Source organism: Perissodus microlepis, chromosome 7 (genome assembly GCF_051167445.1).
Source record: "Perissodus microlepis isolate ML-2025 ecotype Zambia chromosome 7, ASM5116744v1, whole genome shotgun sequence".
Taxonomy (NCBI): Eukaryota; Metazoa; Chordata; class Actinopteri; order Cichliformes; family Cichlidae; genus Perissodus; species Perissodus microlepis.
In genome coordinates, this window is record NC_140467.1 from 35,853,874 (window position 1) to 36,139,017 (window position 285,144).

At 37.6% G+C, this 285,144-nt stretch overlaps 11 protein-coding genes across 21 annotated transcripts; 7 read left to right on the forward strand and 4 right to left on the reverse strand.

The window, feature by feature from the left end:
- Positions 1-9,088: 9,088 nt before the first annotated feature.
- stoml2 (stomatin (EPB72)-like 2) lies at positions 9,089-14,992 on the reverse strand. Its single transcript, XM_084934815.1, has 11 exons — positions 14,945-14,992; positions 14,807-14,850; positions 14,183-14,335; positions 11,714-11,813; positions 11,540-11,598; positions 11,347-11,448; positions 11,126-11,260; positions 10,601-10,745; positions 10,412-10,491; positions 10,200-10,328; positions 9,089-10,090 (listed from the first exon to the last, which is right to left on the reverse strand). Exons 2-11 carry the CDS (start codon positions 14,846-14,848, stop codon positions 9,965-9,967), a joined length of 1,071 nt encoding a protein of 356 aa, XP_084790941.1. The 5' UTR covers positions 14,849-14,850; positions 14,945-14,992; the 3' UTR covers positions 9,089-9,964.
- A 1,322-nt stretch (positions 14,993-16,314) lies between these two features.
- unc13bb (unc-13 homolog Bb (C. elegans)) lies at positions 16,315-82,135 on the forward strand. 8 transcript variants are annotated; one of them, XM_084934823.1, is made up of 47 exons: positions 16,320-16,598; positions 25,603-25,632; positions 32,002-32,101; positions 34,439-34,556; positions 35,423-35,546; positions 39,043-39,116; positions 39,224-39,281; positions 39,547-39,576; positions 41,481-41,694; positions 53,906-54,202; positions 54,314-54,413; positions 62,259-62,302; positions 62,398-62,476; positions 63,332-63,406; positions 63,606-63,825; positions 64,056-64,283; positions 64,373-64,514; positions 64,725-64,894; positions 66,573-66,688; positions 67,148-67,311; positions 67,795-67,945; positions 68,102-68,170; positions 68,361-68,450; positions 68,626-68,763; positions 68,891-69,021; positions 69,236-69,321; positions 70,503-70,629; positions 70,781-70,877; positions 71,127-71,270; positions 71,758-71,835; positions 71,995-72,072; positions 72,241-72,261; positions 72,731-72,769; positions 72,907-72,939; positions 75,170-75,184; positions 75,368-75,388; positions 75,507-75,533; positions 76,471-76,559; positions 76,744-76,890; positions 77,624-77,747; positions 77,847-77,900; positions 78,052-78,129; positions 78,340-78,487; positions 78,708-78,764; positions 79,000-79,092; positions 79,203-79,362; positions 79,681-82,135. In XM_084934823.1, the coding sequence occupies exons 1-47, from the start codon at positions 16,577-16,579 to the stop codon at positions 79,964-79,966; spliced, it is 4,986 nt and encodes a 1,661-aa protein (XP_084790949.1). In that variant the 5' UTR covers positions 16,320-16,576; the 3' UTR covers positions 79,967-82,135. The 8 variants fall into 8 exon arrangements, 7 of the variants coding, with proteins under 7 accessions (XP_084790942.1, XP_084790948.1, XP_084790946.1 ...); XM_084934816.1 differs by lacking the exons at positions 72,241-72,261; positions 72,731-72,769; positions 72,907-72,939; ... (1 more) ...; positions 75,368-75,388; positions 75,507-75,533 and adding an exon at positions 43,234-53,190 and having other exon boundaries at positions 16,315-16,598; XM_084934822.1 differs by lacking the exons at positions 72,241-72,261; positions 72,731-72,769; positions 72,907-72,939; ... (1 more) ...; positions 75,368-75,388; positions 75,507-75,533 and adding an exon at positions 43,237-53,190 and having other exon boundaries at positions 16,315-16,598.
- LOC146383526 (uncharacterized) lies at positions 56,539-62,449 on the forward strand. Of its 2 annotated transcripts, XR_014800769.1 has the most exons (3): positions 56,539-61,449; positions 62,259-62,302; positions 62,398-62,449. XR_014800769.1 is itself a non-coding variant. In XM_084934824.1 (2 exons), the coding sequence occupies exons 1-2, from the start codon at positions 58,999-59,001 to the stop codon at positions 61,456-61,458; spliced, it is 2,277 nt and encodes a 758-aa protein (XP_084790950.1). In that variant the 5' UTR covers positions 56,539-58,998. The 2 variants fall into 2 exon arrangements, 1 of the variants encoding a protein (XP_084790950.1); XM_084934824.1 differs by lacking the exons at positions 62,259-62,302; positions 62,398-62,449 and having other exon boundaries at positions 56,539-61,243; positions 61,427-61,458.
- A 2,947-nt stretch (positions 82,136-85,082) lies between the features above and the next one.
- LOC146383527 (phospholipid-transporting ATPase ID-like) lies at positions 85,083-99,199 on the forward strand. The gene is made up of 27 exons (XM_084934825.1): positions 85,083-85,206; positions 85,434-85,492; positions 85,945-86,058; positions 86,394-86,492; positions 86,610-86,671; positions 86,782-86,854; positions 86,952-87,022; positions 87,108-87,190; positions 87,970-88,128; positions 88,299-88,387; positions 88,534-88,727; positions 88,839-89,047; positions 89,148-89,191; positions 89,271-89,436; positions 89,635-89,823; positions 89,941-90,056; positions 90,166-90,330; positions 91,170-91,281; positions 91,369-91,474; positions 95,519-95,669; positions 95,938-96,121; positions 96,245-96,468; positions 96,669-96,752; positions 96,847-97,092; positions 97,965-98,103; positions 98,388-98,518; positions 98,659-99,199. The coding sequence occupies exons 1-27, from the start codon at positions 85,152-85,154 to the stop codon at positions 98,920-98,922; spliced, it is 3,588 nt and encodes a 1,195-aa protein (XP_084790951.1). The 5' UTR covers positions 85,083-85,151; the 3' UTR covers positions 98,923-99,199.
- Positions 99,200-103,060: 3,861 nt separating this feature from the next.
- On the forward strand, positions 103,061-116,476 carry LOC146383528 (phospholipid-transporting ATPase ID-like). The gene is made up of 27 exons (XM_084932580.1): positions 103,061-103,115; positions 103,359-103,417; positions 103,752-103,864; positions 105,078-105,177; positions 105,278-105,339; positions 105,450-105,522; positions 105,620-105,690; positions 105,776-105,858; positions 108,557-108,715; positions 109,048-109,136; positions 109,287-109,480; positions 109,602-109,810; positions 109,903-109,946; positions 110,036-110,201; positions 110,533-110,721; positions 110,853-110,968; positions 111,079-111,243; positions 112,008-112,119; positions 112,403-112,508; positions 113,696-113,846; positions 114,117-114,300; positions 114,412-114,635; positions 114,786-114,869; positions 114,993-115,238; positions 115,665-115,803; positions 115,941-116,071; positions 116,228-116,476. Exons 1-27 carry the CDS (start codon positions 103,061-103,063, stop codon positions 116,474-116,476), a joined length of 3,573 nt encoding a protein of 1,190 aa, XP_084788706.1.
- A 4,235-nt stretch (positions 116,477-120,711) lies between these two features.
- On the forward strand, positions 120,712-135,938 carry LOC146383529 (phospholipid-transporting ATPase ID-like). The gene is made up of 28 exons (XM_084934826.1): positions 120,712-120,924; positions 122,941-123,025; positions 123,252-123,307; positions 123,555-123,668; positions 123,826-123,924; positions 124,072-124,133; positions 124,242-124,314; positions 124,416-124,486; positions 124,596-124,678; positions 126,600-126,758; positions 127,528-127,616; positions 127,731-127,924; positions 128,001-128,209; positions 128,305-128,348; positions 128,437-128,602; positions 128,920-129,108; positions 129,366-129,481; positions 129,566-129,730; positions 129,950-130,061; positions 130,190-130,295; positions 130,626-130,776; positions 131,704-131,887; positions 131,982-132,205; positions 133,012-133,095; positions 133,815-134,060; positions 134,339-134,477; positions 134,738-134,868; positions 135,019-135,938. The coding sequence occupies exons 2-28, from the start codon at positions 122,971-122,973 to the stop codon at positions 135,274-135,276; spliced, it is 3,579 nt and encodes a 1,192-aa protein (XP_084790952.1). The 5' UTR covers positions 120,712-120,924; positions 122,941-122,970; the 3' UTR covers positions 135,277-135,938.
- Positions 135,939-140,922: 4,984 nt separating this feature from the next.
- On the reverse strand, positions 140,923-147,293 carry stbd1 (starch binding domain 1). Of its 2 annotated transcripts, XM_084934827.1 has the most exons (4): positions 147,100-147,293; positions 146,707-147,007; positions 145,408-145,697; positions 140,923-144,058 (listed from the first exon to the last, which is right to left on the reverse strand). In XM_084934827.1, the coding sequence occupies exons 2-4, from the start codon at positions 146,999-147,001 to the stop codon at positions 142,124-142,126; spliced, it is 2,520 nt and encodes an 839-aa protein (XP_084790953.1). In that variant the 5' UTR covers positions 147,002-147,007; positions 147,100-147,293; the 3' UTR covers positions 140,923-142,123. The 2 variants fall into 2 exon arrangements, with proteins under 2 accessions (XP_084790953.1, XP_084790955.1); XM_084934829.1 differs by lacking the exon at positions 147,100-147,293 and having other exon boundaries at positions 146,707-147,093.
- A 41,335-nt stretch (positions 147,294-188,628) lies between these two features.
- On the forward strand, positions 188,629-226,014 carry lpar1 (lysophosphatidic acid receptor 1). The gene is made up of 3 exons (XM_084934830.1): positions 188,629-189,096; positions 207,306-208,061; positions 220,978-226,014. The coding sequence occupies exons 2-3, from the start codon at positions 207,323-207,325 to the stop codon at positions 221,298-221,300; spliced, it is 1,062 nt and encodes a 353-aa protein (XP_084790956.1). The 5' UTR covers positions 188,629-189,096; positions 207,306-207,322; the 3' UTR covers positions 221,301-226,014.
- A 2,789-nt stretch (positions 226,015-228,803) lies between these two features.
- musk (muscle, skeletal, receptor tyrosine kinase) lies at positions 228,804-258,923 on the reverse strand. The gene is made up of 17 exons (XM_084934831.1): positions 258,684-258,923; positions 253,383-253,509; positions 252,796-252,947; positions 252,514-252,641; positions 252,064-252,205; positions 251,854-251,978; positions 248,884-249,043; positions 248,314-248,320; positions 246,362-246,625; positions 244,732-244,925; positions 243,170-243,193; positions 242,926-243,014; positions 237,911-238,085; positions 237,512-237,698; positions 237,221-237,415; positions 235,007-235,155; positions 228,804-231,489 (listed from the first exon to the last, which is right to left on the reverse strand). Exons 1-17 carry the CDS (start codon positions 258,796-258,798, stop codon positions 230,783-230,785), a joined length of 2,940 nt encoding a protein of 979 aa, XP_084790957.1. The 5' UTR covers positions 258,799-258,923; the 3' UTR covers positions 228,804-230,782.
- A 2,484-nt stretch (positions 258,924-261,407) lies between these two features.
- On the forward strand, positions 261,408-274,035 carry rassf6 (Ras association domain family member 6). 2 transcript variants are annotated; one of them, XM_084934833.1, is made up of 12 exons: positions 261,408-261,548; positions 265,737-266,321; positions 266,605-266,679; positions 266,858-266,936; positions 269,218-269,378; positions 269,818-269,909; positions 270,163-270,362; positions 270,447-270,548; positions 272,168-272,219; positions 272,309-272,427; positions 272,572-272,669; positions 273,032-274,035. In XM_084934833.1, the coding sequence occupies exons 3-12, from the start codon at positions 266,621-266,623 to the stop codon at positions 273,105-273,107; spliced, it is 1,038 nt and encodes a 345-aa protein (XP_084790959.1). In that variant the 5' UTR covers positions 261,408-261,548; positions 265,737-266,321; positions 266,605-266,620; the 3' UTR covers positions 273,108-274,035. The 2 variants fall into 2 exon arrangements, with proteins under 2 accessions (XP_084790959.1, XP_084790958.1); XM_084934832.1 differs by having other exon boundaries at positions 265,737-265,863.
- Positions 274,036-274,738: 703 nt separating this feature from the next.
- Positions 274,739-283,393, reverse strand: LOC146383534 (cystatin). Its single transcript, XM_084934834.1, has 6 exons — positions 282,451-283,393; positions 281,306-281,338; positions 280,920-281,128; positions 277,734-277,885; positions 277,535-277,636; positions 274,739-277,346 (listed from the first exon to the last, which is right to left on the reverse strand). Exons 3-6 carry the CDS (start codon positions 281,005-281,007, stop codon positions 277,251-277,253), a joined length of 438 nt encoding a protein of 145 aa, XP_084790960.1. The 5' UTR covers positions 281,008-281,128; positions 281,306-281,338; positions 282,451-283,393; the 3' UTR covers positions 274,739-277,250.
- Positions 283,394-285,144: the final 1,751 nt, after the last annotated feature.

Sequence of the window (285,144 nt, forward strand, 5' to 3'; positions counted from 1 at the left end):
GGTATTTTCTGCTATTATACTTTTTAAAATATTAAGCTTTTTTCCTTTAATTTGTCCCATTGAAATGAATGGGAAACTTCCGCAATTCTGCTAAAACTTGCTCGTTTTTGAAACTTAACTACTTCCTCATACTTTCGCCTAGAACAACCATTCAAATTTTAAAATGTTCACAAATTATTGGGCTATTCATGTATGATTCAGCTTTTTTATATCTGTTACCGTTTTCATCTTATCCCTCTTCAAGTTTTGAGTTTCATCTTTTTGATTTTTCACAAAATACATGCGTTGTTATGGTTGCTATGCTCTTGGCTTCCAGTGTGCCACTGAGGGTTTCGCAGTCTTCTCTTCATGTCCGAACAACTTCTTGCTACTTGCTCAATTTTCACTCAACTTCCACAAATTATACATCAAAACGTAGGTATTTTTGCTGGCTTTCAGAAAATGTCACTATCATTGTTGTGGGATTTATAAAATTTTGGCAAATCTCCTCAGACCAACACAAGGTCTCAAAACTCTCCATAGAAAGTCAATGGAGAGTTTGTTCAAAATCACCGCTTGATTTCTGTAATGAGAGGCATATTCGAATCGTCATATCTCCTTAACGAATCGAAGTTCAAACATGAGGCTTGTCCCCGTATATCTTCAGACACTCCTGACGCTCACAATTCAAGAATTTTTTTCTCACCTATTACCGTTCTGAGATGAGTTGGACTTGTTTGAGGGTAGGAAATTCGTCCTTCGCTCAGATTTCTTCAGATTTCAAACTCTGGAAATGAACCACTTTTTTCTCTCGTCATATCTTTTTTTTGGATTTCCACAGAGACCTGAAAATTTCCATGACTGTTCACCAAAGCCTGCTGTCTCTTACGGTGAAAGAATGATATCGATACTCCAAATAGATTTCGAGTTACAAAGCGTTGTTTGAGGGCAGGTCAAGGCAGTTTTTGCTTCGCCTCTACTCAGTTATGGTGCATTACAAGTCAAATATCTTTAATAATTCATATTTTAATGATAAATTGTCAACACTTGAAGATTGCCCCATCTCTTCTGAACAAAACGGTGTAAGAATGACCGTTCTAGCCCCTACGGTTAGGAAATTATGGTCATTTGTTTGAGGGGAGTCGTCATTATGAGAAATAGACTGCAAAAATCCTGTGTCTCTCTGTGCTGCGTGCACCTGTTGTGGCGGGAAAAAGTGCACAGGCTCTCTGATTGGTGGATTCAAATTCAGCAGCTCCCAGGCTGCTTGACTGAAAACTTGCTTCTCTCTCCATGTGTGTGTGTGTGTGTGTGTGTGTGTGTGTGTGTGTGTGTGTGTGTGCTACAGAGAGAGAGAGAGAGAGAGAGAGAGAGAAAGCCTTTTTATGGGATGATCTCATTGTAAGATTCAAATTCAATATATTTAGACTGGTTGACTGAATTGGATCTTGTGTGTGTGTCTCTCTGTGCATGTGTGTTTCCTTATGTGACAATTTTTTGTGATTGTGTGGCTGTTATATATTTTTTTGCTGATTTTTTTCATTTAGCAAGTATATTTGAGGGACCCTCAGCATGTTCAGCATTTTTTCAGCTGTCCATTTTGCTTTTCCAATTTTTCTGTTTAAGTTATTACTATTGTGCTAAATCATACTATTTCTGCTATTTTATAAGATTTGTGCCAAATATAGTATTTCTGATTAATTATAATTTTTCTACCAAATCATAGTACAGTATTTTTGCTTTTTATAGGATTTTTATAAGATATTTATACTGCTTAATATAGTATTTCTGCTTTTTATAGGATTTGTGCTTAATATAGTATTTCTGCTAAATTATAGTATTTCTTCTTTTTATAGTATTTGTGCTAAAACATAGTATTTCTACTAAATGTAGTATTTATGCTTAATCATACTATTTCTATATATTTCTGCCAGGTCCCCAGGCAGCCAATCCTCTGTGAGGACTGAGACATTCAAATTTTCAAATCAGGCTTCCCAGCCAATCATATATGTGGGCTGAGGCATTCAAATTTGCATATTGGGGCCTCCATGGCTTCCCAGCCAGCCAATCATATATGTGGGCTGAGGCATTCAAATTTGCATATTGGGGAATTCGTGGCTTCTAAGTCAAGAAGTCAACCATGTCATATATCTCTAAAAATTCATATTTTAATGATAAATTGTCAACACTTGAAGATTGCCCCATCTCTTCTGAACAAAACGGTGTAAGAATGACCGTTCTAGCCCCTACGGTTAGGAAATTATGGTCATTTGTTTGAGGGGAGTCGTCACTATGAGAAATAGACTGCAAAAATCCTGTGTGTCTCTCTGTGCTGCGTGCACCTGTTTTGGCGGGAAAAAGTGCACAGCCTCTCTGATTGGTGGATTCAAATTTAGCAGCTCCCAGGCTGCCTGACTGAGTTAGAAACTTGCTTCTCTCTCCCTGTGTGTGTGTGTGTGTGTGAGTGAGTGAGTGTGTGTGTGTGTGTGTGTGTGTGTGTGTGTGTGTGTGTGACAGAGAGAGAGAGAGAGGGAGAGAAAGCCTTTTTATGGGATGATCTCATTGTAAGATTCAAATTCAATATATTTAGACTGGTTGACTGAATTGGATCTTGTGTGTGTGTGTGTGTGTGACAGAGAGAGAGAGAGAAAGCCTTTTTATGGGATGATCTCATTGTAAGATTTAAATTCAATATATTTAGACTGGTTGACTGAATTGGATCTTGTGTGTGTGTCTCTCTGTGCATGTGTGTTTCCTTATGTGACAATTTTTTGTGATTGTGTGGCAGTTATATATTTTTTTGCTGATTTTTTTCATTTAGCAAGTATATTTGAGGGACCCTCAGCATGTTCAGCATTTTTTCAGCTGTCCATTTTGCTTTTCCAATTTTTCTGTTTAAGTTATTACTATTGTGCTAAATCATACTATTTCTGCTATTTTATAAGATTTGTGCCAAATATAGTATTTCTGATTAATTATAATTTTTCTACCAAATCATAGTACAGTATTTTTGCTTTTTATAGGATTTTTATAGGATATTTATATTGCTTAATATAGTATTTCTGCTTTTTATAGGATTTGTGCTTAATATAGTATTTCTGCTTTTTATAGGATTTGTGCTTAATATAGTATTTCTGCTAAATTATAGTATTTCTGCTTTTTATAGTATTTGTGCTAAAACATAGTATTTCTACTAAATGTAGTATTTATGCTTAATCATACTATTTCTGCTTTTTATAGGATTTGTGCTTAATATAGTATTTCTGCTTTTTATAGGATTTGTGCTTAATATAGTATTTGTGCTTAATATAGTATTTATGCTAAATATAGTATTTATGCTTTTTATAGGATTTGTGCTTAATACAGTATTTCTGCTTTTTATAGGATTTGTGCTTAATATAGTATTTCTGCTAAATATAGTATTTATGCTTAATCATACTATTTCTATATATTTCTGCCAGGCAGCCAATCCTCTGTGAGGACTCAGACATTCAAATGCACATATCAGGGCCTGCACGGCTTCCCAGCCAGCCAATCATATCTGAGGTCTGCCGTTTCTTCTCTCGTCATATCTCAGCGACGGATGTACAAAGAGCAATGAAAATCGCGGTCAAAGTACACCAAAGTCCGCTGATTTAGCCAGTACAAGAATTATGATTCTAGTCCACCTAGTTTTTGAGTTACACAACGTTTTGTAACTCCAAAAAACGGCGTTTTTTGCCTCTCACCGCGATCTAATTCTGACTGCTCATCACCCTGTTTTTCAAGGCACCCACTCTCTTTCCCAGTGGTGCAGTTGGTAATGACACGGGTCTGCAACCCAAACGTCGTGGGTTCGATTCCACCTTAGTCAACATGTTTTTTTCCCTACAAATTAATACACTATCACAGACCAGTAATTCATATTCATCATTTATTACAATTCTGCAAACTTTTATGATTTTACCAGCTTTTCTAATATGGACCTCACATTCTTGTTAACACTCCATGGCACAAGTACTCTTCCCTTTAGGCTCTGTGTATGTGTGTGTGTATCAATATTTTTCCCATTTTAAAGTATTACTCCTCCATAATTGTATTTCTGTTAAATCAAAGTAGTTTTACTACATCTTAGTACTTCTGCTCAATCATAGTATTTCTGCTAAATCATAGTATTTCTGCTACTTTTTGGTACTTGTGCTAAATACAGTATTTCTGCTAAATCATAGTATTTCTACTATATTATAATTTTCTTTCTAAATATAGTATTTCTGCTATATAATTGTATTTCTGCTATGTTATAATATTTGTGCTAAACCAGAGTATTTTTGCTGAAACATAGTATTTCTGCCAAAAGATAGTATTTCTGTCAAATTATACTATTTGTGCCAAAACATAGTATTGATTTAAAATTACAATATTCATAGTTCATCACAGTGTCTCTGGTAAATCACAGTATTTCTGCTATGTTGTACTCTTTTTCTAAATCATCGTGTTTCTGTAATGTTCAAGTATTTTTGGCTAAATATATTATTTCTGTTATCTTATACTATTTCTCCTAAATTCTTGTATTTTTGAGAAGTTATCATGTTTCTGGTAAGTTACAATATTTCTGCTAAGTTCTGCTATGCTATTGTATTTCTAACAAGTATTATGTTTCCTCTAAGATATTGCAGTTCTGCTAAGTTATTACATTTTAGCAAACTTCTTTTGCTTCTGCAAAGTTTTTACAATTTCTGCAACTTTTCAGCTTTTTCAGCTAGTTTTTGCAGACAGCTTCAGCTTTAAAGCATCCACACTGCATTTTCGCAGGAAATGCAAATTTTTCTAGTTTTTCTAGTTATTCTTCTAGTTGCTCCGTATTTCGCCGATTAACTACTTCCACAATTTTTGTCCGATTTTCACCATTCAAATTTTAAACTATTCTGCTATTTCTGCTAATGACTGCTATGACTTTTGGTATTTTCTGCTATTATACTTTTTAAAATATTAAGCTTTTTTCCTTTAATTTGTCCCATTGAAATGAATGGGAAACTTCCGCAATTCTGCTAAAACTTGCTCGTTTTTGAAACTTAACTACTTCCTCATACTTTCGCCTAGAACAACCATTCAAATTTTAAAATGTTCACAAATTATTGGGCTATTCATGTATGATTCAGCTTTTTTATATCTGTTACCGTTTTCATCTTATCCCTCTTCAAGTTTTGAGTTTCATCTTTTTGATTTTTCACAAAATACATGCGTTGTTATGGTTGCTATGCTCTTGGCTTCCAGTGTGCCACTGAGGGTTTCGCAGTCTTCTCTTCATGTCCGAACAACTTCTTGCTACTTGCTCAATTTTCACTCAACTTCCACAAATTATACATCAAAACGTAGGTATTTTTGCTGGCTTTCAGAAAATGTCACTATCATTGTTGTGGGATTTATAAAATTTTGGCAAATCTCCTCAGACCAACACAAGGTCTCAAAACTCTCCATAGAAAGTCAATGGAGAGTTTGTTCAAAATCACCGCTTGATTTCTGTAATGAGAGGCATATTCGAATCGTCATATCTCCTTAACGAATCGAAGTTCAAACATGAGGCTTGTCCCCGTATATCTTCAGACACTCCTGACGCTCACAATTCAAGAATTTTTTTCTCACCTATTACCGTTCTGAGATGAGTTGGACTTGTTTGAGGGTAGGAAATTCGTCCTTCGCTCAGATTTCTTCAGATTTCAAACTCTGGAAATGAACCACTTTTTTCTCTCGTCATATCTTTTTTTTGGATTTCCACAGAGACCTGAAAATTTCCATGACTGTTCACCAAAGCCTGCTGTCTCTTACGGTGAAAGAATGATATCGATACTCCAAATAGATTTCGAGTTACAAAGCGTTGTTTGAGGGCAGGTCAAGGCAGTTTTTGCTTCGCCTCTACTCAGTTATGGTGCATTACAAGTCAAATATCTTTAATAATTCATATTTTAATGATAAATTGTCAACACTTGAAGATTGCCCCATCTCTTCTGAACAAAACGGTGTAAGAATGACCGTTCTAGCCCCTACGGTTAGGAAATTATGGTCATTTGTTTGAGGGGAGTCGTCATTATGAGAAATAGACTGCAAAAATCCTGTGTCTCTCTGTGCTGCGTGCACCTGTTGTGGCGGGAAAAAGTGCACAGGCTCTCTGATTGGTGGATTCAAATTCAGCAGCTCCCAGGCTGCTTGACTGAAAACTTGCTTCTCTCTCCATGTGTGTGTGTGTGTGTGTGTGTGTGTGTGTGTGTGTGTGTGTGTGTGCTACAGAGAGAGAGAGAGAGAGAGAGAGAGAGAAAGCCTTTTTATGGGATGATCTCATTGTAAGATTCAAATTCAATATATTTAGACTGGTTGACTGAATTGGATCTTGTGTGTGTGTCTCTCTGTGCATGTGTGTTTCCTTATGTGACAATTTTTTGTGATTGTGTGGCTGTTATATATTTTTTTGCTGATTTTTTTCATTTAGCAAGTATATTTGAGGGACCCTCAGCATGTTCAGCATTTTTTCAGCTGTCCATTTTGCTTTTCCAATTTTTCTGTTTAAGTTATTACTATTGTGCTAAATCATACTATTTCTGCTATTTTATAAGATTTGTGCCAAATATAGTATTTCTGATTAATTATAATTTTTCTACCAAATCATAGTACAGTATTTTTGCTTTTTATAGGATTTTTATAAGATATTTATACTGCTTAATATAGTATTTCTGCTTTTTATAGGATTTGTGCTTAATATAGTATTTCTGCTAAATTATAGTATTTCTTCTTTTTATAGTATTTGTGCTAAAACATAGTATTTCTACTAAATGTAGTATTTATGCTTAATCATACTATTTCTATATATTTCTGCCAGGTCCCCAGGCAGCCAATCCTCTGTGAGGACTGAGACATTCAAATTTTCAAATCAGGCTTCCCAGCCAATCATATATGTGGGCTGAGGCATTCAAATTTGCATATTGGGGCCTCCATGGCTTCCCAGCCAGCCAATCATATATGTGGGCTGAGGCATTCAAATTTGCATATTGGGGAATTCGTGGCTTCTAAGTCAAGAAGTCAACCATGTCATATATCTCTAAAAATTCATATTTTAATGATAAATTGTCAACACTTGAAGATTGCCCCATCTCTTCTGAACAAAACGGTGTAAGAATGACCGTTCTAGCCCCTACGGTTAGGAAATTATGGTCATTTGTTTGAGGGGAGTCGTCACTATGAGAAATAGACTGCAAAAATCCTGTGTGTCTCTCTGTGCTGCGTGCACCTGTTTTGGCGGGAAAAAGTGCACAGCCTCTCTGATTGGTGGATTCAAATTTAGCAGCTCCCAGGCTGCCTGACTGAGTTAGAAACTTGCTTCTCTCTCCCTGTGTGTGTGTGTGTGTGTGAGTGAGTGAGTGTGTGTGTGTGTGTGTGTGTGTGTGTGTGTGTGTGTGTGACAGAGAGAGAGAGAGAGGGAGAGAAAGCCTTTTTATGGGATGATCTCATTGTAAGATTCAAATTCAATATATTTAGACTGGTTGACTGAATTGGATCTTGTGTGTGTGTGTGTGTGTGACAGAGAGAGAGAGAGAAAGCCTTTTTATGGGATGATCTCATTGTAAGATTTAAATTCAATATATTTAGACTGGTTGACTGAATTGGATCTTGTGTGTGTGTGTGTGTGTGTGTGTGTGTGTGTGTGTGTGTGTGTGTGTGTGTGACAGAGAGAGAGAGAGAGAAAGCCTTTTTATGGGATGATCTCATTGTACGATTTAAATTCAATATATTTAGACTGGTTGACTGAATTGGATCTTGTGTGTGTGTGTGTGTGTGTGTGTGTGTGTGTGACAGAGAGAGAGAGAGAGAGAGAAAGAAAGCCTTTTTATGCGATGATCTCATTGTAAGATTTAAATTCAATATATTTAGACTGGTTGACTGAATTGGATCTTGTGTGTGTGTGTGTGTGTTTGTGTGACAGAGAGAGAGAGAGAGAGAGAGAGAGAGACCCTCTCTAGGGCAGCATGTCATTGTTGGAAAAGAATATAATATATTCAGACTGGTTGACTGGCATAGACCCTCCGTGTGTCTCTCTCTCTGTGCATTTGTGTATACATATTTGATTTTGTGTGTATCTGTTGGCTGTTCCTTCTTGTTTTTTAAATTTATTTTTATTTCTTTATTTTTTTTTCACAGGTGAACAACAATTAGTTTTGAGGGAACTTAACCATGTTCCGTTCTTTTTTTCAGCTTGTCATCTTACTTTTCCAGTATTTTCACTTAAGTTATTACTATTCTGCTCAATCATAGTATTTGTTCTAAATCATTGTTATTATGCTATATTGTAGTATTTCTGCTAAATCATACTATTTCTACTATATTATATTTTTCTTTCTAAATATAGCATTTCTGCTATATAATTGTATTTCTACTATGTTATAATATTTGTGCTAAAACAGAGTATTTGTGCTGAAACAGTATTTCTGCCAAATGATAGTATTTCTGTCAAATTATAGTATTTGTGCTAAAACATAGTATTAATTTAAAATGACAATATTCATAGTTCATCACAGTGTCTCTGGTAAAACACAGTATTTCTGCTATGTTGTACTATTTTTCTAAATCATAGTGTTTCCGTAATGTTTAAGTATTTTTGGCTAAATATATTCTTTCTGTTATCTTATACTATTTCTCCTAAATTCTTGTATTTTTGAGAAGTTATCATGTTTCTGGTAAGTTACAATATTTCTGCTAAGTTCTGCTATGCTATTGCATTTCTGCCAAGTATTATGTTTCCTCTAAGATATTGCAGTTCTGCTAAGTTATTCCATTTTAGCAAAGTTCCTTTCCTTCTGCAAAGTTTTTACAATTTCTGCAACTTTTCAGCTTTTTCAGCTAGTTTTTGCATACAGCTTCAGCTTTAAAGCATCCACACTGCATTTTCGCAGGAAATGCAAATTTTTCTAGTTTTAATAGCCATTTTACAGTTTTCAACATGTTTGTATATTTTGAACATTTGTGTCCGAATATTTCATCTAACCACATCTTTTCAAATCTTCTCAGACTTAACATGCCCGGTTGCCCAGTTCATATTCCATTATTTTGTAGAAAACAGAAATAACAAAACAAACTTCAAGTCTTTGCAGTGAACCTTGAAATTTAATAAATATATCCGGTAAGACATCAGATATGAATACAAATACTCGGAGGAGAGGAATATTTTGATCATCGAGCTGACACGGGACGTTACCTAGTCTTTGACAAAAAAAATTCTCTCTTAATCATTTCAAAAAGTAGGTTTTTTTTCCTAAAGGAAATTCTAATGTAACCTTTTCATGGGGATATAGCTTTATTATCGATAGGGTAATGTTTCCAAAAACGTAGTAAACTGTGAAATTAATACACTTTTAGAAACATTGTGAGGAATCCAGCCAGGCATTACATGCAGCAACTTAAAGTCGGTGGTCCCATCAACACAAAGAGGGAGAATTGTCACCCATTTCTGTAAATAATACCTATGTATATATTTTCACCTGAGCTGGCTTTGATTATTATTAATAATCTCAGAGAACCTGAATACAGTTATTTGGGAAAACATGGAAAATAGGCTGCAAAGTGAGAAAACATAATGGTATAATCTACAAAAACCTCAGGTAGAGAGGTCAAAAGGGCTCAACATATTAAAATATAAAATTGCTCAGGGGAGACTTATTTTTGCATCCGTGTCTGTGCTGACATCCACGTCAGCTGGATAGACTCTGGTATCTGTGTATTTGGCTGGAGGCTGGTGTTACTTTCTCAAACATACACTAATTAAACCATACTCAGTGAAGATTACGACTCCCCATACAAAAGGTGTAACTTTCCCCCAGGCTCCAGGACAAGGCTTCGGAAGAGTTTTAAAGTTGGCAATTTTTCCCTTTTGTCCTGTCACTTTAAGGTCTGTGTGAGAACAAACCGTAGACCTTCAACATAAACTGCTTCTTCTGGTTCTGTGTCATTTATTAGTTTGAGTTCATTCATTAATTCCTTTTTCTTGAGATGATCCCGACGGGTTCGCAGCCTCTTCACGGTTCTCCTCCAAAACCTCTGGAGTTACCCTCATGCTTGGCTTTGCCAGTGTGCTATAAATAGTCATAGCCTGAGTGGCAAGAAGACAAGATAAGCATCAGTGGGGCATGTAAACTTAATAATTTAGAAGCTGTTAACATATAAATCCAATAGTTGGGACTATTGGATAGCAGACATACCTGTGAAACCATTCCACTAATGTCACCAGTGTTAGAGGGCAGAAGGATGGTGTTTGACTCTTTAGCGAGGTTTGAGAAAGCAGACACGTACTGCTCAGCTACACTTAGCGAAGCGGCAGCATTTCCATTCTGAATTTAAGAGGGAAAAAAAAAGCATTAACCAATGAAAAACTTTTGTAAGTCAGACTGTGAAAATGGAAAAGAACATTTACCTGCTCTGTCAAAGCATCTGACAACATACGGATGGCCTTGGCTTTGGCCTCAGCTTTGGCTAGAACTGCTTGAGCCTCACCTGGACGGAGCAGAGTAGTAGGTAACAGGGAGCATATTAGCCTCTAAAAGCAAAAAGATGTGAGATAATTTGTGGAAACTGGAGTGATAAACCAACTAAATGCACTTACCAGCCGCTTTATTGATCTGTTCTGCTTTTTCACCCTCCGAGGCTAAGATCTGTGCTTGTTTACGACCCTCAGCGACATTAATGGCTGCTTCTCTTGTCCCCTCAGACTCCAGCACCGTGGCTCTCTTTTTACGCTCAGCTTCCACCTACATGGGGTGAATAAAGTGTCCTGTTCAGTAAATTTAAGTGATTTAGTCTTGTCCCCACAGTTGAAATATCTACTGCTATATGCAAAAAATGTTTCTGACCTTGTCTGAAAAGACCTATAATTTATTTAAGGTACTATGAACTCTAGTTTTTCAGAATCAGTGTAAAACCTCTTAAACTTAACCAAACTTACCAACACAATATAAGACAATTATTTGACTTATTTGACTACAAAAGGTCTCTTTTCTGTTGAAGATATAAACTGTACTTGAATGATGGCTAAGCTGTACTTTCATGTAATACCCATTTGTACCATAAGATCGTGCAGTGAATTAAAAACTAAAAATTATGCTTTAAAAAGCTCTTTTGTTTCTCTCACCTGCATCTGCATGGACTCTTTGACACGAGGTGGAACGTGTATATCTTTGATTTCGTAACGAAGGCAACGGATTCCCCACTCGTCTGAAGCTTGGTTGATGGAATGGACGATGTTGGAATTCAGAGACTCCCTTTCCTTAAAAACAAATGCAAAGATAAAATACAACTTGTGCCTTCATGAACAGAGAAAAAATATGAGATGAAACAGCAGTTTGTCTTTACTCGGAACACTTTGTCCAATGTGAGTTTGCCCAGTTCTGAACGCATGGTGGTCTGTGCCAACTGTGTGACAGCATACTCTGGATCCTCAACACCGTAGCTGGCCTGTGAACAAACAAAAGTATAAAGTGAATTTAAAAAAAAAAAAAAAAAAGCAAGAAGATATTTGGATCTGTTCTAATTGTTGCCAGCATACCTTAAAAGGATCTAGTATCCTTAAGTAAAGCACGCCATCAATCTGCAGTGTTACATTATCTGCAAGTTCAAAGAAAGTATAAAAATATGGAGAAAACAATCAATTCTGTTTAAAAAAAAAATAAGCCTGCTCGTCCTCCTGTGAATAATGAGAAATAAACAATGTCTTGCTTACCTAGGGATACTGCAGACTGCTCTGGGACATCAATCACAATTTCTTTGAGACTTTGAACATAGCGAATTCTGTCAAGTATGGGTATGAGGAAGTTCAAACCCTATAGATAGCAAAAGGGAAAATGTTAGGGTGTGCCAGCAGTGAATAATGTTTGGAATTTTAATGACATAGTTCCAATAATAAAGCAAAATGAGTTATAGTATTGTTGCTTAAAGGCAAGTTTCTTTAGTAGTCTATCAAAATAAAATACACTAAAATTTCCAAGGTATGAATGACATGGTAATATTTGGCCTTTTAATGATTTCTTTGAAGTGGAATGATTGTACAGCACACATCTTTAATTACTTTAAACAAATGACAATTGGGTGACCAAGTGTGAATTCAAGTTGGATTGCATGTATACATACGGGCTCAAATATAAACATACACTCACTTAATTGTGTTCATAAGTGGTGCTGAAGGTTCTACAATGTGTTTTAACTTGACAAGGCAAAGACTGCCATCATGACTGACTACAACTGGTAGTTTCCATTTGTCAGCATTAAAATGATCTGTTTGACAGCACTCACTGAAGTGACCAATACTCAGACCAATGTGAAAGTTCAAGGAAATCAGTGAAGATCTAAGGAGAATTGTACATTTACACAAGTTAGAAAGATAACTTGAAGCCATTTCTAAACAGCTGCAGAATCTAAGATCATCAAACAAGTGTACAAAAATACAAGATAGTCAGATGTCTTACAGGGCTCTAGAGACAATGAAAAACACACATCAAATCTGGTTATGGAATGGATAAAACACATTGACATTACATTTCTGGAGCGGCTTTTATATACCCCCAATCTTAATCCTATTGAAAAGTTATGAATGAAGCACAAAAGCTGAGTCCATGTCAGGAAACCAGCCAGTTTAAATTAACTCTCCCAACACTCCCAAGCAGAGTGGTCAAATATCAGACTCAGTTTTATTGTCATTCAACAATTTGACATGTTATGAATGAAACACAGTTACTTAGGTCTTGGCATTGCATCATGCTGCCAAACAACAAGTGAAACAGTAGGAAGATTAATTAATTACCAAAAAAAAAGTAAGACAATATGCCACAAGTGTGATGATGGCATACGATCAAAATATGATCCAAATTGGTCAAGGTGCAACTTGATAAGCAAATATCAGTGGGCTTTTGTGTATATTTTTGAGTCTGTATAAACATTTGACCATAAATCCAAACTCATGCACCTAAATCTTGTTTTGTTTTTTTTACATCATTATGTAACCCAGGGCTCTAGAGTGCGGCCTATTTGGCTAATTTCTCAATGGTGCGACTTAAAAAAAAAAAAAAAAAAAAAAAAAATCTTAGGATGCACCGGTACGACCAGCTGTTCAAGTAAAAAAAAAAAAAAAAAAAAAAAAAAAAAAAGGTCTTTGTGTGGTCAACAACAGACACACATTAGTCGTGTCCAAATTCATGGGCTGCATCCTCCTGAGGACCCGGCCCACGTAGACCGCGAAGGCCGGGTCCTCAGAAGGTCGGGTAGGCCGGAAGTAAACGGCAGATTATGTTTAACAATGGTTCAGAGACTGCATCAAATAATAAATCACATACGATCCACTCCGAGCCATAGCCAACTGAAAGTAAAAGGGGTAAAGTATATACATTTCAAAGAGAGTGGCTTGACCAGTTTCTTTGGCTAAGACACAGTAAAGCTGACAACATGATGCACTACATTTACTGTGGTGCAGTGGCGGTTTTTGATACGGGCGACATGGGGCGTTACCCAGAGCGGCATCGTGAGCATCTGCAAAAAAAAAGTTTCTTGCAACATTGCCTATGATATTCCCAAAGAAGACGCTCCGTCCACCAAGTTCAAGTCCAAAATAATTCTTCACAAGAAAAATATCTTGAACATAAACATACAGTAATGATGTCACATGCGCCCAGTTTATAGGTGTCATCCCAGACACACTGAAGAAAAAAAAAAAAAAAAAAGGCCAAATTACAGGAGCTGGCCATCTGAGGGGGAATGTGACTGCAATGGAGGATAGTCCATAAGATATCAAGCCTTTGAGACACTTTGAGGTCCTTTTAATTTAGAGTTTCTTTTTATTGAATATATCTTGAGATGTTTTAAGTTTACATTTCAGCTCAGTGAAGCACTTTAAGCACAAACACTTTTTCAGTAACTTATCTTTCTTACAGAACTGTGCTCCAAATAAATAACTTTGTGTTGACAAGACCTCTGATCACAACTGTATTTGATCTGTATTTGTAATTGTGGTAAGTTGGAAAGCTAGGATATGTAACTGTAATGCAGTTTAGTTCTATGCAATGATTTGATTTGACCAAAATGAAAATTTATGAAGTTCATGGTCAAACTGGGGATCGAACCCATGTTGTTTGGGGAAGAACACCATCTATTTGTTGTGCTTTTTGTTTTTTGGGGATCTATTAAATGCAACAAAGTTTACCGGCTCCAAGATCCGATGGAAGCGACCCATCCTCTCCACCACCCAAGCCTCCTGCTGGGGCACAAACAGCACCACGGTGTTCATGGGCAGGCTGGACGCCCATCGCTGCTGAACTGGGTTAACGCACAACCTCGGCACGGTCCGCTGGGTCTGCTACAGAGGATTCATTTAAATGTAAACAGGTGGCATTACTGCATGAATTTGAGCCAAGACTCATAAGACTATCTTAGCTTGTAGAACTTAAGGTTGCTGAATAAACATCAATGTTAATATTCTTGTTTTATGTTTTAATTTTAAGTTTTTGGTTAGACTTATTTGGTCACATTCTACATATTATATATGAACGAGGTCATTGGCAAATACCCATTTGAGTGTAAACAGTATGTGACCATATTAATCGACCATACCAAAGTCTTTCTCTAGCCATACCAGCTAACCAATAGTTCATTTTCATCTATAAATAATCATTATGTCCGCAAGTGTTCCGCTAAACATACAGTGCTATCGGGATTATTAAACGCACGGGCTCACGCTGATGAATGACACCTATTTCACCAGCCACAGAAAAGAACCGGTGCACGAGATGTTAAGCCGAAGGAGGCACACAGTGACAGTTTCAGTTACCTGCAAAATGAGGCCGCCGGTCCGACACAGCGTCCGTAACATCGCTGAAAGATTGCAAAATGACTGTTTAAAATTAGAAGATTAGGTTTGCTAAACTACACTCTGTTGAGACTACACAGTCACGCGAGTGACCCTTACCGATCAGGAAATGAAAGTTACATCAGTGGTGCAACGCTGAAAAACTCCCCCAGCGCGGGAAACAAAAAGTCATACAGTGGTTCCGCTAATAGATACATTAATAATAATAAATTAAAAAAGATATAAAAATATAGGACGAAATAAGTGACTTTAATACAAATGTTCACTGTATGACTATTATAGTGCCCTATAACTTTTGTCTTTCACATAAACTAGTATATTCTTTTTGCAGTATGTCTGTAACTATTTCACGTTTTAAAGGTTACTTTTATTGCCACTGTTCTCTTTAAGTACCTTTCATTGTGGAAGACTGATAATCTATTATGAAATATAATATATAAGTCTACTGAATCTTATTAGTTAATAAAAATATTACTACTGGCAACTAATATTTGAGTAATATTTCGACTACTACTACTAATTTTTTTGTTTTGTTTTGTTTTTCGTTAATAAATGCACTCGTTCTGGTGTAATGGCTGACACAATTCATAAGGTGGTGCTATTTGTTTCCTTTTTGCTCACTCAACTCAATGTTGTCTTTTGGGGTCATTTGGTGTATGTGATAGCAGTTGAACACACACTGTGGGGACATTCTGTATGAACCTTTTCTTTTTATTTTATTTTTTTAAAGTAAATATTTATTTAATTGGGTAAATAGAAATGTAAAATGCTAATGTAAGGATTTATTAAATAGATAAAATAAAACCAAGCTCAGTCAATCTAAAATTGTGAATTATCAGTGCTCAGAAAGGATTGTTTTGCTAAAAACAAACACAAAGACTCATGTTATGTGTTTAAAAAAAGACAGAGAAACTCCATAGAAATATAGCAAATTCACCATTGTGGCACAATTTATAAAAAACATATTGTACAGTTTGAAAGCATTGAAATGTAGTTTTACTTAAATTTTGTATTTATGGAAGAACTTGAAATTCATGAGATTCGTTAAAGAATACATTTTTCATATAGCTTATTTTACTGATCCCTACGAAACCTAAAATTTAGAAATCTACAGATATCTCCCCACAGTTTACTTTTTTATGTGTGTGACATGCCCAGAGCAAACACAGCTTAATTACAAAAATTTTTTTGAATATTTAACAAACAAAGAACCAAAAAGCTAGGTACTTTGAGTACCTTAAATGAATCTTTCTACTGAGAATCGTTTTATATTGTCTATGGTGAAATACAAAGTTCTGGATGTTTACTTGAATCTGTGCGCGTTACCTGTGTCTTCCGCCAACCTGTCCCTCCCGGCGATTGGACAAATGTCTACATAAGGCTCAGCGCTTTGGCATCCTGATTGGTCGCCTCAGATGCCTGTAACAGGTGTCCCGACCCCGCCTCCTCCCCCTCTCCTGTCTCTTTGCTCTCGGTCTATCCTTCAGTCTGGAAACCTGTGATGAGAGTTTTAATAATGGCGTGGCAGCAGAGAGGGGCAGCTGCTCTCTGCCCACGTCCGGGACCGGAAACCCACCTGTAAACATCGAAGAGGAATTTATCAGCAATTTAAAAAAAAAAAAAAATCTGTTTAGTGACTGTTATAATGTTACCTCACAGAGTAAATCTCCGCTGAGAGGTCGCTCTGTAAACTGTGTGAAACTACTGGATTGTCGCTGGAAGCGGTCGGTCATGTCGTTACTGTGCGTCAGAGGTAGGAGCTTTTATCTTTATTTGTACTTAATAAGCGATTTTGTCTTTGTTTGTTTGATGAGTTTGCTGAAGTCATAGTGATAATTCCAGTAACAGCTTACAAAACTGGTTTTCTAACAGTAGGCGTTCCTCCTTGGGTAGTATCTGGAAAAAAAGTACCTTTATCCTGACGTGATTTTACGTTTTTAAAAACCAAGACTTTATAATGTTTATCTTTAAAAACTCAACAGAGGTATGTATTTATCATTTATGTTGAAAATAAATCCTTGGGGTCCTCAGTGACAACTGAGGATTTTATAATCGAACTTTTAGTGTCTCGTCTTAATATCATCTCCCAGCATTAGTTTCGTAGGCCTCTACATTGAAAGCCTGATTCAGGGACCAATGCTGGGGGGAAAAAGAAACCGTGTTTGCTATCAAGGAATCCGTCTTGTCAGAAGAAGGTTGATAACAAGGTTAGTGTTCATTCCATGTTAGCGTGCCGTCTACCAGAAGACTACAGCGAATCAGCTGGAGTGATGGTGGAGAATCCTGCTTTAGAGGCTTTTACAGCAGAAGAGCACATTATGCAATATCCCATTCAGCAACAAGAAGCCTGACACCCAACTATTTGCTCCACTGCTGCTAAGAGCTCGATTGAAAAAGAAGAAGAAGAAAAAACTACCCCAAACAGAGATAACTGTCCCCCCCTAACTACACAAGCATGCCTATCTGCAATAACACAGCCATCCTCACCAAACTACTTGATTTTTTTTTTTGTCTCCACAAAATTTAGTCTCTCAGAAATTAATCTACATTAGTTACTCTTACTGACTGCTCATTAGCACAGAATCCTTCATGGGAGAGTTTAAAAGTTTTGGCATCTGCTATAGAAGTAATGGAGCATTAATAATCCCCACTGATAAGAAACTGGAATAAAAGTATTTTTCTTCTTTGTAATTCAGTCTTTGAACATGTTTTACCTGAAAACAAACAGGCTTTACTATATTGTTTCTCTGAGTGTATATTAGGGCTGGGCCATATCATACCGTTCACGGTAATACCGGTATAATGTCGGGCAACGATAAGAAAATGAAATATCGCGATAGAATATGGGTAAAACACGCATGCGCAGTGCCTTTGTTTTCATACGCACATGGCGGAAAAAGCATGGCGGCGACGCAGAATGAGAAGGGCGAAAGCGGATCGTTAAATGAAACGGATGAACCAGAATTGGTTTGTAAAAATGCTGCAACTTCAGTGGTGTGGAACTGGTTTAGCTTTCGTCCGTCAGATACACAACAAAGCACTATTTGTGGTAGAGCATGCTAGCGGGCCGTCGTTATTACCGTGTTGTTTGGAAAATACGGCACACTTAAAATCAATCCTTTGATTTTTCTGAAAATCGACAGTGCCCCTTATAATCCCGTGTGCCTTATGTATGAATTCTGGTTGTGTTTACTGACCTCGAAACGATTTTATGTCGTACACTGCGCTCAAAAATCTGTCAAATGTTTTAGTACGACTTTGCTAAGCTACGAAGCCGCACCGCTTCATGGATTGTCGGAGCATTACGGCTATCGTAGGCAGGCGCCTCGCGGAGTGATACTACTGTGCTTCAACATAATATTACCGTATTATGTGTATAACCTCTTTTTAAGTTTTGAGGCTATTATACATGGTTATGCTGAGGATATGTTGGCCAATTTCCACTGGAAATGCCTTTTGGTTAAACTGTCAGCAAGGATTTTGCATTTGCACTGTTAAATTTTTATATAACTTTAATGCACATAAAAAACTGCTGCTTGTTTAAGTGAAAATACATTTATTTTTTATTTATTTATTTATTTTTTGCACGAATAAAGTTGTGGAGTTGTAAAGTATTTTGTCTAGTGTCAATTATATTGTCAGTTATATCGTTATCGCAAATTTTCAAATGTATATCGTGATAAATATTTTTGGTCATATCGCCCTGCTCTAGTGTGTATTCCTGATAGTGTACTGATTAGCTTCCAAGTAATGGCGAAAAGCCAATGACTGTGTTTACATTAAAAGGCACATTTTCTTTCTTTTTTTCCATTTAGTCCACAAATTCTTGTTATTCGGAACTTGTGTGCATGAACCTATACATGCCCAGACACATCTGTGTTACAAGTGTTGGTTATATGTACATCAAATATAAATCTGTTTAAGTACCAATGTACTTTCTGGTAAAAAATAAATAAATAAATAAATTGTGAATATAGTTAGCCTCAGGAGGTATTGGGACACATGTGCACCAGTCTGAGAAACACAAGGAATGGTTCAAAAAGAAGCATTTGATCTCACTTGCTTGAAAAAGTTAATCTCAGTGCCTCTGCAAAACCTCTGGAAAGATTGTTCTTCTATTGATTAGTGAAATTAAAGCTAGTAGGAGCTGCAGCCAATAGATTACAGGAAAGGTTAGAGGAAGAGGAAGAAGTAGAGTAGATTAGCTTAAAGGGTGCTTGGGCAGAAGCTTTGTGATTAACTAATGTTGTGAGTCATTGTTTGATAGCACAGCTTGACAGTGTTGCCTATTTATTGCTAGTTGAGATGCTTCATCACCATGGCAATGTCTTTATACAATAGATAAGTGGTTGCCCTTACGAGTGAACATGTGGGGGAAACTCTTACTGTGCATCAGGTCAAGGCTGAGTTGACACATGGTTCACGTGGATGACACGATGCTGGAGGACTGGAGGTGCACAGATATTGTGTATGACATTGACATTGCTGATTGATTTAGTTACATGATATTTGTGGTTAATAAGATTTTCTTCGTTTCAAAGGCAGATGAAGAATCTGCAAGAGCTTATGCTTGGCTGTTAAAAGAACGCTTTGTGTGGTGTTCCACTTGAAATGGAAAACATTAATTGAAAAATGAGGACAAAGATGATCATCGAACTGTGGAGTCGCATATTTAAATGTTGAACATTAAAGCAATTACATTTGCAAATTGCAGGTGGGTTACATTATTTTAATGATTTTTGGATTCAGGTCAAGTCAGATTTGCCTGAGGGGCGTTCATTATCTGGACAGGAGGTAAAAGCCTCAATGCTTGTATTCTTGGTGTCAACAAGGATTATGAAAATGGTAGAAACCTCCAGAAAGAGGGAGGGATCTCTACTCCAGTCATGTATTAATTAAGTGTATAGAATAGAGCAACATCCTGATTTTCAATTGTGATTAAAAAATTATGCAGAGCAAGAAGCTGTAGCTTGCTCAGAGCAAGAAGCTGTAGCTTGCTCAGACCACCGACACATAGACCTAGAGACTAGTCAGCACCTGACTGGTTCTAGTAGTTGCTGGCAGTCACAGTAAAATTGATTGCCAAATCCCTGTTCATGCAGGCTTAAAGACTGTACAGTAACCAATAGATAAATACTATTCGCTAGTTACAAATGTGTATACAGTTTTTGCTTTGAAGGCAAAATGTCCCGGTTTTCAGTTTGTGTTTGACTCTTTCAAGTTTTACTACAGCTTAACAAGAGTTTGCAGACAAGTTTATGTCTTCAGTGCAAACTATGGGCAACCGTGGCAATCTGATGGCAACCAAAGCAGCCAAAAGGAGGCCTCTGGTACAGCATAGTCTTTGTGACCAATTTTGCCAGGAACCTTCAGCAACAGCTTGCAACTGGTTGAGGAATACACATTTTCTGAAAAAGCATACACATTTTCAAATATGAGCCAAGTCTGCTTGGCTCATATTTGTCTACAGCCGAGTCAGTTGCTGAGGACTTATGCTGAGATAATAATTATATAAAGGATGCAATGGAGAGATAAAAGCGACTGAACTGGAATCTAAGGGGTTGAGTATAGTAACCATCCGAGTAGAGGAATTATGAGAGAAAGACAGAGTGAGATAGAGAGAGAGAGTGAGAGAGAGAGAGAGAGAGAGAGAGAGAGAGCTTAGAGATTGTGGGAGTAATCCCCTTGCCATCTGTTGCTCTCTCTCCACTTATTACCAGCTCCAAGTGATCAGATCCAACAGTCGACACAAAGCGGAAGTACGCCACTGCTTTGACTCTGGTGTCATTTCCTGTTCCTACTTTCCTGCTTTGTGCCTGCCTGCATGTCCTGTTATTTGGTACATCAACATTTTCCTCTTTTCTGTTTTTTCTTTTAAAGTTTAAACATTGTTTCATTATTTACACCTCACCCCTCAATGGATTGTAGGGCAGTCTGTGTATGTAGCAAGTGAAGTTGACTAAATCCTGCAGTGCTTTAAGAAACAGATTAACTGAACTGAATTTAAATGTCCAACCCCCAATTAAAAAATAGCTAAAAATAATTTCTGAACACTGATATTATTTGCTGTTCATTCGTGTTTATACAGAAGAAATAAAGTATAGATACTGTTTGCAGGGGGTTAAAGTCGTTATTTGGCTTATGAACATCATGAGCTGCAACTTCAGAATTAGCACACATTTTTAGAAAATCTCTATCTATGAAGTCGTTTTTTTGTTTTTCTTTTAAATTATCATCTGCATAACACAGATTGCTACATATCGCTAACAGTATACAGTTTGTTTGGTTTCTCAGAAAGCTGCAGGATTTTGTGATTTTTAGTCACATTACAGATGTTCGGAAAGCAAAATGGTTAAATAAAATTCAGCTATTAAAACTGTGAGCAATACACTAGACACCATCTTATGATGTTATCACACCAGCTGTGAAATCTAACATGTCAGTGGTCATGGACACAAATTGTCATGCTTTTGCAGGTTAAAGTACCTCAAAGGTCTGCTGTTTGAGGAAACATTTTTCATACTATAAGCACATATTATGTCCATTTAAAAGGGGAGGCGACCAAGGCAACAAAGCTTTAAAAGAAGTGGCAACCTCTGTATCCCAAACCATGATCTTTTTTTTAAATGGTAACCCAGTTTTATGTTCCCTTACTTAAAAATATGTTCTTTGTAATGTCTAACCCCAACCAAGTCACTGCGTTTTGTTTTGTTTTTTATTAATAACATCATTAAAAGAATACAAATGTTGTGTGACAATCTATGGCTTGTATAAACTGAACACAAATCTCAAGATGATTTGCTCTACCAACAACCTCTGACCTTCAAATGCAGACTCTTATTGTGGTATTGTTTTCATCTCCATGGACAGGAATCACTACATAAGAGATGATTGATGAGAAGTTGTGTTGAGTGACCCAAAATAATGCTGAAAAATTAGTTTTCAGGAACAAAAATAAACATTACAATTTGTGTCCATAAATGTTAATCAATAAAATAGAGAACAACTTAGAGGTGACTATTTCATGAAGTGTTGTGAAACTGTGTTGCATATGTACCATCTGCAATAGTGCAGCTGGTGTTAGTTTAAATTTATGAGGTAGTGTTTGTGTCATCATGTCAAATTTGTAAACTGCTGGGGGAAAGAGCTTTACTTTGCTAAAGAGAAATGATACGGGATAGTACTGGGGTGGGGGATCTACTTTTATTGAGACATGCGACTGCATTAATATATTTGAAACCAAGTATGATCACAAGCAAGTAAAATTAACCAAAAAAGAAAAGAAACCAGTAGGTTTTGAAGAACAGTAGATAAAGATCAACTACACCCATCAAATTAAGCATGGACAGAAAACGATAAGGATCAGTTTCCACTGCAATCCCCCTCTCTCTGGTTTAATGCCCTTCTGCTCTTTGGTCCACAGTTAAAATTAAGTGATGCAAATGAGAAAAGAAGGCCACAGCCAGCTCATTTGACTTAGTGGAAAAAAGAATCATACTGCTAGCTTCACTGAAGATTTCCACTGTTCCACAAAAGTTATGTAAAAGACAGGAAACACTGGGTGAGGACCAGTGGTCCTTTTTTTTTTTTTTTTTTTTTTTTTTTTTTTTTGCTTTCCATTGTTATCCTAGAAGTAAATTTGGTTAACTCTGTGTCTTTGATTTTTAGTCTTTCAGTTTACATTTGTGGCTGCATGTGTTAGGTTTGGTGCATTCCACTTCAACCTGCATTTTTATTCATTCTAATCGTTACTTCACTATTAGTTTTCTAATATGCAAATATTACTTTGCTGTATTTATATGCATATGGTTCTCTGTAATTAAGAGTATTAAGAATGATCAATTATTAGAAGACCCGAAAACTTTATACTATTGTTTTAATGTGCACAGAAAAAAACAAGGGATGGTACATGAAAATATGAAAGCGTTATTTGTGCCTCCATCATCCCATTCTGGACATCTGGCAGCTCAGCCCTTAGAGGTTTAGTAGGTTATATGCCTGCACACATAACCCTGCCACTGCAATCACAACTAATCCTTTTCAAATCGCTTCAAAATCCCATAAACATTATTGTAAAGATGCATTGAGGGGCTAAAGACGGCAGGTCGACTTATGAACCAAAATCGAGCAGCACGTGGTTCTTCACCATAAGTAATGTCTGGAGGTTTTTGGAAATGGCTGCTGTTATCAGACATTTTTGGTTTATTTTGTATCTTAATACCCATCTGCCCGAGTCCCATTTTTCCTTTGTTTTGTTTTTTTGGGTTTGTTTTTTTTGTTTGTTCACCAGCTGTTAAGATTTGTGATGCAGCTGTCAAGGCTTATGCTTCATGATTATGTAAAAGTTGCAATCCAATAAAAATGTATTTGTCACTGCTAATAAAACAGAGGTGCCAGTCTTTAGTATCCCATTTTTCATTGATTTAACTTTGAAGCGTTCTAACTAAAATGATAAGGTTTTTACAAATATATTTTTCTATAACTGAACTGTTATGCATCAGGTTTATCAGTTGTGAACTTAGCAAAACTATTAACTATGACACAATAATTTGAATGAAGCTGAAAAATATAAATAGTGTAAAGTTGATTTCTTCACATAGTTCTTCTGTTTTGATCAAACTGCACAAGGGTTCCTAAAACAAGATGATGTGTTTGTAGTCTTCATTTGTTGCACGTTGCACCAACTTATGACTTACTTGCAGTGTTGGGCAAGTTACTTTGAATAAGTAATTAATTATAGTTACTAGTTACTTCTTCAAAAATGTAACTGAGTTACAAGACTCTAAAAGTAATTAATTACTTGAAAAGTAACTATTGCGTTACTTGGTCATTTTTTGCTACTTTTGATTTTACCTCTCCATTTCGCCTTTAAAAACTATTTACTGCCTTGTTTGGTATCATTCTTTTCAGCACAATCTCATGTGTCTGAATTTACAGTTATGTTTTCATTCTGACATATTGTATTAACACAATTGATCTAAAATCAGACAAAAAACATAAAATCCGAGTAGAAAAAGTTATATTTTTTTACTGTAACAACCACAAACATGTTTATTGAATCATATTTCATAACTTTAAATGCAAATATAAATTGTCAATTTTAAAATCATATGCACAAGTTTTGCAAACAAAGTTATTTGCAGCCATTTACCTTTTTTAAAATAACTATTTCAAACTATTTACATAACAATCAGCTGTTCCGCATTAAAGTAGATGCCACACAAATTATTTGTGCCACTCCCAAAAAATAATTTCTGTCCACTATAAAGGAGAACATCACAGCCTGATACCTGCAGGTCTGACAGCAGCAGGTGTATCACTCCTTTTTCTACCCGGAGACAGCAGTCGCCTCATTGTTCTGACACACAACACCAAACTATCCACAACACTACACACTAACTACACAAGACAACACATTAACTACACACTACAAACAGGCTAACCATCACAAATCTCTCACATCTCAAAACTCGCTCTCTCTCTTTTCTGCTGTCTCTCTCCCCCTCTCTCTCGCCGTCACTCCTAACCCCCCCCCCCTTCTTCCTAAACAACCAAATATCATGTTGCCATATCATTTTTTGATTGGTCAACATGGTACATTTTTCCACCAAAACGAACAGGATGTTTTTTTTTTTTTTGTTTGTTTGTTTGGGTTTTTTTTTCTCATAAGCAGAGAGTGCTTGCTAGTGCTGTCCTTAGACTGTAAAACATTGTGAAACTATTCAGGAAAAAACACGCGTATATATTGTTTATCATGACTATTGTTTTACGTGGCCTATCAACACAATTTAAAAACTGGTATATATCACCTTGTTGCTTTGTCATCTTGAAGTGGTCATGTGATTGGCTTACCACGACTACTTTACTCTTCCTCAGTGAAACAGCAGCACTCATGCGATTGTTTTGCCGCCTAGCTCCAGGTGTTTTGCCAAAAAGTGATCAACTGCCAGAAAGTGATTGCCGTCCGCGGGAGCGCGCGCAGCTGCCTCAAGCTGTAGGGCCCAGATTACTTACAGCTACTTCAGTGCAACTGATATAAGATGCGGTAAACCGAAGACAGGTTCAACCGTCTGAATGTTGAAAAATAGTAACGCGACCGCGCCGCATTTTCTTGTTAGTAATGGTAACGGCGTTGTAACGATAGGAATAGTAATTAGTTAGATTACTCGTTACTGAAAAAAGTAACGCCGTTAGTAACGCCGTTACTTGTAGCGTCGTTATTCCCATCACTGCTTACTTGTCTGCATAATGAGCAATTTGGTATTCTCAAGTAACATGAGATAATTACTTTATGCACATCTGTGTTTGTATTTTAGACTTGTCTTTTAAAAATAATTTTAAAAAACCAAACTCTTTTGATTCAACATTGTATTACCATCATTTGACTTACATTGGAGTAGTATATCTCTTTGCTACAGTACATGATATACATATTGGAAGTTTTGTGGATGTTAATCAAATGTCAGATGTATTCATTAAAGACAATAAGTTTGAAATAATTTATTTAAATAATTTAAAATTCTATTTACACTGTGCTTTTAAACTGTGTTTTAGGTACATAAACACTGGAAAGGGTTAATTTTAGGTCTTTGGTAGGTGAGACCCCTCAGGGGCCTAAGATTTACCTATGTGTCAGTTTTAGTTACGTATTATAGTACGATGTTTATTCTTAAGTTAGTGCAAATTAAATTTATGTAATTGAGCTAATCTTTGTTTTTGTGTGTGTGTGTGTCTGTGTGTTTCTGTGTGCTGTGCAGTGAAGAAAGCCAAACTCCAGGGACCACCAGGTAAGAACTTTCTTTATTCACAAACTTTATTCCCATTCTCAGGCCATTTTACCTTACATTTTACTAATGTTCATTGTTCACAGCTGGTGAGAGATTTGTATGCTGTGAAACTTGTGGGATTTTTGATTATGTTTATTGGTGTTTGTTTGTTTGTTTGTTTGTTTGTTTGTTTGTTTGTTTGTAAAAACAAGAATGTCTGAACTGTCATCCATGTTGAACTGTAAATTAACTCAGTTATCCAGTTACCCAATGAGGATGTCCAGAATTCTACGCATTTTGATCAAAACACCACTACTTCTGTGAGGTTGCTTTGTGTAGACCTTGTTAAAAAAATGCCATGTGTACTAATTGTCTGATATAGGTTAATCTCTTAAATTCTGGCAAGTCACTACAGGCGCTAGGGTTGATTTTGCGTTACGCAATCCTGGGTCTTTCAGTGTCATGCCATGCAGGTGGACATAGATCAGTGTCCAAATCCCCAGACTCTCCAACTAGGCAAATCCCTCTGGTGTTCAGGCTCTTGTCTACCTTTAAGCCCTGTGACATTTCTGGCAAGAGCAGAGAGGAGCACTAATACAAAGTCAACTTAGCTTTGAATTTGCCATTGATATTTTACTCATTTGATGCCAAAATGACTTCTGTAAAGTTTTTTCTAACCCTTTTTGTAAAATTTCTGATCCCTTACAAAATGTGAATTTAAAAAGAAGTATTTTGTAAATCATTAACATCCTAAAGTTAATAAAAAATTAAAAAAATTAATGGAGGGGTAGCATAAGAGTGGAAAAGTTGTTAATACTAAATACCTGTGATACATCTCACAACTAGTTATGTTCATAAGCAACACATAATGGATGTGAATGGGTATCAGAAAACCATTCCGAAAAAGGCTGAACCTTTTAGAAACAGAGAAAACTGGAAAAGTGTTCATTATTCTGCATAGGACAATAGTTCGGGGATTTAAGAATGACTCAGTGTGACATTAAAATAACTTGGGATTTCATCATCAGTACATAATGTCATTGAAAGATTCTAGGAAACAATACAGTATTAGTTTTTGGCTTTGTGTTCAAGCCCAAAAATCATTACCGAGTGGCCATAATCTTCTGGTCCTCAGACACTGCTACAATTTATAAAAAGAAGTGATTATCTAGAGGAAGTAACTACATGGACTCGGGACCACTTCAGAAAACTTCTGTCAATTAATGCTATGGTGCATTCACAAATGTAGTTTAAAAACCATCAACAAGGAAGTAAAATATACAAATCAGATCCCAAAACACTCTGTCCCAGTACTGGTTTAAGATCCACTGAGATGGAAAACTGTCATGTGGGTTGACCAGTCCAAGATTGAAATTCTTCCTTGAAATCTTGGACACTGTGCTCTCCAGGCTATTGATAATGGGGACATCAGTGCACAGCTGAAAAGCTAGCATTTGCCTTCCAGACAGTGTCTTCACTTTCTAAGGCTGTGAGTTCAGTTTTTCTAGCCAGCATCAAGTGACTGAAGTTGATGCTTTTTTTAAGTTTTTTGTTGTATTGTCAGTTTTCAAAGGGCTTTGTAGCATTGAAACTTTAAAGGGATTGTAAGACTTTGCTTGGCTGTCTATGACCTCCTCCCTCTTCCGGGTCATACGACATGTGACACCTGTCTCAGAGCAAACATTAGGTGAATTTCACTTTAGCCAGGCATCTCTCTGAAACAAAATGTAAACACTAGTCACTTTTGTTGTTGGTGGGGTTTTTTTTAGAGGGCAAAGACGGAAACGAAGGCCTGCGAGAGAGTTCTTAGCTAAGAAACAAAAATAACCAAATAATAAGTTTAGCATTTTCACGTGTTTAAAGATGTCCCTTGTAATGTGTTATGGTGTTAAAGATTTTGTCAAAAAAGTGTATCAAGAGTAGCTTTTAAAAAAAATGTCATCAAAGTAAAATTTCCAACTAATCTAAATGAGCTGTTTTCCTTAGGACTTGTGAAGTGATATCAGCTCAATAAACTGATGTGTGAGCTTATGAGTAAAGGTGTTTTAGAAAACAGACTTTGAAAATATACAAATAATGAACTAATGTATTTTATTTTATTTTTTTCAGCAAATTTGGTTAAACATAGCCAATGCTGTTTTGCTGTCCTACTTTTTTGGCACCGTAAAGTGTGGCCATGAGCCAATGAGCATGAAATATTTTGTTATGCTGCAAATGCAATGGTTTGTGCTTCAAAACTGCATACCATGATGTGTTGAGCTGCAAATTGTAAGATCAGATTTCTGCATTTTTTTTATGATTATTGCACCATTTTACTTTGCATTTTTGTGTGAATAGCAATAAGGGATAGATTCTGAAAGAACAGGAAGGAATAAGTAATTACTGAACATATTACTTACCAGTTTTCTTACCTCATGATAATTGTACTTGCATAGGGTGACATGTGACTTATTGGAAGAGGCCTCAAAGTTTACATAAGGCTGGCCTGGGATTGATGTTTGTATTGTGTCTACACCACACCTGCGCTTGGATGGCTTTTAGGCCTTATTTTGGCACATTTACACAAAGTGTTTTGAGAGAATACTGTAAAACAGAAGGTGACGTTGTTTGAACTAGTTAGCAGTCTATCTATCTATCTATCCACTGTCTTATTATCCACTGATTTGCAGATAATAGCTGTGTGCTGCTAGATGTGTGCTTGCAGAGTCTCTGCTTGGAATAAAATGGGGAATATATCATTTTAATCACAAGCTTCTCTTTTAACTAAGTAAAAAATAGACTTTCAGGTAATATAATTGCTTGAGAACACTATTTTTGCAAAACTAACTTACACATGAAGATATTCAAGCAATGGTAGGAAAGTCCTCTGATAAATGTATGTTTTGTGTTGCATGCAATATTGATAAGTCGCCTGATGTTGAAATGCCAGTCTTCCAGCTGCCTGCATTTTCCTGACTAATTTATTACTAAGAAAACTCATCACTAATCAATAATGAATGAAGACGTTTGACTGAGGGTTTACGGTGATTCTCAGAACATCACATGATCATTCGATTTTTTTTTTTCTGCTTAAGAGCACATTGACTGGCGTGCCTTCACTGTTTTACTCTGTGTGTGTGTGTGTGTGTGTGCGTGTGTGTGTGTGTGTGTGTGTGTGTGTGTGTGTGTGTGTGTGTGTGTGTGTGTGTGTACACATAAGCATGTTTAAATTTGCACCAACATGGTCAACAGGTCATGTTTCTTTACATGTAAGTAACAGTTTGGGTTAGGCAACTTGACTCAATCAACACTGCAGTTTCTTTCTGCAATGGGCCTACAGAATGCATAATCTTATGCATTAATCTTATTAAAAATTTCATTCTTTTACAGTATCTGGAAATTCTCATTAAATGTGCACACTGATGGTTAAAACTGGTGTAAAGATTCTTGAAGCAGACACTGATTTTAAGATTTTAAAATCAGTGATTTTAAGAAGATTTTTAGAATTGGATAAATATAATGTCTCATAAACACATTGAAAAACAAGCAAACTTGATATGAAACTGTCTTAAGCAGTATATTTGGCTAGTGACTAATATGTGTCTTTTCTTTACTGCACTTCCCATGTCTTAATAGCCTGTAAGTACATATAAGACATATATTTGCAATAATTTAAAGATGATTTATCTAACTATTGTGCTGAGATTACTGTAGAGATATCCATAATTTCTTTTTAAATAATTGCATATTGACTGAAATGTTGGTTTCCATTAGATTTTTGTGATCCTCATACTATACAGTAACCATATAAAACATATCTCTTATGTAGGGTAAGGCACTGATGTGCAGGTGGATACCTTGCTTCTGAATACAATAAAGATCTCTAATGGAGTTAGCAAGAAAAAAAAAAGGAAAAAAAACACTTTTCAGCATACTGGATTTTGAAATCTGTGTGGAGTTAAATCTATATTTACCAAGCTGCTTGTCATAACAAGTTACAAAGAAAGACACTGTAGACATAAAATGTGACCACTTAGGAAACGTACCTTCGGTTTTATCTTGAGCATTTGTGTTTGCTAAACTTTGTTTTTCTCATATAGCAGTTATAGCCCAGTTATTGCCTAGCAGATTTGACCGGTGACAAATAAGTTTGTCTTTTCTTTATTGCACTTCCCATTACTTACGTACGTACTTACGCTTACATGCACTATCATATATTTGCACTAAGCTAATTATTACATGTGTATGATGTGTTTTATAATAGTGGTATATTGACTGAAATTTCAGTTTTCATTTAATGTTTGTTGTCCTCAAACTATACAATACAAACATAAGACTAGTCCGTTATATTGGTGAGACATTGCTATGCAGGTGGATACTTTTTTTTCCCTCTTTTTTTCCCTCCAGTCAGTTATTACTTCTTCCTCCTCAACGGTGTCAGCCGTATCAAGGAAAACGCCTGGTGTAAAGGTCCGGCAACCACTAAGTGGCTCTTATCTAATCCATACATCCTCTTGCCTTATCTCGTCTCTGCTATTCATGGGAGCTGGCCCAAGTGTGGCACAAGGCATGGAATATCTAATTAGGGAAAAGCTTCAGCATCCCCGAGGCAACTTTAATACTGTGTGTGTTCTGTTGCTACTGTTTTCACAGGACTCTAATTAGGTCTGTGTCCTGTCAGTCCTGGTTCGCGGTCTCAGTGTCACTTCAGGGATTCTGTGCTTTCAGTACACTGTTTCAGTTTGCAGTCTTAAGTATCTATTTATGTTCTGTGTCAGTTGTATGAATCCACCTGTGTCAACTGCTGGCAGTCCTATTATGCCAAGGAGTTGATTTTACTTATCTGGCTGCTAAATGCTAGTGTAGGGTAAATGTTTCGGTTTGTTGCTGGAGGAACCAGGGTAATCTTTGTTTAGTGTGGTCATGTGACTGGTCTATACAGGAACAGCTGATCTCTTGCTTTTGTTTCCCATAGACCAAAGAGGGTCATTTGTGTGTGTTTGTACTGCCTGCTTGCACTGTTGGCTGTCCATATCAGGGAGCCACCATTCAGAAAATCAGAAACTCAGAACCATAAACGTGCTGTCAGTTTATGGAAAACATATTCATATTAATATAGTTGTATATTTTTTGCTAAAAACTTCAAGATGATATCCATCCAGCCGTATGTTGTTAAATTTTAATATAATTTTCTGCTTGATAGTCTTAGCATTTATACCTTGCTACTTGTGCTACTCTAATTGACGTGGGGAAACATTGTTTATACGAAGGTGTCCTTTTAATATCTTGAATCAGATGATTGTGAGCTATTCCCTGAGTAGTATTCCATGACATATGATAAAGTATATTTTATTTATCAGTCAGAAACAGACATCCTTTTTCCTTTCCCTTTCAGTCCTCCTCCCACTCAGCTTTTGTGTCCATGTGGGGGGGTTGAGTTGTAGCGAGGACCACCAGTTGTGCAGGACTGGTAACTACATGAGGAAAAATGAGCACATCAACAGGCACGTGTTGATGCCCCCAACCCCACAGTAGGAAATGAAAAGCTGGTAGTTTTAGCACGGGTTGCCTAATCCCTCATCCATCCACCCTCCCCTTCAGCACTGACCGCTGAAGCATACAGTTGTTGAGAATCGGCTGTCCAGCACTACTGGCGGAAGGAAGTTGACTGAGATAACTGGGTGTGAAAGTTGTATACACACACACACAGACATTTGAGTCAATGTTTCAGTGGTTTTCACAGGCAGTAGACTCCTAGCAGGGCTCAATTTTTGTGTGTAGGTCACACAGTCAATGGTTGCGTCAAATGTTAAAAATGCAACTAAACCAACTATATTCTATGTATTGATGATATTAGGGCTGACAGAGACCTTTTCTGTAATAGTAACAGGTCAGTAGTGACTTCAGCTTTATTACATCATGAGCAGGCATGCTTCCTTTACAACGTGCATTTTTTAGAGGACAAGCGTATTTTAAAAAACAGCTGCACTTCATAGTGGACTGGAGACGTACCATGTATTTGTGCATCCTGTAGTACTATGTGCTGTGAGGGTTTGGCTCTCATTGGAGATTAACAGGGTTGATTTGCTGGCCTGGCCTGGGTTTGGCTTGATATAGTCGGGGGAGGAGACTTATCTGCTTTTACTCTCACTGATAGTCCTGATGTCTTTTTTTTCCTCCTACAGAAAACAGAGGTAGAGCTGGCATGGTAGTTCAAACATCACCTCTGTTGTTCTATCTAATAGTAGACTGTCCAGAGTCTTACTATGCTATGTGTCTTCATTACTGCTTAATGAATCCCATATATTCCTGTTAACTCATGCGTAACGCTCGCTCTCCTCCATATGCTCTCAATGCATTGCTGCCTCCTCATTATAATTACATCGTAATCTGCCTTTTCCTCTGTTTCAGATAAGTTCAACACCTATGTGACGCTGAAGGTGCAAAATGTTAAAAGCACAACTATCACTGTGCGTGGGGACCAGCCCTGCTGGGAGCAAGATTTCATGTTGTAAGTCAATCTGAAATACAGAAGCAAATACAGAAACACACCATTTATCATGGGGAACAAAATCAAACATTAATACATAAAAAACCACACACTCTGCAACTCTGGGATAGAAACAACACATCCACACTTTTATCTCTCCAAGCTACTCATCCAAATGCTTAAATGCTACAGTTTTTCATCTACTCCATTCAGTTTAAGACAGTATATCGTAAAACAGCTGTTGGTCATTTCCTCCTTATAATTTATTGATTTAATTTCCCCATTTTCCTTTCCCAGCGAAATGTATCTATGGTGACACAAAAGGCAACACTTTGTTGCATGCGCACCATTGTTTGTCTTTTGTGAACTCCCTCTTTTGGGACAGTGTTTGTTTTTCCAGGTCCCCTTCCTCCAACTGTCCATTCATGCTTTGTCACTAGGTGTAATTCCAGGTTATTCATCAGGCTTTCCAGCAAATTCTGAGCACCATCTGTTACAGCAACCCAGCTTAAATTTAAGCAGAAAATGGGAACTTTACAATTTCAAACTTTGTATCTTAGTACCTACCATGCAATTATTTTATTTTTTTTAGGATTTTTATGTTATATTTTAAATATATTGTCTAAAAACATCATCTGAACAAAACAAATGAGAAAGTAGTGGTTGTCTCAGTTTTGGAAAATAATAACTGCAATTGTTCATTCAGTTGCACCTTCTCTTAATTTAACAAGTCAAAAACATTTTTTTACATTTTCTTATGTTTTGTTTTTGGTTTTTGGTTTTTTTGGCCTTTTAGCACCTGACTATCAGATTTGTTAAGGTCAGTAACATTACTCCATATAGGCTATGGGCCTGCATGCGCCAAGACAATAGCCCATGAAATATAAAATGACACCATCACTAGTCTAAACTTTGATAAAAGGCAGATTAGATGTGTTTTTGTGTTGTTTATGCCAAATTCTGACCCTGCAGCATTTTTCCAATTTTCCATTGTACAGTTTCGCTGAGTCTGTGCAAATTTGAGCTTCAGTTTGCTGTTATCAGCTGACAAAAGTGGCATCAAAAGTGGTCTTCTACTGCTGTAGGTCATCTGTTCCTAGGTTCAATGTTTGGCCTTTTTTAACCTTCCCATCAACTCAGCGCAGCCCATTATCCTCTGACCTCCGGCATCAAAAAAGCATTTTCACCAAGAGAACAGCCACTCACTGGATATCTTCTCTTATTTTTTTGGACCATTCTCTGTAAGCTCTAGAGATTGTTATGCAAGAAAATCTCAGTAGATCAGCAGTTTGTGGACAGTAAAAATCACGCCACGTTCAGTGTCACTTTTTATAATGCAATATTTATTTGCTTTTAGAACAAAGGGAAACTGTCTTATACAGCACACCACAAACATACAATATATTTGGTTTCCCGAGAACATTACCCCAAACCCTAAGTCCCTTTGTGACTGACTGATTAGAAGTTTACTTTAATGAGCAGTCAAGGAATTGTACCTAATAAGTAGCCGGTGAATGTGTATTCATATAAGGAAAAACAGTACTGTACGAATTTAAATTGAATTAGGTTGGACTACATGGTTGTAAATCAGTCTACACAAAGTGGTTGGAAAGTGATTTAAAGAAATAAACGATGATGCTTGTATTTGTATTTGAAAATAGATTGCAATTTATTAACAATTTTGGCTTTACCACTTTATTTTGCATGTTTAAAAAAGACATGGATAATGCAAAACATTAAAATAAAAGGTGGCACAACTGGAAAGATAATCTAAACAGCAACATGAACAACAATAAATCTCCCGGTTAAAATTAGCCCCAGTTAAATACCTTGCTATATGTATTTATTCTCTTTTTCAATGAGCAAATGATTTAGGAGGCCTTTATCTCTGCACCTGAGCTCTCTGGACCCCACCACCCTCACCCCCACCCTTGCTCTTTTTTTAATTATCTTTTCTCTGATCTTGTTTTTGTTTGGTCCGTCAGTAATTGTAAAGTGGCACAGATGAGAATATGCAAATGCCCTTGGTGTGTGGCTGCTTTTAAAATTCATGTGCCATTTTAATACTGTCATCAAGCTGTTTTTGAGCCCTTTGAATAGCATGTTGAATGACAAAACAAGGCTGGAAATGATTATGACAGCTAATACAGGACAAAATGAGGAAGTAGCTTTTGTAGCTAAAGCAATGGTAGCTCCTGATAGCAATCCTTTAGAAATTTCTGGTTTAATTTTTGTGCTTTTTTTTTTTCATTTTAAAAATTTCTTATAACGAAGTTACATTACAACACAGTTATTGTTTCATTCTTTTATTCAGTGACATTTTATCATCATCATCATTTGTTACTTAAATTTCCACAGTGAGATCAACCGGCTGGACCTCGGCCTCATTGTTGAGGTGTGGAACAAAGGTCTCATCTGGGACACCATGGTGGGGACTGCATGGATTCCATTAAAAAGTATCCGACAATCAGAGGAGGTCAGAACTTACACCCACACAAAAAGTCAAGTACAAGTGAATTTTAGTCCAAACGTTTGAGGTGGAAAAAAGCCACTTGAAATCCATCCATTAGAAGTAACAAGATACAGCATTTAACTTCATCAATCAATAGATGTTAAATTAGTAAAATTAACAAAAGACAAAACAAAAGTTTGTATCTTTACATAAATATTGCTCAGTCTTTCTGCATTTTTCCCTAGAAAGAGATATGTAAGTAATTCCAGTTGGCACATCAAAGATGTGAAATGATGATCTCATAAAAGGGACGCTTTGAATTTTTAGTCGTACTAAAAATTCAAATGCTACAATAAGTCGTACTAAAAATTCAAATGCTACAATAAGTAAATGCAAGCACCTGTGTGTTGGCTATATTCTGTTCATAAATTACTTGTTAGTTTAAAAAGTAATGTAATACTGGATTCCTAAACCTAAGGTAAAGTAATATAGAAATTTCAAGTATAAAGGCAGTTTCAAATAAAATAAACATTTGAAAATGATGAATATGTTAAATATGTTACACAATGATTACAGTTCCAGGATGATTGGAAATCAAAAAGTTAAAAATTTATTTTTTACATACAAAAAAGTAGTTTATACAAAAATGTTTCTTGTTTGACCCACATAATACTAAGAAAATGAACTTTGAATTTTTCACTAGATTGAACATACTTTATTATAAATGCTGCTTGGCTTCACTATTTGAGCTACAAATAGTAAAAACGCAGGCAATAAAACTGCCTTAAATCCATATTAAAAGAATCAGTGGCATAGCATAAACTGAAGAATACATGCAAAGGCATTGTCTGTGTAAATAAATGAATGTGTTTAATTTAATTTAATTTCAGGAGGGCTCAGGTGAGTGGCTTTTCCTGGATGCAGAGGTCCTGATGAAAGCTGATGAGATATATGGCACGAAGAACCCAACGCCTCATCGAGTCCTGCTGGATACTCGTTTCGAACTGCCTTTTGGTGAGATTAAAGCTGAAACCATTTTAGCTGCACAATAGACTTCCAGAGTCTAAGACATACAGTTGTTCAGTTGATTGAACCACACTTGTAAATACCGTTAAAGCTCTTATGTAAGATGTTTTGTAATAGATACATTAGTGATTCTGGTTGCCTTAGGGTGAATCAAACCTTGATCTGGAGAGTTACTCAAAGGTCACAAATGTTTCCTGCTGAAATGTCAGGAACCAAAAAAAAAGTGTCGAGCCTGGAGCAGTGTGTAACATCATAGCCTGGTATCCACTGGTCTTGTGCAGACATATGGTACCTAGTAGTAATTTCTTTTGAACAGAAAATCTAATGGCTAAACAGCTGAGTCCACAATTGTTGAACGAAGATTCATAATTTTTGCATAGTTTTGCACCACTACAGTGGATTTTAAATCAAATAATCATTGAATTTAAGACTTTCAACATTAACTCAATGATATTTACAAAAAAAATTATGAACTGTTTAGGAATCACATTAATTTTTAAATAAAGTCCCCTATTTTCAGAACAACCTGGTTTACACAAGATAAATATAAGGTCACATCATAACATTCTCCCTTTGTGCGGAGCCAAGCAGGATTTTATGGCTAGAAGCAGTCCAGATATTTGTCTTAGATATTTGCCTGACGGTGTAATATCTCAAAGGCACCCGTATCTGGTGCCTTTGAGAATGAGACGCCTGTTTCTGTCCTGCATAAGCTGAGGTCACTAATTCAACAATAGCAGACCTTCCTTTATTAATTTAGGTTCCGTAAATATAATTTTGTCTTTGCCAGGTTGTCCTGTTGTGGCCAACAGGATTTAGGAACCATTAGAAATATCCAAAAGCATTTCTAACATGAGAAAGAGGAATATATGACTTGGGTCCATTAGCCACTTAATCAGTGTTTTCTAGAATGATCCATGTCAGAATATGAATACAGATTTCATTAAAGGTGCATTTATTTATTTGGCTACATAGGGGCAGAAAATCTGGTAGAGTGGTAGATCACAGACTCTGTGTAAAAGATAGACAGCCACTATAATTCCAGCTACTGATTTCTGGACTAGCCAGAGGTTGACAAGAGTGTTAAGTTCTTAGAATCGGTTGATGCTGATAATGTTGGAATTTCCCTTACCTTTATTTGCTCTCAAAGGTACCAACACAACAAGGTCCACATCAGTTTACACACATACTGGATTAAAAATCAGTGGCACCAGGTCTTATGACTTAAGAAATGTAGAAAATTTGGTTCGAATCACTGTCAGCATTAGTGGGTATGTTTAGAAAATCGATTTCCCGATTCAAATCGATTTTAGTTTGAATAATTTTGCTGTTTTGCTTCCACCACAATAAAATCACACTTCCTGCACAGCTCTTTCTCTCTCTCAGTGTACTTCAAGAACAGTTTCCCATGTCAAATCTGTGTTTTAGATCTCTGCATTATTCGCTTGCTTAGTACTCACCAGTCTACCGTTGTGTTCAGCGCTATCGCCATCACTGCTTTTCTTTTTTTTTTTTTCCAAAAATGACCTCTGACAAGAAAGCCTCATTTCTGCTGTTCAATATCAAAGAAATTTAAACCTTTACAAATTATGCCAAATTGCAAAACGCTTAGCTGTGTCTCTAATAAAAACCTTTGTAACTTCGCTCTGCTTCACCTCAGCAGCATCAGGTCATGTTCATATGTTGATTTATGGTTTTCTTCAGTTTTTGATCTACTGTAGAATATTTTTAAGGTGGTTATCTGCTATAAAAAGCCAGGAAAATCTCCTTCACGTTTTTCTGCATTTTATCCTCAGTTACTTTGACACAAAGGAATCTGCTGTGATGATTAAACCTCTAATGAAGTCTCACAAGTTTCAGCTTTGTTTTTATACATAGATGTAAATTATGGATATGTACTGATAATTGATCAGAATTATAATACTTCCGATTGTCTGAGTCAAAATCGAATCGAATTGGGACTTTGTGAATCGGAACTTAATCGATTATAAAAATCGAAATCGATACCCCGCCCTAGTCAGTATGTCCAGGGGATATCAGGAAAGAGCTGGAACAGTGAGTGTCTGCAGCCATCTATAAAACATGGTGGAGGATCTGTAATTTTTGAAGCTACATCTCAGGCAGTGCTATTGGAGATCTGTTGTAAAGTGATGAAATTTTAAATTCAGAAAAGGGCGATCAGATATTGATTCACTGTATAATAACATCTGGAAAGAATCTAATTGGTAGTGGCTTCGTTTTATAGCATTAAAATGATCCCAAATACACTGGCATGGCAGTTAAAGCATAGCTGGGTAAAAAAAAAGAAATACACACTATAGAATGCTAGTCAGGCATCAACAGGCCTTAACATTATTGAAGAGGTATGGGATCAAAGAACTGTCCAAAAAGCTACCATCATCCAAAGAAGAGCTTTAGATGTCCTTCAGGATGTCTGGGGAACAATTCCTGAATGCTACTTAAAGAAAGTACAAGAAAGATTGCCTAAGAAAGTCCAGGCTGTGTAAAAGGATAAAGGTAGTCAAGACAATATTGACTTTTAAGCTCATTACATTTAGAAACTCTGTTTCTGTCTTGTATACTGTATTTCATTTATGTTTCCACATATTTCAATAAATGGTTGCACCTTTATATAATTTTTCTCAGCAAAATGAGGAAATGAGGGTTGACTCAAGACTACAATACTGTAGATGAAATATGAACTGTAGTTCAGCTTGGTGTTTGCGGTCATCTATAAATAAAGACTAAATATCCTGACATTTGGTGCTTGCTAGGAATCAAAAACAGCTGAATTTACCTGATACTGGCAAGTTTTTCAATATTAAAGTTTAATTCACATTTAAAAGTATTAGTTAATTAGTTATTGTATGGTGAAGTGTTCTTTGTGCTCCCACCACCTTTTTGTACTTGACCACTACACTGTTTTAGTACTGCACTGCATGTAACGCTTAAGCCTTGTGATCAAAAGGCATCAGAGTTGAAGCAGAGTGTCCACTGTGTGGGAGAGAGCCTCTTCCTCTGTATTAAGAGGAGCCCTTTTAAGGTTGCAGGAGCCCATCGTGACTCTGCGCTTCCAAAGCCATTCATTAAAGCCGTGGGTTTGTGGTGTCTTTGAAGCCCTAGCCTTTGTGTTGTGTGTGGCCTTTAATGTGCATCTGTCTACAGTGCAGTGCAGATCCCCCTTTCAAGTACGACTAGTCTACCAGACATCATATCAAACAGTAAATGTAGAGTAATTATTTTGTATTTTTCACTTGATTTTTTTGTGTATTTGAAATTCAGTGTTGTATTATAATTTTTCAGGAAACCTGTAACTTGCCACACTGTACACTTGACGTTTATTTTGTATGTTACTGCTAACTTACTATTTTCTTCATTTCCAAACAGCTCATAAAAAATTAAACAGACATAAAATGTATTATGACAGCATACTGGGAAATGAAGCTTGAAGTTTATATTTGCTGCATGCATATTTTTGTACCAGATATCCCGGATGATGAGGCACAGTATTGGACTGGCAAACTGGAGCGCATCAACAGAATGGGAATCCATGATGAGGTAAAATACAGTTTTTACCAGAAAGTTTTAATATAAAATGAAGTTTATTATTCCAGTCAATAAAGAATGCTATTATATACACATTTTACACTCTCTGTCCTCTCTAGTACTCTCTTCAGGAAGATGTTCAGAGTCACCCATTGCCATTTGCAGCTTCCCAGTGCTGTGAGTACCTGAATGTGTTGTACTTTTAACCTCTAGATGGAGCCAGTTTTCTATCTTTCTGGATCTCAGACTCATTTGTCTTGTTACTTCTATTTTATTCTTTTTCTTTTAAATCTCTTGTGACAATTTATGTGTTTGTTTGCCACTTATGGGGCTCCCTCATTGTCCAGTTATTACAACACAGGAGCACTTAATTCTTCTTTGTTTACACAATCCCCGACTCCTCTGACTTGCCTCTCACTTGTTACATCTGCACTTTTACCAGGCAACTATTTCGGATGGGCTGATTCACTGAGTATGTAACACACTTTGATGAAATTCTCCCCCTTGGCCAATCCTCATTCCCCTTCTGCATGTCATAAAGCCCCATGTCCCCCTTGTAACACGTAATCCATAAGGTTCCCATTCAATTAATTCACATTACTTAATCTTATTTTTCTTTCCTCACTGCATTCATTGATTACCTTTTGACATTTTCTCCCATCATGCTCTTGCTGTTTTCTTGTTTTCTACAATATATCCTGTGCTGATGTTAGAATGTTTTTTTTACAACACATATATAATTTATTATTATCTTCTGATACATAACAAACATTGCTAGAAGTCTGACTAACAATGGAAGCCCCTATTACGTGTTTAATGTAGGGAATTGCAGTTCCTTAACAGAGATGACAGGTGGCAGTCTTTGCTAAATATTTATGAATTACTTCTTATGACTTTATCACTTTGATATAACCCCAGCCTAGCTATCCCCCTAGCCAATACTAGCCTTATGGTTAGCTTTTGGAAGACGTTGTCTTTGAACTGGTAAGGTCCGTTTCAAGAAGTGGTGTATTTTGGTGCTTTCCTATATGAAGTTATAAAAATTATTATGAAGCTGTGTGGGGTGAACACCTACAAACTGTCTTCTTCTCTGTAATTCAACACAAGGTTGCCCCTTTGTAAAATGATTATTTTATGTTTTTGTGTATAAATATAGAGGCTTAACTGGGCTAACAAGAAATAAAGTTCACAATCTTTACTTTTCTTATAGAAAATTATTCTGTAGATGAATCTATGGGATCATACAGCTAGAGAGGTGAAGAACAGCTCTTTGCCTTACATTTAGCACAAGTGCTTGCGTGTACAGCACTTTATTTTCTTAGTGGGGCAACAAACAGTGCAAGCAGTGATGTAATGGTTTGATATATTCATGACTATGACTACATGTGCACAGGTGGGAGTAAGTAAAGCCACATGAGGCAAATTGTTTTGTTAGAAACTTTGTCTTGTGTTGCACTGTAACCCTGTTAGTGATAACCAATTATTTTAGTATGTTATAAACAAAAATCAGCATCACAAAAAAATAATATTTTTGCTATAAGAGCAAGGGGAAGTCTGCATTTACCTGAAAATAATAAGAGCGATCCTGACGAAATCTGTTTTTATCCTGCATGGAAATCTCCTCATTCAGAAGATTCTCTTGCCTTCTTAATTGAGAATGACTGTACCAGAGTGCAGTGCCATCCTGTGGGTCTGTCCACTCCGTTTACTTCGAATAAATCATTTTCAAATAACCCCAGGGTTGTACACAATTAGCTCTTATAATTCTACAAACCTATTGCTAGTCAGTTAGTCAGCTTTATTTTTTGCTAGGATCCAGAATTACAGAATACTCTTTTCTTTCTTGTTTAGTAAAAGTTGCATCTTATATTTTGTTCTTGAAATACTTACATCAATTGCACAATTTTTATGACATTTTATGATGTGAAATCTATTAAAACATAATCGGAATGATTCTGTCATATCAGGGCCAGTAACATTTATTAAATGTTTAGCTCTGTGTCCATTTGTTGCTTTCCTGTCCTACTCAGACGTGTCTAGAAACTGCCATATTTTGCAATTTGTATTCAACATTTTGCTTTTTTTGCAGAAGACCTGTACTGCTTTGCACTTGACCCATAGCTTTTAGAAAATTTTAAATGTTTGCATTTTTAACTTTTCCCCTAGCATCAGGTAACTGTGGTTTGTTTATTTTTTCAGCTTTTTGCATTTTTATATTTAATAAAAATTCAAACAAGAATACATACACTTCTTTTACATTAATAATCAGCAAGGTTTGATAGAAAATTGAAGCCATCTTACTAAACGTACTTGATTCCACAATTTTACAATCTGTCAGGATGGGGTGTTTAGAGCTTGTCTTTTTACCTGCTGCAGCCTTGGATGACCAGGACAGTGCTGTAGATGACCGGGATAGCGATTACCGCAGTGAGACCAGTAACAGTTTGCCTCCACGTTACCACACAACTGCTCAGCCCAACTCGTCTATGCACCAGTACCCGATGGGGCCTCGGCCACAGCATCGCCCGGATGGCTGCACAGACTCTGTCCACAGTTTTGACCTGGACTACAGGGACCCAAGAGGAAGCAGGTAGACAGGGTCGGCCAGGGATACCTTCACTCACTCATGCACTCCTGATCAGACACTCTTTATCCTTACAGTGTAGCCTGATGGTTCTTGCTTCCGCTGCAGCAGTTAGTTTTGATAGGTTGCTTTATTGTGTACTGCTGCCGTCTAATGCAAAGTAATATAATCACGGCGGTAATGGCTGTATTTGCCAATTTTTTTTTTCTCCCACTCACTTTTTACACAAATAGTGCAAAACTTAAGAAGTGCTTTTCAATAATGTAACTGAAAATGAGTCGTCTATTCATTATGACCTCAAAAATAACCAGAGTTAAATCAACATCAATGAAATTATAAAGGTAAATCATGCAAATGTAATTGGTATCATAATGACATCACTTGTGCCTCCGTTAATTAGGGTTTAAAACCTAGTCAGAAGTGTTTACTTTAGATAAGATTGTTTCACAGAGAAAGAATTGGTAATTACCTCTTAATTAATTTTGTCATGAATAGTTTACCTGATCATAAGCCCATGTTTTTGTCTTCCGTACATCAGGAAGAATATCAGGATTATTTGTTTACTTTTGGCCAATTGGCCAAAATAAAGTGTTTATATGATGATTGTTACTAATATACAAAAATAATATATTATTTTTTGTTGTTGTTATTATGGTCACTACAACACCACTAAAATGCTGTCAGGAAGTATTTGGTCCAGAAAACAAATATTCTTGGTTCATGGACTTTAATCTTGTGCGCTTGCCGTAGCATGCATGCGCACCAGTGAGACTGCTACAAATCTGCCTGTGTTGACTGATAGGGAGTTGATCCGGATAATTCTACATCAGAAAAAAAATGTGATTACAGTCACAGAAAAAAAAAAAACCTTCATTGTTCATGTTTCTTTTTGTCTTGAGGGTGTGTTGGGTTGTTTAAAGTTTCTGTTAGTTTGAAATGCTCTGGGTATATCAAAGAGGAAATCCCTCTTTCACACCTCTGGAGGAAATAGGTCAGTGACAGACAAATGCCTTTCAGTTGTAACATAAAAACCTCTACCATGAATGCCATATGGTGGTGATTTTGCAGACATTTCCTGTTAAGACTTTTACAGACAGACTGTGGAAGTGCTGATAAGCATGTTTGTTGCAGTGGGGATTTACAACAATCTAAATTCAGTGAGGCACGTGCAAACACGGAGCTATATGCACACAATCTCACACTTGCAAACAAAGAGTTTTATTACCCCTGTCAATTGTATGAAATGTGTAACATGTTGTGTTCTAGTCTTTTGGTATGCCTTCTGGGCAGTTTAGTTAAGATCATCAAAAACTGCAAAAAATGTTTATTAAAGAATGCAATGTTACATATTGCTTATCATATATATTATAGATCAGGTCATCATTACGAAAAGATTTATTTAGATTTGTTTCTGTCATAATTTACTGTGTGGCTTAACTTGTGTTTTTGTTTGCATTTTTTCTTTTTGTATGCCTCTTTTCCATCCCTTTATCCATTCCCACACCCTCATTAAATTTATTTTTTTTACATAAAAAAAACAAAAAGAAGCTCTTTAAACCAGAAAGGAAGAGTCAGAATTATACCTGTAGATTCTGGCATGGGGGTTGAAGATTGGGAAAACAAATACAAGGGGCAAAGCAAGCCACAGCTAAGTGACTTTATAGATGATGAAGACAGCGTTATCTTTCGCATGGGAAGACCCTACTCCGAGCGATCACATTCACCTATCCATCAGAATACAAAGCATAGTGGTGGTCTGCCTGCCACCTATCCTGAGGGTTATGATACTATTGATCGTCGGCGAAAGAAAAAGATTACAGACCCAGGAGGGTTTCTCAGTCCAGAAGCAGACAAAATGAGAAAAGAGACCTTTCCCGCTGACCTTGCACTCCTCCGTGAGAAAAGAGGGGAGCTTTTCATGCGACAAGTAGCAGAGATGCAGGAAGAGGAGGAGCGTATGACATCAGATCTGAGACCATATCAGAATGGGCTTCTCTACAAAACAAGGATGTGGGCTAAAAATGAGCTGGACAGCACTTTGGAGAATTATGTGGCATACAAAAAAGGGCAAGATGCTAGAAGGAAGGCACAGTTTGATTTTGAAATGGAGAGCCCTCTGCACCACCCTATAGGAGCAGAGGACAGTGTTAATGACATTGCTTTTATGGCTGATGAGTGTCGCTCAGAGAACAAAAGACATTATAAAGATAGGCATTCTTTCTCCTATGAGGACCACATAGAACATTCACAGAGCCTTTGGGAGAAGAAGTATGGGAAACCTAAATCAGGAGGATGGGTTTCAGAGGCAATGCTCTCTCCTGTAGAAGAGCCAAGTGATGAATATGTTGATCCTATGGATGAGCTTCAATGTCTTGTTGAAACAGTGTCTGAATACCTGGCTGAAAAAGAAGAGGAAATTAGCAAATATGGATCCCTGCCTAAATCAAGCAAGTCTAGGCTATCCTCCTATGGTAGCAATAGAACTGATTCATTTGGGGAGGAGCAAAGTAATTCAAAGGATTTAAGAGAAGAATCCCAATCACATGCTGCTTCTGATCAGGGCATTTCAGGAGTAAAAAATGCCATGAGCTCATTGTTTACTTCTCTCACTGACAAAGTTGGTGGAGGCCCTAAACAGCCTGCCCTATCTCCACAAGTATCATCTGCACAATCCTCACAATCTGGACTAACAAAATTGTTGTCCTTCATTCCTAAGTCAAATAACACAGCTCCCGTAGCTATTGTCTCTCCAGTAGAAAGTTCTCCTGAAAAATCATTCAATCCTTTGCCTTCTCACCCACCACATGATGCCAAAATACACAGTCATCATCAAGAAACACAAACTCCCAGCAGGTGTCAGACTCAAACAAGTGCAAAAGACCATGTACCCAAGCTTGTAACCAAACCTCAAAGTGCTCCAGAAAACTCAGTCTTGGGTAGATTAAATCCTTTGAAGCTTTTTTCAGCTGATAATGTGAATTTGGCTGAATGCAAACAGGCGTTGGAATCCACATGTTCTCAGAGTCATACACAATTGGAAGAGAGATGGCTTGATAACAGAGGTAGTGAATCAGAAAAATTAAGAAGACTTTCACATGAAAAATATTCAGGACAAAATTATGATAGAAACTTATATGAGACACAAATTCAGTCAATTTTGAATAAAGGGAGTATTCCTGTTCCAGAGCCAGAAAGGTCAATTGGGCCAACACATTCTGCAAACACCAGTTTCTTTAGCCCTTTTAAGAAGTCATTAAGTTCACTGATCACACCTGCTGCCCCTGTTCCACCCCACGGAGCTCCACCTGTGGCAGTTTATCCAGTGTTTAGAACCACAGAGAGCCCCCAACTAGAGGAACCAGTTGAAGACCCAGCATTGACTAGTAAGCCTAAAATACCTTTCCCTTCATCTGAAAATGTTTCCACTCAGCAACGTCCCAAAGCAGAAGGTGGTGTGCTTTCTGGTTTTTTAAAGTTTGCATCCAGTGAAGACATCAGTGCCTCCATAAAAACACAGAATCCTCAGCATGATCTGACTTCAACAACTTCGACCACCTTGACCAAGAATCCTCCTGTGCACCAGGAAAATAGTGAGAAAGGGTGGTTTTCCAGCATATTCAACCCTACCCCAGCACCCTCTGGTCTAGACCAGAATGTAATCTGTAATCAGCAACCTCAGAACAGTAAACTGTCATCTGTCTCACAAGCCCAACATACATCAAATCAGAAATCTGGAATGCAGCAGCAGACTGTCAATCAACCAAAACAAGGTGGACTGCTATCTGGAATTCTTACATTTGGCTCTAGTGGTGACTTATCTGGCCATTTATCACAGCATGCTAACAATCAGCCATTCAACAGAAATAATCCCACACAATTTTCCCAACACACGGCCCCAGAACAAACCTCTTCAACTCCACAGATGGGGGGCCTTCTCTCAGGTTTATTGAACATTTCATCGACAAAAAACCTGCAACAAAAGGGACAATCTCGTGATAGTGAAGCACAAAGGAACATTCCCGGCAATTACTTTGGTCAGCAGCAGACTTCACACAGAACTCAGCAAACACACACTCCAGAAAAGGGGCTGCTATCTGGCTTGCTCAAATTTGAATCCTCTGAGAATATTTCAAGGAGTCAAACAGTTCACCACCAAAGCAGTCAACAAGGTCTAAGCCAACTGAGTATTCAAGGTCCAAGCCAAGGTCATCCTATTAAAAACATTCCTCAGAATCACCAAGGTGTCCGATACGAGACAAATAAACCAGGATTTGCTCGACAGCAGACTGTTCCACTTCAGCAAGCACCATCCCAACAAGGTGGTTTTCTATCTGGACTTTTCAAATTTGCTTCAGCAGACAACATAAACACACAAAGTCAACCATCAGCTCATCAGCATGGAATGACACTAAGCAAATCCAATAATGAGCCAATAAAGACAACGACTATCCAAGTTTCTAGTCAAGATCAGCCAAAAAATAGCACAACGCAAAAAACAACGCATGCAAGTAGTCTGTTTTCTGGACTTTTTAAATCCCCTTCAGAAAACACAGCTCAACAGTTGCAGCCCAAAAACACCTATGAAACACAACAGCAAAACAAAATACCACATAACCAGACTGATCCAACACAGATAGAGACAGCGGGTCAATCGGGAGTGCTCTCAGGGTTTTTAAACAAGTTTACAAAATCAAATGAAAGTATTCACACAACCTGTCAAACATCAACAGAACAACCACCTCAAGAAAGGGCCAATAATTATACAGTTACAATGAAAAGCCCACTGCAAAAGCAGCCACACAATAATATGACACAACAACAATCAAAAGAAAAGGCAGAAAAAGAGAAAAGAACAAGTCAGATAAGTGGACAACAGACTACTTCAGCCAAGTTCATAGAGTCTTATTCTGACATATTAACAAATGCTAACGTAAACCTTGGAAGGGATGGTTTACAAAAAGACAATCCAGATTCTCTCAATCCAGGAAAGAGTAGACATGCTTTAATCAGTGCACCTGTGTCAGTTGATACTGAGAGTTTGGATTTGCGTACATCAGCTACTTTTGCAAGATCTCTTCAGAGCTGCACGACATACTCCTCAGTGAGCACTGGTAATTTGCCTCATTTATATAATTCTGGTTCATTTAGGTCAACTAACCCAATGGCCTATAGTACAGGAAATATCCATTCCCTTTTACAAAGTCGTGCAACTTCACCAGTCATGACCATGCATCCATATATTGGTGGAAGCTCTCCATCTTTATACAGTGCTACAAGTCAAAACCTTTATCAGTTATCTGCATATGCAGTAAGTCCCTCTTATGATGAAAACCAGTGGATCCGTGAAAGTTCTCTGTGGCAGCAGTTTCAGGATGAGTCACTAGGTTATCATTTCCCGGTAGAGAATCAAGGATATAGGCTGAGTTCTGAAAGTACACCATTACCAGTACCTGAGAATCAGAACACTGTGCAATGGCAAGGTGTTGTTTATCACCAAGAACAATATAAACCACATCAGTGTGAAGGATATAGAAATGATGATCTATATCCAAAGAGAAAATTATGGAATAGTTATGAAGACTTGGGAAATATAGAACATTTACCCAATGAGGAAGGTGTGTTGAACTTAACTACTAAACAGAGTAATGCCAAGTTTGGGAAATGGCATTCATTTAATGATGGTAGCAATTACAGCTTGAATGGTGTTTCATATCATGAAGGGTATTATGAAGAAACTGCTCCAAGCTTATCTTATTCAGCTAACTGGCAATATGGAATGGATAATCCAGACTCACAGCATGTTCACACCAATGGCATGATCCATCACAGTCAGCTTAATTTGAATAGACCAGTAGATCCTCCAAGTGCAAATATAGACCTTGAAGACTCCCTGTACCTTGAAGACACTGAATGGTATCAGCAGTGGCTGGCTCTTTTGGAGCAAGGAATGTGGTGGCCAGCAGAAGACGGTGACTGTGGCTACTTTGTTTACACAGATCATGAGTATATTTATGCTTTACTTACAGATGCAGTGGGAGAATATGTGTATGCATGTGCCCCTGAAGGTGAATCTTGGGGAAATGCACAGCAATTAGAAAGTTTTCCAAGTGCTTGGCTGAAGAATGAGATGGTTTTAGTCTGTGGCTTTAAAATTCCACTTTACAATGAAGATGAGCTTCTTTGGCTTCCAGGTCAAGATCACAAGGATTCTCAACTTCTAAATGCCCCCCTAGATTTGTCTGCTGCTTACAGAAAAGGAAATGAGATTATGAATTTAAATCTTGAACAATTCTCTCAAATGTTTGAAAATTCATTTCTGTCTCAAGGGCAGCCTGGTGTGGATTTCTCATCCTATACATTAAACAAAGTTAAGATGGATCCAAGACAGCCTAGTTATGTATATCAAGATTATTGTAATGACATCATTGACCTTTCATGTCATAATAGAGATCATATTGGCCCATATTGGAATAACCAGGAAGTAAAGACATTTCTTGCTCAAAAAGTTTCGGTCTCCCTGAATTCTACTCCTACAGCAAATTCTAATCAACACTTACTTTACAACTGTTACCAACCTAGCCAACGGCGGCGTTCATCGACTGCTGTTACAATAAAACATGTGGATGATGTATCAGAGGAAGAATGGAGGAAAAGAGTCTCTGCAGGAGAACAGCAACCTAATCGTCAGGTTAAGAAGATTTCTTCCCTAATAACCTCTTTTGTCAGCAAAACATCACAGGTTGAATTGAACAGTTCTAATAAGTCCACATGTGAGCAAGCCACTGACAAACAATCTAAAAGCATCCTTTCATCAGGATTTCAGAGTCTGAAGTCTAAGATCATCAGAGAAGAATCTACTGCCGTTGTAACTCAGACAGAAAGCTTTGAACAACAAATTGAAATGCCAGTTACCAAGCAGGGTAGAATTTTGCCCACAGTACCAACAGCACCTCAAGTGACTCACCCTGCAACACACTCAACAAATTCACATGCAACTCAGAAACCTAAACTTTCGCGGCAGACTACCATGGTACAACAAGTGACTCTACCAACAAACCTCAATGTGACAGTGCCTTTAGGATCAAAAGAATATCTTAGTAAACCTGCACCAACTGGACAACCTACATCTGATAAACCGATGGACATACCAGTGGGAAAACCATCTGAACAACCACAGGCAGGGTTCATGAACTTCCTAAAATCTGCAGTAGGAATGGAGGAAACCAAACCAGATCTCAATAAATTTACTGACACATCTCCAAATCAACAGAGCAAAACTGGCAGCACAAGCTCCTTACCAGGAAGTGCCACTACAAATAAAGAGGCTACAGGAGTTTCAAATCTTTTGGGATCAATCAGTAATCTGTTTAGCACTGAGCCCTCTCAACCACAAAAACAGCAAATCAAACCTAGTATTACAGAGGATTCACTAACATCAGCATCTCGATCTAAAGGTATTCAGAGACAGCAAACGTTAGACCAAAGTGGCTCATCTAGGCCCATGCAGAGCCTAATCCCAGATAAAAATATATTGGAAGTGTCTACTCAGAGTATCCCTACAGGCTCTGCAGCAAGCCAGTCACAATCTGTGCCACCTGTTGCACAAACAAAGCAGGAAGCTGAAAGTAAACCATCTGGTGGACTGTTTGGATTTTCAGTTGGAGAAATATTCGGGGGATCAGCAGCATCTAACCAGTCTGGTCCTACTGGTCAACAGGAAGAATCACTTGGTAAAACTATATTTTCAATGTTTACAGGGCCAAATACTCAGCAGACTACAGATAAATCTGGGACATTGTCTCAAACACACCCATCAAGCACACCTTCACAGCCTTCTCAACAGGAAACACTTGGTAAAAGTTTATTATCAAAGTTGTCAGCATCAACTCCTCATGCACCTAACGAAACCAGGCCCAACACTGAGGCGCCACAGGGGGGAACTATCCCTCCAAAGGATCCTCCATCTACAGGGTTCCTTTCAATGTTCGGCAGTCACAGCACCCAACAATCTCAAAATCAAACTGGATCTTTTCTAGGGGGAATTCTTCCTGGGTCATCAAGTTCAGCTGAAAGCCCAATGAAGGGGCTGTTGTCAATGTTTAGTGATCCCAACCCGCCACAAACACAGTCATCAACAAGACCATTTCAAGAACGAGTAGTCCAGTCACAAACTCAACAACAAGGGGGACCACAGGCACAATCTAAACCAAAAGAACAGCCTCTACCACAAGGACAAACAGCTACCTCTGTTCTTGGGGGTATATTCGGTGGATTGTCTGCCTCTACTGAAAATCCAAGAAAAACATTGTTTTCCGTGTTTAGTGGTCCTAGTTCCCCTCAACCACCAAGAACTGGAGGAGATACAAACATGCCCTACACACCAGGGACTGCAGTCCCAAAAGAACCAACCAAGAGTATGTGTTCTGTTTTTAACGATGTTTTGCCAACACCACAACAGACTCTCAGTTCATCTGCTGCCACCTCTGCCAAAGAGTCCCCAGCTATTCATTCACAACAAAGTTCTTCCCAGATGGCATCTATTTCAAGTGACCATGTCCTCAAAGATGCCCCTTCTAGTGAATTCTCAGGGAACAAATCTGATAGTAACTCCTGTCAAGTGCATGCTGCCCCATCTAGTGATATTACTGTAGTTACCACAAATACTTGTGGTGACTCATTTGAAGCCAGTGATGTTATGTCTAAGCACTCAAATTTAGAATGTGTTGTTGTGCATAAGGAAATGAGCACAGAGAGTGCACCCCAGGATCCTTCTTTTTCTAAAGAACCTTCAGCCTCTGTGATTAGTGGATCAGACCCACATCCTCCATCTTCAACTGGATCTATCTCAGATGAGCCAGGAAAAGGTTTTCTTTCTTTATTTTCTGCACCCAGCACTGAGCCAAGTTCTACCAAAACAGGTCTGTCAACTACAGGGTCTACACCTGGATCATCAGGCCTGAAAGACCAACCAGCCAAGGGGTTATTTTCAGTGTTTGCAAGTTCTGCCCCTCAGCCCTCTTCACAGACTGGAAGTTCTCTGTTAGGGGCAATGTTTGGAGATTCTTCACCTCAAACACCATCAACTCAAGTAGGAGGATCATTGCTAGGTGGGTTATTTGGAGGGTCTGTACCGCAGACTGCTCCACAAGCTAGTCTCAACAAGACTGGTGGTTCTGTTCCCCAAACTACAGGATCACAGCCAGGGTCATCATTACTTGGAGGCTTATTTGGAGGATCTGCTCCCCAGGCTGCTGGATCCCAGTCTGCTGGGTCTATTTTGGGTGGTATATTCGGTGGTTCAACAGTTTCATCTCTTGTGCAGACTAGTGGGTCCACAGGTGGAAGTTTTGGTGGGGCTGATCAGACTTCCACAACTCAAAATAAAAACTCTATATTCGGAGGGATTTTGGGCAGTTCACCATCTCCAACAGCTGGTGTACAGACAGGTACATCTCTTCTAGGTAGTATTTTAACTGGCGCTTCTGGTCCAAATAACACAAGTTTGTTTTCAGTGTTTGGAGGATCTACTTCAGATGCAACAACTACTCCAACATCTAATAATGACAAAATATCAACTACCACTCTTAACAGTACTACATCAACTGTAACTGATCAACAAAAAGCCATTGACAGTAAAACTGTTTCAACTGGTGGTGATACAGGTGAAATTAATACTTTGATCAAAAGCAACGATCAAGTGGAAATCCCAAATACACTTGAGAATAAAGTTCAGCCTATTGCTGCAAGCTTGTCTAAAGGTGAGGATAGTCTCATAGAAGAAGTAAGTTGCCAAGATACTGATAAGCAAACTGCTTTATCTGAAAAAAATCAGTCTAAAGAGTTTGAAATGTGTGCATCAACAGAACAAATTGTAAATTCAGAGATTGCAAGTAGTAGTCAGTTGAGTCAAGATACAAAAACATCTAATGCAGAAGAGGAAACACCATTCCCTCAGTCAGTAAGTTCTTTGGTCCAAGAACAGCAGAAACCTCCAGTGCCAGACAAGTCAGATACAGTTACTAGCTTCACGTCCACCCTTTTCAAACCAACACCTACTCCCACTGAAGGTCAGCAACAGCAAAAGCCTTTTGGATTGGGAGGAACAGCACCCCAACCTTCCTCCAGTCAGACTGGTGCATCAATACTAGGGGGTATTTTTGGAGGGCCCAGTGCCCAGGCAGCGTCTCCCCAGACAGGTGGATCATTACTTGGAGGCTTATTTAAAGGGTCCGCTCCTCAGTCTGCTACTCAAGCCACTGCCCCCACCACCGGAGGTTCAATATTAGGTGGGATGTTTGGGGGAGGATCCAGTGCCAAATCTGCAGTTCCCCAGAGTGGTGGCTCATTACTGGGTGGAATGTTTGGAGCCTCTGGAGTTACACCTCAGGTTGGTGGTTCTTTGTTTGGAGGAATGTTTGGAGGAGCTACTGGTCAGACTGCAGGATCACAAACTGGAGCATCAACTTTACTTGGTGGCATAGGAGGATCTTTGTTTGGGGCTATGGGACAACCACCTAAGCCATCTGAATCTGTGCCAGCTATACCAAAACCAACAGCCAGTGCAATGGGACAACCACCTAAGCCATCTGAATCTGTGCCAGCGGTACCCAAACCAATCACCAGTGCAAATATAATGATGGGCTCAACATTGCAAGATAAAGATCAAGTGAAGCCTGGCAGCTTAATAAATGACAGTGCTGGGGAAACTGAAACAGCTTGTTTAAAAACTTCTACTGTTTCAAGTGCAGCAAAAGACAGTTCTGTCATTCATCAGGTAGTTAACAATGAAAAAGAAAAGCCAGAAGGTGAGGGAGAAGTGATACATGAGAAGCCCATGGTTATTAAAGAGGACCCTGAGAGTAAAGAAAATGACAAGTCAGTCCCACCTGATGTCACAGAGGCAGATGTTAATGTTACTTCACCTCCTAATCAGTTGCCCAACAATGCAGAGCCTTCTCAAGCTAAGTCTTTGTTTGGGTTTATATCAGCACAGAGCAATGCAGTAAAATCTCTTGGATCCCTGATGTCATCAGCACCATCACTTGCTTCATCATTGTCTCAGACAGAAGGAGGTAGTAGCCTAATTTCAGGGCTGAAAAACCTTTCTGGAGGCGTATTTCAAGAGGAAAAACCTAATACTGAAAAACAAGAGCCATCCACCATTTCATTACTGGGGGAAAATGCAGGTTTTCCTCAGCAGACACAGCCATCCAAATCACAAGCTGTCCCAGTTATAACTTCTCAACTCCAAACTAACAACAGTTCAGCAAGCAATGAGACTGTACAAAAGGTCGAAACAACTGAAGCCCAAAAAACTGTACCGGTAGGTTCCACAGATGATATAGCAACTCCCCAGATTTGCATCTCCACTCCTGATGTAGATCCTTCAGCATCCCTGACCCCAAAGGAGAAGGAAAGGCTTGTAGAAATTCACCCCTCTGCAGGTCCTAACTCTGGAGTGCAGCTGGACAACCAGTCCAATCTTCTGTTGAATACAAAAAGGCTAGTAAAAGTACAATAAATGGCATCCTCCCTCCCTGCCCCCATTTGTGAAGTGGGAATTTCGGGGGAAAAAAAAGTTTTTCCTATTCAGCTTTGCAGTCAATTTTCACTAATTTAGTTATTTTGTGTCTTTGTCTGTGTTGTTCAGTGTGGGCTTTTTGTGTTTAGTATCTGCAGTATCATTTGTCATTTTAAATCCGAATTCCACAACAATGTTGTATTGAGTTTTAATTTTCTGGCTGAATCTACATTGTACTCAAACATTCTTATTATTATTACTATTATCATTATATTGTTATTATTGTTATACCATTATTCATTTTGCAGTCCCTTTTGTTCTCTCTCTCTCTCTCTCTCTCTCTCTCTCTCTCTCTCTCTCTCTCTCTCTCTCTCTCTCTCTCTCTCTCTCTCTCTCTACACATATATATGTGTGTATATGTGTTTCAGCAATTGAGTAAAGCATCTTGAGCCGACTGTTGTTGTGAATTGGGCTATATACATTTTATGAATTAAGTTGTTTGCAACATTGTCATGGAATTCTGCTTTAATTTGTACACTTTCATTTGTTAAATATTGTTTTACGTGTACATCTAGTAATCATCATATTTTACGAATCCATTCAGTCTTTTGTAGTGCAAACTCAAAGCTATAAAATATTCAGAAATTATATTTCACCATTCTGAATGTTTTCCTCACTCCTTTCTCACCAATGTAGTCCAGTGGAAAGTAGTCGCTTTGGGTCATCAGGAAATCTTAGCCAGACCAGCTCCCAGCTTAGTGAGACTGGCCACGAGAGCACTGGAGGGTCAGAACTGGAGGAGTCCTTCCACTCCTATCATAGTACTGGTTTTCACCCTTCTACCAATGGGCAGCTACGCACAAATGGCACAAATCTCTCCATCAATGGACACTCTGTGGTCAGTGAGCTGGAGATGGATAGGCTGTGCCCTGACAAAAGACAGGACATAAAAAGTGATACTACAGCAGAAACAGGATCCCCCAAACTCCACAGGTACATTTTTGCTTGTAATTCAAATGTGTGTGATATAATGAAAATGCTTGAGAACTGACAGATTTCCTCTTTCTCTTCTTTTCATCTAATGATTCAATCCATGTAACCTAGACCTAGTTTCCATGATGATGATGGACCACCATTACCCTTTTCCCAATCCAGACTTCATTGGATGAAGGCCATCACTAAAGTCAGAGTTCAACTGCGGGAGGTATGCAGTATTTTAACTTCAGTTCCTCCAACAATGTTCAATCTGTTATTAACCCTTAATTCCAACTTTCTTCTTTTCCCAGTCCTTGTACACACACAACATTTGCAAGCACGTTCATACATACAATCCTTTGAAACTGGTTGAGTTTAGTCTCTCTGAATGTTCATGCAGATGCACTAAAATGTACTAGAAGGATATTACTTTTAGTGAATTGGTGTCCTAATTGCAGGCACATGACTAACAATGTGCTACTCTGTTAAAACTACCCAGCAAAAGTTTTTATGATCCTTTCTAATTTTTAAGTAGTCTTCATTTTGTAACTTATATGAGACATCTTTGTCTCCTCTCCATCTTATTGTCTTAAACGTGGAATTTACTCTCTTCATGTGGTACTCATAATAAGAAATATAGTGTTGATTTTAGGCAGATTACTCACTGCATGAAAAATCTATATGGCATTAATAGATGTTTTGCTCACAAAAGTCCTTACTATGTTCTTCTTCCAAGGATATCTGCTATGTTTGACAAATTCAGGGATTAAAAAAAAAAATTAGATAGAGATTGAAAGCGATAACTCAAGAAGGATGTCACCAAAGATTTTCAAATAATTACCAAGTGCAGCCACTAAAAATCTTTGAACTCAGTGACCTTGAACTCAAAGTCAAGTTCAGATGTCAACTTTTTTGAAAATCAACTAAAATCTTACATTTTTACATCTGTTAGAAGGCTGTGGTGTAGCGGTGGCTACCAGTATTTCTTTTTATGTTGTTTCTTTTATGTTTTTTATGTTTATGTTTCTTTTACTAAACTGTTGTTGTGTATTTTATCAGAATGTGCGAAAACAGAATATATGCAGTGACACATATCTCCATATACTGTATAGCTTGTAATCAGTATCTTCAGCCCATGTGTTTGTGTTTGTTTGTTTGTTTTTTACAAATCAAATGACCTTTGTTAAAAAGGCAATTGTGGCATTATGGAATCAACTGTAATGTGACCAAATATAGGTGCAATCTGCATTACCATTTCTGCAGAATTTTAAGTTTAGATGTTAAATTTAATAATTTAAGACCAGTCAGAAAGACTGGACTTTACTGTGTTCATAATGCCAATATTGGGATTTGTTAGTCATAACTATAGTTCATCCTCCCTGACTAAAGCTTTAACAGCATGGCAATGAAGGAGCAGGGCATATAGCCCTTGCATGCCATCATTATAATGATGACTTCCATGAAGTGGTTGAGATGAACATGAACTATAAATGAGTGATTGAAGACATGAGTATAAATCAAGGGTGAAAGCTAAGTGCTATTCATTAAATGATGCAAGGAAATACTTATCACACAAGGCTGCTGGTAAAGATTATAATTAATTAGAATTGGAAAGTTTTCGCGTGGTGTCACAGTGACTAGCATAATGAAAATGCTAGATTTGATACCCTAAAACATACGTGCTTGTTTATTTTCAAAGAAAGGTTTGGAATGAGATTGTAGTAATTTAATCACACTTGAAGACAGCAAGGAATCATGGGAGGCAAATCCATAACCCATACTTGATGAGAATATGCTTTAAAGTTTATACACATTATCCTTCCTCCACAAATTCTCATTTAGTCACTCAGGGATAGCAGTGCTGCCAATGTGTTTAGCTTGAATGTTTTTGAAGTTTTAAAAACAATACATTTTGACAAATGACTCTTTACAGTGACTGTGATCAGCTAAAAGCTGGTAGTCTTACACCCTCAGATTAGGTTTGCACTGGAATACACTCCCAGAGAAGAGAGAGAGAGAGAGAGCTAGTGCAGTGAAAGCATGCAAGAGGGTGGGAGGGATGGCTACTTAACAGAGGGTGAACTGCTGTGTGATCATCTACTTGTGCTGTGCTGGCTGTTTCGGTTGTAGAAATCAGGAACTCAGCACTTGTATGTTTTTTTTTAACTTGAAGGAAGATCTGCTGGTTTGATTGGCACTGAACAATGTTCACCAGTACACCTGGGTAAATATTTTTATAAAATACAGGGAATTGCTATTACGAGCTGCTGAGCAACCCTCCATGTGGAATTAATCAATTTTATAAGATGGTATCTACAGGTTGTTCGTTCTTTCTGATAAGGTAAGGATTACATTTTATTTAGTATATTTATGTTAAATATATATATAACATATACTTTGATTAAAAATATAGATTGTACAAGTTACTGTATGGAAAATGTAGTATTGTAGTGCATAGATACGCAACCATGTTTAGCCAATTAAATGTCAAGAAGGCATCTCTTCTTTCAGTATTCTAAAATCTCACTCATTGATGAGAAGCCAGCTAAAAAAGTCAAAAGCAAGATGCCTTTTTTACTTATTCTGTTTCTTTCTTTTTAATGAAAGCTGTGGATTATTTAATAAGGAAAGGGGAAAAAAAGGGAGACCGCTGAAGATTGACTCACTTGGAATATGGCCCGAACCCCTACCTGCCCCTCAGTTATTATGATCAATCAGTCAATCAATTAATTAGTTACACATTGATGCGACTTTGTTTGTTTACACATATTCATCAAGTATGTCTAAAACTAGCATTAGTTGGTATGTTTGTAAATTAAATATGGCTATTAATAATTATTTTATGGAATAAAATAATATTTATAACTGTAATTTTATTGTGAAGCACATTGCTGCCTGTAAATTTAGGATAGGGGGATTCCATTCAGCTGATAAGATCATCAGCTTATTTTCATTCTCAGAGTGGTGACTGAAACAGTCAGTTTTGATTGGCTGATTATACATTTCTACCCACTAAACGCTTATCAGGGTAACACACACCTTCTGTGCTAAAGTGCTTATTGGAGACCTCAAGTGCAGGGGTGTGTTAATGTATTTAGCAATTATATTATGCACTCCCTGGATTAGTTTACTTAATAGAATTGGTCATTTGCTTTCCTAAAACTTTGCCAAGGTATAGTTATGTTATAAAGCAAATTGACTACAAAGGTATTGGAAAATACAGAGAAAGTCCCCAGAAATAAGCTTACTTTAGGCTGAGGCCATCTTAAATGAAAATATTGTGTAGCAACTCTATAAAATGTTTAATTTTCTTGTAATTTATATTTTAGAAGCTAAGGCCTCCTATGGTTTTTTACCAGATATTTAGTCACAGAGATGGAAGAGATAAGTGTGAATTTTATTACTATTTTTAAATATAATTATTATATTATTAATATTATTTTTTTAAAGTAGCATTTACAAATCTCAAAAGAATTATATAGTACACTATTTGTAGAGCTAAGAAATCCTGCCGTGTCCAATTAAAACTCCTTAATTTGAGTTACAAGCAGTATTAAAGCAGGGATGATGAACAGAACTTGACCTTGAAACCACTGCAACATCTTCTACATTTTTGAGAATTTGGTAATTATCTCAGTGAAGAAGACAAAATCACAGAGCTATGGTAAATGCCCTCTGTGAATGAAATAATGCCAGAACCAGATTTATGTTACATTTGGGGTATTCAGTTGTCATTCCAGTGTGTACCAATGGATCAGAGCTATTAAGCCATGCAGCTGGTAAGGGTGTGTAAGAATGGCATGGCCTCAGAGGAGAGAATTGACCTGTCATCTAATTACTGTGCTGTCTTTCCAAAGCATCCTAATTACAGAGATCTAAGCAGCTGCATGGCGTTCATTCTGGAAGTTGCCACTCTGACTGACTCTCAGTTAAAACAATGTCTATCCAGCATTTGTATTGTGGAGAGTAGTGTAGTCTCTCATAGAGGTATTCCATGTGTGCTCAAATGCATTCAGCCATCCCATATGGAAAAGATATATATAAATCTTATAAAGTTTGTATCTGTCTTGTGTGAAACTTGTATGAAAAGCATACAAGAGTGAAAACAGATATAAGATCCCTTGAAAAATTATATAAATGAAACTTGTATGTTTTGGATACTTACTAAAACAATATATGAAAGTAATGAGAAAGTGGCCACTTTCATGAGTAAATCATGTAAGTTTTTACTATTTCTTTTCCATATGGGATGTCTTTAATCCAGAAGGCAAAGGAACTTTCTGTCCTGTGTTTAAAATATTGTGCATAGTCAGAATTAGAACTCCACTGTGGTCTGTGCTAGTGGTCATAAAAAAGTAAAGTTTTATGTGTCTGTGTTTTTCACTTGATGGGTTTAATAAAAATGGGAAAGATAAATGACTTTCTCATTGGGGGAATTATAAAAAAAGAGTTTACATTTAAAATCACTTCTTTTAAAATGCATACATTTGCATACTTTATCATTACCTTTCCTGTACTTGTTTTATTTATGTACCTGTGTTTCAGGTAATTGCTGGTAGTAGGGCAAGTTGACAGTTCCAAAGTTCATGTGGTGGTTTTATCATATTTAGCTGCCATCTGATAACAGGGAGCTGGTAGGCATAATAATCACATGGGTTTTCAAAGCTTTTTCAACAAAATGACTTACTTGCAGATACTTACTCATATGCAGGTTAAGATGCTGGCTTATACTTGACCCATCTTAAGGAGGAGTCACAGAGGCAGTGATATCTCCATGTGTAGGAACAGTTGATCACAAGTGCCAATTCTCAGGGATGTTTCCCAGAGGACACGTCAGTGGAGAGGATGAACCCCATGAACTGGAGCCAGTTCCACTCTCACCCAAGAAGAGTGAGCTGCAGAAGAAAAAAACACAGCTCCCCAATGTGGGGCAAAGTCTTTGTAAAAAACTACAGAAATGTCTACAGGCACCAGAAGATAATTCATTTCATGACCAGATATCAGTCAGCAAAACAATAACCAAAGCTAACCCCACCATATCTGAGAAAGACAGAAATTCTGATTGCCAAGATGGCAGTGAAGTTGTGGAGGCTTCTATCCCCAAGATTCTTGAAAGAATCACAAATGAGGAATGGAGGCAGAAGATGGAGGATGAGGAAGCAGAACATAGTAACGTAGTGGAGCATATCCTGAAGGAGCTGAAAGGAATCAATAAGATCCAAGAGGAAATTTCTGACCTGAGGCAGTATCTAACGTCTGTGCGAGGCTCAGTGGATGAAGTATCTTGTTGTGTCGATGCAGTGCTCAGTGAAATAGGTGAGCTATATTCCGGGGCTTCAGCTGTAACGCATCCTAGCCCTGTTTCTCAAACACGTCACACCAGGCATGGAAGTCTGGATAGGCAGAATGCAATCTCTTCTCCTCACACAGGTGATCCCAATCCTTTGCTGGACTGCAATGATTATGGAAGAGATTCAGGATATGTATCATCACATAGATCCCCCAAACAATGGCATGATCAAGCCACTTGCAGAACAGTCCATCAAAAAGATCAAGAGTACCTGGAGCAGAGTTCAGACATGCGCTTGTCTGATGTCTGTTACCTGGAGCTTCACTGTGACCAAAACTACCAAAGTACTAGCTCATTGTCATCATGTCAGAGCTCCAATTGTCCAGAGGCAGCCTTTCTTCCTGGTGACACGGAGTATAGCAGATGGCCAACTGCTGATATTCAGCACAGTATTAGTAGAGAAGGTGGTTGGAGTGAAGAGGATGTTTCCTCTTGTGCAAACAGTGGAGAAGAGCTTGAGAGCTTTCTAGGAGTTTGGAACAGACGTGCAAGAGAGGACACACAAAGCAGCACACCAGGTCATTCTTCTCACAACAGTTCAGAGCACCTCTCATTGTTGTTTGGAACCCATTATAATTCACCTTCAAGTTCTTCCAGTCAGGTGGACTGGAGGCCTCTGAGACAGCAAGCTGAGGGAGAAAACTTGGAGTGCGACTGTGCTGCAAACTGTCCATTTTCACGTAGTTCTGGATACCACACCACAGATGCCTGTGCAAACGAACTTGAGAGTGGGCCCTCTTGGAGCTTGAGCTGTTCCACTGTGTTGTTGACAGACTGTGATGATGGTTATTTAGAGCCACATTCACCATGTGATTATTGCCCGTCATCTGGGGACACTCTCGATCTCGGTTCTGCTGAGAGTTTGGACAGAGAGTGGACAGATCACAGCATTTCCAGGGAGGATGTAGGAGAAACATTGTCACCAGAGTCACCTGAAATAGATTCTGAAAGCACACCCAGGACTGCTGACGTAGGTTTTGATGCAACAAGTTTTAGCAAGGCTGTACTCACGGTCAGGTCAGCTTTAAAAGGGGCTTTCAAAAAGTTGGAAGGTTTGAATACCGAAGATGAAAAAGATGATAGTGGTACAGAGGCACCGCCATCCTTGGGTAAACAAATTTCTGAACCTGAGGATGAGCATATCACTGTAGATTATACCGAGGGAGAGATTAGCCTTACAAAGAATTATCCTCACTTTGCCACCTCAAAGGAGGACAGTGATCCTTCAGTCTACATGGATTGTCTTGAGATGCACGAGAATCTATCATGCTCCCTTCAAGCATCTCCACATAAAGCAAGCCCCTCTCCTGGAACTCCAACAGAATATCACTCTGTAGAGATTTCACAAGGAAAAGGAGACTATTCAACAGATGAAGAACTGTCCAAGTTTGATATAACGCCTGACCACCAGTGTGCAACAAGGCAGGATGAAAGTCCAATGGGTCCAGTTCGTAACCAAGATGAGGTGCGCTTAAGTCCCATAAGGGAAAACCATGTTCTTCATGAAGAAAATCAAGAAAGGCTGACTGATGAAAAGCAAGGCAGGCTAACTGATGCCAGTCACAGAGCACGTATAGAGAATTTCCAACGTATTCTAAGAGAAAAGAGGCAAACCCGTCATAGACTGTCCAAATCTGCACAGGGATCCCATGGTTCTCAAGGCTCTCAAGGGTCCCAAGGATCTCAGTCTCAAGACGAGTTTGTATCAGGTATTTTATTTATTTATTTACCACTTGCAAGCCTGGTAATAACAGCAAAAATCAAATCTTTATTTTTGTAGTGAACTAAATGCATTTCCTTTAGTTACAAAATTGTTTGACTTTGCTCATGTACAGCTACTCAACTTGATTTATAATGCTACTTGTATTTTGTTTTGTTTTGTTTTGTTGCAGACTGTTGGAGAGAAGATAATCAGGTTACTTGAAATATATTAGCTCTATGTTCAAGCTACATTATTTTGTGTTTGTTCGGTTTGTTTATTTATTTATTTGTGTGCATCCCCCCCACACAGTACTGTTCTTACTTTTCTTATCAACATAAATACTTGTTGTTTCCAAAGCATAATGCTCTAAATACACATTATATATGGTATTGACTGCATAGATGTGTAATTTTTAGTCTGAAAGTATTATTGACATTCTAGATGAGACATTTGCCTGATAACTTTAGTTAATCTGTTACAGAATAATTTACCAGGAGCTTGCTGTAACTTTACAATGTTTGTGGTGTTAGTTCTTGTGTTGCGTTCTGTTTTCCCCTTCATAATATTTTCAAACACTATCAAAATCTATTAGAAAGAACCCCAGAGGAAACTCCACTGTCAACTAAATAATGAAAAAGGAAAAATTTATACTTGTAGGAAGAAATTTAAAAAAAGACCTTCTATGAATGTTTAATCACCCGGACAAAATTTTTTTGGTCGTGCTTTTGTCCTATTTGGAAATAAAATGTATTCTATAGTTTTGCATCTACATACTGTGATCGTGGTCCACACTTTAATTTCACTTAACCTAATTAAAGAGTTCAGCAACATTCATTTTAGTCCCATCTTTTAATTAATTAATTTTTTTATTGTTTGTTTGTTTTTTAATTTGCATGTTCTGTGACATCAGAGAGGTCAAACTCAACCAAGCCTGGTTCCACAAACACCACTCCTCTCATAACATAGTTCTTTATGTCTTTGTAAGCCACTAGCCTAAATTCTCACATTTAAAATACTTACAGGTCAGAGATGAACCCAGTACTCAACAGGCATGGGTCAAAACAGGGTAAGTTATACATAGTGTTGTATTGGTGAAGTTTGTTTAGATTAAATAAATTTGTATTTTAAACCTAAATAAAAACTGTTTTGCTTGTTCCATAGTGGAGGCTCTGGTCTGTATGGAATTGACAGTATGCCGGACCTACGTAAAAAGAAGCCTATCCCATTGGTCAGCGATGTGGTCAGTACTCACCTATTGTTTATTTTCCTATATATATACACCGTATTTTGCATCTCATTCAGTTTGTTTTGTTCTTTACCTGTGAGTGTTTCTGTAAATGAGACCAGTACAACAATAGTTTTTGTTTGTTTGTTAGTTTTTCTTTTACACTGAATTTGGGATGGAGTTGTTTCAAAGAATGGAGACAAACATGAAATCAGTCTGCTAATGTCTCTCTCCCTCCTCTCTTAAACCCAAAATTATTCCCCACAACTCTCTTGAATGCATTCACTCTCCTTGGTCAGGCTATGGTAAGTTATAGAACCTAGTTGACACTCCCTTTTCTACTGAAGTAAAAAAAAAACTAGGACAGATAACAGTAGTTACCAGACATAGCATGTTGATCTCTGCCATACTTCCTGTTTATTACAATTTAAGACATTTGCATGTGTCCTTTTGGTCCTGGGTTACTTTTCTTTCTATTCAACATTCCCATTAAAATACATTGTCAAGAGGTCATTCCCTCACCTTTTGGTTAACGTTGTTTTTCTTCTTTTTGATCAAATTGACTGGATAGAATAAACTACTAACAAAGGCCTGTCTATGTTTTATAATGTTGACTTTGGGCTAACTTGCTTGGTACTAATAATACTCACATGGGTTCTCACCATATGGTAAGTGTTCATCAAGTTCATAGAATAAAGATAATAACAATTCTATTAACCACCTTTATAACTAACCCCTCAAACCTTTTAACCATATTGACTTTTATTGTTGCAGAACTGTTTTGCAGTGTGCTTGGTTGTGGGTTGTTTTGACTTTGTACACAAACTTTGCTGATTTTTTTTTTCTTTGTATTTGTCATGTGTTGTTCAGTCCCTTGTCCAAGCCAGGAAGGCAGGGATCGCATCTGCAATGGCTGCTCGATCATCAATTAAGGATGAGGAGCTGGTGAGTATGCGAAAAAAAAAAAATCTTCTGCTTTGCATTTTGGATATTGTCAGTTTCAAAAACTTCCCAGTGACACAGTTTTCATGGTTGTGACTCCATCGGTCTTTCAGCATAAGCACGTCCTTATAACTGATAAGGGTTTTTTTTTTTTGTTTCCCTGGATTAGGACTTTTAAAAATAGATCTTTTTCCTTCTGTAGAAAAATCATGTCTACAAGAAGACCCTGCAGGCTCTTATCTACCCCATATCTTGCACCACACCACATAACTTCGAAGTGTGGACAGCGACTACACCTACATACTGCTATGAGTGTGAGGGGCTCCTGTGGGGAATCGCCCGGCAAGGCATGCGTTGTTCTGAGTGTGGTGTCAAGTGCCATGAAAAGTGCCAAGAATTACTGAATGCTGACTGTCTGCAGCGTGAGTACTAAGGAAATGTTTCACAGAAGTTTCCATCAGGGATCTGAAATTACATTTTTACGTTATCGGGAAGTTGTTGCATTACAATTTTGTCTCAAATGTTTAAGAATATTTTCCCCACATTAAAAATCGTTTTTATTTAACTTGTAACCACTGAAGTGGCATATGTATATTTTTTAGTTTCAAGCCTTTTCGGTCTGTTTTTTCATTTTTTTAAAATAAATATTTAGGTGCGGCAGAGAAGAGCTCTAAGCATGGAGCTGAAGACCGCACTCAAAATATCATCATGGCCATGAAGGACAGGATGAAGATCAGGGAAAGGAACAAACCAGAAATCTTTGAGCTGATCAGGGAAGTGTTTGTCATCAGCAAAGCCATCCATGCACAGCAGATGAAAACCATCAAACAAAGCGTATTGGACGGGACGTCAAAGTGGTCAGCCAAGATCACAATCACAGGTATTTTACCATCACAGCTTAACGACAACTTTGGAGCTATGTTACATGTGCTCTTTGTAATTTTTTATTGTTTCTTATATCTTGGTTAGTTGTTTGTGCACAAGGACTTCAGGCAAAAGACAAGACAGGATCCAGTGATCCGTATGTCACTGTTCAGGTGGGCAAGACCAAGAAGAGAACAAAGACCATCTATGGAAACCTCAATCCAGTCTGGGAGGAAAAGTTCCATTTGTGAGTCGTTTCTTGGTTATGAAATCAAAAAAGTTGGGGGGGGGTTTGTTGTTTTTTTTTTTTTGTTCCTTGAGTGCTTGTTATCAGTAGTGGTATAAGTGCTCACCTTAGTTACTCCCTTGTAGTATCTATCATCTTGTAACTTAATATTATTTAGTTTATGTTTCTTTTTTGTTCCTTTTTCTGTTTTGTTTTGTTTTGTTTTGTTAGTGAGTGCCACAATTCCTCAGACCGAATCAAAGTGCGAGTGTGGGATGAAGATGATGACATCAAGTCCAGAGTGAAGCAGCGTCTGAAGAGGGAATCTGACGATTTCCTGGGACAGAGCATCATTGAAGTCCGAACGCTGAGCGGAGAAATGGATGTCTGGTATAACCTGGGTCAGTTGGCTTTCTTGTATTTTTTTAATAGACATCATGAAGAAAACTGTATAGTATATGCGGAGGGGAGGCAGCGTCACAGAAGGCACAGTGTAAGTGGTCATAATGGGTCCTCGACAGCGCAATCTGAGAGGTAGTGTGAATATGACTTTCAAGTAAAGCTCAGCTAAATTTATTTATGTATTTATCTTTTTTGTTAAATGCATCAATATCTACTAAAACTCCCAATATCTACTCCCAATCTTTTGGTCACACCTTGTATCATGTTACCATGCCTGTTTTACTTTCTAGATAATACAAGCCTTTCTACAATAACCTGGATCTCATCTGCTTGTTACATCAATTTCACATCTGTATGTTTTTGTTTGGCACTAAAAGCCTTGCTTTCAGCAAGTCCAGTCTGTTGTTTGTACCTCATTAGTCACATCTCCTTTCCCTGCAGCAAACATATTTATACCCAGGCATGTTGCTTCCCTAAGGCCTGTGTTGGTCTGCATGAAAATACTAGCTTATTTGATTACATTTTAAATGAGTTTCTCCCTGCTAGCAAGAAGTTGTGATCATTTTAAGAAAAAAGTTTCACGATAATCCCCCAATTCTATCCCTAGGGTGTGCAGGGAGTTTCATTAGGATGATGCCTGAACAAAATAATTAACAAGTATACAGGATCTGATTTGTCAGGCCCGTGTGCTAGTCTACATGAGCACTAGTTGTGCAGCATGAATATATGTAGCTTGAATACCTCTCAGGATAAAATCTAATCCCAGTCTTGTGGGCAAACAAATGTTGTCTTTAGAATAATATTTCTAAATTACTGTCTCTGCGTCTTCGTTTCTCTTCATATGTTATATGTAAGGGTGAGGCGTTCACTTTTCTTAAGCACATTTTTTGTTCATACTTGATTAAAGTGCTAAAATTGACCTGACAGCAGCAGTAATAAATCTTCGAGTGCAACAGCTTGTCACTGAATATGAATGTGCCCATAAATCTACCGTTGTTGTTGTTTTGTGTGGGGTTTTTTTTGTTTTGTTTTGTTTTTAAGCTGGGAGATTTGACTTGCTTGGTTTAATATCCCCCTGAAAACTGTATGATCAAATATTTATTTTGATAGGTTTTATTATGAATTAGATTTGATTGCTTAATTAATGATTAATGATGTAATATACCTAGTTCATGAGAGAAAGGGGGGAAAAAAACAAAACATTTTCACTATCTCTTTCTCCCTCCCTCTCTGACTCTCTTCCTTTCACCTCCTGATATGTGATTATCAAGTAGCAGCACTCCAGTCGGAAATCGACCACTCTAGCGACATGTACAAATTACCCCGAATGATTTGCCTGTCAGGGCAAATAGCAGGGGTGAGCCGCCAAGAACTCCACCTCCAGAAACGCTCTAGCTCAAATGTCTTCTGTTATCAGGCACAAACCCATGCAGCCCATTGCCTTTGTTACACTCACTATCAGCTGGAGGACTTCTATTAGCATCGCTGACTCTGGACGACCATCAAACTGTAGAAAAAGAAGCCCTTACAATAGAATTGCCACGCTAACAGTCTGTGATTAGGGTTGTGTTAACAGACCTAGTTTAGAGTGCTTTTGGTGTCACAGATTTGGACTCGAGTTATGAATCAAGACATTCCCGATGTGCATCTGATTGACTGTTTTGTACTTAAATACAGAGAAGAGGACAGACAAATCAGCTGTGTCTGGTGCCATTCGCCTCCAAATCAACGTGGAGATCAAAGGAGAGGAGAAAGTGGCTCCATATCACATGCAGTACACTTGTTTGCATGAGGTATATGATTCTGCAGAAACACGATTAATTACCTAGACACGCTGGATATTCAGCAACTTCTCCACACAAACGGTTTGCGTAAGTGGTTGCAACCACTATTGTAGCTGTTGCAATGTGTTGCACAGATTGACTGCAGACGTGATAGATTTGGACAGGATTAAAGGCACAGTGATATTTCCATAATCCAACCTCTTCCCTGAAAAAAACAAATCAAATTTTGAATCAGGGCTAAAGGACCTGTGCTTTACAGAAAATCCTATAATCTGTCAAACCAAAGGTTTTCAAGTCTGTATTCTACACACATCCAGTAAAAATAATATTAAACGTAAATTGCAACAATCTCATCATATTTGTTTCAGTAAAAAGCCACCATAACTTTACCATCACTTCTCATGCTTTAGTGTTAGCTCTGAAGTTCATGTGAATTAGATCAACTCTGTCCATTTCTTCCCATTACAGAACTTGTTCCATCATTCAACTGATGTACTTGGTCAAGGTGTGGTAAAAATTCCAGAGGCTCGTGGAGACGATTCTTGGAAAGTCTACTTTGATGATGTGGGACAGGAAGTAGTGGATGAGTTTGCCATGCGCTATGGGATTGAGTCCATCTACCAGGCCATGACGTGAGTCTAAAAAAACACAGTGAATCGGACTGTCTTCTTACCTGTCAATATGTGTTACCTCTTTATTCCCCATGTTCCTTTCCCTGTCTTTTGAGGTCATATCAATAAACCTCTTGGTGCCATTGTCATTCTCTGGCCTTCAGATGAGGTACAGTCAATTATAAACAGGGTGAGGATGGATGTGTCTCATTGCAGTGTCATCATCCATACAGATGACTGTTAGCTAGATCAATCATTCGCAGAAAAATGCTTCAGTGGGCTATTATTCAGTCTAAATGTGTCAGGTAGGTGATGGGCAATTCCTAACAGAAATTGTCATGTGAAAACAAGAGCCTGTAGTACATACAGACTGTCCAAATAAAGGTATTTGAACTGGATGCTGACATTATTGCAACAAAGTGTAAGCAGGTACACATTGGGGAAGAGGTCTTAAGGCCTCCCACCCAAGTACTTACCAAGCTTTGCATCTGCTACTCTATGCAGGCACTTTGCCTGTCTGTCTTCTAAGTACATGTGTCCTGGAGTCCCTGCAGTGATGAGCACCCTGCTGGCCAATATCAATGCCTTCTACGCCCACACAACAGCCTCCACCAATGTTTCCGCCTCCGACCGCTTTGCTGCTTCTAATTTTGGGGTTTGTACTACTGACACACACACAGACACAGTAAAGTACTTTGTTTTGTTTTTTCTTTTCTCTTCCTTTCTTCACTATTGCATTTTATGCACAAATACATTGCCAGACTTCTTTCTAATATAGGAACATGTTTTTTCCCCTTTTCTTCCCATACAGAAAGAACGCTTTGTCAAGCTCTTAGACCAGCTGCACAACTCCTTACGCATTGACCTTTCTAGTTATAGGGTGAGATTCTTGTATCACTACTAGTGTCTTGTTTTCTAAATGTACATGTCTAATATTTTTGTACCAGTAAAAAACAAAAAAAAAAGAATTTTTTCATCATCTGATCAATGAATATTTTTTGTGCAAATTGTACCAACAGTCTTTGAAAGTGTGAAAAGTCTTGTAAACTAAACGTGTTTTTCATCTTTAGAATCACTTCCCTGCCAGCAGCAAGGATCGCCTGCAAGATCTGAAATCCACTGTGGACCTTCTAACCAGCATTACCTTTTTCAGGATGAAGGTAGGTAACATTGCGTATGCTTTATCTGTAGTTCAGCTTTGTAGTATCTTCTTATCAGTTTGTTGACTTGAATGTTTTTTCCCTTTAAGTTGTTGCCAGATATTGACAAGTTGATAAAATATCCCTTGTTTGCAGTCATCTACTGACTCTGTAGCTATCTTCATCTTCTTTCTAGGTCCAGGAGTTACAGTCTCCGCCCAGAGCCAGTCAAGTTGTGAGGGATTGTGTCAAAGCTTGCCTCAACTCTACATACGACTACATTTTCAATAACTGCCATGAGCTGTACAGCAGACAGTACCAGCCTGTGGACACGGTGAGTCACACAGCTGCAGGATACAATGTGCAGCTATCAGACTCTGTAGCAGCAGGCCGGTGAATAAATGTTTCAATAAAGGGGCGACTATAATGTTAACTGTTTTTAATTTTGTTTTTTTATTCAGAACAAGGAGGAGCTTCCTCTGGAGGAGCAGGGTCCAAGCATTAAGAATCTGGACTTCTGGCCCAAACTCATCATGCTCATTGTTTCCATCATTGAAGAAGACAGAAACTCCTACACACCTGTACTGAACCAGTGAGTCATGCAACTCTACTCCTAAAATATTCAAGCCGCTTGAATACATCAAAATCAGGTCTCCTTATTTTTAGGTTTTACTTCAACTACAGTAGTTCAACAAAATGTTTTGCTTGATTCTTTTTCCAGAGATCTAGGACATTTTTATGGATGCTTCCATTAAACTCAGGAATCCACTAGGTTTCACCTTGTCACATCTTCCCATCTCTCTCAGGTTCCCTCAAGAACTTAATGTAGGAAAGGTGTCAGCAGAGGTCATGTGGACATTGTTTGCACAGGACATGAAGTATGCTATGGAAGGTAGGTCTTGGTATTCTGGACTCTTTATAAGATTATTCTGCTGGGTTAGACTGTGGAGGTGCACTGTAGTTTGTCTGCTAGGAGTAAAGGAAAAAGCTGGAGAGTCAGGGTGTGAGAACAAGCATATGAGAAAAGAAGCTCTGGAAACCTAAAATGACCAGAAGGGGAGAGGAAATACTGGGGTAGCAATGACACAATGGAACAGAAGAAGTTGGAGAGAATATAATAAATGTGCTGGGATTGAAAGCTGCTTATGTGTCCCTGGAGCCTCTCTGCACTTTTTCTCTATTATACTGTACTCCACAGCGCTATTGGTGTTCAGAGACACCCGGTTTTTATTCTAGCCCTTGTCCTCAAAATGAATCCCCTACAGAGACTAGTGTGTAATATCTGTTTCACAAAATGCATCAAAACACACAAGTGGCGCCTTCTTTATTTTCAATCTGAATAAACATGAAAAGTTCATAGATGGAGAGTTTGCAACAGAGACGAAACACTGAGTGCTTACGAGTCAAAGCTCTAGCTGTTATTTTTAAGCATGTCAATAAAAAAGAACCTGCATCTGCTCATTTTAAGGCTAATCAATATTTTGTAAACATTTTTTTTTAAAGTTCTCACAGTCTTTGATTGTATTACTACCTTATATCTGTGTAGCTGCAGTTCAAGCAGGCCACGCCATTGCTTGATATTAATACATCTCATCTCAGAAAAAACATTCAAAGCGAATAAAGCAAAGACTTTTAGAATTTAGTCACACCACATTCTACAGTGAGCAAATACATAAAATGGGATTAGTGTGTGTGTTCTTTCATCTTTGTTGAGCATTAGGCCATCAGAGAACATGTTTCCCAAAGAAAGCTTTTGGATTAGTCCGATTTTTTTTTTCTTTAATAAGAGGATACTGTAGAATTATTTTACAAGTTCATTCAGAATTTAAGTGAAGAACAACGACATACACTAGAATTTAGAAACGATTTCACGTTAAGGTGGTTTTTTTGGGGGGGGGTTGTATGCATTGGGGTTTGAGGTTTTGTTACAATACTCAGATGTCCATATGCACCATATGATTGCTTCACCTTACCTTTTGGCTGTCTTATATTAGCTTTTACTAAAATGGGGACGTTGACTTTAATCTTCACATCCCTAAGTTCATATGGCTCCTTATGTTTTTAAACCGGCAGAGCATGAGAAGCACAGGCTGTGTAAGAGCACAGACTACATGAACCTGCACTTCAAGGTCAAGTGGCTCTACAATGAATATGTCAAGGAGCTGCCAGTCTTTAAGGGTGTTGTACCCGACTACCCATCGTAAGTGCATTTGACTTTTTCAGTGACAGGCACAAGAAAAGGCAAATGTTATTGCCTTTTTTGACTTTGATAATCCATCTAAACTCAGATAAAAGGAACTGTGTTTAAAAAAAAAAAAACATATTTGCTAATCTTTATTTCTCACTTTTAGATGGTTTGTGCAGTTTGTGCTACAGTGGTTGGACGAAAACGAGGAAGTATCTATGGAATTTATGCATGGAGCTCTGGAAAGAGACAAAAAAGATGGAGTAAGAAAACTAGAACTTACCCTTTGATATGATATCTCTACGATACCTTTGAGGTTCTAATTTAAAATAGTGCTGAACTGAAAAAAGTTATCTTTGTGTTTACAGACACAGCCATGCTATCAGCATGGGGGCATTAAAAAGCTGCTTTAAAATCTTGTTGATGTTCTTTAACATTCTGCTTGTAGATGTTGTTTTATCTACTATACGAGTGTTGATAAGAAGTAAGTGTCATTTGTGTACTCATCTCAGTTCCAGCAGACATCTGAGCATGCTCTGTTCTCCTGCTCTGTGGTGGACATCTTCACCCAGCTCAACCAGAGCTTTGAGATTATCAAGAAATTGGAATGTCCTGATCCTAGGGTCATGGCTCAGTATAGTCGCCGCTTTTCCAAGGTAATGTACTCCACCCGATGATGACATTTAAAGTCAAACCAGCTTGATCGAGCTGCATGAAATATGGTGTGCATTTGTGTTTAACAATTCTAGAATTAATAAAGATTTGCTTTTAACTTCCAATGTTTCTGAAAAATGACCACGAAATATGAGGGAAAAAACTATTAAACCACTATAGCAATGTCTTGTGGGACATTTTGACTTTTTGCAAAAGAGAATTTTTATATTGCTGGATTAAAAAGAATTGTTGAACTAGGCATAACAGTTCCCTCTCAGGCTGCTGAGAAAAATGTCCTACTTTAGAATTTGTTTGTCTCCTTGCTACAGAATACATTAAAGCACATTTTGGAATATTTATGTTGATTAGCGAAACCCCCGAAGTACAATATTATCCCCCTTTGAAGAGATAAGAGAGAAATTTGATTTTAAATAGCTTTTTTTTTCGTAGATGCCGTTTACATGCCTTTATTTCTACCTGTCTTTACAGACAATTGCCAAAGTTCTTCTGCAGTACAGTGCCATGCTGACCAAGAATTTTCCATCTTATATTGACAAAGAGAAGATTGTAAGTTTTTTTTTTTTTTTTCCTGCCAATTTCTGCCATGTTTTTTTTTTTCAGCCAATTCTGCCAATTGTGCTGAAAAAACATTTATTACATTGGACATGATATATAAAAAAAGATCACAAAATCACTCTTAACGTCTCTCTCTTTGTCTTCTTGTAGCCCTGTGTATTAATGAATAATGTTCAGCAGTTAAGAATCCAGCTGGAAAAGATGTTTGAGTCAATGGGTGCCAAACAGGTGAGTCTAAATATGATGGATATGAAGACATGATGCATGATGGTATCCGGTTTTGTTAATAAATTGGTAGCGTCACTTGTGTAGAAAAAAAGAAAAACATCAGTCATTCATGAAATTACATTTTAAATTTGCTGTACAACAGTTGCATTTGTGTCTTTCATGTGTCAGATTGCAATACAAGAAGCATTGGTACGTACAGTAGTGGTAGTTTAGCTAATTTAAAGTAAATGGCAAATGTTACTGGATTAGGATGTGACATAGTGGCATTTGCTTATGCTTCGAATATTATCTTATATTCAGATCCGTATGCCTAATGTCTGATGTGAAGCTGTCAGTGAAAGTGTAGCCCTAGATCAGTGGTTACAGTGGTTAGCCCTGTGCTTCTTAATAGACAGAGTATTGAAGCAGAGACTTAATTTAGTCATGTCCTCCATATCAATATTGTAGCTAGAGCATTGAAAATCAATAGCTTTTCTCCTAGCTGTTACCTCCCCACTGCCTTCATTCCCTACAACATTTCTGCATGCAGTATCATAGCTATATGGAACCCTTTTTTTTCTCTTTAATTTAACTTATATTGTTGGAGTGATCGTAGGATGATAGCTGTGGGATGCTGTAGCCTATATTTCAACCAAATGTTTTCACTTTACAATTGAAGCAAAATGAAATCATAGAAGAGGAGGAAGAAGAAGAAGAGGTACGGTTCCAATATAGTCTGGTCAGGGTGGATATTTATCCATATAAATGTACATCTTTCTAATATAATTAAATCATTTTCATGGTGTGCTGTGGAGCACCGTATTGATTATTTCCTTTCTGCTGTGGCTTGAGTAGCAGGTTGCAATTGAGGATGAAGCAAAGGCTCCGGTGGGTATTGTGGATTGCAGCAGTTAGACTTTAACTAATCAATAATAAAATTTATTGTAATATATCATAGTTCAATCTTGTTAGCCTGTAGTTTACATTGTGCAATATTTACTTTAAACCAGTAGTGTCATAATCTTATGTAGTCCACAACCCTCCTTTATCACGCAGAGTAGCTGAAGTACCCTCTCAAAGCCCCTGTGTGTCACCGTGAATGTTGATTTAGCTTCCTTAGCTTGTAGATCAGTTGCAATTTTGGGGGTGATTCCTTTTTTTAATATAAGTGTAACCTGCTGATTCCATTTGTTTTTTCTAAGAATTATCACTGAGCATATACAAACAGAAACATCTTCTCTTTGTTATAAAATCTTTTTGAAATATAAGAAGATGTTAAATGTTGTAAAAAAAAAAAAAAAAAAGATACAAATAACAAGGTTCTAGTTACTTTTAGCCTTTGTTAGCTTCTTTGAAGTAAGTCTATTCGGCTTGGTTAAGGTCATTTGAGTGTGTTATTGTGTTTGCTTTTACAAACGTTTTAATTGTGGTCTCCTTCCAAGCTGCTTTGGTGAACTTTGCGTCTAATGACGTGTTAGCCTGTAGCTGTGTGCACATCTACTTGCCTGCGCGTGTTGCGCATAGATTACAGTTCTTGACCTTCGTTGGTGCGTTTGTTTTTGTAGTTTGATTGTCGTGTTTATTTTTAGGGTGATTCCTCAATATAATCATAGATGAAAGCCATTAACTGAAACATAGTGAATGCTCTGTGTGTGCGGGTGTCTCAGACTGGCACTTCCATTAATTACATCACTGAATATTGAGTAAAAGGAAAATAGTTTGCATAATATTATTACAAAATCTTATTCCTTGACTGTGATGGGTCACTGAGGGATTTGCTATATTTGTTATATTGATATATATACATGTGTATATATGGTATATTTCTGCTCACATTCTGCAACTTCTGTCAGTGCTGTGCTACTGGAAACAGAATTTCCCGGAGGAACCCACCCAAGGGATAAATACAGTTTCATCTAATCTAATCATATTTACCACCACCTTTTTATCACCTACTTTAACCCATGTGGTAGTAATAATAGGCAGGTAACCTGTATTGTGAATTATTATGATTATTTACAATATTGACTAGAAATAACAGGTATTTGTATTTTGCTTCATGTCTCTTAATGCAATTACATAAATAATATGTGATATTTTACTGTAAAACCAATATAATAGTGATAACAAATCAACAGTTAATAAAAAAATATATTAATTTAGCATAAATATTCCATTTAGCAATACCTTATCGACAACAAATTACCACAAATTCAATAGAAAGAAAGCCACAATGGATAGCTACTGAGCTTAACTGTCTGATAAGCTAAATGCAGCAAAATGTGGTGTTGCTACTGCCCCATTTACTTAAATTACCACAAAGTTGGTCTCAAAATAAAGACATTTCTTTTGCAGACTAGGAAACTTTAACTAGGAAAGTCTTAATATGAATATTTTTTAGCTTATTTTACCCATTACTCTCTTGCTAGTTGGCTAATAAAGCGCTCGCTCTTTTTTACAGTCCAGTTCAGCTCTCCACTCATTGAAGTGAACTTCTGTAATTATGGAAAATCTATTTCTTTGCACAGAGTAAAGTCAAAGTCATGTCTTTTGTTTTCTCTTTTTCTAGCTCAACTCTACATTAGAATGGGAGGCAAGTCCAATGTATATGTATACATGTTTACATGCCTGCATATACTCACTTGGAAGAAAAGTCTTTTTTTCTTTTTTTTTTAAATATGGTGTGGCGGGTAATGATGAGCCTTACATATTTTGTGTGTTGTCTTTTAACCACCACTCATAGTTTGAGGAGAGTGAGGAAGAGGAAGTAAGGGAGAAAATAGAGGCTGAGGTTTGTTGTGGTCAAGAATGGTTTTAACTTCATTCACTTTCAAGTCATTCTTGTGCTCCTATTCCCCCATTGTACTGTGCCTACTCCCAGCAACGGCAGTCATAATCAGTCCTACTGCAACAACAGTTCCTTGTGGTGATCATAGTGGAGTTGATTGAGTTTGTGTCATCAATTGGGGTGGGAATTTCCACCATCTTCCAGTGGCATTTTCCCTGGTTCTCTGCAAAACTGCTCTCATTCCCTGTTAAAGCATTTCGGAGTCTTCTGCTATTGCTTTCCTTTAATTCTTGTTTTTTCTTTGCAATTTTCCCTTTTTTAATGCAATAGTCTGACATGGAGAAGGTGGGTATCAATATCACACATTTCTTCACTTTGAAAAACTTTCAGTATTTATAGTTGAATTAAAATTTTTATACATATTTTTGCCTGGTTGAAAAAGGGGGAAAAAAAGTTTTTTGACTTTTTTTTTTTGACTTTTATTTATCTCTAATAAAAAAATCAAACAAACATTCCCATCACACAAAGATGGATGCACCAGTAGAAAAGGTAGGCAATCCTTTTTTTGCCACAACACCTTGTGGAATCAACCTCTTGTAGTTTCCCAGGTATTATAAATTATTCCGTTATTAACCGTGGTTATCTTCACCTTTCTGTGCCGATGTAGACTGAAAATGCATTTGAAGACAAAAAGGTGAGTGTAGGTACACAGACACATCCATTATGAATATTTCCATACACGCCAAAAGCTGGAAAAAAAATGCAGCATATGCAGCATCAATTCATTCCTAGCTGCTTTTCCTTCCCTGCAGCCTCTCATCACGGTGCTTAGCACAACCCTCTGTTTATTCTCACTAATGGTGCTACCTAACCCTGACAAGCCATGAATCAAAAGGCCATTGAATCATTGACTTAATGAGCCACACCATGGCTTCATCCATATGGCTTAGCTCCCCTCCAGGCAGTGCTAATTTAGATGATGCCTCAGTTATACCTGAGTCAGATATACTTGAGTTACAGTAATTCAAGAATTTTTTTCCTACTTTTTCCCTTCAGCCTGTCCTTGTAAGTCTTATTGCTTGCAATACATCTACTACATTTTTTTTGGGGGGGGGAAAGTTGAAGACTGCTGTGAAAAAAGTGTGATTGCTCTGATGTATGCGTGTGTAATTTCTTTTTCAAGGGTGTCTGATATTGAAATTACTGTGCTGCAGGAGGATGGAATACAGACATTTTACAACTTGGAAAAAAGCTGTATAACACCCACAAGCTATTCAGGTTTCCATGAAAATCTTAAAATCGTGCTGCCATTCACAGCTTCTTGGCTTTTACTGTGAAGTGCAGCTTTTAGAGGTTCAAAGGTAATTCGTGCTATTTTGGCCCAAAGTTGCAAATGTCAGATTGAAACTCTTATATGAACTGCTGTTTGATGGTTCCAGGAATTCCATTCACTGGAAAAACCTGGCACCTACATTCTACATTCAGTTGAATATGCTTTATTTTCAAAGTTTCGAAAACTTTTTTCTGCCAAAATATTTCAGAGCTCTTCTTATACCATATGTGCAACACAAAAGCCTCAGTCAAAATGATTCATTATCCCTCCTGGGCATGATGTCTTTGCTTGTCTTTAGATGGACACAGAGGCTTGTGACTTGCTGAATGACCTGCAGGTGAGGCTGAACAATGTGCTGGATGATCTAAGTAGAACCTTTGGGAACAGGTATGTGCATTGTACTGGTGTGTATACATATATACACCTAACTGTGAAAGCTAACACACATTTGTGCTGATTGATAATGTATTTATTTATTTATTCATGAAACGCCTTGAGGCGACTTTTGTTGTGATTTGGCGCTATATAAATAAAATTGAATTGAATTGAATTGAATTTATTTTAATTCCAGTTTCCAGACTCGCATCAACGAGTGTATGCGACAAATGGCATCTTTGCTGTACCAGATCAAAGGACCAGTCAATGCCAACAACAAAAACCAGGTGGAGGCTGACTCTGACAACATGCTACGGCCACTCATGGACTTCCTGGATGGAAAGTAAGTAGTTGTTTTAGCCAAAATACAGTGTTTTCTGTTTATTCATTGAATTGTCCTGTAGTCTAATTTTTTTTTTTTTTTTGCTGAGATAATTTGGTGATTAATTAACGTGGTAAAATGTTTTTTCAGAGCAAAAAAGACGTTTTTGCAACTGCAAAACTGTTAATGTTTATACTACCCAGACAAGTTTTTGTGTTTCTATGTATGGAGTCAAACTGTGCAACAGCTTAAGTGTGGAGCTGAAGCTGTGTCCAAAGATAAAGTTCAGAAAGAGGTGTAAGGATGTGATCTTTATGATGTATAAATAGTTGTTATCTTATATTTATTCAGATTTTGCAAACAACATTCCGAAAACTAGAGTACTTGTTGTTGATGCGTGGATGTAAACTTAGGGACTATAAAAAAAATATACATGATAATATTTTGCACTTCGTGGTGTATACCTTTGTGTAATTAGAAATATTTGTATTGTTGTTACTGAATTTTACTTCAACAAGCTGGATGACTAGTAATTGAGGACTAATGGAGAAGGGTGTACTTTTTCTCTGCTCCTTTTTAAATATGTAAACTAAATCAAATGTACAAATGTGAAGCTATGTATGGTGCATTTTTGCTAAAAGACATATTTTTTTCCATTCACGAATGACTTCTCAGTATTGTTTATATGTTTAAAAGGAATAATACAAGCACTTGTGAGAGTATGTTTACAACGTCTATGTGTGTGTTCTTGCAGACTGACACTGTTTGCTACTGTGTGTGAGAAGACTGTATTGAAGCGTGTGCTCAAGGAGCTATGGAGGATTGTAATGACCAGCCTGGAGAAGACTATTGTCCTGCCACAGGGCAATGATACCTTTGTGAGTCAGCATTGACTTTGCCTATTTCTAATATTACAAAATTATTAACTTTTTTCATACATAAATAACTCTTTTTTTTTTTTTTTAATTATATTCCAGGGAGCACAGATTCTCTCAGCTGCAAAAGAACTGGGTCAGCTCTCCAAACTCAAGGTATCATATTGCCTACACATATATGAACAATAAGTGTCCTCAAATGGGCTTCGGTGTTACCCTAATTTAAAGAAGTGTCCACAAATGTGCTTACTAAGACTGAGTGTAACTATTTTTATTTCACCTTTTTGCTCACCATTTGGCTGTGTAGGATCACATGGCAGGGGAGGCTAAAAGCCTGTCTCCCAGGCAGTGTGCTGTCATGGATGTGGCACTGGACACAATTAAGGTCAGTTTGTACTCTGGGTTTTGGTTTCATTAGAATGCTGTCTCAGATTAGCTTCATCTGCTATTTATATCAGCTATTTATCCATTAATTCATTACTAAACTTTTTATTTTGCTGTAAAAGATGTCAGAATATTATGAAACAAAATATTGGATGCTTGCAGTTGTGCATCTAAATATTTATGTCCTAACTCACCCTGTGTCTCTTTGCAGCAATATTTCCATGCAGGAGGGAATGGGCTGAAGAAGGCCTTCCTAGAGAAGAGTCCTGAGCTGTCCTCACTCCGCCACGCTCTGTCCCTCTATACTCAGACAACAGACACGCTCATCAAGACGTTTGTGACCACACAACAAGCACAAGGTAACTGATAAAAGTATCTAATAGTAAAAAGGTACAGAAAGAAAGCCTTACCAAAGATAAACCAGCAGAGGGTGCTATGTGCTCATGATTAGAAAGACCTTTCACCAATTGCTCCATTGTTTTTTCTTTTGTTTTTTTTTTGTAATGTGTTGTTGATTCTGGAACTTGTTGATGTATCATTGCTGTCTTCTCTTTATCTCCTGTGCTGCCTCTGTGCCAGTGCACAATGGAAAGGGTATTAGGTTAACTCCCAATGAAAAAATGCAACCCAGCAGGGGTAGGTTTCATTGAAATCAACTGCCAACCTCCCTTTCTTCCCCACACAGTCTCCTTTTGCACAATTTGGTTTTGTCATTCTGTTGGTAGGTCATTCCTTACCCATCCTCTGCATCTGCATTTCCCTTCCATCCTGACCCTGCGTTATTACTTGGTTTTCTTTTCTTTTCTGTATTTTGCCTATATATGTTCACATGTAAACTTACTTAACGTGTGTGTGTTTTCATGAAAATTAGGATCAGGTGTGGATAAACCAATTGGAGAGGTGTGTATCCACATTGAGCTTTATACTCATCCAAAGAGTGGAGAGAGGAAAGTTACTGTTAAAGGTCAGTCTGAGTTTTGTGTTTTTTTTAAAGTGATGTAAAAAATGTGGCATTTTAAGCAACGTTTGCTCTTCAGCTGACAACATTATCATGTTGCGCATTTATTACTACAGTTGTGGGGGCCAGTGACTTAAAATGGCAGACGTCTGGCATGTTCAGACCCTTTGTGGAGATCACCATGATCGGTCCTCACCTCAGCGACAAGAAACGGAAGTTCCAGACCAAGTCCAAGAACAACAGCTGGTCTCCCAAGTTCAATGAAACCTTCCATTTGTAAGTCCATTTGGGGTTTTTTTCCTCCAAATTTTGCAGTTTATGAAAAAATAAACAAAACAGAAAAACTTGGAAAGACTCATTTTGGCTGCAGCTCATATGTAATTCACATCTATATGTAAAATGTATATGTCCATTCGGGGATTTGCACAACAGTATTTTGATTGATTTCCACTAGAAAAGTAAATATAAAATCATGTCAGTGGGTCACTGATGTTGAGACACTACCTGAAAGTCTTTTGCAGCTTTAAGCTGACAGATACACCATTAAGCTGTTGGAGAACTCAAAGCACATAACGCTCTGTTCTCTCTTCACAGTGTTCTGGGTAACCAAGATGGCTTTGAGTGCTATGAGTTGCAAGCATGCGTCAAAGATTACTGTTTTGGTCGTGCCGACCGGGTGGTGGGTTTGGTCGTGCTGCAATTAAGAGACATCATGGAGAAAGGCAACTGCGCCTGCTGGTGCCCCCTTGGACAGCGCATATACATGGACGACACAGGCCTCACTGCCTTGCGAATCCTCTCTCAAAGGTCCAATGATGATGTGGCCAAGGAATTTGTGAGGTTGAAGTCAGAAACTCGATCAGCAGAGGAGGGCAGATGAGGATATCTGGAGAACAAGAGGGAAAACAAAAGGATGGAAAATCTTCTCCGATTTTTATTGTAGATGAACATGTGGACTCTTTCTTGGACCTGTGATGTGTCTTAGCTGCTGTTGACTGTTTGGTAGTGGGTTGCCATTTCTCTTACATCACTGTTATGTTCTCACCTTGGGTTTTTTTTTTTGTTTGTTTGTTTGTTTTTTGACCAACAGTCACTTTGCAGTGTTCCTCAAACATCCATATTATTTGCTTTTCAGCAAACAGCCACATAAATGCTGGCTCACTCAAGCTTCACACTCAACAGCTGTTTCAGAGGTTAGTGACCACTTACTCAGCTATTTAACCTTATTTGTAGCTCCTTTGTCATCAGCCGGAGCGGCACGGTGAGCATGTCATAGCCTCAAGGGAACAGATGATGCCAGGTCCTGTTGAAGGGCCAAACAAATCTCTGCACTTCCCTGGTGCAGAGATTGTGCAATAACCCCACCTCACCCCCAAACTGTGGCCAAGTGTTTTATGCCTTACACTCTGCAAACTGTGAATGTGTGAAGTAAAATAGGCTTTTAAAAACCATATTCTCTATCTCCTTGGGTGATGGTTTGGGTAAATGTGAAAATACTATGTTTTATCTTATAAATGAGTGTTTTGTTTGATGAATGAACGAGCACTAGCTAGGACACAATCCTGGTCAAGTACTGACATACTTTATGAAATGAAGGTACTTAAAGTAATAAACCTTAATTTTACTAATTTCACAGATCAATTTGAAGGATTAATTGGTTTAATGTGTGCCTTGCCGTGTAAAGTTTCCAGCCCTATTTCCCCGGGAAAAGGAATAGCTAGATATAAAACCTGAGGGAATAAAAATCAGTAACAATAAGGTTTAACTAAAATCCTCATGAAAATTCACTGTGGAAGTTTAACAAGAGTGCTATTTGAGCCATATTTGTTTAGCTCATGTGGCCTAGTATAACCATGATGGTGTAACCATTTTATTTATTTTTTATACGTATTTATTTTTGTGTTTCAAAACTTGTGATGGAATTATTGTTTACCACCAAAAATGGACGTATTTACCACGACAGTGTCAAAGGATTTGCACAGTGGTTGGCCTAAGCTGCTGATGTAGCCTAAATTGGGCCTGAATTGCAGCTTCATAACAAGTTGAAATACACACCCTCAAACTAAAAGTGACAAGCAAGTGCTTGTCATGCAATTAATAACCAAGGTAACCATGTGTGTCCTTGATTTAAGAGACAATTGTCTTGTTGAATTATTCATTTAGAAATAGTAGATGTTGAACTTTCTTCCAAAAAATAAAATCTGCATATCTGGACAAATATTTAGAGTTTGCATATATAATTCTGTCCTGTTTTCTTCTACTCTTTGGAGTGGCCTTACTTTGATGAAAAGATAATAAATAAAGAAAAGTAATCTTTTTTTGCTTTGTTTTGTGTTCTTTTTTTAATTGCTTTTTTTAAAGCCCTTGTGTTTCCTTTGGCTTACAGCAATGATGACTAGCTACTTCTTTGCCCATATAAATGTTCATTGTCCAGTTTTCCAAGTGATTTTCCATATCATTTTATTGGGTATATTTATCTGGGTTAGGTTTTCTTTTTAATGTGTTATCGTTAGTGTTACTTTATTCTTTCTGATGTTATAAAAGCTTTCCTTGGTCCTCCTTATTAGTTTACGATGTTTTTTTTTTTTTTCAGTTGTGTGGACTGAAGTGATGTGCGTCAGTGTTGTGATGTGATGGAAAATGTGAATGTTAGACTTAATGAAAAATGATTATTGCTCTATTATAAAACCCTCAGTGCGTGCACATTGTGAAACTGGTCACAACCACAACTCAATGCTCCTCTTTGTTACAGTGTATTAACTCCTGTGAATAATTAACGTTATTGGTTTAAGAGGGTCAATGTTTCACAGCCATTCTCTAAGCTACATGTTCCTTGTGCCAAGTTGCTACTGTTTATTTTTGATCACTTTTTTTGTGTTTTCAAAATTTTTAAACCCCTATGCTATCACTAAATCACTGCTGTAGTTATCAAGTACAGTATGTAAAACACTGTACTTCATTATTTGTGTAATCTTTGTCATTATTGTAAACTGTTGTTGCCATGTAAACATTCCAAATAATGAATTTTGTATAAAATATTTAATAAGTATTTATAAATCTTCTTGCCTGCTCTTTCTCCCACTACAATATGATAGCTTTTTCATTTCACCCAGTGGGTTATAAGAATGCAAATTCTTTGTTATTTTCATTACCACAAACACAGTTGCATTCACTTTTATTGTTTGACGATAGGATTGCAAGATATATATATAAATAAATAAAGCGTAATCTGACTTGTTTAAATCATCTGGGCACACTGGCCCTTTTTCTTGAACTGATGCTGAACTCAGAGAAATAACACCCATCTCTTAATATAGTTTTGGCTTTGGGTTGTACAGCTGTGGTCGGTGGTTTTCGTGCACTCATCATGGGCATGAATGTCATAGTAATTTGGTGCTTTTAATGAATGATTTCCATGGTAGATTGTGCAGCATGCCTTATCTGATAGCCCTGTGTTGGTGTTGCTCCTGCATCATCATTATCATCATCATCATCATCACAAAGTCCAGCCTGTTTACCTATTGACTCATTATTGGTCATATTCGACTACAAACGATAGTTTCACTTTGCTAGCATAAAAAGGATTTGTTCGACATTGCTCAGTGGATTGATTGGAACTCAGAACAATGGGGAAGTGCAAGGAACTCAATGAAGATCTAAGCATGACAACTGTAGATTTACAAGTTGGCGAGGTCTTTCTAAAGAAATGCAGAATGCAAGATTATCACTTCAAACATTTGTAAATACAGGTTATTCAAATGTGTCACCACCAAAGGTTTCTTTCAGAAGAGAGCGTGACAAACTTGGACACATGTGGGTGTTCCAACAGGACGATGATCCCAAACACACATTAACATTTAATGTTTAACTAAGTTTAATGGCATTGTGTTTCTGGACTAGACTTCCCAAAACTCCAACCTTATTCCTGTTGAGAATGACTACAAGTCAGGTCCATGCCAGGAAGCCAACCAATTTTGACAAGAGTGCTCAAAAATTCACCCAGAATTTTCTCAGAAGCTTGTTGTTACCAAAAACATCTAGTCAAGATACAAGTTCATAAGGGATACTTACCCAGCGATTATCAGGGGTGTATGTATATACTTGAGCCTTTATGTATACTTTGGCCCTGTGTGGATTAGAGAAAACCCTAAGTAAAACTCAACTCATGCACCCAATTCTTCTTTTTTAAGTTAATAAAGATCTATGTTGTACATTCATTCCACCCTGGGGAAAGAAATCTAAGAAATCATTACAAGGATGTCTTATCACAAAAAACTGTATTAAAAATGTCTTATCACAAACATGCCACAGAAATGTAACATTTTGTTAACATCCATGTGCATTTGTAAAGATTCACTTCTTGCAGCGTGTTTTGACCATTTAGAAACCTAATACGCTTGCATGTCCTCTCATATCAAATGTGCTTTCATTCATCCAGTTTGTTGTTACCAAGCAGAGAGCATGCACACACACAACCACACTAAGTAAGAGGGTCATGTTGAGGTCCCCTGGATCTACATATCAGGCATGAAGTCAACCTATTTCAAGCTGTAATAACCACTTGGTAGTAAGTAGTTAAATACATAATTATATTTAATTTATATTAAAAGCAGCCTACTAGGGTTTTCTTATGGTCACAAAGAGGTAAAATTAACTGAATTTAAGAAGCTAAAACTGAACAACTGTTCAGTCTGAACAGTGTGCAGCCACTGCAGGTTGTGTTACATACATGATTATGATAACATTCCCTCTGATTAGCTAAAGCACTTCACCTTTGCTGTTGTTTTACTGCCTTTCCTGTCCTGCACCTACTCAAAATCCAAGTCCAAAGATCACTGTGCTGTTTACACAAGCTCTGAGCTGTTAGGTGCAGGGGATCCCTGGTCTTCCTGTATGAACCTGAAACTTCTGGTGTAGGTGCGACTACAACGCTTCACCTGTTGTTCCTGTTGTCTTTTATCCTGGTGGAGGCCTCAGTTGAACTTCCTTTCTCTGTTTGGGACTAAACTGACACTTGGCTTTCCAGGCAATAGACAAAGGCCTGGATTTACTTTATCAAAGACATAAGTAAAAGGAGGGTTAAAATCTGTACCTTTTTCACTGTCTTCTTTATTCAAACACATTTATCTGTGTGCGAGGAGGACCCAGGGGACAAGAGAAATTATATTGTTGTTTCAGGTATGTGACTAAGTTTCATTTGTTTTCAAACTCAGAAAACTATGATGTTATGATTTTTTTTTTTTTTTTTTGTCAGGAACCATCTCAGAATCTGAACCCTTTAAATCTGACATCATTCAGACTGATCTAATATTTTTGTGAGTGCAAGAAGAAAGATCAGTTGAAACATGCCAAAGAATGAGTTGTTGCTTCCTTGAAGATTTTGTTTTTCCTTCTTAAGAAATTAGGTATCAATGGAGCGTAGCATTGAAAAGTTAGGTAGTTAATTATTTTTTGTGCTGTTATGCGTTTCATTGTCAACATTTTGTATTCTTTATGTCCCACTGATAAACATTTTTCCAGTAAAATTCTATAAAATTACAATACCTGCATATTATTATTGGTAGATTACTGGGCAAGTCAAATGGTCAAGGGTACATCTTTATCTTAATCTGTGTAGTAAGGGATTATTGTACTTTATGTTTAACTACAGTACCAAGTGTTTAAAAGGCCTCTGTATCTTTACAGCTTTGGAGCAAAGATAAATTGTGGGGAGGGGTGGAAATCTTGTCAAGTATGTGACTGTTATATGTCTACCTATAGCTGGAGATATATTTTTGGCTTTGTGAAAGCTCAGGATTATTATTTTTGGGATGTTTTGTCTTTCCCTCATCGCCATTTTAAAAGGTGTGCTGTACATATTAAATAGTTCCACCTTTTCTCTATTCATTTTTAAACATTATATTGCAGTTCTAAACAAACATGACCTTCCAGGAATTAACTGGTTCCCTCTCGCTTTTGCCTCACCTTTTGATATAGAAACCCTTTTGGTTTGAAATGACTCACTAATTAGAACTGAAAAGTGGACTTTTTTCCAGGTTATAAAACATGGAGAACCTGAGTTAAAGATGGGAACTGTGCTGTCATACTTTGGACAGTTGTGCGGACATGGAAATAAGGAAGGTGAGATTAGATGCACTTAAACTTTGCTCTACTTTACTGCATTGTTCAGTTTCTTTATGGTTGTCTCAGTTTTAGTTATATTTATTTTTGTGACATGCAGTGCACATTTCAGCTTTCAGCTCTGAAATGTTTGCATGAATTAAGTTTGAGTTTGTCTTTCCTCAGTACTGCTGTAACATACAGTAGCATAAACTCTCTCCTGCTCTGACTGCTTTACTCTCTCACAGAGAAGGAGAGATGCTTGCGGGCTAATGACATAACTTTCAACCTATCTTTCCGCTATGCTGTAAGTATATAGACAAATGTTATCATGCCTATTCAGCAGATGACAAGAGAAGCTTTGGACACACCCTCAGCTCAATGCTTTGCTTGTTTGGATTTGATTACTCAACAACAATGAATGTCAAGTGTCACAAAGACAACTCTTTGCATTTACCACTCAATGAACATAAAGTTGTGTATATTTGCATGTTATGACTAAGATACAAAGCATCAGTTGTACATAAATTGTAGCTAAATAATAAAAAGTTTTGTTGAATAAATCTGAGTTGTAGGCAATTATTAGTGAAATCCTAGAAATCTTCGGATTTTTACTGTACCTTGTTGCTGTGTCTGCCGTAGAAAACAAAAATGAAACTTTAACATTACATTACAAACATTTAAATATTAAATCACAGAGATTTTTGTTAAACTGACATCAGTCATGTAACTTTCCTCTGTCGATTTCTTTAACTTCAGAACAATGCCATCAAGACCTCCAAATACAACATCTTCACCTTCCTGCCACTTAATCTTTTTGAGCAGTTCAGGAGGCTCGCTAATGCCTACTTCCTCTTCCTGCTCATCCTTCAGGTAGACATGTTGCCATTCTTGTCAGAATGAATTGCATGCTTAAAAATAGTTATTTTACGCTGCAGATAGTTATGTGAATGCAAATACTAGCTTATAAAACAATCAGTTCAAACTCCACATTGAACACCATCTTTTTAAAATGTAATTTGATTTTAAAATTAGAAATGACACATATTTTCTTTCTTTATCAAATTATTTTTTTCAACACGTTATTTAATGTAAACCATACACTGAAATGAGCTTCAAGGCTTTCAGTTTTCAGATTCTTAAAAGCTCAATTATCAATGTATTAAAACAGCATATGTAACTGTGTGTCTGTGTCTGTGTGTTGACAGTTGATCCCACAAATCTCCTCTCTGCCATGGTTCACCACAGCTGTCCCTTTAATATTGGTGCTGTCTATAACAGGAGTCAAAGATGCCAGTGACGATATAGTAAGTTGAAATTGTTATTAGCAATAGAGAGATCCTGCTCATTATGAAAACCAAAAATAAGGAACTAATATCAGATTTGGAAGCAAACAGTATCTTTTTCTTGTGTCAACTGAGCAGAACAGACACAAATGTGACGGACAAGTGAATAACCGGAAGGTGGACGTCCTCATGGATGGCCGGTAAGTCTTTGGAAACACAAATGAAAAAGAAAAGAATACCTTTTGTATGAAGAATTATGCTGTTTTGGATTCATTTCTGTGTTGTATGCCTTTGTTCGCTTCCCTGACAGACTCAAAAATGAAAAATGGATGAATGTTCAGGTCGGGAACATAGTCAAACTGGAGAATAATGAGTTTGTCACAGTAAGTTTGGGGAGGCTATAGTAAAGATTTGAAGCAAGTGAAAGAAATTCATTTCAAAAGTAAGTTCCAAACTAAACTCAGTGCTTTTATTTCTTAGGCAGACCTTCTGTTGCTGTCTAGCAGTGAGCCCCTTAATTTAGTTTATGTGGAAACAGCTGAACTCGATGGGTAAGTGCGGTGTACTGTGGTGTTTGTATGCTAGGTTGACACCTAATGTCTGACACTGTCTTGTATTTCCCTTGGTCTCCCCCAGAGAAACCAATCTGAAGGTGAAACAGGCTCTGACTGTAACTGGAGAGCTGGGAGACAACATTGAGGCACTGGCTGCCTTTAATTGTGAGAATCTGAATGAGACAACACACAGTCTGATTTTTAAAAGTGAAACCTGTTTGTGTCATTGAGAAATGTCATAGGGGAGAAAAACAAACAGAGTTTTTTGATAAAGTAGTATTTCACCTGTTTAAGCTTCTACTGAGTGATTACATTTTCTCACGTCTGTGTAGGTTTTCAGTCATCCGGGTCATGATAGTCTAAGAATCTTGGAAAGAAAGCGACTGGGCTTCTTTACGTTTCTTGAAACTTAGACGTCCAGTCGCTTTCTTTCCATGCATATCCTCATGTATTGCTTTTCTCTACCAATGTAAAAAGCAGATCCTGGGTTTTATTTATTTGTTGTTTGTTTGTTGCTTACTTGAATAGATCTGTATACATTCACTAGCCACTTTGTTAGGTACACCTGCACACCTGCTAATTAATCTAATCAGCAAATCATTTTAACATGTGGACAGGGTTAAAATGATCTGCGGAAGTTCAAACTGGCTATCAAATTAGGTAGAATGTTGATTAAAGGGACTTTGAATGTCACATGGTTTCTGGCGCCAGATGAGTCTGAGTATTTCAGAAACTGATGACCTGCTGGGATTAACCCACATCTGTAAGGTTTCCAGAGAATGGTCCACAAAAGAGAAGATATCCAGTGAGCAGCCGTTCTCTAGGCGAAAATCCCTTGTTGATACCAGAGGTCGGAGGAGACTACACAAACTGCTTCGAGCTGTCCTCTAACTATCCTGTGAACTGTTTAGAATTATTTGCTGACACTGATTTCTGTTTCTCAGGTGAAGTGCGATGTGAACCTCCCAATAACCGTCTAGACAAGTTCAAAGGGACTCTGACTTTGAACGGAGAAAGATATGCCTTGGACAACGACAAAGTGCTGCTCAGAGGCTGTACTCTCAGGAACACTGAGTGGTGCTTCGGTCTGGTCATCTTTGGAGGTACACTGTGCACTGCAACTGTGTACAATTTGCAATTTGAGTGATTTTTTTTGGTCTAGCTTTTATTGTTTCCTCTGATAATAATGTTTGAAGTACATAAGAGACTAGAGCAGGAAGGAGATGCAGCGAAGGTGTGCAGAAGAAAATCTGACACTAATAATCCTTTCCAGGTCCTGACACTAAACTGATGCAGAACAGCGGGAAGTCAATATTCAAACGGACAAGCATTGATCACCTGATGAATATCCTGGTGTTATGTGTGAGTTTACACAAACACAAATACAAAGAAAGTCACATGAAGTCTCAATTAATAGATAACTTATAGATGGTGATTTGTTTTTCAATTGAGTGACAAGAGTAATACTGTTTGAATAAACAAGAAGTGTGATATTTTTATTCCATCAGATCTTTGGTTTCCTGGCATCTATGTGCTCCATTTTGACCATTGGCAATGCAATCTGGGAAACAAACGAGGGCTCTGTGTTCACTATGTTTCTTCCTCGTGAACCGGGCGTTGATGCTCCTCTCTCATCATTCCTCATCTTCTGGTCTTATGTCATTGTCCTTAACACAGTGGTACCAATTTCACTCTACGTCAGGTAAGTAAAAATGATGAAACCAGAAAACAACCAAAGTTGGTTTGAACACTTGAGACTTGTGCTAATATGTATCACATTTTGAAATTTTACCAATTTGTGCTACATTGTTAGCGTGGAGTTCATTCGTCTGGGAAACAGCTTCTTCATAGACTGGGACAGGAAGATGTACTATCCTAAGAAAGATACTCCAGCTCAGGCAAGAACCACCACACTCAATGAGGAGCTCGGCCAGATTAAATACATCTTCACCGACAAGACTGGCACTCTGACACAGAACATCATGACTTTCAACAAGTGCTCCATTAATGGAAAAGCTTACGGTGAGCAGCTTTGCTTGTGTAAAAAGGTGTCACAGAGGCAAATGGAAACATGAACATTGTTTAAATGATTCATTTTACAGTACATTTATCTTATATTCAGGAGACCTCTATGACTTCTCTGGACAAAGAGTGGAAATTACAGAGGTGAGAGGAAAATGCATGATTGTGTAGCTTATTTAAAGAAAGTATTGATCCAACTTTGTTGTTTTGGCTTTTCTTGCAGAGAACAGAGAGAGTGGACTTCTCCTGGAACAATCTGGCTGATCCAAAGTTCAGCTTTCATGACCACAGTCTGGTCGACATGGTGAGAAGTGGAAACCCTGAGACTCAGGAGTTCTTCCGCTTGTTATCCCTGTGTCACACTGTCATGCCTGAGGAAAAGAAAGAGGGTGAGGGGTCCCCTAAACGACATCTTCATTTCATTTACATTTCAGGAGAATTTCAAAATATCCTTGGAGTCTATTTAAAAACTCCAAATTCAGTGCAATAAAAGACATACAGGTACATGGAAATGTGCTCCACCATGCAAATGTTCAAATTTTACCCTTATATGCCAATTAAATTGTCATCTCTGTTTTACCTGGTAGGAGAGCTCAATTATCAGGCTCAGTCACCTGATGAAGGCGCTCTGGTAACTGCTGCAAGAAACTTTGGATTTGTGTTCCGATCACGCACACCAGAAACCATCACAGTTGTAGAGATGGGCAAACAAGTCATCTATGAACTTCTGGCCATTCTGGACTTCAGTAATGTGAGGAAGAGGATGTCAGTGATAGGTGAGATAAGGTGTCAACCATACTTTTTTTGGCCATACTTCGTATATTCAGAAGATAGACAATTTCTTTTTCTGCATGCATTACGTCAAACTTTCTAACTTTCCCTGTCACTTCCAGTGCGCAGCCCAGAGGGGAAGTTGACTCTATACTGCAAAGGTGCAGACACCATGATCTTTGAAAGACTGCACCCGTCCTGTAACAAACTGATGGAAGTAACCCCTAACCACCTCAATGTGAGTGATCCAAAGCATATAAAAGTAGCTTGAAGCTAAAGTCAATGAAATTTTAATATAATTAATGTAATTTAACATTTGACTTCTTTCGATTATCAAACAAAAACAGGAGTTTGCAGGTGATGGCCTACGTACACTTGCTCTGGCATATAAGGACTTAGACAAGACCTACATGATAGATTGGAAACATCGCCAACATGAGGCCAGTGTTGCCATGGAGGGACGTGAAGAAAAACTTGATGAACTTTATGAAGAGATAGAGAAAGATATGATGGTTAGTACATGTGCTGAAAACTTTGTCACATCGCTAGATCATCTGACAGACCAATTTGCTGCTTGATGACCTACCGATAGTTTTCCAGAAATTATACGTACCAGGGATGTCAAATTAATTTTACATCGGGGGAAAATATAGCCCAATTTCATCTTAAATGGGCTGGACCAGTCGAACTCTGCTTGTCCCCAGTCAATGTTAATAAGTTTAACTATACATTTTACCTTGAGATATCTTACAATAAAAAAAAGAAGTTCAATTTCAACACCTCAGATTTTCTTACATGATTGTGGCGGGGTGTGGTTTGCGATACTGCTGCAGGTGCGATTGACCCACCTGCGTGGCATCTGCAATCACGCCTAGCCGGCTTAAAAGTTAGGAGTTCTGGTAAATGCTGTTGTTGTTGTGGTAATGTTGAGCTGGCAGCAGGAGAGCTGCAGCTCTGTGTGTGTTTGCACAGCAACCGTGTGAGTGTTAATAAAGTATGCTAAAGATCATGTTCATGCCATCGGGTCTGCCATGGTCATTTACAATGATAAGAAATGCTTCTGTAGTAAATGAAAGAAATCTATCAGCATAAATCTTTGAGCTTAAATTGTAAGACGTGAATGTGTAAAGGTACAGAAGAATTCTGGTGGTTTGTTTTCCCAGAATGTCCTCCAGAATGCCATCCTTTTCATCCTTTTTCCAAAGTTGTTTCCAGATTAAAGTATTTGCCAGGCTGATTCTGGCACCTGGGTTCGTTTGACACCCCAGCTTTAGATTGTGCACTAATGTTACAGTGAAACCAGCATAATTTGTCATAAATGTATAAATCACAACTACATCTGTGGCTTTAGCTGTTGGGAGCGACAGCTGTGGAGGACAAGTTGCAAGACGGTGTACCACAGACCATTGAGCAACTGGCTAAAGCTGACATCAAAATCTGGGTGTTAACTGGAGATAAGCAAGGTCAGTGTCACTTTATGTTTCTTCTTATTTAAGCTTTTTTTGTAGATTTAAGATTTATTGATTGAAAATTATTTTACTGTTCAACAGAGACAGCAGAGAACATTGGCTATTCCTGTAACATGCTAAGAGGGGAGATGAAGGATGTCTTTGTTGTCTCAGCCAACACTGCTGAAGGAGTCAAAGAGGAGCTACAGTGAGTCAGTTAGAAACAGATAAGGATCAACTGTCAATCAGAGGCTTTTTCATCATACAATTAATGATGCAATTTGTCAGTTTATGAATTTCAGTAAACTTAAATTAACTAGAACAGCACGAACAGGAACTCAACCATTTGAGGCTTGGTTCATTAAGTTACTTTTCCTACAGCTGTAAGATAAATTTGTAGCTGTTGTTTTACAATATTTGTTTGTACAGTTTTCTCAGACAGGCATGAACATTTTCACACTTCTCTCTTGTTTCAAGTTCAAACATTCATAGAAAAATAAGTCCATTATAATAGAATGAAACTGGTGCAAAACATTTCGTCGACATTGTTGTGTTTGTCGGGGAGAAAACGTACAAACAAACACTACAAATTTGACAAGCTGAACGCATTCTGTACTGTACAGGAGGCACGAGATTGATTGACAGTGGTCTACAGCCAATCAGGATGCACAACACAATGCGCTGTTTAAAAAAAACAAAACAAACAAAAAAAACCAACAACAGAAAAAACACCAAGCAAAATTGCACAAAAAAAATCTGCGAAACAGTGAGGCCGCGAGGGACCACTGTATATCAAAATTTGCTGCTTTACTCAGGGGCGGATCTAGAGAAATTTTCTTAGGGTGGCATGAGGGTGGAAAAGAAATCAAATAGGGTGGCAAAATCAAAGTCTTTTTTTTTCTCCACACACATATGCAGGTGGTTACATATGGTTAAAATGATTTAAATGCAGTAAGTATACATGTTTTTCATATAAATATAGTCTATAACTTAATTATTGTCTGTATCCCACATAATTAAACACTTTAGTTACATAAAACATGTGAGTTTTGATCCTATGTACTGTATAGCCTGTATAATAAATAAATATGTAGCCCAATAAGTATAAAATCCAGAAAGCTACACAACATGGGGCGGTTCATTTATAAACACAAGTCTAACTTAAGTTTCACACTGTTTTTTGTTAGAAAACAATCACATTGTTACAGCTTAAATTACACAAAATGTCAGAAATCTGCACTGTCATAAACAAAAATTTAAACCTAATTTTTCATGATTTGTTGGATTAACACACTGAGGTCTGAAATACAACCGGTCATTTTTGAGTCCTTTTGAGTTTACATTTGTATTTCACCCTCAAATTGTTTCATTTTATTTTTTCCCATTGCCTTGTTTGGTGTCATTCTTTTCAGCTCAACTGAGTTTAGTTGTTTTTTCACCGACGTACTGCATTAGAATTACTGATCTGAAATCACAAAAAGAACTTAAAGCAAATTTTTATAACTTGAAATGCAAATATAAATTGTACATTTTATAAACATATACAACTATTTATCTAAAAATGCAGCCAATACACCTGCCGTTTTTTTGTTTTTTTTTTTCATTTTGTACAACCATTTAAAAATATTACTAAAACTAAAATGAGAGAACAATCAGGTGTCGCAAATTATGTGTGTCAGTAAAAAAATGTTTTTCCACCAGAAGACAGAGGAGAACAGCACAGGGATAAACCTGCAGGCCTGACAACAGGAGGTGTATCACGCCGCTGGTTTCTACTTAGTGACAGTGTTTACAATGCAATATGCCTTTGTGACATTCATTAGTGCCCTCACTGGCACACAAAACAAAACAACAACTACACAACAGAACAACTACACAAGACAACACAACACACTAACTATACACTCCACGCCAAATGTCACAAATCTCCCACATCTAAACTCTCTCTCTCGCACACACTCGCTCGCTCTGTCTCGCTGCCATTACCGTCACTCCCAAAACTTTCCCCTCTTCCTAAACAACCAAATCCCACCTGTTGACTTTTTTAAAAATTGGTCGACATGGTACATTTTTCCACCGATACGAAAGAGGTGGCTTTTTTTTTTTCTTTCTTTACTGTTTTTGCGCTGTCCTTAGAAAACGCTTTAACAAAAACCACATACACACAGAAAAAAACATGGCTTATATATATTATCATAACTCTGGATTTACTGGGCTGTAATTAAACTTTAAAAACTTTCAATATGGGCTGAAATAGAGACAGCTTGTTGCTGTGTCTGCTTAAATCAGTCATGTGATTTGGAGGTGCAGCGTGTTCGTGGACCACAGAGGGTAAATAACACTCACCATCATTCCATTTCCAGAGTGTAACATCCAACCACCTGTGTGAAATCTGAAATTCCCATGGTGTTGTTCAAAATAGTGATGCACAAATCATGAACGAATCATTCAATACTCGAGAATCACTTCACTGACTCATGAATCATGATTCACATGCCCAACTGACTCACTGACTCATCCCTGTTGCTGTTAGCAAACTAATTTCATTAGTAGAAATATATCTAGCTTATAATTAAAATTGTGGAGAAAAACACAACATCCAGTATCTTAACAAAAATATTTCTGCTCTGAACTGGAAGAAAAAACCCTGAGTAGAAGCTCACATCAAGACAATAGCTCCTCGGTTCACAGTAGCATCGCTCTGCTAACATGCTAACAGCACATTTGAGCTACTCACCCCCTCCTTTCCTGTGTGAATGTTAGCGTAAGCGAATCACTCAGGACTCACTAACCCCCTCCCTCCTGTGCTGAACCATAGCCCGGACAATCCCTCCTGGCGCGCAGCTTCTTCTTCTTCTTGGTTGGCAACCAATGTTAAGGTGCATTACCGCCCCCTGGCTCACAGCTCAGTGGACATTTAGATGAGAAAATATATATTTGACACATTTAAGGAAAATAATAATAAAATAAAAATAAACAAAAGAAATGTTCTCTTTAGAAATTATTTTTTCTCTTTTTTGCTCTATAAAATAGTTGTTCTCTTTTAGAATCACTCATCTTAGCAGTAGGATATACATGAAAAAAGAAACAAATTAAGTTTGAGTGAAAATGTACATTTTTTGCACTCTCTGGTCAACTGACTCAGTGACTCAAATGACTCATTAAAATTCGATTCAGTAAAAAGAATAAATTTTATCATCACTAGTTCAAAATGTGCTCTGGCACAATCGCAAGCATCGCTTGCTACTGAAAACAAGAAAAAAGCCGGTCCTGCTATGGGCTGAACCATTTGTTAAAGGTTGGAGGGGGGTAACACTATGCAATATATTCAGTTTTAGCATTTATATTCACCGTTGACTGTAACTACACTCAAAGTGTTAATGCTATCTTATTTTAATAAACAACACTGTCATATGCAAAACTGGGGTGGCACTTGGGGTGGCAAGGGATCATTTCATGGCTTTACTTACAGGACTGACTTTTTATTATTTTTTTGGAAAGGGGGAAAAAGAGCAAACCTCTGTAAATTCTGTATAACTCATCACAACTTTATAGCTAAAAAACCAAAGCTTGACATCCATGCCTTACATGGTTGTGGTTACTAGGTTGGGATTGAACATTCCTACCATCATCTATGTTCCTCCACGGTGGGTAGTAATGTGAAAAATTAAGATTGTGGTTACAAGGAATGGGAATAAGCTACTTCTGAAGGGTGTATGGGTTCAGACTTCTTGTTAGGATGTTGTGGGGGAGATTCAGAACAGCTGGCTTGGCAATACCTCCTTGTGCACTTACAAGAGGTAGAGGATGTGGCCATTGTAAGGGAGGTTTTGACATGTCTACTTAGACTACTGTCGCTGATAAGTGACAAAAATGGATGAGTGGTTTGATTGATCACTGAATACAAGTACAGTCAAACCAAAGTCATCCTCAGCGTTGTGCATGTTTGATTGAATTAAAAATAATAATTGAATAAATGGAAACACAATGTGTGCAAATACAGTCTGTCTCAAAAGGTTGGTTTAGATATTTTTGACACTCTTTTTAAAGGAGAAGAGAGGCCACTAAAGGCAAAATGTGTCTAAAATCGGCAATTAAGAGGATAGAAAATATTTTTTTAAAATTAAACACTGTTAGCCTGTTAATCTTTAGGCTTATCTTATATCTTCATTGTTGTCTATAAGAAAAATATAGTTAACAAATGAATTGTGAACTTTTTATGAGGTCATGTTTTCTGTCCTCATGTTTTCAGGAATGCACGACGAAAAATGTGTCCTGAAGCAGCAGAGGAGCCATCTGTGTTTAAATCTCGAGTAGGCCTGTTTTGGCTTAAAAAGACAGAGACTATGCAGGATGAGAAGGTGGATGGAGATTATGGACTAATTATAAATGGGCACAGTCTGGTAAGGGTTTTTTTTTGTTTTGTTTTGTTTTTTTAGCAATATTACTATTGTCAGCAAATGCTGAAAATCCCCTGCTAGTTGACCTGTAGAGGCCACACTGTGTGATCAGAAAATACATATTGTTTTTTTTTTTAAGTCCGATTCTTTTATGTTTCTTAAACTTAGAGATGAATGTAGAAATGAATGGAATTCTCTTGAGGTTTTAAGGTTGCACTACGGAGTCTTGACAGATGACCTAACTCCAATCAATTCTTTCCTTCATCATCAGGCTTTTGCACTGGAGAAGAACTTGAGGTTGGAGCTGCTGAGGACAGCATGCATGTGTCAGACAGTGATTTGCTGCAGGGTCACTCCTTTGCAGAAGGCCCAAGTGGTTCAGCTGGTCAAGAAATACAAACAGGCTGTCACTCTTGCCATTGGAGATGGGGCCAATGATGTCAGCATGATAAAGGGTAACCTGTGAAGTCACCAATATACAGAGCTGTATTTTCATTACAACTATCCAGCTGGGAAATATGTAGCTGATATTGTGTATTTTATTATGTATTTTATTTGCTTCCTTTTCTGCCTGCCAGTTGCTCATATTGGTGTAGGTATCAGTGGGCAGGAAGGCATGCAGGCAGTGCTGTCCAGCGACTATTCCTTTGCCCAGTTCCGTTACCTTCAGCGCCTCCTGCTGGTGCATGGCCGCTGGTCCTACATCCGCATGTGCAAGTTCCTTGGATATTTCTTTTACAAGAACTTCACTTTTACGCTTGTCCAATTCTGGTACGCCTTCTTTTGTGGTTTTTCTGCACAGGTGAGACATATGTATTGTAACTATACTATAATGTAATTTAAGTAGCTTTTGTAATGGGACATAAAGTGTTTATCAATCTCAATGAGAGAAATGCAAAAAAGTTTCAAATGATGCAGGACAAATGAAACAATTAACTTGATTCACATTCACCTTTTCTTAATGTTGTACTTGAACTCAATGTTCATTGTGGTTGTTCACAGACTGTTTATGAGGAGTGGTTCATCACCTTCTACAATATGGTTTACACAGCTCTTCCAGTCCTTGGCATGTGTCTGTTTGACCAGGTATGTAGATTACAATTAACTATCAGTTTGGTTGACTTACATAAACCAGATTATCATCTCATAGTCAGTCTCTTGTAAACCTTGTTTTGTGCAGGATGTAGATGACCGTTGGAGTTTATACCATCCTCAGCTCTACGCTCCAGGCCAGAAGAACCAATACTTCAATAAGAAAGCTTTTGTGAGCTGTGTAATGCACAGCTGCTACAGTTCCTTAATCCTCTTTTTTATTCCATGGGCTTCCATGCATGACACAGTCAGAGATGATGGAAAAGAGATTGCTGACTATCAGTCTTTTGCTTTATTGGCACAGACTTGTCTGCTTATTGTGGTGTACACACAGGTGAGAAATACAGCTCTCGTTACCAGAGGCATGCTTGGAAATGACATATTTATTGTGACAACATAGAGAATCACAAAACTTTGCCACATTATTTGTCCTCCAGTTTCTTTGAGAAAAAATTGCATTTAACGGTTTTATTTATGCATTTCTATACCATAAATCCATGTGCACTCATTAGATACTTTATTAGGTGCATGCGGTTATTATCACTTTGGGCCTTTTTTGCCTGCAGAACTGCTCATTTTCATTATGGCAAATTTTCAAAAAAAGCCTGAAGTATTGATACAAATGTTCATTCTGACCCTACCATCTAAATGTTACTGAGATTCATGATACCAGGCAATGCTTTTGTTCTTCTGTATGCCATGGTTGCCGTGTTATTTGAGTTATTGTTGCTTTCCTATCATCTCGAAGCATTCTGTCAATTCTCCTCTGGCATCAGCAATCTTTGCCCAGAGAACTGCTGCTCACTGGATGTTTTCTCTTATAGAACTATTCCTTGTAAACCCTAGAGATAATTGTGTGGGAAAATGCCAGTAGATCAGCAATTTCTGAAATACCCAATCTAGCACGCAAAACCACACCACATTCAAAGTAACTTAATTAGCTTTTTTGCCTCCCTGATGCTTAGTCTAAACTCCAGCAGGTAGTATTGACCACGTGTACATGTTCAAAAGCATTGAGTTCCTGCCATTTGATTGGCTGGTTAATAAACTGTTGAACCGGGGGTACTTAACAAAGAGGCTACTTAGTCTATAGACTAATCTGCTGTAACAGAAACATTTACATTCTATGTCAGTCTCTAAATTTGAGTTTATGTAAATAAATAAGTACACAGGACATTAATAATGATAAAAGTAAATACTTTTCAGCTGTGTCTTGACACCTATTACTGGACAGCAGTGAACCATTTTTTTGTGTGGGGAAGCATGGTGGCCTACTTTTCCATCACATTAACCATGTGCAGCAATGGCATGTTTTATCTCTTCACGTCTTCTTTCCCCTTCATTGGTAAGTACATTTACTATATTTAGTATGTTTGCCACTTTAATGTTAATTTAATGAAGTTATCAAGTTTTTTTCTATTCTAAAATATTGGTACTTTAAAGGAGACATGAGTACATTAAAACAGGGTCATGCGAACTAGCATTTAGACAAAAAGGTTAGATTTGTGCTGGCTGTATCCTGGGATTGTGCATTTAAATTTCATCATCCATTTTGGCAGTTTGTGAAGTTACTTTCTTATATACTGTAATACTGTAACATTATGTGATTCTGACATTATTGGATTTCAGGCACAACAAGAAACTCTCTGAACCAGCCTAATGTGTGGCTCACCATATTCCTGACGTTCCTCCTCTGTATCCTGCCTGTTGTTGCTTTCCGCTTCATATTTATACAGCTTCGTCCTACCATTAATGACAAGGTAAAAAAACACTTGGGGCAGCATGTAAAACCATCTTGTCTTCTATTCACCCTTTTGTCTTGTACACCAGAAAGTAGCATATCCATAGTGAAAAGTCTACATTTAAAAAAAAATAAAAATCCCTTGTTTCTTTTTTCTAGGTGAGGTATAAGATGCGTACAGAGGAGTTGCCTGTACCGGCACCTCGTCGCTTACTGAGAAGGCGCAGTACTCGGTCAGGTTACGCCTTCTCTCACTCCCAGGGCTACGGTGATCTGGTAACATCTAGAAAATTCCTGATGAAACGCTCCACCAAGAGAGCTCCTCTGTTCACCCAGACAGACTCTTCCATATTTCAAAATCAGCCACAGCACTACCGCACTATTGCTGAGGAAGCTGAGGAGTCACAGGGTCACAGTCCCTAAAACCGAAGCACACAGGGACTGAAACACAGACAGTATTTTATTTTCCTAACACTGGAGTCTACCTGGCACTGAAGAAAAGATGGTGTCTTATAATGTGTGAAAATGTTGTTTGCCTCAGAATGGTTGTTTTTATTTTTGTGCTTAATAAGTACAATTTTCATATTGTGCAACTTGAATTATTACTGGCCAGTTTCTAAAGCACACTTGAAGATTTTGCAAAGATGTTCTACCCTGGTTTCAGTTAATTTAATTACAAATACAATTGGCTAGTGGATTAGGATAAAAAAAGGTAGATGTAGTTTGTTTTGTTTTGTTTTTTCTTAGTTTTGAAATAGGTTTTCAAACTAGATAGCTGAGAAATTACAAATATAGGAAGTTTTATTGATTTTTAATACTAAGTATATACTAAAAAGTTTATACACTGTAGTTATTTACATGAGGATTATGTGTTATTATACTGTGTTAATAATTTAACATTCAGTAATAAGTAATTCAGTAACATTCAATACATTCAGTAATAACATTCAGTAATAACATGAATGTATAACTTAACCTGGCACCACTACAGTCACATTGTTCACGACGGACAGCCAGTTATTAGTCTTATCTCTGTAACTGTTTTTTTTTTGTTTGTTTGTTTTTGTTTGTTTGTTTTTTTTCCCTTTTCATAACCTTATTTTTAAAAGAGAAAACCAGAATAAAATGTGTTTTTATATTTAGCAAGGAACTGAATTCTGGAAAAGGGGATTGGTATAAAAAGCAGATATCTAATTTTCTAATCCAGGCTTCAAGCAGATGTGGATTATAGTCATTAACAGTTGTTAAATCATTGGACCATGGTTCAGGATGGCTGTATTAATTTTCTTCATCATGTTAAGACTTTGCTCAGACTCTCTGAGTAATAAATTGCTTTTTCTAGTTCCAGCTGATCATCAGCAGTCAGTTGAGCTGTAATGTATTTGTTTATGGAAAAACACAGAAGTAGTGTATGTGTGAGCTTCCTCTTTGTTGACACTCTACACAGTAAAAGCAGTTAATGACACACAAGGACTGTGAACTCTGAACTCATGCACTGTTTTCACACTGTGTTGATTAACAAAGCCCTTCAAAATTGACTCTTTCACTTTGCTGTCTTTTATTGACTTAATCAATCGAGACCAAAACATTTCCGCAGCTGGAGATGTTGAAAAGGTTGTTATAGTTCCTGACTGTATCCCTCAACAGGCCAAGGTTTCCTTTCATCGGTTACATGAATTTGACAACAGCTTTATTTCACTAGTTTCTCGACTTTTTGTTAAACTTATTTATTTACTTCTATCTGTCCCGTCATGCTGAATTTACTTATGTGTACTTCAGTCACACACTATGCAATGAATAATTAATTCTGTTTCAAAGACAACATGAACCAAGACAGAAATTCTTTGAAATAAATGTGTGGTTTTATCAACTTATCAGGAAGTGTTGAATCCCAAAGCTCAGACTTGTGGATCAATCTGTTTTCATTGTTGCATTGTATCTACACATTTAGACCAGATTAGAACAGTTGATGCCCTCAGTAAAAGAACTGGTCCCTCAGTTTTATTCTCATTACTGCTCACTGTGGATAATGCCTCAGCAGTTCCTCGACTTCTAATGGGACACAGACCAGATGCCTTCTTTGTTAAGGATCAGCAAGCTCCAAGTTGGTGGCAATTAAAAGTATGCTTATCAAAACTGAAGCTCTGTCAAATGATAAAGAAGTTTAAAAAGAGGTGTAAGGATATGGTCTTTATATGTATAAATTAGAGGAAAATGTTTGAATTTAGTTGTTATCTCATGTTTTTCCAGATTTTGCCACAAACATTCAAAAAATGGACTTGTTGCTGATGTGTGGATGTAAAGTTATGTAGTATGAAAAGTATGTATGATAATATGTTAGTTTGTTCATAGCACTAGGTGTTTATATCCCTTCATTGCATGTGAGAAATCTGCAGCTTAAACTCTATGGAGCAGTCCGCTGGTGACACTTTTCTGGGTTGTCGAGTGGGTGCAAGGGAATCCCTTCTTCAAGATTTCACTCATAGGCACACAGTATCTCCAGAACGTTCCAGACATCCGGCAAATGTTATGCTCCTTTCACAGTTGAGGCCCAATTAGAGTTCTTTTTTTTTTTGAGTCAGAGCCACTGACTAACATTCCCACTCCCAGAAAAGCTCTGATGACATGTGTACAAATCCTCTGCAGCCTATTTTGACTGTATAGTTGGATCTTCAATTTCCAGGTGCACTGTTGTACATCAGCTGTGAATTCTGCATCCTCACCTGTGACAGTAAGGTCGATAATGTAAACAAGCTGGAATGATGCCGACCATAGCACAATGGGTCTCAGTTTACTAGTCATATCCGCTTTGAGAGAGGCTGGTCTGGGAATCCACCAAAATGTGTGGGTAGACACTGGACATTGGGCAGGGCAAGCATGTGGGATGTTCTCCACACCACAACAAGACTTCCAACATATAATATATATATATATATATATATATATATATATATATATGTATGTATATATATATATACCTATGTACCGTACAGATTTTATATACCTTCATGTGATAAGATTCCCTCTGATTGGCTGGAGCACTTCGGCTTTACTATTGTTTTAGTGCCTTTCCCGTCCTGCACCTGCTCAAGTCCAACGAACACTGAACGGTTTACATAACCTCTTAGCAGTTAGTTTCATGTGCCCAAAACTTCTACTGTAGGTGCAACTACAACATTTCACCTGTTGTTCCTGTTGTCTTTTATCCTGCTAGAAGACTCAGTTGATCCTCCTTTCTCTTTTTAGGATTAAACTGGCCTTCCATGCACTGAAGAGACAAAAACCTGGATTTATTTTTTCAAAGATGGAAGTAAAAGGAGGGTTGAAATCTTAAAATTCAAGCACCTGTGTCTGCTTGCAAGCAGGACCCAGAAGACAAAAGAAATCATATTTTTGTTTGAGGTATGTGGTTGATTTTCATTTGTTTTCAGACTTTAAAAATGCTGCATTTTATTAGTTCTTATCAAGAACCATTTAAATCACTTTAGGTTTACAGTAATTCAGACCTATTTAATATTTTTGCAAGTGGAAGAAGAAGGATCAAATGAAACATGCCAAAAGAGGGCTTCTTGATTTTTTCATGGCTCATGGATGAATTTGTTTTTTCTTCTTAACAAATTAGGTAGCATTAGACCACTGAAAAGTGAAGCAGTTAATTATATTTTTTATATTGCCCTGTGATCAATTCATATTTTTTATGTCTCACTGAAAAACATTTATCCACAACAATTCCTGAAAAATACAATACCTGCATATTATTATGGGCTGATTACTGAACAAGTCAAATGGTCAAGGATGAATCTTTATCTCTATCTGTGTAGTTAGGGATTGTTACCTCTTAAATTTAACTATAGTACAAAGAGTTGAAAGGGAGTTGCACTATATCTTTATAGCTTTGGAGAACTGATAAAATGGGGAGGAGTGGAAATCTTGACAAGTATGTGACTGATGGCTGTCTATCTATAGATTGATGGAGAGATATTTTGAGTGTTGTGAAACCTCAGATTTATTATTTTTGGGATGTTTTGCATCTGTCTTTCCCTCATATCCAATTTACGAGGTGTGCTGTACATCTTAAACAGCTCCACCTTTTCACTATTAATCCTTAAATATTATAGCAACTGGTTCCCTCTCGCTTTTGCCACAGTTTCCCCTTTTGGTTTTTATATCCATTGGGTGACCGTGGTTCAGGGGCTTGGGAAGCTCATCTTGTAACCGGAAGGTTGCCGGTTCGATCCCCAGCTCTGTCTGTCTTGGTTGTTGTGTCCTTGGCAAGACACTTCACCTCCTGGTGATGGCCAGAGGGGCCAATGGCGTGATATGGCAGCCTTGCTTCTGTGAGTTTGCCCCAGGGCAGCTGTGGCTACAACTGTGGTTTGCCTTCAACAGTGAGAGTGAGTGAATAGTGGAAATGTAAAGTGCTTTGAGGGTCTCAAAAAGCGCTATATAAATGCACTCTATTATTATATCGACATATAATACCAATAAAGAAATGACTCACTAATTAGGACTGAAATGTGTGTTTTTCCAGGTTATAAAACATGGAGAACCTGAGTTAAAGATGGGAACTGTGCTGTCATACTTTTGCCATTTGTGTGGACATGGAAATAAGGAAGGTGAGATCAGAAGCACGTAAACTTCGCTCTAGTTTACTGCATTGTTCAGTTACTGTATGGCTGTCTCAGTTTTAGTTTTATTTATTTATTTTTGTGGCAAGCAGTGCACATTTCAAAATGCTGCTGGACTAACAGCACTGAAATGTTTACATAAATTAAATTTGAGTTTGTCTTTCCTCAGTACTGCTGTAACATACAGTAGCATAAACTCTCTCCTGCTCTGACTGCTTTACTCTCTCACAGAGAAGGAGAGATTCTTGCGGGCTAATGACAGAACTTTCAACCTATCTTTCCGCTATGCTGTAAGTATATAAACAAATGTTATCATGCCAATTCAGCAGATGACAAGAGAAGCTTTGGACACACCCTCAGCTCAATGCTTTGCTTATTTGGATTTGATTACTCTGTCACAACGAATGTCAAGTGTTACAAAGACCGTTTTTTGAGTAAATAGGAAATTTTAGGAAATTAATAGTACAATCCTAGAAATCTTAGGATTTTTTGTTAGTATGTCTGCCAAATATAAATTAAACATTAAAAATCTTTATTACGAACATTTAAATATTAAATCACAGTGATTTTTGTTAAACTGACATCAGTCATGTAACTTTCCTCTGTTGATTTCTTTAACTTCAGAACAATGCCATCAAGACTTCCAAATACAACATCTTCACCTTCCTGCCACTTAATCTTTTTGAGCAGTTCAGGAGGCTCGCTAATGCCTACCTCCTCTTCCTGCTCATCCTTCAGGTAGACATGTTGCCATTCTTGTCAGAATAATTGCATGCTTAAAAATAGTTATTTTATGCTGCAGATAGTTATGTGAATGCAAATACCGCATTCAGAGTTCATTCTCTATATTCAACCATACCTTTTTCAAACTTCATTTGACTTAAAATGTGAAAGGACTTGCACTTTCTTTTGCTTTTTTATAAATAGATTTTTTTTTAAAATGCTTTTTCCAAATGTTATTAAGTGTGAACATACATGACATACATAAATAAAATAAAGCAACTGTTAAGTTTTTCAGTTTTAAGAATCTTAAAAGATATTATCTATGCTGTTCACCCTCTGTATGGACACTGCGACAGCTGATCTGCAATCACCACATCCATGGAGCCTACTGTATGCAGATGATGTGTGTCTATCAGAAACAAAAAACTGCCTAGCCCTGCAAACCTGAACACAAGCATGGAAAAATCGGCTCTCTGAAAACGGCATGTGCCTGAACATCAAGAAGACCTTGAACGCGGCCCCCAGACCAACAATACCATCACTATCAAGGGCGAGCTGCTGACTAAAGTTGCCCAATTCAAGTACCTCGGGTCCCTTGTCACCTCGGACTGCGAAACTCTACCAGATGCCAGACTCTGTGTCAACACAGCGTGAATGAAGTGGTGCCAGGTCAGATGAGTCTTGTGCGACAAGAGAATGCCAATCTATCTTAAGGCGAAAGTTTATAAGTCGATCGTGTGCCCAGTGGCACTCTATGGGTCAGAGTGCTGGCCAGCTACGACCAAGCACGAACAAGCCCTTCACACCATGGAGATGAAGATGCTGACATGGCCTCTGGGTCTCACATGACTAGACCGAGCGAGGAACAAAGACGTTAGGAAACGATGGGGAGTGACACCGATCATAGACAAGATGCGAGAGGCAAGGCTCCGATGGTACAGCCATGTTGCCCGTAGCGATAAGAACTCCATCGCAAAGACAGCCCAGCAATTAGATCTGGGTGGCAACAGGCCACGAGGAAGACCAAAAAAGCGCTGGATGGACCGAATCAAAGACAATATGAAGGCTGCGAATGTTACACCAAAAGATGCCCTGGATAGGAAGAAGTGGAGGAAAGCATGAAAAACAGCAGACCCTGCATCGCGGGATATGAACTGCTAGGAAGAAGAAGAAGAAAAGATATTATCTATGCACTGAAAGAGTGTGTTAATCTTTGTGTGTATGTGTGTTGATCCCACAAACCTCCTCTCTCTCATGGATCACCACAGGTTTCGCCTTAATAGTAGTGCTTTCTATAACAGCAGTCAAAGATGCCATTGATGACATAGTAAGTTGAAATCAGTAATAGCAACAGAGAAAACCAAAAATAAGAAACTAATATCAGATTTGGAAGAAAACAGTATCTTTTTCTTGTGTCAACTGAGCAGAACAGACACAAATGTGACAGAAAAGTCAATAACCGGAAGGTGGACGTCCTCATGGATGGCCAGTAAGTCTTTGGAAACACAAATGAAAAAGAAAAGAATACCTTTTGTATGAAGAATTATGCTGTTTTGGATTCATTTCTGTGTTGTATGCCTTTGTTCCCTTCCCTGACAGACTCAAAAATGAAAAATGGATGAATGTTCAGGTCGGGAACATAGTCAAACTGGAGAATAATGAGTTTGTCACAGTAAGTTTGGGGAGGCTATAGTAAAGATTTGAAGCAAGTGAAAGAAATTCATTTCAAAAGTAAGTTCCAAACTAAACTCAGTGCTTTTATTTCTTAGGCAGACCTTCTGTTGCTGTCTAGCAGTGAGCCCCTTAATTTAGTTTATGTGGATACAGCTGAACTCGATGGGTAAGTGTGGTGTACTGTGGTGTTTGTATGCTAGGTTGACAACTAATGTCTGACACTGTCTTGTATTTCCCTTGGTCTCTCCCAGAGAAACCAATCTGAAGGTGAAACAGGCTCTGACTGTAACTGGAGAGCTGGGAGACAACATTGAGGCACTCGCCACCTTTAATGGTGAGAATCTGAATGAAACAACACACAGTCTGATTTTCAAAAGTGAAACCTAGTTCTGTCATTGGGAAATGTCAGAGGAGACCAAAACTAACAAAGATTTTTTTTAGGTTGATAGCCCTTGGCTGAGTTAAGAATTAATGTAAGTACCAAAATAAATAATGCATAAATGCAAAAAACCCCCCAAAAAAACCAAAACATTTCTGTCAGGATAGATCCTGGGAAAGCACAGGAAAAACCAGATACACTGATAGACAGAAATCCATATTCTATGTTTCTCACAGCCGTTGATGAAAATGAAGTTTTTGAGATTGTCAAAAAATGTAAAAATCAGAAATCTTTGGATTGTAATGATATTGATATGATAGTGGTTAAAAGACTCATTGAGGCTATTATAAAAGCGTTGACATACATCTGTAATCTATCATTTCAAACTGGTCAATTTCCAGACAGAATGAAAATAGCAAAAGTTATCTATACAAATCTGGCAACAAACACCATTTCACAAAGTACAAGCCTGTCTCTTTACTACCTCAATTCTCAAAAATTCTTGAAAAACTGTTTAACAACCGACTGGAAAAATTTATAGATAAACATAAACTACTCACTGAGAGTCAGTACGGATTCAGATCAAGCAGATCAACATCATTGGCACTATTAGATTCAATAGAATACATCACAAATTCCATAGACAAAAAGCAATATGTGGCTGGGTTATTCATAGACTTGACAAAGGCATTTGACACAACAGATCATGATATATTAATACGAAAACTGGAACGTTATGGTGTCAGAGGGGTAGTTTTAGATTGGGTCCGGAGTTATTTAAGTGACAGAAAGCAGTTTGTGAAAATAAATGGTGGTTGCTCCTTATGTATGGACATTGCTTGTGGTGTACCCCAAGGGTCAGTTTTGGGTCCAAAATTCTTCAACTTGTACATTAACGACATCTGTAAAGTGTCCAAAGTATTAAAATGGTTCTTTTTGCTGATGACACAAACATTTTTTGCTCTGGTGATGAGCTGCAGAATTTATTGGAGGATATGACTAATGAAATAAGTAAAGTGAAGTTCCGGCTTGATAAAAACAAATTATCATTAAATTGGAATAAATCTAAACTTATGTTATTTGGAAATAGTAGTTTAGATACAAATGCTAAGATTCAAATAAATGGTGCTGATATTGAAAGAGTCAGTAAAAATAAATTTCTGGGGGTAATAATAGATGAAAAACTTAACTGGAGAGCTCACGTAAGATATATTCATTCCAAAGTATCACGAAGCATTGCAATACTAAGCAAGGCAAAGCAGGTATTCGACAGAACATCACTTCATATTCTCTACTGTTCACTGGTTTCACCATACTTAAGCTATTGTGCTGAGGTCTGGGGCAACAACTATAAAACCACATTACATTCACTTTTTACTCTTCAAAAAAAAAAAAAAAGCAGTTCGAATCATCCACAATGCAGGAACATACAAACTCACTACTTTTGCAGTCTGAAATATTGAAAATTGCCAATCTAGTGAAATTCCAAACAGCACGAATTCTATTCAAAGCAAAAAATAAGGAACTGCCAGGTAATATTCAGAGTATGTTTTTTCTTTTGAAAGAAGGAAGTTATAATTTAAGGGGTTTTTGTAACTTCAAAACAATGAAGGTACGTACTACAAGAAAAAGCTTTTGTGTTTCTGTTCATTGAGTGAAACTGTGGAACAGTCTGAATATGGAATTAAAGCAATGTCCAAACATAAAACAGCTCAAAAAGAGTTATAAAAATATGATCTTCTCGAACTATAAAGAAAGGGAAAATATTGAAATTAAGTGAATGTCTCTATTTAAAAAAAAAATCATGATGTCATATTATAGTTTAAAGTATATATTATATCAGCAATCTGTTCACTATTTTTATTACAGATTATATCAGTAAGGAAGCTGACTAAATATTAACTGATAACTTATGGCAAAGGGGTGGGATTAAATAAGTGTGTACTTCTTCCCACTCCCTTTCAACATGTAAACGTATCAGAATATTGAAATGTATTGACTTTTGTATAGTATTTTATTTTTTTCTCTCTTATTTTCTTTACTAAATGTACCTGTATATTGTTTACATGTTTGAAATAAATTAACAATCAATCAATCAATCAATAGAGCAGTATTTCACCTTTGAACTGTTTAAGTTTGTACTGAGTGATTGTATTTTCTCATGCATGACTTTTTCTACTAATGTAACAATGGGATCTTGGGTTTTATTTAATTGTTTATTTGTTTGCTTTGTTAGGTACACCTGTTCACCTGCTAATTAATACAGACATCTAACCATTCAATCAGATGACAGCAATCCACTTCATTTTGGCATGTGGACATTATTAAAGTGACCTGTTGAAATTCAAACTGAGTATAAAATGTGGCAGAAAGTTGATTTAAAGAATTTGGAATGTTCCATCGTTGTTGGCGCCAGATTGGCTAGTCTGAGTATTTCAGAAAATGATGACCTGCTGGGATTAACCCACATCTGTAGGGTTTCCAGAGAATGGTCCACAAAAGAGAAGACATCCAGTGAGCAGCCGTTCTCTAGGCGAAAATCCCTTGTTGATACCAGAGGTCGGAGGAGACTACACAGACTGCTTCGAGCTGTCCTCTAACTATCCTGTGAACTGTTTAGAATTATTTGCTGACACTGATTTCTGTTTCTCAGGTGAAGTGCGATGTGAACCTCCCAATAACCGTCTAGACAAGTTCAAAGGGACTCTGACTTTGAACGGAGAAAGATATGCCTTGGACAACGACAAAGTGCTGCTCAGAGGCTGTACTCTCAGGAACACTGAGTGGTGCTTCGGTCTGGTCATCTTTGGAGGTACACTGTGCACTGCAACTGTGTACAATTTGCAATTTGAGTGATGTTTTTTTGGTCTAGCCTTTATTGTTTACTCTGATACTGATGTATGAAGTTGTACATAAGAGACTAGAGCAGGAAGGGGATGTGGTTACATCTGCAAAGGTATACAGAAGATAATCTGCCACAGATTCTAGAGTGTGAAGTTCTTAAAACAACAATATCACAGTAATGACATATTCGTGGTGTCTCATTTAGGCCATTCTCCTTCTAAGGCTAACCAGTCTGGAAACATACTGAAAACTGTATGTGCATCACTGTCAGTGTCTCAACATCACATTGAACCTTTCCAGGTCCTGACACTAAACTGATGCAGAACAGCGGGAAGTCAATATTCAAACGGACAAGCATTGATCACCTGATGAATATCCTGGTGTTATGTGTGAGTTTACACAAGCACAAATACAAAGAAAGTCACACAAAGTCTCAGCTTATAGATATAGAACTTAAAGACAGTGATTTGTTTTTCACCTGAGTGACAAGAGTAATACTGTTTGAATAATCAAGAAGTGTGATATTTTTATTCCATCAGATCTTTGGTTTCCTGGCATCTATGTGCTCCATTTTGACCACTGGTAATGCAATCTGGGAAACAAACGAGGGCTCTGTGTTCACTATGTTTCTTTCTCGTGAACCGGGCATTGATGCTCCTCTCTCATCATTCCTCATCTTCTGGTCTTATGTCATTGTCCTTAACACAGTGATACCCAGTTCACTTTATGTCAGGTAAGTTTCAGCACAGAAAAATAATGAAACAAGAAAACAACCAAAGTTGGTTTGAACACTTGAGACTTGTGCTAATATGTATCACATTTTGAAATTTTACCAATTTGTGCTACATTATTAGCGTGGAGTTCATTCGTCTGGGAAACAGCTTCTTCATAGACTGGGACAGGAAGATGTACTATCCTAAGAATGATACTCCAGCTCAGGCAAGAACCACCACACTCAATGAGGAGCTCGGCCAGATTAAATACATCTTCAGCGACAAGACTGGCACTCTGACACAGAACATCATGACTTTCAACAAGTGCTCCATTAATGGAAAAGCTTACGGTGAGCAGCTTTGCTTGTGTAAAAATTAGTGAGACAAATGGAAACACATTGGGTGAACAACTGATTTTACAGTACATTTATCATATATTCAGGGGACCTCTATGATTTCTCTGGACAAAGAGTGGAAATTACAGAGGTGAGAGGAAAATACATCCATTGCATTGTTTGTGAACATTGTTTAAAGGAAGTATTGATCCAACTTTGTTGTTTTGGCTTTTCTTGCAGAGGACAGAGAGAGTGGACTTCTCCTGGAACAATCTGGCTGATCCAAAGTTCAACTTTCATGACCACAGTCTGGTGGAGATGGTGAGAAGTGGAAACCCTGAGACTCAGGAGTTCTTCCGCTTGCTATCCCTGTGTCACACTGTCATGCCTGAGGAAAAGAAAGAGGGTGAGGGGTCCCCTAAACGACATCTTTTATTTAATAAAACTCTTAAAAAGCCATTGATAGCAGAACTGCTTTGCAGCAAATGTCATGATAATTGAATATGTTTTTTTTTAATAGAACCTAGTCTTAAATAATACAGAGTGACTGTTTTTCTTTTTTTTTTTTAATCACCACTATTACTATTTAAGGACAAGTTCTTCATTATATGTGTAGGGCATATAAAAAATAAAAAAAACCGAAACCCAACAAATTGACTTTTATAGTCCTCAAATGCACAATCTTCACATTTTCACTTACCACTACACTAATATCGTTTATAATGTTTATGTTGTAGGAGAGCTTAATTATCAGGCTCAGTCACCTGATGAAGGCGCTCTGGTAACTGCTGCAAGAAACTTTGGATTTGTGTTCCTATCACGCACACCAGAGACCATCACAGTTGTAGAGATGGGCAAACAAGTCATCTATGAACTTCTGGCCATTCTGGACTTTAATAACATGAGGAAGAGGATGTCAGTGATAGGTGAGAGGAAGTAGTGATAGGTTTTTTTTTGTGTCGTTATCTTCAGTGACCACACTTCGTATATTCAGAATATATTTCTCATTTCTGCATGACATTACGTCAAACTTTGTAACTTTCCCTGTCACTTCCAGTGCGCAGCGCAAAGGGGAAGTTGACTCTATACTGCAAAGGTGCAGACACAGTAATTTTTGAAAGATTGCACTCCTCCTGTAACAAACTGATGGAAGTAACCACTAACCACCTCAATGTGAGTGATCCAAAGCATATAAAAGTAGCTTGAAGCTAAAGTCAATGAAATGTTATTACAATTAATGTAATTTAACATCTGACTTCTTTCAATTATCAAAACAAAAACAGGAGTATGCAGGTGATGGCCTCCGTACACTTGCTCTGGCCTACAAAGACTTAAATGAGGACTACATGATAGATTGGAAACAGCGCCACCATGAGGCCAGTGTTGCCATGGAGGGACGTGAAGAAAAACTTGATGAACTTTATGAAGAGATAGAGAAAGATATGATGGTTAGTACACGTGCTGAAAACTTTGTCAATACGAATTTGCTGCTTGATTATCTATTGATAGTTATACTTTATACCGGGGATATGAAACTCACTTTACATTACGGCCCACAATATAGCCTAATTTCATGTGAAATGGGCTGGTCCAGTGAAATTCAGATTGTCCCCTGTCAGTGTTTTACTACACATCTAATCCCTGAGATATCTTCCAATAAGAAAACGAAGTGCAATTTCAACAGTACGTCTCAGATTTTCTCATATGATGAGAAATGCTTCTGTATTAAATGAAAGACATTTATCAGCATGACTCTTTGGGCGTAAATTGTAAGAAGTAAATATGTAAAGTTACAGAAAAGTTCATTAACCAGACTGTCCTGTAATTATAAAATAGAAAGGTTTTGTTAACTCAGAGGAATTGTTCTAACATTTAATTGTTTACCTATTAATTAATTTACTTGGTGTAGTATGCATATGGCCATGGGGGAGGTCTTTATCAGTAGGAAAAGCTGCAAAAACCTATGAAAATACAAGTGAAAGTCCAAAATTAATTCCATTCTTCACATTTTCCAAAGCTGTCCAGCAGGTCAGGTTAGAGTTTATGCCAGGCCAGTTCTGGCACCCAGGCCTTTATATTTGATACCCCTGGTTTATATTGTACACTAATGTTACAGTGAAACTAGCATAATTTGTGATCAAGGTATAGGATGGCTTCATTGCTTTGCTTTATTTAGCATCAGTTTAAATCATAGCTGCATGTGTGGCTTTAGCTGTTGGGAGCGACAGCTGTGGAGGACAAGTTGCAAGACGGTGTGCCAGAGACCATTGAGCAACTGGCTAAAGCGGACATCAAAATATGGGTGTTAACTGGAGATAAGCAAGGTCGGTGGAACTTTTTCTTTTTAAACTATACATTTCAAAGTGGATAAAGACTTCATTATGATGTGTAATACATTCTTATGTTCCTGCCCTCATTAATCTACGCACAATCTCAGAGCATCAACAGTTTTGGTTGATGGGTTTCCATGGTTTCAAGTCATAGATCTAATATACATATCGACAAATGCTCTGAGAGTCGTTCCAGCTTTTGTTTGCTGTAAGATTGACTTTAAAGATTTCTAGCACCTAGGTGATTGAGAATTATTCTTTTTATTTTATTCAACAGAGACAGCAGAGAACATTGGCTATTCCTGTAACATGCTAAGAGAGGAGATGAAGGACGTCTTTGTTGTCTCAGCCAACACTGCTGAAGGCGTCAAAGAGGAGCTACAGTGAGTCAGTTAAAACCAGATGATGATTGTATTCTGCCAATCGGAAGCTGTTTCAGCATATGAATCAGTGAGATAATTTGTCACTATGAACTTCAATAAACTTAAAAAAATACTAGAAAAACATGACCAATAACTCATTCATCACAAATTCAACCCTTCATGCGTTCCTTTTCCTGTATACAAAACCCTGCCCTTTAGTTACTTTTCTACAGCTGTAAAAGAAATAGGTAGTTATTGCAGTTCTAAAACAACAGATCCTTGTTTTTATTAAAATGAAATCAGACTTTATATTTCCTACTAGTGACCATAGATTTTATAAGACAAATTAACAACTGTTGCTGCCAGATTTCATAACTTGCTATCATAAGCTAATTCTACCACAACTGAATGAAAAACCTACTGTAAATGAAAAACTAATATTAAACTAGCCAGTTTATCATAGCCATAAGCTAATTCTATCACAAGAAAAAATCTATAAAAATCATTAATCTGACATTTTAATGTTCCCAAGCATTTGTATGATTAATTGTAACCTGTAACCTCACAAGCTAATGTCTTCCTAAGTGGCATTTGAGTACCGCTGTATTAGCTGGACATGTTATTTTTTACGCATTACCTTAGAGATAGCATGAGGAGGGATAGAGAGTGGAGCCACTTCTCAGCCGCATCAAAACAAGCCAGTTGACCTGATTCAGACATCTTAGGATGTCTGAATCTAGGATGCCTTGGAGCAGATGCAGAACATGTTGGAAAACTAACTTATCTCAGTTGGCAGAGGAATGCCTCAGTGTCCCCTTTATTGGCCAGAGAAGTCTTGTCCACTTAGACTGTGGCAGGAAATTAATGGTGGATGGATTATTTACATACAGTCAAGCCACAGCCATGTTCACCAGTGTAGATACTTGAATAGAGGAAAAAAACCCAAAATAATAGTTATACAAATGAATATGCAATATGTGAAAATAGAGTAAGTCTCAAAAGGTTTGCTAAAAACTGTAAATATGAGAATATATAGTATTTTTTATTTTTTTTTAATTGAACACAGAGAAGTGTTTTAGCCTGTTAATCTTAAGGCTGTGCTGGGCTCATTCTATATCTTCATTGTTGTCTTTAAGAAAAATGTAGTTAACAAATGAATTGTGAGGTTTTTTTTTTTTATCAGGTCATGTTCTCTGTCATATTTTCAGGAATGCACGAAGAAAAATGTGTCCTGAAGCAGCAGAGGAGCCATCTGTGATTAAATCTCGAGAAGGCCTGTTTTGGCTTAAAAAGACAGAGACTGTGCAGGATGAGAAGGTGGATGGAGATTATGGACTAATAATAAATGGGCACAGTCTGGTAAGAAGGCTTGTTTTCAGCAACCACTGAAAAACCTCTGCAGGTTGACCTGTTTAGTTTAGTTTATTTTGTTTATGTAGCTTCAACAGTAGAGGTCACAAACTGTGTGATCAGGAAGTACATATTGTTTTTTTAAAGCCTGATTCTCTTATATTTCTTAAACTTAGAGATGAATGTAGAAATGAATGGAATTCTCTTGAGGTTTTAAGGTTGCACTACAGAGTCTTGACAGATGACCTAACGCCAATCAATTCTTTCCTTCATCATCAGGCCTTTGCACTGGAGAAGAACTTGAGGTTGGTGCTGCTGAGGACAGCATGCATGTGTCAGACAGTGATTTGCTGCAGGGTCACTCCTTTGCAAAAGGCCCAAGTGGTTCAGCTGGTCAAGAAATACAAGCAGGCTGTCACTCTTGCCATTGGAGATGGGGCCAATGATGTCAGCATGATAAAGGGTAACCTGTGAAGTCACCAATATACAGAGCTGTATTTTCATTACAACTATCCAGCTGGGGAATATGTGGCTGATATTGAGTATTTTATTTGCTTCCTTTTCTGCCTGCCAGTTGCTCATATTGGTGTGGGTATCAGTGGGCAGGAAGGCATGCAGGCAGTGCTGTCCAGCGACTTTTCCTTTTCCCAGTTCCGTTACCTTCAGCGCCTCCTGCTGGTGCATGGCCGCTGGTCCTACATCCGCATGTGCAAGTTCCTTGGATATTTCTTTTACAAGAACTTCACTTTTACGCTTGTCCAATTCTGGTACGCCTTCTTTTGTGGTTTTTCTGCACAGGTGAGACATATGTATTGTAACTATACTATAATGTAATTTAAGTAGCTTTTGTAATGGGACATAAAGTGTTTATCAATCTCAATGAGAGAATTGCATCACAGTCACCTTTTCTTAATGCTGTACTTAAATGTTCATCATGGTTGTTCACAGACTGTTTATGAGGAGTGGTTCATCACCTTCTACAATATGGTTTACACAGCTCTTCCAGTCCTTGGCATGTGTCTCTTTGACCAGGTATGTAGATTACAAGTAACTATCAGTTTGGTTGACTTACATAAACCAGATTATCATCTCATACTCAGGTCTCTGTGTCCACTGAGCTTTCTCATCTCTTTCTCTAAACCTTGTTTTGTGCAGGATGTAAATGACCGTTGGAGTTTACAGCATCCGGAGCTCTACGCTCCAGGCCAGAAGAACCAATACTTCAATAAGAAAGCTTTTATGAGCTATCTGATTCATGGCTGCTATTGCTCCTTAATCATCTTCTTTATCCCATGGGCTTCCATGAATGATGCAGTCAGAAATGATGGAAAAGACATTGTGAGCCATCCATCTTTTGCTTTCCTGCTACAGACCTGTCTGCTTATTGTGGTGCACACACAGGTGAGAACATAGAGAATCACAAAACTTTGCCAAATTATTTATCCCTTTTCTTCTTTCTTTTTTTTTGTCAGTAAACTGCAGTGCTTGAGAAAACATTGCATTTGGCAGCTTGATTTATAGACTTCTATATCATAAATTCATGCACCCTTGCTGGACACTTCATTATGTGCACATTGTTACAATTAGTTTAGAAAAATCCCAGTAGATCAGCAGTTTTTAAAAAACTCAGTTGAAATGGTGTACCTAACAAAGTGGGCACTTATGCAGTATATTAGTCTGTTGTAACAGATAGACTTCCATTCCATCTCAGCCAGTCATTTTAATTGTGCACCAGGACACTAACAATAATGTAGTAATAGTACAGTACTACTACAGTAGTAATAGTAGTAGTAATAATAATAATAACAATAATCTGCCACTTTTCAGCTGTCTCTTGACACCTATTACTGGACAGCAGTGAACCATATTTTTGTGTGGTTAAGCACGATAGGCTACTTTGCCATCTCAGTCACCATGTACAGCAATGGCATGTTTTATGTCTTCCTGTCTTCTTTCCCCTTATTTGGTAAGTACATTTACTGCATTAGTATGGAGGCCACTTTAATGTTAACTTTTTGAAGTTTTTTTCTATTCTAAAACTTTGGTACTTTAAAGAAGACCTGAGTATGTGACTCATGTGATTGTGTCCTTTTGGGATTTTAGGCGCAGCAAGAAACACTTTGAACCAGCCTAATGTGTGGCTCACCATATTCCTGACGTTCCTCCTCTGTATCCTGCCTGTTGTAGCTTTCCGCTTCATTTTTATACAGCTTTGTCCTACCATTAATGACAAGGTAAAAAAAGAAAAGAAAAAACGAAACTGAACACATAAAGCATCTCTTCTATGCACCCTGTGCACTATAAAGTAGCATGTAATTTAACTGAGTTTGAATCAATGTATCCATAGTAAAAAAACCCAAACAAAACAAGCCCATATTTCTTTTTTCTAGGTGAGGTATAAGATGCGTACAGAGGAGTTGCCTGCACCTGCACCTCGTCGTCTACTGAGAAGGCGTAGTACTCGGTCAGGCTACGCCTTCTCTCACTCCCAGGGCTACGGTGATCTGGTAACATCTAGGAAATTCCTGATAAAACGCCCCCTAAAGATGACAGCTCTGTTCACCCAGACAGACTCTTCCATATTTCAAAATGAGCCACAGCACTACCACTCTATTGCTGAGGAGCCACAGAGTCCTTAGCCTGGTACACAGTACACAGGTACTGAAAGACTACAGACATAATTTCCAGTGTTGCCAACTCCTCAGTAAGGAAAATCGCTATTGGCTGTCCTAAAAGTCGCTAGAAGTCGCCAAATGACGTAATCGCCTAATTTGCACAATTGGTCATGCTAATGTAATTGTAACCTAAGCTGTTGGAGAGAGAAATAACATCGTGGAAGAGACATAAAGTGAGTAAAAAACGTCCTAAATGCAGTTAGAATTTATTTAGAACTACAAATTAAATTTCTTTTAGCAATTATTGTTTTTTAATGTCACAATTCCAACCCTGCTCCTTTATCCAGGCCTGGACCGGCAAAAGTGACCCGAAATTGGCACTCTGGTGGAGTTACTTTGTGTGTGAGAGTGTGTGTTTATAAGTAGTTTTAAACCTTGTGATCCACAAAACAGCATAACAGTAAAGGAAACACTGACTGCGTTACAGTCAGTGCGGGAGCAGCGGCTTCGCTCATGCGCGATTCATTTGCCGTTTGGACGCACAGGTGTGAACATCTCCTGCCCTGATAGCAGCTGGGGGAGGACTATCCTCCGCCTGTGAGCGCTTTGGCACGGGTGAGGTGCCCACGGCAGCACCGCTGCTTGTTGAGAGTAAGAGCGATACGCGTTTTCACGTCAAAAAGTCGTCATAAATAAGTCTCCAATAATACCAGAAAAAGTCACCAGATTTGTCGCTAGTCGCTTTTTAGAAAAAAAGTCGCTAAGGGGGTCTGAAAACTCGCTAAATATAGCGACAAAGTCGCTAAGTTGGCAACACTGATAATTTCATAATTTTCGAGCCAACCTGACACTGAAGACAAACAAAACAGGGTAAATTTAAAATATATGGTGGTTTCCAGATAAAGTCTTTATGTGAAACACTGAGTCAGCATAAAAACTAATGGTGTCTTACAATGTGTAAATGTTGATAAGCTTTTATGTAAAATGCTGAGTCGTTATAAAAATAAAATAAATAAAAAAAAAAAAAACACTAAAATTTTCTTGGTTCTGAAACAGATTTTCCAACAATATAACTGAGAAGTAAAATGTTATTTATTCATTTTGACTTTTATATAACAAACATTTAAATGAGAACACAGTTCACTTCTAATATACTATAAAAGTAGATTTAAAATAAAACTTAAGATTTAAAGTTAAACAGGTTTAACCACTTAAGCCCCACGCCCCCGGTACCGGGGGCAAAAAGGAGATCACGTTTAATAGGTTATAACACGGGGTGAGAAATATAAGTCCAGACATGTGTGATATCCAAAGAAACCTCTGAATCTTAGCTAAAATGTCATATAAACCATTTCTACAACCACCAAACACATCGAAAACAAGCGATGAATAAACGAGCAGTTACGTAAATGCGCAGAAGACCGCTAAACAAACAAAACTGAACTGGAAATTCTCCAGACTTCATGTAACCGGCTAAAGATAGGCTGGTTAGCTTCCAGAGCTATCACCGACTCCACACACCAAGTTTCACCACGATCAGACCAAAATACACTGAATGAGCCACAAAAGAAGACCACAAAAACACATAGCGGCGCAAATGCACTAAGACAGAGATTGGCTTACCGTCCTGATTTCCCCCGTTATTTTCGCCGGTAGCCGGTAGCCACGTGATTATCAGAAGTTACCACGCCCACCTAGCCGCATGAGAGCTGTTTTCTGTCAACAACCTCCATTTTAGACCCACCTACAGACACGTGACTGGACAGACGCCACGTGCAGCAAATTTGGGCCCACGTGGGTTTTGGCATTGCAACGTCTGATTGGTTGAAGTCACGTGAACGTGCCATCGTTACTTTGATTCTATTGGCTAAAACGATTAAAAAGAGGTGTCAATCATGCATTTGACCAAAAGAAACCAAGGTTACAGCCCCTCGGAGTTTAAAGGGCCAGAGACCAATTAAACGCTTCATGCGCCGCAGAAAAGGGCCATTACCATGTAAATGTGTGGTTAATTCTTCAAAAATATATTTGAAAAAAAGCATTTTTAGGCCTGTTAATGAAATTTATTAATTTCTGCTCTTTAATACCTAAAAAATTCAACTGGCATGGTGTCCAATTGTGTGCCAAAATTGGACATTTTTGTACAACGTCTGGATATTCATGTATTGACAGGGCTGTAATTTTTCAGTTTCACTTTAGAAACATAAATCTTTGCACAGGTGATCTGAGGCATATTTTTAAAAGGGTTATATGCTAAAAAAAAAAAAATTAGGCGAGGATAAAATATACTTACTTTTTCTGTGTTCCAGTCTCAGTAACTTTGACGCAGTAATATCTGCTTCAATATTTACACCTCTGATGAAATCTCACAAATGTTAGCTTTACTTTGATACCAAGATTGTAAGGACAGAGTTTGTAATTGCAGAGAAATAATCAATTAAATTTGGGCATTACATTTTCGAGCAGGAAGCTCAGAAACCCCCTTGGGGCTTAAGAGGTTAAAAAAAAATAAAAAGTATAGTATGCCTCTTGTTGATAGTGTGTGTGTATGGTGAGTGGCTGATCACCTTAGACAACATGGCTTCATACAGTAGTGTAATAATCATTCTGAGAAAAACATACAAAAATGTATACAAAACACGCAACTGCAATGAGTTTGTGTGCTGCACACACATTTCTTTTGCCTTTATTGGTTGTTTTATTTCCTATATGGTGAAATGTAAGGAGCAAAAATGAGAAACTTTGGATTTTGCTTCCAGCTGAAAATCTGTTTTTCCCTTCCCCCCTTCATTTTTACATGTATAGTTGACACACTGTGGTTATTTGCATGAGGATTTTTTTTTGTGCGTGTGCTGTTATTCTGTGTTAATAATAACATTCAGTCCTTCATGAACGTGTGACTTAACCTGATACTACAACATTCACAGTGTTCACATTGTACAGTGTCTTTAGTCACTGTACAGTCATTAGTCTTGTCTCTGTAACTGTTTTTTTTTTTTTACCTTTTCATAACCCTATCTTTAAAAACAGGAACCAAAGGTGCAAAGAAACACTTCCAAAACAACAAGTCAGTTATGTATTTTGTCAGTTACAAATCTGGAAAATGTGTCTAAAAAAAAAGGATATATCCATCATTTGTAATCCAGGCTTGAAGCAGATTTCGATTAGGCCTATAGTCATTTACAGCTGTTAATCCATTGGCCCATGCGTCAGGATGGCTTTACTCATTTTCTTCATCAAGTTAAGACTTTGCTCATACTCTGAGTGACAAATTGCACTTTTTAGTTCCAGTTGATCATCATTAGTCACCTGAGCTGCAATACATTTGTTTATGAAAAACAGAAGCATTGGTGGGGATAGTGTATGTGTGAGCTTCCTCTTTGCTGAAACAGTTTGCCAGTAGAGCCCCTCAAAATTTACTTTCTCACCTGGGTGATTTTTTACTGCCTTTATCAATCAAGACCAAAGCATTTTATTTGCTGAAAATGTTCAAGAGGTTGTTACAGTTCCTGACTGTATCTTCAGTGGCTTCAAACAGGACAGAACATCCACATGTTGTGAATCATCCCTCTGCTCCTGGGGTTTCCATTAAATCAGCTCTACCACCATCTGTCTCACGTGTGGTTTCATCCTCTTTATTAGGAAGTGTTAGATTACAAAGCTCAGCCTTCTTTCTGATACTTCACATTCTGGTGTTGTAGATCAACACAGTTTACTTTATGCACTGTATTCACAAGTTTAGACCACATTGGACCAGCTAATGGCCTCTGTCAATGAACTGGCCCTTCAGTTTTACTGTCATTACTGCTAATTCTGTATTATGCTCCAACAGTTACTAAATTCTAATGGGACACAGATCAGATTTTATCTTTCCTCACAGACTTCCTTTTAATCTTGACAAATAAAATAACTTATCTATGATATGCCTTTCCATTATTTTGAGATCAGACTGTTAAATGTCAGCAAGCTCCATATTTGGTCACAATCAGTATAACGATACATGATTTTTTCATGCTTATGAATGAGTTAAAACGTGACCTGAATTTAAGTCAACTGCTCAATTTGAGCATGCGCATCTGGCACGGGGTGTGTTACATACCTGACCGCCCAGGTCGCAACCATACTGCTACCTCTGATTGGCTGAATTTCTTCCCAGTTATTGCTGTTTTACCGCACCTACATCCTACACTGAGTCGCCATCGAGGTCCAAAGATCACTGCACTGTTCAAACAAGCCCTGAGTTGCTAGGTGGAGGGGCATCCCAGCCCAGTTCTTCCTGGATGAACCTGAAATCTCTACTGTAGGCACCTCTCCCACCACTTGGTAACTGGATTGGTACCTAGCGTGGGTTAACTTTGTCAAAGGCGGAAATAAAAGGAAACTTTAAAATCTTAAAAACCTCTTTTTTTTTCCAGCCTGTGCTTGTGTGTGAGCAGGACTTTGAGGACAGAGGAAATCATAATTTTGTTGAGGTATGTGGCTGATTTTCACTTCAGACCGTGGAAGTGTGTTTGATATCCTGAATGTCATTAATAATGATCACAAACAAGCTCACAATTTGAACCCTTGAAGTCTGACCTAGATTTCCAGGTCAGATTCACAATAGTTTGGACTGATTTAATATTATTGTGAGTGAAGAAATATTAAATGAAACTTAACAAAGTTTGTTGGCTTCTTTTTATGCTTGAAGATTCCATAAATGTTTTAGGTAGCATTAGAGGTTAGTGTCTAACCTCAGACTCACTTCATTACTGTTAAATTGCTATTGATTTTACGGTCAACATTTCCTATTCTCACTTTTTCTATTCAGAACTTTACTTTGCAAAAAGAAAACATGATGAAAAATACAAACAGTACTTGTATGTTATAATGGAGACTTAAGGGTGATGAACAAACCTGATTGACTGGCACAAACGGTTAAAACAGGAGTGGTTTTATGTCTTTATAGCTTAATAACACAAATAAAGTCTGGAGAGTGGGTGTACAGTGCAGTGAAATGTATTTGCCTCCTTCTTAATTTCTTTTTTTTTGCACATTTGTCACAGAATATTTTTTTTATGTTAGACTAGGATAACTGAGAATGCAAATGGAGGTTTTAAATTATGATTTTATTTATTAAGGTAAGCTAGCCTATGTTGCAAAAGTAATTGCCCCCTAATCATAACACCAGGTTGTGCCACCCTTGTCAGCAAGAACTGCAATCAAGTATTTGTAATATCTGAGAATGAGTCTTTCACGTGGCTGGGGAGGAATTTTGGCTCACTCTTCTTTACAGAATTGTTTTAATTCATACATATTGGAGGGTTTTTGAGCATGAATGTCATGCTGGTGTTTTTGAGTGTGCTTGAACTTCATGGCACAAACTTATGGCTATATTCTCCCTCATTAACATTTTTTTCTAGTAGAATGCAGAATTAATACTTCCATCTGTTACAGCAAGTTGTCCAGGTTCAACAGCCTAGATAACAGCAAAAGCAGCCACAGACCATCATGCTACTAACACAGCAATATGTGACTGTTGGTGTGATGTTCTTTTTATGGAATGCTTTATTAGTTTTATGCCAGATGTAACAGGATATATTTTTCAAGTAAGTCCACTAAATGTTTTCCCAAAAGTCTTGAAGATTGTCAAGATGTTTTTGGCAGGTTTGGGACAAGTCTGGGACAAGTGTTTTTGGTCGGCAATGTTTTTAACCTTGGAGCTCTACCATAGACGCCATTTTTGTCCAGTCTCTTATTGTTGAATCTTGAACATTGACCTTAACTGAAGCAAGTCAGGCCTGCAGTTCTTAAATGTATTATTCTGGATTTGTCTGTGGCTTCATGCAATCTCTAAGGAATTTTGCTAGGATGGCCACTTCTGGGAAGGGTCATCATTTTAAAAATTGCATTTTGTATTTACTCTGTCTCATTTTCAAATCTATTTACCCTATATCTATATAGTTCTATTTAGTAGTAATAAATATAGATATAGTATGTAGATGATAGTAGTTGTTTACTACCATCATTGGCACTGTTTTGGTGAAAGAATAGTGTCTGTCATCAGTCAGTGGCTATATTCACTCAATATATCAACAACAACAAAAATAATGAATTGAACAGATTGCATGTAAAACTTTAAGCTTTTTTAAGATGCTGTCAGAGCTTTTAAGGTTGTCTAACACCTGTTATACCAAGTGTTGCCTACATGTTGACCACTTGTACTTTTTTCTATTAATCCTTAAATCCTATTAATCATTAAATATTTACACACACACACACACACACACACACACACATATATATATATATATATATATATATATATATATATATATATATATATACACTTTTTTTTTTACAGTGAATCACAATTCTACTCAAACATGACCTTCCATATATTAACTGATTCCCTCTTGCTTTTGCAACAGTTTCTCCTTTCACTTGCTTTTTCAATATATGTAAGCCACAAAGGAACTGTCATAAAAACACATGCATGCTTTCCCTAGGTTGTAAAACATGGAAATACTGAGATAAAGATGGGATCTGTAGTGTCACGCTTTAACCGGGTACGTGGAAAAGGGAAAAGCGAAGGTAAGCTCTGATGCATGCAGAATTTCTGCTATGCGCTGAATAACTGTTATGTTTATCAGGGTTTTCTTGTTTGAAAATATTCCTGGACTACTGGGTTTTGAAACTTTTGTAAATTTAAGTTTTAAGTATGAATTGGAGTAAACATTTTTTTCAGAGTAGATTTTTTTTTTCTTAGAGCTCCTTTAACTTATTGTAAACTCTCGCCCTCCATGTTTTATTTTCACAGAGGAGAGACGTTTAAGAGCTAATGACAGATCTTTCAATTTATCTCATGGCTATGCTGTAAGTATAAAAACAAATCTTATTATGAATATTCATTAAATACCATGGATATAAGAGACTGTTTGAAAGTCGTACTGAGATCGAAAGCACAGATTGCTACTTCACTGCAACATTTACAGACATACTTAAATGCTGTCAATCACAAATGTGTCTTTGAGGGTTTTTTTTTTTAAATTTTTTTGGTTATTTGGTTTTGAAAATTACATACATCTCAGAGACTAATTTCTGGAAATTTCCTCTACTTTAGAACAATGCCATCAGGACCTCCAAATACAACATCTTCACCTTCCTGCCGCTTAATTTATTTGAGCAGTTCAGAAGACTCGCTAATGCCTACTTCCTCTTCCTTCTTATCCTTCAGGTATCTCTACAGAACCATCTCTGCATATTGTGCAAACATTATCAGTAAAATGTCCATACGTAATGCAATTTAAGTTTATTTAGCTTGCAGATGATCAAGCTAAATGATCGTTGTACTAAAATAGTGTATGTGTGTGTGTGTGTGTGTGTGTCCACAGTTAATCCCACAAATCTCCTCTTTGTCGTGGTTCACCACAGCCGTCCCTTTGGTTTTTGTGCTGTCTATATCGGCAGTCAAGGATGCCAATGATGACATAGTAAGCAGAAATTATAAAAATTGGAAACAGAATTGAAATCGTATTTAACTAAAAAAGAATCTCACTCAATATTAGGGAAAAGAAAAAATAAGGAACTAAAATCTGATTTGTAAGCAAACAATGTTTTCTCTTGTATCAACTGAGCAGAACAGACACAAATGTGACAGACAAGTGAATAACCGAAAGGTGGACGTCCTCATGGATGGCCAGTAAGTCTTTGGAAACCCAAATGAAAAAAAGAACAACTTTTGTGTGAAGAATTATGCAGTGTTTGGATTCATTTCTGTGTTTTATGTCTTTATTCCTTTTCCCGACAGACTAAAAAATGAAAAATGGATGAATGTTCAGGTCGGGGACATAGTCAAACTGGAGAATAATGAGTTTGTCACAGTAAGTTTTGGGAGGCTATAGTAAAGATTTGAAGAAAGTGAAAGCAATTAAATTCAAAAGCTTCAATCTACTGGACCATACTTATTGCTTTCATTTCTTAGGCAGACCTTCTGTTGCTGTCTAGCAGTGAGCCCCTCAATTTAGTTTATGTGGAAACAGCTGAATTAGATGGGTGAGTGTGGAGTACTGTGCAAAAACCTGTGTATGTTAGCATAATGGCTAATTTCTAACAATGCCTTACATTTCCCTTACCTTTTTCATGTCATCTTGGTCTCCCCCAGAGAAACCAATCTGAAGGTAAAACAGGCTCTGACTGCAACCGGAGAGTTGGGAGACAACATCGAGGCATTGGCTGCCTTTAATGGTGAGAAGATACAGAAACAGAAACAACAGAAAAAAATCGTCTTGAATGAAATTTTTTCAGTACATTCCTGTAAATAATGTTTTTGAGGCTATGTCTATAAAATCCCAATTTCAAAAAAGTGATGACACTGTGCAAAAAAATACAATGATATGCATTAACATGATGCAACAAAATTCTTCTGCCCTCAGCTGAATGTCTCTATCCAACTTATGCAGAAAGCTAAACATTAAATGGCTTCAGTGAACACTTAGGAGACTGTGTCACATTCTTCAGAGCTTTACTGATTTGCGCCATTTGTAAATTCTTTCATTCTTTTGTAAAACTGTAATAACAGAAATAGAGTACGGTGTATTTAGTCTCCATACAAATACACAAATGGTACATTCAACATTGTTGTCATAAGTAAACAGCCACTACACAATCTCAACATCAACAATACGCTGGCATCGCATGTCAAGAAATACAGCTAACACCATACGCTGGTATGTTTCATGCTAACAGGCAAAACAAAGCACCAACAGCTAGCTTACACTAGTAATGTAACAAACTTTTTAAACACAAAAGAAAGTCATCCCTTCACTGAACAAGGTACTAATAAGTGAGATCAATCAATCAAATTCACCACACTTACCCATTATGCCTTGTCAAGAGTAATAGATGCAGGAATTGTCAGAGACAGAGAAATGGACCTTCCCTGTCGAGCGCTGGGAGAAAAACTCCCGCTTGTGCTCTTACATGGTGCTTCCCATGTTAACCCACTAGATAGCAGGCTTTGCCATGAGAAGATCAGGAAAAAACCATATTTACTGACACGTAGATGCAATTACTTACAGAACAATGACTATGATCTCTCATATAACAAACTTAGAACATACCTCAGAAATACCTGCGAGACAGAATAAAAACAGATCAAATTTTTAAATTGAGACTTTTTACAATTTCATGAATATTTACTAATGTTAGTAGCACTGCATTAAAATCAGGCATGGTTCTGTCAATGAAATTACTGCACAAGCTCAGGAACATTTTCAGAAATTGCTTTTTCTGTGGCCAAATTTAATTGAAATTTCAAGTAAAATAAAGCCCCATCTTCTGTATTAAAGAGGAGAGTGCTTGTTCAGCAGCAAATACAATTACTGCATACTGTATCAAGTCGTATAGAGGTACATTAGTGAATGGGAAATTGGCAGCTGCACATTAGGAAAGGCACCACTGAGGATAAAAGGTATAACCAGGTTTTAAAACAACATCCCATCCAGATTGTGTCTTTTTCAAATGATAGGCTTTGCATATTTTAGCAGGATGCTAAACCTCATACTGCATGGCTTCAAAGTGGAATAGTTTGAGTGTAGTTTATCTTGCTTACCAGCTCACCTTTTTTTTTTAATAAATGCTGACTTCTCTACTCTCCTTATTCATTCTTTTATTTCTTTCTTGATACTCTAAATATACTTTTATGAGGAAAGCTATCACTCACAATGTCCTTTAACAGTAACCTACTGTACATAGACTAATAATTACCTGTGCTGTAAAGAAGAAGGGGTGGATCTTTTTGACCAGGCAAATGAATTACAACAGAAATAAAAGGAAGAAATTCAAACTAAAGCAAACATTTTATTCCAGGCTTGCAAGGGCCTTTCCCACCATTGGTGCCCTGGCTAGTATGTCACACTTTTTCCTGCCCTATGAGGCCCATGCAAGTTGCTCCCATCACATTCAAAATGACCCAAAAATTATGTTAGAGAACTTAAAAGATTGACACATTGAATTTGAATTGTATCCTGTGAATGTATTTATTTTGAGTATTTTTTTAATTTCTGCAAACAGCTAGGCTTAAGGAAGTGGAGCTATATGTGAGCTTATTCCCTTGAAACCTGGGAACTTTAATCCAAAATCAGTTGCTGACACCTCTGTTTCTCAGGTGAAGTGCGATGTGAACCTCCCAACAACCGTCTGGACAAGTTCAAAGGGACCCTGACAGTGAACGATGACATCTATGCTTTGGACAATGACAAAATGCTGCTCAGAGGCTGCACTCTCAGGAACACTGAGTGGTGCTTCGGTTTGGTAATTTTTGGAGGTATGCTAGCTGGCTACTAGTACTGCAGTTGTGTACAGTTTGCAATGGACAAGATTCTTTTTGGATTTAACCTTTATGATTTACTCTGATAATAATGTAAATACACACAGTAAAGTAGAGGATGGATGGGCCTCTTGAGTAAAGTGTGCGAGGGCATCCAAAGGGTGCACGTGTTACACATTAGACTTGTTAAAGTGTCCAGCTTTTGAAAGTGAAATAGCCTAACTATTTATATTCACCTGCATTGTAAAACCAGTTGTAGTGGACGTATATAAAATGCTATTTTCTGTTATTGTTACAATTTTTTTTAGCACAATTTATTAGCTAAATTAGGAATTTAATTTGGAAAGAATTTAACCTCTGAATCTTCCTTCTAACCAATCGGACTATAGAAGAATTAGCTTTAATGTGTCGCACTAACTGCCATCTCAGTTATTGTTTTGTCCAGAAATAATTTGGGAGTACATCTATTGGCACATCTCTTTTTGAGGTACAGGCTATTATGGGACTCACAAAAAGTCTTTCTGAGAATCAGCTTCAACCAAATTCACACATTTGTTAGAGGTTTCACAGTTTCTATTATAGAGGTGAGGGTCTCTTCCTTGTACTAAAGTCTACTACAGTGTGTTGTGTAAAAGCAAAAAAATCCCTGTATTTCTTTTACTACTTTCTCCTACTACTAAACAGTCTGTAAACCTTCTAAAAACTGTAACTGTCACACCAGTATTGTCACCAGTGTGTCTCAACATGACAACATGAACCTCTACAGGTCCTGACACTAAGCTGATGCAGAACAGCGGAAAGTCAGTATTCAAACGGACCAGCATTGATCACCTGATGAATATCCTTGTACTGTGTGTGAGTTTATAGACACGTACCTTTAACTGTTTTAAAGATGACTCATAATATATATTACGTTCATAAAAACATTAATTACTCACATGCAGATTTGTGATCTCTTTACTCTATCAGATCTTCGGTTTCCTGGGATTTATGTGTGCTATTATGGCCATTTTAAATGCATTCTGGGAAGCAAGCGAGGGCTCTTTGTTCACTGTGTTTCTTCCTCGCGAACCGGGCATTGATGCTCATCTCTCATCATTCCTCACCTTCTGGTCTTATGTCATCGTTCTTAACACAGTGGTACCAATTTCTCTCTACGTCAGGTAAGTTTCAGTACAGAAAAACCTTGAGAATTGTTTCATGTTTTGACCAACTGACCAATTTTTGCTACAATATTAGCATGGAAGTCATTCGTCTGGGAAACAGCTTCTTCATAAACTGGGACAGGAAGATGTACTATCCTAAGAATGATACTCCAGCTCAGGCAAGAACCACCACACTCAGTGAGGAGCTAGGCCAGATTAAATACATCTTCAGTGACAAGACTGGCACTCTGACACAGAACATCATGACTTTCAACAAGTGCTCCATTAATGGAAAAGCTTACGGTGAGCAGCTTTGCTTGTGTAAAAATTAGTGAGCCAAACGGAAACAAGCATTGGTTGAAAAAGTGATTTTTAAGGTATATTTATCTTCTATTAAGGGGACCTCTATGATTTCTCTGGACAAAGAGTGGAAATTACAGAGGTGAGAGGAAAACAGATGATTACTCTGTTTGTGAACTTTGTTTAAAGAAAGTATTGATCCAACTTTGTTGTTTTGGCTTTTCTTGCAGAGGACAGAGAGAGTGGACTTCTCCTGGAACAATCTGGCTGATCCAAAGTTCAGCTTTCATGACCACAGTCTGGTGGAGATGGTGAGAAGTGGAAACTCTGAGACTCAGGAGCTCTTTCGCTTGTTATCCCTGTGTCACACTGTCATGCCTGAGGAAAAGAAAGAGGGTGAGGGGTCCCCTAAAGGACATCTTTTATTTAATAAAACTCTTAAAAAGCCATTGATAGCAGAACTGCTTTGCAGCAAATGTCCTGATAATTGAATATGTTTTTTTTTAATAGAACCTAGTCTTAAATAATACAGAGTGACTGTTTTTCTTTTTTTTTTAATCGCCACTATTAATATTTAAGGACAAGTTCTCCATTATATGTGTAGGGCATATAAAAAAAACAAAAACAAATTGACTTTTATAGTCCTCAAATGCACAATCTTCACATTTTCACTTACCACTACACTAATATCGTTTATAATGTTTATGTTGTAGGAGAGCTTAATTATCAGGCTCAGTCACCTGATGAAGGCGCTCTGGTAACTGCTGCAAGAAACTTTGGATTTGTGTTCCGATCACGCACACCAGAGACCATCACAGTCGTAGAGATGGGCAAACAAGTCATCTATGAACTTCTGGCTGTTCTGGACTTTAATAATGTGAGGAAGAGGATGTCAGTGATAGGTGAGATAAAGGGGCAGCAAGATGTTTAATTTCTAAAGTTTCTTTTTATCACAGAGAAGATATTTATTAATTTTCTTTAATATTTTATTAATTTTCCAATTAAAGATCTATTTACATAATATTATAATTAAAAATATAATTTAAAAATATTGTCTCTCCATTCAACTTTTTATTTTATAACCTAGGACCAGCTGCTCGGTACCTACCTGTGGTACATTTCTGAATAACATAATTGTAACTTTCCGTGTCATTTACAGTGCGTGGCCCAGAGGGGAAGTTGACTCTATACTGCAAAGGTGCAGACACCATCATCTTGGAAAGATTGGACCCCTCCTGTAACAAACTGATGAAGCTGACCACAAATCATCTCAATGTGAGCGATACAAAGCTTATACCAGCAGCTTGAAGCCAGTAGTATTATTATTTTTAATTAATTTCATTTATCAAACAAAAATAGGAGTATGCAGGTGATGGCCTCCGTACACTGGCTTTGGCCTACAAGGATTTAGATGAGAGCTACATGAAAGATTGGACACAGCGCCACCATGAGGCCAGCATCGCCATGGAGGGACGTGAAGAAAAACTTGATGAACTTTATGAAGAGATAGAGAAAGATATGATGGTTAGTCCAAAAACCCTTGCCATGTTGCTAGATAGACCGACCACAGTTTGCTGGTTGATTGCCTGTGAGTACTTTGGCAGAAATGATACTTGATTTTCCACTAGAGTTACAGTTAAATGCACATTCTTTAACTATCATTTGCAATAAAAGCAAAGGATGGCTTCATTGCTTTACTTTCTGCAGCATCAGTTTAAATGATAACTACATTTGTGGCTTTAGTTGTTGGGAGCGACAGCTGTGGAGGACAAGTTGCAAGACGGTGTGCCACAGACCATTGAGCAACTGGCTAAAGCTGACATCAAAATCTGGGTGTTAACTGGAGATAAGCAAGGTCAGTGTCAACATACTGTGTAATCTATTTAAACCACTCATTTCAAAATGGATAAATAATACTGCCATATGATATACAGTTAGAAACATGTATTACACCAAAGTGACTGAGATTTTTTTTTGAAACAGAGACAGCAGAAAACATTGGCTATTCCTGTAACATGCTAAGAGAGGAGATGAAGGATGTCTTCTTTGTTTCAGCAAACACTGCTGAAGGAGTCAAAGAGGAGCTACTGTGAGTCTATTAGAAATTTAAACATACTTAAAATAACTAAGAAAGTTATGACCATTATTTAATTAGGAACAAACTGACACATATTTGAAGCTTTTTGTTATTGTGCTTTCAAATAAACAGCCCATAAAATAATAGAAACTGTCACCATCTTATTTTTTAACTAACTATCATAAGCTAATTCTAACATAAAAAAAATAAGTTACATAAAAATCTGACTTAGGATAAAAATAATAGTAATGAAGAAAAAGAAGAAGATCGGTTAAGAGTTGTAAGACTTTAAGGTTTTTTAAAATATATTTAAAATTGTTTATTCTGTCCAAATATTTTCAGGACTGCTCGAAGGAAAATGTGTCCAGAAGCAGCAAAGGAGCCATCTGTGACTACATCCCGCGGAGGCCTGTTTTGGGTTGAGAAAATGGAGACTGTGCAGGATGAGAAGGTGGATGGAGAATATGGCCTAATTATAAATGGGCACAGTTTGGTAAGAAGCTGCTGAAGCCACAAGAATTGTTTCTTGTGTTTTTCCTTCTCACTTGTGCTTCCATACATGTATTAATCACCCAATGTTATGTTTGAAATAGATTTTATATGTGTATAGAAGGTGCTTAATTTGAGGTATGACTTATTCTGGTTGTTATATAAGCTGCCACCTGTCTGCACATGGACCGCTCAAGTATCTGATTCTGTTGAGAAATTGCTCTCCATGCCTGGATGAGTGCAGCCTGCAGCTGAGCAGCGATCATCGGTTGTGGCTGCCTCTGATAAACACATCCAATAGCATGTTAGAGGCAAGTTTAATAGGAGACATATCAGGACAAAATGCTGGCCAAGAAATTGTCTGGTTATGCTCCTGATCCTGAACAGGTTGTGATACACTGGCTGAGTTGTGGCGGGGGTAGTTCTGTATAGTCAGCCACAAACAGGGTGCTGCTGCTAGAATGACACAAGCTCAGAATTACCTCATCCTGGTACTTCTACTTGTTACTTCAGCTTGCCAGTAGTATAACCTTAGTCAGATTTAGCCAGTCGCAGCACGACAAACGTGTTACATTCACTGTTTTGTGTGTGTGTGCTCTGAGACCAGTAGTTTAAGAATGCAGTAAACTGTACCAATTCTGAAGTGTGCAAGTAATTAAAACGAGTCATCCAGATCTGAAACCTACCTACTCACAGAATTTTTTTTAAGTGATTAAAATGAGAAATTTCCAGAATTTTAATTTAAATGTAACTAGCATTAAACATATACACTTTGGAATTTAATATTTTTATACTACAATTATTATTAAAATTTACCTGCCTTAAGAGACTTTCTTTTTGGTGTCCATTTTGAGTTGATAAGGTTGTGCCAGGGAGGCTTGGCAGATGACCTCATTGGACTACTGTAACCCCTTCTTCCCTTCATCATCAGGCTTTTGCACTGGAGAAGAACTTGAGGTTGGAGCTGCTGAGGACAGCATGCATGTGTCAGACAGTGATTTGCTGCAGGGTCACTCCTTTGCAAAAGGCCCAAGTGGTTCAGCTGGTCAAGAAATACAAGCAGGCTGTCACTCTTGCTATTGGGGATGGAGCCAATGATGTCAGCATGATAAAGGGTAACTGTATTTTTACTACAACTAATCAGCTGGGAAATATGTAGCTAATGTTATTGATCCTGGCCGTTTTATTTCTTCCTTTTCTGTGTGTCAGCTGCTCATATTGGTGTAGGTATCAGTGGACAGGAAGGCATGCAGGCAGTGCTCTCCAGCGACTTTTCCTTTGCACAGTTCCGTTACCTTCAGCGCCTCCTGCTGGTGCATGGTCGCTGGTCCTACATCCGCATGTGCAAGTTCCTTGGATATTTCTTTTACAAGAACTTCACTTTTACCCTTATGCATTTCTGGTATGCCTTCTTTTGTGGTTTCTCAGCACAGGTGAGACATATGCATTGTAAATGTATAGTGAAATGTAAATGTTTATATGCAGTTTGAGAAAACAGAAGGAAATATAGTAAGGAAGAAAAATGAGCAAAATAACAAAAAGACCATACAGCCAGACTGCAGAAAAACATGGATATACCGGTTAGTTGCTGATTGGCTGCTGAAGCCCTGTTTTGGACAGGTTAGAGTGCTCAGTTATCGGTTTATGCTAGCATCTTGTTTAGCAAGCTGCATTCATGGACTGTATAGCTGCATTGCACAGACACAGCAAATCATTTATCCGACTATAATTTAAATGGGTGATTATTATCACAACTCAGGCTATCCTGAATGGTTGCCATGAAGGAGGATGCAGGCTGTAAACACCATGCTGTAATGCATTTTAATAAGGTACACTATGGGAATTTACTTTTTTGACCCAGCTTCAAGGATCTACAGTTTTTGGCCCTTTGTTGCATTGGCTTTCTTTTCAGCCTTAGAAGTTTTCCATTTGCATATAATATAAACTTACCCAAAACAACACAAAAACAAAGAAATAGAGAGAATTTTAGATAAATAAACGTAGAGCTGAAACTAAACTTTTCACAAGCAAAAAGCAAAACTCTGTAGTCAGTCATGGTGTGTTAATTATTTATCTAAACACTGTTGTAGTTTTTGTGCTGGGAGATCTTTTTTTAATGATTTATCTCTATCTCACACTGAAAACCAGTTCCTCACCAACAATTCCAGGACAAATGTATATAAGTAAATTCATATAATTTCTTTAATGCTACAATCATGAATATTCTGGTTATCTACAGACTGTGTATGACGAGTGGTTCATCACCTTCTACAACACAATTTACACAGCTCTTCCTGTCCTCGGCTTGAGCCTCTTTGAACAGGTATGTGTAGCCAGCGTAGACTGGTAAGTCTAAATATCCCACCTTAAATTTCTTTCACATACAAGGACGAGGGGAGCAAGTGAATCAGCGCTCAGGGCCCAGAGACTAAGCAGGTCTTAAATACACCATTTATTCATAAATATACACTATTCCAAAAAAAGAATTCAACATTTCTCACACACTGAGGTGCACCTCTGCCCTGCTATCGATTACACACGTCGCCTCCCAATATCGTTCTTCTTGCTGTTGGGACTGGGTCGCTGTGTTACGCTGGCTGGTCCGTTGCTAATGACCCGTCGCACCCCACGATCAGGCAGGCGCTGGCTTGCATGTGTTTCTTCCTTCCTCCTCTCTGAGCTCACCCTCTCCTCTAACAAGTTTGTTTGGTGGCTAATATCCCACCTCAGGGCACGTCCACACTTCAACAAGTGCCTACTATTGTCCGCCTAGTCCACACTGGATTAAAAGGATATTGTGCAACAACACTAAAACATGCAATATAAATATCAGAATAAAACCATTCAAATAAACTCAGTACTCTATGCACCAATACACACTTTGATCAAAACAACATAAACCATTAAACAAACACAAATTTCCACTGTGTGACATATGCAGCAGAAAATTTTTCACCATGTTTAGTTTTTTTTTATGTCATATCCCAGTGCCTGCATAAACCAGGCTTTCTCATCTCTTTCTTTAAACCCTGTTTTCTGCAGGATGTAAATGATCGCTGGAGTTTACAGCACCCTCAGCTCTACACTCCAGGCCAGAAGAACCAATACTTCAATAAGAAAGCTTTTGTGAGGTGTGTGATGCACAGCTGCTACAGTTCCTTGATCCTCTTCTTTATTCCCTGGGCTTCCATGCATGACACAGTCAGAGATGACGGAAAAGACATTGCTGACTATCAGTCGTTTGCTTTACTGGCACAGACCTGCCTGCTTATTGTGGTGTTTGCACAGGTAAGAAATACAACTCTTGTTGTCAGAAGCATTATAGCATGCTTGGCAATGACATATTAGCCTTGGAATAAAAGAAAATGACAGCGACGTCGCAACACTGTTCGTCCTCTGTTTCTGTAATATTTTGCACTACAAATCAGTGAACAGCTTTTTAAATGTGTAAACATATATTTGTGGAATTGCCTTTTTAATTTATATATGTATGTATCCCATACCACAGTATAAAATTATACTCATCTCAGTCACTGAACACATTTAAAAACAATCATTTTTTTCAGCTGTTTCTTGACACCTATTACTGGACAGCAATAAACCAATTATTTGTGTGGGCAAGTATTGCGGTCTACTTTGCCATCACATTCACCATGTACAGCAGCGGCATGTTTTTGATCTTCACGTCTGCTTTTCCCTTCACTGGTAAGTAGATCTGCCATGGAGGCTACTTGCTGTGGTCCACTTGATTTTTGAGAAATTAAACCATATCAAGTTATTTTAACATTTGGCTGATTGATACAGTGTAAATAGGTCAGCGTTTCCACGTATTCCATTTTTTTTGTGGATTTAGTGTTTATCGCTTACATATGCACATTATAATGCTGTAACTTACAACAATTCTTTTACTTTGTTTTTAATTGCTGGTCCAATATTTTGTTGTTTTGTTGTTGTTTGGATTCCAGGCACAGCAAGAAACTCTTTGAACCAGCCTAACATATGGCTCACCATATTCCTGAGTTCGCTCCTCTGTGTCCTGCCTGTGGTAGCATTTCGTTTCATTCTCATACAGCTTCGTCCTACCATCAATGACGAGGTGAGAAAAATATTAGATAGACATTAAAGCCATCTTGTCTTTTAGGCATCTTATGTGTAGGAGTTGGTGGACCGTAAATAAGGATGTGAACTGATGTAATGTGCAAAAAACTAAATAAATATTAAAGTCATCTAACTTGTTTCTTTCTAGGTGAGAGCTAAGGCGCGAAAAGAGGCATTGCCAGCACCTGCTCCTCGTCGCACACTGAAAAAGCGCGTCACCAGGCGGTCAGGCTATGCTTTCTCACACTCTCAGGGCTATGGTGCTCTGGTAATGTCTCAAAAATTCCTGCTGAAAGGACACATGAGAAGACTAGCTCTGTTTGACCGCACAGATTCTCCCATGGTTCAAAATCAGCCACAGCACTACTGCACTATTACTGAGGAGTCAGAGTCACAGAGCCCATAGCCTGGAAGTTTGCAGGGACTGAAACTTTTCATATATATATATATATATTTCATAATTCTGAAGCTGAATCAACAGTCATGAGAGGATACACAGGGTAAATTCTGCTTTCTAGGTCAAACTTTTACACTTGACTGAGTCAGTATAAAAATTTGTGGTGTTTTACAGTACTGTGCAAAAATCTTGCATCAATCCTCAAAATGGGAACTAGGTGCAACAGTTTTTTTTTTTTAACTTAAACACAAATACATGGAAATACACTCTATACAGCAAAGGGTTTGTACACTTCTAACAAGCTTGAAAGTCAATATCTGTATGACCACCTTTATTCTTCAGCATTGCCTTAGCTCTCTTAACCAAGCCTTCTTGTAGTTAAGTCATCTTCAGGAATAGTTCTCCAATCTGGACATTCAAAGCTCTTCTTCTCCATCAAGATGATCTCACACTGTCTAGGACTGTGCTCCAATCTATGATTGGTTTTGTTGTTGTTGTTGTTGTTGTTGTTGTTTTGATACTCTGACAGTGTGTTTCACATCATTTTCATACTGGAAATGGTGGCTCAAAATGTGACGATACTTTTCTATGTTCATAATTACATCAATTCTCAAAGGTTCCCACTGGCACTGGTTAAAATCTAGCCCCAAACCATCACAGAGCATCTACTGTGTTTTACAGATGGCTGTAGACCTCTTTACTGATTCCACTGTGCATATTGATGACATTTAGTGATACTGATACTGATTAAATTTGGATTAATTAATCCATAAGACCTGTTGTCACTTACTAAGTTGAGTAGTTTTGCATAGATTAGCCTTTTCCCACCTGTTTTCCTTTCTTAACAAAGGCTGCTTGAGAGCCAATCTTACACTGAGATCATTTCTGATTAACCTTTAGTGAACAGTGGATGGAGCACCTGAAGAGCCTGAGGCATCTCTCAGGTCAGGTCTTTGGTGGGTTTTCTCCCCTATTTCTTAAGTTCAGGATTTTCAGGCACTGTTCATGTGTCGTAGATAGTTGGTTTACCTGTCACTTCTTCTTTAGTCCGCCATTTGTCCAGGTTCATTCAGTTAGGTTTGTTTTTTTAAAACGTAAAAAAAATTCATTGGTCAGTGTTTGGCTTAATGAACAAAAATATTCGTCTGAAAATTGTCAGGCACGAGGACAGGACTGAATGGGTGAAAAAGCAAAGAAAAACTTTGAAAGAGCATCAGAAAGCCTGGGGAATTATTGCTCAAAACATTTCAAAAAATTAAGAGAAACTGTTCTCAAGACATATGGACAGCACTGTATAATGGTTGATTTTTTTTAAATTAAGAATCATATGGTATGATTGATTTAACGGTCTTAATTGAGCCAATGTTGGTTTGGTAAAAAGGTTATATGTTTGATCTGTTGAAAATATGTTAATGTTAACCTGAAATTAGTTAAAAGAGACAGAAAAATGTGACATTGTTCTTGGTTTCTGTCCTACGTTGTTTTCTTTTTGTTTATTTTTAAAATGTTGAACTTGCCACCAGCTGAACTGAAACAACTGGATTATTATACTACTTATCTTTACTGCATGTTTTTTCTCAGGTGAAATGTCAGATGTTAATCTGAACAATTATCAATTGGTGATTTAATTTAAATTGAAGTCTATTATACTGTTTTGTTTTTAGTTATAATAAATTTATACATAAAGATATTTGAACATTGTTTTATTGTTCTTTTCCTTATTATCTATTTGTTCATTTAACATTTGGTTCTTGATTGTTTAGGCACTAGTTTAAGCTCAGCATCTTCCAATTACAGCCAGGGGTCAGTGTTGTCTCTGTAACTGTGTGTTCACATTTTCACAACATTCGAAATAGAGCCTGTAAAGGCTGAAGTGTCATACTGGGGAAAGATCAGCGGTCACCAGGCAACACATTTGAATTATAAAATCTACAAATTTTGTTGCCTGTGACTGAATTTCTCACTTCAATAAGAGAGTTTTTGTGACATGGGAGGAAAGATGGGAAGAAGCAAAAATACACACTCGTGCAGTTTTGTCTGTCAGGATGAAGTGACACCTTAAAGGCTGTTTAAATATACAAGTACTGTAGATTTATTGAAACATGCATGCAATAAAACTATATATACACATACTTATTGTATCAGAGAACAGAATTGTCAGGATTTGCAAGAGGCCCAAAAATGTGCCAATTTAAAAAAAAAAATTCATAATCTGACCTTGTTTACGAAGCACAAATTCACACAGATTATTTTGCAATATGTGTGCAGCTGTGTGTATTGTCCCTCACAATCACGTATTTCACTAACACTTCCCATTGTACACAAACACAGCTGCATTCATCTCACAACTGCAGTGTCCTCTGAGACGGCGAGCAACGACCTCACTGACAGAGGGCTGTTCCAGTGTGGCACAGATCCAGAAGAGCTTTTAGTTGGCTTACTGATGCACAAAATAAAGAAACAGGTCAGTTTGTACTGCCTGGAGCTTTATGGAGCAGTGCATTTCTTTTTAAACATAGAAACCGAGGGACTGCATAGAAGACCAAAAATAAGTAGACAAGAAACATGTAGGCCAATAAAATAATTATTAAAGCCACTGAGTGAAGGCATGACGAATAAAATTCTTAAAAATTAAAATCTTTTGAAAGTCTCCATGTTAAATTGTATTTTAACACTGGAAATCAGTTTGTATTACGCTGATAACTCTGCTCATGTAGCTTCCTTCCTTTCCACTTTAACCCACACTGACTGCTCCTTCTTTCGTGGCCATGCAGCGCAGCCAGCATGCTTGACAGTCCAGTGAAGGTCATCGGAGGATCTCACTGTACAGAGCAGGGAGAAGCTCTTGCATGTTATATTATTAATAGCCTGCATGTATGGCACACCCTAACTATGACATGGCATTATGACTATTAACTTGGTCATTCTTGCATTTTGAAATAACTTAGAAATTGACCCTTCGTCCCATATCTTTAAATAATCACGTAAGAATAATAAAAACCAGTAGTAAAGCATCAAAAGAAGCAGGGTAAATCCTTTACCCCATTAATATTTATTGAGCCAGACATAGCCAACAGTGCTGGTTTAAAATGGTCTAAAATGGAGGAAAGAAGAGAAAGTGAAGAGGAGTGAAGGGAAAATACATACATTCAAAGAATTTGTTAAAAACAGTGAGTTATAAAAACAGAACAGACACCTGCAAACACACTGGCATAGTCTGACATTATCATACAACCCCCCTCCCCCTTGTCTTACTGGTTGGCTTCTGTAAGAAGAGACAGCAGTCTGAAATTCAAGAGAAAGAATTTCACACTTGGCAGTCCAACTTGAACTAAGAATTGTTATGTGGTAGAGCCAAGGAGAGGGTGCTCTGGTTTATGTTAAGAACAACTTTTAAGTGTCTGAAGACATATTCGCTTACGACAAACCAAGCATATCTGAATTTCTGAGTGTTCTTTGCTATCATACTCAAGAATCAATATGGTTATGGCCTTTATACTTTAAAAATTGCTGAGCTTTGCTGAGCAATACCACGGATTTAAATCTGTGGTATTGTTGTGGTTTAAATCAGCTTTTTACGTACTTCTGTTATTTCAGAGTCAATGCTGTTCAGGTCTGAAGGCTGTGTATTTAAAACAACACATTGATTTTCAAATGCTTTAATCGTGGAAAGAAACCATCTGAAATCATTTCTGGTGTATTCAAGAAAGTGGGATCAGTAAATTCTGAACTAAGGAAATCACATTATGTGATTGGGAGTTCAGTAAAACTACGTTCAGCTGGTTGGACTGTAACCCTGCAGGTCATTCCCCATCCAGATCACATGAATATACTTCACAGGGGAACATAAATATAACAGCTGACTAACCATTTGAGAGTGTTGATTTGAAGGCTTTGTTCAGTCTAAATATGTTAAGAGCCTGAAATTGTTTCCAGATTAGACTGGTGACTCAGTGTTAAGACGCCAGCCTTACAGGAGCTCAAACAACAGTTTAATGGTGGCTGAAGTGTTTTGCTATTTGACAAATACTGATACTCACAGCAGGTGAGTATAGAGGCTCATGCAGAGACACAAAGAGATCTGAAATGAGTTATCTATAAGAAGAGCCTAAGTCAGGGGTGTCCAACTCCAGGCCTCAAGGGCTGGTGTCCTGCAGGTTTTAGATGTGTCCTTGATCCAACACAGCTGATTTAAATGGCTAAATTACCTCAACATGTCTTGAAGTTTTCCCAGAGGCCTGGTAATAAACTAATTGATTCAGGTGTGTTTTGACCCAGGGTGATATCTAAAACCTGCAGGACACTAGCCCTTGAGGCCTGGAGTTGGACACCCCTGGCCTAAGTGGTGTCACTTGCAAGCCTTGTATCTAAATAAAGGATTACCCTTAACAATTAAAGGTACTCCAATCCCCAGCTGGCATGTTAGCACAAGTGAGGGAGTGTGCTCCAAAATTGTACATGTTGTAAAATGTATCTCATTTATTTGCAAAAGGTTTAACTTAAAGATAATTTTTCCTTCCACTTTTACTACATGTCTACATCAATGTAAACCTAGAGTCTGTGTGCAGTATAAATACATCTTCTGGTAAATTTGGGTCAAAGAGGCAAAGGTTTCCCTTTTGAAATAGAAGACAACAGAAATCACGTGACTTAGAGCTGGGCAGAGTCCTATTGATCTCATTTTCAGTGGGTCAAAGAAGGTATTGCTTAAATATGAGGAACATGATGTTAACTCTGCAAAGGTTCAATACCCAAGCCAACATTATTAAGTAATAATCACTTTGGACTGACATGAGCTATCCAAATGTACAGTTCACATTTCACAGACATTTACAAGTGGATGGAGCAAAGCAAGTTCTCGTGATTGTAAGATTGGAATTTGAGCTTTTTGATGGCTTCCTTTCCAATCACATTAAACTCTGTGCTAATGAGAATAACTGTTTTAAATCTTTTGTGAGCAATTCTTGTGCATGACTTACTTTGAGTTTGATTTGACAATTAAATGAGCACTTAAAATCTAATTAAATGACTGAAGGGGGGGCATTGCTTCTGTACTGCATTTTAAATTTTTCAGTGCTTACACATAGTTTCATACTGTTAGATTATTTCACAAAACATCAATTCTGCTGCACAGAATAGATAACTAACAGGACTGCATTTTGGCCTGTATTATAGGCAGATTAGTCACCATCCACAGTTCCTAGACCAGAAGATCAAAAACATTTCTTTCCAGATAGAGCAGAGTCACCTTCAGCTCACTGCTGAATTGAGCTGACAAGCTGGCATGAAAATATCCCCGCTAATGATGCTTTCCACTGCATGAGACACCTCTGTGCCAGCTGGACTCAAAACAAGGTCACAGTCTTTGCCAATGGTTACAAAAAACAGGAAAATAGAGGTGGTCTGAAAGTTGAAAGGGTTTTTTTTTTTTGGTGCAATAACTTCAAAAACCAACTGCATCTGGTTTGGTCTGTTGCAACTGCTGTAAATGATTAGCAGACAGCAAAACATATCATCCTCATATGTTAGCTCTTTGTTAAAATAAATAAAATGGTGTTCTTCAAATGTAGTGCTTAATGCACTATTTTCTTAAATGTGTATTAAAGCATTTAAAGAGTTTTGAATAAATTTACATGCTTAAGAAACATTCAGGAATGAGATTTAAGATTAGTTTATTTAATAACCATCTCCACAATAACCAACATTCAGAAGTAGCATCATCACAATATTTCATATCAGGATACAATGATAGAATCTGAGACAAAGGCTATATACACACTACACGATTAAGAACCAAATGATGAACCAGATAACTAGTGAATAATTTTCTCTTAAGGTAATTAGCTAATCAAATTATTCAAAAGACACGTTTGATGCATTACAACAGAATAGAAAATTATTTTCACAAGGCACATTTATTGAACAACAATGGGACTGTCTTGCATGCAAATAGTCCCATGAGATAAAAGCAGCATTGAAGTTACAACTATCACAGTTTAGTGGTAAACGCGTTAAGAGTACCTGATGTAACAACGATCGTACAGAACAATTATTGCTGTATTTATTGCTTTAGTAAAAATTAATTCTGTGCATTTATCCTTATAGATAGGCATATTCAAGCAGCATATGGACAGTAATCTCTTCATTCACGCTTGCATTAAATCATCCTGTTAAGGAGGAGTAGTTTGCATAATCAGTGGTATTGTAAAAGGGGAAACACGCCATCTTGTGTAATGGTTCAGTGTTTTGATCAAAATATTTCCCGGTCCCTGAAAACGCATACCTAATTACTGGCTATTAGAAGGTCCCATCAGAGGTTTTATAAGAGCTAGTCTGTTAGGGAATTATGTTGCTGGAAGTTTCCGTCACCTGTATACTGCATCTAGGTTTATACTAGAATAAATCTGGTTGAAATTTCATGCTTCCAAGTCTTATATTAGTAAAATGATGTTTAAATGATTTAAAACTGCAGAAGTCAAAGCCATTCTCGGGAGAACTGGTATGTGGGAAACAAAGACACCGCAAGGCTCAAGTTTGACGTTTTTGCTTGTACAAATAATAAGAAAAAAAAGAAAAAGTTCAAGAGCATTTCACGTCAATAGACTAATGAATTTAACACTAAAAGATCATTTATTGTTTCTGCTATAAAATTGGAAATTTGCAATCTGTATCAAGTAGAAACAGTTGCTTTCAACCAAAATTAGCCCAGTTTGAACCAATACTTTTGTGCCCCAAATTTAATCATAATGTTTTATCAATTTACTGACAAACATAAACAACTTTACCTGGTCGTGAACACAGTTTGAACGCCTGGTGCACCTGCTGATCTCAAACTGCAGCATTTTCAACAAATCGTTTACAATAATCCCCACCATTTGTGCACAAGCAGGTCGTCTCCGTAGCCTGTATCCAGGAGGCGGTTTCCACATTCTTCCCAACGGCACACCTCACCCTTGTCCATCACCACAAACTTCCACTCCACAATGCTCTCTGCAGGCAGGCTGACAACAGTGGCCCAATTCCCATCCTTGGCTCTCTCGAGCAGGATGAATTTCTTCCAGTTCCCCAGCTCTTGCTGGCTCCCTGTGATGGCCACCTTCTGGTGTGGTGAGTGGGTGAGATAATGGATGCGGAAAGTCACATTGACATTCTGGGACATGGGCTGGACTGCCACAACCTTTTTGCCATTTTCATGAACAGGGGAAAGCGGGATAGCCTGTTTCACATCATTCAAGGACAGAGATTCATCTATACAAGTAGCATCTGTGACAGAAGCACCTGGATGGTCAGCTTCAGTAGAAACTGGGTCAGGTTGTGTGTGGTTTTGGGCAAAAGGAGAGACAGACTGGTTCATCCAGGGAAGAATTTGGTAGTTTCCATCTGTGATCCATTCATTATTGTCCATAGTTGCCTCCATGATACTGATTTCAGTCTTTTCATAGTCCTCTTCCTCCTTCTCTTTCTCTGCCCTTTCCATCTTCTGATTGATTTCAACAACCTTGATATCAGCCTTCATGTCTGTTTTCACTGCGAGCTCATCGGTTAAGCTAGTAACATTGGCTGCCATCTGCTCTATAGCCTGGTCCATCTCTCTATAGTAGCGATCCTCAATTTCATGTCCCAATATGTCTTCATTGGCTGCTAAAGAACTGTCATTAGCCCAATCAATTTGCTCACTGAGGGACTGCTGGGAAAAATATGATGGGTAAGATCTGGATATCACATTTGCTAGATCTTCATTCATGGCAGATCGAGCCTCATCATCAAGGAGGCTATTCTGAGCCTCAGTGTGCTCTTTGAACTGTGCATCATCTTTTACTGCAAGTGCCACATTTTCAGTTGGCATTTCATATTCACTGATAACATCTGGCAAATCAGGGCTGACAGTCATGCTTGAAATTCCACTCTCACCACCAAGACCAGAGGATGACCAAGTCGGCTCACTTTGCTCAAAAGAGGGCAGTGGAATCTGAAGTACAGGAAGTTTACCGTCTTCAGATGTGACAGGAGCAGCCCCACTGGTGACTCCCAGAGCTTGGGAAATGTCATCTTCATTTATGTTGCTTTGCGGTTGCTGTTGATCTGATGACAAGCTGGAGATTTCCCCAATGCCAGAGATTTGGGCCTTTGCATCATCGGCTACACTGCTAGAATCACCATTATCAGCGTTTTCAGGTTCGATCATATGGTTCAAACAGGGCAGGGTGTGGTCCAGTACTACACTTGAAGGATTACTTTCTTCATCACGTGAGGCAATGTCCTCAGTGGGTACTTCCTCTTTTACATCACTGTCTTGATTGCAGGCAAGCTCGCTTTCATTGTTTTGTTCAGCCAATTGTAGCAGGTGACTGTTGAAGTTTATATCCGTTGAATCACTCACATTGTCTTCATCTGCATTTTGTTGAAAGGATAGCATCACCTCATGACACTGGCCCTGTAGCTTGGTTACTTCAACAAACACTGTGGAGCTGATCCCAGCTTGTTGAGAAGTCAGTTGGTCATCTACCAACTCCTCTTTTGCCTCCTCACCACCACTTTTCTTTTCTTCTTCTGGAAAATGGTGATTGTTGCTATAATCATTAGAGAAATCAGTGACACCTTGAAGATTCTCTTCTTTGAAATAACAGATGGAAGCAACAGGTATGTCTTCAATATGAACAATCGGTTCTTCCAAGTTGGCCTCTGTGCTCTTTGAAATGTCCAGAAGGTTTTCCTCCTCTTGACTGGCCTCCTTATTCGACAATTCCATTTCAGTAGGCACATCATCATCTTGGCCTTTTTCTTGTAGTACCTAGATGCATAAAATACATATGTTTAATCTTTAGGTCTTAATGTTTCAGTCACACAATAGTTAGAAAAATATGAAGGATTAAAGACCACCACCAAACTAGCCAGTTAAACTAATGGAGAATATGTAAACTACATAGAGATTTTATCAAGTCACTCATTTCCCCATTGCAAGTCTTTGCCCTAAACCACGGGTGGGCAATTCCAGGCCCCGAGGGCCGGTGTCCCTGCAGGTTTTAGATGTGTCCTTGAACCAACACAGCTGATTTAAATTGATAAATTAGCTCCTCAACATGTCCTGAAGTTCTCCAGAGGCCTGGTAATGAACTAATCATGCGATTCAGGTGTGTTGACCCAAGGTGAGATCTAAAACCTGCAGGACACCGGCCCTCGGGGCCTGGAATTGCCCACCCCTGCCCTAAACTAACCTCTGAGATTGCACCCAAAGAGCCAAACAATCCAAGCACGAAACATTAGCTAATCATGTGCGGTAAAGCTGTTTATGTTTGCACTCTTGATTAATCCAATAATGAAGCCAGAATGTTTTGAAATGCTTTACAAGCAATGTTTTGGGGCAAAGTCAAAATGTGTGTGTGTGTTTTCTTTTTTTTCCCGTTTTGTTTTTGTTTAAATTGCCCCTCTTTGGGGAATCTATGCATGTGGTCTTTATGCTCAACCACAGAAAATGCTGGTGAGCTGAGACATTCAGATATGGGCTTTACCGAAGGGAAAAACAAAACCCCAAAAACATTCAAAATGGCTGCCAAGTCACACCATCACTTTAGCCAAGCTAACCACTTCCCAGCTTTTGACCAATACAGAGCAAAGAAAGATTAGATGTAAAGCCATCTAAGCAAAACAGGCATAATTGCATTAAAGCTGAATCAGTGGTTATTTTGCCTGTGGGAACAAATGACTACAAATCCAGAAAAGCTGAAGCAATATTAGTCTTCATGCTGAAGTTCTTTAAATCTGTTTGACTTTCACTGTGTGTGTGTGTGTGTGTGTGTGTGTATATATATATATTTTTTTCCCCCCTTTCTTTTCCACACCCCAATATCTCACATTCAGTAATAACAACCAATAATGGGTTGGTGATAACGTAAGGGTTCAAGACCTTTAACATTATTTCACCACCCACTGGTAGCCAACTTTCATTGTCATTAGCTGCTGGGTTTCTAATCAATGGTGCCTGCTGTTGTTGGGATCTAGACAGAAGGGTAACTGAACAATAGAATACATGTGCCATGGCAAAATTTCATGATCAGTTGTACTCCACGACAATCATTCATTTACCAAAAGTGAATTTAATTGTGGCAAAATATGCTTCAATTTGTAAAGATAACCGCTTACCTTCAGTTCTTCTTTGTGGCTCTGTATCACCTCATTTTCACCTTCCTCATCAGCATCCTTCATAGTGCCATTTGTGCCATCAGTTTCCACATCAATTTCAGCACCTTTGTCTTCCTCCTCTGCATGCAGCTCGGCTACCTGCTGCACTGAAGCACTGTGCTTGTTGTCTTGTACCGAGTCACTTTTGGGTTGACGGTCAGGCGGCGTTTTTTTCTCAGCAGTGAGATGTCGATGCCTGATTTTAAGAGCAGTATCCTCCTTCACATCTAAACAGCCTTCAGCTTTCACAACTATGACATCAGGAGAAAGAGACACACAAACACACGCTGAACATTAAGTTTATTTTGATTTATTTCTAAAATGTACTGAATCTGACTTGCATAATCTAGATCACTTCATACATTTTAGTCAGAGTAGATGAGAAGTGACCCAAATTACAGCACTCTTAAAAATTAAAGTCATTACTAATCACTGGCAGTCATTTTATTAAAATGGTCTATTAATATTTGACAGGATGAGTAGCTTGTACTTGACAAGTTTCTTAACGATCAGACAAATCAGGCAAGATGATTATTTATTTATGTATTCATTCATTCATTGCTGGAACTTATCAATTTTTCCATTCTTCATGAAATAAACACTCTTAAAAGTAATCAGCACAGTTCTTTAGCAATAACCTCTTGCAAAGCCTCAGTCAATTGTATCTCAGTTTGAGTGTTTCTGTATCAAATGTTAAAACGCAGACTTGTTCTAGCTAAATTTCTTGTGCCCATTCATTTTGAGATATCATGGTGCTTCAAACAAACACTGAAAGTAATTAAAGACACTTTGCATTGTTCCTGCAGGAATAATTCATATAACAGGCGAGACCCTCCAAGGTTGTCCCTTCTGGGTGTTATCTTACTTTAAGCTACTAATGCAACAATGTGTGAGGAGCCTTTTTCAATTTTGCAATAATAATAATAATAATAATAATAATAATAATAATAATAATAATAATAATAATAAATAGTCTGTTTTTGGACATCTGCCTGAGATTTTAGAGCTAATCTTTCGCCGTGACTGTGACAAGGCTAGACACCAGTATACTGTGAGCTGTAGTCCTTTATGGGCTGCTTATAGTGTTGTATTTCAGAAAGAAAGGGGAGTACGCTCGGTTTTGACGTCTGTGCGCACGCAGCTTAAGCTGAATCAACCACCAAAGCTACGAAATAATAATATAGATCAAGTTATACGTAAATTCCCGCACTAGTAAACTGCAGCAGCTCGCAGGTTTTAACGTTTCATCCGAATCTGTACCTGTTGAGTCCGCCGAGATGCGCAAAACCTCCGGGCTCGGCTCCGGCTCCTGATCCGGCGGTATAAGCGTCTCCGCTCCGGCGTCCCTGCTGTCACTGTCGGTGCTTGTGGCTCCGGCTGTGGCCTTTCTCCGCTTCCCCCTCACTGTTCGGTAGATGATGAAACCTGCCACCATGGACACCATGGCTATCACGGCCAGAGCCACGGCCGGGCCGTGCCGCCCGATCATACAGAAAAGCGAGGCCAGATCCACGCGTCTCTCCAAACCCACGGTGTTGCTATTTTTCACCGGCATTACAATCTGTAATCAAAAGGAGAAGAAGAAGAATGAGCCGTTCTCCTCCAATATCTGTTTAAAGGCCCTGCTGAAAGCTGTCGCTGTTAAAAACTCACCACGCTCTCCCTTTCACGTTTCAAAGTGTAGTGACCTCTTGAAGCTACCAAGCTGTGAACGGCTGCAGGTGCGAGCTGTTCATTGGCTGATTGGATCACGGGAGCGCAGAATTCATTGATAAAACGCAGACGAACCACTGCACACGTTCATCGCAGCACACTTGAAAACGGACATGACGGGGTTGGCTGATAGGATTTAGTACCACTGGGGGGGGGGGAGACTCAATATTATTTGATGAGACTATGTAGAAAGCCTGGGTCTGTATTTAATAATATTTCTCCTTCATGAGAAGTGTACATTTCTGGGGTCTTTTTTTAAGACTTATGACAGAAATTGATATAATTAATTGAGCTTTCCTTCACGTCTTCCATATCTGAACGAGGGTCCATGAGCTATATAAAATGAGACCGGTGAAACGTGCAGGCCAACGTTATTGATCTTGTTACACGACATCACCAGTGACCAAAAATAGCCGTGTTCTGTGTAACGTTATAGTTGTTACCTAATGATAATAAAACCACGAACTGGTACATCAAATAACCGATAAGGTGACTATATATATATAACGTACAAAATTATATAAATATGGTGGTCTATAAAAAAAAACGTTATTATATTAAAAAAAACTTGAGTAGCAGCTACACCTAGTGGAGAAATGGAGAAATGACCTGAAACTTCAGGAAACCTGGATATTTTTTCTGCCGTCGCCTCCACTGCAGAAGTTCAGACAGGAGTTTGATCTGCCTGAAGGACTGAACCCTCAAGCCATCACCTGCCACCTGTCTCCAGATGGGAAGCTCCACATCCAGGCAGCCAAAGCTCCGTGTGTTGAAGAGGCTGAGAGAGAGCTGACTATCAAGAGGAGCTCAGAGGACAAAGCACAGCAGAGTGTGTGTTCACAGGCAGAAGACAGCAGGACAGAGACACACAGCAGCACACAGGACAAACCTGAAAACATGGACTGATTGTTGTTTAAACCAGTGTCAAATGAAACATTTGAATGTAATTTTTGAAATATGAATCCACTTTCTCTTTTAACTGCTTTTATTAAATGTATTACCATGGGTAACCAAGGTAAACCATGGTTTACTCTTTTGTTCATAATCATGCCTCAAAAATAAAATAAATTTTTTACTCACATAATTATTTTATATTATAAACCTTTAAAAATAAAACTGTTTTCACTGAAAGTAAGAAAATGTTAAATAACCACTATTGTTTCCATTTTGGACAATTGCTGCGAATGCTTAACATTCTAAACTTTCAATAGAACTGAGTTTACAGACAGTCAGAAACAAGTATGTAGATGGATTCTATGTTTAACTAGAAAGAGTCAATGAAAAGTAAAAGACTGTAAAATTTTTAAATATTTCTTAAAGTGAGATTTTGGCCTTAGAATAAACGTCTTTACTTTAAAAATAAACATCAGCAGGAATTATATATAAGTAGTATAAAACCCTGATATATCCACTAGATGTCACATTTAGACCAATAATGTCCACTGGGCTTGTCTCACTCTGTGCAATGAGCAGTTTGTTTCCAAAACAAATCTTTGAGTTGACCACAGGGTGATCCATATGGGAGGACCTTTTTTTATGAGTGTTAAAGTATGATAACAGGTACTTAGATCACTTTTTTTAGACTCCATTATCAAGAAGTATATCACCTTGAAAAGTAGATCCAGAGTATGAATTGTAATACGCAAATGTTTTGTTCTTATTCTTGTGAAGAAGAAATCTTCTTTTGTGATAATGTTAATGATGAGCAGAATTATCCTACTTTATCTTGTAAAAAGATGCTTGAATTTCACATCATCCAACCTTCCCTGGTTCTCTCCCCCATCATCCTTGAAATAATTCTAAAGTTAGCCAAAGCACTAACCCAGAACAATGAAGCAATTTTAGTGCTTTTCCCTTGTATTGTTCACAAGTTAATGTCACCTATTACCTTGGGTATTTGGTCTCTCCCCTGGCTCCAGTTAGACTGTCAGGGCTTTTCTTTCCCAAGATTAAATGGAGTCCCCGTAAACGTGGCGAAACAGGGGTGGAGGACCACAGAAACATACTTTGGGCACATACTCAGCTTGTGCGTTATATTCTATTTGTGGCGCTGCCCTTTGTTTTTCAGGCTAGTGTTGACAGATTATTTATTTAAGAGATCTTTAAATATCAAAGGTCTATTCCCACAATCATTCCACGATCCCTCCCTTCTTAAAAGTTTCTTTTATCTCATCTCCTGTTATGTCCTCCTTTCTTGTCTTGTCTTCAACATTTACAGTACTACACATTTATCTGATCTCCTCCTTTCCTCTCCTCTTGGTATAGCCATTATGCTAGTTTTGGCAGCACATTAGAACCTTTACCGATTCTTCTCCTCCCCCCCCCCTTTGTTCCCATCCAATTCCAACACCCTCCTATATCATCCCTGCCCTCCTTTTTCTTCCTCACATTCAGTGCATCCATGTTTTTTCCCTTGTAACGCTTCCACTCCCTTCCCTCCTGTTGTCGACATTTTAACTGACTCCTAATTGACTGGGTGTGTTTAAAGCAGACAGCTTTTATTGCTATTACAAAAGCCAGCGAATCTATTTGGTGTGTGCAAAAAATGATGCAGACACCATGGCGGAAAAACATGTTACAAAGCTTCAGCACAACAAGGCACCTCATTAAAAATGACAATTATAAAGTTATTAAAGGTTGTATTTTGCAGACTCTGGTGTCAATTATTTTGTGCTTGACAAGCAATATACAACTACAGTATATTTCAAAAAGGCAGATTTGGCTGAACAGTACTGCACAAAAATTGAATTTTTTACATTCTTTTTGCAGAATTTGGATTTACTGTATTGTAAAATTTTTTACAATGGCATATTTGAATAATATTAACTGTATATGTAAACAATATTTGCTCTCAGTATAAATCTGTTTAGCACTGCAATGCAGTTATATTTCATTTCCTCTTTGTTTTCTTTATAGCAGTATTTTGTTCTTTTTGATGTAAAGACAGCAAAATTGATATGTAGCTGTTCAGAACCTGTGCATTTACCCATAAGACAGTGTTTAAAGAAAGCTCTATTAAGATACACTTTGGGGAATTCAGATTTTCTGGTGGAGAAAATACTACGGCTTATACAGATTTTAAGCAATCTTTTTAAATCCATGTCTTGTCAGCTCTGAAAAAATTCTGCTAACACACTACAAACACACTGCAATGATTCCTGCAAAATGGCTAGCATCCATAAAAATACCATTGAGTAGCAGTAAAACAACAAAAACAATAATGTTAAGGATTTGATGAAAGTAGCTTTGAAGAAAAGCCAACACCTTGCTTTTGTGTTTTTGAAATAATAGGTATCTTTCATCATTCCATCCATCCAGGGCCATGCTTGAGCCCACATAGGTATCTGAACTTTAATGTTGACATGTGATATGTCGAGAGAGGCATGGAGAATATTCATCATCTTTCATATATTATAAATATATATTGATGGATTAAAAAATACAATGAGAAGCTTATGGAACCTTTTAATAGGGTTATACAACCCACAACGTGGAAAGAAGAGCAAAAGACTAAATGCAGAAAGAACAAAAATCACAAGTGACAAGTGAAGACAGGAAACAGATGGTCAGTGAAACTGATTGAAATACAAATTTCTTAAATTAAAGAGAATTTCCTTGGAAAAGAAACATTTACTGATCTTACAAACGTGTATTTCATTCGCAACACAAAACATACCATTGAAATCATGTTGAAAATTTTTTCCCACTGTTTACAGTAGAATCCCCTCTTCTTTTAACAACTGCCTTTAAATGTCTGGGAACTGAGGAGATCCGTTGCTGGACTTTTGGGAGAGGAATTTTGCCCCATTCTTGTCTGGCAAGAATTCTAGCTGGAGGATTCTAGCTGCTCAACAGTCCTGGCTCCATTTTGTCATATTTTTCATTCCATGATGCACCAAATGTTTACAGTTGGTGGAAGGTCTGGACTGCAGGCAGGCAAGTTCAGCACCTGGCCTATCCTACTATGAAACCATGTTGTTAACTATATTGTCTTTCTGAAATATCACAAGCCTTCACTAGACATCATCTGGAGAGATGTGCAAGCTGGTAATTCCATAGGCACTAATGCAAACTCAAGTTGCAGGCTTTTGAACTGAGGGCTGATAACAAGGTAGATGGTCCAGTTGCTTCCATGTTTTCCAAAAAGAATTTCAACAACAGAAGGATTGTATGCAGTCTGTGAGCCTGTGCAGTTATTTTCATGACAGAATCATAACTGTTTTAAATGCAGTGCCACGTGAGGGTCTAAAAAGCACAGGCGTCCAACATTGATTTTGAATCTTGAATCTTAATTTGCTGACATTATGTACTATTGAGACATTTCTTCACAGACTGCTGAACCTAATCCTTAAATCTGATAAACTTTGTTTCACTAAGAGGCTCTTTTTATATCCAATCCTATTACATGTTGGTGATTAACCCAACAACTTGCAAAATATCTCTTCAGCTGTTTCTAATTAGTACCATTTGTCCCGCCTAGGGTTGCCCCCTAACCCTAACCCTAACCATTCTAATTACCCCATCTCAATTGTTTTTAGTTGTGTTGTTAATATAACATATAGTTAGACTAAGCTTATAGACTAGATTCGAGAGAAGTAAAGGGGATTTGAAAGAATTGAATGTTGAACAGCCGGCAGGTTTATTACAGTTTTACAATGATATGATAAACAATTATAGATAACAGAGAAGAGCACTTTTTAGAAAATAAAAGCAAAATAAAATAAAAGGCGTAAGTCTCTTTAGACATAACTCCTGATGAACAGAATATGGTGAGTTCGATAGCTTTTCCAAGTAATGATCCATATGGAAGTAAGTGGTTTTGTTCTTGGTTATCTGAAATCCTGCTAGTTGACGTGGTTCAGTTTGTAGATCTACTCCTGCATCCAGAGTTTTCACAGGGTCTGGCTCACCATCAGTATCCGGAACCAACTTCGGGACAGGCTCCAGAATCACAAAAAACCCAGTCTGCACATACAGTACAGAACAATGAACAAAATAGTTCCTGCAGTTGTTTCTAAATAAAATGAGATGTCATTCAAAATCAACTACACTGTTGTTTTAACATAGTTTTTATTTCTATGAATTCAGTTGTATTAAAAGTGCATCTTACATTATTTCGGTGCATTTGTGAAAGTGCTTAATCAAATAGGCAGTAAAATTAAAAATATAACACTCCATTTCACACACAGTTCAACTACTCCGACTGGCTTTAGATTTTTCTTTTTTCTTTTTTTGCAGTGGTTACCACTTGACTTGCTCTGCCTTGTTTAGCTTACTCAGCAGCTGTGCTTATGCTGCATTCACGGGACTACGACGAATTATGGTGTGTTCAAGGGGTGTTGGAATATAACGCTAAAAAATACTAGTAAATATGTCTATAGGGGTTACTCTAACATCCCATTCAAAATGAGCTGATATATTCATAAAAACATTAATTTTCTCATTTCAAATATTTGATATGTTTTCTGTGGTTTGTTGTGAATTAAATTAATATTTGTGAGATTTGCAAATCATCGCATTCTGTTTTTATTTATGTTTTACACAGTGTATGAGATTTCTTGAAGCTGGGGTTGTATTTGACCCCAGAAAATACTATTATTTAAATAAAAGTTCAAATGCTCTGGACTAGAGAAGTTGTGGTGAAAGCACTGCATATTACTGACTTTTTTGTGATTGTGCAAATTGTTAAATACACAATATAGACAAAAATATTGAACCTCACCATCATCTACGAATCATCTTTGATTCCAGGTACTTTCAATCCCATGGCTGCAGGTGTATAAAGTCAAGCACCCAGCAATCCAGTCTGATTAAAGGTCTTTAATTTTGTTAATCTACAAAAAATCTATATGTACAGACAAGTTACAATACATGTAGGTAGGTGAATAAAATGTAAACTCTGTAATACTCCCTGCATTTGTTTTATGGTTTATTATGGTTGGTTATGAATCTTTTTTCTTCCTTGTTTTTATTTTTCTCTTTTCCATAACTACTACTTTTGGAAAGACTATCAAAAACTATTCGTGGCCTGGAACATATTATTCAATGCTTGTTTTTTGTGTCTGTGCTTTTTTTATAATCAGGTACGTGATAAGTTTCCCTCAGTTACTTATTATGGGAACCTGTTATGCAGGGAAATGTCAAATATTTTTATAAATTAGGCTCACAAAGAGAGTCTCCTATAGCAAGCCCTTGCCTGTGCGCAGGCACACACACACACACACACACACACACACACACACACACACACACACGTGCACAAAGTTGCACACATTTCCTGTGTGTCAAGAGTCTCTGGTATTTGAACAGATGTGGGCAGACTAAGCGTGCCTAGATCCCCGCTTCTGACCCGAATGTGCACTTCCTGCACCGAAAGCTAACACCCAGGGAGAACAATCGTAGTCTGTACACTCTGAACACATGCACACACACATACAGAGCACAAACACACACAGTGTATGTTGTTTTCAGATGAGGTGGAAGCGAGAGTGAACTAGTGTTACTCACCCAGGAAATTCACCACACAAATATTAATTTTATTAACCACAGTTGGAACACTTTTGAAGCTTCTGTGATGTGATATGTCACAGCTGAGAGCAGAAATTAATTTTGAAAGTCATATCTGTGTAATAACTGAAATGTAGAGAGCCAGTTCTCAGATGGGAAATGCATGTTATGGCAGCGTTTCAGAGTTCACATTCTTTACTTTCCCCTGTGTGTCTGTAAGCGTGTGTTTTAGTAACAGTGAGACATCAAGAAAATAAAAGGCGAGATGGATTGCTGAGGTCAAGCACGAGGAGAGGCGGGCAGTAGAAACAGAGAAAATATGAAAACAGTAGAGAAGAAATATGAGAACTACATTGAAAAACAGAAGGAAAGTGAAACAATAAAGCTGTCACAAGTTAAGATGAAATATAGCGGGGAATACATAGAGCATGATAAGCCAATATGTAATTAAGACAAATTAAATGAAATCAGTGGAAATAAATGAAACTGATGAACAGAAGGACAAAGAAGTGTGGGAACTGTACTGTATGTAGAGAGACAGCAAATACAGAGATATGGAAAGAAACTGAGAAAAAAAAACAGGGAGCAGGAAAAGAAACAGACATAGAGGTCATGGACTGTAAGCTGAATTTGTGCCAGTGAGGCAAAATGGAAAGCTCAAGCCAGAGTGAGTAAGGGAGGAATGACTTAACCACGCCACCCACAGACATCAAAATGAAACTGCCCATTTTTATCCTTTTCTTGCATAAATGTGGTCTGAACAGCTATCCATCAAGCTCAAATAAATGACCTGGGATTTTGAAAACAGGAAGAAAGAGACATTTTTGCTACTTGGCAAGTTAGCAAAAGAGAACTGCACAACACAGGCAATGAAATGTGGAATTATTGCACTGGAGTTCAAGTGACATTCAAAGACATTAATTAAGGTTAAATTTGAAATCGATCAGATCAGAGGTTGAAACAGGATATCAATAAAGCATAGCCACAAACAGCTGTCTAGGGGGCATTTGAAGCCAAACATTTTCTTTAACCTTGCAGCTGAGGGATCAACTATGGATTTGAAAGCTATGACGAGGTCATAAAATCTTTTTGCATGAGTTGTTCTTCAGAGCAAATATCTTTTCCAAGAAAAATCTTTTTTTCTGTGAGTACATTTCCAGTAGTAGAAGTGCTTTTGCTTTGGGGCAAAAGGAGAAAAAACAAAGAGTGAAGTGACAGCAGAACCAGCAGAAAGCTTTGGGCTAGTAGAAATCTTTTTAACCATGATAATACTTGGCTTCAACACTTTCACTGAGTATGAAAATATCTCAACAATCTCAACATGGTGGATTATCATGTATTTATAGTGCCTGATAACTGTGGAGGATTTAACCTCTTGGCCACATTTGTTGTTCTGACATTTTTCCACAACTGAGATTACAATAATTATTTGACAGAAACACCCTCTCAATATTAAGCTGTAACACATTATTATCCATCCAGTCATTTTCTTCCACTCATCCAATTAATGGTTGTAGGAGCCTATCTTAGCAAGAGGCGGTGTATGCCCTGGACAGAGTTGACACAGAGACAGACAACCATTCCCACTCACGAACAATTTAGAATCACCAGTTAACCCATGCCTCTTTGGACTGCAGAGTGTGAGGAGGAAACAGGGGAGAACATAATAAATTCTACACATTAGGGCCCCAGCCAGCTGATTTCAACCCAAGACCTTCTCGCTGTGAGGCAACAATGCTGACCACCAACCACTATGTTGTGCACTACAGCACCACTATTAGTAGTAGCAGTAGTAGTATGCATGTTGCTATAAACTTTAGCCAGTTTTTTTCTGATAACTTTGCACTGTATTGCCTCCCTACAAAGGCAAGATGGTGAAAAGCAACATGCTAAACTTCACACACAGAAGTCTTTAAAATAGCTGAAGCCATTTGGGCTACATCCATTTTCTATATACAGTTTCTTCAGCTAAGTCTGTTGAAAGCTGACCTAGTTTAAAGTTTTACATTGCTGGAAAAAGCAACCAGGGCCGAGTCCCAGCTCCCTTTATTTAACCCTTTAAGACCTACCATAGAACCAAGTCTGCCAGAGCTTATCTTTATATTTTTACATGCTGTAGTGCCATTTTTGGGAGCATTTCAAGTTGCTAGACATCAATACAAACATTATAGCCCAAACTTTAATAAAATGTATGCATTAAGTGCATAATAACTACACAAATTGCAAAAAAGTGCAATAAACTACAAAAAAATTTAAAATCATTTTGTTTTTTTACACATATTTCTAGTTAGAGAAACTTAAGGGGCTTATCCCTCAAAACTGTAAATACAAAAAAGTTGCACAAAATAGTTTCCCACCACAGGAAATTTATTTTGAGTGTCTTCATAGTTTTATTTTTTAAATACACCAATTTTTATATACTGCAATAAAAAACGAAAATAAATATTATAATCCAAATTTGCAAAAAAAAAAAAAACTGCATGTGCATCAAAATAAACTATTTTAAGCAGTGCAACTTGAGTTCTAAGCATCCCAGAAACTATTCAGAAAAGCATAAAGTCAAACATGACTTTTAAAAACACCAGTATAGGCTTATAAGGCCCCAAAGGTAAACATCACATCACTTCCGGTTTCGGGCAGGTAATGGCGGAGATGTGATAGTTCGCGCTGACATCTATTCCTACTTAGGAAGTGTTACGAACAGCAACGCGTGTTTCTGGAATATTATGTTTTTGTTGCTTCAAGTGCTTTTTATGCAATTTTTGCAAAGCTATATGTGGAAGGAAACCGTGACCTAGGGCAAGCTAATGGCATAAGATGTAATTACAACTTCTCCGGTTTCATATGCAAAAAAAATTATTGCGCTAGCTTACATGGTTGCAGTTCTACAGGGGTTTAAAACCGACCGGTTTTAAAGGGTTAATGTGCACAATTATCCAGTACTATCATTATATACTAAAACGCAATTGCGTGTGTCTGCATTAGTTTTCACTAGAGTTGTTTTCCAACTCTGTCCTGGAGACAGCATACCTATTTGACTGAGTTCACCTTCTTGGCTTAGAATATAGTCAAAACATTTCAGTCCAGTTACTTTTGTAACACTGCTTACGGTGTTTTAGGCATTGTCACTAGATTCCTGGGCCTCCAGTTTGACATGTCTAACGTTGCACCCATCATCATCACTGATGGCATATGTGTGGTATGGGTCTGTTGTGGGTGTGAAGTGGTCAGTGTGTTTTCCCTTACGTCATGGGGCTCTTTAAAATTTTACCCATCAAAGTGAAAGGGGAACTGTAACACACAGCTGTTGTTCTGTGCCTGTCTGAACCATTAGCAACTGGAGTTTGCTAACTTCTGACTCTTTTTTGCATCACCTTTTGAACCCACCAGATTCTCCCAGGTGATATACTCACCTGCCTCATTTCTCCCAGTCACCCAGTCAACTCACCTTTTCCCTCACTAACATTACAAGAGCACTCCAGATCCACTCCAGCTGAGAATTTAGAATTCCAGCCATACTTTTTCTCTTCTTGCTCTGAACTCTTGCCGATATATATATATATATTTTTTTTATCTCTGCTGCCTTCATTTTCTTTGCCAGCCTAGTCAACCTGCCAGCATTTTATATTGTCTGTGAGCTTCTGATTTTGTATTTATTAGTAAACCCCCACATAGATCCTCCTTGTTGCTTTTCTGACAACCCACTTTGATAGCTATATTAACTTATGTTCTCATCAATTCTTGATTATTTTAATGCTTTTTTGTTGGCATCTGACACCTCATCTTGTATCCTAGTCTAATAACTCTCAACATCATTTTCTCCAGGTGTGGAAAGCCTTGACAGACTGTGGGTGGCTAGTACCGTTACTACTACCGTTACCAGTTAGCCTACAAACCACAGTATGTCATGGTCGTGGTCTGTCCCTGGGATTTGAGGGGTTTTTGGAAATTTTTATATGTTTTGTTTTGTTGTTGTTGTTTTTTTAATTCTTGCCTACAGCTGGTTTCTATTTCGTTTACTTGTGGTTCCTTGTTCTGTGTTTTTCTTGATTATTTTTTTTAGAGATTTTGAGATTATTTACACACCCTAGCATTTATTCTTCTTCTATTTAAGTTTCACTCAAGGTTTTGTAGATTCCTAGCCCCCCCCCCAGCTGTTTAACCTTTGGATGTTTTACATCACAATAAATCCTACCATCCAGATGATCCACAGCTGTGTCTGTTATTTTCCTCCAATGACCTAACCCCTATTTATAAACTAGTGAGCTGCATTGATTACATTAACTGCTGGATCTCTTGAAACTTCTCAGAAATGAACAGAGACGAGACTGAAATATTTGTTCACATTTATCATCCCTTTCTCTGAAACACAGTGAGCAAGTCAGGACAACTTTAACCAACATACACAGAAACTGAAACATATTATCCCAGTACTGGAGTCATTTTATTGGCTCCTAGTTCTCAATTACCTTTAAAATCCTTCTGTTAGTTCATAAAGCTTTCACCGGTTTGGACCCCCAGTGCATGTCTGAGTTGTTCAGTGTCTATAACCTGATTAGACCTCTCAGGTCATCAGGTGCAGACCTTCCAACTATTCCCAGAATTTGATCTAAGTGAGCTGATGATGCTTTTAGTTACTGTGATCCTGTTCTTTGGAACAAGCTGCCTGGTGACCTGAGGTTAATTGAAACAACAGACTAAAAACTTATTTTTTAATTTTCACAGAGTTGCATTTAATAACTGTGTTTGTGCGTGTGTGTATGTATGTTGTAGTTTTTGTCTATTTTGTTACTTCAATTGCCTTAAGGCATTGTACACCTACATAGGTTTTTATGTTTGTATCTCATGTTAAGCACATTGAATTTACATGTAAAGAAATGTGGTATATAAATAAAATTGCCATTGTCTCACACATGCTGCATTTGGGTCCTCTCACCTTTAATACACACCTTATGACACGCAATTAAGGCGCAATTAACCAATAGGTTTTAAAATAAACCTTAATTAAGACAATTGAGAAAAGAACAATAACTTTGTGGTATTTCACCAAAAAGGCACATAACAGATTTATAAGATTTGTAAGAATTTGCTGCTGTGTTTTATCAGTCTCAAATGAATTGTGCTGACAAACTTTCTTCCATAACCACTGTAGTAAAGTCCAAAATCCCACCATAAACCAGTGCAGTATACAGCTCAGTTGACAAAAACAGCCATGTTAATGACATTAACAGAGTGACTGCAACAAGAAACTAATTTACACAGACAATGCCTGTGTGTGTGTATGTGTGTGCGTGTGTGATGCATATGAAACTGTGAAAGACACATTACATCACTGTTTCCACAGGAAATCGTGTTTCCAAAACCCTGGTTTTCCACTCTGGAGTCTACCTCATACACAACTCACTTTTCAAGTGTCTCTGTGTCTCTGTGCCCCACACATGATACTGCAATTGGGAGCAGGGAACTAAATCAATTTAACTGAATCTTCCAGTGTTGTGTGTCCCACCTACAGAAAAGGGTTAACTCATTTTTTTTTTTATTTCTTACATGTTGGTCTGTTATTGCAAAGAAAATGGAAGTGTTGGCTACTGCTGTATTTGTTATTAAAAAAGTAATCAGTCAGAATGGCAAATTATTAAATAATACAGGAAGAGTAACAATACATGCTAAACAGGAATAGCAAGATGAAAGAGAGAAGAAAGAAAAGAAATACATAGAGTAACTGATAGGCTAACAATAATGAAAAAGAAAGATGTGCACAATGTTAATTTTGTGAAATCAAACTTATCAAGACCTGCAGTTACTCCATCATAACCTATCATACTGATACTGGATAATACCGTAGTTCTACCTTGTCATACTGGTGATGCAGACAGATAGTGGTGTTCTCTCTGGGAAAGACAAACTGTGAGTGAGAGTGGGCACGTGGAAAATGAAACAGAGGAGAGGAAGGGAGGAGGGAGAAATTATACTTGTGCAGTTAATTATACTTCTTCCTGTCCTCGACCCTCTTGTCCTCAAGCTCCTGACCTGGAAACTGATCATGGTCTGCTGCCATCGGGGATGTCGCAATCCTTCAAATGCTTCTCAGAGCGAGGACAGAAGAAGGTCCCAGTGAGACTTTGAGCAAGGAACCACAGCTGTATCCTCTGTAAAGATTTAACGGATGGCAACACCCATACAGTCTGACATAGTTAGTTACTGGTCTAGTGATCTGATTGGACTGTCTGGTTCAAATACAATATTTGCTGTATACAAGCAGCGTCCCAGTTATAGTTGCTCCTACATTATCAGGAATAAGAACTATATGAGGTCACAATTACTATATCTGTCCATGGGATTTGTTAGTTGTTACTGAAATGTAGGATTCTATTATTATTATTCTTTCCAGACATAATAGCACCATTGAGACCCTGCATGCCAAGAGCAACCTCTGGCTCCTGAATGTGGTGTTGTTACTTGTGAGGATGTCCCATTTGGTAAATGTAGTTCCTCTTCTCTTTGTCTATGTCTATCTATCTCCTGAGAGCTAAGACACACATGTAGTTCACTTCAAGGTATCGTGTCACATAATTTGGCTGCAAGATATTACTTTTGGTCTACAGATAGTAATAAAACTATGAAAGAGAAAACATATTGTTGTTGACATTTTGTAAAATGTGTAGAGGGAGACTATTAGCGTTTTAAAAAAAAGTTTTATTTTTTGATCTACAAGCAGAGACTTGGAGAGAAAACCAGCAAAGGATGACTGTGGGAGAAAGGAACACGCTGTGTTTTTCCCCCTGACCTCAGACTGAACCAGTGATGAAAGTGATAAAAACAAAGAGTGCCAGAAACTTCTATGGGACCAATAATTTACTCCTGTTATAGAGACAAAGACCTGGGTAAATAGAAACTACAGGAGACTAAAGGACTGCTGGTATTATTAATACTAGCCTTTGGGATACAAGGGTAAAATTTTTGGCCTTTTTTCTCCTTTGACTATCCAATTTAAATTCTATTTGTAGGAAAACTGTTGCATGTGTGAGTTTCCAGTTGATTGAAATGGTAATCTTGCAGTCTGATAGCTGATAGCTGATAGCTGTCCACAAGCCGATCCTTGACTCACTCCAGAATTCTCTCTTAATATCAATAAACATCAAAGCAAGAAATTTCTAGCTAAAATAGTGTTCAGGGTCATGCACACCAGTCTCTCTTTCTCTCTGTTTCCCCCTTTCCAGCCACAACCTGTTTTTGTGTCACACACAGCTATAATACTTTCTGTTGAATGGTTTTCTTCACTTTTAATTCACAGTGATACAAGTGAATTATTTGAGGGGTACAAAAAAATGAATTCATTTTATTTTATGTCCCTTTCTCCCTAAAAGGCTCTGCTTTGTTTGCCTTGGCCAGAATATATGTTTTCATAGGATCTCTGAACGTGACTCAGCTTTCTTTCTGAGAGCAGAACACATCTCATTCAGCGCTAGCTCTTTGTTTTCTTTTTTTACTACCTGTGGATTTTTTCATGAGAATTTGAGTTGCTTAACAAAATACTAAAATTTTGAACAAAATGAACAAAGTTTACAAGTGGATAATATGAGTGTAATCTCACACAATACAAATGAACACCAGTACTTCCTTTTACTGAGTTATTCAGTAATGTTGTTGTTAAACTGGTTCTTGTGGGCATGTTTTTTTTTTTTTTAATTCTGAAACAAAATGTCATTGTAATGAAGCTCTGTACATACATACAAACCAATGGATAAACAAACATTCACAATCCAAACAAAGAAAGTAGGGCAGTAAACAAGGATTTTCCTCTGTAAATAATTACATTTGTGATGCATAAATACCTTTCTGTACAGCAAGAATTGTGTAAAATAGACACCAAGGTTAAATACTGTGCATTGCTGACCTAAAAGCATAACTTTTTCAAGTAAACCAACTTTTGGGATGACTGAATGATTAGAATTAGGCAGCTCTGGAACAAATATTCATGTTCAGCTGGTTTTGATTGAGCAGTCCTCTCAAGGATTAGTCCCTTGGAAGTCCCCCATGGTGATGGAAAAAGTACCTGAGCAGTATAAATTTTAATGTGCTTTTTTTTTTTCTTTTCTACTATGAATTTTCCCACAAAGACCAAAGACTTGAAACAAAAACACTTATGCAGAACAAGATGCAAGCCAGAGAAATGCTGGCATCCTTGTACAGCTCTTCAAGTGATCTAAACTGACTAATCATTTTATTACTAACTGACTCAGTATGTTTTCACCCGTTTTGCATTCAGCTGCACAGTTCTTTTTTATTGCAATAAGATGAAGTAGCTTACCGAAAGGCATGATATCACAGGAGAGGAACATGGAAGAGGACTTACCAAACCACAATTGCTCATTTCCAGGTAGTACTGGACAGTTTTTTTTTTTTAATCGATGCCATTCAAATTACCTTTCCTATAAAGGCTCCAGTGTTGCTTTTTAGAAAACACCTGCATTTCTAAAACGGCAATGTTTTTTTTTCAGTCATTTCAAACTAAATCAGCCACTACATTTCAATTGTCTTTAATAAAAACTAGAGCTGACTTCCAGGAAATTGCAATCGAAAAAGGCATGTCTTACATTTCTGTGGTTAATGTGCTTTTCGTCAAAATAGGATACATCAACACATGGAACACATGGAATTAACTTGCATGGATCTTAAACTGAAGACCGAGCCTAATTCTAAAGTAGCTTATTGGACCTATTAATGTTGGCCCACAGGCTTGCTATTTTAGTATACAGAGTGAAAAGTGTCCATGTGGTATGGAAACATTGTAATGATTGTCATTGCTTGGTTCAGCAGACCATTTCTTTTTCAATATCTGACAAAGTTGGTTCCAGTTTAGCTCAGTGAGAGGACAAGCAATCACATGCCACATGGGTGAAGGGTAGCAGCCTGGGTTTGAGTCCAATCTGCAGCCCTTTCCTGTCGCTCTCTTTCTCCTGCAGTTTGTGTCTCTTCCTTTTCACTATCCAATACAGGCAAAAAATGCCAAAAAAAAATAAATAAATTCTGACAAAGCGCTGTCATTACGTGTCATGAGTGATTTATGTGAAATTCAGTGAGATATAGTGCTTACATGTTAGGAATGTTGCCAAAAATATAACATTCTTTGCAGAGCAGTCAAGGTAGGTATTTCCCAATTATTAGACTGTGAGGAACAACCACAGCTGACAGAACAGCCACTTTGAAGGTGCTTCCTTAACAAAAGGTTACTGAAATAATTTGTATTTTTAGTCACTTGAAAAATCATACATATCATGATACAATGAAAAATAATCAGCTTCTTACTCCGTTCTAAAATGATGTAAATACCACCTCAGATGAACAGCACATGACATATTACAGCATTTAATTATTTATTTGATTAAAACTAACCCAAAATGCAGAAACAGTGTGTGAAAAACAGACAGAGACCAGCTATTGGTTCAGCAGCTTTATAGAACATCCATGCAGTCTCTTCCGCTCATCATTGTTAGTGTGATGTGGGGTTGGAGCCTATCCCAGCTATCATAGGGCGAGAGGCAGGGTAAACCCTGGACAGGTGGCCAGTGTGTCGCATGGCTAACATAGAGAGACAGACGACCATTTGCACCCACATTCACACCTATGGGCAATTTAGAATGACCAATTAACCTAACCCCACTAACTACCTGTCTTTGGACTGCTGGAGGAAGTGGAGTATCCAGAGAGAACCCACGCAAACACGAGGAGAACATGCAGACTCCACACAGAAAGACCCCTGCCTGATGATGGAATTGAACTCAGGACCTTCTTGCTGTGAGGCAACAGTGCTAATCAACGCCACCGTGCTTATAGAACAATTTTAATAAAAATGTTACCTTGTAATTGCATTCTGTGTTACTCTGTCAGTTTCTCACATTGTGGAGTATTTTTGGCTCATACTTTATAACATTACTTCAGTTTTTAAAGGTTTGCAGACATTTGTTTATGCACAATTCTTTTAAGGTCCCCACACCATATCCGGTTGAGTTCAGGTCTTTGATTGAACAACTGCAACAGCTTGATTTTTTTTTTCTTGCTGAAAGCCATACTGTTGCAGATTTGCTGCTGTGCCTGACATCACTGTCTTGCTTTATGACTCTACAATACTTTGGTATACAGACTCAGTGACTGCAATGTGCTCAGTTCCTGTGGCCCCATCATCATGTCCCCATTCCACTGCCAGACAGCTGGTATGAGGTGTTTGTGCTTATATGCTGTGTTTGTTTCATTATAGTAAAACATCTCCACTTTGGTCTATTTCCACTCCTGGGAAGACTGGCAACTGTTTTGTATGTTACTTGTATATAATATAATTTTTCTCCCTGTGGAATGATGGAGCTTAAGTTGCCATCCAAAGATTCATGGACAGCTACAATTGATATTTTAAGATCATTACTGATCACCTGAATGGTCCAGGCCATTCATCATTGCGAGGATATGTTTTGTTGTTTTTTAAAGAACATTTTTGCACAAGTCTCCACAGTATGCTATCAGACATCAACACTTACAGGTGTCCACTGGCTTACGCAGGATTTATAGTCCCGCAAATGTGTCTGTCTGGACAGAGAGGGGAGAGGGGTTTTGACCTATGTGAGATGCGCTGCTGTGGAGTCCTCCAAGACGCGCATCTCTGGAAGTGGATGATGTCCGCTCGACCATAAAGCCAGCTTTAGTATGGGCTAGTTCCTAAAGTCTATATGTTCAAACATGGTTAACTCAGCAGGTAAGGTCGTTGACTTGCCTCAAAGTGTGTTAGTGAACTCAATGACAGATAGAGCTAGCAGGCTCATTTGACCTTGTGAAACAGAAACACATGCCCTCTCTGTCACTCTCCTTCAGTCTCTTTCAGTGTCACACACACAAAAATGAATGACACTTTGCTTTGATGGTGGGTGATCTGCTGGGATTGACCTCTTATTGAAGTGGAGTGCAAAATGTCACCACTTTGATGTAAAAGCACAACAGCTTGTGTGTGTGTGTTCTTACACATTCTTAGCATGCCACAAAAAAATGCCACACACAGATACAAATGTCCAGTCTCACACGCATCAGTCATGTCTTAAGAAAACCTCCAAATCTCAACGCAAGTATTTTTCACACATAGAATGTGTAGCATTGATTACTTCATCAGCTTTTAAAGCGACAGCTTAGTGTTATTTTAAAATGGATATTTCTTATTGTACTGTTTCACTTTTACACTAAGAGCTACAATATACACCTATTATTTAGTATTTAACATGAAAAACTGGGCAGTATTTAAAACTTGATATAATGTCTGAGGCTCTTTATATTAGTTGAGTAATTTCATGAATTTTACAAATTTAAATTCTATATTTAATTTCTATGTAATCAAATTTCTTGTTTAATATCTTATTTCATAAATTCTATATTTTGCAAAGTGCTGTGTAATTTTCATATAATTATTTTTCATATGAACTACACAGAGCTGAAATGTGACTTTGTTGAAAGAAACAAGGGGTTCTTTTACCTCCATGTGTAGGGACCATCCCCCCCCCTCTTTTTTAGGTTCTTTATATAGCCATCTTTCTCTCACTCATTCTCTTTGGCCATCACATCTCTCCCATGCTGACACTTTCTTCTTCTAGGATTCTGGCATAGCAACTGAGAGTGTGTGTTTAATCCACAGGTCCTTGTGTGTGTGTGTGTGTTAGCCAGAGGTCCTGTGGTTGCTGTAACTTCAAAGCTGAAACCAGAGTCTCTCCACAGTCTGCAACTTCCCTATAAATCACACTAACCATTTTTCAAGGGAAACACATGCATACGTGTATACAGCCACAACAGAGGAGGAGATACAAGGAATCATGAAAGTTGAATTTAAACTGTAAGGAATGTCCCAAAAGAAGTATAAGTAACATATACTTTACTTACTGTAACTATACTACAGAGTGTCAAACTGGCTGGAATTTAATAAAGAGGAGCTTTTGGCAGAGGTGGGGTGGAAAAAGTTGAGTAACAGCAGAAGTAAATGTCAGTCTTTCATTGAATTTGCCATAGAATAAACAGGGAGTTCCCAGCCAAGCCCTGAGTAAGTTTATTTTTGTAACTTCCGTCTCTATCCTCTGTATTCATCCAATCGATCCTTTCCCTCATGTACATTATCACTTTATGCAAGTGGAGAAACAGAAGGTAGATCATGAAGTTATTTTGTTGTTTTAATAGAAGGGACATTGATATCTGTCAGGTTATAATGTCAAGGACTTTAAATGACTGGAAGTTAATAACTACACAACTGTAAACGAGCCAGTCATAAAGGATTCCGCTAACAGCTGACGCCAATCAGCCAGTACAAGAACACCTCCCAGGGTTCTCCCTGGACTAAGCAATGCTTTATATATTCATTTTTTTAGCTGCGGGTTTGGCAGACTAAAACTGTTTAATTTGGACTAGAATTTAGTGTGCTTAATAATAATTTATGTGTGTGTACTTGAATGATGATTGCACCATATAGAGAGCCCACATTACAGAATGTTGATTGTTCTTATTTGGCTTAATATTGTTTGTCCAGTATATAAAGTACTGACCTGGGATTTTCTTTGGACAAACTTGTGCAGACCACTGCTGATCTCAAGCTGTTGCTGAGGCGTCAACATGGCATTTTTAGGGTTGATTGTCTCTAATGTGGAGTTTTAGGGGCTGATTTTCATCACACAATGCCTGAGAACCGCAACAGTCAGCATTGTGCCACAATGGGTGGTAGATCCACATCCCCCCTTTGGCCATTAAAACAAATAGCGCTTTCCCCAAGAATGTCTGAGTGTGTGAGTTACCCTACAGGGGAGAGTGTGCATGTCTGTTACCTGCTTCTTGTATGAGGAGGTCAGTGTACAGAGTGTGTGAGAGAGAGTGTGTGAGACTATGTCAATATTTTCATAAATAAAATAAAAACATCACTGAAGCTGCCGTATGTGCAATTTTTCATTAACAAGGGATCAGAGAACTAGGTGTAATGTGAAAGGAGTAAAGTCTGATTCTACAATCAACCTTAGCTCTATTACTAAAATTCAATCACATTTCAACTAATTGCTTTGGTTTTACAGCCTGTACATAGATCCCTTGTTTCTAGCTAGCTATACAAACAAGCTGTATGTCAACAGGGATCAGAGGTTATGCTGACAAATTTAGCAGCTACCTGGTGAACATGACCAAGAGTTTGGTCTTTAAAAAGTAGAGATACGTGTAGTAACATGCAGAGATGGGCGTGTTACTGTAATCTGATTACTTTTTTCAAGTAACGAGTAATGTAAGGGATTACTATTGCAAAAACGGTAATTAGATTACCGTTACTTTCACGTAAGCACGCTGCGTTACTGCGTTACTAAAACCGTGATTTTTTGCAAGAATGTCTCATGACAGTGACGTAAGCGAGTGCGACGTTCGTGAAACAGCTGTGTGCAGATCAACAATGGATTATATATCAAGTGCGGGAGAGAGTATGAGCGTGCAGCGTTTAAAGCGTGGAAGTACTGACCTTACTTTTAGTTTGATTCCATAAAAAGTGACAAAAACATTCACTGCATGGGAAGAAAACTTATTTTTACAGCGAAAAAAACCCCCTAAACCTCCAAGCAAGCACCGAGTGTGCTACGACGTAATGGGAAATGGTCACAGAGAAACTCGCGGATTCTTCAACTGACCGCTGCGGCACACCTGCACCAGGGCACACCTCCGCCTACCCCACTCCTGCTTTACAGGTGAAAATAGAGCAACAGGACCGCTAGTCTTTGATTTTATTTATTTTCTGCTGTGTTTTACTTGCATCTATTTGAAAGAGTGAATGTAAACACAAAAAAATATTTTATTTTATGTGCTGGAATGTGCAGAAAATAGGTTTAAATGTTAAACAAATTTCTTCCAGTCAGAGAATGTTGCATATAATTTAATTTTTGCTTGATGCATAAAGTTAAAAGATGTAAAGTTTAAAGTTTTAAAAAGAGACGTTTCCATTTGATTACATTTTGTATGATGGATTATGCAGAAAAAGTAGAATTGGGCTGAAAGATCTATCGCTTTATCACCTATTCAGGTTGTAAATCATGTTTTTAAAAAGTAACTAAGTAACTAATTACTTTTGAAAATAAGTAATCAGTAAACTAATGGGATTACTTTTTGGGACAGTAATCAGTAATTAGTTACTGATTACTTTTTTCAAGTAACTTGACCAACACTACTAACATGTAAACTTAAAACTAGCACAACTGTGGCTTAACTTTTGATCAAAACCAAAGTTCTACTTGTTGTTATTGTTCATTTTAATTATATATGTTATGATCCAATGTTGTCAGTGTCTGTTATGTGTGACTCCTCCCACCAGAGGATGGCTGTGGGTTTTGTCCCCTTTCTCTCTTAGGAGGTGGACACCTGGGCGTGCCTGCTGAGTAGCTGGGTGGAGTCTCTTCCTGCCCTCGGATTGGATAATTGGTTGATCACCTCCAGTATTTAACTACCAGATGACAACCACCTGGCCCCCTCTCTACTAGCTTCCACCATCCAACAAAGAGCATGTGTTTTTGAGTCGTTGTTTCATAGTGTCTTTGCCCATTGATTTGCAAGTATAACCGTGTGTGTGACTGGTGTTAGTATCTTAATTTTGTAAATAGCTGTAAATAGATTTGTAAAGTAGCAATTGTGTATTTTGTTCACCTTGTATATATTCTTCACTGCAGCAGCCTAGTAGGCGTGAGAAGCCATTTTTGTTGATTAAGTTTTCTCCTGTTTTTCATTTAGGAAGTTAGGTAAGTGAATTGTCTTTTGGTTGGTTTTTCATTTGTGTAGGAAAGCATAGGGACCATTAGGGAGTTTTGCTTGTTATTTTTGGCACTGCTCACTGCTGAAGAAAATAAATGGCTGCTTAGCACTTTAAAAGATACTACTGTTTGTGTTCTTGCTTGGGTGGTGCGTGAGTGGGCCAATTTCTTGTTGCGTTCAATACACACCTAGACTAAGAACGTAAAAATAAAATGCATAAAGTAGTAAGAACAAAGCAGACAGTGTAATGTAGGTAGTGAGGCTACCCATATTATACTGCATGCTGTTTATAAAGCTTTTTTAATAGATCAAATACTGCAAAGTATTGTATTGTGTGTTATGGATTGTTTAGATAATCAGATATGAAGGAAAGGTACAACTGTATTACAAGCATCTGTGAGTAAATCACTATATTGGATGTTGTATATGACAGGCCTCTTTAAACTGCATTTACAATGTGCAGATATAATCAGTCACAGGGAATAAGAGAAGAAAAAGAGAGGAAACAGAATGACAGCATGAGATAAAAAGGAAGAGAGGGGATGGAGAAGTAGAGTCCCTGAGAGGAAAAGACAAAGGGGGAGAGAAAGCGAGACCGAGAGGGATAGAGTGTACAGTGTGTGAGGGTTACCGCAACCATGTCTCTGAGTGGTATGCTTACATGGTACCACACCACTAGACTTTTAACCACACACATGGTACTTCTCAGTGTATTCCATGTTACTCAAACACTGACCACATGCATACTTGTGGGTAGACAGTCAATATGTTCCAGTATGAAGGCTGTGATTTTAAGATGAAAACTTGGATTTAATCAAATCACTGACTAATTTAGTTTCACAGGCAGGTGGAATCTGAACAAAAATCCCATGTACATCTGTGCCAGTAATCATCGGATTACACTGTCGCTTACTGTTTTCAAATGAAATTCTATCATTTACACCAACTGAGTATAAATATATATACCTTAGCAAACAAAAAATTAACTGGCATCTTTTCACCCTTGAAAGATTACTTCTTAACCTGTTTAATTGAACTACCCTGATGACTGTATTTTTTGCCATGTGGTTAACTTTAACAGTGACATTTTAAACCAAACCATAAACTTTTCCTTTATATAACAAAGTTGTCTGTGTGCCTGTACTTAACCAAACAGGTGAAAATAAAAGTAAGGCCGTGAACAACATGTACACAAGTATTTTGGTAAACATTTGTTTTTTCCTATGTGTTTTGAGCTGCTCACTGATAAAAACTTCCAGGGTGAAGATTTTCTGAAGTTTTCTGACTTGCATGTGGACAAGGAAACCTTATTTCCTTTGTTGAAGTCAGACTCTTCACTATGATTTTGTTTTTATGCTTTTTAATTGGCCAAAATTTTAGTATGCATAAGATTATACTGCCACACACGTAACAAGTGCTTGACTTCATCTTTGTGTTTTTATGTAGACGAAAATGTTTTTCAAAATTAAAGTGAAAAAAATAACTTTTGTTCATGTGGACATAACCTAAGAATAAAATAAAAAGCTGATAATAATGGTCACATATAAGACAGCAAAACCCAGTCCTGTGTTTTATGTCTCCATGTCATCATCATGCATGATGCCTTCTTCAAAAGGGGATGTTACAGTATGCGAGCAATAAAAACTATACTAAGAAGAAATGACAAGCATAAAGCGTGAGACTTGCATTATTAACACAATAAAAATGTTTGTATGAATAATTTAAACCTTTTGTAAACTATGGTCAGTTAAAAAATGACCAAATTTTGGCATTAATAAACACTGTTTTAAGTACAGACCTGAAACATTCATGAATATCACTTGTAAGTCGGACAAGCAGGCTAATGGCTTAATGCTTCTACAGTGAGTCTTGGCATTAAGGCTAGCTCTGTGTTGTAACTTTAGATATTATGCTATGAAACAGCACATAACCTTTTCTAATTTCTTCCATATTTTTGTGTACCCTCGTAGATTCTATGACAGAATTTTTAAAATCTAGCAAAAGCAAAACACATAAAAACCACAAAAACACAGGTTTTAAATGATAACAGTATATATAGAAGCAAAAGTGTTAAACATTGCTAACTGGGTCTGTATGATAAGCTTCTATGCAGTATTAACAAGTGGCTGCAGCTAGGCTCAACATACCGGAGCCTGACTGTAACCAGCCCTCATATATCGGTGCCTAAAAGGTCTTACTAGTGGCCCCCTTTTATGGCACTGCCAGTTTCTCATTGGTTAAATCAGTAGCTGGTTTCAGCAAGGATACAGCCTTGACTTCTCAGTAGTATCACTTTTGCCCACAATGCTGCGCCATACACTTTGGAAGAACCAAAAGAAATTCCAGATGACATGTGGTGAAATGTTTTACAGTCTATTTTGAATACTCTGGATCCACAGTGGGAGACATTTTCCACAAAAAGAGAAAACTAAAATATCACGTCCAAGATTCCTTGCATCAGCCCACCTTGATTACTTGGAAGACCTTTTGGGAAAATGTTTTGTGGAAGGATGAAAGGAAAAAAAAAAATAACATCAGACGTAGAACACTAAAGGATACCAACATACAAAAATTCCAACCCAGTGATGTCAGACATTGATCTGCAGGTAGCTGAAACAATTGGTTAAAGCTGCTGCAGCTTAACATAGCAGCTATTAGGTTCAGGGAGGTGACTGCATTTACATTTTGACATTGGTGATTTGGATATGGGGCAACCTTTTTGCTTGAATATATGCAATCATCATTTAAAAACCTGTGTTTTATGTTTATTTTGGCTCCCTTTGACTTATGTTAAAATTAGACTGAAGACCTCACCAAAGTTTAATATAATATAGCTACAAAACAAAAGGAATCAATATTGGATATATGCTTAATTTTTCACATCACTGTATTGTAACAAACTTTGCATCTGAATCCACACCAAAGTTTACTAATGAAAGTTTGATCTGCTGATTTCTAATCCCACATTTTTTTGTTGCTGTTGTGAGAAAGGTTACAAAGCAGAAAAAGGGGAAATGTGGGAGCTCGGTGGACGGCAAGGGGTGCAGAGTAGCAGGGAACAAAGAGATAAGAACATAGAAGGGGATTAGAAATACAAACATGGTCTAAGTGAAGTGCAGAAAGAACCAAGAAGCAGGGCAAGGAAAGGTTATGAGAGAAATGAAGTGGTGAGAAGTTTTGTTTTTAGAAAAAGTGTGAAAACTAGGAGAAAAAAGTATGTGCAGCTGCAGGAAAGGGTGGAGGAGAAACTACTGAGGGCAGATAGAGAGAGAGACGGGAAGGAAAAGGAGGGTTTAGGTGAAAATGAAGGTGCCAGGGAAAAAAATAGAGGGAGAAATGGGGGATGGACACAGAAGACGGTAGAGGTGGGGGTTCTTCAGCTGGTTTCTGGTTAAGGCAGTTGAAGGTAATTGGTTCCTGATGTGAACCTGTGCTTAGTTCTCCAAATAAAAGGTCCCTCTGTCAGCTGTAATGACTTTTCCATGCTGCACTGCTCTGATCAGGGCAGCGTTAGCATCCTAGCGTAGCTCAAGAGCTGCTTTGAATTATAAAGTATACAATAGTACAAATGCAGCAACTGTTGTGGTGCGATTAGCATCACAAGCCATGGATGGCTTTTAAAAGAGTTGCTGCAACAATTACATGTATTATACTTATCCTGTTTGGCATTCCACTTAAGTCTAAACATAAATAAGAGATACCTAATGATTTCTCCTGATAAAAAGGTGATCCACATCAAGATTGTTTGTTTGCACTGTAGTATGCGTGTTCTTTTTATGCCCACCGCCCTCAACCAAGCCTTGCTTAGTCAATTGAAAAATTGCTGATGGTGGAGTGGGAAAAGGAACAGGGAAGCATTTTCAAATTCATCTGCATTCCAAGGGACATGTTTTTATCTAACACACACTAGTGCACATACACAGAGAGTAGTGCAGTGACCCGGGTGCCACGGTCAGAGTTTGAACCACTACAAACTCTAGACCTCAATGACTTCACTGACTCAATAACAAACCGCTGTCTCATAACAGGCAAGTGTGTGTGATATAAACACAAGGGGTTACGCATGAAACTCGAAGAGAACTTGAGAGCTGTTTTATCTGCTGATAACACACAAGACCATTGTGGGCATGTTGCAGTGACAGCAATACCATTAGTATGAGTTGTGGAAACTGTGAGATATAAAATGTTAATCTCTTTGATCTATCACCATATTGCTGAAATCACTGACCTTATCGCAAGTTTGTTAACGCCCATGTTTTTGTGTTCAAACTTCTTCTTGAAATCAAATTTCACTGCGTTTAAATGTTCTTTTTGGGTTTTTTTTTACAGTGACTGCCTGTCATTGGCAAAAACACAATGTGCTCTAGGACCCAGTAACTGCAAGACAAACTGTAAACAAGAGTCCATTACAAAAGAAACACTTCATCACTAACACAGTCATCAGTGGAAAGAAGCCATTACGATGTCTCACCACCTGAAATGAAGGAAGTCACCGTGTCTAATCTGTTATCTCCATGTAATAGCTCCTTTCTACTTTGACAATATCAAAGAGATGAGCCATAGATGTGAGGACGCACGCTAACACTGTTTCACAAATAGTCTCACAGTCATCATGTGCATCATATGTAATTACCACAACAATAAAATATCTGAGTCACTGGAAAAAAAAAACTATAACAGGAAAGGACGGAGAAGAAAACAGTGCCATTTGACAGAATATATTTACAAGTAGTTCCTAATCTGACAAATGAAAATTTATTTTACTTATTTTACATATTTTCTTTTTCTTTTCTTTTTTTAAGAGTTTTCATCACTCAAGTGCCAAGGCCTCCACCCAATAGACAGAAAGTTCTCTATGTCAACAGCTGTAAATCAAAAGTTTTGTTTCTTGATGCCAAAATAATGAGGAACAATTAAGTATTGCAGAAACTGGCTTGCTCAATAACCTTCCTTTGAATTTGAAGTCACACACCACATCAGAGATGTTGATGACAGTAGCTGTATACTCGTGCACTTATTGTACGCCATTTCTCGTACATCCACTTTTCAGTATTTGTGTCTGCTGTATATCAGCAATAGCTCATAAATCATCTTTTTTTCAATCCACTTTCCCCCTACTTTTTGTTTACATTGTGACATCATTCGTGTCCCTGCCACGGGCTGTTTACTCTCTACTTTTTTCCTTCCATTTCCCCTGTTTTACCCCACCTCACCCCTGTGCCCTCTGAGTCTGGCTCCAAAGCTGAAACTCAACTCCCCGTTGAAACCATGGGCCTCCTTGTCTTTCCTTTGGCTGGCACATGTGAAAGCCTCTTAATTCTTTCTGACTGAACTCTCTCACTGTCAGCATCCTTGTCTCATTTGTATTAAGAGTTGGAATTTATATGGTTATTAATGCAGTTTGTGCGTAATGAGAGTGCCTTTGTCTTAATAATGCAAATTCAAAATGTCAAGACTCCCTTATCAACAGCTGAAACAACAGCTAAATGTCAAGTGGAGAGGGATCGGCTGTGTGACCTATAAAGGCATGTGAGTCAATATACCACTAAGAGTTACCATGGTTTTTGGATTAGGCAAATACTGCACTGCTACTCCAGTGATGTAAAATACTAACTGACTGTTAATTTATGTATACACAATGCCATGAAAAAAGTATTTGCTCCTTTCTTTATTTCTTATATTGTTACAGATTTGTTGCACTTAAATGTGACAAATATGCACATGTGTTTAACGGTAGACAGAGATTACCTGATTAAATACAAAATGCAATTTTTAAACAATGATTTTTTTTACTTGCTGATGGGGAAAAACTGTGATAAATAAGGTATACTAGGATCTCAAAAAGCAACAGATTGTGGTACAATCTAAAGCAACAGTTGACAAACAAAGTCATTAAAATCTATCAGTTTGGAAAGGGTTACAAAGCCATTTGTATCTGTTTACTGTAATCTTTGAGATTACAGTAAACCACAATGCTATTATCCACAATTGGAGAAGAAAGTTGAAAAGTGGTTGACCTTTCCAGGAGTGGACAGCCTACCAAAATTACTCCAAGAGTGCATGGACGAGTCAAACAGGAGGTCACAAAAGTACACAGAACAGCATCTAATGAACTGCAGGTGTGATTCGCCTCAGTTAAGATTGGTGTTCATGATTCAACAATAAGAAAGAAACTGGGCAGAAAGGCATCAATGGGAAAGTTTCAAGTTAAAAACGACTGCTGACCACAAACGACACAAAGGCTCATCTCACATTTGCCAACAAACATCTTGATGATCCCCAAGAATTTGAGGAAAGTACTCTGTGGATCGACGAGACAAAACCTGAACATTTTGAACAGTGTGAGCTCTGTTAGATCTGGTGTAAAACTAACAAAGCCTTTCATAAAAAGAACATCATTCCAACAGTTAAGCATTGTTATAGTAGTGTGATGGTTTGGGGCTCCTTCGCTGCTTCAGAATAACTTGGTGTAGTCGATGGAACCATGAATCCTGCTCTTCACATAGGGCCAGGTAGGCTTGGAACTTTTTCTGTTAATTTATGGAATTTATTATTTAAAAATTTATTAATTTATTTTCTTTATCTAATATTAAAATTAGTGCTTTCAGCGTGTGTGGGGCTGGACGGCGCTAACGCGTTAACGAGCTAACCACACTAACACGTTGATGCCGTGCAGCCGCATGCACGAGGCGATCCGCATTAACTCGCTAATGGAGATTTGCCACGATAATGCGGTTATGGCATGAAAGTCATTTTAACGAGATTAACGCTGACAACAGTAATTAAATTTTGTTTGATGATCTGAAATACTTAAGTGTGAGAAATATGGAAAAACATAAGAAATCAAGAAGGGGGCGAATAATTGGCATGGCATTGTATATATATATATAAATATATATATAGTTATTTATATTTGGCACATTTAAAAAATAAAATTCACAGCTTTGTTAGTCTGCACATTGGTACAGCAATTTTTTTCAGCTTAATGCTTCAGTGTTAGCAGACAAAAGGTGTAGTGTTTGTCGTATTCAACAAATTAATTCACCATGGTAGCATGCTAATATTTTCATATTAGCACTATAAAATGCAATTGTTGATATCAAAATTTGGGTAAAACGGTTTAATTTGATCTTCAAATGTGTTTAGCACAGACAACCTATGACCATTTGTGCAACATTTGCTTCCAGTTGGTGCAGTAGATGTTTATAATGTGAGTGAAAATGTTCCATCTGATCGCAAAAATCTTTAAGATGAATCCTTTGAGTGTCTAGAGTGTCTGTAGTTCATTCTTGCAGTAGATTTTGTCTCGATGAAAGTGTTCAGCTGACCTACACACCCACACTACTTTTAATATAGACATGGTGGTTGCATTGCTAAAATAAACTGAGGTCTTAGAACCAAAAGCATATAAATTACATGTTGGACCAAAACCAAAAATGACAGTTGTTAGATGTGACTATTTGACTAGCTATTCTAATGCTTTTACATTTTACAGCTGTCTTGAAACAGCTGACCATCTTCATTTCTTGCCCGGGGCACTGTGCGGTGATTAAAGATACAGCTTTAGGTCACATTTGTCAAATAGATGTTTGAAGGTCAGTTTCAGTGGCTTTAGTTCCCTCTAAGTTTTGCTCCCATGTGGAATTTCCCAATGTTCATTTCTGGGGTCAATTATTTTCTACATTACTTACTCCTTCTAAGATCCATTTTGAAAAAAATATACCATGTCTTTCCACTTTTATGCTGATGATTCCCAAATTTACCTGCCACTTTAAAGGAATGATGGTCGCTCTTTTAAAATGTTGTTGGGTTGTTTCAGTGACAACGAAGCTTGAACAGACTTAGATTTCAATTCAATTCAATTTTATTTATATAGCGCCAAATCACAACAAAAGTTGCCTCAAGGCGCTTCATAGATACAGAGAAAAACCCAACAATCATATGACCCCCTATGAGCAAGCACTTTGGCGACAGTGGGAAGGAAAAACTCCCTTTTAACAGGAAGAAACCTCCGGCAGAACCAGGCTCAGGGAGGGGCGGCCATCTGCTGCGACCGGTTGGGGTGAGAGAAGGAAGACAGGATAAAAGACATGCTGTGGAAGAGAGACAGAGGTTAATAACAGATATGATTCAATGCAGAGAGGTCTATTAATACATAGTGAGTGAGAAAGGTGACTGGAAAGGAAAAACTCAATGCATCATGGGAATCCCCCGGCAGCCTACGTCTATTGCAGCATAACTAAGGGAGGATTCAGGGTCACCTGGTCCAGCCCTAACTATATGCTTTAGCAAAAAGGAAAGTTTTAAGCCTAATCTTAAAAGTAGAGATAGTTTCTGTCTCCCGAATCCAAACTGGAAGCTGGTTCCACAGAAGAGGGGCCTGAAAACTGAAGGCTCTGCCTCCCATTCTACTTTTAAATACTCTAGGAACAACAAGTAGGCCTGCAGAGCGAGAGCGAAGTGCTCTAATAGGGTGATATGGTACTACAAGGTCATTAAGATAAGATGGGGCCTGATTATTTAAGACCTCGTATGTGAGGAGCAGGATTTTGAATTCAATTCTGGATTTAACAGGAAGCCAATGAAGGGAAGCCAAAACAGGAGAAATATGCTCTCTCCTTCTAGTCCCTGTCAGTACTCTTGCTGCAGCATTTTGGATTAGCTGAAGGCTTTTCAGTGAGTTTTTTGGACATCCTGATAATAATGAATTACAGTAGTCCAGCCTGGAAGTAATAAATGCATGAACTAGTTTTTCAGCGTCACTCTGAGACAGGATATTTCTAATTTTAGAGATGTTGCGCAAATGGAAGAAAGCAGTCTTACATATTTGTTTAATATGTGGGTTGAAGGACATGTCCTGGTCAAAAATGACTCCAAGGTTCCTCACAGCGTTACTGGAGGCCAAGGTAATGCCATCCAGAGTATGAGTCTGGTTAGATACCATATTTCTAAGATTTTCAGGGCCGAGTACAATAACCTCAGTTTTATCTGAATTAAGAAGCAGAAAGTTAGCGGCCATCCAGGTCTTTATGTCTTTAAGACATTCCTGCAGTTTAACTAGTTGGTGTGTGTTATCTGGCTTCATGGACAGATAGAGCTGGGTGTCATCTGCATAGCAGTGAAAATGTATGCTATGTCTTCTAATGATGCTGCCTAAGGGAAGCATGTATAATGTAAACAGAATTGGTCCTAGCACTGAACCCTGTGGAACTCCATAATTAACCTCAGTGTGTGAAGAGGACTCTCCATTTACATGCACAAATTGGAGTCTATTAGATAGATGACAGTAAAACTACTGCCCCCAAAATTACACCTGAGCACCCTTGGACCTTTCAGTATGTTCAGACCATTGTAATCAACCCTGACATGAAAATGAAAGTTAAAGTTGTTTTAAAATAGGATAAACAAAGTGTTTTAAAATATGGCTTTTACTATTAATACTTCTTTTTAGGGTCAAGTACTATTCATTGTCTAAAAATGTCAAGCGGGTTATACATATCACGACTATGTCATTTATGTTAGTGTAAATCAGGCCTCTGTCTCATACATACAATAGATCTAAAATGCTGCTACATGCCTGTTTTGGCCTCCCTTCATTGGCTTCTTCTTTGTTTTAGGGTTGAATTTTACTATTTTATTGTATGTTTTTAATCTCTTAATGAGTCTTGCTGACCTCTTAACACCTTATGTCTCTTCAAGGTCACTTGGTTCACTGACCTGTTACTTCTTCTTACCCTGAAGACAAAAGAAGAGAATCATAGCCATTAAACTGTAAAATGAGTCGCACTTACATGCTAGGCTTGCCCTTAGCCTCCAAATTTTAAAATTGCATCTTAAAACCCATTTTACTGTTTGGTTTTTAACCCAAAGTGAGAGCTGTATGTATAATCTCTCATATGTGTTTTTTTGTGTGTGCGTGTAAGCTTGATTTTTATTATGTTCTTGGTACAACATTTGGAATCCAATGAACTGAATATTGATGATACAGTATAACAACATTAAAAAACATCTATATCAGAAAAAACTAAAGTTTGAGATTTATTTGGAGATACAAGTCTGCTGTGACCAGATATCTTGTAAAACGGTTGAAATCCACAAAAACATGAAGGGTACTGCCATCTGGCACTATTTGTGCCTCCTCTGCATTCTGTGTCTTGTGGTTAAGCCCTGACTGAGTGACTACATAATGAAGCATACACTACAATTACATTTTTAGTCCTACCTGCTGGAAGGCTAAAGTGCAAAGTCAAACCGTACATATTGAAATATACTGAGTTTAGCTTAAATTTGCTCCACTTCAGGGATGTTGAACTTTCGATGTTTCCTTTAATCCTATTATCATAATGCAGTTATTTTGAAACATCCTTAATAACGCTTCAACAGCAGTTAAAAACAGTTTTTTTCTGGACTGACCTACCTGGAAGCATATGCCAGCTATTTTGACTCATGTCTTATCTCCATTTTTCCCCCCACTTCACAGGGCCCAAAAGTGCGTAACTCCATAGTAAGTAAAAATTCATGTGTGCTCTTTTGGCAGTAAGAAGACATCATGAAGAGTAAGTGATGTGCCTATTTCTCCCAATATGTGACTTACACCACTTTGTCCATGCTTCTAGTGACTTCAGACATAAGGTACTTTGTAACATCTGCTCTTCTCTTGAATTCCTGCAATTATGTTGGTTCTATTTACAAAAAAACATTTCAGTAAAGGCTACCAGATGGGTCTGTGGGTGTCGCACATAAAAACAAGTCTTGTGGTCAGGCTTATGAGTTTTCTGATACATACTGTATGTGTTAAGTAAAAGATTTTTTTGTTGTTGTTTTAATATTTGGGTGTTTCTAGGTTGGATTAATGCACATATACTAAAAAAATGACCCAAACATACACAAATGTGAGAAATACTTTTAAGACACAGCCCAGCCCAGACATTGACAAAACAGTGGGCTCAGACCCTGCAGATCTCAACAATAATTTTCTCCATATAGATATTTTATAGACTGAGTGACAAGATATGAACTATTGGCTCTTTATCCTCACATAACGTCTTTTTGACTTGACTGAAAATACTTGATGGTTGTAGCTGGAGAATAAAGAATCCAAGCTTTGAGCATTGCTTAAAGGGAATACTGAGTCTCATATAAGGAGCATATATAGGCTACAAACAGGCATTCATTTGCTTGCAGCCATGTAGACGTGAGACTTCACTGTGTACAGTAGGTGGGATTCTCCTTTGGCCAACTTGCAGATGTTTGCTTTCCATTGTGGGACACCATAGTTTAAATTTGGTCTGTTAAACTTGTGTGAAATAGAGGGTCTTCTGTTACAACAAGAGCACAAATGTAGCATAGAGGTTATGCAACAGTTTTGACAAATCACTCAAAGCAAACGGATTTCCCCCATCACTAGGTTCATTATAGTTCATTCCTCTTTCACCCCTAAGTGTGCCAGGAACTGCTGCTTAAAATACATCACATTACTGCCTTTCATATCTTGGAAACATAATTATGAGTATTTTCTTATTTGGATCTTTCTTTTCTTTCTTTTCTTCACTTTATTATGGTATAGGTATGGTATATATATATGGGCCAGATTACATAGATGGAATATGAGAACAAACAACTATAGTGGCAGAGAATCTTGATAAATAATGCTGAGCTCATCCTGAATGTTGAAAAATGTGATACATTTTCAGATTTCCTTAATGTTGGAATCAGCTTTTCAGGAAGGTCAAAAGGACAGGTGACGAATTCACTCCAGAGAGCTTTGATACCCACTGTGCCAAAAAAAGATTCCTCTGAGATTTTGGTCAATGTTGGCTTGATAGCGCCACACAACTGCTGCAGATTTGCAGTGCATCCATTACATGAATCTCCCATTCCAAAACATCTCAAAGGTGCTCTATTTCTTTGAGATGTGATGATGCAGAGAGACAAACCAGAGACCTTAGTTTGAGATGATTTGATATCCTATTGTCTGTACCATGTCTAAATGCTTAAATGCACTTGGTTGCTGCCATATGATTGTCTGATTAGATATTTCTGCTATCGAGTAGTTAAACATATACTGACTGAAGTGGTTGGTGAGTGTATTTGACTACACTTTGAACACTGGAACAAATTCTGAAATTCTTAGCTGTTTTATTTTGTTAACCTTGAAGTAGTAGTTTTTGTGTTTAACAAAACCTTTACAAATTGCAAAGCGGGCACAGCCATCTTACAAAACGCTCTCGCTGACTGGAGGACAATCATACAAGTTTCTTATTCTTTTTTAACACGTATTGTGTCATAGATGGTGTCTATAACAGCACAGTGGTGCACACACTGACTTGTAAAGCAAAAGGTCACTGGTTTGACTCCAGCTGGAGATATAAATCTAAGTTTGCCCTAAGAGGTCAAAAACACAGTGACTGAAGAATCAGCAAATAGAAAAACACTGCAAAAGCACATAAAACACAACAGCGATAATAAATAAATTAAAACACACACAATGGAATTAAAGAAAACATAATAAAAATTTAACAGAAGCATCTCACAAAACAAAATGTGTTTCTGGGGTCACATTAATAAGTTTCCCTACATAAAGTTATGGAAGTTACAGTAACTAAAAAATGCTAAGAACTGCACTGAAACGTAAAAAACAAGTGGAGGATTCCTCAGTGTTGTGAGGGAGAAAAAGATGCAGGGTAACGTGTTTGTATACTGTAAGAACATGTTTGCTATTACAGTTAGCTTGTTCCATCGAATTATTATTGCCACAAAAACACTTCAGTTTTGTGATTTTTTTAAGCTTTTGCATCATCCCTTACTTTTGTCTGGAGTTACTGCATCCTCTGGTGATGTTATGGTAGCTACCAGCAACCACGTGAAACTCACGACTCCTGTCTTTCTAACAGTGTGAAACTCATGAATCACCCCTTTCTAAGGGCACGTTTACCAGTGAACAGCTACAGAATTACACTTTGAAATTGGATGATTCTTTGTGATACACCCTATATTTCTATTAGCATTTTTCTATTTGCTGGTGTTTTCTTAAGTTGCAGTACATTTGACCTCTCAGGGCCACCATACAAATCCCCTTTGGGCATGTGTTCAGAGCTATCTGGTGTGGCAACCCCTTGTGGCACAGGGGCAGCTAAAAGTAGCTATTGTCTCACAGATGCTGTCATTGGGTACTGCAAGATATATGCTTGATACCGAAATATTCCGCCACATGGGATTAGAAGAGCAACCACAGGAAAGTTTAATTTTTAATTGTTATTTCTGATTTTTCAACAAATTCTCCAGCTATGGTTAATCTGGCCTGTAGTCTGATCCAGTTTTGCTCTGTGTAATCTCTGAGTGTTGCTACCAGCACAACTTGTGAAAAAATAAAAGCTGCATTATTTTGCTTTGCTTGGAAATTTCTGCTACATATTATTAAATGTAATTGACATATTTAACTAAATGAAACAAATGAGAAAATGACTTATAGTTCAATGTGTGTAACTTTAACGCTTGATTTCATTCCTCAGCCTCGATGGTTGGTTTACTGCAAACACCTCGCTAAGTATTCACAGATGGCGTGAAGCTGGCAGACATAACTGTCCCTGCCAAACACTTTTTCAAAGTCATGGAACTTCAGATGAGAAGGTTTAACTTCACTTGGACACATGCACAGGCAGACAGAAGGAAATATTTCTATGTGGAGGGTTAATTGGCAAGGAATACAATATGTCTTTGAGTCACTCGGTCTCAAACCTTTTTCTCTCTCTGCATCACCCCACCCCTCCCTTCCTGTCTCTTTCTTAAGAAGTTACCAGGGAAAAAAAATGTGTTTCCAATTAGGTGCGCAGGGATAAAGAACAATTCTTGACAAGGAATACTACAAGAAATGTCTTTGGTAGGAGGACATTTACATTTTTCTATAGGCTAGCATTTTTACATGATAGCTTAAGTGAGAAAATAACAGCACTTATTGTTAATAAAGTTTCACATGCACTAAATTTAAGGGCAGGCTCAGGCTTTATTGAGTTAGGATGCCACACCTTTTAGAAAAAACATAACACATTTTTCCGGATTTGATATATCAAATTAGACACCTTCTTTTCCCTGCAGTTTTGGTTCTTCCCAAAATTCCAAAACTGCAGGATCACATTCAGTTTATAGCAACATGGGCGTGTTCACTGTGTTTTATTAAATGGTGTGAAACTGTGCATCAGGCTTTGGTGAGTGTGTCAGAAGTGTGACTCTTAGGCTACGTCCACACTAGCACGGATAGAGTTGAAAACGGCGTTTTCGTCTGAAAACGCTCCGCGTCCACATTAGCGTTTTCAGTTGTTTTCACAGAGTTGTGCGTCCACATTGAAACGGCCCAAAACGCTTACGTTCCAGTCCTGCGCATGCGCAAAAGCGAGTGAAAATTAAAGAATTTGAAGAAAAGCTATCTGGAGCATGTACAAACTGATATTAATCTTTTTTAGGGCTGTCAAAATTGAGAGCAATCAAAACAACTGCTGTACAATGCACTCCGCTATCTTTGTTTAATTGGTCACATGACTGCATCACATGACTAAAATGCATCATCGTTTTAGAAAGTCTGCGTTTTCGAGTGTCCACACTGCAACGGGACAGCTCTGTTTTGAAATGTATGCGTTTTCGAGAGCGTTTTCAAAACGCTGCGTTTTTCCTTGAGGAAAATGCCGTCTCAGTGTGGACGGGAGGCCAAAACGAAGAGAAAACGATGTATGTAGCCTTAGTCATCAGAAGCAGTACTTAAACCCCTCGATGAGCTGCAATAGGTGTGATCTTGTAACCTATTAGCTACATGCTAATGTAGCCCCTGGAGGCAAGCAATTCTGGTCTTATGCCTGATTTAGACTTCTGCAAGGAAGTCACATAACCTACATAGGTGGTCTGCATGATTACCATCCTTTATGGTTGAATGTGATACATTATGTGCTAACTAGCTTATAGCTGTGTCGTGTTTTACATGAAATGCCAACCAATTTAGAAAATACCAAGACTTTGTAGAGGACTGTGGCTTTCAAAGACAGACATATTTCTCTCACACATTATTCTACTTCTTTGTACATTTCCTCACATCTGTTCTGATAGTTTTGGTATTATCCCTCTGTAAGTTTGCTGACCTTTGTGATTCCTTGTATTGCTAGAATGTGTAGCTACTTTTCCAGAAGAGTGCACGCCAGGTCACGACTACGTTGTAGGGTATGAGAGGGGCTTGCAGATGCAATGTAGCTGAGGCATAGATTTCAGCTCGAAGTAAAAATCTTCACTTTAGCTGACAGACATACACTTCCTATTCCATCTGCCAGTCAAAAAAAAAAAAAAAATCTTCAAGCAATAGCATGTGCAATCCCTCTTTTCCCATAGACATGTTTACTTGGCCTACAAGTAAAGCTTGGATACCACACAACTGCTGGTACCAAACAGCCCATCTACAGATTCATATACAGAATCTGTTTATAGAACTGCTCAAGCAAGGAAGAAAGCTAAAAGGTACAAATGTTTATTTAAATGAACACCTAATCAAGAAAAATGCAGACATTGCAAGACAAGCAAGAATATTAAGAAAACAGAAGAAAATACAGTCAACTTGGACGTCAGACTGTAAAATATTCATTAAGTTAAATGGAACACCAGAGCAGGCTAAGGTTCTAGTCATCAAAGAGATGACGGAACTAGAAAAATATAACTGATAAATGCAAAGCAGTGCTAAATATGATGGGACCGTCCAAGTGCACAACCAACGCAGATGTCTGACAATTTTCAACTAACAACTCATATAGATATTGAAAATAAGACATTGATGTATGACAGCAAAATAGATCCTGATTGTAATTTCTTTAACAATAAGACAAATGAATGCAATTATTATACAAATGAGCAACTTAAAAAGGAATTCAAGGTAGAACAGGGTATAACAATGGTTCACTTTAATAGTCGAAGCTTATATGCAAACTTTCAATCCATCAAAGACTACATAACACAGTTTGAACAGCCATTCAATGTGATAGCCATATCGGAGACCTGGATAACTCCTGGAAAAGAAGAAGACTTTAAAATAAATGGATATGAATTCCTTCATGTAGACAGGATCAACAAGAAAGGAGGTGGGGTGGCACTTTACATTGATAAAAACCTAAAGTACAAAAGAATGGGAAGAATGACAACTGTTATTGATGGAGTGATGGAATGTTTATCAGTGGAAATAAGTATGGAAAAAAGGAAAAACCTAATTGTCAGTTGTATATATAGAACACCAGGATCTAAGATTGAGATATTTAAGGATAATATGGAGGACTTATTTACAAATATAAATCAGAAAAGAATGTTTATTTGTGGGGACTTTAATATTGACTTATTGAATCCAAATCATAATAAGAGTACAGAAGAATTTATTGATTCCATGTACAGCATCGGTTTATTTCCACTGATAACAAGACCGACCAGAATAACATCTCATTGTGCAACTCTATTAGATAATATATTTACAAATATAATAGAAGGAAATATAAAAAGTGGGCTGTTAATCAATGATATAAGTGACCATTTACCAGTCTTTGCATCTTATAATTGCCATTATAAAGTGAACAACGATGGACATAAGATTATTTACAAAAGAATAAGAACAGAGAAGACATTAAATTGTCTTAGAAATGAACTTTTAAAGCAAGATTGGAATATTGTATATGAACAAACAGAAGTTAATAAAGCTGACGAAGGATTTTTAAGAACATTTATGGTAATGGTAAATGGACTGGTTCTTATATAGCGCTTTTCTACTCATCTGAGCACTCAAAGCGCTTTACACAACTTGTGCATTCACCCTTTCACACCCATTCGCACAAGCACATTTTTCTAAGTGCTTTATAGCTAACATTCACACACATTCATACTCCGATGGATGCATCGGAGAGCAATTTGGGGTTAGCATCTTGCCCAAGGATATTTGGCACGTAGACTAGGGGAAGCCAAGAATCGAACCACCAACCTTCCGACCAGTGGATGAGCTGCTCTACCACCTGAGCTACAGCCACCCCTACAAATTACCCCCTTAACAAATTACTTGATAAAAACTGCCCAGTAATTGAAATCAATAGGAAACACAACTATGCAGGAAGACCATGGATGACAAAAGGACTACAAAATGCCAGCAAAAAAAAGAATACCCTATATCGAGAATTCATAAAAAAGAGAACAATAGAAACTGAAATGAAGTATAAAACTTACAAAAATAAATTAACTAATATAATGAGATCCTGTAAAAGAGAGTATTACATTAAAAGGTTAGAACACAATAAAGATAACACAAGAGATATATGGAATGTATTAAACAGTCTAATCAAAAATGAATCAAGGAATAATGATTACCCTGGGTACTTTATAGAAGGGACAAGAAGTATTAATAACATGGAAGAGATAGTAAATGGCTTTAATGAATTCTTCGTAAACATAGGGCCAAAGCTGGCAGAAGAAATAAAGGTTGATGGAATAGAAAGGGACACTGGTGAAAATATTGAAAGGAATAGTAGCTCAATGTTTTTAAGAGCAGTGGAAGAGAAAGAGATTTATGACATAGTTAGAGGACTTAAGAACAAAACCAGTACAGACTGGAATGATATTGATATGTTAACAGTAAAGACGGTTATTGATGGTATTGTAAAACCATTAAAATATATATTCAACTTGTCGTTTCAAAAAGGAGTTTTTCCACAAAAAATGAAAGTTGCTAAAGTTATTCCCATTTACAAAACCGGTGAAAGGCATCATTTTACAAACTATAGACCAGTGTCAATACTCTCCCAGTTCTCTAAGATACTGGAAAAACTCTTCATAAAAAGATTTGACAGTTTTGTGGAAAAATATGAATTAATGACAGATAGTCAGTATGGGTTCAGAAGCAACAGATCAACAGCTTTGGCACTGATAGATTTAATGGAAAAGATAACGGAATGTATGGATAATAAGAGGTATGCGCTCGGCGTTTTCTTAGATCTAAAGAAGGTGTTTGATACTGTTAATCATGAAATTCTATTAAAAAAACTGGAAAAGTACGGGTTTAGGGGAGTGGTTTTGGAATGGTTAAAAAGCTATGTAGGGAATAGGCAACAATATGTACAAATAAATGAATATAAATCTAATTTGATGGATATAGCTTGTGGAGTACCTCAAGGTTCAGTACTGGGTCCAAAAATGTTTATTATGTACTTAAATGATATCTGCAGAGTATCGGAGATTTTAAAGTTTGTAATATTTGCAGATGACACAAATATACTGTGTTCAGGTGTGGAATTGCCACAGGTTTTGGGGATGATCACACAGGAATTAACGATATTAAAGAAGTGGTTTGATATAAATAAATTATCATTGAATCTAGATAAAACCAAATTTATGTTGTTTGGAAACCAAAAGAAAAACATCAAAGTAGAAATATGTGTTGACAATGTATATTTAGAAAGAGTAAATGAAATAAAATTTCTTGGGGTGATCATTGACCACAAGCTCTGTTGGAAGCCACACATTACTTATGTTCGGGGGAAATTGGCACGGGGCATTGCCGTCCTGGGGAAAGCAAAGCATATGTTGGATCAGAAAGCACTGCACATTTTATACTGTGCTTTACTACTGCCATATATGAGCTACTGTGTAGAGGTCTGGGGAAACACATACAAAAGTAACAAACAATAACTATAATACAGAAAAGGGCCATTAGATTAATAAATAATGTAGGGTACAGGGACCATAGAAATGCACTCTTTGTCAAAATGCAAGCTATTAAATTCCAAGACTTGGTGAAGCTTAAAACAGCGCAAATAATGTATAAAGTAAGAAATAAATTGCTTCCCAAAGAAATCTGTAAATTGTTCATAGAAAGAGAAGGTGGGTATAACTTAAGAGGGAAATGGAATTTAAAAATACAAAGTGCTAGAACAACTTTAAAAATGATGTCTATCTCAATTGCAGGAGTTAAATTATGGAACAGTCTAACAGAAGAAATAAAAGACAGTAAAAACATAAAACAGTTTAAAGTAAAATATAAAAACCTAATTTTAAATAAGTATAAGAATGAAGAAAACGGGGTTAACCCAGGACGGTAATGATGCTGGTAATGGTGTTGTGGTTCTTTTTTTGTTTTTTTTGTTTTGGTTTGTTTGTTTTTCCATAAATTGTGTATCTGCAAATATACACATTCTGTATTTTTCATATGAAAGAAACTATACTATGGTGGGGCTTGCTAATTTCTTGTTTTTGATTTATGTATGTTTTGTTTTGTTTTGCTTTACTTTTGTTTCATATGTTGTTTGTTTAATTTAAGACAAAAAAAAAATTAAATGAATGAGAGATAAAACTTGAGGGGGTAGGGACAAATAAGTAAATACTTCTGCCTACTCCTTTTCAAACAAATAATGGAATGATATTTTGTAATGATTGTGAAGGCACATGTTTGAAATGTTTGAAATAAAATGAACTGAACTGAACTGAAATGACTTTCATAGCATAAGGGGGTCAAGGCCAATACACCACTATGCATGCAGTGCAAACTGAACAACTTGTTGATTTTCTAGTATAACTCATGAAGCCCTATTTCAAATGAAATGCAGTTATTCACAGGCAATTCAGACAAATAGACATACTTTTTTTTCACCAGCTAATGAATATTCACTCTACTTGTTTAGCTTTCTGGCTCACTAAAGAGGAACAACTTGTGAGAGCATCCTGGCGAAAGAGAGCTTTTTTTATTTTTAACTAGGTGTTAGTTTGCAAAATATGAAATTCACTTTGATCTGTCGAGATCAAGACACAAAGAAAAAGCTCCGGTTATGGTACCTTTGGGTATATATTGTTTGCACTTGGATTATAGAGGGACATTTCAAGAAACTCCTTAGTCTAAGCTGTGGGAATGGAGCAGACAGTGCTATGTGACGCTATGTGACGCACTCAGCTGTATTAAAGCTGCTTGTGTATTCTGTGCACTGTATTTCAGTGTGCAGCCATCACCGTGTGTGCAGGTTTTAGCTGTAACTGTGTGTCATCCTGTTCTCTAAATAAAATTGCAATGTGCATGTAGTCTGTTTGTAAATGTCCTGTCTTGATAAAAGATATGGCATTTCTATCAGCGTGTCCGCATGTGCATGTGAGTGACGTCACATGCGGACAAAGGTCCCGTCCTGTGCAGTCTGTGTGGCAGTCAGAGAGACAGAGGACAGAGAGGGGGAGAGAGAGAGCGAGAGAAGGAGAGAGCCGCGCCAGCGCAGAGAGGCACGGAGACGAAGCAGAGAGCGCAAAGGCTTCGACATCTGGGGGGGAAATTAAAACAACTTGCATTTTTGGAAAAAAAAAAAAAAAACAGCCAAAAAACAAACAAAATCGGGACATAGCGGTGGGAAAATTTGACCGATCTTTCGCTTTTTTTCCCTGCACGGACATAAAATGAAAGGGTTACCTGGCTGCATGTTGGATTTTAAATCTTATATTACACCGCTGCGGCGTTGACTTCAGAGTTGCGCAGGCAGAGTCTGTATGAGTTGTCTGTTGGAGGAATTTTAGACACTCCGGATCAAACTTGAGTTGGACATCCAGGAACCAGTCAGGGAGTAAGCTAAACCACCTACCCACTGCTCTCACTGCATGCAGGACACTGTAAGTATTTGATATCTTATCCTCACTGTTGAGAGATTTCCCCACAATTTAACATTTGTTACATAGAGGGGGGTACATGTATAGGTTTATGTGGACCGCTGTGTCTTACTATGCACATATGCCTAAGAGTGGGCATCTTTTCACAATCAAAAGTATACCTGCCACGTAGACGTGGCGATAGAGCAGTCAGTTCAGATAAAGGCTTTGATGGTATTAGCAGATGCCTGGAGCCCCTCAGCGCACCGTTATTTCAACGGGAGACGCGCAGTTGTGCGTCTATAGAGGATGTGAGAACAGGGACGCGGCTGGAATGAAGGACTTGTTGCGCCAGAACTGGGCTCTTTATCAAACTGTGGGATTGGAACAACACTTGTAAATGGGAGTGAGAGGAAAAAAATAAATGGGCGTTGGGTGTAGGAGTTTATAAAGGCTGACATCTGTTTAGATTTTCCACGCTGATCTCGTTATAGAGAATGTGTTCTTATGATCTTATTTTAGATTTCTTTATCGAATCTCTGAGTCTTCCTCCCCCAAATCAAATCTAAACTCATTCTAACCAGCATCGGTTATTCAAGAGAAAACACTTGTGCTGCCAGTGTGAGTATTACAGATGACCAAACCACCAGCAGCATGTTGAAGCATTTCTTGTAGTGCTGGCGTCTTTCCAAAGAAAACGCCTTGACTCTGTCTTCTGCCGGCAGGCGTCAATCCACCCTACTCAAGCCCTAAAAATCAACTGTAACTGTTACAATTTTAGCAGACTTTAGTAACACCTTCGGGAAACAAAGTGATTTAGTTATTCATCGAACACAAGATAGTTAAGTTTAACTGTATGAATTTAGGGTACACAGGCTTCACCAGTTATGGCAGAGATGGATAGCTCAGAGGTCCAACTTGTAGTCTAAAAGTCAAAAGGAGCAATAATTCCAACATCTTAATGCTTGGGTTTTTTGTTTTTTTTTTCATCTGACAGGTTCTGATCAGATGCTGTGTTGTTTGTCGGTTAGTCATAATAAGTCATGCATAACAAACTGGAGATAAATATACATGAAACAGCTCTTGTGGGGACCTTGCTGACTGTTATCGGACAAAAGCACATCTTAAAAGCTCTGTTTCTGTTATTGATACTGTGAAACACTCTTAATGGAAAAATCTGAATCTCCCTTGAGACCCGTGGGACTTAATTGAGAACAGGTTTGCTCAAACTTTAACTTGCCCAACAATTAAGCTGAGTTAAGATGTTCTTGATGATATAGGGTGAAATAAAGCCATTGAGTTCTGTCCTTCCTTGAGTTTTCTTAGTTAAAACTCCCCATGGCAAATTTCCATTTGAAGATGAACCATTTCACATCTATACAAGAGATAAAAAGGCATAACTGAGTACTTTTATGTTTCCTGAAAGAGCTCTTTTGAGCCACACACATCTGGTTTGTCATCAATCTCCACAGACTTCAGGGATGGATTTCTGTTACCTTAGCCTGGGTCATGCATTCAAATAAACACAGTTGGCTGTGTTCTTGCTTGGAAAGTGACAAAAGACTTCACAGCTGTGTTGCTGATGTGATGCGTTTTACTGGCTCCTTTTAGTTCCTGTTATTGGCAGTTTGCTCATTATATACCTATTCCTTCTAAAGTATTATTATTGTTTTGAAGAATGTTATACACCCACCAAAAAACCTTGAAACTTGACCAGAACAGTTTATTAAATTCATGACCTTCCTTTTTTTTTTTATCAAAGTTTCCACATGCACCCAAGATATGTGATAAGACCGCAGAGTTTCTGTGTCATCAAAGTAAATTTGAACAGACTGAGAAGGTCTGCTGTAAGGGAAAAAAGGTGCTTGATACATGCTGTCACTCCCTTTTGTTGTTTCCTGATTAACACTAATTTGGGACTCAAATGGTGTATCTGTGTCTGAGTGGGTGTGTTTATTTGTGTATTCAAAAGAGAGAGTGAGACCACTGCTTACCTACCACCCGCTGTCACAGGTCTCAGGGGGTCTTTGATGCTAAAGAGAGTGATAGGACTATTAGCACTCCTGAAGAGAGATTTCAAATGACTTTGGCTACATCCACACTAATGCGTTTTTGTTTGAAAACGCATAGTTTTCTCTCCGTTTTGGCCTCCCGTCCACACTGAGACGGCATTTTCCCCAAGGAAAAACGTAGTGTTTTGAAAACGCTCTCGAAAATGAATACATTTCAAAACGGAGCTGTCCCTTCACAGTGTGGACACTCAAAAACGCAGACTTTCTTAAACGATGATGCATTTTAGTCATGTGATGCAGTCATGTGACCAATTAAACAAAGATAGCGGAGTGCATTGTACAACAGTTGTTTTGATTGCTCTCAATTTTGACAGCCCTAAAAAAGATTAATATCAGTTTGTACATGCTCCAGATAGCTTTTCTTCAAATTCTTTAATTCTCACTCGCATTTGCGCATGCGCAGGACTGGAACGTAAGCGTTTGAAATACCCTGTGAAGACCCGTTAACTGTGAAAACGACTGAAAACGCTAGTGTGGACGCGAAGCGTTTTCAGACGAAAACGCCGTTTTCAAATCCATCCGGGCTAGTGTGGACGTAGCCTTTGAAGCGACTTTAATCATGGATTCGACGTTCTCGACATTTCTTACAGCCTTAAGCAACCAGAATGAAAGATTTCTCTTTAATAGTTTGTTGAATATCGATTTAGTTTTATTTACTTATTTGATGGATAGTGTGAATAAGTTAGATTTTAATCTGATCATAAAAAAACTAAGAAACAGGAGATCAATCCAAGTGGTTCGATTATTGTCATTTATACAAAATCTCACATTTTTTGGACATTTCTTTTCTGGGAAATTCTTCAGTAGTGTAGTGAGCCACATAGTTCTTATTTACTGAACTAGGTCAATTTGTTCCCTCTCGATATAGCTTATTTAAGTCATTCTCAAGTACTTATTTAAAAAAAACAACTGCAAATATCTGCACTTTTTTCATTTAGCATCATCTTATGGTAACAAAAATAACATTTTCAAGTAGCTGCAGCACTCTGTGACACACAAACCAAATTCATTTAGTGCAACATTTTACAACTTACACAGCTACTGTACAGTGTTGTAAAATTAAGACATAACTCGGGGAGAGAGAAAGTGAGAGATGATAGTGTCATACAACAAGCAGGAAAAAAAACAGATAAGTGTAAAAGACTTATGATGCCATTGCATTAAAAAACAGTTGATGATGATTTAAAGTGACAGTGTTTGAGTGCTTTTGTTGAATGATATTTTGTCTATATATAGATTTAGATATACATAGGCCACAAACATTTTTATTTACTAGTCAAGTGCACTTAAAATATGAGTAAAGCAAAGAGGCTCAGAGAAGCACCTCAGGTTCTTAGCCCTCAAAGTTGTTGTTGATAGATTTGATGGGGTTACAGAAACATGCTCATCTGAAAGTCATTCCAGAGAAGTTGATTCTTTTGACTTCTGACCTCTTTTATCAAACTAAACAGAACTCCTATTGCAAAGACTTACTGTCTCCCCTGAAGATGACTGCTTTATGTTTCCCGTCATGAGCTTTGACGTCCATCAAAAGCCTGGGTTCTTGAAACATCTGTGTTGTGATTACTGGAACCCTGATTTTTCCTCCCCCTATTCTAAGGAACTGCATTCCACCCATTCTTACTCCTTAGGTCCAGATTGTTTCCACATTAATGCAGCAACCTGCATGAATGTGTGAGCAGTTGCTGCAGAAAATAAATTTCTTCAAGGGCCATTTAAAAAAGGAAGTAATTCAAAGTAGCCTTTGACCTGTTCACAGCTATAAAAAATATACACCAGATAGCACAAATAGTTATAAATGGTTTTAGAATCACTGATACTCTCTCTGAAGTTATCTTGACTTTTACTTACATACACATGCATTCTTATTAACATGAATTACAGATATTATGCTCCTCAGTGTCTGCACAGTCTTTGACCATTACTGTGAAGTTAATTAATCAAAATTTAAAAATGATGCAATAAGGACCTTAAATCTAAAATGAATACAGTAGTTGTGATATATTTTATTATCAGCTACTGTCAATAACATAATAACATAAACAATATCTGAAAATATCTCTCAAACTTCAGCTTGTTCTTGGTTCTGGGATCAAGTAATTATAGCTGCATATCTCATCTTCTGAAAACATTACCTTTGGCTTTTAATAGATAGACTTTGATAGAATTTGCTCATAACTACTTATTTGGAGGCAGTCGTTTGTTTTTCTCAATGTATGTAGCCATTTCTTCTGTTTATCCACAGGGAGCTTTGTTGCCATCTTCTACCTTTACAATTCATTTTTTTACCTTAGATAAATGGAAAAAAGAAATTGTGGTTTTGACAGGAAACTGACAGCTGTCAGATTAACACTACTGTGGTTGCGTGGCTACGAGTGATACGCAATGAATGTTGTTTTGGGAAGTAAATATATTTGATGTTAATGTAGTTACTGTATATTCCAAACGAACTTCAGATAACGTCATGGCATGCTGGAAACATTCATAAATATTTAAAGAAAGCAGATTTGCACAGTTTGGTAAATCTATACACAAACTGCTCACAACTATCAGTGTGTACATATTATTATGCTGTCATCATGTAAGGTATTGTTTTTTCATTCCACAGTTTAGCTAGTGCTAACAGAAAAGAAAATAGACCCGATATTTACCCAGAAAGATTACATGAATTAGGTTAGAATACACCATCACTTGCACAAAGGGTAGATGTGTATTTACTGCAAAGTGTTTTGGATGCATACAGTACATGTTTTGGCTCTCCAAAATATGGAACAGTCATATTATGTTACCACTTTACTTACAAGTTCTTCTTTATTAAGAGGCAGGCTTTAAGGGCTTAAAAGGATAATGGTCAGTGTGACCAAAAGCCAAGTGTTCATCCATGTGATGTTTACATTGTCAGGAGCTCAACCCACAATGGTGCAGTACTGTTGGCTCGTGCTGCCAGACACTGGACCACATCAGTTAGAGATAAACACATTCAGTGGCTCTAATGCTAACATGGTTCAAGACATAGATCCTGCACTTACCACTTATTTCTCTAATGACCACTCATTAACTTCCTTGCAACAGATCATGTGTGGCCTTGAGGCAGAAGACGGTTAAAATCATCTGAAAGGTGTCAGTCATGCATGAAAGAAAGAGGAACTAAGAAACACCATAATGAGGAAATTATTTTTCAACCCAGCACAAAACATGACTCTCGTATGATTATTTGGTTCTGTACTTCACCACGCTCTTTTTGAAGTGAAACAATGACACTAACCCTTTTTTCAGATGTTACATAGCATTTTAAAGTAGTATAATTCAATGCAGTCGAAGAGTGAAATGCTCTTTTAAAACAATGCAATGAGGTCTTTAGAATATGAGGAGCCCTGCTTATTCAAGACTTTGTATGTAATCAGAAGGAGTTTAAATTGAATTTTGAATTTAACAGGGAGCCAATGAAGAGAAGCTAACATATGAGAAATATTACCTGTCTTTTTTGTTCCTGGTAGTGATGTGCGATACCACAGATTTCCTTTCCGATGTGATACCAAGTAATATTCAGGGTGGTATCGATGATACTGATCCGATACTCTGTACAAAAACTTAATGTTTCATTGTATTTCATAATACAATATATAATTGCATTATGTAATTGTAATAATAATATAATAATATAGCTTCATAATGATTACAGGACATCAGACTACTTGTTCTCATTGCTTAATGATGCAGAATTAACATATAGAAATAAAAAACCTGAAATTGTGCGCTATTTGAGCATGTTGCCTGCCTGCAGCACTAAAGGACTCCGCAAGAGACGTCTGTTTTGCCCTAGCAGCACCTGTCCCTCTCCTCCTCTTCAGTTCGCCTCAACATAAGCTCGTCATATTCTGTGATATGATTTACTCTGAGGTGTTTGATGAGGTTAGTGGTGTTGCCACAACACCTCACTGTCTTGCCACATGTATCGCAAACCACGTCTTGGCTGTTTGTGAAGGTAAAATACGTCCATACATGACTCAGTTTACGCTCAGCCATTGTTGTGAGTGCGCACGGCAGGGGCTGCGACACATTTATACAGCCATGTTTCGCATATGACTATGAAAGGCGTAAGAGGAAGTAGTTCCTTCCAATTTAGACGATCCGAATGATGTAGTTTCTTTCCACTGTGTTCCTTTTAATTGTAAAAACTACAAAATTGCCCCAGAGTACTAAAATATCAATATTTAAATAAGAGAATCGATTCTAGAACATAAATTACTGGTGTCGGAAGAATCGGTATTTCAATATCAATATCGATTTCAATAAGAAGTATACATTTAGAGATGCTGTGCATCTCTAAATTCAGAAACTCTACAAAGACACTCTACATATTTTTTGTGGGTATCAAAGGACATATTTTGATTGAAATGACTCCCACATTACGCATAGAAGTATCTAATCAGCCAAATAGATGGCAGCAACTCAGTGCATTTAGGCATGCTGACATAGTCAAGATAACCTGCTAAAGTGAGCATCAAAATTGGGAAGAAAGGTCAATGAAGTGACTTTGAATGTGGTTGTTGGTGTCAGATGAGTTGGTCTGAGCATTTCAGAAATTGCTGATTTACTGGGATTTTCCCGCACAACCGTTTCTGTTTACAGAAAATGACCCAAGTAGAAGAATATATCCAGTGTGTGGTAGATGACTGAGTTGATAGGAAATGAACAGAAACTCCAATAACCCTTTGTTACAACTGAGATATGAAGATACTCATTTCTGAATGCACAACACATCAAACCTTTAAGCAGATGTGCTACAACAGTAGCACATCTGCTTAAAGGTACCATACCAAATGTCCATCCTGTGTGCTTATAATAGGAACCAGGCCTCCAATTTAAATAAGGCTTACCAAAATTGGACAATAGACGATTGTAAAAATGTTACCTAGTGTGATAAGTCTGAATTTCCCCTGGATCATTTCGATGGTAGGGCCAGACTTTTCTCTTAAAGCCTTTTATGACCATGGTTTACCAATCTTCCAGTAGGATAACACTCCATGCCACAAAGCTCAAATCATTTCAAACGGGTTTCTTGAACATGACAATGAGTTTACTGTACTCAAATGGTTTCCACAGTCACTGGATCTCAATCCAACAGAGCACTTTTGTGATGAGGTGGAATGGGATATTCCCATTATGGATGTGCAGCTGAAAAATCTGTACCAGTTGTGTTATGCTATCATGGTACTATGGACCAAAATCTCTGAGGAATGTTTCCAGTACCTTGTTGAATCTCAGCCATGAAGGATTAAGGCAGCTTGGAAGACAAAATGGGATCTGGTATCCAATAAAAAAGGTATCCAATGAGCATACACAGATGAAGATACAGACATATACATACATTTATGCATATGTAAATCTAGATATACACACAAATTAATTATCATTTCAAAGTATGACCACATGCACACATTTGTTTTTATTCAGTGCAGTGCATTAATGGTTTTGACAGGCCAGGTCGTTAAAGTGATGAATTTGAAGAACACTTTTGAGTCAAACCCTGAAATCTCTGCAGACCACACTGACGCAATCCCATATTGCATCTGAGCTCCAGTGATGTAATTTGTGGAATCTGTCTCTAATAGTGCAATTTCATTAGAGAACACGCCCGTTAATAAAATCCAGAAAAAAACAAACAAAAACAAACTGATACATATGGTAGTGACTGTTTAGGTAAAAAAAAATTTTATCCAGTCATTGTTAAATACTTCAGTTATTATAATAAAACCACTTGTTATACACGGTTCTTAGACTGTTTTAAATGCATTCACGCAACCGTCCATCAATTATTCATCTATTTTAAGCATCTTTTTCTTTCTTTCACAGTTTCTTTTTAAAATATATCTTAAACCACTGTAAGAAGGAGGATTTTTAATAGCAGATTCCCCTTTTTATGCCTTCTAGCATAAAAATTTGCTCTACCTAAACATGTGGGACAGATGAGAAAGATCTTAAAGCTAATAATCTGAGTTACATGACAGTTCCAAAATGAAAAGCTGCATTATATGCCACCACATAGATAATAACTAGTGAGTTGGATTTTGGTTGTCACTAGACTTTCCAAAGCTATGATCCCTGTGAGAATTTATAGCCAAATTAAAACAGCTTTTATATGTTATTTATGATTCTGCCCATTATTTAGAAATAACAAATTGCTGTCAGTGGCTTTGGAAAAACCGAAAGCCACTGTGAAACCGAGCCGCCTCTCTCTATGTAATTTAGAAGTTAACTCCTTCTCCTTGTGAAATGAAACATTATTTTGTCAGTGCATCCAGGAGTAACCGTTCCCAATGTGCTTCTGTTGGTGGTGTGATGAAACGCTGCTCCTTGAAATGCCTGAAATATGATTTCTCATATTTTAAAATGCACTATTTGTTTATTTATTTTACTGCCATAATGTTTTGGTAGAAAATTCTGTTCAATATTATGTATAGTATACTCGATATATTTAGCCTATCACTGTTTAGTGTGGTTTTTGTCACTAAAGAATATTGTGTATGTTTGAAGCTCCTACATTTCCTAAATGCATTCATATCACTACCAGAGAGCTCTTTTTGAGATAAACAAAGCAAAAATTAAAGCAAGCCAACAATGTTGGTTATGTATTTCACTACTGAATTGCATTCTTGTTTATTTATGCAATTGTGGTGCTTGATTACACTAATAGTCCTATAAAGGTGTAGTATTCTATTCTATTCTATTCTATTCTATTCTATTCCAGTATAATGACCATTTGGGGCCATGTGTGCTGTGATGGAAGTGGTTCGAAGGGTATCATCCTCTGATGAGCTGTGAATCAGCCGGTCACGCCTGCAGTCACTCATGACTCAACACAGGCTCTCAATCCAATCCTTGTTCCGAGTTCTGTCGGTACGCAGCAACTGTTTGAGTGTATGTGCAAGTGTGTGCGTGTGTGTGTGGTGTGTAATGATAAAGATAAAGTTAAAGAATGAAAGCCTATGTGGCTGAGTGTTTGTGTGCATGCTAGCTTGTAGAAGCCCAGCGTCTCTGCTTTCTGGGGTGGGAGAGATGGAAACAATGGTCACATTGTGTGGAGAGTTGGCAAAGATGGGAGGAGGGAGCTGGAGGAAAAGAAGCAGGCAACAGGAGAGGAAATCTGAGAAGAAAAAGATTGCAGAAGATGAGCACAAGGGCAAAGAGGAGAAGGGGACACAGAGGTGGAAAGAGAAAAGGAAAGAGATTTGGAAGTGAGGGATGGAAGAACCGTGGGAAGTTATGAGACTTTTTGGTTTCACTTGAGTTGAACATGGATTAGACACACATTTAAAATTCCCAATAATCAAGCTGCAACCAAATGTTTCCTATAGATAATCTAAAATGCATTGAAATGTAGAAAAAAAAAATACTTTTTGAACCCATTTGAAGTACATTTCCAAACATATGGGTAGCCTTGCATAGTGATTCATACCATATACCATGATACATAGTATGAAATAAAATTCCTCCATATTAGTCATTTTTGGTCAATATGTAGTTTATAAAATGCAAACTACAAACTCTGTGGAAAACAGCTAGTTAGCTTACCAGCAGAGTAGGTGCAAAGTAAGGGTCAACAGCAACTCACTCAGACTAAGTGAAGTCTCTTTATATTGCAAGTATATATAATATTTTAATAGCTGACATTGTTAATGTTAGAAACTGGAAAAGAGGGAAGGTGTTCACTTACTACTGTGAGGTACGCTTTAAATAAACATATAGAGAAGAGCCTTAGCTCATGAACCCCTTGCAAGCTTTCAACAAAGACATTTTTTATCACTTTCATATGTTTCCTGTGTCTCATAAATCATTCACATCAAAGTACAATTTGAAAAATACTCCACAGGATTCATTTTATGTACCAAAAATAGTTAGACATTTTTTAATCATGATTTCACCCCAGCTGTGCACTCCCTTTTCTCTTTCTGATAATTTATGCTTCTCTGTAATCATTCTTACATGTTTTGTGACTTTTTATGAAAATAAATAATTCTTTTTCTCAAAGTTAAAAACCTCAGAGCCAGGAGCTCACTCTGGAGTACAACACTGATAAACTGCAGGGATCCTGTTTGGAACATTAGCTTTTTTAGTGTGTGACCTCACATATAAACAAGCTTCAAATGGTCATATTTTTGTCTGAACTCCAAAGCTAGAAGATGTATCGTTTTCTCCATAAAAAGAAAAGAGAAGTTTCCTGGTGAAATGCTACATCAGTGAGACTCATTCAAGAAAGAGACAATTTGTAGACTACAATACTTCATATACAGCCTTTAATGCACATGTGAATTATAGATCACTATGGGTGAAACAATGTATGATACATAAAATTTTTCTTCTCTTTCATGAGTTCCATGAGGGCTATATGTTGCTTAGCATGGAATCCCAGATCAGTGATTGGTCTCAACGTGTGTCTAAATAAATATTAGTTAAAACAGACTAAATTCTTGTTCTTTGTAAGAATAACATCATATCTGAGGGTGATTTTATTAAAGGTATTTCTCTCAGGGGTGCATTTCAATAACAGCAGCCAGAAGGCTGGATGATGCATTTTCAATAGAGTGGGAACAGACTCTACTGTTAAGTGTTTAGTGGACTTCTTGTCTGGCAGTGACTGAAGTTGGTTTATCTCGGCACTTGTCAGAACAGTGGTTAAAAAAGTGCAAAATACATTCACAAGCAACATTTGTTTTGGAGCCAATTAAAAACAACAACAAAGCAAAAAAAAACCAACAACAACAACAAAACAAAGTATCAAATTTGCTCAGCTGTTCAGATGAGCATGAGGCAGTGATGCATAAGAACTCAACTTACAGTGGATAGCTCTTCAGATAATCCAATCATAATATGCTCATCTATGAACTCGCAGCCACTTCAGTTCAATAATGATCAGCGCAATTAACCAAGTATAACACAAACAAATGGGTAGTAAAAGGATGAGAAACAAGATGATTTTTGCATATTTGTTATTTGACAAGCTGATATATGCATAGGTTTCAGGCAAGTATTTCTCTCAGGAAATATCAGAGTGAACCACATGTGTTCGGAGAGGACATGTAAAATTTCCATTTTTTGATACAAGAAAAAATTCTTACTTTAGAAAATGAGTAAGTTCTTCAGATGATGCAGCTCAGATGGAGTTTAGCATTAGGACTGCATTATTATTCTGCTGTATAAATCTCAAATCTGTGTGTCACATGTGAAGACAGCACAAAGCAGCAATATTTAGATTCAGATCCTGACCAGTCTGCTGTTATTAAACTTATAATTTTGTAAGTGGACGCTTTTTTCTGTGCGTGCTATGTGACGCTGCGGATATTTATCAAAGTCAAAGGAAAGAATTTGACACAGCCAGCTGTTTGCAACAAGCAAGACTAGACACTAAAATAACAAGTATTGAGGAGCTCAGATATGGAGGATTGCATCTAAACATGAAGTGCAAAGTGCAAATGACTTTATGTATTTTTTGGTAACAATGGTAACAACCTGATAACAACCTTCATTTAATTTACATTTTCCTGCAAATGTAAATATAAAAGGCCAGTAGAAAAATCGCTAAATTGACTAAATCTTAAGTGCATCTCTTTTATCTTGACAGAAAAGAGCCGTGTTAGCACAAACTGTTAAAGAAAATCAACACCCAAGAATTATTTCTTTATAGTCCTCATGCTTAGTGTAGTTCAAAAGCAAAAGCAGAGGCCGAGCGCTTGATGTGTCTGCCAGGAAACTGTGGTTTGCTTCCTGTTTTGAAGCTTTGACTTTTTGAACTTTGTTTTGCTTGGTTTTCACTTGCTGATTTGTTTGATTTGAACTCACCCTTTTCACTTCAGACACTAAAAGTTACTTAGATTTAGTAAAAGATTGTGGTTTGAGCTCACAGCATTAAGTCAACACATTGAAATATGGCATTTGCCTAGTGTATCTGACAGATGTAACAGATCTGCGTGACTATTACCTAAACCTGGTCCACAGCCACTCGTGTGAAAAGATGCCCTGTGTGTAATTTGGAGAAAATGACAGATTTAATGTCCTTGCAATGAGAATGGGCTGGATAAACAATTTACTATGTAGCACATGCTGACATAGCAGTCCTGATTCAGTGCTTTTCTACTAATACCATAAAGTGTGTTAACAGATTTAAATGCCATGAGCCCATTTCTATTACAGCTAACCTAAAGCAAAGTGTTGAAGATTTCCATAAATCTTTTAATAGTAATAAAAAAAATCTATGGTCCTTTGTTTACCTCATTTCAAGCTATAGCATCCATTGTATGTGGTACTGGATGCATATTCTAGGAACCGTGTGGTTTTGTGATTGAGTATTAGTAGCTCAATTTTTCAAAGGTGAAAAATTATCTCACCCTGCAAGGCTGCATCATTTATTGTCAATTTAGCACTTTATTGTAGCGTGAATAAGTAATGGTGAAGAACAACTAGCCCCTATGCATGTGTCAGTTAGGCGTACATTGACAATATATGGATGTAGCCTTGCTGTTGATCCTTGAGTAATGACCTCATATCTATGGATTCCAGGGTGGTCCTTTCATAGCCTGTTAGACACTTACACACACAAAACACACACTGAGTCTCTCACTCCGCACAGCCAGACTTTATCACACATTACTAACAAGCATGAAGAGTGTGTCGACACACACTTGGGCACAGTGAGCATTTTGTTCTCTTCTACACACTTCCCAAACGTTCCTCTCTTGCTCTCAAACACATTTAAATTCTTGAAAAATAAGTCACTGCACTGTTCTTTGTGTTGTTCAGGAACAAAAAACGAAATTCCCCTCATTCTATGTCCTTTTTCTTACACAGTCTTGTACAATATTCAGCTATCAACTGTTGTATGCAGATACATACACATACACAATGACAGGATCTCCTTCCACAGGCTCCGAAGGTCTGATGAAAGTGAGAGGTCACTGACACTTCCTCCACTTTCTTTTGATAATGACTTGTCTCAGGCATCTAATGCCCTGTTGATTGCTCCCTCCAGACATTTAATGGCCATAAACTGCAGACGACGACATGGGCATCCGCTGTGGTCATTGTAAATGGAGACTCGATCCCTGTGACTTTCTTTTAAATTAGTGTTGCTGCTGTCATTTAGTTGTTCCTCATAATGCCTCTTCTTATTGCTGACTGACTGCCTTACATGAGCAATGATTAAAATCTTAATAATTAGATGCAGGAATGATACTGTCACTTCTTTAAGAAAAAAAAACAAAAAACTTCCACAGACACCAAAAGGAAGTAACACACCCATTACAAACAGGAAAGGGGATAGTATTGCAAATTTAGCAGTTTGCTTCAAAAACAGATGTGTTCTTTATTTTCACATGTCCTAATAACACTCTTTTGCAATGAGGCCATACAGCTTTCTATTTAACCCTCTGGGGTCCAGGGTAAAATTGGCTGTTTTTGACTACTTTTGATTTGACCTCTATTCACCTTTTAAAACTGTTTATCTTGCCTTGTTTGGTATCATTCTTTTCAGCACAACCTCACATATCTGAATTTGGAGTTATGGTTTCATTTTGACATAGCGTATTAGCACAATTGATCTAAATTCAGACAAAAAACTTAAAATCAGAGTAGAAAAAAGTTATATTTCTTACTGTAAGAACCACAAATATGTTTAACGAATCATTTTCAAAACTTGAAATGCAAATACAAATTGTACATTTTTTAAAAATTATGCACAAGTTTTGCAAACAACAAAGTTATATGGTACTATTTACCTAAAAATGCAGCAAATGCCTCAGGTGTTTTTTTATATAACCATTTAAAACTATTTACAGAACAATCAGGTGTGCTGCATCAAATAAGATGCCACATAAATTATTTGTGCCACTCCCCCCCAAAAAAGAAAACACTCAGAAAATAACGTTGCGTGTATTTTTGTTTTCATCATAACTCCGGTTTTACATGGCCTATCAACATAATTTAAAAACTGGTATATAGTTTGAAGTCTGCACTTTCAACCCAAGTTGGAGACTGCATCTTGTTGCTGTGTCGTCTTAAACTTGTCATGTGATTTTGATGCCCTGGCGCATCCGTGGACCCCAGAGGGTTAAATGAATCCTGGTTTAAAAAAACATAAACATAAAAAAACAAAAAAAACAATGCAGTTTCCTTACAGGGCTGGACACTGCACATTACTACACTGAAAATGATTTGCTCGCTGGACTCAGTATACTATAAACCTCTGCAAGTTATCTTCTGTTGTCAGTCATTTTAAAATGTTGGTCTTTGTATGATTTCCTTATATTATTTCTTTTAAATTTTTTATATTTAAATTTTTGTATGGAAGAACTATGCAGGTTAATTAGAAAACCCTCTTTATTAACAATAATATATTTATTTAAAGAGTGCTTTCCATCATAGTCCTTTAGAAAGCACAGACCAGAGCTAACGGAGCTAACTATAACTTAATCCAGCAGTGAATGTAAAGAGTAGTAAAACTGGAAAACTTGTAATCTATACTGCCATTGTTGTGTATTTGGAACTCCCTAAATAAGCCATATGTAGTGCACTGACCAGGCTCTGTCCATGACTGCGCTGCAGCAAACAAGCACTGCACTATAGTAATCATGAATGAATGGCTCTACCTTGCTAATGGGCAAAACAAATCCTGTTTTTTCTGGCTTTTTCGACTTTCAAGACGAATGTTATGCAGATATAAAGTCTGCTCTTGCATAAATAGGAAGCCAATTAAGAGAGGCAAAGCGCAGAAGTATAATGATCATATTTAGATGAACCAGTAAGAATGCAAGCTGCTGCATTCTAAACCACGTTCAGACCTCTAACATACCTCTTCTTTGGGTATCCTAATAGTAAAACAATACAATAATCCAAACTAGATGCCACAAAGGCATAAAATAGAACCTCATCATATTTGAATGACAAAATACGTCTGATTTTAGTAAAACTTCTCAGGTGAAAGAAAGCTATTTGAATGAATAAAAAGGGTTTTCTTAAACAATAAATATATAAAAATAAATAAATAAAAATAAATAAATATAAATTCAAACGCTGTCTGGTTAGTGTTTAGAAATTAAGAAGCAGATACATCCCGTAGGCCTGGAACAGTCCAGTACTAGCTATAATCCAATACTGCTAATACAATGTACCACTGCTATTTTAGTAAACAAAATAACATTTTACTGGTGCTTCAGGCAAATATGGCTGCAGCTGGAGTTCTTTATTGGTCTTTAAGAAAATAAAGATAAATAAAAAAAAATGAAATCTAAATAAAATGCAGAAAAGCATTTGCTTAACTGGTTTCAACTTTAAGCAAACAGCTTTAAGTTGCCATTGGTGCATTGCAACGTCTAATACACACCTAAGCAATATAGGTATATCACACACTGCTCATTTTGCTGCCGTCATTCTGCTGTTTATACCAAACTTATACTTTAACGCATGAGTCACTATGGAACAATTGCACAGTCTTGAGCAAAATTATTGGTTAGACCTGCAGGTTTTCGCTCTCCATTATATAACATTCAGAAAAGCAAATTACCAAGTTGAGTTGCAGAATTTGAACAAATAGCTTTGGCAAGCTTAAGTTTTCAATGCTTTCAACTAGGGATGGGTATCATTTAGGTTTTATCCGATACCGGTGTCAAACCGGTACTTTTGAAACGGTGCCGGTGCTTAAACGGTGCTCAAACCGGTGCTTAAAGAATGGAGAACACAAAATTGGTCCAAAAACCTCTCACGTTCAGCTGTTTTTTTGTAAAAAGATAACAATGTTAGCCTTTTCTGCAGCTATGGGGCATATATGGTATCACTCCTGGCTGGAAGCAGTGCTTAAACAATGGAAAAAACACAAACTTTATCCAAAAACCTCTCATGTTTAACTGTTTTCCCCTTTTCTTTGGTCATTTTAGCCTTTTTGGCCAGGGTGAAGGGAGTATCTGCCATCAAACAAGAAGACAGCCGCATGTAGCTATGATGATGTTTGCTAGTTCACCTTACATGCATTAATGTAATAACGTGGTTAGCCTACTCAACGTAAATTACACACGAACAACATTAAGCTACTCACGCAGAGAAGAACGGCTGCTGCTGCCATCATCTGTCATCATTTCTGCTACACTGGCAGGGCTAGGGGCCAGGACTGTACTCCTCCGGTTTTTGGGGTATGTTGCTAACTCCGGGTCCGATAACAGGCACCACACCCGCAGTAGATGTGCACGGTGTGAGGTCTCGCAGCAAGCTATCAAATACGGCACATTTCTCGGCTTTTAAAAAAAACGCTATGCGTCGCCAGGTGTTTCATCAGATTTGAGGTGTTACTTCCTTTGACAGTATCACAGTATCAGCTTAAAGCACTTGTTGCAGGCTGCTGAGTTTGCATCTTTTGCTGTGAAGTACAGCCAGACTTTTGACCGCTTCGCCTTGGGCATTTTTAATCTGTAGCTCTGCTCTAAAAGAACGTACGTACCTGGACCCGCCTACTATCCTCGGAAACGTAAAATGATTGGCTAGAATCTAAAGTGTATCACAGCTCAGGAAAAAAAAGCACCGAAATAAAGCACCGAAATGTGCGCTGCTTTTCGGTCTGGTTACTACTGTTTATGTCAGAACCGGTTCCATCATGGCACCGGATACCGGTACCCATCCCTACTTTCAACATTGCTTCATTTCCCAGGATGATTTTTGATTGTTCATGTGACTATTTTAGAGGTGAAGGTTGTAATAATTTTTTTTCTCCCAAAATTGCAAGTTAGCTAAGGAGGGGGGAGAAGCTTCTTCATGTTTGCACTTTCATGAAGGGTTTCAAAGAATTTGGATGATTACAGAAGAAGATAAAGAAAAGAAAATTTAAAAGAAAGACAAAAAAGAAAACACCGGCCTTTGACCCAAAACTTCCAATACTTGTTCTTTCAGCTTTGTCCCCTCATTTTTCTCCAGTCCTCCTTGTGTCTTTATCTCTAGGACACACACACAAACAGACTACTCATGCCCTGAGGTCCTGTTTCCGGTCTTAGGTGCATGAGAGACACTAGCCAGCATCCATGTGGGACTTGAGCTTTATTACAAACACATATACTCATGTGATATTGTTTGTGTGTGTGTGTGTGTGTGTGTGTGTGTGCGTGTGTGTGCGTGTGCGAGAGAGAGAGAGAGAGAGAGAGAGAGATGATGCTGTTGTTTCTACTTATTTTCTCAGTAAATGGTAAAATGGTAAATGGCCTGTATTTGTATAGGGCTTTACTTAGTCCCTAAGGACCCCAAAGCGCTTTACACTACATTCAGTCATCCACCCATTCACACACACATTCACTCAGTCTCCTCCTCATGCATTTTTTAAGCAAAAATACTCGTAAACCTCAACCAGATGAAAAAAAAAAAACATGTTTGAGGCTTTTTTACACAGGACATACAAACACACACATCTTCTCACACATATCAGGCAAGCCTGCAGGCACAAAAAACACAGCACCTTTGTGTAAAACTTGTAAACTTCTGTGACTTGTAAGCAACACAAGCTTCATTTTACACATGGTTGTATATTGGACAGTGTATGTTTTCTATGAGATAATAGTGACTGCTATAGATGACAACTAACATGGAGCATGCTTATGATATAGATTAATATACTAGATTGCTTCACATCAAAATTGTAATGAATACGCCCAGATTCTCACATTTAAAGCACACAATGGCGTTTTAATCACACTGCATCTACTGTTTTGTAACAATTTCTAGCAAAACCTCTGTAAGTATCAGCCTGTCAAGATAAAATCTGAGAAAAGGATTCACGTTTCACCCACACAGCACTGCAATCAGATAATCAAATAAGCTGAAATACTCACATATGCCACATGCTTTTGAACATGCAGTGGAAGTGTTTTTTGTTTAGTTTAATGCTCCTTCTGTGATGATTTAACATCACAGGTATGATTTACACAAGGTGATCAAGTAAAGGAAACAATAAAAAAGTTAAACAGCACTGACTTCATATTGCAGATTTTGATTTGAGGTGGTGCATGTTGTTTCAGCTCCATGGATCTGAAAAATAAACCTCCCTTTTGAAATTAAATCTATGGTATTCAAATATACATCAAAAGACTGTGTTCTATGAAAATTTTATGTATTTCATGTCTTTTCTCATTTTAGTAAACACCACTACAACCATGGATGAGGAACAATGCTACTATAATGAGAGCATCACCTTTTTCTACAACCGCAGCGACAAGCCTCTTGCTAACGACTGGGACACCTACAGCCGGTTGGTGATGGGCCTTGGCATCACTGTGTGCATTTTCATCATGCTCGCCAACCTTCTGGTAATGATCGCCATCTACGTCAACAGGAGATTCCACTTCCCCATTTACTACCTGATGGCCAACCTGGCAGCTGCTGACTTCTTTGCTGGATTGGCGTACTTCTACTTGATGTTCAACACGGGACCAAACACAAAACGTCTGACTGTTTCGACATGGCTGCTGCGTCAGGGCTTGATTGACACCAGCCTTACTGCATCTGTAGCCAACCTGCTTGCCATCGCCATTGAACGCCACATCACCGTGTTCCGCATGCAGTTACACACACGCATGAGCAACCGGCGCGTGGTGGTTGTGATTGTCATTATCTGGACTATGTCCATAGTCATGGGGGCGATACCCAGCGTAGGTTGGAACTGTATCTGTAGCATTAAGTCTTGCTCCAACATGGCACCTCTCTACAGCAACTCTTACTTGGTCTTCTGGGCAGTGTTTAATCTTGTGACTTTTGTTGTCATGGTGACACTATATGCCCACATCTTTGTGTATGTGAGGCAGAGAACCATGAGGATGTCACGGCACAGCTCTGGACCACGACGCAACCGAGATACCATGATGTCTCTTCTGAAGACTGTGGTCATTGTGTTGGGTAAGAGCATTCACTTTCAGTCTATGTACTGTAGCTGTTGATCTCTTGATAGTCACTAACCTAGACTTTCTAGCAGGATGCCACTGCCTATATATGTATTTGTCTTTGTAGCAATGACCCAACATCTGAAGTCATCAGCAGCAGCAAAACGATGCATGTGTTAATCAGTTTAACTATGAGGCTGTTACATTCAACACTGAATCCAAGCACAATGTCCTCCTAGCACTACTGCAGACCTCATATATAGTAAATCATATTGGTCAGTGGTGCTCCCCCCTTGATCATTATTAAAATGCTCGGATTTTTAGTTATGAAGTCACCTTTAAATTTATGATTGCAAATAGCCAAATGAGTATGAAAATAATTAAATATATGCAAGCAAAAATATATAAACATAGTGGTTTGAATAATGTGGTTTTGTTGATTTAAAGTATAGTAAATTATGTCTCTTTTAGAAGATGCATATACCAAGTACCAAGGCACATGTCCATGCAAGTGCCTTTAAGGCTTTACACTTCACTACAATTGTGCACAAAACAAAAGAACTTTTCTGGTAGTCTGTAAGCAACAGCATCTGTACTACCAACAGATTAGGAGGAATTTAGATTAATCCCACATCCCATCTTTTATAGTTCTGAAGAATTTTTCTAATGCTAGCATGTCCTGTTTTCTTGGTAAGAATTGTGAAATACCCTCAATTACTCTCCAGCTGTACTTTCATTTTCACCTATAAAGAACACTAACGGATGTCTGAGGTATCTAGGCTGTGCTTAAAAAAAAAACAGATTACAGTTCTCTTACAGATACAGCTGGCCTCAGTCCAACTTTCCAAACTAAAACTAAAAACACAGTTGCAATGAACAGCAGCAGTTTTTTTTTTTTTTTTTTTTACTGTAGTGCTGCAGTGTGGTCAACTTTTTTGGTGTCTGTTTATACGCTGCAGATGAAACTCAGCCTGTTTAACCTATCACCCAAGCTGCGTGTGCAGTCTTGACAGTTTTATGTGCGAGCATTAAGCAGAGATATGTTTCACACTTTGCAGGACTCTGTAATAATCAGACTCTACTCCTTCTTCTTCTTCTTTTTTCATTTAAAACTAGAACAAATTAGCAGACCAGCTCAGTTATGTTTATAGTATGTTAAAAATTGTGGGGGAAAAGGCTTCTTAGTGCCTGGAAGCAGGATGTGTTGCATCCTAGACAAAACATACCACAGGATTGCAAGTGATCTCTCTCCTATGTGCTCTGCTATCTCATCCTGTTGTTTTCTTTACTCCAAACTTAACTCAAAGTAGTGGACAGGAGACTATGATCTGGAGCCTATAGTGGGCTAAAGAGGCAGAGAATGAACATCTGCTGTGTAGAGATGTTTTGTTTATTTCTTTACCTCTTTGGTAACCTATGAGGTAAACAGTTCTGAAATTAATCTGCTAGCTTTGGTGTATGTTTCCTAATGGCCATAGGGTGGAAGCTATATACCATGGTATGAATTAAATCTAACTGTCATAGTTTTCTTTGCAGATAATGTGATTTTTCTAGGAGGATGTAGGACTAAAAAAAAAAAAAGTCAAAACAAAACAAAAAACCCTTAATCTGCTTTGTCTGATTCTTCCATTGCTATAAATTAATTGTATTACATGTGTAAGCACATTTTTTGCAGTAAAATATCAGTAGTGAATATACAACTAAAAAAAATAAAAAACTTTTTTTTAACAATAGAAACCAGCATTATTGCTGTCTTTATCTATTGTCTAATGGATAAATAAAAATGTCAATTCTCTGGTGTCGTTACAACTATCCTACAGCCGCTTTTTTCTATTCAGGAATACAGGAAAAAGACAGCTTTCATTTTTGGATGACTCGAAGTGGATGTAAGAACATTCTAATAACTGACTTCATATGAACTTTAATGATGTTAATGCAAGGTTGCATAGCTATTTGCAAAAGACTCACTCTATAAATCTAGGTAGAAAACACAGGTTTTATAATCACATAACAATAGTAAGCATTAGGATTCAGGAATTAACATTAAGAAACAAAGTTACAGTCATTTAGCTTCATGTATTTCAGACTAGAGATGACTGTTCTTTACCGAAAATAGAAAAATAGCTTTATGTTTTTACAGTTTCTTTTCAGTTTAATCAGTAAATCATTAGCATCGATTTGAAATATTGTTTTAAAATTTTTAGAACAAGCCACATTTGTTCTTCTCTACTCAAGCCGACATGTTACTGAGAAAGTAAGTCTTTTGAGTGAGGGTGTGATCTGTTTTGTTTTAGTCTAAATGAGGTCATTTTGAAGCACTATCAAGAACACTCAATTCCATGCCCCAAACTAAGTCTCTCCCTTGTATTGCTTGCCTGTTTCATTGTACATGCACTGAAAACCTTTGGACTTCTCTTATTTTTCATTAAACAAAAAAACAAATAAAAACAAATTTGTTTTTTAGCTTCCGCTGATACGGATATCAGTATGTGCCAAAAAAATGACTAGAAAGGATTTTTTCATCTCCAGGAAAGAACATGTAAAATTCCAGTTGTTTTTAGTCGCAGCAACCAATTTTTAAAGCCCAATTCTTCAAAATTTAGTACCACACAAAAATCTCAAATCAGCAATATGTTTAGGCTGAGCAAGAAGTGAAGCTCAGGAGCAATCCTGACAAATACCAGCTGACATCATCTAGCGCTGCCAATATACTTCCATGCATCCAAATGGGAATCTACCGTAAGGGAAAACTCTCTAAGCTATTTCACAGTGCATATAATTGCTCTACATTTCCAAACCTCTTTGCAACCCACCTCCCCCTCATGCTATCCGGATAAGTGAAAGTCTAAGAAAAGAGTCTCAGTACCAGTTACTGTAGATTAAAATAAACAAACTTCCATTATCAGTTTGATTGAACAGCATTAGAAAAAAGCCCACATAAGAAGTTCTAAACAAATGATGCAACCCGTTTTTCTCTGTGATTACTTTTTTTGATTTGTAATCAGATTGTCTTTTTCCCAGTTAGACAAGTACCAAGTGTTTACACTTACAAAACAACCAAATTCAGTGAACTGGCACTCATCGTGAAAAACTGTAGTGCATCAGTAGTGCATGTGTGTGTGTGTGTGTGTGTGTGTGTGTGTGTGTGTGTGTGTGTGTGTGTCAGTTGTTGGCAAATGCTGGAGTGTTCTGTGAATGATTTGATTATCTTAAAGCTTATGGTGTTGCATGAGGTCACATCGTCAGACAGCATGGAGTGCCAAGCAATACCATGCCCAAACAAATGCAGATGCCATATCACAGACTGGTACTTGTCTCCAAATTACAGTGTATAAGCAGTCAGTATTTACCCCGAAGACTTTTTTCAGTATCTAGATTTCAAAGGAAGGACAGAAATGAATGATTACACACTAACAAATGTGACCTACTCATACACAGACGTTTCTGTAATTTTCTGCTATAATGCTGGTGTATTTTCTGGTTGAGCAGAACCAATCTGTAAAAACCGCAAGCCAAACGCTACTGCCAAATCTACTGTCAGCATGGAAACACAACTGGCATGCATCTCACAGTGTCACCTGTTTTCTGTGTGTTTGAGTTTGTGCGCATCTGTGTACGTCACTTAATGCAAGAAATAATTGTAGACAATACAGTCTTTGTAATCACTCCCTATGGCAGGATCTACGCCTTACAAATGTGATTTCAGCAGCATGGGTTGTTACTTTCAGGCAAACTTTAAACACTGCTTAACCCTTTTACATTTGAGGCCATTTAAATTTGTATAATATTTGCTACATAAGGCATTTTCTTTTTCAGTGCATTCCTCAAAAATGAATTGTAGATTTTATTTGGACTTTTTCTGGGAAAAAAGTCACACTGAGTATGTAGAAGTCTCAGAAACTCACAAAAACTCATATATCCAATATGACACACTTGACTTAGAGTTAAACAGTTAAATATACAAGGTGTTATAAATTGCTTTTAGATTGTGTTCAAAATAATATAGTTTTCCTATTCTTTCAAATTCATTTTTATTTATTTCATTTTTTGTTAAAACATATACATCTTAAACACAAAACCTGCTGCTCATTTCAAACCAGGACCTTCGTTTCATTCCCGCCTTGATGTCTGTTGTCTTCTGTATGTTTTTCTATAATACAAGTTACAATATGTCTCCAAAAAAGATATGATCCCACAAAATTTGAAAAAGATTTTCATGCTGCATTTGTTAGGGTGTCTGCATCTTCAGTTAAAAGGTTAAAAGGTACATCAGTTGTTTTAGAACTAAATGACGAGAGGCTAACCATCTTCACAAGTCCAGCTGCCTTCTTATCAAGCAGCTGAGAGAACCTAAGTAGACCTTTTGATGTTGATGTTTGATTTTCTTTTTTATTCCAAGTTTATTAAAAAATAACAGATTTAAAAAAGTCTCAGTGCATACACATGAGTCATTGCTGCAAAGCAAACATCTCTGCAGATAAACAGATAAATGCCATTATTTCAAAGAACTCATTGTGTTTCCGGTCAAAAGCTGGTTTCTCTAACCATTAGCTCACTGTGAAACCACTACAAGACTCCATCACTGTGTACACCACAAGCATCTTTGTGGACTCTGTGCTGTGGACTCTCAGCTATTGAATGTGAACTTTAATCTAATCTTCTGTGTGGAAGCACTGATGTGGGTAAGAGGGGAATGGGAAAAGAAATCCTTCTGTGGACAAACGGGAAACTAATGGGCCCTTTTAGAAATATATATAGGGATCATGGTCATGACCACAGATAATGATTGGGTTAGAGAGACAGTTGAGACAGAATGTGAGATACAAGTAAAAGATGAAGCAGGGGATGGCTGACAAGAATACAGGTTGCAGAAAGGAAAACATGACCATGATCAGAAAGAGACGTGCAATGAAAACAAATCACAAAAAACCAAGATACAAAGGAAGGATAAACTCAAGATTTTAAAATTCATAAAGGGATTTTTGAAAAACAATAGATTTTAAAAAGGAAAAGAAACTGAGGAGAGCAATAAAAAATGATACAAATAGATTAATGGTAGGAAAATGAGTGAGACTCCCAGAAGATGAAAGCAATAATTCAATTTGGGGTGTTTTTAAGAGCCACAGAGAATTCACATTAGTGGAAACCTAAGCTGGCATAATGAGCCTTCCAAAATAATTGAGTGATGAAAATGTAAGACAGAAGACTAGGAAGCTGTTTCTTGAATGTAATATTTTACTGTGGAATGTGGAATATTGGATAACTAGCACAGACATAAAATAGTAATGCAAACATGCAATTGTAATGTTTGCACAAAAACTTTTCTTTTCTAGTGTTAGCTTAGTCTTCCTAGCTTGTGAGTACTTATGAGTTTAGCTTTTGAACAAAAAAAAAGAAAAGTAGCAGGGGCGGCGTTAGCGGTAGAGTTTGTTTTAAGTATGCGTGTTTCAGTCTTACTGTAAAAAAATATCAGCCCATAAGTGCTCACTTGAAAAGTAAACACATTTAACATCTAACAATGTAGCCATCTTCTTTTCTAATTTAGTCATTATGACCATTGTAAAGAAATCGAAGTAACTGAAAAATCAACCAACACTTTACTCACTTTCACCTAGCCAGCATAACAGTTGTCTGATTGGCTAATGTAGTCGTATTATCTCGCCAGTCTTTCCCAAATAAGCATAGCATTAGAAAAACAAACAACATGAATGACTCTTGGTGACAGTAGGGTAAAAGCACTCCATATTAACAAGAACATCCTGCCAGCTTTACTCAGAGAGAGGCAGCCTACTGCCTGTTGGAGAATGAGGGGAAAAAGAAGACAGATAATCACAGATGTTATATTTTTACAGTTCTTTGGTTGTTCATCGTGTGACTAAGACCAGCATCTTAATAATGAAAAATAATAGAAACCTGACTAGTTTTTGGAGCAAAAGTGTTGCTGAAATAAAATGCTAGATTAAGAACCAGACCCACACTTACTAATATGTTTAGAGAGATAACGTGCTATGACACCAAAGCCCCCTAAATGTCATCACATAATAATGATTACAGTGTTTGGTGTGAGGCAACAGATTCAAGGACGGAATAAAGTTTTGTGAGTGCTTTCTCAACATCGTCAAAATATTTAACCCATCTGTCTTTGTGCCATGTATAATTAAGTAAGTGAGTGTTTGCATGTGTTTGTGTCTGCACATGTGAGTGTTTATCTACCCTCAGTTCTGCATGTGTGTTTTGCGTGCATGTGTCTTTGTGGGAGTGCAGGGTTCACTGCCATAATCTGGCCTCTATTATTTCCTTATTTTTGTTCCCATAGACCAAAGATACTTAATTAGAATTTAAGGAGGTCTGGATAGAGAAAGTTTCCTCAAACAAAGGTCCACAATATTGCTAAAGTTCCTTATGCATTATAATTCAATGCAGTATATTACAAATAGCCTAACACTTGTCTGTAAACAGGCAACAACTGGCTGTGAAGTAAAAGAAAGAAATTACAATTCACCATTGTTGAACTAGTGTTTCCTATTTATTTTCAATGAACTGGACGGTACTTTCATAATAAAATGTTCTTTTTACAAGTAAAGCAAGCAAGGTTTACATTCAAAATTTAAAAATAGCTTTTCAAGAAGTTGTCTTTAAATAAAGGGCTTATTTAAAGAAAAAAAAACATGAAAAAGTGTAGTTTGAGTTTCCCCTTTTCTTCTATCTATCAGGATTGAAATAACCCTACCATAAATACGACAAAGGTTGCATAGAAGTAAAATAGAAATGGTCTGATAAATATGTAGTAATAGGTATGGGTCCACCTATTCGTTACCTAGGCCATAGACCCATGTTATTTTTCTAATAAAAGATTATTTCTGTAAGGAAAAAAAACAGAGGATAAAAGTTGTGGAAAACAATGGAAAAGTAAAAAACATGTACCATACTTACCATTCATGCCATTACATTGCCATGTGAGCATTAAGAAAAGTCTTAAGATAAGAAAGAGAGCATGGTGGTGGTTAAAAAACTGTTGCTGTATCATACACTTGGATAAAGCAATACATATTAATATTAGCAGTTCATACTATAGGATAGGATAGTCCTAAGTAAACATTTGTACAAATGCACCATGCAAAATTTATTTTAAGTAACTAAATGATAATCTGAGGAACTGCATAGTTAGAGAGTGTATAGGAACAACCTCTCATACATAACTCTGTACTTTATTAGGCTCACCTAGGACGTACGAGGGTGGATTCCCTTTTCCCCTTAGTACCGAATTAATTGGTGGCATAGATTCAACAAGATGACTGAAGCATTCCTCAGAGATTTTGTTCTACATTCATGTGACGCATCACACAGTTGCTGCTTATTTGTCAGCTTCACATCCATGAAGCATATCTCCCATTCCACCACATCCAAATGGTGCGCCTTTGGATTGGGGTCTGGTGACAGTGGAGCCCATTCGAACTGTCATGTTCAAGAAACCAGTTTGAGATAGTGAGAGATTGGTGACATGGTGTGTTATCTTGCTGGAAGCAGACATCAGGAGATTTGTATATTGTGGTCACAAATGCATAGATAAGGTCAGCAAGAATACTGAGGTAGGCTGTGATGCTTAGATAATGTTCATTTGGTCCTACTGGGTCCAAAATGTGCCAAGAAAACAGTCTCCACATTATAATATCACCAGCATCAGCCTGAAGTGTTGATATTACGCATAGATGGATGTTGTTTACTCCACATTCTGACCTCACTGTCCAAATGCCTTCAGAAATTGATACTATTAAATTCGGTTCTTTCGGATTCTTTACGGCCAAAAGGACAAGGCTCAAAGTGGTCTTTTTACTTTAAAAATTATCTTTAATTAACATATCCTGGATATGGAGACCTTTGCACACAACACACACCCCAAGGTCTGAAGCACAAACGGAAGCCTAGGTATTTATTAGGGGTGCAACGATACACAAAATTCACGGTTCAGTTCAATACTTTGGTGTCATGGTTCGATATTTTTTCGATAAAAAAAATCTTCATGCTTTTTTAATTTGTCATTTATTAAAATTATAAATATATATTTTAACTCAAACGTACAGTTTTTAAATTTAATGTTGCTGAAACAACAAAGGGATAAAATAATAAATCTATCTGATCGAGAAATCACTCATTTTTGGAAAAGAGAGTTTATTACAGAGAAATGGCTCTTTCCAAAACAAAAGCTATACTATACGCTTCTTCTGGGCTATACTCTCAGCAGCATATTAAACATATCAGGTCCCCATAAGGAGAATCATGTGCTAACGGCTGTCTAAATGACTCCGATAAAGTTTGTAGCATGCGTGCTTGTTGTTTTTGTCTGCTTCCACTTGTCTTTGCACTAGGATGATGTCGGCGTAAATGTGCAGTCATATTCATTTTGTTCCCACTAGTGCTGTCAGCGTTAATCTGAAATGAAGTTAACGCCACAACACGGCAAATCTCCGTTAACGAGCTACCGCGGATCGCCCCGTGCGTGGGGCTAACGAGCTAACTGCGCTAACGCAGTAGTTCCCACCCATGTAATTGAGCATTGCCTGGCACATCGGACATACTGTTTTACTTTTGTCCATGACGCGCTTACCTTCAGGGTCATACTTCACATGAAGACCAAAATAGTTCCAAAGGCCAGATCTGAATGAGGGTGGGGGAGGTTCAATTTGCCATGTTGCAACGAGCTTAGCTTCTGTCTTGCTAGCTTGTGCTGCGCTCAGTGGATCTGCGCTTGACAGTGCAGTCTAGGCGGAGTAGTCGAACGCAGATCCACTGAGCGCTCAACACAGACAGCATCATCAGAAGAAAAGTTGATAAAATAAATTAAAAATGTTGTATTGTTCGATACATATGCGTACCGAACCGAAAGCACTGTATCGAACGGTTCAATATCGATACGAGTATCGTTGCACCCCTAGTATTTATATACTTGCTCTCTAGTGTGCATCAAACAGCCTAGTTGGTTTCACTTTCACTTGATTCTAGCTGCAAAAGCATGCAGTTTCCTGTCAGGACTTTTGGCACAGAGTGTACTCAGAGTTAGGCCTTTCTTATATAAAGCAATGTAATCAGCATATAAACATTTGAGATGATAAATTTAAACCTCAACAATACTCATTGGACCAGGCAACATTCTTCCAATCCTTTGGTGTCCAATTTTGGTGAATGTGTGTGAATTGTAGCATCAGTTTCCTCGTCTTAGTTGACAGACTTCTAAGTTCGCCATGTTTTGCATCCTGAGGTGCTCTTCTGCATACCTGGGTTCTAATATGTGATTATTTTGCTCGAAGCAGTCTGGCCATTCTCTTCTGACCTCTGCCATCAGTGAAATATTTTTGCCCAGAGAACTGACACTCCATGGATATTTTCTCTTTTTCAGACCATTCCCTATAAACCCTGAAGATGGTTGTGTGGGAAAGTCCCAGTAGAGCAGCAGTTTCATAAATACTCAGACCAGGCCAGTACTGTATTTATGGGAGTGCAGGCCCATCTGGCAACAACCGTGTCATGTTCAAATTCTCTTAAATCACCTTTTTTTCTCAGTTTGAAGTTTAGCTAGTTCTCTTGACCATGTCTGTATGTCTAAATGCCTTAAGACATTTGATTGGCTAATTAGATATTTGTGTTGAGAGTCAGTTGAAGTAAAATTGCAGATCAGTCTTTATAAACCCCCTCGAAGCAATACATTTTTAATATGTTGTTCATGAGCAATGGCACAGTTAATCCATTGTGCGCTGCTGTTTCTAACAATTGCTTTGAGTTACGTAAATCTTGAGAATCATTCCACAAACTAAAAATGTCTCCCCTAAAGCTCTTTATCAGGTTTGACAGCAAAACGATTCCTTTAAAGGTTTATTTACTGCATTCTGATGACACATGAGCCAAACTAATAGGAAAATGTGTCATTTATGAAACTGTTGCAATAGTAGTTTGTCATTGCAATAGCCACACACATCTTAACACATTTCTATGTACTTACTTATTTTTATAAGACAACGAGCGTGCCAAAGTAGTTTTCCTACGTTTCCATACACTTTCCAGGCCTGCTTCAGAGCTGTGTTTATTTACCTTCTTCCAGTGACTTTCCATTCTCCAGCCTCTTTTCCCTCCATGTGGCATTTTTAAGTAGTGACAGGGCAAAAAAAAAGAAGAAAAAAAAATCAGATGTTGCTTCCATAAACAAAACTCTGGTTTACCCTTTGTAAACCTGGCATGGTAGTAACACTGTACACTGTGGCTATGGTAAACCAGCCATATTCTTTTGGGGTAAAGAGGAAATTCTGCAATAAAGATAAGTAATGAAGGTAATTATATAGTCTAGGATTCAGCGAGGAAATTAAAGAATTTGAGGGTTAACCTCGAAGGCCATAAAATCACAAAACGGCATTCCTTTCTCATTTTGAGTGGAAATAAAACAAATTTCCTTTACATATATGCACATATACTGTTTTATTATATATTTTTCACTGGACGTGATCAGATTTTTTCATTTATTATTTTGATGGATTTTGCCCTACTGCGACAATAACATATTGTGGATTGTGGTTACGATAGATTGGATGACTAATAAATGTTTACATCAACACTGACACAGTAAGACAGTAAAAACAGAAAATACAGTCGCAGTCGTAATGTTAGAGTCAAGGATTTTTTTTTCTCTTGTTTTTCAGACTGGAAATTCTAAATGCTTCCTCTGAGCATTTTTTGTGCTGAGTCTGGTCCTGCTCCGAGTAAGATGTTTCACTGAGAGACAAATAGTTGAAATAGTTTCTCTGCTGGGCAATGAACTGCTTGAGAAATTTATCCAACTCTGGAGAGTCCGTTTGCATAGTTAGGAAGTGAGGTCAAGCTCCACTGCAGCTGCCGCCTGCACAACACTAACAGATAACAGACCTTCCTGTCAATACTCTCTCGCTTTTGCTCTCGCTCTCTCTCTGTCGACTCTTTGTTTTACCATCTCACAAGTGGAAAGTCCTATAGTTGTCGTATAGTTAGGACAAATATTGTCTGATGACTGAATTCGCAGCACTTGACATGCACGAGTAATGTCAGTGACCCTTTCCACAGCGCTAACATATTTCATCTACTCGGGGAAGAGTCCACTTTAATGAACAAAGTGCATAGCTGATTTATTATTTATATTTAATATTTATCACAGTCATTCAAATCACTTAAAGCTAAGTTATTTTTCATCAATTTTTAATGAGGTTTTTCGACCTTTTTTTACTTACATTTGGTCATAAAGAGATATTGGTACTTTGTTTTCTTGACTAATGGTGGTGTGCTTCATAAGTGATGCTAATGTGGTTGTAGAGTGATTGTTATTTGTTTCAACAGATACACAAAAAAAGTTGAGAAAAAGGACAGGAAGGCTATCAGTGAGGGTTACGTGCGCTCATTATAGAGAGGCACTAAAACAACGCCATAGTGCAGTGTCTAGCACTGTTGCCTCACATTAAGGAGGTATCTGGTTCAAACCTCCTAGTGAGCTGGGGCCTCATTTGCTTGTGAGAGAGATTTTCTGTGTTAGAGGACTATTATACTTCGCGAATGGCACTGTACGACAAAAACAGTGTCATAGGGTTGCGCACCTCTCAGTTTTTGTAACCTTCCATGCTCAGCCACTGCTGCTGCCAGTTTGTAGAGGGAAACTAATGTGTGATTGCGCTGGTTTTTACCACCATTGTATTGATATCAGTATAGAATCCCTGAAGGAGATGTTACGACAGTATAAAAAAAAAAAAACAGGACTTTGTGGCAAAAGCTTCTTCTGCTATACCAGCACTAATGAATAGGGTTTGCATAAGTGGCAACACCTATAACTCTTGGAAATAATGTAGTTGATATCGCCACCATAACAGCAGAAATAGATGTGTGATGACCTCAGTGGTGGTCTAAAAGCAATCAATGCATCAAATGTAATGGGGTCCCTGGCCCTGTGATTGGAAAAGGAAATATCTATCTGATTCAAACACAGGATGTTGCATTGTTAGTGGATTGATAGTGTTTTGTTAGAATTATGAGAGGTGGTAGGATGAATTCTAATGTAGCACCAAAAGGACCCATTTCCAAGTTGCCTGTACTGACTCATTATTATTCAAGTGTAAGTTAGCAAAAGCCCAAACCAAGTAATCAGTTCCCAAATGTTGCTCATGAGTCATGACCGTTACTTACATGAATCTTGCATACTTAGATCAAAAACTGCTATGTGCTACAATTTTAAAATCCTAAAACAAACACAAATTACTTTGTAAATTCATGGTGTCATCATATGATGAATCTTAGTGTCATCATCTGTGGAACTAAACACTCAGTTGATGTGGCCCACTTCCAGAAAATGGAAGAAGTCAGCTTGATTCATGTGAAGAGACAAGTAAACAAAATAAATAGTGTTGAATTGTTCAGTCTAAGGCAAAAAGGTTTCTTTCATACATATCACAAAATTACACGTTAGCTCCAAGTATGTAAGTATTATACTTATGACAATTTTAAAATAGAAACAGTTATGATGTGGATTACTTTTAAGGTTTATATTCCATTATGAGGTGGCTGTTACTCCGGAGTTAGTGGGTGATTCAATCCCTAGCTCCCCCAACCTTTATGTCGAAGTACCCTTGGGCAAAATACTGAACCCCCAGTATCCACTGATGCATCAAAGTGTGAGTGTATGAATTTTAATGTAAAAGTGAAATAGAAAGAAAGCACTTATATGAATGTGTGTTAATGAATGAATGAGGCTTATATAAAAAAGAGTGCTTTGAATACTCAGATTGAGTAGAAAAGCATTATTAATTAAGAACAGTACCAGTCCAGTTATCATTTATGTAGCGCAGTGTATGAAAGGATGGAGTAGGCTTCGGTTTTCTGATGGGCGTGTCAATTACCTCAACTAATATGTACAGTTTGTGTTTTTTTAGGTGCGTTCATCATTTGCTGGACCCCTGGTTTGGTCATCCTCCTCCTTGATGTTTTCTGCGCTAGCTGCAATGTCTTGACCTACGAAAAGTTCTTCCTGCTACTCGCCGAGTTCAACTCTGCCATGAATCCCATCATCTACTCCTACCGTGACAAGGAGATGAGCGCAACCTTCAGGCAGATCTTGTGCTGCCAGAGGCAGGAGAATGTGAATGGGACGGCAGCAGAGGGATCCGACCGATCTGCATCTTCCATCAATCACACGGTGCTGACTGGCAGCACCATGCACCACCATCACCACCACAATGAACATTCGGTGGTATAAAAAAAAAAGAAAGAAAAAAGAAAAAGCCCAGTGTCTTGGATATGAATCCATCTTGAAGGGATTATTCTCTACAGGAGATACAGACTGAGAGAAGGTAAATGAGTGTATGTCAAGAAGAATATGGCAACTAGAATGAAAGCTGAAAAGACTCAAGTTGTCTGAAGACAGAGCTGAAGAGAACTCTGATAGGCTGTTATTATTTTGTTTTGTTAATTTCCATTTGTGTTAAATGTGTTGTCACAGGTAAAGATGATATGAACTATTTAAAATCTGTGAAGTAGAGTATTGCCAGTATAGTCCATCCTCTTTATCCAATCTTCCTAACTTTATGCCTGGTAGGTTTGTACTATTACTCGTCTAGAGCCCCATCATTATGAAAAGTATCAAACTTAACACCCTACATTTATGTTATTGTTGGTTGCTGACTCACCTGATCCCAGATTTACAACATAGTGTTTTTGATTTTCATCTCCATTTGTCGGGCAGAAGCTTTAACTTTAAATGGATGTGGTGTAGGCACAATGCAGGATATTGTTACCAATGTTATATATATTTCAAAAGATGTCATCCAAAGTGAAATCCTGCCTATATTCACTTGTTTTCCATGTTTTGCAATCTACCAAAACCCTGTGACACTGTTTCATCCATGAATTCAACACAGTATTTTAATAACCTCAAACATTATCATTTTCTGCTGTAGAGTTGTCATCTATTGTTTAGCGACAAGTAAGTTACAAAGTACAACCAGATTTGGGGGTTTTTTTCCATTCTATTCTACCTATCCTCTTTTATGAACACGCTCTTGTGAATCCTTTAAATCAGGTTTTTGCTTAAGTAAGGATCTAATGTTTGCTACAAATCCTGGATTGTTTACTCCCTCTAAGGATTTAAAGGCAGGCTGTTCCAGGGAAAAGAGTAGGAGGAGGACAGTTATGTGAAGACAGGATGAGAGTCATGTTTGGTGCACTTTCAGAGACTTCATATTATGACACCAAATGTGCTGAGCAGACTGCCTGTCAGTGTTTTCCTTGGTCTCCTGATGCTGACCTCGGGAGGGAAAAGGGGGAATTGTGGAAGTGAATGTGAAAGTATCGCCTGAGTTAGTACCAAATTGCTTTGTGGTACCTTGAGAATGGGTTATTTAACAGAACAACTTAAAATTAAAAAAGAAAATCAAAACTTTTGACTCAAAACCCTTCTCCCACTCTATTTTTACCAGCTTTCATGAAGTAATGATGATACGTGAGCATTAACTACCTCACTTCTGGTGTAGCCATGCTAGCCACTGTGTCAGGCAGGGCTCTAGGCACAACAATGCTATGACTATGCTGTTGGGATGGCTAATGACTCACAACATAACCTTGATTAGCAGCAAGCTGTGCAGTTTGTGGTGTCAAATTCCTCAAAGGTGTACACTTTTAAGGCAGTTTTTAATTTGTCAGTGGTACACAGTGAAAGTTAGCCAAAAGCAGTGCTCTTGAGTTTAGTTTAGTTTTTGTGTTTTTCACCTCCATTAGAAAATACACATTTTTCTTTTAAAAATAAAGAATTTGAATTAATTGTTTAGAGAATTCTTGAACTAAAACCCTACAGACACAGAAATGCATTAAGCCTTAGCAAATGCTGAAGTTGTTTAACAAAATCTGAATGACCAGCATAGATTTTTACTTGCTGTAACACTGGTATCAGTGATATAAAGTAAGCAGATATCCAACCAAAACATGTTTTATTTTGTGTCTCTGTCAGAGAGATGGTTGACGCTTACATTTAAAGTATTATTGGTAGCTTATTTTGATTTTTATGGCAGCAATGACAAATTAAAGTCTATTCTTATCTTCCCGCCTTAGGGTGCCTGAATGGTGTAATATTTGCTCTCATTAACTTGCGATTTTGTGCCAGCTGAAATCCAGCATGGCAGTGCTATGATGCACATTGTTAAAAATTGCAAACTGAATGTTTTAAATCAAAACCCATTTTGGCCAAAATACATAGACAAACCTCCCAAAAACCGACAGCAAAGTGAGAATCACTGCCAAAAGTACAGTCAAACGTTTTCCAGGAAACCAGATGTTTTTCAGGAATTTCAGCTGCAGAGTTAACATTAAGTCACCAGGTATCTTTGCCCAGATGTTTGGCCTATTAATCAGGCAATTTATGTTTTGATATACAGACAAAAAAAATTTCACCATCACTCTGCAACACTTGCATACATTTTTGATGCATGTGTGAGATAAAGCACTGTGACCTACGGCACCTTAGTCATCACTTTTATTAGTCATTTCCTTCCTGTGCCAGTGCTTTTTTTAATCTCTAGCAGTACTTCTACTTGAGACAAAATGAGAGAAATATTCTAAGGAACCAATCCCCCATAGCAAACTTGTTGTATTAAATTTGTCCAGCTTTCACACTTTAATGTCATAAAAATCTTGACCAGATTTTGTCAATATATGGCTCTGGACCCAACACTCCATATTTGAAATTCACTGTAACATTTCTTTTAAGTATTAATTTAGGTTATTATATCAAACCAACTAAACATTCAGTGTCTTTGTTTACTAGTGTGTCAGTCTTTGTGTACCTTTGTAAGTATGTGTGTACAATATGTATATATAAAATATATTATGCAAAGTTAATCACCAAAGGGAAACATGTTTTGTGTCTGTAAATTTCACTCTGTTATTCTCTGTCCAGATGTACTGTAGGGTTGTTTGTATGGTTTTTTTAAATCCCATTTGTATTGTGATCCTAAATAATGACTTTCCCATAAACACTATTACAGCAACATTAACTTGTTTGTGATGCAAAATTCAATATCTATGAGTGCAGTGCTTTTCAGTTCCTGTCCATAAAAAGTCAATTAACAGCAGAAAAGCAGTGATTCGCCCTCTTCTGGTTGAACGTTTTAAGCTTAGAACATGTCCAATCATACCCAGAAGTGTTTAGCCGCAAGCACACCCATCAGTGCTGTCTGTATGCACTTGTACAACACTGCAGTAGTGAGAAGAGTAAAAAAAAAAATGAGCGGTGTTATGTTACTTTTTAAGCTTGCTAATACACCAGTCCTGCATATGTTCCAGAAGGACAGAGTGTAGGATTTAGTGGCATCTAGAGGTCAAGTCGAAGCATGCAGCTAACACAGCTTGTGGCTAACAACCTACCAAATTAAAAGTTGTTAGCCAATGTAGAAATGCAAGTATCAGTATGGATACAATGCCTGCCCTCTTTTATGCCAGTGTTTAGTTATATGTATGGAGAGAGAGAGAGAGAAGGAAAGAGAGCGCGAGAGAGCTACAGATGTCAACAACAGGCCTCCTGAAACTGCCCAGATGGTGTGATGACTTTTATCTCCTTAGATTATAACGTCATGGCCATTTTACCCTGATTGCTTCTTATTTTGTCTGAATGATGTACGCTGTGTTTGCTGTGGCCTTCAACTGATGCTGCTTGACACAAACACTGTGTGATGCAGTTCAGAAACATTCTGTAATACCAAAAAAAATTATGTGTTTAATAAAAAACAAAACAAATAACAAAGCTGTAGATCTGAACATTTTGTTTTTCCAAAGTGAAACATAACATTAAAATGATGTTGAAGGTTTCCAGGCAAAAAAACAAAACAAAACATGCACCACATGTTTTATATTTTTAAGTAATGGTGAAAAAAAATCAATGTGATTTCCATATTATCTCTACTTTAGAGTCCAATATTAATAAATGTGCAACCACAGTCATGGTGTTGATACAATAAAAACATCAGTCTGACTCCAGGTGAAAGTGTGTGAAAGTTATCTATATGAAATGGAGGACCTATGTAAAAAACACACAAACAAAACAAAGACTCTGTCATACTATGGTTGTTCTGTTTGATTTCATGCCAATATTTGTGCTTTTGTCCAAACAGAATGGGGAACACAGAAAGACACAGGCTTTTATTGTTGTTGTTGTTGTTGTTGTTGTTGTCATTTTTTCCCAGGCCATTAAATAGTTTGTGGAAAATGAGCCTGCTAACATAGTTTGGGCAGCCTTAACTGTTACCAGAAATTTTTGTGCGACTGTGTATTTATTGTTGGAGGGGGAACACATTTCTTCTCAATGCTGTCTGTGTGCGACTGTTTTGCATAGTGAGAAAATGCTGAATGAATAAGTTCCCAAACCTTACACAGTCTCCTGAGGCAGTGTTTCTGGACTTGGCTCATATTCGGCAGACAGTTTGGGGTTGGTTTGCGCTGAACTTTTATCAGTGAAACAGGAAAGAAGGCCCACCCACCCGCAGTGTTGACAGCAATTCATTAGACACATGTGATGCCATAACTTGAAGTCATCTTAGATGATTTTGGAATGTAAAATGTGTATTAGACAGGCACATTTATTTATAGCATATGCGTATACATTAGGTTGTATAATCATGAAAGATATATTTGGGACGAGCTGAATAGGGGAAGGGACTGATAAGCATATGCTTCCTCCTTCTGCTTTTTGAACAAGACATTTTTGGAGTAATATTTTACTTTTGCTTTTCTCTATTTCCTCATTAATAGGATGGCTTTCAGTGATTTCATGTTTATTTTTGTTATATGTATTTACAATCATTACTCATATTTTCAAAATAAAGATTCGATTGACTGATTGATAGATTGATTGATAAATGGAACAGGTTTTCTCATTTTTAATAATGTTATAACGATGTAGAACTACCATTAAACTCTTATGACTACTTTATGCTCTGTCTAGTCTATACTGGCCTTTGGCCTCTGTAGGCTGATTACTTTGGAATACAAAAGTTAGTGATTATCTGGTGAATATATGGAAAACAATTTATTTAATTTGTGACAAAATATTCAATTGACACAATGCTAATTCCCAGTCTAGAACCATCTCTGTGTGTTTCCACCAAAAAACAATTTGCCTCAGTGGCTAGAAGATATGATATATGAGAAACTAACCAGATGTAGCCCACAGATTCTGTTCAGCATGATTTGCCACAACTTCTGAAAGAAAGACATCATTAAAGAACTAGCATTGTACCAGCACTGGTGCAGCGTTGGTGGAAAAGAGGTCAAATTTGCATCTTTAGTGTAGCACAATTAATGCACCATGTGCATGTGGTTACAGGTGCAAAGCAGAGACAACTGGAGCTGAACCACTAATATGGTATTTCTGTATGTTTACTTACACTGTAAGAGTGGTCAGGGTCTGTGTCATGTGTGACATAAAGTATGCAGCAGTCCTTGCAACAGCAAAGAGATGTTTCCATGGAAAACAACATTGTCTCCCCTTCTGTGTGTGTGTCTGTGTGTGAGAGTGCATTTGCTCTGTTATGTTTATTGTTCCACAGCTTTGGAGTGGTAGCCTCCAGTTGACTGATATACGTCTGTTCACGTCCTGTTGCTGCCCGAAAAGGCCAATCAGGGCCAGTGTGGCCACGCAGGAAGTTCTCTGCACAGTTGCTGAGTGAGGGGGGATGTAACATCTTAGTCACAAAGTCAATATAGACACTTTCCATAGTTCCTCCCATGGTTTGCTGAGTGAAAAATTTGTCCCATTAGTCAAATGTCCTACTGCCTGTTTGGATAATGACTTTAATGAATAGAGTTGAGCATCATGTTGCCAGCTACATTTATGAAAGATGGAAATGTCAACAAGACATTAAAAATCTGCTGAACAGCTCACATCCAGAACATTTAGAAAATACCAGCTTCCTCTGTTACACTAACACAGAGTTTTGACAAAACAGGAAGTGATTCTTAGCTATAATAACATATGACTGCCAGACGTGAAGATCTGTTTTTCATGAGGCCACAAAAATAATTCTGTTTTACTAATTTACTGTGAATAAGTGTTACCTCCCAGTAAGGATCAGCTGATGGCTTTGCAGCACACTGAAAACAAAAACACTAACAAAACAAAGAAGATGGAGACAGGACAAGGAAATGACTGCAACGGCTGCAGATAAGAAACAAAACACCACAATCATGGATTCACTCTTGGAGGAAAATAGGAAGGAAATTAGGAAGCACATTCACATGGCTCTTTTGTATAGATTTCAACTTCAGTGAACTTTGACCTGTGAATACTTGTTCAAGAGTTCCAAACCATCCTGAAAGTGTTGACCTTTGACAGAATAGATAAACCTGCAGGATTAAGTGCCAGTGTTGTTTAACGAGTACATATCTTTTGCAGAGGCATTTTTATGGCTGATAGAGTTGCCTGTGAAATAATTTTAATCTGCATCCTTGGACAGCACACCGAAGAAGAGCAACAAAATGCTTTGCTTCTGTTTTTTTTGATGTGGTTATACACACACACAAATGACACAAATGACTGTTTAGCATTTTATAAAACAAACATTTCAATTCACTGACAAAACTGTTTAAGGATGACTAGGTGATTAGGATTAAAAAATAAAAATACAAAGAATGAGTAATGATTATGTATTTGGAAGTAGCATGTTCATAATGAATGTGATCACCTCATAATATTCATGATAGCGCCACATGCGGTGTAAAACATACTAACATACCATTGTACAATTCTCTCTGTATTGTATTCATTGGTGGAGAAGTGATGGAGATAGGATTGAAAGACTCTGAGCCAAAGTGTAGATCAAGAAAATGAAAGTGCAAGGCCAGACTCCATACAGTCTAATCTAAACAGTTTACACTTAGGCATCCCCCACAACGCACACAGATGTCCTCCATTTAACTTGTATACACACACACACTTTTGCACTGAGATGCAAACAAAGACATTTTGATGAAGTTGTACAAATGCAAATAAACGGGGCTTATTGCAGTCACATAGAAATTCATGGTAAAAATGCTTTGTGTAGCACCATTTCTCTAATGCATCCTCTTGCACTGAGGAAAAACAACAACAACAACAACAAAAACTGACATAATAAGATACTAAGGGCCTTGTATAAAGAGAGACGTGCAATGAAATAAAATAAGATATAGTTTGGGCTCAGAGAGAGAAAACTCTACCAGTGATAATGTCAGTAGGAGCTCCTGAACCAGAGCAACACACCTTTGAAAGTGATTGTGGACATTGTTTTCTTCTTTAGAGAGGTGTTTTGGGTTAAGTATGATGGCAAGTGTAAATATCCCTTTCTAACTGCCTGAATTCAGATGCATGCAGACCTTGTGAAAAAAAGATTCATTGTACTCTAAAAAAAAAAAAAAAAAGTCACATTTAGATCTGACGTACAAACTGTTCAATAATTCTGTTTATTTGCAAGCAATACAAAGAAATATACTTAATGTGAATTATGTATGACAAACAAAAGGGAAAAAGCCCAAAACATTACTGATATAATGCAACAAATACAGCAAAAAAAAAGTAACAACATGGCAAATTTTAAAAGAAGACAGTTAAGTCAGCCATTCTTAGACAAAATCAACATGTTTTTTTTTTTAGATATGAATATATTAGCTTTTTTTTTTAGCTTTTTTTTTTTTTATTCTATTAATGTAACCAAAATGGAATTTTTACCAAAGAAAAAAAGTATGATCTCTAACCTAGCTGACCTAATAAGCTTCCATTCTAGATTTATATTTTCAAAATGAGGATGTAAAGACATGTGGGCAGTTTGTCACTTACAAGAGTCTATTTAAGTCAGTAGAATGAGTCCCATTAATAATTCTATTCATAATATGTGAGTTTTAGTGCTTCAGTGAGGAACTGTATGAGAAATGTAAATGAAAGTGAGGAGAATTAATGAACTTATGCCTACTGTAATTTGCTCATATGTTCAAGAAATATCAATAACAATCTAAAACACATCTATAAAACAAAACTAAAACCAAAGAAACACAAATAAAAACAGAATGCCCCGTAGTGGAATACCAACTTGTCTACAAAACAATCATCAGTGATTTAAAGTGACTGTGTGCCACTGTGGAATAAGCAAGCTGACTTGAAGAGAAATGTTGTGTACAATCTTATAATAAATATATCATCAATCCCTTTCTATGACACTGTTAAAGAAAAAACCTTTCAAGTGTAGATTCTCTCTTTCTGTCCAGCGAACTTTAGGGTCACATTGAGCCTATTCAGAGCATTTGCTAAATTTTCATCAACGTTTACAAAAAAAACTCTCAATGAGAAAAAGAAAAAAACAGATGAATGAGGTACAAGAGCAACTACTGCTAAAAATGACCATGGTATATCTGTATGGTTAGTTTCCAAGTATTTCAGAGACTTAGGGTCTGGGGTGAGTTAACTGATTCAGGTTTAACATTTTTCAAAATTAAAGTGAACCTGTCAGATGGACAGCTCCCGGTAAACAGTCAGAAACTGAAATCCTGAATTCTGAAGTAGCAACATACAAATGACTACAATATGGCCATGTTCAGTCTCCTGAACAGACAAGCTGCAAAAAGAAAATGACTGCAATTACTTAACCAGCTGAGCATGCAAAGTACAGTGCTGCTGTGGACTGCCTTTTTATTTTAGTTTTCTCTCCTTATCTTATGTACGGAGGTCAGTTATTGCAATTTGGTTATTTATTTTTTTGCTTAGGTAAGTTTGATAAATATTTCAGATCGTTTCTTTTTGTTTGTTGTTTTGGTATAAAGGCCACCCTGAAGTTACACCCAGCTCCTTATTAGTGTTCCATCCTAAAGAAATAACATATTATAAAATAAAAAATAAAAAAAATAAATCATTGTAAAATTGTACCAACTGTGTAATGTGGCTGCTTGAAGTCTGATTAGGATGGGTCACCTTTATGTTGTAGTCTGGCTGGATCACACCAGACATGTTAAATTAAAAAAAAAAACTTAACTAGAACCTGTTTGACTAAATGAAATAGGCTAAGTCCTTAAAATGAAATAATTCATACCATGATCTCAAGAAACCCAAGAATAAATGTGAACAAATTCACTGTATACACATTCATCTATAAATCTGAAAAGAGTTACAAAGGGATTTCTAAGGCTTTGGGACTCCAGCAAATCACAGTGAAAGCCATTATCCACAAATAAAGAAAACTTGTCCTGACACTTACTAGGAGTGGTCAGCCCACTGCGAGCACATAGAACGAAGGTTTTGGAGTGGTATAGGATTGCCTTAGACTGCTCATACTAGAAAACCTTGCAACCTTGCAGTTAAATTCCTCCACAGTGTCGTACAAGTTCTTGCAGCCAAAGGTGGTGCAACCAGTTATTAGGTTTAGGGGCAATTACTTTTTTACATAGGGCCATGCAGGTTTGGATAGCATTTTCTGCTTAATAAATTAAAGCATCATTTAAAAACTGCATGCTTTGGCTATTTCTATCTGAAATTAAAATGTGGTTGATCAAGTGAAATATGTAAGTATAACAAATATGCAAAAATGAAATTAAATAAAGTAAATAAAATAAAATAAGAAATCATGAAGGAGACAAATAATTTTTCCCCAGCACTGAGTGCTTGGGCCCAATGAAAGTATTCATTAAATCATTAAAACAGCAAATCAATGCCTTTTGTACAGGGAAAACCAGTTAACAGTCAGCATCAGCTTCAGTGTGAGCATTCATGCTTAGTCTGTTTTGATGCATACGTTCTAGTATCCGATGTATGCTACTGAAGCTGGGCCTGTCTGATGGGTGTGTACTCCAACAGAGCCTCATCAGATTATAGAGCTCCAAAGGACAGTTCTCAGGACAGGAAAGGATGTGACCATCCCTCACATAGTAAATAACCTCCTCATGACCCATACCATAATATGGCTGCATCCCATGGGAGAAGATCTCCCATAACACCACACCATAGGCCCACACATCTGACTCTGTAGTATAGCGATTGTAGAATATAGACTCTGGAGGCATCCAGCGAATGGGGATGGCATCATTTTCATTGGCTTTGTAGTAATCAGCTGAGTAGATGTTTCTGGAGAGGCCAAAGTCTGCAATCTTTACCACCATTTCCTGTCCAACCAGGCAGTTCCGTGTCGCCAGGTCACGATGGACAAACTTGCGCTCAGACAGGTATGCCATTCCTGCAGCAATCTGCTTGGAAATCAATAACTGCTCTGTACAAGAGAGAGGCCCGGCCTCCAGCTCAGAGGAGAAACTGCGACCCGACAAGCTAGCACGACTGAGGGTGCGCACTGACTGGGTTGGAGATCTGCGACGCAGGAACTCGTTGAGGTCACCATGGGCCATATACTCAAACATCAGACACATTGGTTTACCCACTGCACACACACCTGAGGAGAGAGCACACAGAAAACTATTTGATGGCCTATTATATAGATTAGCGTTTTTGATTTTCCCACCACAGATGTTTTTAGAGAGCAAACACAAATATTTACCATAAACACATCAGTCCCATCAATGAAAACACTAAATTAACAGTTTTTCTTCTACAGTATCACATAATGAGTTCATTCACCTTAAAATGCCCAAACCCCCCCCCAAAAAAACTATTACCCAGACATAAACACAGATGGGCATGCACTCACAAATAAGTCATGCACAAGTTCCTACATCTACTTTAGTGGCTCTTTGATATAAATATGATATATTTATTTTTGGCAAATAAAGTTTCTACTTTTTTTGGACTTTTTTCCTGAGCTGGGTTTGGGGAAATGATGGCAAATGAAGGCAGATTATTAAATTGAGAGTGTAATGACTGAGGCTGCTCATGATATAAATATCACTTGTGATTAATACAAGTTATTTGAAATGTTGTGTTTACATTTTTAACAGTAAGGGCTTCCACAGGCTTTGGATGTTTGATGAGGACAGCACAAACAGTGCTACAGTATCTTTAAAACAACATGGATTTATTTGTTAAATGCCAATTTATACTGAATATAGTGGGCATGCAACCTTTATTTGACAGAACTTCCATACTTATTGGATAACAACTTAAACTGCAGGAGTTTAAAGACTTTAAAAAACAAAACAAAAATCAAGCATATGAATGAGGTCTTTGGTGAAACAGGAGCTTGGCAAAAGTGACAAAATTCATTCTACTTTATTTCCTCCTTATTTACTACAACTCTATAAAAGAGTGTCTGTCTGCTTGTTTGTTCTTCCATTCCTGTGAGTACTTGTTGCAGCTTGTGAGCACACACTGCCAAGACTTTGCAGAGCCCCGATAGCCCTCCGATCTGCCATCCGTATGGTTCACAAACAAGTTTCAGTTCTTTTGAGCAGAAGTTAAAAAATATATTGCTAGATGAACAGAAATACACCACTTTATTCAAACAGTGCTTTCAGTTCACTCTTCTTTTCTTCTCACTTTAATGCACGAATAGTGTAATTTATGCAGTTAGTGCATTGAAATGTACCAACTTATTATTGGCCGCAGTTATAATTTTGATTGACTGCATTTACTATTGCTTCTGTTTTTCAATGAAAGAAATTGGAAGCTCAATGGCCCATTGGTCATTTTAAATCAGTTTAAACTTTGTTCAAACCCAGTAACATTTCCCCTCCTTGTTGAGGTTCCAAAGCCACACAAATTATGAAATGTGTCATGCTGAATTCTGGGGAAATCAATGAAGGGCCTTATTTAGCTAGACGGAAAATCACTGCACAGTCAGCTCTTGGACTGCATTTGGCACTGCAGGGATGTCCACTGCAAGTAAGGGAGCGCTCATATAGGTGCAGCTCAGTGGTGGAACACAGAGTTGGAACACTGTACTTCAGCGCACAGTTGGTCAGACGTAATCTTTTTTAAAATCTGATTGGATCAAAAATGTTGAAATAGATTCAAAATTTTCAGGATTGTGGAATGAGACAACCTTATGTAATCCACTCTTTTATCATTACTATTATTATTACTGTTATTTTGAGCACACAGTTATTTCAGGAATTTAGGATTGAGAAAACTTGGATCCAGTTTTATTTTATGTAGCATCATTTATGAAACATCCATTAATCACATCATTCTAATTATAATGACACCATGAACTGAGATAATCCCAAGCACAGTTTCTCTTCCTTAGCAGATGAAAGTGCGCTGAAGACATTTTCATCTGGTAAAGATAAAGAAAAAATTTGTTAAATGAAGAAATCTGAATCTTTTTTTGTTTAATTGAGTGATGAACTTTTTTTATTTATACAAATCAAAAAAAATTTAAAGTATGCACTCATTTGTTAAGATAATTGTACAGGCAGAAAAGTGGGATTGAATACCTGATCCTGGATCGTGAAATGTGAGATTTCTTAATCCAAATCCAAATTATTCTGATCTATATTAAACTTTCTGAACAACTGAAGCCAGAAGCTAAAGTATTTGTATTTAGTTGTAGTTCACTTTTTTTGCGATTGCAACATGCTTCCAATGAACTTTAGGGGCAAGGAGGAGGTTGGAGGTCATGTTCACTTAATTCATATCCTGTGGGTCACTAGATAGAACAGCTCACCAGAGAACAATTATCATGTGTGTGTGTTTGTGTGGCTGGGTGTATATGCTTCTGTGTACAGGGTGGGGGGAAACAAGTTGTAATTTAGTGCTAGTGACCTTTGCTAAAGGACGGTAGCTGGATTAAAATGTTTCCCTCATTGCTAAATATATAGAAGACAGAAGCCACACATGGCACAAGACACATGTAGACTTATGGTATATCTAATTCTGACGCATTCGTGTTTTGGATGATGCATATATTCCTGCACATGATTTACGGCTGTATTATTAGTCTAGAGGGTAATTAAAGGTTAAGGAAATAATCTAATCAACTCCAGTTTCATGCACGCCAGAGTCTTTGCTGTTAGTGTGTTACTCTCCAGATGAGTCATCTAAAATGAATGCCACTCAGAAAATGACAAAAAATACCAGTGAGTGAGGGAGTGACTGAATGCTAATTTTGAAGAAATATATTGCACAACGACTGGAGCTGCAAAAGAAAACTTCTTTGAGCACAGCCAGTGATCAACAGCTCTGTTTACTCGCTGACTGCACCAACTATGCTGTATCTCCAAATGTCTTCCTGGAAATATATTTGGATGTGAGCTGTTTGTATTAGATTAGATAAGCTGCATTAGTGAAGATACGGAATTTTAATAGAGCACATTTGTTTTATGTTGGCCAACAAAGGCACATTAGTTGTCAGTCAGCACTTGTTTACTGGCAAACAGCACTATGTGGATTATTCTCGGACTTTGATAGGTCCACAGCGGGAAACAAACAAAAAAAGCATCTGAAGAGAGTGAATTCTTTCAGAAAAATTGCTGTTTGGAAAATCAGACTCAGGGAAATACTAAGAGGCAATCCTTTCTTTTTTATTTTATTATTTAGTTCTTTTTAATGAAAGCTCTACAGGTTTTAGAAAGTTTATTGTTAAATTGTTGCTTAACATAAGCAGGTGAAAACTAACAACTGAATAGAAATATTATTTTAAATGACCCAAAAGACTCTTCTATGAGTTGAAAAGCATTCTTTTCAAAAGCTCTTTGTTTGGTCCGGCTTCTTTTAAATAACTGGTTTATTTTAGATACCTAAATGCACTTTCAGGCCATAAAACTCTGAAACCAAATAATAAATGTTGATTTCTATCAGTTTTTACATGTCCAATTCTGTCTTTTTGAGTTTTTTTTCTTCTTCCTCCATTTCCATGTTTCTGTTTTTCCACTTTACTTTACTTCTCCCTGAAGTAAACTCAGGGATTCGGCAATTATTCAATGTAAGCTCCATCTGTGACCGTTGTCTCTTTGGAAATCAGATTTTTCGTTGCACACTTTTTCTCTCTCGTTTGCACACAAGCACACACTAACCTAAGAGTCGAACTATGTTTGGATGGTCAAATGCGGCCATGAGTGCTGCCTCTCTCTGGAAGTCATTCTGCATGTCAGCTGAAGCTTCCTCCTTCAACATCTTCACAGCAACCATTGTGAAAGACTCCATGGGTAGCAGGCCTGGAGCTCTGAAACAGACACAAACAAAGATATTCATGAACTGAGCACGAAAATATTATATTATCAGTATTTGTATTGTATTGTTAATGTTTTTGTCACTAATGCATAAACCAGACTTTTGTTACCATATGTTTCAAATGTGTATTTTAGCTTCACCCAAAAGTGTCTAAGTAAACAACACAGCTATTTAAGCGTTACAAATATGAATGAAACACATATATGAACACATATTTATACTAATAGGTCTACAGAGAAATACTTCCTCTGTTGGCTCAGGTGCAAAATGATGTTTCCTAAAGTAGATATAGTTGGGACAATAATATTGATACAAACAATGATATCACACACACACATACTGTAGAGTCACACAAAAAACAGACTGAAGCGCTGATGTCAGAGAAGAAGTTATTTTTTTCCTCAGGTCTATTTAAGTATCTTTCACGTGGCTGTGTGTGTGTGTGTGTGTGTGTGTGTGTGTGTGTGTGTGTGTGTGTGTGTGTGTGTGTGTCACAAATGATTAAGTGCACTCTATAGTCATGTATTTACTGAGCGAATGTGCACGCAGGAAACAGCTTGTATTTGCTTTTGATTTAGATTGAGATGCATACATTACATTGTACTAAAGAATGCACATACATACTGTGTACTTCATGTGCACACGAGTTTATTCCTGTGAAACTTCTGTTTTGGAGGTTTCATATCATAGTTGTATAATCATACAAGTGTGTGCGTTAGAGTATGTATTTGTGTTCATGTAAGTCAGTGTGCGCATTATGGTCCCAGAGGTGTCTATATACTGCACCTTTCTAGTTTTCAACGAGGGATTATCATCTAGCCCTAAGGACATCTCTCAGATTTGACTGACTATGCACTACAGGTGCTACTGTCATAATGCTGCATGCTATTATTGTACTGCTCTGTGATCAAGCTATCATATGATGTGATTTGATGCCTCCGTTTATCTATTGCATTATATTTATGTGGCTTCTTAAATGTTGTCTATCTTGTGTTGCTTTGAGTTGACTTGTTATAATCATGTTACTTACAACACAATAAGAAATTCTATTTAAATTGAGATTCCTTTTTTCTTGTATTAATCAAATATTTTTTTTAGTTTTCAAAACAGGCAGTTGAGCATTGAGCTTTACATTCTTTATTTTGTAGCACAGTCATGGACGTCATATGGGTGACAAGGCTGTGGTGCATGAATAACAGGGAGTCTAACAAAGTTGAAAAACCTACATCTAGAAGATCTAAACTGATTTACTTCTGCTGTCCTGAATTCTTGGCTGTGACAGCAAACAATTATAGATAGCTGTGATTGTGAAATCCTGTATTCAGTAAACCTTGTAAAATACAATCAACAAATAATTGGATTTGGGTTATTTTAGTAAACTACAAAAAACTGTCAAAGACGTTTGATAGGTTTCAGTGGCTCTGCTATATGTTTGCTTCATGGAGTCATGCCACTGTATGTCATAATGAATTTAAGCAGATTACACCAATATTACAACATTCTGACTGATAACGAGCGCTACAAACTTCTGACGACTGCTATCTATCAAGCCTAAAAAAATTAGATTCATGCTCATGACCAATTTATGACTTTTTAGAAATATGACCCAGCTCTGGTATTGAGTGTGATTAAAGAGATAGGTTTGCAACATTCATGTCATGCTGTAAACAGGCTCAGGGTGCAGTGAAAGTGACACCTGTAACAGCTTGCCTTGTGACTTTGTGAATGACGCAGCAGTTCTCAAAATGACCAGTGACCTTGTTTAGCCATGTCATCCTTCTCTCTGTCTCAGTCCTGTCTCATTCCCTTCCCCTTTCCCTCTGCCTTAGACATATCAGCATCATCAGCTTAGCCCCTGGATGCGATTATGATTATGACATGGCAATATTAAATATTAGTGTGCAGAAGCAGTGCTGCGCTGGAAGAAAACATCCTTTTAGATCTCTAACCATTTGATGAGAAATACACTTGCTTCCCCTTAATCTCTCATTTTATCATATTTGTTCATCTCTTCTTTTGTCCATGCTGTCTTTCCCCAGTTCTCTCTTCTTTCTCACCTGGCTTGGAAAACTCGTCCAAAGGCTCCTTCCCCGATATCTCGGACGTATTGAATATTATTTCGGGGATACTCAAGGGCCAACAGTTTTGAGTTCAGCAGCAGAGGAACGCGCTGGTACATGGGGTTAGGGTGGAGTCGATCGAGCAATAGCTCTGATGGAAGGGCGTTCAACATCGGGGTCTCTATTACTCGTCTAATAAAAATAAATAAATATAAGCGTGAGCATTACAAGGATAAAAACAGACACTAGATAAAGAAACATATTCCATCTTTATCATCTTTCTTTTACCTCTTCCGATTCCTCAGTTGCTTCTTCCATCTGCGGCAGCCAAGAATGATAATGGCAAGAAATACTGCAGTTGCAAGAGCAGTCAGGATAACGACGATGACAGACATTGAGTAAGCTGGAGATGATGTTGTGGTCACGGGAGGGAAACGAGGGGTCTGGAGAGGGTCTCTAGACTCTGGCTTCACTACTTAAAAGCACAGATATAGGAAAAGTCACTAAACTTGGACAAATGACAAATTTAGAACTCTGTTGTCTAAAATCCAGATTGTGCAGTCAAAGTTTTGGCTACTGGGTAGCTTTTAGTCTACTGTAGGTGAAGTGTTGGTTTTAAGTGTAAGAAAAACAGGAACTGTAAACAGGTGAAGTGGGGAAAAAAGTTCTGAATGCAGAGGGCAGTACCTGATGCTATGCTTGTTTCCCCACACTGTGGAACAGCACAGTACTCCCAGCGTATGTTCGGATTTAAGGTATAACACCAGGGCTTGTCACTGATTCCTCCTGGGTTCCTGCAGTGATTGCCTGAATTCTTCAACTCTGGAATGACATCCACTGACAAATGGTGCTGGTGGGGAACCTGCAGAATAAAGCACAGCAGTAAGGATCAAAAAAAGAGAAACACTTTCTCAGGCCTTTCCCACTAAGAGGAATAAAATAGAAAAAGAAAAATCACCAACATACATACTGCAATAAGGAAGGTTAAGTATATTAATTGGTGAATAAACATGGTTTGCAACCTGTGAGTACAGGGCTGGAGTCTGTGTAATGCATGATCTCTTTTCTGTTCTGCTGCTGACCCTGTATTCTGAGGGGGTAAAGAGGAAATCTACCTTTGCTGAGGGATCAGTTCTAGTGAGTTTTCTGTGAAAGAAAGAATTGATTTGGATGGATAGTTTTTAAAACTTGTGAGTCTCAAATCAAAAGTGAAGCTAAGATGACCTTCCAAATATTTCTTCCAGGTTCTGTTCTGTGTAGTAAGGTTACAGCTCAATAACCATGGGCTATTGTGAGGGACATTAGGGGTTGCATGACTGTTCCTGGAATCTAGACTGCCAACTTAAATATGGAACATCTGGTGGGCTTGTATGTCATGAGCTTTAATCATGAAAAGAGCAATGGCCAATTCTATCCCAAGAGACATGAAGACATGAACTGAAAATGTTGGGTTCAACACATGTTGCTGTAGCTGAACGTGTGAAGTCAACAGCATGGGGTTGATTCCTAACTGGTGCCAGGAATGCTTAAAACAACAGGTCTTCGCACTAGAATGACAAGTTAGGCCATTTGTCATCGCCTTTCAAGATAATACACTGACATTTGGCAGGAAATGAGATGCAAGCCTCCATTGTCAAAGTGTAACACTTTATACAACCAACCATCCTCCCCAATCTTCTTCCTGCAGGCATTTTGCATTTTGCAACACTATTCTGCAACACTCTAGATCCATAGAGAGAGAAGATTTCTAGCAGAAAAGGGGGTTTTGGAGCATAAACAAATGATCTCTGTTGGTAAGTAATCCCCAGCAGCGGATCAAGTTGCATTTCCTGCAAGAAAGAGAACTCGACCCTTTTTAATGTTTAATTAGTGGCCACTGTGTTATTATTTTATGGATGATTCTTACGCCGAGTCATATATATACCATGAGAATGACAGTGTTGTATAGTATGTTTAGTTCGTTAGCAATGTTTCCCCCTGCAATAAAGTTGTGAATCATCGTCTGCAGTATTTCTATAACACAGCACAAAATGGCACCAAAGTTACTCCATTCATGTATCATGTACTTTTACAGTTTACATGTTTGTGCTGAACGGAAATGTGATTTTTATGAGAGACAGAAGTCATTCTAAGCAGAATAGCATATGTTGTGGAGCATTACAGTGTTCTGCTCATTTCCTACAAAACTCATAGAGCTGATTAGGGATCATTTGTATTATGAAAATATTTATGTAAAGCATATGCTCTCTGATGTGTGGAAGATAGAAGACAAAGCACGACTTTCAACTCCCACATCAGTTAGTAATCTCGAGTTGTCATTTTTTCAAATACAAAAAGCGAATGCCTAATGGTCTCATGGCACGTTACTGAAAACTGTTAAAAGCTCCTACCTTCACACAGAAAGTTAATACTGTTACAGCCTGTGTACAATATGTTTAACAGAGTAATTTTACTTTAGGTTGTGTGTGGTGTTACTTTCAACAACAAAAAAGAAAAAAAAGATGGCTAGTGAAAGTAGATAGATCACGCAATGCATAAAGAAATGTACTATTTAGCCTACAATGCATTTTGGATCATTATAGTTATTAATATGATATGTTAAAACAATATTTTAAAAGTCTATAGTTTTGAAACCCATTCAGTTATAAAAGGGAGAAATTCATGGCACAGTTATGATTGATGAGTTGCTCACCCAGAATGCAATGTTAACATAGCTCTGTAAACATTTATATTTGTGGTTAAAGCATGCGCAACTTGCTGCAGTCGTCTTCTAAACAAAAGGTGTCGAAAGTCAGGAAAGAAAATCAGGAAAGTAAACAGGAGGAAACAGGTGGTAAAATGGGGGTGGGGCTAAAGGATAAAGCCCCAATTTTGGGGGCAATGAAAGCTACTGATTAAAAAAATAATTCACAACATTTTTTTAATTTTTTGTTGTTTTTTTTTATTTTGAAGGATGGACTTTGGCATATGTACCTCAGTGGTTTGGTCAGCTGCCTACCATTCTCTTACTTTCCAATCTTTAAACAAAGGATGTGTCAGACCATACATACTGTTGTAACCAGACTATATTTTTTTTATTAACTCCTTACTCTGCGTCTTGTGTGGCTGTCATTTTGTTATGGGACAGCTACTTTGCCCTATAATGTATCACACTTTGGGTGTGACTCTTAGTTTAACACCCTCTGATTTCACTCTGATGTTTATATTTAACACAAATCTTGTCTGATTTTCTATAATAAAATGACAATGAGATGCAAGTAAATTTATGAACTTGTAAAGTACACATCCCCAACCACCTAGGTCTATCTGAAAACATCTACTGAAAAAAAATGGTTGTTGAGTTCAAAATTGTGCAATCACATTAACATTGCCTTGGGAGAATTGTTACAAGAGACATTACCCCAATAATGCTGGTATATGCTGCTTACAAGGAGGAAATGAAAGCTTTGGTGCTGGCCAGGAACTTCAGCTTAATCATCAAAATGATTCCATCATGTTTAACAGCTCACCTTCTGACTTATGTTCAGCCAGGACATTATATCAGAAAGTAACAGTCTTTTCCTGGAAGCAGCATGGACTAAAGCCTAACTTCCTGATGTCACTCTGTCTTCTTTATAGCTTCAATCCTATTGTCCTAGTGCAGACAACACACAGCACTGGTTTGCTAAGCCCTGCTCCCTTTAGTGCTTCTGCACTTACCACTTACCAAGCCCTCTGTTTTCCGGTAACACTTACGAAGTTTATGATGTCAATTCAGGCCGGCCTCTCAAATTTATGAGTAATTTGATGAGTCTTTGGTCACAATTCAAAATTACGGTATTAAAAAACACACTCGGTAAATCCAGGTTTCTTCATTTGTACAATATCATGTCTAAACAAAAAATTACACTAGTCCAATCTGTTGTAAATGGCTATGTAAAGGAGCTAACATTTTCCCTAATGTCTTAAAGATAAGAATTTAAATAATCTTCTGGAATGAATCTAGAATTTAAACAAGACTATCTTAGAAAAGGAAAAATAAGGCTGGATAAGCATATATGTGGAATAGACTATTGTTCTTATCATAGTGCCATGCATAGAGCTTAGATGATTAGAACATTCTAATTGAAAGGACGGTGTGCATTGTTATTGTCACTATGCTATAACAGTGCAAAGTGAGCTAATTTTAATTCAAATTAGCAGATAGGATGCAAACTAAAGGGTATTTGTAAAGTCTTACAGTTCAAATAAAAAAATGATCACCCTTCATACAGTGCAGGTAATCTTATTATTCCTACATAACTCTCACCAAGCTCAGGCGTGATGCGGCGATTCTGTTTTTGACATACATTGAAATTTACCACGAAAGAAGATGAGCTCATATTGCAAGTTGACACTTGTTTGTTGAATGTTTTAAGAAATGAGCCCTTTACCACAATAGGATTCTGGAGAAGGATTTTTTCTTTTTTTGGTAATGTTTCCAGTGCCTGCCTTTAATTAAAATACATTTCAATTTTGCAGAGAAAGGGTGTTAACATTCTGAAGCTAAAATAACTGCACATTTAGTGGTATAGTGGTACTAGTCTTGACTTTCCCATAAATACATGTAATATACAGTGACTATATTTCTGCACAAACCAATCCATGCACACAGACACACAAGCGTCTCTGGCCAATGTCATCCAGTATCAAGAACAGTAAACATATCACTGGTTTTAAGAGTGAAGATGGTTGAACTGAATATAATTCTTGTAGAATACAAAACCAAACCTATGTGTTTATGTTTACTTGTTTACATCAGACACGGTTAAATGTGGTATTCATATGTTTTCTTCATGTGGTCTTATGCACACATAGTTTGGGGTGTTTGCGAAGAAGAAAACAACAACAGTTCAGTAGTCAACATAAGTGTAAGTACTAACATTTGAGAACTGCATTAGAAAGCAAGCTTTTTCGCAGTTAGCAGATAGTAGAGTATATGTGCGTGAGCAAATCCAATATGCTGAAGTGGGAGTGGGTGTGTGTGTGCGTGTGTTTTAGTGACGGAGCATGTGGAACATATGCGTGTGAGAGCTAATTGCTTCCAGAGGCAGGATGTGACATAATGAGTCCCTCCCTCTCTGCTGACCTGGCACACACACACACACACACACACACACACACACACACACACACACACACACACACACACACACACTGCACAGGAGAGTAGTAACAGTTCACCCAAACAGACCCTCTCACTGAGCAAAGCCATAAAAACATAAAGGGGCTTTTGGGCTACAGGAAGAGTGTGTGTGTGTGTGTGTGTGTGTGTGAGTGAGTGAGTGTGTGTGTGTGTGTGTGTGTGTGTGTGTGTGTGTGTGTGTGTGTGTGTGTGTATGTTTAACACATTTGTGTGACTCTGTATTTGCTGGTGTTTGCACATGTAAGCATTTTTGTATGCTTTTCTGCTTCTGAGTAAGGGAAAGGAATGTTTTAATATAAAACTGAACATACATAAAACCTAAAACACACACACACACAAAATATCAGTGAAGCATCTTTTCTTGGTTAAAATCAGCTGAAAACACTACATGCCTTGGTCATCAATCAAGTGTGTCCTGTTTTTTGATTACATGTGGTCATTTCATACTTTTGCTGGTTTTATACTTTAGTTATAAAATATCTAAGTAGTTTTGTAGCTCTAGGAACATTTACACAAATGTACCCAAAGACGACAATACCTGTTGGTTCCATGGTTGACATGGTGTCCCAGACCTGGTTACATTCACACTACCCTGGTAAAAATAACCCCGGTCATTGTAACATGTTCCTGTTGATGTCAAACAGAACAGTTTACCGTAAGATAACAATGTTAATTGTAGCAATTACTTTTTAAAATAATAAAGTAATTCATTTTTGCATTGGACTAATTATGGCAGCTAGAAACAATCCATTGTGATGTACTGAAAAACATTTTGTACTTACTTGTAATTAGCTCTTTCTTGATGTCTGAAATGTAGAAAATATTAAGAAAAATGAATGTAAATATTGAGAAGAAGAGGAACTATGAAGTAGGGCTGCCACAAACGATTATTTTGATAGTCGACTAGTCACCGATTATTTTTGCAATTAGTCGACTAATCAGATCATGCATCCACTGGACGTAAATCGTACAGCTTATTGCACCAGCAGCATCTGCTCTTATATAACTATCATTAGCTTACAGCTTTAAGTGTTTAAGGTATGCGCTAACTAAAAATAAAGACAAGATGATAGTTTATTAAATTTTAATGAAATTTGCAGATTGTTTCGGTGAAGTTTAATAAACTCCTTGCTATCTAAAATATAACAGGACACCGGAGTATATTCTCGAGCATCTCACACTTCTGATAATCAGTTGTCTGCTTGACGTTTATTCAGCTGTGTAAAAACTATAACTTTAATCTCAGCCAAACCGATTTACTCAGGAACAAATAAAATACTAAAAAAAGCCAAACAATAACATGTTTAAGTTATCTAAGTGACTTATATTACATGTTTAACCTGAGTAACGAAAGACAGCGGTGGGTTTGAAAACAATTTGCCGGGAGTCCGGTGTTCTCACGGGCTCTAGTGAGCCTTGCCCCGGCTAGCTATCGAGCTAGTGGGTAACAGACGTCTCCGAAAATGTCGGAGCACTTTTGAAAATATGTGGTGTCTTGATAAACCAAGCAGATATTTGAAGTTTACACAGCTACATTCTCGCCTGGAAATATGTTAAACGTTTATTTTGTGACCCAGAAAGAATAATATGAGTAATATTAAAACTAACTAGCTGCTGCCATTGTTGGAAACTGAGCTGGGCTGCGCTATGAATTCTGGGACAGAGCTACTTCTTCTTCTTCTTCGGGGTTTAACGGCAGCTGGCATCCTTGTACATGCAGTGCTGCCATCTTCTGTTTCAGTCCGTTATTACACTCTTAAATCCTACTACTTATTCCTGCGTCTTTTGTGATCTTACAAAGCTTCAAACGACGCGTCGACTATTAAATCAGTCGTCGACGATTTTGATAGTCGACGTAATCGTGACTAGTCGACTAATCGTGGCAGCCCTACTATGAAGTCATTTGAACCAGAAGATCAGTACTGATTCACTGAAACACACAAACACAGAGATACACACACCTGCAGCTATATATTTTGGCTCAATTCAGACAAACCCTCTTAATGACCTCATCAGTATCAATGACCTGCAGTGTAGCAGACCATGCTTTATTTGGCCCTTAGCACACACAGCTGTACCCAGCCAACTTTCTTTTACATAATGCTTCATTTACTTTTCATAGCTACTTTTTTTTTTAGTTTAATGAAAGCTGAAGTCAATGTTCTTTTTAAAAAACAAAAACAAAAAAATCTTTAATTTAACAGACTTGTGCAAAAGAACACAAGGTCAGTTTGCTCTTAAATAGTTAGTCTTTGCCCAACTTATTTTACAACTAACAAACTAACAATTTTTACAACTAAAGTGGTTCAACAAACTAATTAAACTTCACTTCAGGTTGTCTTACCTGCAAAAGGAACATATGTACAACCATCAGGGTCTGTGTGAAGACTTGGTAAGGTCTGACATTTTGGCAGCAGTGAAACGGGAGCCTGGGACCCGGTGAGAGAGCTGAAGAGTCCAGACTGGACTGAACTGCTGCCTTCTATTATCAGCCACTCCTTATGGCAGTACAGCTCCTTCACTGCCAGGCAGTGTTCTCTGTTTATGAAGAAAAAGTGTATCAGATTCAGTGATTCTTTCTTTTGTTTAATAAATCTGAATGGGTCCAAATCTGTGGAGGGCCAAAAGTGCCAAACTGAAATAAATAAATACTTACTTAAATAAGTAATTAATTATGCATCATTAAATAATGAGAATTTGAAATAAGTAAACAAGCTATTAAATCCATAAATAATTATTTAGATGTGATTAAATGGTTTGTGTTCTGCAACCCATCATTAATTTATTTTCTCATTATTATTTTGAAAGGTCACAGACCAGACTGATTTTGAAAAAAGTGATTGAGAACTGTACAGCAGTATATTAAATTAAATTAAATATTACTGTTTAATCAACAGACTGTTAAGCAGCTCTTTCTTAAAAACATCATGCATGTATGTATAACTCTTACTGAAAAAAAGATGCATATCACTTGTTAATGTTAGTTAATTTAGTTGATTAAATAAAAAAATATAGAAAAATGTATCATTTCTGGAGCTCGCTTGAGATCAGCCACCAGTCACCATTATGCTAGTCCAGGTGTTTCTGATCCTGGTGAAAATGCTTGCGTCCTCATATTAAAATTTTTATTTTAAATTAAAAATAAGTTGTTCCACCTCATCTGAACATCTTGAAATAAAGATGAGATAATGAATCAGTTCAAAATATACTGAAAATGAGACATTAAAGTTCACTAAAACCATAAAATTATGAAGCTTAATTTTAATGTTAGCCTAACCAGTTTGCTTTAAAATAAATAAAACACCAATTTAAACCAAAAACAAGACAAGCATTGTTAGACTTTAGAAGTGAATTATACTACCCTTCACTCAGAGGGTCAGTGGAGGTTGAAAACAGCCATAACCAGGCTGTTCTTATCAGGTATCATGAGCTCTGACCGCCCAGTAAGCTGATAGCTAAGGAGGTGAGCTGACTGTCAGGTTAGGGGGACCTGACATCTCTGAAAACATTGGAGCATTTTCAGAGATAGTCTCTATTTTTTCCAAAAACAAATCAAGCTAACTACTTCCTAACTAATATTATCACCATTATCTGGGATCAGTCTGTCTAGATTCATTTTCTATGGTAACCCACCAAATATTAGGGCCTATGGTTGAGCTTCAGTGACAGATAAGATGCACTGCAACACAGGAACCATAAAATAATTAAATATGTTGTCAATAAAATGAGCTGATATTTTAATCAGTTGATGACATATTTACATAATTAAATTTGTTTTTTTTATGTATACACGTATTTCCAATTTTAATTAATTATTGAGACTTTTAATCAAATATTTATTTATGTTTTTCTTTCAGCACTGCTGGCCTTCTATACAAACCATATGTTGTGCACAACTTATATCAACCCATTCAGTTTTATTTCTACACTGTGCAAAGACAAAGAGAAAGGGAGACCACGGAGAACAATACTACCTGCAGACAGGTTTTGGTGCAGGTCCTAGCCCTGATGGGTTGCAGTCAGGAAAGGAAGCGTGGCAGAGCAATGAGCGTAATGCAGGACTGCACACCCCACTGAGCCCTTCTACCTCTGCCCACCAGCTCTGAAGAAAGTACTCCTGCATGTCCTCGGGGTTTGAGAAGGACGAGTTAAAGAAAACCAGCAAATCATCGTGCAATATCGTGCGGCAAACATCTCCACGATATGCACTGCAGTAGCCTGCGATCCCCTTATAAAGTCTGTTTAAAGGAGACACACAGACAAACATTTGGCAAATTAAAGGCAAAATCACAACAAAATAGTTCTAATGCTTTTTTAAAATTTCTATACAGCTCCACTGTAGGCGTGTTATCTAACACATCTCTACCATACTAATTTTTTTTTGCTTTTTTTAAATCTCCTACATATCTAAGATACCCCTTCTCTCTTAGCAGAATGTGATGAAAAGGTTTATAACACATGAGATCACTCCCAAATCACCATTTTTCAACATCTACCGTTATGGGGAGTGACGATAACCATGATCCTTTACTAATCATCGAATACCACATCATCAAACAGATTTAAGAGCCTAAACCTAACTAGGAACAGAGACTTGCGAAAGTAACTTTAGTGCCTAATTCATTAATATGTATTTGGGATGGCATGTTATTTCTAATAGAAAAAAATGCCTTGTGTGATTCAGTCATGCAGCAAAAACTGGAGTTTGACCATATTCCATACCGTTTTCTAGTAATATTTCCTTGTGTAATTTGGGTATTTGTTATTTGCATATTTTAATTTAACAAAATGAATGAAAAGAAAACCAGTAAGAGTTGCATACTAAAAGTACAGAGAGTGGTCTGTTTTTACTGTCTTGGCTTATAGCAAGTGTCCACTAAAAAGTAAAAAGTTTGAAATATCTTCTTTAACATCATCCAGATGTTGATCATGAAACAGGTTGGAGAAAGTTTAAGTGAGATTGCATCCTGTCCAACTTCCTTGCTGGAGCTCATTCATACCTACTTTGCATAAACCTGAATGTCTGTGGGACAAAGTCCCTGTATTCCTCTTTCACCCTGTTTGCCTCCTTTTCTTAATGCTTTCTCATCTGTTAGTCCTCAAGCATTGCTATGATCCACATTTATCTCTGTCTGCTCCACACTGCTGTCTTTCTGACAGCATGTACTCTGATAACCTTCACTCCAGCATCACTGCTGCCTGTCTGCATTCTCTTACAGACTCCAGATGTTCCCTCTTGGGGAGGTTGGTGCTTCAGCAGAGTTCAAGCCAAACTATCAAACTCAAAGGTGCCCTGTAAATCTATCAATTCACTCTTTTCTTTCTTTCTTTTTTCTCTTTCTTCCTCACCAGATCTCTGTGCATCTAGTCCAGATGTGGTCACAAGTGGGCAGATCAAGATAAATGCAGCCATTAAACCTGCCTTTCTGTGACCTACAGCCCTCTATCCTTAATGTACTTCATTTTTCATCAAGGACCCTGAGGCCAACATTTTATTTTCCTTATTTTATTTCTATTTTAGTCTCTTTCTTTCTGCTTCCTTCTATGTGCATCTTGTCTCCCTCTTTCTCTCCATCTTCACAGTTACATAGTCCAGATGTGGCAACAGCAGCTGTGTTAAGGTTCAGAACAGTTCAAATTCAACTCACACCATATGGGTGATTGAGAGACCCACTCTCTTCTTGGCATACGGGCATGTTCAGGAAAATGAATAGAAGCAGCAACACAGAGACCTTTATGGTGCTTACTTTTAAAAAAAAAAATAGTGGCAGGCAATGTACTGTGAAATTATTATGATTCAACATGGGTCAAATGAGCGGAAACATTTTCTATAATCAATTCAAATGTAATATATACAAAAAGAAGTAACAAAAGAAACAAAGCTTAGACAACTTCACACAAATCTGGCACATATCTTTTCTCTTACCTCCACTCTACTGGGAAGTGGCAGTATCCAGAGTACACGGGATGAATAGGAGCAAGTAGAAGAAGAGGGAAAAAGATGAGAGACAGAGTGATGAGAAATGGTTGATAGATGAAAAATAGTCCTAGCAGGATGAGAAAATCAACCATGATGTTACTCTCTGCAAGTCATCACTAACTGTGGAGAGACTGAGGGGCAACCAGGTGGAATGGCAGTGTGTTTTGTTGGGGAACAGGTGTGTGTGTGTGTGTGTGTGCGTGTGCGTGTGCGTGTGTGTGTGTGTGTGTGTGTGTGTGTGTGTGTGTGTGTGTGTGTGTGTGTGTGTGTGTGAAGGAGTGGCTTTGTTTGAGGAGTAGTAACCAAGTGGGGTAGGCAACAAACAGCTGAAACCACACAAAGCACGACCAATATAACTGGCAGCTAGCATAACAGCAGGTAGTACTGACAGTAACATTAAACACCGAGATAGAAGCTGAAAAGAAAGCAGACATTTTTTCTCTAATATAGCAGCAGGTTGCAGCAAATTTGAAACATGTAACACCATAGTATAAGCTGGAAATCAAAACTTGCCACCTGCAACAGTGACTTTTGCAGTTGCTTTGACAGTGTTGGCTCCAGCATTGTGTCTGTTGGAAGCCAGGCACGTATATAGGGCTGGCTTAGTCACCGTCACCTTAAGAACAGAGAGTATCACCTCTCCCACTAATGTCTCCTCTACTGAGGCTCCGGAGATCTGGAGGAAAATGACATTGAGACAAAAAGATAAAACTTGTAAAAATCAGTCATTTACATGCAATGAGCAATTTGCATATAACAGTGCAGAGATGCATGAAGACTTTCTGTGAGAGCATCCTAAGCTTAAATGACAGAGCTGGAAAAAATAACTGCACTTCCTGGAATGGCCACTTGAGGCTGAATTGAGTCCTCTGCTGAATTAAACATAAATATCAGGTTTTGCTTTCTCTGCCTAGCTTTCCTGTTCATAACTGCTGCATGGGAGGTGAATTTTAACAATAATTTATATAATACAGGGTGATGCATGACAGTTTATTTATATATAATATTACATATTTTATTAAATATTTATATAAAATATTGATAAATACTGAATCTATTATAACTTTTTGAAAATTCAAATTATGACTCTTATATATCTTAAATTAGATCTAGACTTTATATAAAACTAATAATAATAAGAGTAATAACAGATTACTACAAGATTTTTTTCTTATTGACACTTTGGTCATTTGATATTTGATAGTGGTCTGAGTAAAACTGGTTAGTTAAAAAAAATAATTGTGTGTAAACTCCTCATACGCTGATCATTATAGCCTTTGTGTTAAGCTCATAAAATGAAATGCATTCAGTACGTGTCTGGCACTGATATAACCACTTGTATTATTTTAGCAGATTTTAAATTCCCAAAGTATTCACACATTGTAAATCTAGCCAGATAAAATGTATCTGTTGTTTTTAGACGATTCATGTATGTACTTATATATTTATAAATGATATGTGAGGACCTCTAAAGTGTGAGCATGTGCGTGTATGTGAGAGGTGCTATTAAGCGGCTATGTCTATATTTGAAACTGCGTCTGACACCGCCTGCTTTTAGGACAAGCTCCATCCATCCATCCACTGAAATTAATGACCATACCAAGCTGCCAGAAAAACAACTCTCACAGTCATTTTAATCAGCACATGCCCACACATAGTATTTACAGGCATTAAGAGCATGTAATCACTTTGTAGCTAGCACCCAAGACTATTAAATACCCAGACATTATGTGGTGTATGTCGACCGCAACAGCATGCATAAGAAATGTCTGCTGCCTGATGAAAAAAAGCCCTGTTTTAAAGGTGGTCACATACACGTTCAAGTTTGCATTGTTCCAATTTGAATTTCATGCATTTTTAAGGTTCCAACCCCTTAAAAACCTTAAAAAACAACCCCATCTTTCAATACCTCACACTAAAAAAAACAAAACAATTAACACTAATAACAGAGTGTATTATAAGTGTATTATAAGCTAAATGCAAGATCATCTCTTCAATCCTCTGTCACCATGATGATAATTCCTTTGCTGTGATCTCAAAGCCATTAAATAATGTCTGTGTGTGTGCGCGCGCGTGTGTGCGTGTGTGTGTGTGTGTGTGTGTGTGTGTGTGTGTGTGTGTGTGTGTGTGTGTGTGTGTGTGTGTGTGTGTGTGAATATGAAAGAGACAGATAAAGGCAGCAAAGGTTAAATGTGTAATTTTACATATATATATGCATACAATCGCAGGTAAGGTCTTGGTTTGTATATTTGCTAATGCTCACTCTGCTTCATGACTAATTATTTTGTTGCTACATGTACAAGGATTGCACAAATAAATGTTTCCCTGTATGAGTAGGTGTCGGGCAAAGCTCAAAGAAAAGGTGGAAGCTACTATAGTATATGTTCAAAAATTGTAAGTTAAATGTTTATTTTTTACTTTGCGCAGTCTCTAACTGATTTCATTACTGATAAAGAAAAAAAAAACAACAACCCAAAATCACGGAGGAATCCTTATGTTCACTCAAACTGTAAAATGGACAGTTGCTTTTATAACCCACATTTAGTGTTGATCTTTAAAGTATAGCTTGTGTTCAGTTTCTTACTAAATCATTAGTTGTTTTATGTACAGGAGTAGCAGAAGTAGCTGCTTAATATAGCAGTACCATGTTTTTTTAGCTTTCCAGTGTAGGGGTTTTTTTGTTTGGTTTTGGGTTGTTTTTTTTGTTTTTTTTGCTAGTGTAGCGATAATAAGGCCCAGCTGCAAACTTTAAACAGTACTCCTTTTACTTTTGTGTCATTTACTCAGTCATCAGCAGATGGACATATATCAATAAAACCGCTAAAACTAGAGAAGAGCCCATGTTGTTCCCATAGACTAAAAAAGGCAAGCCCACTTGGATACTATAATTCTTACTGGAGAACTGAAACCAAGGAACGGATTTGTTTCCAAGAGTGCCTTGTAAGCATTTGCATTTACCCAGTGAACTGTGATCTCTTTAACTATAGTCAAAAAAGTGGGTAATGATAATGTGTTGGATTTAGACAATAACTATTTGTGTAGTTCTATATCTATGCCTACAGCAGAGAATAAACTATTAATTTGCTTTTGATATGGGGTTATAATGAATACAAATTGTAACCATAACATCACTCTCTCTTACATGACAGCTTGGACATTTAATCAATTATTGTTGCCGCTTTCCCATTATGTACGGCTATGCAGCTGACAATGTGTCACTATTTTAGCTACGTGCTAGAATTTCTCTTATGTTGGCAGTGTGTGACTGACATTTGAGCCAAATTCAACCACTGTTGCAACCACTGTGGGGGAGACAAGCATATTCCTGGTAGGATCACACAGAGGCCAAGGAATGGATATGTATAGCTGGCTGGATATTTTGATTAAATTAGATTTTTTTTGTTAAAAAATCAGTATATATTATAAAAATAGCATCAGCAGCTGTGCAGGTACCCACAAACACACACACACAAGTTGAGTACTCACAGTATTCCCGTTTTCCAGCCAGGTAATGGTTGGGACTGGATTTCCAGTGGCATTACATTCTAGGGAAATCTGGCTGCCATACGCCACCCTTTTGTCCTTTGGAACCCGCAAGATTCGTGCTGGAGCTGAGGGCACACACAAACAACAATAGCGTAGACAAAAAACACACATGGTCCCACTGCAAGCTACAGCTTACATTAAAATACATACCTTGTACTTCTATGGTGACAGGCTTTGAAAAGGCCAAACCAAAGCTATTCCTGGCCACACAGCGGTACTGTCCTGCATCCTCTTTCTGTATGTTATGAATTTTCAATGCCCCATAGTCGAGAATAGTAACACGGTCATTGACCTGGAAGAGTTATTGTTTGTTTTAAAAATAGAACTGATATATTAGCATTATTTATTACCAACTATTTCTCAACACAGGCTATGAGACACATGAAAGCAAACTGAAAAACACATAATGGATAACTTTCCTTTTTAAGTAATGTCTTGCAGTTTTGAAAACCTGAAAACTATCTAGCTATTTGCAGTTCTGGTCAAATAGTGAAAAAATGAATTACTCATGAGTATACGGTACTCTCAGACACTTATTATTAACTCCATAAGTCAGTGAACTGCACCTAGGTTTACCTAGAAAACTTGCAGCAACTGTACCTTGATAAGCTCATCATCTTTGAGCCACGTGACATCTGGTTTAGGGTTGCCAAGGGTAACACAGGGCAACACTGCTTTGGATTCTACCAGTAGTGTTAGATTGGTGGGATGCCTTTTGATCTGTGGCTCTGATGACGAGACCAACAAGACATAGAACAGTGGCTTGGAATGTGTTTCTTTTAATGATGCCTTGGTATTAGGTTATTTTTTTCCAAAAATGTGAACTAATGATCAGATTTGCTCAAACTCCAGTCATACATCCTCGGAAAAAAGTAAACATACTCATCTTTAGCTGAAGCGCTCCACAGCTCTTGGCAGGTTCTCCAATGCCATTACTGGCAAGGCAACAATACTCCCCATTGTCTGACTCTCTTACATGTGGGATGATTAACATCTGACCCTTTTCCTTGGTAAGGTACCGTGTGTCATAGTACCTAATGGGACAAAAAGGACAGTGCAAAGCAAAGAAGTGATCACTGGCTATATGTTCTATATGTAATACTCCTGGGTTAGACTCCAGCCCCAACCCAACTCTAAATTGGATCAAAATTAAATAAATAAAAAACAGGGGGAAAAAAAGGATGGATATATAAATATAGATAGAAACGTATATTTAAGATTAATCAGTGCAAGCACCGTGTCAAGGATAATATGCATTGCAGTTCATTAGTGAAAAATAAGCTGTAAGATTAAACATATATGCACACACACAGGCATTATTTAATGGCTTTAAGATCACAGCAAAGGAATTACCATCATGGTGACAGAGGATTGAAGAGATGATGTTGCATTTAGCTCATATATAAACTATCATAGCAAATTTCTTAATTAAACTACAACAGTGAACTTAAATAAAGCTGTAAACTTACATAATTTGGTGATTATTTTTGGTCCAGGTGATCTCAGCAGGGGGGTGTGACTCCACCTCACAGATGAAGGTGGCATTGTGATCCAGTAGAACGTCCACTGTCTCTAATAATGTGATGATACGAGGTGCTACAAAAAAAAAGATCCAAAGGAAAAAAATCAAGATTTTTCTTTATATATGTAAGTTATTTATTGTTGTAGTTGCAGCAGTTTGTGTTTGAGCTAATACATAAACATAATACGCTGAATTATGTTTTATGCTATATAATACACTGTTAAATGTTTATTGGTTATATGTTATTACCCCTAAAGCCTGAATGAAGAACTGTAAGGATAGTACATTGTATTTGCTGTGATTTTGGGTGCAGAAGCTACAAAACTTGAATTAATTATTTTTTCATTTATAGGTCACTGCAATTTTAGAATTATATTGGCAGTTATTAGTTAGTCATTAGATACCGTATAAGTAAACTATATCTAGAAATCTAAAATACTATTACAAAAGTCAAAGGAGCTTGCAAAGAAAAGCGTCTGGACTTCTTTAAGTTTACTTGAAGACGTTTCACCTCTCATCCGAGAAGCTTCTTCAGTTCTAAGGTCAAATGGTGGAGAGTCCCAGATATAAACCTAGTGGGAGTATCCCCCCACAGAGGGACAAAAGGACCCCCTGATGATCTTCTAATCGCCTGAGCCAAGGTGTGAAACTGGGTGTGGGTTCCAATCAGCCAGAGTTTCGGGTGTGTTCATTGTGAAACCTGGCCCCACCTTATCATGCGAATTCCTGAGGTCAGATGGCCCAGGATGTGAGTGGGCGTTAAGGCGTCTGGGAAGGGATCTCAAAACTGGATTATAGATGGCAGAGAGTTGGTGTCGTAAACCCCCGCCTCTGTTCAAAGATGGTCGCTCACAGTGGACATAGATGGCTTCTTTCACTCCTCTTTCAAACCAAAGCTTCTCGGATGAGAGGTGAAACGTCTTCAAGTAAACTTAAAGAAGTCCAGACGCTTTTCTTTGCAAGCTCCTTTGACTACGATGACCTGGATGACTGAGAACCTTCACAGACACTATTACAAAAGCTTTCATATTTTATAAGGAGCCCTGTTGTTAGACAAAAATAGATATTGGACATTTCACAGTCTGCACATTTTTCTTTTCTTTTTTTACATTTATTTCAGCATGCAATGTAATGATTCAAGCACATTATAATAAGTGATAAGGAGGTCTCAACAGCTGCATCTTTTTAGCTAAATTATTTGACATTCTTGGCATTCCTCTGTTGGACTGAGTCATCTGTTTTAGTCAGTGAGGATCCAGCTAACACTGCTGACTAATGAGACAGGGTCAGAGGTTTTGTGCTTTGTCACAGTTTTGACCTGAGTAAGCAGAAGAATTTGACCTTGAGATAATGAAAGAAAAAGAAGAAGCATGTTTATTGTCAGAATTAACATTTAGGATTTGGTTAGTTTTGGAGGATTAAGACGAGGAAGGGAGGATAGCACAAAAGGAGAGACCAGTATAGAAGCTGAACTTTATCTAGTGTTTAGAGGGTTGCTGTTAGTCGAGTGAGGTTAAAGCAAAGACAACAGAGAAATTTAACATTCAAGGAAAGCCTTTATCCCCACAGCACCCAATGTTCTCCACTATCTGATTTCAGCACATGGTCTTTGTTAAAACTAGGGTGAATAAGTCACCAATTGTGTGTACAAACACTATGCAAAATATTACACATCTCTTGTGATGTAAATCCATCCAGACTAAAGATGTGATCAATATTTATTTGGCTACTCCGTCTTAATAACGGACAGGGAGTTGCAGGAATTTTGAGCTTGTATTTTCAATATTGTTTTGTTGCTCTAGGTTATTATATTGAGAAGTAGAGAATTGGTAGTGGGTTTAAAAGAAAGATACAAAAAGCACACTTTTAAAAGACAAAGAGAAGTAAGGAGATGGAAACACAGGATTCAGATCAGAGAGTTAGGGTTGCTTTAAACTTTGCACGAACTAAGAAGAGAAAGAGGCAAAATATAAACCAGCGGAGGGATGACAGGAGAGAGCAGAGGAAGGGTGAGAGCATGGAAGGAGAAGAAGAAAGAAGAAGCAATGATAGGATTAGGGCTTACAGGACATTGTGCTTGTTTTGTCTTTGGTGAAACCAAGATTTCACAATAACATAGCTGGGAGAAGCAGCCACATCCCCACCCTCAATTCAAGGTCACTGCTGCTGTGACTTCCTACTGACTGATGAAAACAAAACCTATTATAAAGCATACTCATGTACTGAAAAAGTCTTGGTCTTTAGAAAAATGATATATTTGTAGCTAAAGTCAAAGTAAGATGGAGGTCTATGAACTCAGTATCAATGAACTATTCTATGTATTGTCTTGTCAATTTGTGTGGACATTCATTGTCCCAAGAGAACAAATCCTAATTAATTCTGTGGTGAAATAACTTTCCATCTCATTAAAGGCAATTAACCACATGTTGAACTGCTGTTACCCTTGTTGTGGATTAAGGACTAGGCTGAATATCAGGAAACACTTCCTCTTAAGAACTTTAATTTATTTATTTTTTTCAAGTAATATGTTGTATTAAAGTTGCAGCAGATTTGGAGAAGTTTTGCAGACCGTTTGTTTCTGTCTGCAATGTCTTTCCATTGCCAATATTATGTCTGAACAGATGGGTAACATCTGAAGACTGAAGCCAAATGACTCACCACTTAAAGCAAACGAGAACCTCTGTGGATCTGACCCCGGCAGAGGATTTTGTTTTTCCAAAATCTCTGAATGTTTTTTGGACACCAGAAATGACTCAAGGCTGTCAAGGCCTTTAGAGAAGGCCACTTACAGTGATCACTTCTGGCCTTTGCTATAGGCATTACACAAACTTATACAAACTAACAGCAAGTTCCTTTGTTATTTTTAGTGTTGCTGTGTTAATGCTGATCTTGATTGGCTGAAGAAGTAGCAACCAGCTTGTTTATGCTAGTGTGCAGCACTTTAGAAATGTGTGTGTAATTCAAGAAATGTCCTGGTAAAATGTATCTTTTCCTAATCTTTATCCCATAAAATATGCTTTTTTCATACAGCCTGTAACTCATAACCTTTGGTTCCTTTGGAGTTTGCCTTGAATAAAAGTTTAGCCTCCGGGTTTTTTCCATGCTCAGAGACAAATTGTAAATACTCTTTCTCTCACACGCACACACACACACACACACAACCAGGCATACTTCAATGCTGTTGTGCAGACCAGATAGAAGCTTTTGACTTTTACTTTGGACAAATGAGAACAAAACAAAAAAATAGCATTGTTCTCATGGTGTATCTGGTGCTCAGATGTCTGCAAAGGATTCTTCCATTGTTTATACTAGTTCAGTTACACAGGCATGTTGAGCAACGTTAAAAAGCCCCTTTAACTAATCAGGCTGCTTTTGAATCCATAAGTGATCTTGATTCTGAGAATAGACAGTTAATTACTTAACAATTATACATTGCGTCTGAAGGTGTACATATTGAAAGTCTAATTTTGTTAACTTGACAGATACAGATTGAAACCATAATCCAATGTGTAGATTTCTGCTACTAAAAAAGCCTGGACTGGCTACCTGTGCAACCACCAACTATCAAGTATACTTTTCAACTGTCAGTAACAGACACAACATATAAACTCCACGTAGAAAGGCCCCAGCTGACCAGGAGACTCAAACCAGTTACCTTCTACTGTGAGGCAATGCTGCAATGTGTCACCACAGTTGGTTCGCAGTCATTTCAAATTAAACCAAACACAGGAAAATAAAGACAGATCACCCGTAGCATGACATGAAAGTCAATATTTCTGTGCCAGCCATATTGGCTTTGGTCAATTAATCAGTGCCTGAAAAAACACAAAATAAAACAACCAATAGTAATAAGATAATAACACTTTTATAGCACTTGTCTGTCCAGAGTTGCTAAATATTCATTTACATATTCATCACAGTTTATTATACTGTGGTCAAGCCAAACTCTGTCACTAAACACTTGATCTTAAAAAGTGCACCCATGATCATTTACTTTTCACAGATGTTTAAACTCAAATATTGTACGCTATTGTGCAAAAGTCTTGAGTCACCCTTCATTTCTTTATATTTAGCTTTATATTTAGGAAATAGGTTCAGTGATCTATTGAAATATGTACAAACATCCCAGAAATACAGTATATAAGAGAAAATAGAAGCCAGTGTCCAAAGAGAAAATTTGAAAGACCTTCAGAAAGCTTGGAGAACTTGTTTTAGACCGCTTTAAAACGTACAAGAAAGTCTGGGTCCTTGGAAGCAAAAGAAAAAAATGAGGGGTGACTCAAGACTTATTGTAAATCCAGTGGAATAGTTTAACATGGTAATGTGTGGTAGATATTGTTTAAATCAAATCTTCAAGAAATACTTTTCTTTTCTTATTTGACAGTAGTTGATCTGCAATGACGTGGAAGAAGCTATGCACATCAATTCAACCTTCTGATCAATGACTTCCACAGGAAAAAACTACAGTCAAACCTAACCCTACACCATGTCAGTCCACCGTGTAGCTTGACTGTTACAATAGCCTCCCAGGCATAGAGAAACCGCATCTGCACCACCTGTTTCTATGAGACGATTTGTAGCATGTATAGCTTTATGTGTGTAGTCATTAAATAATTTCCAATGTGTAGTAGTGTATTATCTATGACTTCATCTCCATCTTGCATCTCATGACCCTGAAGCTGACCTTATTGGTTCAACAACAAGCTCAGGTTTGCTGTTTCCTCCCAATGTGGCTCAGCAGGAGGTGTCCCAATCAGGCTGAGATGTGGTGAAGAAGAAGCAGGAATAGCTAGTTCCCCACCACCTCTACCATATGCTTCAGAGAGGATATCCCAAAGTGTAGGAAGGATGTAGATTTAATCACATTTACACTATGTTGACCTATAAACACCTTCTCCTTTTCCCTGCAGGATGTGCAGTGGGAAACAGGTGATTACATGTGCCAGGAAAAACTCAGACTGCTTTCTCTTTGTCTTCTGCACATTATATTCACTTACACATGTGCACCCATCCAAAGGCACGGTCTTAAAGGGTTTATCCTTTTTTTTTTCGTTTTGTTCTTCTGTTTACATTTTGTGACATTTATTAGGATTGCTGTTGTAACTTGGCAAGCACATTGCAGCTTTCATGCATAATTAATCCAAACTTCATGTTCTTCTAATTATTCACCACGTCAGTGTAATAAGACACCTTAGAAAACTTTAAAAAGACATGCTTGAAGGACCTCTGGTGTAGGAGTCTCACTTACCTGTCTGCACGTTGTAACATGAAGGGATCAAAATCAGCAGAAAGACCAAAATGTGTTCCACAGTCGTCATCCTTGCTCTAGAATTATTGGTCAGACCATTATCTAGCAGATACATAATGAGACTATGGTGAGATTCCCCCAGTACATATAGAGATGTTCTTGTTGTGTTTCTCTCCTATGTGCATCGGCGTGTGTCTTAGCCAGGGACAGCCATGAGCTCTGCGCTCAGCAAGAACCAGCTCAATCACTCTGCGTATGTATCTGTGTGTGCGCGCGTGTGTCTTTTAACTTTGTAACTGACGGCGGCAGCTGCTTGCTGTCCTCATGTACAGTCACTCAGGTTGTGTAGTTCTGCTCTAAGCTCCACAGGCTCCAGTGCTGGTGTGTTAACTACATTTAAAGTAATCAACAAACAGTGTTTGTTTATCATATTCATATAAGACACTAGGTACAGGTTTTGGTCAGTATGGGCATACATAAAGACACAGAAATTCTGAAACTTCTACATTTTTTATATGCAGTGCAAATTACTTTACATTGGCATACTATCCTTTTTCTCATGCACCAATGGCTCCATGTAAATCTGGTCAGAGGTGTGATCCTTAAATACACACGTAAAATAGCCAAAAAGCCACTAAAGAGAAAGCTCATGTCAACCATCAAAAGAAAAATAAGGTATATTTTATCTGCAGATGTATCCTCTTTTAATATTAATACCAAGTCATTAATATTAATATATAAAGAAATTTACAAATACGTATTTTTAAAAATATATAAACAGGCTTATTTTAGCACATTACTTAACATGTATTTACTGTTATATATTGACACACACACACACAATCCAGAAGGAAGCCTTTGTGCCCACCTGTTGCCTGCCAGCCTGTACGTCCTGTTTTATTTTGGGAAAGGAATGGCATTTCAGTTCATTTGCTCCTTATCCATTCTGCTTCAGATACACTCTACTATTGTACTCCATCAGCACACACAGTTAGCTTCAGTCTGTCATCTGTGTAGGTTTAACTGTTGACTTAACGGATGTCACAGGGAGGTTTGTTTCAAAAAATTAATAAATAAAGCGGATTAAATTAAACGTAAAATACAAAGGATTGCTTGTTTGTGACCTTCTTGTTTTGTTTTGTTTTATCATTCTGTTCTCATGGGCTTTTTGGCTAATTAGCAAAAGCCTATAATGTGAGAATTCCTTAACTTACAGTCCATGTAAACGTTGTGTCGGATGAAATAATTCACATCTGTTGATTGTCTAGCTCCATTCACCCTTTGCTATTTCAAAGAGTACATTAGCCTATTATATAGTAAACAGTATACAGTAAATGTTATATAAACAGCAGCCCTGCCAAAGCACAGGATTTTATTAGTTTACACTGCTGCTTGACAGAACTGGGCTGTATGTAGTGTAATGAGTCCAGTTTTTTTTTTTTTTATCAGTTTTATTGTTTCATGAAAGTGTTACAACACCAAAGTAACCCAAACACATCAAAGAGATCAGGTTTTAACCTGGTATCAAACCAGGATAAAACTGAAAAAGATCCCACTGATACTGATAGGCCTGGAATCTCTGACTCAGCATTACCAGATGTCTCTGTTAAATATTTGCACTAATACTCTGACTCCCTCTGCTGACAGAATCGCAGCAGTGGCTCCAATTTGCATCAGACTGAGGTTTGCAAACATACTTTAAAGACGTCCATTGTTTTGATAACCTTAAACTTTTTAACTTTTTTTTCTCCACATAGGCTGTACTACCAGGTTCCTGCCCTACATTTTAGTATGTATTGATATGTATGTATTTGTTTAAATGTGTTTGTTGGTGCTCACATGCATGTGTATTTGACACAAATTGCTTATTTGAAAAGATCATTGGTAAGGCTTTTGAGATTATGACACTTGAACATAAAAAATTACATTAAACTCCAAAGTCATATTTTTCAGTTCAGGTCAATTCAATTTAATTTATATAATGGCAAATCACAGCAACAGTTACCTCAAGGTGTACTATAAGGTAAAGAGCATACATTAATACATTAAAACCAAACAATCAGATGACCCCCTATGAGCAAGCACTTGGAGAAAGTGGGAAGGAAAAACTCAACTGGAAGAAACCTCCAGTAGAAGCATGCTCAGGGAGGGGCAGTCATCTGCTCAGGGCACTCAGGGCATCGTGGGAACCCCCCCCAGTAGCCCAGGCCTACTGTGCATAACTAAAAGAGGTTCAGAGTCACCTGATCCAGCCCTAACTATAACTTAATAAAAAGAAGGAGTCAAGTTCTATTTTAAAAGCAAACATACTGAATGTTGACTTGTAGGATTTCGTGGTGTTACATGCTGTAACCTGAACATCAACAAAGTAGATGTTTGATCCTGGCAGTGTAAGACACCTGGTCTAAACTTTTAAAAGGACAAATGTGCAGGATGTGAATAAACTCTGTATTTAGAATTTTGAAGACTTTCTAGATGGTTCAGTCCAAATGGTACAAACATCAACAGTGTTCCAATCCCACTACAATCTCAGTTGATTAGTAATTTGTAAAATTGCCCAGCAGGCAAATGCAATGTGTTATGCATAACCCCCACTCTCACTCTCTCCGGGCATGCATGCACAAACGCACAGTTAAGTCGAGTCATATCTGGTGTCAGTCAGCCACTCCCTATGAACACTGTCTCAACATGTTCTGTAATAATTAACCAGCTGCTGTGGGGTGCTACACACGCTCACCTCCTGCCACATGCACCGTACTCTGGACCTCCTACCACAAACACACATGTACATTATGCACACATGAGAGCTCGAACATGGAGTGAACTTGCTTCATTCGATAGAAGATTAAAAGATACACTAGTCAGGTAAGAGGAAATTTACTTTTGGTACATGTTTACTTTATACTTTGGTTTGTTAATGTGTTCTTTGCAGCTGTAAAAGAACCAAAGAGTGTCTGGCTTAACAAAATGGAAATGAAAAGCGTTACACCTCTTTCTGAGCAACACTTGCCAGTCACATTAAGAAAATAAAAGACTGTAATAGTTGAATTCTTTATATTATTTGTATGAAAAGCATACTCATTCTATGTTAGCCACATGGGGTGGACACCAATGTCACAGACTAGAGCTCATGTGACTCGAGTCATACAGTAGCCTGATACAGCACAGTTTATCTGTAGGCTAGAGTAGAACAAAGCTGGGTTCTTTGTCACAATGTTTGTCAAGTTTTGCAGCCCAGGTGCAAGAAACAAACAGAAGGTATATTAAAATGACATAATCAGGTCAATTCTAGGGAGAAACAAAGAGCAAGGGCTATGTATGAAGACAGTCAGATACAGAAAGGAGTGGCAAAATGGGGAGGAGCAAAAAGTAAAGTAAAGGAAGTAAAACAAATACATGGATGTGTGTTTGTTTTCTTTGGCCTCATTCCGTTTTTATAGAACCACAGCTGACAATTTGAAAAAGGCTTTTACTGCATACACACACAAAATCATCTGTTCAACCTCCAGATAACATCGTACTAAAAGTAAAGTGAAGCAGTCAACTGTGGCACTGAATTGTGTGAAGTGTATATGCCAAAGAGTTGTAAAAGTTTCCGAGTGATTATCTCATGCTATCAGAACATATGCCCTCTCAAAATATAAATAAATAAATAAATCTATTTCCTGATGGCTTGTTTAGCGGATTAGCAGAGAGAGGGCTGTAAAGTGTTCACCTACAGCGGGTTTTTTACTCACCACTAGCCTCTTGAGAGAACATAAATATATGTCATGGTTCTATTCAAACGTCATATTTGATGCTGGCGATTTCTTTCTCTTTTGTTTTTCTTTTTGCCTGCAAGCAAGATTTACAACTTTAAAGGTCATTATAATATGCAGAATATTTTTTAAATGAAGAATTAATTCTAAAAATGTATAACTACATTGTAACAAAATGCAAAAAACAAAATTATTTAAAATAATTACATGTTTGTGAATACACTATAACAGCGGTCCCCAACCTTTTTTGCGCCACGGACCAGTTTATGCCTGACAACATTTTCACGGACCGGCCTTTAAGGTGTTGTGGATAAATACAACAAAATAAAACTAGTACCGGTACCGAAAAAAGGAAGATTTATTCATAACGCACGAGAAAAGACCCAGGAAAACAGAGTTAACGATAAAAACGATAACAAAATAACGCTGAAAACTGATAAAAACCCTGAAAACCATACATTTCACACCTGAGCCTCAACTCTCGCGGCCCGGTACCAAACGACTCACGGACCGGTACCGGTCCGAGGCCCGGGGGTTGGGGACCGCTGCGCTATAATACTGTGAATGTGGATGCTGTGTGAAATGGTGATAAATTGCTGTGCATTCTTTATATTCTTCAGTATATATACACTAGTTGTTTCCTTTATATTACAAAGGCTTATAAGAGGTCAGTGAAAGAGCTGACATTATTATATGCTAGAGCTTAAATTTTCTGCAGCTTATTATCATGTATCACGTTTTTATGACTAGAAACTGTTCTTGTCGATCACATTAGTGCTATGATTTCTTAAAGCAAATACCATTGGAATGATTTAACCTTTGCATACTGTTCAGGACAAATTTGGACCATTTCAAGATTAAATATAAAAATAAAATACTTAAAAATGTCTAAATGTCATTCTTTTAGCCTGAAGAGTGGCTTGAGAAGTATTGCCATGGCACAGATACAAGGTCTGAAATATGGTTGGATTATGGAGGTCCAAAACCCAGTTAGGGCCTTTCTGTGTGGAGTTTGCATGTTTGACCAATTCCAGAGCACTTGGGTTATTCTGGCTTCCTCTCACAGTCCAAACACATACCTGTTAGTTTAATTGATAATTCTAAATTGGGCATTTGTATGAGATATTGCTTGAGCTGCACTATGAAGTGATAAAGTGATATATATATTCATTTTAAATGGTTAAAACAAAACTTGTAGCTAAAAGTGCTTTGAGTGGTCACAAAGAACAGAAAGGTTATATACAAATGAAAGTACATCCTGTGCTTGTTTGTGCTGTGTAACTACAAGGAGGCAAAATAAACAAATGAGAATCTTTTTATACGGCGCAAACTGAGATTAAACTAACTGAGAGCTAAGATTAAAACAGAGCTCATAAGTGGGGTTGTGGGATCATAAGATTAGAAAGGCACGTGACTTACCAATGCTTTGAATGCACAGACTAGTTTGCATAGGCAACTTTTTGTTTTTTTGTTTTTTACTTTAACATTTAATTATAAATGTTTTTTTGTGAAACAAGTGAAGACAATGATTAATGATTATAATAGTTCAACACGGTTATATTTGTTCTTGCGATTTTCACTCTCAATAAAAAATAGATAAATTACTATGCTTGTAATGGTTAAATCTCTTAGATGAGATGATGTTCTCAAAAATGAGTGTTATTAAACTTAAAAAATGAAACACGTATTAATCTTAATAGGCAATTTATACATTCTAAAAAGAGTTGCTGATTAAAATTTGTTGGAAACCCTAAACTCTGCATGTTTAAGAGGGAAAACATACAAACTGCTGTATTTAACTCAAACACGGGAGCTGGAGTCAGCATGATGAGCATGATAATACTTTTTTTTAAAAACAATTTTAGCAAACATTATTATAAAAGTACATTTGCTCTATGCCATGTACTTCAGTACTTCGTTCACACAAACATGCCCACCTGGGAGTTGTTACATAGACCCTGGATTTTCAAATGAACTCCAACTCCAAGCTTCTATCATTATGATAACTATTATTATTGTAATTAGTAGGAGGAGGAGTTGTAGTAGTAGTAGCACACGGTTATAAACAACCTACAACTTAACATCACAAAGACAAAGGAACTGATTATGGACTTTAGGAAGCAGGCTCCTCCTCCTAACCCTGTCACCATCAGAGGGGCTGATGTGGAGATAGTTGAGGACTACTGGTACCTGGGGGTACACTTGGACTGTAAACTGGACTGGACCAAGAACACCAATGCTATCTTCAAAAAAGGGCAAAGTCGGCTTTTCCTACTGAGGCGACTCAGGTCCTTCAATGTTGGTAGGAAAATGCTGACCATGTTCTACCACTCGGTGTTGGAGGGCGTCGTATTCTTTGCAGCTGTGTGCTGGGGAAGTGGGGTGAAGACAGCTGATGCCAATAGGCTGAACAAACTGATTAGAAAGGCTGGTTCTGTCCTGGGTGTCAGACTTGAGAACCTGGAGGAGGTGTCTGAAAAGAGAATGCTAAAAAAGCTTGTTTCTATCATGGACAACCCCTCCCACCCCATGCACGCCCCCATGATGGACCATCGGAGCAAACGCAGCAAAAGACTCATTGCCCCGAAATGCAGAACTGACCGCCACAGTAAATCCTTTGTACCGGTGGCAATAAGACTGTATAGCTCTTCCTCACTCTGTAGGTGATTTTCCTGAGACGATTACCAATGTTATTCTGTTCCCTTCCAGACCGTGCAATATTACCCAACAGTACCTTATTGAATATTTGTTTCATCCCCCCATCATACGCTGCTACTCCCTTTATTCTATTGCACAATACTATGTCACTTTCTAGAATCGCCTGCACTGATACTTAAGTTATTTATTCACCAGGATATAGTTATATATATTACTTGTTAGAGTTATCTGATACTATGTCTTGCACTATCCTACTGTATATTACTGTACACTACTATTCTTATTGTATATGTTGTATATCTTATGTCTTATTCATCTGTTCCTCTGTCTCTCCTGCTGCTTTGAGCATGTACATGACAAAAGAATTTCCCTCGGAATAAATAAAGTTATTCTTCTTATTATTATTATTCTTAAACATAGTGTTTTCTATCAGAAAAGAATAAAAAAGAGTCTTGACTGATGCTTTGATATATTAGGGATTGTACATTGTGCTTTACTGTTACAGTGCCTAAATGCAGTTTTACATTAAAGTTTGTTGCCAGATTCAGTCAAATCTTCATGTGCACATAAGATACAAATACCAACGTTTTTCTGTAGAAACTGTGTGCTTAAAGTTTTGTTATTGTTATTGTTGTAGCTGGCACGTCTCCCTGTGCAAGAGGAAACAGTCAGTCAGAAAGAGGAGTGCCGTGGCTTCTGGTATGACAGCTGCTGAATAACTGAGATATTACTTACCAGCAAACAGGCTGAGGCAGAGAAAACCGGTAAGAATGAAAGAAATAGACATATATGACTGCTGTTTTCAGACTGCTGGGAGTTTTTGCAGGATTCCAGAAAATAACAGGAGAAAGAAGTTTTTGCTTTTTTGTTTTTTAAATGAGGCAACATGAATATTCCAGCAGTCCTCTTTGTCGGTCACAGACTTCGGCGTCTCTGACCAAAGAATAAACAAATGGTTAGGTCTACACTGTCATCACGGGTTGCTGGGTGGAGTGCTGCTATAAAATCTCTTAGAGACGAGCACAAAAAAGAAAGTAAAAGAGTGAATGCATGTTAGAGAGAGAGAGAGAGAGCAAGAGAAAGAGAGAGAGGGATAAATATAACACATCAGAGAGAGAGACAGAGAGACTGGAAAGAGATATTTAAAACACAGAAGGAAGAAAGAGGCAGACACAAAGACAGTGAGAAGAGAGGATAGCTCTGACTCACCATGTTAGAGGAGGTAAGACTCGATTTATTTAATTTGTTCTTGGAAACACTGACAGCTAGTTGAGGATTGTAGAAGTGCACTGTAGCTCCCAGTGTCTTTCCTTGCTCAAGTTGCACATAATGCTGGTTAACTATTTTTATGAAGCCATATGTACTACTACGCAATACTGTTCAACAAGTTGGCAGCATCTGGTGTTAGTCACCTGGTTTTACACTCAAGCTTACACGTATATGTTTGAGGTTTTTTTTAATAAAGTTTTAATTAACTTTATAAAATTGTTTGTTTGTTTTCACAGCAGTAGATGACCAGACATGAATGAAGCAGCTCTCCTCCCAGTCATCAAGGCAGGGAATGGGCGAACACTGTCCAGGTGAGTTACTTTGTATACTAAATGTCATTTATGTATTCTGTATTTCATGTTCCCTTAAGTGGTTCCAAATAATCTGACAAAGAATACAAAATATAAAATAATAAACTAATAAATATGACCTGAACATTGTCGGGCTGTGCTGTGCAAAACCTTGCATTTAGTTTTTTATTAATTTTAGAGCGGAGTTTCTCTCCCTGTTTAATACCTACAACTGCTTCCTGAAGGACCAGACTCAACTTCGCCTCACTTACGCTCAGGTATGATTTAATAAGAATTTGAAATAGGTTTCCATTTTGTTTCCCAATTCTTGGGATATACATATACTATATACTATATACTATAAACTATATACATTGCTAGTTAGTAATGATAATTAACAGGTAATATACAAAAGCACCATGATTCAATGGTTAGTGCTTTGGCTTCCTGGGGTCAAATGCACCTGCCTGTTTAGGCCTGTCTGTGTGGAGTTTGCATGTGTGTGGGTTCTCTCACACTACTCTGACAGAAAGAGATTGTTTGTCCTTGTCTGTGGTAGCCAATAGACTGCAGACCTGAGGCGTGTACTTCAATGTTAATCCTGGGTTTTTAGCACTGTGAAGGTGGATCACGTCTTACAGGTGTAGATGGTAGCTTACACTGCTAGCCTAACCTGCTCAGGAGCAGGTTATGTTCCACATCATAGATCAACAGGCATTTAACCACCACCTACTAGCCAGTTTTTCCTGAAAATAGCGTCACCATTCCTGGAAGATCTCCCAGACTTCTTTGCACAGAAAGTAAGTGGGCCTAAAGTTCAAGTAGTTTCTCCGTGTTTCCCCATTGAGCATCAGTATTAAATATAGATTCCTATGCACAAATTTATTCCTTGATTTTCTGTTTTCTTGTTCACAGTGAACAAATTTAAAACAGTGTTATTATTCTATAAACGTTAATTTATAAACCTAAAACAAAGCACCCATTTGTACTTGCTGCTCTTACTGCATATTGTATTTGCTTGTAGAATAAGCCTATTTTTTTAATATTTATTTGTTATTTGCTTGTTTGTTTCTTAGACCATTAAATAATAACCAATTATAATCCATTAGATTCCCCCATAATGATAGAGCTGTAATTTTAATAGTTCTGTTGTCTCATGCAGTCTCCAACTTTATAGCTATATGCAGTCCCGATCAAAAGTTTAAGACCACTTGAAAAATGGCATAGTTGAAAAATTTTGCATAGTTGGATCTTAACTAGGTTCCAAGGTTCCAACTGAAATAGGCTGTTTTAGAGTTGATCAAAAGTTTAGGACCAAACCTCCCAAAAAAAACCTGTAAACCCCACCAAAACAGAAATCAAAGTTCCAAACATGAACTCAGTATCGAATAGCTCCACCATTATTGTTGATCACTTCAAAAAATTGTTGTGGCATGCTTGATGCAAGCGTTTCCTTGAGGTGAGTGGGAACATTTCTCCAAGTGGTGAAGACAGCTGCACGAAGGGCATCTATTGTCTGGAACTGCTGTCCAATTTTATAAACTTCCCTTGCCAATCATCCCCAAAGGTTCTCAACTGGATTTAGATCAGGGAAACACACAGGATGGTCCAAAGAGTGATGTTATTCTCCTGGAAGAAGTCCTTGTCCTGTGGGTGTTGGGTACTGTAGCGTTGTGCTGTTGAAAAATCCAGTCGTTACCACACAGACGAGGGCCAAGAGGGATGCTCTCTGCAGCATCTGGATATGGTCAGCAGCCGTTTGATACCCCTGCACCTCCTGAAGCTCCATTGTTCCACTGAAGGAAAAAGCACTCCAGATGTTACGATGCCCCTTCCACTATGGCGTATAGAAAAACAGGTGGGATCTGCTTGTCATGCCACTAATGTTGGAAACCATCAAGACCATCAAGGTTACACTTTTTCTCATCAGAGAATAAAACTTTCTTCGACCTTTCAGTGTCCCATGTTTGGTGCTCTCTTGTAAAGTCCAAACAGTCAGTTCTGTGGCTTTCAAGGAGACGAGACCTTTGAAGACCTTTTCTGTTTGTGAAGCCCTTCAGTTTCAGACGCCATCTGATGGTTATTGGGCTGCAGTCGGCACCTGTAACGGCCTTAATTTGGGTCAAGGATCGTCCAGTGTCTTGACGGACAGCCAATTGGATCCTACAGCTCCAATTGGCTTTCTCCAATTGAAAATTTTGGGGTCTGGTGAAATTTTGGGGTCTTCCACTTGACTTTTTTGTTCCATAACCCTCAGGATCACTTAGGAAATTCCAAATGAGTGTCTTACTGCGTCCCACCTCAGCAGTGATGGTGCACTGCGAGAGACCCTGCTTATGCAGTTCAACAACCCGACCATGTTCAAAAAGGGAAAGTTTTTTTTTCCTTTGCCATCAGAACATCATGACAGTGTGACTACCTGACAGAAAATCCACATTTTTGCACAGATTTGGCCTTTTAAAGGCATGTGGTCTTAAACTTTTGATTGTGACTGTATCTAGCCATATAGCTAATAGTGAAGCTTGTTTTAACATGTCTGTGTATGTGTTTCTGTAACAGGAAGCAGATGGCACGGTGGTGGTGGAAGGCATGCTGAATATCTGCTGGGGAGTACGGAGACCAATCAGGCTGAAAATACAGGATGACAAACAAATGTTTCCATTTGTGCCTAAGACCTCTCCAGATCCCACCAGTCCAGTCAGCCCACTGGAAAGCAAGAGGTTAAAATCACATTTTGTACAATATTTTTAGTACTGGTGGGAAACAGTGGCTCTGTGGTTGCCACCATTGCCTCACAGCAAGGAGATCCTGAGTTTGCCTCCACCATCTGACCGCGGGCTTTGCATGAGCTCCCTGCGTCTGCATGGGTTCTCCCGAGGTACTCCAGCTTCTTCCCACAGTCCAAAGACATGCAATTGGTGGGGTCAAGTTAATTAGTGACTCTAAATTGGCCATAGGTGTGAAAGTGAGTGCGACTGGTTGTCTGTCTCTCTCTGTTATCTCTGCTTAAGATTGGCAACCTGTCCAAGATGTACCCTGCATCTCAACCAGTGGTAGCTGGACTAGGCTTCAGCTCACATGCGACCCTACTGCATGACTACAGTAGTTATATAGCTAAAGTGTTTCAGGTTTTGTTTTCATAGTCAATCTTTCTTTCAGAGGAATGTCACGATGGGGAGAATATGTTGACCTTCACCAGATAGATGAGATGGTTGAGACACCACAAGAAACAATCAAAAACCCTTCACCAGGTAAACGCTTTTTTCTCTTCAATATCTCTGTCATTTCTCAAAAATGCTATCTTAACCATTAAATTACAGTATATTATAGATATTGTTGGACATAAGATCTTGGTTTATGGATTATCATCAAATCTTATTGTTAGCTTTAGTTGAATGTTATGTCTACTTGTTTACACACATTTAAAACTGTCTTGTTTGTTGTAGTTACACCATATGTTGAATGTGAACCTTTTTTCTCTGGGGGTGTTTGCGCAATCTAAAGGACCACCTGTTTATGAGACCTCAACCCTGCGCCCTCCCAAGCAGAAGAATCCAGAACAGGAAGCAGAGTCCAACCTGTTCCGCTGTATGAGTGATGCCTCGCTGGTTAAAAGAAGGAGGAGCACGGGGAAGTCAGCAGCTCAAAGAGAAAAAGAAAGGCAGCATCGCTTTTCAATCAATGGCCACTTCTACAATTACAAAGTGGGTTTCTGCTTAAAACTGCCCTCGGGGCTTCTTTTCTTCATCATGAGTTTAAGGTCAGTGTTGTTTCACTCTGTTCCACAGACCTCGATCTTCACTCCGTGCTTTGGTACACCAACTAAAGTTCGTATCTCTAGCAGAATGACCACAAACCAAGTCATTGAACAGCTGCTGCACAAGTTCAAGGTAAGTGTGGTACCAGAGGACTAGTACAAAAAATGATTGTAATTTATTTTGTGTACATGCAAGTGCTGTGAAAAAAAGGATTTTCACCTTCTTGAGTTTTTAAAGGTACAGTACGTTTATGAGGTTTTTAATAGACAAAACCCCAATTTTGAACACATAAATATATATATATATATATATATATATCTTGATTAGTGTGTAATTAAATCTTTCAAGAAACTGATTAAACGTAGAAATAATGCATTAAAAATACTTTGTTGTGGGCACCATTTGTGGATGTCGCGATGTTGCGGTCTTGAATACAGTGTCCAACATGGACATCACCAGTCCATCGTTTTATGCATGTGACTAGAGACCAGACACACATATAATGCACCTCATAACTTTTCATTCAAAGGTCACAAATAGCTTACACACTGTACCTTTAAATACAAAATGCAGTTTTTAAATGATGATTTCATTTATTCAGGAGGGAAAAAACAGCAACCCAAACATATCTCTGCATTGTCCCCTCTTGTTAAATCATTAATTTTTTATTTATTTTTTTTGGAATCCTCATGTTCATTTTCAGCAGCCACACCCAGGCCTCATTACTGTCAGACATGTTGAATCAGGTAATCGCTTAAATAGAACCTGTCTGAGAAATGAAACGGGCTAAAGGAGCTCGAAAGCGACACACATTGCCTAAACCTAACCTACTTAAGAACAGATAGGAAACAAAGTCAGTGACATCTCAGTATGGAAAGGGTTACAAAGCCATTTCTAAGGCTTTGGGATTCCAGTGAAACAAGGTGATACCCATTATCCACAAAGGGAAAAAACTTGGAACACTGGGGAAACTTCCCAGGACTGGCCGCACTACAAAACTTACAACATGACCTCATTCAGGGCATAACAAAAGAACCAGGTTTATATCCTGTCACATCAAAAAACTAACACAGCTTTTCATAAAAAGAACATTATACCAACAGACAATGGTGATAGTGCGATGCTCTGTAGTTACTCACAGAGCAACTACAGAGCACAGAGCAACAGAGCAACTCCAGGTTCTTGCTGCTCTAGGACCTGGATGACTTATTGTAATTAACGGAATCATGAATTCCTGAAGGAGAGGTTTAGATAGCTTTTGTCCCTTAAAAAATGAAATCATGATCTAAAAATTGTAGTTTATATTTGGTCAGGTTACCCTTAAAGGAAAATTATGAACACAAATGAATATTAAAATTTGCTTGATGATCTGAAATAAATGAGTGTGACAAATATGCAAAAATCCAAGAAATTAGGAAGGAGTCAAAAAAAGAAATCACAGCACTGTTTAGGGAGGGAGGTACACTATATTGGCAAATGTATTTAGTCACCCATATCAATCACTGAATCCAGGTGGTCCAATCACTTCCAGGGCCACTGGTGTGTAAAATCAAGTCACTAGGCACATAGAGTTCTTCTACAAACATTTGTGAAATAATGGGTTGCTCTCAGGGTTGCAAATATCTTATTAAACCTCATGGATTAAGCATGGGATGTAAATAATGTATAGTCAGAATTCATCAAACCATAATAACTTCATCCAAAAAAAATATGTATATATTTATATATTTCTTTGGCTGTATGTTCATCAGATACAGAACGATCCCCAGGAATTTGCTCTCTACTGTCTTCATCAAAGTGGAGGTGGGTTCATCTTTTCCACAAGAAATGCAATAATTAGACATAGCACAAGAAAATGCTGCACCAATGTGGCACTTGTGTGCTTTGTCCAGAAAAAAGGAAGCTGAGTAACACAGACCAGCCGTTATGGGAGCGCACACTGCAGGGACCCTCTGATGACATCATGAAGATTTTTTTGATGGATGCGGATGAAGAGGAAGTTAGTGATGATGTGAGTGTAGTAGCCATGCCTTAACTTATGGTAACATAATGTTACCCTTTAAGTGTTTTAAGGTACCTTCATTTACTTCTAATAAGGAGTTTTCTGCTTTTTTTATTTGTTGCAAACTATATGGTAACATATTTTTCTTTGCAGGTAGCTCAATATCTGAACTTAGAGCTTCCAATCCTTGAAAAAGTTTTACAGAAACTCAAAGACGAGGAGAACAGAGAGATACAAACGATTGAGAACAAGTTAGTATACAATTTTATTTGCTTAAACGCTCTTGAAATGTTTTCTCACGAGTGCAATTAAGTTTTGAAAATAGAGAAAATAAATAAGGAGCCTAACGGTGCGTGCTTTACCACTTATGCATGACTACATCTTCCTTTACACCAGTCAAAAAGATGTGCATAACCAACATTCACCAGTCACGTATAAAAACTGTAGTAACGTTTGAGGTCAGGTGGTAGCGCCAATATTTAAACTTTCTCATTTATATTTTTGCTTCCTTATGGTGTCTGTATCTCTCTCTTAATCTATCTATCTATCTGTGTGTGTGTGTGTGTGTGTGTGTGTGTGTGTGTGTGTGTGTGTGTGTGTGTGTGTGTGCCAGGTACAAACACCAAAAGAGAGTCCTGTCCAATATGTTAAACTGTAAGATGTCACGTCCCATTGAGACTAGTGTCTAACAACTCACCTGATTTTCTAAAACAAGATTCAACATTCAGTACAGCACCATTTCCATGTTCAACGATGAAAGATCTACAGAAATATGAGGAATTCTTTTCCCTTGTTTTTTTTTCTTCACGCACTCTTTAATGTTATAATTCTGAATCTCTGATACATGATAAAGATGAACAATTTGGGATATAAAGCATGAGGCTGGTGTATATCCCATACAAAAATATATCATCCTTCCAGTCTTATGTGTCTTTTTCTATTTTAAACTGTAAAATAAATTAAAGATGCAAATGTAAGACGTTGCTGCCATAAATTGTAGTTCACTGTGTCTGTGAATAAATATGGGACCAGCATGGCCACTTCTGTTTGTGCTTTCTGTTTGTTTGAGTTATGTGTGCCACTGGAGCTTTTCAAGGGTTAATTGGACTCTGCTCAAGGTTAAATTGGATTCTAGTTTTTTATCAATGATCAATATATGTGTATATAGACTTCTGATAAAACTATATTGATTGTTAAAAACCTGCTGAAACCATAGTGAAATTATGACCTTTACTCTTTTTTCATGTACTTTGTTATTTTATATGTGGTTGAGTTGGATGGATTTTATTGCTGATTTCTGGTATTTATTTTCCTGGTTTGTAATAAAGTGTTGATTGGCTCAATGACCACAATGGAAATAGTTCTTGTATGTGGTGTTTGTCAAATTTTAATCCAGACAAAACTTTCCTTGAGTCTTAGCATTTGCACGTTCCTCAGACTCCTGCATTTTCCTCTCTACGTAGTTTTCCCAGTGTGTTTCTATCTCTTCCATGAGAGTCTGCATAATACTTTGTACTTACTGTAGGCCTCTGTTATTTTGTTTCTCTGCCTCCACCCTTTTTTTTTTTTTTGCCTCCATCTGAACCTCTCAAAGTGGCTGGTGGTTAATTTGTCACTTAGTTACTCTGTGCAGCCAAACATCGTTCCAAAGATGCCACACATGACAGGTTGAAAGTGGGGGAAATATGTCTAAGATGAATCATAAGATGACGAAAATGCCACTTTAATTAAATATAGCAATCATCAACAATGGTACAAACAAGATGACAAAGAGTGAATGCAATAATAGGCTACTTTAGGGGACAGATAATAGGAAAACTGGATGACAGGAGATAAAACCAGTAAATAAAAGTCTCTCTCATTTTGCTTCTCTGTGTCTGTGTGTGAAAGATGGAAAAATGCTTACAGATGGAAAACCTTGTCTTAATAGTTAAATAATGAATGTGAAATGAGGTGAGCACTGCAGTTTAGAGGCAAAGACTTTGTAATGGCTTGCCAGCCCACCAGACAGCCTTATATTACTAAGCAATGTTCCTCTGCCATGATGAATGACTAAATGAGAATAAACAGATGTTTTATTGTAGGATAGAGTTTCCATGTGCACCAGTTTCCAAGTGGTAGACTTTTAAGAAATGGAAAATGAGTGTTCCCAGTGGCACAGTTTTGCTGTTCCATCATGAAGGAGATCCATAGATGTTAGCTGTGCAAGCCCCAGAAGAGGTTTTACATTTCTGTTTTTGAAAATTGGGTTTTACTCAAGAGGAAGAATGTATTCTTATCCACTAAATGCAATTTTTCATTTAGTTCATTCATTTAATTTTCTTTTTATTAAAAAAAAAATCATACAAGTTTGTAGTTTTAACTGAGATAATATTGTACATGCAGAGCAAATATGTGATCTATGTAAGTGTCTGACAACTCTGGGTGTAAGCCACAAGTTTAAAGAGTGAAAGAGAGAGAGAGCATTTTAGCAATACAGATAAATAGATTATTAGTTGGGTTTATTAGCTTGTTTAACTGTCCATTAACAAACATGCACAAATGTCTAACCAGCCATTCACATGACAGCAACGGTCAAACTGGTTCATCAGAATTGAGAAGAAAAGTAATGGTTTCTCATTCCAGATAGATGTACACCAATGATTACAAACAGGGAACGCAGAAGAGCATCTCTGAATACACACACACACACACACACATATGTGTGTGTGTGTGTGTGTGTGTGTATTCGGAGACATGGGCCTCTTCTTTCTTCTTAGACTGATCTTGTAGTAAGTAAACAAGACAGTCAACCATTAAATTCTTATTTTTAATCTGTAATGTGCTATTATTGAGTGACTATTTAAGGAGGACCTGACATGATGACAATCAAGGTCAGCTTTTGTTATATAAAAAAAAATCTCTCATGAATCTTAGTTTGTATTAAAAAGCTAGTAAGATGAGACAATAAAAATGAAAACAAAAAAATGAAATTCTTCAATATTCATGTTTTGTTTTACTGCTAAAGATTCATTTGTGTCTCTGGAGGTGCGTCCACAAAAGAAAGGTGATTGAATATTCTTATCATGGGTCTTTAACTCATTTTATGACTCCATGCTTCTTCATGTTGGATAACTGAATCATTTAATTTTAGACGTGAAGTTTGAGGACACTCAACATTTAGGCTTAATGTCTAAAATTCTGGCAGCAAACAAAGGTAATCTTTATTTATTCAAAACAAAATGTTTCAGCTGCATCCTTAACTGCCCATACCATGCCTGTGGGCAGTGGCTTACTACCTACAGTGTTATTTTGCATTAAAAGTTAATTATTATACATATTGGCTGCTCAGATGAGATTTATTTCAACTTGTTTGAGGTTAATGATTCCCCCCTTTGTGGATTCAGATTTATCTTGAATCTAAGGAAGAAAAGGTTGCTAGCAGTTTCATTTATAAATCAAATTTCAGAACAATATCTAGAAAGTCTGACCATCCCATTATATTACATTTGGTTAAAATCTGATACAAAGGTCACAGAGATCTTGGACTGAAAACAGGACTGTCTCCAAAAATACCTCTGAGACAAAACAAGCTCATATCTCTGAAATGAACAATGATAACTGTTTCTATTCTTTGTTCAATACAGAATGCATTCAACTTGCATAAACAGGATACTGACAACTTACACACTATATGACTGCTCCTCTGTGATGTATCATAACTGTTTCCAGAAAAGTAGCAAAATGGTTTTGCTATTCTTTTTTTTTCTTTTTTTTTTCAAAGAAGTACCTCTGTTTATGAGTGCAATGGTAGCTTGTCTAGCTGCTAACTGTTACATTGTTTTCTACGTGGCAAGTTTCTGACTTCATCTCTTTGCATGTTGGTGTTGGGTGTGTATAGTACTGTGGTAGCAGCATCTGAATCACAGTACTCTTTAGCAGGAGAAAAATTAAATATACACTGGATTTTGGTTTATTCCTAGTTGTTGATGAATTTTAAGTGATGAAGTCATTTCTTAGGAATGACTTTGCATCAGTGCCTGGAGAAGAAACCATTACTCCCATTCCCGATCATTCTGTGCCAATAGGACAAACAGACAAAATGTCTAAGATTGATATAGAAAGGATCAATAAGTTATACAAATGCAGTGAGTACAAAAGGCATGGAAGAGACAACCCACTGTTTCCTAAAATGTATAATGGAATGCATCTCTCATTCCTCATGTATTTTTTCATTGGAAGATATTTCTACAGAAACAGGTGTAGGAGATGTTATTTCCGAATGTCAAATCATTCTAATGACTCATTTCCTATCCTTCTTTTCAGACATTTGACAGAGAAGAGAGATTGACTTGTGAAAAACTTCATGACCCGTGCAAAATGTCTAATCAGCTGATTTAGCTATAAAACAACAACAACAACAACAAAAACCATCAGTTAGATAAACATGAATAAATCATGAACACTTTGACTCTTACCTGCATGCATATGATTGAGTCTATTCTAAATAGCGCACAGTAATAACTAAATAACTGAATCAAGTTGACATTTTGCACAAATGGCACACACATAATTTTTTAAGCTAAAGTAAAATAGAAAAAGAAGGCATTTCAACCCATGAACCACAACCATGGTAAACCAAATTATAATTGCATTCTGGCAAACCTTTTTAATCTTTATTTAAAATTTATGATTTGTTCATTTTGAACAATCCTCCACATCCACCATGTTTAATGTGCTGCATTACATAGTATTGAAAATATATCTAAATTACAGAGACAGGAAATAAGAACACATAAATTTGCCATGGCGATAAGCCTACAAAAGCAATTCAAATTAAAGCTGTTCAAAGTTTAAACATTGTCTTTAACTTTCCTGCACTTTTGTTTCTGCAGCTCGTGTTTGTTGCTGCGGGGGTTGTAAGTCACCACAAAGCGGCACTTCAGATGCTGTGAAAGAGGAAACAACAATGAGCATTACATGAGAATCAAGAGGGAGCGTTTCTCTAGATTTCTGTTTTTAACTTAATATTTATTAATATTCAGCTTTTCACTTGTTTTGCATTGGAAAAAAATATTGTTGAGAGACTTTACAAACTTTACAGACTTTTACAAATGCAGACAAAGAAAACATTCACCTTTTTCACAGCACTGCAGCCCTTCAAGTCTTGGTTTTCAGACTTGGGACACTTGGTTTTTCCCATGACTGCATCAATCTTATAGTCGATTGTATTGGTCACCTACAAACATCAGCATACATAAATGTATATTTTACGCTGTAGTGGGATTGCAATAGTAAAACGCTGATTTATTTTGTTTGTGAAAGCTGATTCTAACCTGACTCTGAGCATCAGTCACTTCAATCAATTTGAACATTTTCTTGCCCTTGGGCTTTTCATTGAACATCTTCACAGCATGTTGAGCTGCCTCCTGAACCTCAGCTGAATCTGGATTCCTTTTAACCCAGCCACCCAGAAGAGGCTTGTTTTCTTTGATGAAATTAAACACACGAAAACACACAAACACTTAATTTACACAATTTCATCAAGATATCACATCAATGATTAAAAAAAATGATGAATGGATATTATTATGAGGATGCATTTCCTTATTGCACTAAACCGTGTGCCACTTAAAGCATCTGCCAATTTAGGAAATTATTAAAAGTACTTACCTTAGTAATCCTCTTATATCCTAATATTAACTTGGATCTGCTTCCATTTGCAAAGTCATACACTATGCCGAACTCCATATTTTAGTCCAGAAACCACAAAACCCTGCACTGAGCTCGTCTTATACTGCCAAACTACACTGACTTCTAGGCCAAACCAAGCATTGCTCATCAGAATCTACTGTAAAGCTCTACATGGCTCCTGCCTACATATATATCAGCGTGACTGAGGTATTATATGCAGATGCAGCCGACTTCTCATCTTTTCACTGCTCCACCCTCTTACTTTAAATAAGAAGTGAGCTTCTGATGTTGTGGAGACTAAACTTTGGAATATCCTTCTTTGGCCTGTCAGATCAGCTTAATCAGTGTTTTGTTTCAAATCACTCCTGAAACTAATTTCTCGAGGCTGACTTTCCTTTAATCCTTCCCCCATTATTTTTCCCCTTAATGTACATCTATTTGAGTACTCGGTGAGTAAAACAATCGTTTTCATCTTAACAGATTTAGCAAGGAGCTGCCCTTAAAACACAAGTTAAAGTTACACGCAAGGAAAAATGCAATTTTGTCAAATGTATGTCTGAAAACAAACACTCCAAAGTTATGAAAATGATAAATCACATTGCATTCCAAATTCTGCGTAAATTGCATCCATGCTGCAGATTTTACTGCACTATATATAATCTTCCTTACATACTAAGTACTGGTACTGAGTTTTCCTGATGGATTACTCGTTTATTATTTTTATTCCTTAACACTCTGCAGCTACAACTCCACCATGCCAAATTAAACAGCACTTGAGCAAGAACATCTGTATCTGTCTTCTCACTAAGGTAAACATGACTCACTGTAGCCAACCAGACTGCAGTACAGAGTCATCGAATATGGCACCATTTTGGTGCCGTTTTGACATTCAAAGACTTACTAAGAGGCAAAATGTAAGCACCCTGACTGTATGAATGGTTTTAAACAATGTTATTTATTACCATCCAAAGTATTCTGACCATATTATGCCATGCTGAGAAATCTGTAATGCAAGAACTGACACAGAGACACTGTGAAGCTTCAGCTGTCACTACAACTGCTATTTTATTCAGCATTTGTACACATTCTAACACTTTGTTAGCCCAGTGCATAACTTCACTCATGGTGCAACATCTCATTTCCACAACAACAACTGTAAGCCGTTAAAGAGCACAGTAGCATTGGAAGAAACAAGCGTATAACAGCTACGCAACCATAATAGCAAACACAATTCCCTTAAACTCCAACAAATACGACATCCAAGGAGCACAACAGAAGATCACATCTAGCCTCTCTCATCTTGCCACAAAAATATTTAATGACTATCATGTTTTTCACTATTAGCATTCGTATTTTTCTGTATTTTGTCTTGTTATTACCTTGGGTTGGTATCTGCATTTTGTTATTGTATTTTTTCTTCATCATTTGTATAAAAAAATACAGATGTGTATATGTACATTTCATCTCATCTTTTCTTTAATGCTGCAATAGTAGGCAATTTACTAATACATGTTTTTCATTGTGGCTAAATGTCATATGAATACACAAAGTCAAAGTAGCTGAATTGCAAATGTTTTGTCTGACTCGTTTCTAGACTGTTAGTCATGGTTCTCACACAGATGTCTACGCTCCAGTGCAGTCATTGTTATATACCTCCATTGTACTTTATAAGAATGGCTCCCATTTCAAGCCCAATGTTGTTTCTACTTTACTGTCACCACATGTTGAGGTACTAATCAGAATCCAAGAGACCGATTCTGTCGACCCATTTAAACGAATTTGTTGAAATAGATGGATGCCTCTCATAATGTATTTAGATGAAGTTTAAATTAACATAATAATATACTGGTGGCTGTTTTTATCCATGTAGGATTTGCATCTAAAGAGAAAGACTAATTCAGTTCTGTTCAACTGAGTTTTAGTTATATAGCCCCAAATCACAACAACCAGCCAACACTGCATGCATGATCTGTTGGGTCTAAATGGGCACTGAATTGGGATCAGACAGGGTAAAGAAAAACAACCTTTTCTAGGATCAAGTGCATTTAAAATGGGCTGACTTGAAAGGAAATGTGTCCTGTGGTTGGAAATCATGGACAGTAAATCTTTATTGGGTTGCTTGATTGTACATGCTGACACTATGTACGCTGGGCAACACAAACAGGTTTTGGAGCAAAATGATGCTGCCAACCAGACAAGATTTTGTTTTTTAACTAATCACTGCATGATTTACAACAGCATAACTAACTGTGTAATAAAACAGTCCTGTTGCTAAACTGGCCAGACCAATTGTTGCTCAGGACAAATGACATCCATCATCTGACAAAATAGACAAACATGATTTCAACAAAATTCCAGCTGATCTCATACAGTTTTGTTAAAAGGACAGATGTTACAACATAGGGTTAAACATCTGCAGATCCCAGCTCTTTCACAAAGCATGTTGCTGGTATTGGTTTTAAAATCAGTGCATACTTTAAGGAAACAATCAAATATTTTTTAACTAGACATTTATGTGATTTGCAAATATTTCACATATTTATTTTACACAGCTTCTTAACATTTTTGCAAATGTCCCTGTTGGAAAGTGATATTTTTTCATGAATTTATATATCCAGTGTAAGGCTCTTTTGAGCACAATAATAAATACAGCCACTTCAGTTGTCATGAAACTTCACGTTTAAAAAAAATAATGTTCGTGTATTAGATAGTATTTCTGTAGTATTGCCCCCAAAATTTCAGAAGCTATTTTTTCTGGCTTGCTTGCCTGTGACATTACTCCACATTTGCTTTTGCTTCTTATATTTCTTATCGATATAATTACTTACCGGCTATGACGACTTCCTCCACAAGCTGATCTCCCAAGCCCAGCTGGATAACTGATAGGCATATCAGCAGTGACAATGGAAGAGACATCTTTATACACCAAACTCTGCTGTGCTCCTCACAAGAGAAAGACTGGTTTCCAGAAAAACACTTCAGATGAGCAGAACAATTTACTTGTCAACCAACTTGCAGATGTCCCACTCGATTTGGTCTGTCCAAGTCCACAAAGAGAACACTCAAATGAGGACAGAGATAAAGAGGATTTACTCTAGAAATGAAACTTTAAATAATATAGCTGAAAGGAAAAAAGTACAAAGTACTATATATAATCCATATAGATTATCCATCCGTATAGTTTATGCTACAAAGAAAGTGGAAATATAAATACCTTTTTGTTAAAGAAGTTGAATACTGGTGAGTGCTGGAGCAACAGAGGGTGAAACAGAGAAATGTGAGGCAGGAGAGTGAAAGAGGGAGAGGGTGGCGTCAGTGAATGCCTGTGACTATTCAGCCTTTCAGCTGTGGCCTGTATAACAAGCCAGTGAAGACCACACCCAGCTAATACCACATATGACTGCATGCATAGATTTAACCTAGGGTGTGAATGCCAGAAAAGAAATATTCAAGTGGAAGAGTCAGTTCAGATAGGTGTCTGACGTGCATTATTGTGTGTATGTGCGCGCTCTGTTGTTTCTCTTTGAATGCATCGTGTGGGTGTGTAGTCTGTGTCTATTTAGATGTGCACATTTCCATCTTCTCATTTTGTTTTAAAGCACTGAATAAGCCACTTTGTGGAGATCCAACACAAGCCAGATGATGACATCAGTCGGCATACAGTGAGTAACAGTGAAAACCATGGCACACAGCAAAACCACATCAGGTCCAAAATATCTCTTATCATGGAAGAAACTGTTCTGAAAGTTTAGAATAGATTTGCCAATATAAGCAAGTGGAATATGCTAAGATTACTCACTTAGTGAGCTACACCAAGTAAAAAAAAGTAAAAGAAAGAAGGAAAGAGTGACATCTTGTTTTGTTGTTCAAGACCAGTAGCGGTTTTAGATACGGGCGACACGGGCGTTTTCGCAACGCAAATCTGCTTCCGAATTTTCGCGAGAGCCACAATCGCGGGTCATCGCGCTTTTCCATTGACTTTACATGTAAACCTGACGCTCTGTTCGCGTCTATCGCGTTCGGTGTGAACACACTGTAAGGGCGCCCTTCGTTTTAGTGATGCTCGATTCATGAACAAATCGTTCAATACTCGAGAATCACTTTACTGACTCGTGAATCATGTTTCACAAGCCCAACTGACTCATCCCTGTTTCTGTTAGCAAACTAATTCGCTTAGTAGAAATATATCTAGCTTATAATTAAAATTGTGGGGGGGGGGGAAACAACAGCCAGGTTCTTAACAAAAGCATTTCTGCTCTGAACTGGAAGAAAAAACCCTGAGCAGAAGCTCACATCAAGAAAATAGCTCCTCGGTTCACAGTAGCATCGCTCTGCTAACAGCACATTTGAGCTACTCACCCCCTCCCTTCCTGTGTTGAATAAGCGTAAGCAAATCACTCAGGACTCGCTCACCCCCTCCCTCCTGTGCTGAATCATAGAGCGAACGAATCACTCACTCACTCACTAACCCCCTCCCTCCTGTGCTGAAACGTAAGCGTAAGCGAATCACTCAGGACTCGCTCACCCCCTCCCTCCTGTGCTGAATCATAGAGCGAGCGAACGAATCACTCACTCACTCACCCCGCCCTCCTGGCTCACAGCTTCTTCTTCTTCTTGGTTGGCAACCAATGTTAAGGCGCATTACCGCCCCCTGGCTCACAGCTCAGTGGACATTTAGATGAGAAAATATATATTTAACACATTTAAGGAAAATACTAATAAAATAAAAATAAACAAAATAAATGTTTATTAAGCAATTTTGATAGGAAATTGCTTAATTTTAGAAATGTTTTTGCTCTTTTTTGCTCTATAAAATAGTTGTTTTTTTTAGAATCATTCATCTTAGCAGTGGGATTTACATGAAAAGAGAAACAAATTAAGTTTGAGTGAAAATGTAAATTTTTTGCACGCTCTGGTCAACTGACTCAGTGAATCAAATGACTCAAAAAATCCGATTCACTTTGGTGAGTGACTCATTAAAACTCGATTCAGTAAAAAGAATCAAATTTACCATCACTACTTCGTTTGCGAGGTGCGTCTGCTGCTTGCGGCGCAGGGAGGAGAGGGCGGGGCGGCGGGGGATTCTCTGACCGGCTGGAGCAGCATCTAATAACCAGCTCGCAAAATAAAACAAAATAAAAACAAACAACAACAAACACGAAAACACCAGACATTATGATACAGACTTATAATTTGCACCGATGTTTTTTCGAAATTCTATACACGAAAAGTGAGCGCGAGAGCCCTCGGTGCACCTGCTCGCTGTTGAAGTCAAAGTAAACTTTATTGTCATCTCCACTACATACAGTCCAGTATATAGAGAGACAAGACGACGAGGCTCCAGTTACAGCAGTGCAAGTAAACAAACAATATATATAAGAAGAGTAAGAAAATGAATATACACTTTAGGACTAGTGGTAAAGGGATCAATAACAATTTAAAATTTACAGTTTGATGGTTTAAAGTCTCACACACAACCCGTCGAAAGGGGAGGGGGGCCCTGCTGCTTCCAAATAGAGCACATTTCATTTATAATGTTGTAAATCCAAGTCCATTATGTATTCATGATTTGAATCCTGGGTTGTGTGAAATCTCAGAAAAGCACCCTGGACAAAGTGAATCTGTGAACTAAGGTGTAGGTGTGTTAGATCATGTTGTGGTGACCTTCGAGTTGGGGGATTTGCCAAACAGGCTAGGACCACCACTGTTCAAGACGATTATAAACAATATCTAGTGATTTTCATTGGATATCAAATAGTGTTGCTTTTACCAGCCTCAGGTCAGACATCAGAGAAAATTCAGAAAGTGCATTAAATTCTAATTATACAAATGAGAAATCACAGTATTTATAATCCTCATCACTTATGGGAGGCTCAATTTGACAAAAACTTTGACTCAGACTCAAATATTAACAAATATTTAAGATGGTTCAGTCAAACAACTCACAACTTTAAATGATTTATTGCAACAATAGAATAATTACAGTTCTGTGCTCATCACTCTGACAGCATGTTATATATAAACATGTAGTATGATGAGTAAATATGCCCTTAGAGAAAACTGGAAGGGTGTGTGTGGAGCCCCTATGGTATATTGCATCTGTGCTAAGGGGTTGTCTGGCTTTTCCTTTTGCAACACCACCAGGTTAAAATGCCTAAAAGCATAGGGTGTACTGACAGAAATCTTGGGACACACATTGCTGTATATCAGAGAAAGATTGTGATTACTTTTGGTAGTGGTATGCACAAGTTACAACTGTGCACTGGTGGTAGAGCTCAAAAACACAACGAGGTAAAGACTTGGTTGTAAAATATGTGTTGCTAAAATCTAATAACTGACTGCATATGAGCTGAGGTTTAATGTAATCTTACTGAGAGACAGCGAGCAGGCCAGCACTGGTGGATTTACACTGGCTTGCTTGAGTATTTGTGTTAAAGTGTGGTAAACTGTGGTATACAAAATGTGGATGATGTACACAGTCTATAGGACTGATCCCGTTCTTATTTTAAACTTATTGAACTCTGTAATGAGTTAAAAGGCCCAGCAGAGGGAAGCAATACCACAGAACATAAAGCAACAAGTGGTTGACTTCTTTTTTTTTTTTTATAACTGTAGAGAAATAAGGTAAAGTTTTCTTTCTTTAACATTCACTTCATTGAGATGCTCTAGTGCTATTTCACATTATGAGTCCTGAGTGCTTAACTGTAAGCTCTATGTAAGAATTTGAGTTTGAGAAACTGAATATAGATTATTGGTTGTCAACAAATAATAGCCTGCATAATAGATTTAAAGTCTACACTTACTTTAAAGTTTGTATTACAAGGTGCATTACTGTAACAAAATTAAAGAGAAGACACTAGTATAATTTCAATCTAAATTTGAATATGTTTATCATAGAAACAGATATTTAATTGCTAACTTGAAGCCTAGTTTTCGGATGCATGAAAATACAGAAGTGTCACAACAGATGGCTAAACGAGCTACGGAAAAAAGACCCAGATGAAGGACGGACACATACAAACCAATGAGACAAAAGATAAGGCAGATGGGAAC

Excerpts from the sequence above, each read along its gene's own strand:
- stoml2 (XM_084934815.1), bottom strand. The coding sequence starts at position 14,848 with ATGTTACGGACGCTGTGTCGGACCGGCGGCCTCATTTTGCAG. Across the intron at positions 14,336-14,806 it reads CCGGCGGCCTCATTTTGCAG|CAGACCCAGCGGACCGTGCC; the intron begins GTAACTGAAACT and ends AATCCTCTGTAG. Across the intron at positions 11,599-11,713 it reads GCAGTCTGCAGTATCCCTAG|ATAATGTAACACTGCAGATT; the intron begins GTAAGCAAGACA and ends TTGAACTTGCAG.
- unc13bb (XM_084934816.1), top strand. The coding sequence starts at position 16,577 with ATGTCGTTACTGTGCGTCAGAG. Across the intron at positions 67,312-67,794 it reads TCCATCTACCAGGCCATGAC|GCACTTTGCCTGTCTGTCTT; the intron begins GTGAGTCTAAAA and ends TACTCTATGCAG. Across the intron at positions 77,748-77,846 it reads CACAGGGCAATGATACCTTT|GGAGCACAGATTCTCTCAGC; the intron begins GTGAGTCAGCAT and ends ATTATATTCCAG.
- LOC146383526 (XM_084934824.1), top strand. The coding sequence starts at position 58,999 with ATGTTTCCCAGAGGACACGTCAGTGGAGAGGATGAACCCCATGAACTG. Across the intron at positions 61,244-61,426 it reads TCAAGACGAGTTTGTATCAG|ACTGTTGGAGAGAAGATAAT; the intron begins GTATTTTATTTA and ends GTTTTGTTGCAG.
- LOC146383527 (XM_084934825.1), top strand. The coding sequence starts at position 85,152 with ATGGGAACTGTGCTGTCATACTTTGGACAGTTGTGCGGACATGGAAAT. Across the intron at positions 88,388-88,533 it reads TGAATATCCTGGTGTTATGT|ATCTTTGGTTTCCTGGCATC; the intron begins GTGAGTTTACAC and ends TTATTCCATCAG. Across the intron at positions 98,519-98,658 it reads GTCCTACCATTAATGACAAG|GTGAGGTATAAGATGCGTAC; the intron begins GTAAAAAAACAC and ends TCTTTTTTCTAG.
- LOC146383528 (XM_084932580.1), top strand. The coding sequence starts at position 103,061 with ATGGGAACTGTGCTGTCATACTTTTGCCATTTGTGTGGACATGGAAAT. Across the intron at positions 103,116-103,358 it reads TGGACATGGAAATAAGGAAG|AGAAGGAGAGATTCTTGCGG; the intron begins GTGAGATCAGAA and ends ACTCTCTCACAG. Across the intron at positions 115,239-115,664 it reads TTATTGTGGTGCACACACAG|CTGTCTCTTGACACCTATTA; the intron begins GTGAGAACATAG and ends GCCACTTTTCAG.
- LOC146383529 (XM_084934826.1), top strand. The coding sequence starts at position 122,971 with ATGGGATCTGTAGTGTCACGCTTTAACCGGGTACGTGGAAAAGGGAAA. Across the intron at positions 128,349-128,436 it reads AAAGAGTGGAAATTACAGAG|AGGACAGAGAGAGTGGACTT; the intron begins GTGAGAGGAAAA and ends CTTTTCTTGCAG. Across the intron at positions 129,482-129,565 it reads TGACCACAAATCATCTCAAT|GAGTATGCAGGTGATGGCCT; the intron begins GTGAGCGATACA and ends AAACAAAAATAG.
- stbd1 (XM_084934827.1), bottom strand. The coding sequence starts at position 147,001 with ATGCCGGTGAAAAATAGCAACACCGTGGGTTTGGAGAGACGCGTGGAT. Across the intron at positions 145,698-146,706 it reads CATCTCGGCGGACTCAACAG|TTGTGAAAGCTGAAGGCTGT; the intron begins GTACAGATTCGG and ends CTGATGTCATAG. Across the intron at positions 144,059-145,407 it reads GCCACAAAGAAGAACTGAAG|GTACTACAAGAAAAAGGCCA; the intron begins GTAAGCGGTTAT and ends TTATGCATCTAG.
- lpar1 (XM_084934830.1), top strand. The coding sequence starts at position 207,323 with ATGGATGAGGAACAATGCTACTATAATGAGAGCATCACCTTTTTCTAC. Across the intron at positions 208,062-220,977 it reads GACTGTGGTCATTGTGTTGG|GTGCGTTCATCATTTGCTGG; the intron begins GTAAGAGCATTC and ends GTGTTTTTTTAG.
- musk (XM_084934831.1), bottom strand. The coding sequence starts at position 258,798 with ATGTATCTGCTAGATAATGGTCTGACCAATAATTCTAGAGCAAGGATG. Across the intron at positions 251,979-252,063 it reads TGTCACCATAGAAGTACAAG|CTCCAGCACGAATCTTGCGG; the intron begins GTATGTATTTTA and ends GTGTGCCCTCAG. Across the intron at positions 237,699-237,910 it reads GGAAACAAGCATAGCATCAG|TAGTGAAGCCAGAGTCTAGA; the intron begins GTACTGCCCTCT and ends TGTGCTTTTAAG.
- rassf6 (XM_084934833.1), top strand. The coding sequence starts at position 266,621 with ATGAATGAAGCAGCTCTCCTCCCAGTCATCAAGGCAGGGAATGGGCGA. Across the intron at positions 272,428-272,571 it reads AAGAGGAAGTTAGTGATGAT|GTAGCTCAATATCTGAACTT; the intron begins GTGAGTGTAGTA and ends TTTTCTTTGCAG. Across the intron at positions 272,670-273,031 it reads ATACAAACGATTGAGAACAA|GTACAAACACCAAAAGAGAG; the intron begins GTTAGTATACAA and ends TGTGTGTGCCAG.
- LOC146383534 (XM_084934834.1), bottom strand. The coding sequence starts at position 281,007 with ATGTCTCTTCCATTGTCACTGCTGATATGCCTATCAGTTATCCAGCTG. Across the intron at positions 277,637-277,733 it reads TGACTGATGCTCAGAGTCAG|GTGACCAATACAATCGACTA; the intron begins GTTAGAATCAGC and ends TGATGTTTGTAG. Across the intron at positions 277,347-277,534 it reads GCTGCAGTGCTGTGAAAAAG|CATCTGAAGTGCCGCTTTGT; the intron begins GTGAATGTTTTC and ends CCTCTTTCACAG.